Source organism: Lepisosteus platostomus, chromosome 12 (genome assembly GCF_059453375.1).
Source record: "Lepisosteus platostomus isolate fLepPlt1 chromosome 12, fLepPlt1.hap1, whole genome shotgun sequence".
Classification (NCBI taxonomy): Eukaryota; Metazoa; Chordata; class Actinopteri; order Semionotiformes; family Lepisosteidae; genus Lepisosteus; species Lepisosteus platostomus.
Window position 1 is genome coordinate 32,546,719 of NC_142622.1, and position 207,769 is coordinate 32,754,487.

Genomic DNA, 207,769 nt, shown 5'->3' on the forward strand with positions numbered 1-207,769 from the left:
AGTATCGCTTGTCTTCAAAAGATGAAGTGCAGTTAAACTTCAATTTATAACGAACAACAATATGCCACTTTTGCAAACTCTTTGGATACGTTACATCAATCAATAGTTTTTTTATTCCATTTCTTATTCAAAAAGAGTTACCAGCATGACTGGTGCAATACTTCCTTTCTATACAGTATGTGAAACCCCACAAACTCACATGATAGCCCATCATAATCTGACTAGCTGTATGTGCTTGGTATTTCTTTACTCTGATTTTGAGGGATTCTTTGGAAAACAATTCAAGCAAGTAATTTTAAAATGGCCTCACAGTTTAAATATTGGAATTTCTTATTTGGTTTACAAATCTCTTTGACATAAGCTTGGAGCATTAAATGTCAGACGGATATAACAGCTTTCAACACCAGCTACCAAGCACTCCCTTCGCAAAACTGACAACTTAACTTTCACAAAACCACTTCCATCAGCTTAGAATAACACAGCAGTACCCTCTCAGAAACAATGAATTTATATCACTAGGAAAGCACTTGGCAGTCTTTAAAACTGAAATGGTTTCATTCATTTTGTAAATGGCTGTACACAATAACACAAAGTGAGTCACTATCGATATTACCACATCAGCTATGCTTTCTTCACACTCATCTCTCAATGTGTGATGTTTGGTTTACAGGCTGCCAGCCAGCCAACCTATAGCCTGCAAGGCAGCAGCTAAAATAAAGAAGCTATAGCTATTGAACTGCTCTGAGTCAAGAACTGAAGAACAAAGCACATGGCTATCTGCTTTCAAAAGCAGGGGTCACACACTTCAGTCTGTGAAAGCAAGGAGATTTTCAGCTAGATGTTCCACCTGAGCTACGTACAGTAGTTGATAAATCAGACAATTTTAACAAACTTTCCAAGCTTCTATCTGGTAAGGGATACATTTATAAATGAAGCACTTATAATAATGTAGTCTCATTTTTAAATCAACTGCATACAACCTAAAGAAAATACTGAAAAATATTATATGCTGCAATTATTTGTGCAAAAGAGTAATTTTGCGCTCAAGACTCACCATTTAAGGAAATTTAATTTTGCCTTACTAGATATGTACAGTAATACTACAAAATATGTATATATTTATACTGTAGCATGGCAATTAAAATTATATTTTATATTTAATTTTTCGATCTTTTAGGCTACATTAATATATCAAAACTATGTTTTTACAGATTTGTGGAAACAACAACATTTAAATAAATGAATTCCTTGTTTTTTCTTTTGTCTGAGGGTAAGGTTGCCACTCACAAGGGGAGTTGTTTACCTGAGTAATGTGAATTTAAATTGATCAGAATTTTGCTAACAGTGTGTATTGCTACATTTGAATTTGTATTAAGGGAACTTATACTGTGTAAAACCACAATGTTTCTGTTGTGACAGATCTGAAATTAATCAGATTTAGTCATTGCTATGGAAAACCCCATCTTCAAGTGAGCTAAATAAAGTAAGCTGATAAATCGTTAACTGCTGTAACTAACGTGATTTAGGCACCAGTACAATTGCAATTTGAAAGGCTTTTTAATTAAAACACATGACGGGTAAATTTCTTGTTTCCATTTTATCTTTTAATTAGAAAAAAAAAACTCAGAATGTGTGTAAATCCATTTAGAGCAAACGAGGTAAATAAATTATAGAACATAAAAATTCCAAATGAAACTTTCTAGTTTGTAAAACATGGTCTGGTTTGTTTTCTTTTACGTCTTTTTATCATTTCAAAGGCAGAAATACGCCAGAGATATACAGCTATCACCATTGCTACACCAGGGGGTTCATCTTTTGTGTTTTTTGGCAGATGCACATCTTTTTGAAGTGATTCTGCGATCCAGCATGGGAAACATGAAATAATAATAATAATAATAATAATAATAATAATAATAATAATAATAATAATAATCGAGAAGAAGAACCTCTCTATCTCTTGGCCTTCTTAAGAAGAAAAAAAAAGTGTTACTATCTGTCTGCCTCTCCTCTCAGAGGTCGCCTGTGATCCTGACCTCGAGAAGTCTTCGCGAACAAAATCTCAATCGGTCTCAAAGAATTTAACGCCGCTTCACACCTCCCTTCCCACCGCTGAAGTCAGGCCACATGAGCGCGCCTCCCCGCACAACTTTATCCCATTTCGCATTGACATTTCCTCCTCCATTCTCTCCCCTCCCCCGGCACCAGCTGCGCCAGAACGCGCAGCGCCCCCCCATAAACAGTACTCGGGAACGCGCGCGGAGGCGGTCCGGCTGCTTCAGTTTCTGTCGGCTGCGTTCTGTCTGTGTATACGTTCTAGTAACGAAAGACAGAGATAGAAAGGGAGCGAGAGCGAGCTGCTCGGGAGACACTTAACGTCGGGGTTAACAACAGTGATTTCTAACACCGACAGCCACTCACCCCGCTGCTGACAGGTAAATGCATCAGTTTTACTTTGTGACTCCGCTCTGAAACTGCCTAAAAAGTGAGGAAATGTCCCGTGAAAGTGACAGTTTTTTTTTTTTATTGTGGGGGGGGATGTGCTTAGCTAGTGTCTTTGTGCTGAAGCAGCTCTCGCTGTGGTCAGTGAAGAAACCTTATGATTTCACACATTTTCAAGCAGCTCCTATAGTGTTCACTTGCAGACGGTGCTGTTTAATTTTAGAGTTCCTGCAGCCAGAAAGACGAGCTCTATCTTTAAAGGATTTGAAGCAAACAGACTCCAGTGCGTTTTACTCTCGGATGTAACTGTAAGGCCTTTTTAAAAGGCATCGTTTTGAGTAGTGCGCACAATTCGGAGCTTGCATTTTGTGCAGTTTAACGTTCATCTGCGGCATTTTGACAGGTCTGTATGGGAAGCGGGCATTTATTTACACAACAAAGGTACACAATGCTTTGAGTTTTCTTGATTCTTTTCATGTAAACACATCTAGACGCCGAAAGGGTTAGACACTCTAAAAACTCTAGGTATTTGTTTAACTTTATGCGTATATCCTTAAAAATAAACTGCACTTGGAAATATTGCTCTTGACAGACATAAGTTCATTATTCAACAAGATTTGAGATAGCAGTTTTCACGCTTGTTTACATCGATTCAAAGAGCTTTGTAAGATCAGCAATTCAGATTACTTGATATAATAAGATTGATTCTAACGTTTTTTGGTGAATTACCAATGAATTCTAGGGACAAGCAGCCTAATGTATTGTAGCTGTAAGGCATCAGATACGTGGAAGAAATGAACAGTAGAAATAAAAATAAAGCAGATCGTTTAAAAAAAACAAATGATACTGAATCTGACAGAACAAGCACGTGCTTATGAGCTATCAGATATTTTTAAAGATTAACAGTCCGCACACCTTGTAATGCCTTGCCGGAACTCGTTAAAAACCGAGTAAATCTCGGTTTACTCATCTTAACTATTTCAAATGAAATGGGCTTTTATAATCGATTAATTGCTGCTTTTTGGAGCAGTTGTGCACATGCACACCTCAAACAGACCAGTAAAACAGTAAACGTTTTTGTGTTCTTTATAAATAAACATCGAAATTGCTGGTCAAGAGGACTGCTGTTCACAGTTGAGATAAATAAATGTTACATTTAACAGCTATGAAAGTGCCACTTCTAACTAGTGGTATTCAGTTCGACTAAAACGTGCTGTGGGTTTGTAGACCTTAGGAAGCATGACCGAAAAACATCTCTTATCCGAGTACAGGGGTCGTGCTGTTGTTTTTAGTGTCTTGTGTGAATGCTAAGAAATCTATCAAAACCTCAAATCCCCAGGTATATCTGTTTTTAAGGAATATGCATATCACTAACTATGCACTAACAGAGTAGATGTACAGCTACATTAACTCTGTAGCATAACAATCTCAAGTTTGTGCGTTTGTCGTTGTTAAGCTTGCTTTGCTCCCAGTAGCTCTAAAGGCACTTACCTGCCAGACTAAACTAAGGCTAATAATTTTGTTAATTTAGAGATTACCGTAATGGATGGGAGCAATAATGTTAAATCAACATCTGTTCATCGTCATTAATTTATATGCTGCAAATGACTTTGACATTGAAAAGTGTACTGATTTGAGAGTGGATGTTTTTTTAATTAGATCAAATTCAAGTTAGGATTTTTTTTTAAGTGATAGATTTGTTTAAACGTACACAGAACTATTTTGACATTTTACAAAAGGAAATGTCAATCTTTCTGAGAGGTGATTATTGTTGAAATATGAACTAAAGTTATAACAAAAGCAAGCATTTTTGCCCATATTTTTAGTGTTCCGAAGCTTACTTATTTTGTTAAATTCAGTAAAGTGATTATTTTGCTATCAGGTGTCTGCAGTACATACAAATATACAGTATGTTAACTATAGAGAGAATGATAAGCATCTCAGTGTGACAGACTCTGGGAGCAGCAGCTTACACGATGCTATCAACATGTAAAAATATCCATGCATGCTGCTATCAAGGATATCCTGGGTGCAGGAAAGTTTAGCTCAAACCTGACATTATAAGAAGGTTTCCAATAGCTGCATGGAGCAGGTACAGTGTGAGATGGGCAGAAAGCACATTTAGTCAAGAGCAGTGGTAATCAAAGTCTGGGTTATGCTTTGTGATTGGAAGGACCAAGATGTCCAGTGAGGTACAAAGACCCGATGACAGTCCCAGTACAAGCGGGGGAAGCTCGGATATAGACCAGCGGGAAAGTGTTCATCAGGAGCAGGAAAGAGAACAAACACAGCCCAAGAAGAAGGAGACAAAAATCTCCAGCAAAACTGCGGCGAAGCTTTCGACAAGTGCAAAAAGGTAACGTTTCCCAGTTCAGTGTGGCCTGCTCCTGACACAGAAGAGATTATGGAACAAGTAAAGGTTTATTCCGTGCTGAGAAGAAAAGAGATGAGGTGTCCACACCCGAAGAAGGCTCCATAGCCACAGACTTTGTGTCTTTTTTTCCAGCATGGAATAAACCTTTACTTGTTCCTCTGCAGCCTACGCATGCTGATGCAGATACCCACTAGGAAGAGATTAAGTGCAAAGAAATATCAGTAGCACTGTAAACAGAAACATGAAAGTGATCTGAATTTACAATTACAATTCCCACTGTATCTGTGGCCTTTTTATATGAAGTACTCTTATGTTCCTTGTTAGACGCATCATAGCTCGATAGTTTCAAATCTTAAAATTAGTGCAGTGGTTCTAGCCTCACATTACAGTTAAGCTATTAACTTGACTTTTTAGTATGTGATTCCAGTCAGGGTTTTTCTCCTTCCCAACATTTAAGCGTACGGGAATTAAGTAACACAGATAGTGTGTTTCTAATTGGGTAGTTAAGATGTCTTTAATTCGTACTGATTTTCGGTTACGGTACCTGAAATAGACAATTGGTTATATTTGTGGATTTAGCTATGAATTCAGTTATTCACATATTTTGTTAAGCATATTTTTTGTTATCAAGTGTCTGCAGAATATATATATGTATTAAATCTAAAGAGAATTATAGGCAACTCAGTCTGTCCAGTGGTTCAGTATATTGGGTATATCTGGTAACAATTACCACCGTAATCATTAACATGCTTTTCAGCTGGCAGCTATGTCTTGTCAACTGTGCTGAAGAATACGTTCGGGGATAGGTTTAACTTTATATTTTTAGATTGACATTTGTATGGCATATGCAGTATGTTTAAAGCATTGGTACAGATTTGCAGAGACAATACGATAAGACTAAGAATTATAATTTAAAATGTAAGGAAAAAAATTGAATGGCATTTTCAAATGATTGCCATAACTACTGAGACAACAGGAGTGTCTCAGCCATTCAGAAGTAATGTGAGTAAAAGCTCAGCAACCAATGGTTCAGGATAAAAATACTAGAATTTGTATATGTATATTTACATTTTTATTTTCAGTATTTTGACATTGTAACTTTCCTATATTTCAAACAAGCATTCACAGTTATGTAATCATATTCCAAAATCTGTTGTATTACTCACATATACATATCTATTTTGAGCATGTTGTAGTTTTTCCACATGCTCTAGATGAGTATTTTGTTAAGGGTGTCAGTTGAATTCCTGTAGGCCAGCTGAGTCAGGGATGACTGGTCCTTTTATTACATTGTACCACACTGTGCGCATTAATTTTAGAGGTTGTCTTAATTCTCCTCCTTATTTTAACGCATTGGTAACAAACAGGTGTCAAAAGTGGTCTGTAGATAGTCAGAGCACTCAATATTGGAGTTAGGTCTCTGACATCATTGGTGTGCAAAAATAAGTAATTTTACTCCGTACATTAGTTTTGAACATGTAGATTGTTTTAACTTTATTTGTCCATCTTACCATATGACCCGTTTTAAAACAGCATCATTTTAATTTGTTTCATGTAACAGTTGTACCCTGCTCTATCTTTAAATGGTTCTTTGCTTATCTGGCCTCAAGTAAATACATGGTTTCAATACATATTCTAATTCTCTCCTCAAAAAATAAATAGGGTTAGTACTAATCATTTTCTCAAGTAAATAAGAAGATCAATATTCTTAAGAAGTGAGATATTATATCAGAATATCTTAAGATATCAGAATATCAGTATTCTCAAGAAGTGATTTCTGTAGTCTCTCAGCACAAATCAAATTGCTCTAGGCTAGAGCCTTGCAAGACAACAATGTAAACTAAATGTACTTCTCAGTTCGTGGACTTAGAAATGTTTATGAATATCAAATAAAAATATAATCCATTAACTTAGTAGGGTAGCACGTATTTAAAAGGCTTTAAAACAAGAACTTGATTGAATATATGCCCCCGACCTCTCATTGAAGCTGAACAGCCCATGCACTCCTCTTACACTTGCATGCTTGGTGACAAACTCCTGCGCTTGTGCTGGAGGCGTTACTTTGGACTGACTTGAAAACAAATTCACAGCAGGTCGACAAGGGAGACAAGACTAGATGGGACTCCCCTTAATTTGTAAAGACAACTGCGTTGTTTTTATATCTGATGCAGAGTTGCACATCTCACATTTGGAACCGCAGTTGTTGGTTTTTTTTCTTCCACTCGCATCGAATTTTCCAAAACGTACAGGGGCCACAGTTAAAATGACACGGCACCTGTACCACTTCCCCTCGCCATACTGAGCCGTCATGAAACGTTTAGAGTACACAGTGGGCCTGCAAAGAAATGGTCATGAAGTGTACACATAAAGTGTATATTGTCATTTTTTACTGAAACCCTCAAACCCCTGTTCTTTAGTAATACCATTGTACTTTATTCTCACAAACGCAAATATGAATGGGTATTATTCTGCTGCGCGCAGCTCTACAGACCTTTGGGTGACGAAGCAAGATAATACACTTGCCTTCAGATCGTTGTTCAAGTTTTGTTTCCTGAGAATCAGAACTGCCTCACCCTCCAGCCTTTAATTATGTAATGTAAAAGATAGTGGTTCTGAAGTTTGACCTTTGTTAATTCGGGGGAAGAAGCCTATTGTGTTTGACCTGTGATAAACTGACTAGTTTGTGTTGTCAGATAAAGCATGAGGACGCTCACGTAATGTTTATTTTCGAAAAATGACAAACTACAAGCTTAGCAAGGCAGGATATATGTTGTACGATCTAGTTAAATTCTAAATTAAGTGTAATGTATTTTTTAAAGAAACAAGTAAAGGTTTATCTTTAATCTTGAAGGTTGATTTTCACTGTTGAACAAATACCATTTTTGTCTTGTCTTTAGGATTCAGAAAGAACTAGCTGAAATTACATTAGATCCACCTCCTAATTGCAGGTGAGTGCAAACGGTTATCTTTTCATTTACCAGCTGCTTTTTGTTCAATTTTAAGCATGTTGACATCGGAGCATAAATTCAGGAATTCTCTTTGGATTTACTGTGGCTTGAACCTCTTGGCTGTGTGAAATTGACTTAATTTAATGTATTATTCCACAGGCAAGAGCTGTAGGTCATAATATGAATCAAAGAGAAGTGGCTTTTCACAGGCTTCTATTGCCATTTTATTCCTTGAAAAGTAGATTGCTTCAGTGATTTCCTGAACTTATCTAAGGCAAAAGCTGGCCTAGATCACGAGCACTTATATGTAATTAAGAAACGAATTGTTATGAATATGGGAACATCTAGACTTTGACTTGGAAAAAAGAAAATTGCTATGGATAAAAGCTACAAAGTGCTGAACTGTGAACTGTGCATTTGTAGGGCAGTGTGCTGTGGCAGATTGTGATCTCTGTATTTCTTCTGAAAGAATGGCACTTTGTGTGGCACTCTGAATGCTGTGTTCTTGAAATCTGTATATCTTTCTTTGCCTATCAATGTTTTATAAGCAAACTGAGTAGGTATTATTTTTACTGAGAAAAATCACAAAATAATCACTTTCTGCCTCAATCTGTCACGTTTCCAGTTGTGTTTGTAAAATAATACAAATGCTTGTTTGTGTTTAGTTGTGTGGTTTTGAAAAATATCTGTTGGCCTGCATGGAGCCAGTATGTACCGTAATGGAGACATGTTTTGATCTTGCCGATTTCAGATTGTGCAGAATATAGGAATCTACACCAGTTCATTGCAATTGTGTTGCTTCTTTTTAATTTAGTATTAGAAGTGCTGGGTTGCACATTTGAATGCAGGGTGACTTGACTGTCTGTGACATTAGAGGTGGATTCCACCTCAGAGGGCAGAAAGTGTGTTAATGCTAATATTTAAATTTAATAACTTTCAGAAGCTTTTTTTCTCACAAATGTTTCACTTATTTTATTACACTGCTGTAATAGAATGTCATGAGGTGGTTGGTTAATTTAGTTAAATCTGAAGCCTGTGGGTTGTATAAGTGTATTTATCATGTAATGACAGCAACACAGCCACATACTGTACTAAATATAAACTGAGAAGACATCAAGAACTTGATTGTAACAGATGACAAATAATTTATCAAGTGAGTGAAAGAATTTGCATGCTACAACCTTTCTGTTTTCATGACTAATGGAGCTACTTTGACTTCGGTGGCAACTGAGCAGCCTGCAACCTCAGTGAAGCTGTTTTCGAACTGGAGAAGCTAAACAACTACTTTGCAGCAAACAGTAGAGACCCCCTTGCCTCTTTTTTTAGATTTTGTGTTAATTTTTGCCTGTACTGTCTGATGGATGACCAGCACTTGGACCATGCAAAGTGTCTTTGCTCAAGTACTGCTTTGCTTTTTCATTGTGACTCATCGTCAGCTAGCCTGCAGTGACTTGTTCTATGGTAGAGATACTATCGCTTTTCCAACTTTAAAGTCATAGTGTCTCAACCTCAAACATTTTAATTCTCACAGAGGAAGAAGACTGGAGATTTGCTCTTCACCAAGGCTTTACGTTGGTGGTTTGGAAAGTGCATACTGTACATCCAGTCACTTGAAAAACGGTTTGAATTTAAATATGGCAAGACTGGAGATCAGTGGAAAGAATATAAAAATAAAAAAATAAACTACCCTTTTGGCACAAAGTTCTTGTACCATTGAAAATGGTAAAACACAATTAGCTGTAAAAAAGAAAAAAAAAAGCATATGCTATGTCTACAAAGCTTACTTGAAGTTTACTGTAAGTGGATTCATTTAGCCATTTTTCAGTGCTGCAAGTCAATGCCTTGTGTGATATCCGAGACAAAGACTTGATATTTATCAGTGTAACCATGAAGGACAACATTCACTTTTCATAGCATGTTAATGAAACATTTGAGTGTCTCAGGGGTCTGTAAACAACCTATGCATGTTATGATAAAAAGGTAAGTTCAAAGGGAGCTCTGATATGGAAATGGTTATCCATGCTTTGCATTAAAATATGTGATTGTGTTGCTTTACTTAAGTATTGTTGCATCCAGTTGTTTCTTTGGTTTGTGTTGGAAATTAAAAATAATGTGAAGAGCTTATAGAATTTAAAATGTTTTTAATTCCTTTTCTGTTTATATTCTGTTCTTATAATTAATTGTTATAGCATTTTTTCCTGCCAATTTAAGGGAAAAAGTAAATGATTTGTGTGTTGGCTAAGGAAAAACAGTAGGATCATTAAAGGATTCTGCTGGGTAAATCTTGAGATTTGTTGTTATTTTTGGTGCCTGTTGTCATGTAGGAATGGAATAGGAGATGGAGAAATGCTATTACTTAAGGGTCTATGTGGCAAAGTAGTTTAATTTGTTTTTTAGGGTTTTGAATCTGAATCTTACTTAAGTAGTTAAATTAGTTGGCTGGTCTCACATGAGACCTTATTGCATTGTGAATCTGCTTTGTCTTTGAATAAAGCCTCAGAAGAAAAAGGCAAGAACTGATAGGTATGTAGAACTAATTTCCCCAATATTCACTGACCCTGCAGAGCAGATGTGAAAAATGTCAATGGACTAGTTGGGGAAGACCATACCAATTCTCTGCTGGAAAGTTGAAACAGTTCAGTTCAGGACCTTTCAAGATAACTAAAAATGTATGAAAGAGAACCTAAATAATACACTGTTGCATATTAGAGAATAATAGTTTCTGTAAATTATAAATTTGGGATACATTTTGAATATTGTAACCACGATCCTGCGCTCTTTGTGTGCTTTAGTGACATTGACGTCAGATGTAGAGTGCTTTCACCTTACCTTCTATTAAGGGCAATAGAAGCATATCAGTCAGATGTCATACAGTATGTAACTAAACTAGACTGAATTTAGAATCTCGGTGTTTTAAGTAATTCTGTTCACTTATGTTGCAGAACATTGAATGATGTGATGCTGAATATATCATGTTGGAGTGAAATTCTGTGAGATGGATTTGCATGCTCTTGGCTCTTGGGCTTCAGAAGATGACATCAGCTCTACAAATTAGCTTTTTTTCAAAAACAGTTTGTCAGAGAGCCATCTCTGAAATACCAGTTTATTATTAGAAGCGCTATTTATGATTCCATAATTTACTTGTAATGACTACTGAGCATATTAGGGAAAGCTGCAGATAAATAATAAATGATGATTTCATAGTTGCCTGTCATGATGCTTATAAGAAACATTACCAGTAGTTGCATGGAGGATGTAAATAATTGTTTTAGAAGATGAATTATACGTCAGGTGTTTTTTTATGCTTTTGCCAAGTCTGGGAAGCTAGGGGGGAATGGCATTAATCCTGCTGCTGTTCTTTTGTGGCTGTTTTATGCATGTAAAAATCCTACAGTAGTGTGTAAGAAAACACCTAGTATAATATTGTTTCAATCTGTTTATGTAACTAAGTTTATAAAATTATTTTACAGTGCCTTGCAGCTGGGTACATACATATCCAAATAAACGTATTTGATATGTGAGAATAGAAAAGGCACTCATTATACACCTCATTAGCTTGTTTTGTTACAGTGTGAAACCCTTGTTCCTTGGGGCTTGAGAATACCAAAGCAAAGTTCTTAATAATGTGGGGAAAAAGGTTTAAATAGTATTGACGTTTTTTATGTCCTGCTAACTGGAAAGCAGTGTTAAGAAAGGTTGTGATTTCACATGGGGTAATATGCTTAGCTGAGTGGTGTACTTTATTTTCAATAAAGATGTTTTAATATGCCTTTTACATTCATTGGCATATTATGTGATGCAGACATATCTCTGGGTAGAAATTGTTTGACAATCAGACGTTAAATAATTAATGAAAGGTGACCATGTGCTGTGGAATCGTTTGTAAACAGCTTAAGCAGATAAATTCTATTACTTCATTCTTCAGCTGGCATTTGCAGTGATTGTTTTGAATTACCATATCCTCTCAATACCCCTGGAGCTATAATGATAAGAATTCCCGTGGCGCTGGGGAAAACAATGAGGAATCTCAGAGAAAGTTGGTCACGACCACCTATCTTTGTATTGCAAAGCTGCACAGCAGTTGATCTCTCATTGGCGGCAAACATAAAAATGTTCACTGCGAATACCTTCTACACCTCAGTGTTGTGTTAATCGGTTTTGTTATTATATAAGTGGAAAGACGTTTTCAAGAAGTGAAAAGGCAACAACAACAACAACAACAATAACAACAACAACAACAACAACAACAACAACAGCAACAACAACAACAACAAACAGCTAGTTGTGGGGGAGCACTAAAGTATAGAACCACAGTCCTTTATTCCTTTCATTTTAATACATCATTTTATTCAAGCTAAAAAGTCCATTTTCATTAACCTAAACTCTGTGTTAGGGCCTTCATTGTTCGTTAATGATAATGTTTTTTACATTTCATTGTTTGTAAAGAGTGTGGTATTTGTCTTTTTGTTTTGGTAATCCTTGTCTTGTTTCATGTTCCCACCAGCTAAATATTTTACGTCTTTGATGACAAATTGGTATTATTAGAAATGCAAATGAAATAGCTTGTGTGTAATACAGTATTTTGCATATTTAAAATGACACAAGACGTCAAAAATAAGTCAGGAAGCAGTGACATCTATGTACATTGGAGAAGAAAATAATGTTTATCGATTTTTTTGGTCTGACTTGGTGATGGACTGTCATATCTTGTGATTCCCAGAGGGGTTTCTGGTTCCCACCAGGAATAAACTACTCTTTTGATAATGGCTGAATGATGATCTTTTGCCCAAGCAAGGAAAAAAGTTTTCCAACCTTCCATTCCCTCTTTGAAGAAATTGATAGTTGCCTCTAATTGATTTTTAAGCATAAGGACAAACTATTTACCTAAACATGACAAAGTCAGGAAGTGGAATTATTTCTGTGGAGAAGTTAATCTATATTGCAGGGTACTTCTACAGTACATACATGCCTAACTCCTTTTATTGTATTTTTTCATAGTACCTTTTAAATAACATTCTCTGGACTTTCTTTTTCTGCTACACTGTGGGTCTTTGAAATTGAATTTTTGTTTAGTGCTCTAAAAGAAGATATCTTTTTTTTTAATAAAATGAAAGACTTTGCTTCAGTTAAGCATTACGTTAGGGACATAATTGCTTCTGTAAATGTAAGATAAGCATTATCTTTTTGAAATGATAGTGAGCAAATAATAAAGGCTTCAATAATGAGAACTGGCATGCATCCAGTTTTAAATGGGTTTTGTGGTTAGCCAGTATTAACAGTGCTTTAGCCATAAAAACTGGCACTTGAAGTGAAAAGGCACAATGTTTCAGGTTTGCCATGAGGAGATTGTAAAGTGTCACTGTAGTAATCTGTAAGCTCAATTTAATCAGTAGTGAAACTTGATTTTACTTTGCAGTAAAGCATTATGAAGAAATCGCTTTGTCTTTGGACACCGTGGACACACGGAGATTTGTGCTGCCCACATGCAGCTTATGGGTCCTGAGCTTCTGAATTCCAGGCTGTTTGATAACCTTGTGTGTGGAGTTTGCATGCTCTCCCTGGAGTCACCTGGCTTTTCTCTGGTACAGTCCAAACAGGTCCAGTTTCCTAACACCGTCCAAACACAGGCTGGCTAGGTTCATTGGTGTGTTTAAATTGTCACTGTGTTGTGCGTGCCCTGTGTTGAGCTGGTCACCCATCCAGCATGTGGTTGTGCCTTCCAGGTTTCTAAGAATAATCAACTTCCTGATAACAGATGGATGCTTTGTCATCAAAAACTGATACTTAACAATGTTGTATAACATTTCCATGCAGACAGGTCCCTCTCTGCATTTCAGAATTTCTAAATGAGAACAAAGCGTCTGTCTCTGTTGTTTCATAATTTCAAAAAGTGATGTGCTGATTTTTTTGTAACTGTACTGAGGGATATATTAGACATACTGATATCCAGCCGTGATAAGCTTAAGCTGGATTTTGTTAGATCGTTTTACAGCTAGAATTCACTCTGGCCTGTATTCTACACTGTTTTCTGTCAGTATTCCAAATATAATCATATACAACTCTATAATGAAATTCAGCATTGTAACATACGGCTCAGCCTTGTAGGACTGTTTGTTATGGATACATGGGTTTATAATGAATATGACTGTCCCTACTTGTACACAATAAACAATTTTAATTCAAAGCTGTATAAGAGATGGCAAGATATTTTGCACAGTTCTATTATATTTTGTTGTAGGGCTGTGAAAATAATAATAATAATTGCTTATATAGCGCTTTTCTGGACACTCCACTCAAAGCACTTTTCAGGTAATGGGGACTCTGCTCCACCACCACCAATGTGCAGCATCCACCTGGATGATGCGACGGCAGCCATAGTGCGCCAGGACGCTCACCACACATCAGCTATCAGTGGGGAGGAGAGCAGAGTAATGAAGCCAATTCATAGATGGGGATTATTAGGAGGCCATGATTGGTAAGGGCCAATGGGAAATTTGGCTAGGACGCCGGGGTTACACCCCTACTGTTTTCGAGAAACACCCTGGGATTTTTAATGACCACAGAGTCAGGACCTCGGTTTCATGTCTCATCTGAAGGATGGTGCCTGTTTATAGTATAGTGTCCCCGTCACTATACTGGGGCATTAGGACCCACATGGACCGCAGAGTGAGCGCCCCTGTGATAATAGTAATGGAATACATACCTATCTGACTAAAAACTTAATACAAAATGCACAACCATTGGTAAAGTTTGTTGCAGCCTATATGATGGAGCTGCCTTTTAGGGTCTTCTTATCAAACCTTTCAAGTGAAATTCTTCATGGCCTCCTGGCAGTTACCGTATCTAAAACCTGGAGTCCCTATAGTACATACTTTACTTTAAGAGTATCAGCCTCTGTCTTTGACTTTTATGTACAGCAGGTCAGATGCAGTTTCAATTTATTATTCAGATAGCTTCTGTTTCTAGACACCGCAGAACTGCCTCAGTTCGTTTTTAACCAAATGAATCATATAATATGACTGTAAGAAATGAATCATACTGCCTTGCAATAGTAAATTGCAATGATGTGATATTTTATGTACTGTATAGCTTGCTTTTCGTAGCAAAGTGATTTATTCAGTATAAGTCGTTCCAGCCCTGGAGCATACACAATTTATGTAATTTTTATGGTTCTTCACTGGGGGGAGTATGACAAATATTCAAATATCAGGTCTTAACACCACATGTTCTAAAATAGTCAATTATGTACATAAAACAACAAAACACCCCTGTCAGGCAAAGCTGCGAAAACTGAACATAGCTGGTTTAATTTTCCAGACAGAGTTTATGTAGCAGGGGTATGAGCAGTTAGATAAATAACTAAAATTAACTAAATGTTTGGTACTTAAAATTAATAGTCTGTAGATTTACACAAAAAAGATGCCTAAAGGGAAAACTAAATGTTCCTCTATGAAGTACTGCATTGAAGACAAAAATGATGCACTTTCTCTAGAAGACTCACCGAAATAAAAGTATACCCATATGTATGGAATAAGTGCAGATCACTTTTTATATTTATTCAGTCTAAGGGTTAAGTTCTTAATAAACCTTCTTTAATTGATAATAAATCTACAGTAAACATGTCCAACCCCTTATATATTGACACTAGTCAGTCACTGAATAATAATTCATTATAATTCCTTATGTTAACAACATTTGTCATTAACAGCTTTGATCAGTATAGGGTCTACTGTGTCTGTACATCCGTAATCCATAACTTTGCACTTTTGCTCATAGAGAAATGGGTAACTTCAGCTGCAGCATACAGAACTTTGTGTACAGTAGTCCCTTCTTAACTTATTAATAATAATAATAATAATAATAATAATAATAATCATTTACACTTATATATAGCGCTTTTCTGGACACTCCACTCAAAGCACTTTACAGGTAATGGGGACTTCCCTCCACCACCACCATCAATGTGCAGCCCCACCTGGGTGATGTGACAGCAGCCATAGTGCACCAGAACACTCACCACACACCAGCTATTAGTGGGGAAGAGAGTAATAAAGCCAATTCATAGATGGGAATTTTTAGGAGGCCATTATTTAAATTTGGCCAGGACACAGGTTACACCCCTACTCTTTTCAAGAAACGCCCTGGGATTTTTAATGACTACAGAGAGTCAGGACCTCGGTTTTACGTCTCATCCGAAGGATGGCGCCTTTTTACACTATAGTGTCCCCGTCACTATACTGGGGCATTAGGACTCACATACAGTAGACCACAGGGTGAGCGCCCCCTGTTGGCCCCACTAACACCTCTTCCAGCAGCAACCTTAGTTTTTCCCAGGTCTCCCATCCAGGTACTGACCAGGCTCACACCTGCTTAACTTCAGTGGGTTGCCAGTTGTGAGTTGCTGCTGGCAGTAATTAAGACTTTGCTACCTTATTTCCATCTCAACAATTCTTAACTGACAGTGAATGATGGGCAGACACAGGTAAGAATGATTGTGTATAAAGTTGCGAGTGCCTTTCTCTTCTGCTGAGGTCCAGTAGATTGCATTTTAGCAAACAGCTGATTAAGGACAGTTCTGACAGTCAGAAATGTGCACTGAGCTGATACAAGTTACAAATTCCAGTCAAAGTTTTAAGAGCTGAAAGCAAAATTTAAAACATGCCTCAAACAGAAGACTGAAGTCAGTTACCATGTTATTAAAAACTTGGCTGAAACAAAAACCAGAAGAGGCCAGGCTCCCCTGAGACCAGGTTTGGAAACCACTGAACTAGGCACTCCTGCCAAGACCTTCACACTTGGACCTCCTCATCAAGTGGTCTGTTGTACAAAACAATTAGCATATCATTCTGCATGTTGACGGCACACTCGCTGGGGAATGCACACAAATCATTTCTAAAGAGGCTTGGCGCCATTGCTGGAGAGTCCACCTGAGGTGTTGCTCCATCGTATCAGTGGCACAAAGGCATTGTTCTTTTGATAGGCAGAGCATATTAATTACTTTCTGTTTTTATTCCTTGATTTTCACCAGGCTACATACTCAGCTGGGTAAATTGCCTAATCACCTGTGCCCGATTGACTTTCTTATTAATGAGGTAAATCTGTGATTATGCTAATTATTCAAGTGTATCAAAGTCAGTCATGAATGATGAATGATCATTTAATCAAAACTGAACCAAAAACACTTAGCCAATCAATATCCATTTTTTTTCTGAAAAACAGACATGCATAGAGTAATGCATTTCTTTTAATGCTCAGTATATTACTGTTAATGTTACTGTTAATGTTGCCTGTTTTTTACATTAAGAGAGCTTAAGGAATGGAAGCACTACATAAATGCATGAATTATTACTGTAAGGATGTAAATGTTTATTTAGATCTGTTGGATAAAAGTTCATCTGTTAAGCTCTCACCCTAAATTTAAATAAACTGACCATTCATGCTTACGTTACCTGACCTCATACATGGCCAAATACAGTTATTTGAAGCAGTGCAAAAGGAACACATTTTTTGGATATTAACGTTACAAAAAAAAGATTCTAGATATGTAATTCATTTTTGTCCTTTTTAAGATCCATGCATTTTTTAGTAAAATAGAGCTCAGGATGAGGTGCAAAGTACAATTTGGAATTTCCATTACAAATTCACTTGAAATTTAGTTTTTTGTTCATAGTTTTGAGCTGTGAATACTTTTTTGTATCACTTTAGGAAACAGTGTGTCAGAATGTATTCAAGCTTTTATGTTTTTCACATTATGTTTAGTGAATTAAAAAAAAAGAATATGTATTAAAAGTGGGCAGCACAGTGATTAGCATTGCTGCTTGGCAGTGGTGGGGTCCAGGAGTGCTATGTATGTGGTGTTTGTATGTTCTCCCCATGTTTGCGTGGGTTTGCTCTGGGTAGATTAATTGGCGCAGGTGCGAGAGTATGATGTGTCTTTGTCTGTGTGCCCTGTGATGGTCTCTATCCTGCTTTGCACTCCATGCTTGCTGGGATAAGCATCAGATCCCCCGCAACCATGTCCTGGATAAAGAGGTAGCCAAAGTATGTATTGAATTAAAAGTGCTACGTGTAGGTAAAATTCTGTTAACCAAAGAAAGAAAATTATTTTTTCTTCTAAGTTAAAGCACCTATTGTTCTCCATAATTTATGTTTTAAAGATTAACTTCTTGACAAGTGACAGAGCATGTGTTGCTTGCTGCCTGTGTGGACAAGAACGTACACACTTTTAGAAATGAGAGAGAAGTAGGCCATTCAGCCCATCTTGCCTATTTGATAGATCGTAGTCGATGGATCCAAGAATCTCGTCTATCTGTTTCTTAAAAGAAACTTTGACATTGACTTCAATGATCTGGCTGGGTAGTTTATTCCATAGTGCCATATCCCTTTAGGTAAAGAAATTCCTCCTGTTCTTGGTCTTAATCCCTTAAATCCTGGAATGTATCCGGTTGCTCTTCTCAGGACTGATTTCAGTGTAGCAACATCTTTTCTATCACATGGCTCAAAATTGTACACAATATTTAATATAATAGAGTCCACAGTAGTGCAATTTTAACATATCATGCCTTTATTTCGATTTATAATGCTTTTAAAAATGAATCCTGACATTATGTTTGCCTTCTGAATTGCCTTCCCTCATTGTCTAGAAATGTAAATGATGTGGCGACATCATAAGTATTACTAATGTACATAAGTAGCCTCTTCTAGCTCAGCATTTCCTATGTTTTATTTATAGTTTATTTCTACTACCTGCACGCGTAACCCTGCAATTGTCTACATAATTATATTGACTAATATGCTTTCCTGTGACATCACAGGTAATAAAAAAATCACAGGAAGTGAAATCTATGCCCTATCCCTCAGTCTCTGCTGCAAACTATGGTGTCTCATTAGTCTTGTGCATTATGTATAATATGTGATATTGATTGCATTAGACAAATTAACTTGTATGATATACACCTGAAATTGATCCTTAAGAGATAAATGTGAAATGTTATGTGAAAACAGTTTTGATTTATTGGTTTAACAATTCTTACCACAATAAAAGCCTAAATAAGCGAGCTCCATATAAAACACCCACCCCCACCCCCTCAAAAAAGCAACCCATAAACTCATTGTTTTTTAAAAAGGAGGCCATTTCTAATACAAGGAGCAACAGCGTCTCCTGTATTTCTTATGTTGACTCTCTGCCCCGCCTTTAACCTATGTAAAAAATGTTTTCCCCAAAATAGTCCTAGCATCTGATTGGTTAAAAGTAACTCCAAACCTCTGATAGTATTTGTCTTTTGTAAACACGCTTGCACATTGTCGGTAAGCCACACCTCAAGATAAGAATATTTGATACCTGGCACACAATGGTATAATTCTCTCTTTTAAAGATTTGAATTGTGATGTAGCACTTGTGCACCAATTCCTCTAAAAAGTACCACAACATAAAATAAATTAACGATGCTCTTGCTTAAATTTATGGTATTTTGGTATTAAAGTGCTTTTCATTCAGTTAACTCAGAATGGAACTTTCTAAACAGCTGTATCATCAGAAAGGAAGGGCATTTCATACTGGGCTTGGAGAAGATCAAAAGAGTTCCTAACCAGGTTAAGATTAAGAAGGGCCTTCTGAAGGAAATCTTCATTATGTTTTGTACAGTCATATATCATCTACTAAATGACTAAAGGGGGTTTCCAAAGAGATAAAACTAACATAGATAGTGTATAGGTAGGATATAATGGATTCTAAACTAATATACATTGATAAGGTGAGGTGCTTTGAACCAACTGACATTTAAATATCCGTTTTATTCATTGTACTTGTTATTGTTTGCATGTATTGAAGGCCCCTTTTCAACCACTATCACCTCAGTAAAAGGGTTTGTCACACTGCATGGCATATGAAAGCAATGAAGCATGCACAGTCATAGCCCAGTGCTTTTCCTGACATAATTCCATCAAACATCTTCATTTTGTAATTGAGTGCTCGCTGCTCAGGTCACTCATTAAGCACTTTACCTAAACAGAGTTCATTAATAGAATGAGTCAGCAGGGCTGCGTATTGAGTAACCTCTGTCTGAAAAAAATATATAAATACTGGCCATTTTTAAAGCAGTGCAGCTATCAGAGTGGAAGGAGTAAACAGAAATGCTCTTACTACATGACCCTGCATAATTTGTATGAGAGTAATGTAACTGCTGCTGCCCAGAGCCTGTCTTGAATTCTGATGGGAATGTCATGACTTCCTGTGTTTAAGTATCCAGTTTATTCATATTCCACTCCCACGTGAGCAGTGGCAGTCTCACAATATATAAAACTGTTCTTCAAATTCAGGAAGTCGTTCTGACTTTTGATCAACAAAAATAAAGTTGGAAATATTCATTATGAATGAAAGCTGTTTTGGATTCCGAGAGCACCTGTGCCGCACCATGTTATACTGTATATGTTTACTGTGTACCTGTATGTCACATTTTTTAACGTTTCCAAAGGGAGTTAAATAAAAAAACAGATTTGCTGTAAATTTCTTAGGATATTTTTTTTGGGGAAAAAACAAATATTTCATAAAGTGGGGTAAAAAAATATTTTTTACCCGATTGTGATGTTAAAAAAAGAGCCATTAACATTATGCGGTAGTTAGGTTCGTGATATAGCACGAACCCCAAATCGCGTAATCAGAAAAAAACCCTTAGGCCCTACTATTCCCCTCAATTAAGTAAAAATCAATCGTAAGTGTATTAGTATGTGTATATATGTAGTTTAAAATATTATGAAAACAGTAATACAGCAAATATAATACCATACAGTATACTACATTGATCAAACAAAATTGTATAATAAAATGCAGGGAACACAGCAGATGCATAACTGTCTACGAATAGCTTTCTCTCTGTAATTGCATGAATCAAAGATTCATTCTTGCAATATATACGCGACAAGCTAATCACAATAATCCCACTTTTTAACAAATTCAAAATCTTCATTTTTAACTCAAAATCAGCCACTTTTGCTGACTTGCCTTTCCCCTTCGTACTTTCTGTTTACGAGCTACAGTACATTGAGTATGATGCTCCACGATAAAGAGATCACCGGCGTGCTATACAGTAGGCTCTGCAACTACAGTAGTTCCCAACACAGCTCAGCCGCGCCAGATTTGCATTAGTGAAATTTCCCACATGATTTGATTTTTCATTTACAGTATTTTGTCGTCGCTGTCTGCGTATACACGAATTTGCTAAAAATATATATTTTGCGTAAAACGAGAGTCTACAGGTAATTGTTATAGAAATAAATGGTGTGCCTCAAATTTAAATCTTCATTTGTTCAAAATTATATTTTTATAAGTTCAGGGTCTTTAAATAGCTACTTTGTGAAACATTCGCCATTCTAGTTGATCTTTGAGGCAGCAGTTTCATAACCAGGCAAGCTTCATTTTTTGTAGTGTGCAAAAACAGGCAAGAGAAAATGAGAATGGCTGAGAAAGAGAAATAAATACTGTAATAGGGCATAAAATAAATGGTAAAAATTATTTTAGTATTTTACAGAAAAAAAACGTAAAGGATTAACTATTTCTAGAACAATAATGATAAATATCTAGACAATAAAAGGGAAACAGTACTTAATATGTACAGTACATTAATCCAGCATTATATGAGCCTATTTCGTTCCTCAAAAATTGCTCGTAAAGTGAAACTCATATCATGAAAGTTAAATCCCATTACTTCCTTTGATTGGTTCCAGAACTAAATAAAAGTTCCTTTAAACACCCAAGCTTCACCTTAATTCACCGTGATACCTAAATATAAAAACAATAACATTCCTGGTTAATTTTTCGGGTAACTAACATTCTTAAAGTCTTTAGTCGATGCTTAAATAATACGTAGGAAAACAATAACACTTCTGCTCATTTATTATACTGTATACAGTAGTTATAAGTGTCAAATCATTAGGTAAAATCCTATGTTATATGTGCTTAACACACAGGTCTTTCTTATAACAAGTTCAAATGTATTAAAAATAAAAAGTGCATTCCTCATCTGTATAGATGAAAGAAAAGAATAATCTTGACAATGCTTTACTAAGAGCCCTCTTGTAAATCTGAGATTTACAGAAGGTGTGTAAATCTGCTCATTAATTTATAAAAAACAGGTAGGAATCACTACATCTGATTTTAACAGAAACTCATTTAACCAGGAGTTGGTGTGCTACAATAAGGTATTCACTAAGGACGGAGTCAACCGTATACTGGACAGCAGGAAGTCAAAGTTCTGTAAATAGTATTAACGTAGAAAAGGCAAAGTATTTATGGGTACTAGAGGCACTCAAGATTAATATTCTGTATCTCAAGGGCCCTGTGGCATCCTCCATATTGTACTTAATGTACAAGATGTTATTGACAAGCCTTTGACTCTTTGAACAGTTGCTCAAGACAGGAATAGTACCTATGGACTGGAGAATTACTAATATAGTGCCCATCCATTAAAAGGGTGATAGCATTGAAGTGCTTATGGACCAAGAAGTCTGATTTCTACTACACAAAAGGTTATTGAAACACCCATATTGAAATAAGATCTTAGGCAAGCACAGAAGTTAAATCAATAGATATTATGATAAATTGTACAATGTCTAGTAAAACCACATTTGGAAGATTGTGTACAGTTTTGCTTACCACATTACTAAAATGTTATTGCTGCTCTGGAATCTGTCCAGAGAACAGAAACCAGATACATTCCCAGGCTTAAAAGAATGTCCAACACCAACAGTCTTAAAATACTGATTTTTTGGTCTTGAATACAGATGGCTACAAAGGGACCTGACTCAAATATTCAGGCTCCTCAAAGGTATTGACAAAGTGGACTTCTTTATAATCAACATTGAAACACAAACCAGAGGACGCAAGTGGAAACTATGTGAATGTGTATTCAAAACCAAGAACAGGAGGCAGTTCTTTATGGAAAAGGTTGTGGAAGTAAGGAACAAGTTACCTAGTCGAGATGTGGAAGCCAGTCCTTGGCTGCTTTCCTGAAATGCCTAGATGAGATCCTTGGATCACCTGCTGGGTAACAGGGTAAATGGGATGGATTGCATTCATTCGTTGTAGCTTTCTTAGGTTCACCATTTTTTGAGGCCTTACCAAAAATCCAAATATTTGCAACATTGCCCAGCATGAGTATGTAAATACTGTTGGGTTGTTTATCTTTATCCATCTTAAAATCAGTGCTTTGAAATGCATACTGTAGATGTTTCTTTGCCCCGCAGAGTTCACTTATTCGCAACCCTGCCTGCTGTAAAAAAAAAAAAAATATTACCGTAATTGTAATTCATGTGGAAAAATGTCAGAGGTCTCATCACCTTAGTGTAGATGAAATAATTTAGTAATGATAAAAACATCTGCCCTAAAGACTGTAGCCCGTCTGTTAATCAGTGTCCAAAGGAATGTAAAAAACATATCAGACCTGTAATGATTTGTTCGTTTAGGGGAAGCTTTTAGTTTTCAATACAAGACAACTTTATTCTTACATAGCTCATGGTGGTATATCAACATGTATCAATGGCAAAGACAGAGATAAATAGAAGTAAAATATTGATGGGATCAGAGCCTGGGCTAGGAAAGGTGTTGATTACTTTCACTTCTTTCCTAACAGCAGTATCGATGACTGTAGCTGCCAATGGTTTTCCCTGAAGCTCTGTTCTTATATTGTAGCTGAACAGGATGTTTCAGTTGGAGTCAGGGGCATGACATAATCAGACTGAAGAAAGTGTTTTTTTCCTCCTCCCAGTTTTTTTTTCCTCCTTGCCGTGCTTGTGAAGCTGTGATAAGTCTTGACTGATGCCATTCTCTATTGAATTTTAGAGCTGTGACCTACAGTATGTTGGTTGTAATCGCTTCATTCATATCTGGGATCCTCACGAGATGCTCTTTAAAAGGATGGTTTAATCATGCAGCAGCATTTAATTCTCCAATTCTAAGCACTGCATCAACATACAGTACACTGTCAAAGCAGCACAAAATGCTTTGTAGAAAAATGTTATAAAATCTGTTCTGTAAATGTTTTATACCTTATGTCATGGTTCACAGTAAAGAGACCAAGTAGACAGGGATTTTGTTGCATATTAATGCAGTTATTTGTTCACAGTTGTTTTTAGTTTTTTCTTTCAGCAACAGCTAATGAAATTGATTTCAGTAATGTGTTGCTGCTATAGTAGATGTTTATCATTCTGAGATTTCAAAAACACATTGTGGGTTCTCTTTTTTTCTGTGGCCTCTGCCTTTGTGCTATTAATCATTAAACTAGCATGTCAGAGGTCTTGAAGTGCCTTGTGTGTTATCTCATTTAAAAGATAAAGCAAAAGGGAACCATTTGAAAAGCAAAAGGAAGTATTTAAAAAACATAGGCTGTTTCGAAGGGCTCCTGGGGTATATACAGTAGAAATAAAAATTATAATTATAGTTATCAAAACATTACTTTGGAGGACAACGTAAGGTTTGATTGTATAAACACTGTATTCCGGAGATCAATGTAAAAAATACAGCATGTTTTTGGAAGAAGATGATATGAAATTAAATGAAGAGTGAAGTGCTATACTTTATTAGGTTAAACTATTCTAAATGCAAAACAATAAAATTAATGCTACCGTATATCTTTTTTTAGATTTTGTTGCTAAAATGTAAAGTACCCTTTTAATAAAGGTGATTTATAACATTGTGAATCAATCTTTTAATCTTTGTGTATTCATTAATAACATCAGTGCCTTCATTATCAGTTTTCTTCATGGCTACTAATCTAGAGGATATCTTTCAGTGATTCCTTTTTTATTATGAAAGAGAGACCATGGTTGATATTTTCATAAAGATATGTATACATCAAAGCTTCTTGTTTCTCTAGGGCTTAAGGAGTATGTGAATAGATGTCATAAACCGAGGGATCAATAGCTCTACTGATTTACTTTAGCTAATAAAGCCCACTTAGTTTACACAGGGGGTGGAATTATATAAATCCAGCATCCAAAGAAACTTATAACAGTTATAACTATAATAAATGAGCAAAGTCTTTAAAAGGTGTAATAAAGGTGTTTTATTGGAGATTTGCTGACATTTTATTGGACAGACATGACAAGTACAGTAAATTCATTATGCTTATTAATATTTGTCTTCGAAAGGGTGGGTCAGCAGAGGTTGTAGTTATTTTTGGAAACAATACAAAGATGTACAAGATGGAGTTCTGTCCTGTTCCGCTTGTAAATGTAGGACCATTGTGCCAGTTTACAGGTTTGGTTCCGAGTCCTTGATACTGCATGTTATCCCATCCCATTCCTCAAATGTTCAGTGGGGTGAATGAAATCATGCAGTTAAGTCGCCATTAAATGCTACAAATGGAGTTCTAGACAGGTCAGTTGGTCTGTTCTAATCAACAAATAGCACCACGCTGACTAAAGAGGTCCTGGCTCCGCTGCTGGGAATGATACTTGAGGTGTTGCTCACATGACTTCATTTATGTTGTGGACATTGGTGACCTGTGAGCCCCTGGAGTGTTGTCAGGTCTGCAGATCGTTACTTAGCTGTTTCCTTAAGGCTGAAATGCTGGTGTTTCTGAATCAGTGGAACTCGGAGTGCAAAAAAGATTATGAAGAGGGAGCGTGATGATGTATTGATCTTGGGGAGGTGTCGTCATTTGTGGTCTGCTAGGTCATGACTTGTCATTGACAGACTGTGGCAGTGATACCTTGCCATGTTAGAATTTGTTGTCTGTAAACACCCTAGGCAGTGTTCTGACTTCATGCAGTATATTCGGGGCCAAACTAAGGTGTCTCTTGATAAGCACGGCATAATGGTTCCTTTCTGTGTTTTGTTTACTTGATTTTCACCAGGCTGGACAAAGTTTAAATCACCTCATCACTTGTTCCCAATCAGCTTTCTTGCTAATGAGAGGATTTAGTGGTTAAGCGATAGTAATCATTAGAGTGTGTCACAGTCAGTCATTAATGATCAATTAATCAAAATGAATCTTAAAAACATTTAATTGGTGCCCAAAATCTGGATATTTTGTTCTGAAAAAAAAATGCATAGAATGAGAGGTTTCTTTTATGCTCATGTGTGGAAAAGATTGTGGTCAAAATGCATGTTTCAGTGAATCCCTAAGTGAACAGAAACTGACACAGCCTCCGTACAGTACATTACAATTTTCTGCAAATTTTAATGCAGCATCAGTATTTATTTATTTACAGTTTTGTAAAATAAAGACAAAATAACAAGACAGTGAATATAGTAAATATAACACATGCAAACGTTTGGGCACCCTGTCAGTCAGTACTTAGTAACACCTCCATTGGAAAAAATCACAGCTACCAAACATGTCCTACAGCCAGCTAAGAGTATTTCTATTATTTTGTTCTTCCTTTTGTATTTTATTCCACTCTTCCTTGCAGAACTCTTCAAGCTCTGAAATATTTTTAGGTATTCTTGCCCGCACTGCATGTTTCAATGGGGTGCCTACACTTTTGCACACAAGTATACATCCATCTCACTAATAAATCCTCTTTTCTGCCCTTTCAAAGTATTCTCAAATTCTGTTTCAACAAAAAACTTACCTTTTTTTGTCTGTAATATCTAATTATGACTGTGTTCCATAAATATCTGTTACCTAGTCACAAGTAAATAGACACCCCAAAAATTGTCAATTGTGTGCATCTGTTTAAGTCTGATCTGGCATATATAAATATGTACACAGAATCTAAAGTAACCTTTTGAGCATATAATTCCCTCTTGTTATATTTTAGTTTTGTTTCTTATGTTACTGGTTTTGAACAGTTCCTACTCAATTTCCTCCCGTGTCTAGTCTGTAGAATTGTTTTCCCCAAGGGTACTGCCGAGAAGAAAAACTTGCTTTTTTGAATGTGGCTCTTAAAGTGCAGTAATGTGCTTTTTTGCATCATCAAAATCACTTCACAAAGACATGTTAATCATCCCACACCTCTAAAGCTTTGCCGACTGCTGTCACTAACGCTTAGGCTGAAACCTTGCGCAAAGCATGCTTTCAAGAATCACTTTGTTGTGTAAATAACCCTTTGCCCTTGACAATCAGTTGCTAAGATGTTTTCTCTAGCGTTAGTGCTTTACCCGTTGATATAAATCTGACCCTCTGTGTTTTTATATTTTGATCTTTACTTTCTTCTGTGTTCTGAAGCTCGTGTGAATAGTCCTTATGGTAAATTTTTGGTTCATAATGTATTTCTAGAAACAATTATATGTAACAATTCAAAACCAATTTTTAAAGATGGGGACATTTTATATACTTTTTTTCTAACAATATTAAATTTGTCAACCGTTGTATCTTTAGTTTTATTTCATATTCAAAATCATGATCATATTATCATGTCAGATCCATTCACTCATATTAAGTGAAACAATTTGATCCATTTTTATCTGTTTAAGGTATCTTTCAGGCCCTGTCTTAATGTTTACCAGAGCTGCAAGGTCACCCTGAATCTGATCTGATCAACAGCTAGGTACAGCTACCACGTTCTTTAGCTGATACGGTATGAACTACGAGATAAATGAAGTGTGTAGTATCTTTATTTACAATAAATGAAATTTAAAACTAATAAATCAAGCGTATACCAAAACAATGATCATTTGAAACAGATAATTTTAAAACCGAAGCCAGTCTATTTATTTGTTAGCCTATATGTAAGGATATAATGTAATTCTAAATTAAGTAATTAAAAATTGATGAGTAACAACCATTTAAAGCTGATAGTAGCGTAATAGCACTTGTGACCACTATAAAATCCTTACTAGTGGGTAGAAGCCAGCAAATCCTCATTCGTAGTGGAAGATCTTTATGCTAAGAAAATTTAACGTTTTGTACAGTTGCTGGCAGGAAAAAACCCATTGAAAAGCCATTGTTTCTTCATTTGTTTTCACCTGAAGAAAATGGACGTTGCACCCCCACTCCCCCTATGAAGTCAATAGTTGCACATCCTTTGTTAATGACTCTACTGTTTTTTTAACATCTATTATTGCTTGGAATGCTGCCATCCTCTGTTACTGGGAAAGGAAGTGATGAAAATGAGTGTGTCCACTTACTGTATTGGTAAGGTCTTCACTGTTATTGGATCTTATTCACTAGATAAATGATGAATTGCGCCCCTGTCTCACTGATTGCCACAGGCCAGCTCCCCCTGACACATGGTGCATTTGAAATGGGAGTTTTTTCCCATTACTAACGCAATAAATGGCCATTTTATTGTTCACTTGGGTTTGAAATGACTGTTATACATCGTAGAACCCTGCACATTATCTGTCCTTCTTTGACAGACTCATTATTGTTACGACAAGAAGCATAAGATGCTGACATTCTCCTCACACATTTATTATTGTTCGTAATCCGTGTAACACCAGCCATATTTAGCAAGTAAACTGCTTTAAAGGGAATCTGCCAAGTGGATTCCTTGACAATATTAAACTGGTCCATAAATAAAGCATTTAAAATTTACCTAGCTTTAAAATGATATCATTCTTATCTAGTTTACTAATAGTATGTCTTTTTAGCATGTTGTATTAAAAGCATGTTATCAATATAGCAATGTGTGAGAGGGATAATAGTAGTTAAACGTGGGTGTAATCATCTCCCAATATGAAAGACAGGTATGTGTTAAAGCAAGCTAAAGTGATGTGAAAAATCACAATAGTATATGTAAATACCTATCAAGAAGACCCAAAACTAACAATAATAAAGCTGTCTTTATACATTTGTTTAGCAGGGGTGTCTTTTAACAAATTTCATCATGATAAGCTGGCATTATCACTAGCTTTGCCCATCTTACAATACATCAGTATCCTGCCATTTATGTTGCAGTTCTCACATTGCGGAAACAGACAACCTGACTGATAGAGGTTGAAATTTACAAAGATATCAATCTTGATCATGTTTTCTTTTTCTGTTGATTAGCAAAGCTCACAAAGAAAGAACCCGCTTCCTGCTTCACCCCTCATTCAGCATTGCAACTGAACTGTGTCCAGCCACTTTTCATCATACACATTTTACATGATTGATCTTTCTGCTCCAGAACACTTTGTGTTACTGTTCGTTCGTTTATTTTTTTTTAATGAGAATTAAAGTTTCAGATTAAACTGTCATCGTGGTTCACCTAGAAAGTTCTTAATGTTTGTAATAGCAATGAGGATTTTCCTGATGGTGAAGATTTTCATGCTGATAGTTCTTAACTGAAACTTAAGGATGTAAGAATGTTAAGGCCATCAATATACTGGAACAGCACAACTGCTAATGGCAGTAGTTAAGCTGTGACTACCAACAAGTATCTTTATATTTTTTTCTGTTTTGTTTACCTTTAAATTTATAAGATCATTTAATTAAATTTCACCTATGTGAATCTTAGGGAGTTTTTTTAATTGCCAAAAAGTAAACTTTGAACAAATCCACTTCCTGTTAGCTCCCAAAACAAAACTCAATTGCAGTATAATGCCATATAATCTTCCTAATTGACGGGTTAGGAAATGCAACCCTAGTACAGAAAGTCACAAGTACTTTGTTTCAGAAGTACCCTTTTATACTGACTACATTCCCATAAATATAATCAAGAAGAAAATTTGCTTCTTGGTGAAATTCAAATGATTTAATGCTGAAAACAAAGGGCTCAACTGTTAGCAAATCTGATGAAATATGTTATTAAGTCTATTCTTCTGATGTTATTGTTACTGTTTTTTTCTTAACTGTACTTTTATGTTGGTTTTCATGCTTTTTCAATCCCTTACTTTCATGTAAAGCTTTGCTTTGCTTGAAAGGCACTGTGCAACATAAACTTTCATCAGCTGGAACAATAAATCATGGTAAAAACTACTTATATTAATGTGGGAAGATAATTTTGCTTCAAAAACCTTCTATAGGCAGCAAAACAGTGTGATTAATAATAATAACTGCTTACACTTATATAGCGCTTTTCCGGACACTCCACTCAAAGTGCTCTACAGGCCTTACAGAAACGCCCTGGGATTAATGACCACAGAGAGTCAGGACCTCGGTTTTACGTCTTATCCGAAGGATGGCGCCTGTTTACAGTATAGCGCCCCCATCACTATACTGGGCCATTAGGACCCATATGGACTGCAGGGTGAGTGCCCCCTGCTGGCCCCACTAATGCATCTTCCAGCAGCAACCTTAGTTTTTTCCAGGAGGTCTCTCATCCAGGTAATGACCAGGCTGACACCTGCTTAGCTTCAGTGGGTTGCAGAGTGATAGCTGCTGACTATATTACATATCCCAGTGCTGTAATAGTAGAGCCACATTGTACCAGGCTGTATGTAGTAAGGGGATAGAATTTGGCCTCTAGGATTATGCCTTGCAGTGAAGCCCTAAGACATGGTAGTCTTGTGTAGCTCACACTCAGCAGCGTCCCATGTTTTTAGACTGTCAATCCATTTAGAATTTTTCTTCACGTTTTGAAAATTGTGAAGATAGCGGACCTTGTACCACTGACATATAATGACAAGGCGATATTTGGGTATTTCAACTTGCCCAACTGTGGCGAAGGAGCTTTAAACTTCCTGTGGCTTGGATAGATGTCTAGCACAGCACACAAAGGTTAAATGAGCACAACTTACTGTAACTAAACAACCAGCAATGAGTAAAATTCAGCTGTAAACCACAATTTGCACCCCTCCCTATTTTTTCAGTGCAAAAGGTTTTTAATTCTCGCTGACAATGACAACAGGAAATGTAGAAATGTATTACTGTATTTATCATCGGTATCTAACCTCAGTACCTTCAAATTTCTGTTGTAAGGATATGCAAACTTTAGTCTGCTATGTCAGGAAGTCTTAAGAAAAACTTCTTTGAGGGAAGTGTCCAGGACACTTCTAAACCACAGGCTTTTCCGATTCTTTTAACAAAGTTTTTTTTTTAATTCGGTGTTGACTTACAATGAATGTGTAAGTGCAGCCTTTCATTGCATTCTGTCAATTTTGTAACAGACAAGAAAGATAATCAGCCGTAAATACAGAACATTACAGCATATGCAGTCTACATACCTTTCATCCTTAACCATGATCAGATATTGACTTGAGTCCTCTTTATTATTTTCATTTGCTGTACATTTTTCATCTCAAACCATTTCATTAACAGTACAAACCAAGTGCTGCATTAATTGGTTTTTGTGCGTTTTTGAACACCAATTATAATTTCATTCTGAAAACATGAAGGGTGGATGTAACTAAACTAGAGGTCTACTTTAAATCGACCTTTATATGAAAAGATTGTTCACAAAATGAAATGCTTGTCTACAGAGGGAAGTTTAGTTTGTCATATTAAAGAAACGCTATAGTGGCTTGTATTCCTTGTGATTTTGGAGTGTACCTTATACAATACCCATTAGAGCTGTCATGGATTGGATTTGTCTGTGAATTAAAAATGAGCATCCAGAATTGCAGGATTTGCAGTATGGTCAAGCCTGTTTTCTCAAATAAAATGTGAGACCCCTTGCTTCCAGGTTAGCCTCTGGTTTGCCACGGTCCTTTGCTAGGGTAAGCTGCTTTTTGATGATGCATGGGTAGTGCTCCAGTTCAGGATTACCATCTGCTTGTCAGATAGGCTCTACCATTAGAACCATTGCACTAGCTCGGCAGGGACAAGGACCTTGGATACTTTCCTCTGAGTGATGTTCTGTCAGAGCCATCTGTTTTTCACATGGAGAGCCCTGTAGTGCCCACAGCAGATATGGCACTAACTGGAGGAGTTTTGCATCCTTCGCAGTGAAAATTTGAATGTTTGATGTCACCTGGCAAGATTACCAGGGTTGTTGTTATATAGCAGGTCGAGGATACCCCAGATAACTAGAGCTCACTTGACTCCCGGGGTCATTTAAGAGCTGCCACTGGGGAAATCCATGTCATAGTTAATTAACGACATTGTCCACACTTGAGTTAGTGATGCATTGACTGTAAGTCCTCTTGTCCTGTATTTAAATATATACTGTATGTACACTTTTTTTTAAATGTAAAGATGTTTTGACATTCATGTCCTTGCATTCCTGTTAAGAACTTTGTGTGAACGTTGTGTTAATAGCTTCTTAATAATAATAACATCACTTTATTAACCCTTTACAATTTCTTGCATTAGGAATTTGTCTTTTCACATACCCCAGCTTGCTCTCCATGAGACACACAGACACACAGATAGGGAGAGAGCATGGGGTCAGAGTGCAGGGTCAGCCATTGTACAGCGCCCCTGGAGCAGTTGGGGTTAAGGGCCTTGCTCAGGGACCCAACGGAGTATGATTCCTCTGCCGGCTGCGGGATTTGAACCGGCAACCTTCCAGCCACAGATCCTTAGCCACAGAGCCACCGCTCTGCCCCAAAGTAGTCTGAATATTCTGAAATACTGATATGTTACCATCTTCCCTTTTTATTGTCACACTAACAGTGTCAGATGGAAGAGGCTTTAACAGCTATCATTCAGTTTCTTTCCAAACCCTAAAGATGTAGTGAAAGTGATTAGGCAGTAGGTTTCATAGTTCACTAATACAGTGCTCACATTTTGTAGCATTGCGGGAGTTAAACCACTTTTCACCATGCTAATGTTGCATTTAATTTATTGCCCTTTAAAATAAATTCTGAATGAGAGTGATATTGGCACCACATGGTGTTCACGCAGTAAGGCTGCCAAAAGCTTCTAATCATAGTGCAAAAAAGAGAAGGAAAAAAACTTCAAAGGAGAAGACAGCTGTTTGTCATGCTGCCAAATCAAATGTAAATAAATTTGAAAATAGTTGAGATAGAAAGAGAAGTAGGAAACAAAAGCATTTCAGTAATGATCTGGTTAGTGAAGTTAGATATGCAGGCAGCAACGTGGCTTTGAATGTCTCCAGGCTCCTAATGGTCGTTGAATTTCATGCTACTCAATCTTGAAAAGCAACAACAGATGAGGCTCCTTTTGGACTTTGATTAAATTAACAAAAAAGGATTGTGCGGCTTATGAATTAATTGCTTGTTGTCATTTTGTTGTCTTTAGGTCTGTTCCGAAAGCAGTGTGGAATAAACAGAACCTTTTAAGAGCTCTGTAAAATACTTTGGTGCCTTTTTATGTTTTGAAATGACCTGCAGTTTAGTACACAAAATGGATAATGGGTTTTTGAGACCAGAATGGAGCGACTTAATTTCCTGCTATTTGATTCTTTATGTTTGTGCTAAAAAAAGATCTTTTAAAATAAGTCTTCAGGGGATGTCCCCAGGATGTCATTTTAAGAAGGAATCTTTTCCACTTAATAAAGGTGACTCAGTGTATTTCCGCTGCCTATAAATACACGTGGTCCGAAGAAATTTTTATCTAGTTTTCTGTATCCCCCACTTTGCCATACACTCAACAGGCTTGCTGAAAGTTAAATTGATAAACTCCTAAAGTGCAAAATGGAGATTTTGTGACTAACAAGATTAAAGGTTTTGTCAACAAGTAGTTCATGTACAGTGGTAGCAATGAAATGAGATATAATTTATAGTACTATGTCATAAATATATCTGAATTGCAGAATTTCACTGTGTAGAGTCCTACTGTATTTATTTTTTTATTAAATATTTTCATTTTTTATCCTCTCATTTCTGATTTGACGACTTTTGGAACTTTTTTGCGTAACGGGCTACAGGAGTCTAGAACAAGAAATCCAGCTGTGTTATCAGAACTGAGATACTGGCTTCCATCAAGAAACCTGATCCTTGAATATGTTGCTACTAGCAACCAAACAAGCTAGTTTGGCTAAACGGACATCTCTCATTGGTAACCTTGTGTAAGTTTACTCTCCTTGAAGTTTGGAAAATTTGCAGAAAAATCCTATGGCACCTTGTTTCCACAAAATAACAAGTGGTTCCAAAAGACAATTACATTCCTCTGGAAAACAAAATAACGGTGTAGGTGCGAAGTACCTTTGTTCCTGAAATTTTCCTTTTGTGGGGTTTTTTTTACTGCAAAAGCTTACGTACCTATTATCATTATAGTGCTTTGATATTAATATTGATATTGATACCCATTTCACTTAGTTTTCAAACCATTTGAAAATGAAGTTAACAGTTGATGCTGTCTTAACATTGATATTGCCTAAAGTTCACTGACTTTTACAAATGCAGTTCTCACTCCAAGTAATTTATCTGTGTGTACCACAGACTTCTCTCTTAGATTAACAAGCTCTTGAGTGGAGCCTTTTGTTTTTCTTTGCTTTTGTCATATGTCATATTGATTTGCATTCCTCAAACAATGAGCTTCAGCACAAATGCTCCTGCCAGCTCAGCAGTCTGACTTGGAAACTAATTTGCATACTGACTTCAACTGGTGGTTATTACTCTTGCCGGTAATTTTACCTCAATTTTAACGTGCTAGTACAATGTTTTGTATTGACAGTGGCTTTATGAAAAGAGGTAAGAAATCTTGCAGTGAACTGAGCTCTAAGTGTTTTATCAGGGTCATACCATCTGATATTCCGAATAGTACCCAAAATGCCAAAATATAGCAACTTTCCCATTATTCCAGAGCCTTGCAAAAATGGCTGCACTGGTGAAGTGAGTTAGCTTTTGGAAAAAGTGAAAGGAAACTGGGCTAATAAGATAGCATTTTCTTCACTAGACCTAGAACACTCAAGAATAAAACTTCTTTATTTCACACTATTTTTATCAGTTGATAAATATGGCCTTTGATGTAGTTTTCAGAGAGAAAATCACTTTAAATGAAAGAGAATGACACACAACATTAGGTCTAGACCAGATCAAAATATCACATCGGCCTCATCTGTGAGTTACAAATGTACTGTTGTTTTATGTTAGCATGAGGCTACTTCATTCTACACAAAGGAAACCTTCCATCAAGTAATATGTGACTGGGTTTTCTGATTTGGTCAATATTTGGAAAGATTTTCTTAGGGTATTATGAACATGTGGCTGTGTTTCACTGTTGAAATTCTCCTGTAATGATGTATTGCAGAGTAATAGAACTGTAACACATTGATTCATGCCAGCACCAGCAAATGAGTTTGACTTATTTATGCTATTGTAGAGACTTTGATTGTGAAGTGATGGCTTTACAGAAATGACTGATCTGGTTCAGGTAAAATTACAGCCTTGCTGCCATCAAGTATCACACATGAAATTTATGTTTGGCAGTTTGGTTTTTATTTGATCTTGTTGAAGCTTGTGACTCATTTTGTAACTTCATTTTTATGTTACATATGGTAAACGAGCTTTACTGAAAGGTTACTGTTTCTAGATCACAGTTACACCCCCTCTAATTTACACTAGTGTTTTTTGGTGGGCAGTTTCATGCTCATTTTTTTCCTAGCATCTAGCTGATATTTATGTACTTGCACTAGTAATTAGAACAATGATAATTGCTTTTGTCTATATCCCACCTTTTATGCTCAAATGAGTCTATGTACCTTAGATAAAGCAAATATAAAGAAACAACATGTATATGAAATTTCTAAAAGCTTAACAGTAAACATAATAAAATCAGTGTTCCCACGGTCATGGAAATCCTGGAAAAGTGATGGGAAAATGAAAATTCATTTTCCAGACCTAAAAAAGTTTTGAAAAATGAAGTTTTGAAAAATCCATTCAGTTTAGAAAAGGTCACAGATTTTGTTTAATTATCATGGCTGTATCATGTAATTTTGTTAATAAGTTAGCAAACGTTTTAAAAGTGCCTGCGGTATTGCCGTTGCTAATGTTACACATCATAGTGTCACGTCAGACCCTCTTGTGGGAATTTTATAGTGAGCCGTAAGCTGTAGCAAGTGCCGGGTAAATGTATTTTCAGTGACCTCTGGTTTGCAGATGAAAAATACAAGCTATGGCTCCAAAACGATCAAGACCCAGGACATGTGAGATGCAAATTATGCAGGAAAAGAAGTCACGGAAAAGTTTTGGAAGTTTGTTGGTAAAAATGAGTGGGAAGCCTGTAAAATAAAAAAAATTCCAATAACAAAACTAAATAATACTATAGGACTATAAAACTAGTTTGCTTATATTATACAATTATTTTTCAATATTTTCCTTAAAAATTCAGATTGAGGGTGAAGTCTCTGATAAAAGGGGGTAAAGGATTCTATAGTATGGGGCTATTGTCCCTCCTTTTCCTTTGTGATCCACTCTTGGAATAAAAAGCGAGCTAGCATTATGGGATCTTAATATACATTCTGGCTGCTAAAATGAAAATCTCAGTTAAATAATTAGGTGCCATAACATTCATTGCTTTAATTACAAGGAATAAATACTTTAAGAATCAATCTTATAACCACTGACATAAATGCATTGATACTTACACAGAAGTCATGTGTGACCTTAATATTTTAGCACCTCCATTCTCAGTGAGATAAGGAATTACTTGAAAGAAAATAGAAAATTGGGGAATAAAGAAGTCTCATCTAGAGGTAGAAAAGGCCAAGGCAGCTCAATGGTGTGTTTAAACTGTGATTTAAAACATAACTGATAGTCAAAGATTATTCGCTGATTTGTCTCCTCAGATTAAACAGTACCAGTCGAAGAACCTATTAGTATAACTTCTGTTTTATCTGTATTTCATTTGCAAAACGTTTGAGAAATTCAACATGAAATAGCAGTAAGAAATTTGAATAAAACTTTGAGTACCAGCATTTAGTGTCACCTAGATAAGGAAAAATATTGTCTTCATATTTATGTATGTTCATTTCATGGTTATAAATAACCTCACCACATGGGAACTTGTATACTGTAGAAAAACTGAAGGCCTAAATACATGACATGTGCTATTATCCATTCCTGAAAAAACTTCCCCAAGACAAAAAATATTGTCTGTTAACATTTGATCTAACTTTGCTCACGACAGTTATCAACCCATTGTCTGAAAGATTATCATGTTATGATGTATAGTTTGACAAACAATGCTTTAAAAGGACCACCAGAAGTGATCTACAACTTGAATAAGACATTATTGCAGTTAAGAAATCCTTTGTGTTTCAGTACCACAAGATCTTTAGATAAAAATGGTAAATTTAAAATCGGAAGATGTTAAAAGTGCCTTAGAACTGACCTATGTACTTTACAATTCTTGAGTAATGGTTGTATGGTGTCAGTTTTAAAAGCCAGCTGACAGAAAACTAGTAGGTCTATCAATAGAAAAGACATTGTAGCAGATTACTAAACACACGATTCATAGCTCTAGCTTAATTAAAGGCTCTATCAACCAGGAAACATTTAATGAAATCTGATCCTTTGTACTGTTTTTTTTAAAGAATTAAGGACAGTTTCACAATTTACAAGTGGTCCTTTAATGGTTTAATATTGCAGATGGTTTAATAAATTTTGTCAAGTAGGTTTGTTCTTATTTTCCTCAATAAAAACAAGTGGATCTTGCAAATCCTTAAGCTTCGTTATACTCCTACAAAAGCCGCAGCTTTAGAATGTCGCAGTGAATCTGATCTTGGAGCTCTTACACTTACATTTTTCCTTTTAACATTGTCTTCATTTGATAGATGGCACTGATAAACCAAGGAGCATCCTCTTTGAAGAGAATTTTTAAAACTTGAGTTTTCAGTAGAAAAATACTCGCTAAATTAGAAAACCTAAGAGTTTAAAAATCTTTTTTAACAGTATCACATTCATTCTAAATAATGGTAAGGTAGTCTTAGACACAGTGCAAGAGTGATGAAGGTATATACTGTACAAATGTATAGCCCTCAAGAGATCTAAAGGACTATGACTATGTACAGTATAGGGCCTGCTGCATGCCAAATAAATGTTCAAAGGAAAAATAGTAGTTAGAAAAAAATTAATGAATCAGCTTCATTGTTAATTTAAAAATTAAAATCTCCATTTAAGTGATCCTATCATATTAAATAGGAGAGCAGAAATTGTGCAGATTCTGTTAAGAACTATTGGCTAGATTTTGATGTGTGATAATTTCAATAAGTACACAAATTTTCCTATTTAATATTAAAGTAAAAAATTAAAAAATCAAGGGATATGCTAATTCATGTCCAAAGGTATAATTTGAATGAGAGATGGTAGATCAGGGAGGTATAGTTACCTACACCATCACAAGTCACAGCCACAAATAAAATGACTCTGTGATGAGTAATAACAGTATTGATTAAGGAGGGATTGTTTAATCTTAAACAAACATTAAATATTAAACCCATAAAATAAACTCCTTCAGTGGCCAATAAAACTACTACAGCATTCTATCTCAAGAGACCAATTGTTCTGTTCTGTTGAAGTTTTAAAAAATGGCTGAGATACAGACGTTTCTGTAGAAAGTCAATATTTTTTAACATAACATGCTTTTTCTTAACTCATAAGAATCCCTCCAGATAAATGATCTTTTGTATAAAGCTTAGGTTCCTTAGATCTAAGACATGAACTACTTTTAACTAGTTATTTAAGGAAGACAATGATGAATGAATTCTGTACATACAATAGGAATGGAGCCAGAAATAATAACATTTGTTTCGTTCCTTTTAACTGTTTAATGAATGCTTCTTAATGAAAATCTTCCGTAAAAATATCACATTCTCTCAGCATTGTATCATTAGTACCTGCAAGTACCATACATGGCGAAGTCTGATTATACAGTACAATTACATTGTCTAGTTGAAAAGCAATATCTTTGACTCAGGTCCTTGGAAAACACTTAACAATCACTTTCTTAGTGTTGAATGGGACTCTTGTTGACACCTTTAACAATAGAACCACCTACTAATAATAGCTTCAGAAGGTTAATTGCCAGAGTAGGTCTCTTGAGTGAGCACATCAAATCTATTTTTTGTGTCGCGTTTCAGAACAAAGGGAGGAGCTTTGGCCTTAGATCCTCTTCTGACAGTTACCCGACTCAGATCTTTAACACAAGTGCAAAAAATAAGTTTTCTTCCGAATCCTTTCTAGAAACAGAAGGGTTGACTGACAGATCCTCACTGAGTGAGATTTGCAAGGCAGGAAATACTTTCTGCCCCAGTGTGATTTAAGGATAAATGGCCAGCTGCCCTAGTGCTAATTAGGTTGGCCTAAATAAATATTTCGGATTTAAAATGTCTTTTAAAGTGGTTACATCTTCTTTAGGAGATGGTATTTTAACTCCTGGTTAGTGTTACATTTCACCAATGTATAAATACTACACAGCATACATACAGTAGTATTGCTTTCTTGTCAGCATTAGTTTCATTTTCAACAGACATCATTGTATTATAAATCCAAAAATATCTAATAATGTCAACAATACAGTGTAATCTCATCAGAATATCGACAAAAACAGAACTAGAGCTGGAATTAATACACTGCACGTCTGTGAAAGGAAAAGCCCCAGGTACTGTACCAAGCCCTCCCACTGGAGCTGGAAATAACACCCCTTGCAAGAGAGCCCAAGTTGTGAAGATTTCTTGACGAAGAACATTTCTCTTTTACTCCCTGGGATCCTCGTGTCCTCCTCCTGTACTGTAATCTCTAAAGATGAAACAATTGAGTAAGTAGGGATTCTTCTATTTCAGGAAAATTCTGGCACAGGTGCTGCTTCTGCATTGGTTGAAGTAACTGATAATGGCCGATAAAAGTAAAAAGGAGAAAAAAAATCACAGTTGTCGGCACACTCAGCTCAGTTGGAATCAGGTCGCAACTGTCTTGTACCACAAGACCATTTCAGTGTCTCATCTTTTGTATTTCTTTCTTAAAGAATGTTGATTGTTTTAGCCTACAGCATGACTAAAAACTTCATTACTGTTTGTGCACATTCATGTTTCAAATTTTGAGCATAAAATGATTTGTAAGAATCATAATTGCTCTGTGAACTACATGTGGTTTTGCAATGAACCTTTAAGGGAACTGGTCTTGTTCAGCAAGTTCTTAAATTTATCTTGCATTTTCATTGTGTTTAAAAAAGATCAGGGAATATGCAGAATTTTGACTTGCCTATTACACAGTTTCACAACCGATTTAACAGGATGAGCCATGGAAACTGTGCAACAGTCAAAATATCCGCTATCTCTACTGCAGTTATTAAATTTGATCTGACTAAACTGTAATCAGATGCTTGACTATGTGACGTAAATGCTGTGAATTCAAATGCAAATTTCACTATAATGAACCTTCCTAAGTCTAAAAGGAATCATGATCTCATTCCACCCACGGGCTGAAGATATCCCTGTGTAGAATCATTGTCCCCGATCAAGCTGTGTCATTGTACTTTCCACTACAGCGGATTCTTAAAATCCACTTCAAGTGCAATTGGCTTGCATGCTGTGGGTACGGTTCAGTAAAGATTAATCCTGGTTTAGAGTTTCAATATTATATTAACTGTACAATTGGTAGTGAATTTTAGAACATCTCTGTATTTGTCAACTTAATGTGTGCACAACAGCATGTGATTTGCAATACCATCCACTCATTTTCTAAAGGCTTCTTCCAGTTCAGGGGTGCTGAAATTTGCAGTACACACACATACCATATATATATACTGTATAATTAGAGCTGCAATTATGTGTTAGGGATTACATTCTTTTGTACCGCAAGTTGCAACTCAAACTAATTTACTTAGTAAAACTTGGAATATGTCTAACTGTTTCTGTCGGCTCTAAAGTATTTCAGCCAAATGGTTCCTTATGGTTTTGGTTTTTCAGAAAAGGTGCCATGAAATTTCCAGGACAGACAACACAGGAACTCCATTTCTGCTCCCTCTTTTTAGCTAAAAACACCACAAATGTCTTACTGACTGCCAGCGTTTCACAGCTTCAAATCTGTAATACTGGTTCTCTGCACTCTTAAGATCAAGGTTTTGGCATCCTTTGTTTTTTAATAAGAATAATATGGTATCCAATCAGATTCCTGTTTCCTGGCAGGAAAATTTAGTGATGCCATATGCTTGACTTCATATAACATCAGACAGTATTATACAGTTCACCGCCTCTTAATGAAGTTCCATCTTATGGCAAAAGTAACATTGAAAGCAAAATTAAATGGTATTGAGCAAGTGAGTTACTGTCATGATTTGTTTGAGAATTTTAGAAACCACAGGAAGTTGGTATACTAAAAATTCACATCATAATAAAGAGGCTACTGTAAATATTTGTTACTCCCAATACATTATTGTACTGCCAAAAAAGGTAAGATGTTTTTGAATACAGATCCCTTATAATGTGTATTGTCTTATAAATTAATATGATATATTATTTTAATGTATAAAAAGCTGTTTTTCCCTGAGGTGTACTTAATTGTCACATCCAGAGGATCTGTGTGGGTATTGTAATCACCTCTTCCCGAAGTATTACCTACCAAACCTACCAAAGAAGAAATGAAGAAAAAGCTTTCTTCAGTTTATACTGTACCTTTATTATTTAACATTTCATTGTAAGGATCTCATATTTTAGAAAACCATACAGTTTCTTCATCAATAGCAAAATATTTGCTATTCCTGAGAGTCCTAGGATTCTATAAACTCTTTCTGAGTGGCTCATTTAGTGCCATTTTGAAGGTTCTTCAACGTCACATTTTTGTTTCCTTATTGAAGTGTATTTTTTTCAATACAGTATGTTCTTTGGACCCAGCAGTTAGGTTATTCAGCTTCACAGTTGTGGTGTGTCTGTTGTTGTATTGCATAACTTCCCAAACCCACAGACGATTAAGTGGCAGTTGGTTGAGTTTCTTTCTTAATGAATGTGAAACAGAAGTCTAAAGAATCTACTATGATTCATTGATTGGGTTAAGTTTCGAAAATAGAAAGCCATCAAGGTTTTTATATGCTACGGACAAGTTTACACACCCTTTTCACTTCCAAATGCTCTAATCTGCTTTAATAATATTACCACTTAAGAAAGGAATTTGTAACAAGGCCTTTTAGAAAAGTTAAAAGCATTGGGTATTAATTAAGGAGTAAAACTGAACTTTAACATTTTTTAACTGTATATATGCGATTTTCTGAAGTTCAAATGTTTAAGTGGTTTTAAATATCCAACTGATAGTGAAAACATTTTGCATTTAAAAACGAGATCTTGTAGTTCTCCAAAATATGAGAAATATTATACTTCAGTACTACGCTACATGGGTCGATGTTGTAAGTAGACAGAGAATTGTATTGTTAAAAGACTTAAGAGCTGAAGGAAGTATGTTTGAAAATATACTCTAGTTCCACGCCATACTGTATTCTTGAGATGTCCTAAGCAAAACTGACCAACAGTGTGACCACTGAGGACATACTGAAAAGGCTATAGGCCAGTGTTGTTGATATACTGTAGATCATATCTTTATTTTGCTGTGTAGAATAAGCAGTTTTGTAAAGCCAGCTACAGGAAGGCCTAACTATACACTGTAAAAACATACTGCAACAAGACTCCAAAAGACACCCTCCTCCACTTCTGACTAATGTTGTTTGGCAAATTGAAAATGATTTGTTCAACAAGGAGTTTTTAACCTGGTTTACCCAGATTTATTGGAACTAGTATTTTGTTCCTTTCAAAAATGTGTTCCCAGCACAACAGAGAGAAAGTGCTTCTGGAGTGTCCTGAGGTCTCCACCCAGCAGGATGTATCTGGTTGACCAGGAGACTCACTTCTGTTGGCTCCTGTCTAGTAGTAGGAGTCCTGATTCTGTTCTGAAGCTTTTCTTGGTAACTGAGTTCCTCACTATTGTCACGGAGAGTTGACCCAGCAACTCTGCAGTGAAGCGCTTTTCCACAACTTGTACCTGCAGTATTAATGTTTTGCTCATTTCCCAGAGATTATGACCATAGGAGTGGATTGGAACATACAGTACACTGACAAGGATTGAATTTCTATGAAATCACAGAAATCGTTCTACTGTATATAAACATTGGTTTGATTGTTTTACGTTGCAACATATAACTCACAGCTGCTGCTAACTTGTTCATTTAGCCTTTTGTAATAGTAATCATAAATTCATATGAATCATTTTACCTGTTCTCTGAAGGAATAATTTGTTAGCCTCAATATTGTACGAAGGAGCTGCTAATTTCAAAAGAAGCTGTCCCATTAGCGAGTTGTTTAATTATCTTACTGAATGCAAATATTTGCAACATAAGATTGAAATATTTCACAACTCATTTGCTTAAATCTAGTTGTTAAACAGCCACTCAGAAAAAAAACCCAAATTATTTAAAAGGCAAAGTATAAATGCTGTTGACGTGTAAATAAACAGAAAAAACTTGGCAGGTGAACAAATAACTAAAAAGCAAACACTTGCTCTGGGGTTTAATTACCATTTTGGCTCAGTCACACAGACTGCTTAAGACACAAGACATATTTCTTTGCTAACACAAGGCCTATAGCACCTAAAAAGCATTTGGAACTCTGCTTTTTAACTCTGGAGGAAAAGAACGTCAACTCAATGAAAACAGTCAGCCACTTGACTATGCCTGTTTATTAAGAAAACCCGTTTTCGTTTTTAAACATGTATTGAAATCCATTAAGAGTTACATTGAGCTGTTTCAGATTTTGCCACTTCTCCCTTGTAAATGGCACTGTAAATTAAATGCCTGTGGTCTTTTTCTTAATAGGAGGGAGGGCAATAAAAAGCAATTTATTTGGTTTCCTTTTTGAAACAGATCATTGCATTTTATAACCCAAGGCTACATATTAGCTGATTGGGATTAGAATTTTGACCTTAGCAGACATTCTGTGCATTTTGTAAGGTGACTCATCATTTTCGTTTGAAGAAAAGCTTCATTTACCGGAAGTAAATTAAGGATGGAGATGAAGGGAGAAGTCACCTCTCATTTAAGTGAAGTACAGCTGGTCTTGATTGCTTCAACATTCAAGCACCAGAGGGAGATTAGAAGAAAACTTGCTCCAAATAATCCCCTTTTTGATTTTGCTCTTTATAGGAAATCCAAATAAAGAGTTCTTTATACAAAGTTCAACCAGACGTTCCTCATTCATCTAATGTATTTGTATATCAAAGTAAGTAAAAGACTATATGGCTTGTGTTCACGTTTAAGATCATGAGCATTGCAGCTGCCTGCTTTGAGGTAATAAAAGCAAAAGTAGCTGTAGAAGCTCCCTTCTTATTACTTCTTCCTTCTATTACTTTTCTTAAAATAGAAGGATCGTGATAATAATTCCCAACTTTGTGCAAATAATCTTGAATATTTTAGTAGTTTCGGGAGTTGTTGTTATTTTTATTTTCACATGAACTGAAGCTACAATAAAGCTCACAAAAAGCATGGGACTTGAATTTAAATTTTATATCATGAATAATGTAGTGTTGAAAGGATCGAAATTTGTTTTCTGTCCTCAGAAATTCTCATATTTACAGCAGTAGCCTACAGTGAACTTGTCATTACAGTTAATAGTTTGAAGCAATATTGGAGCAGTTAGATCAGTGTGTATCTACGTCATCATATGATGTATGTTTGCATCTGCATCAAACTGCACTTTGTTTGCAGACTTTGTGTAAAAATCTATGGTAGTTGGTTCTTTTCATCACAACAGCCTACAAATAATGTTTTTCTTTACAGGTATATAATATCTGTGGTCTGTACAGAACTAGAGAGTTTTATAGTCTAGAATATGACTGAATGTTTGCAGTTCCAGTGCTTATAGTACAGAGGTAGAATGGTGTTAGAATAATTTATTAAATTAGCAAGAAACAGGTATTTGCTTTTTTCATCGCCAACAAGGAGCAGGCACTTTTCACTAAACCAATTTGATGATAATATAATTTCACATGGAATATACAGAGTTTAAAACAATAGCTGATATAACAAGATACTTTTAAATTTCTGTAGGTATCACACGACAACAAAATCTTAAATTGAATAGCTTCCAGCAGAAATCTTCACAGATTGACATTGAATTATATATCCATCCATCCATCCATTTTCTAACCAGTTTATCCAATTCAGGGTCACAGGGGAACAGGAGCCTCCTAGAAAGCAACTGGCACAAGGTGGGTTAGACTCTTGACAGGATGCCAGGCCATCACAGGGCACATACAGACACAGACACGCTCACCCTCACACCAGGGCCAGTTTTCCCAGTAGCCAATTCACCTAACACTATGTGCTATTAAACAGTATTGTGTTGTGTGGGAGGAAACTGGACTAACCAGAGAAAACCCACACAAACATGGGGAGGAAATACTCCACTCAGAAAGCACCCTAGGTTCAGAACTGAACACAGGGCTTCTGCTCTGCAACACAGCTATCCACTGCACCACCATGCCACCCCCCAAATCCAGTCCCTTACTAAATGAGATACCACCAGATGCTGGTGTCTGTGGATCAGCTTATCATTTTTTTGCCTGTTTGAATCATCATGAACACTGAGGCAGGTCCATCAAAGAAAAAGCAAAAGATGTACTAATTCCAGGGGAGTGGGATGTACAGTACATAAGCACCAAACACATCTGTAGTTAAATCTGTAGAGAGAGGGTTACCATTGGGAAAAGATGTTATGTGGAGGGACATTTCACTACTATTGACTTCTAAGAACCTCCAATGGGATTTTACCACTGCAGGCAGTCTGTGATATGCAAAGGTAAACAAGCTTAAAGCGTCATTGAAATAAACACAAATACTGTTCACGAAACTAATTAAGAAAACCCATGTGGCATTAAAGGCATCTTCCAGAGTGACTCATTGTTTGACAGTGAACAAGATGACATTTACAGATGGTGAAGTTGTTAAGGGTGAATCTTTATTCAAGGTGTATGAAAACATTCCTGAAGTCATGTCTTAAGTTTCACGTCAAGAAGAGTTTCTGCACTTGGCCTGGCTGTTGGAGTGGGACATGGTTACTGGCTTTACGTTCTTAGTCAGTGTGATGGATCAGTTGTCTATGGATATTGCTTTGTTAGCTGTGTTTGTTCAGATGGTATCTGAGGTCTTTAAATGTCCTTCATTTGTTTTATTTTTGGCACTGTTTGCTCTGAAATCAACAATCACAACAATATGCCGATTGCACAGTTGGTGTCGATACCAACCACACACCAGCCATAATTGGGCAACATGCAGATTTCATTACAAATTGCAAAGCAGGCAAATTTTTTTAACTCAGATTGTATCACCTGCCAGCTGGCAATTTGTGGTCACAGTAACAGGGTTCTATCATGTAATGACTTCTGTCAATAGAAATGTTACTACAGTTTGTGTATTGGAGTATTGGTAATGAACTTCAGTCTCAGAAAAGGATGAATCCTCTTTTGATTTCACTTTTGGTTTAAATAAAATCATTTGTGTAGTTGAGAAATGAGGATACCATCCAGTTGACACCCCTTTCTTGATTTGGCGTTTTGAAGCAATGTAAGAAAATAAAAACTGCAGGAGGAAGAGAAGAAAATCACTGATACGATCAGTTTAGTGAAAGCTTTCAAGTCTATATTTATCCTCTTCCGCGAGTTGTGAAAATGTGAATGCAACATTTCCCCACTGTGCTGAAAAAGCTGATGGAAAATGAAACTGCAGCTGGGGTCCAGTTTCATTTACAAGTTCAGTGATCTCTTGACCAGTCTTTGTCAGGAGTTTGGAAACCGATTAAATGATTTTGTGCAGCAAGAGTCCTGTGTGGCATTCATTTCTAACTCCTTCATGGTGGTGGATATGTCTGACATTTCTGAACAGATGGGTGTGCTGTTTAATCTCAATTCTGTGACCTTGGAGATTGAAATTGTACATTTTCAAAATGACGTCCAATTGAAGTCACGTCAGTCCAGTGCAAACTTTTGCAGCCTTGTCTATGCATGCACACAGTGGACATGACAGTAGCTTCTCTCCTGGGCTCAACATACCAGTGCAAATCTGTTTTTTCCAAATATGTCTGACTGACGAAAACCTGGACAACATCATCTGAGCTAACCTCTTAAATAATTCTCCAGGTTACAACGCATTGGTAGATAGCATACAGTGTCATCCTCTCTTTGAAGTAAAGGTAATCATACTTTTTCCAATTATTAAATATCTAGTGCTTCAATTCCTGGATTCAAATGTCTGGTTGAACTTTGTATAAAGAACTCTTTATTTGGATTCAAATTTATAATGTTCTCTTATAAAAATACATATAAGCTAGAAGTAGCTTGGGATGTTTTTTATTACTTTGAAGTAGCACTTAACAAAGAAAAGGTTAGCATTCCCTGTCCAACAGAGAAGTACTAAAGATTCTGGGTGACTCATCTGAGCTCAAGCATGGTGCCAATATTTATTTTGGCAACTCCACTTGTGTCATACGAATACAGTTTCTGATGCACAGTATAACCTTAAATGTGCAATTCATTTTTATTTTCTAACAAGAGGTGCCTTGATATGAAACTTAAATGAAAATGTATATCCATGTATAGGACACAACCACAGTTTTAATAGCTTGGCCTTTTGGGCTACTATGTAAATTGTTATTGCAGAGTTTGCATATGCAGGGCAGGGTGCTTGATCAGTTTATCAGAATATATCCCTGTGTGGTAAATGTGGCTGCAAAGTAAGCTGGCGAGAAGGGAGTGTCATCTTGCAAATGCACGTCAAAATACTGTGAAGATAAAGAAATGTGGTGATAAAATATTTAGAACAAGGTAATGTCAGTATGGCTTAGCCAGAGAATCAGAATGTGCAGCTGTGAACTAACAATGCGGCAGAGGTCTCTGAGGAATTCTGCAGAGAGCAACGATAGACCTGTGATTATTCTTCCTGTCAGAGCTGCACTGGGGCCCTCTTAACAGTTTTAATTTATTACAGACTTGAGCCCGGATTTCTTACAGCTTTAAATATTTACATTCGACTGTGTGTTTGTCGTGTGTGCCGCTGTAAAACCACTGTGCAGGGGAATAAACTCATTCCTTTTCATTATTTTCTGTGTTTTTCTCCTCTTCCTGGTTAAAAGACACATTATAAGGTTTAATTACCAAGGCCCTTCTATACAGGATGTGGACTAAGAAACAAAACAGTACCTTTACTGACAGGTTTGCTTTCTTTATGCTGGGCCCAGGAAGTTAAATTTGCATAATGGTGGATATCCAAGGCAGTCTTAACATATTCTGGATAGCCTTTTCTTTTAACTTGTAATGATGATATTTATTATGTGTGGACTTATTTTTGTTCTTAAGTACGTCGTGATAATAAGCATTAGATCTGTTTTTTCCCCCAAATTAATGTATATAATCTTAACATGAATTTTAACATTTTATATCCCCAGTTTTCTAACAGTGAGAGCGCGATGATAAAAATGTATAGTGACAGAAATGGATAGGGTTTCAAATGACCCTGTGCTTGTGTCCTTCTGCCTTCATGAGACACGTACTCGCTGGCTACCTACATAGAGTTTACGCCACAGAGCACATCAGTGGTCAGTGATTTTATGATGATGTGCATCTGCGTTTCAGAAAATACAGATTATGGGAAGCCTGTTGCAACACTGCCACAAATAAACGCTCATGAGATTTACTTGTTTGGAAAAAATCTGAAACTTGAACATAACCAAGCTGATGTAACAGTAAAAGATAGTAGGTAGGCTATGCCTATGGCTAAAATGGTGTTAGCTGCCTACTCTTTAAGATGTGCTTTTATTGAGTCACACTGGCTCTTTAAAACAATGCTTCTCTACCCTTTAAATATAAGCTAATTAAATCAGTGCTTAGAGCTATTCATTTTACTGTAGTTAGTTATATTGCTTTTGAAATTATGTATTTAAATTCTTATGTTTTGTTTTATTCATATGTCTTATGTTTGAGGGAGGAAAGCTATTTTTTGTCAGTCTCTTCAGTGGGGAAGTAGAACTAGAAGTAGAAGATAATGGCATGAGTATCAAATGTTTAAATTTCGCAGGTTTCATGAGCTTTTGGTACTTCATCTTCATGGGTTCAGAAATCTACTTTAATACTTCCATAATAGTCCTTTATACTATTCCTATTACTATTTGCATATACTATTATATGCAAATGAATTTGCATATAATACCAAATGCAAATTATATAAAATATATAAAAGGATATAGGATATATAAAGGAATACTATTCCTTTAATAGTCCATCTAGTTTTTAAATAACTTTTTTTACAGAGATTTAATTATATAAATAACATTTTGGTTTAAATATACGTTTTGAATACTAATTCAAAATCTTTAAGAAGTGAAGATATTGCCATGAGTGTGAGATACTTCTTTTTTGTCCTCTGTGTGTAAGAGATGGCTGTGCTGTTTTCGTAATCAATATTGTGACTTTGTCACATTACCTTCAGGTAGCAGACATTTAAATAAGAAAGAAAAAAATGCAATTATTAGCATTTCTTTGCTAAAGGAAAATATAAAAATGTCATAGCGCCATAAGATTTGAATATGACAACTGTGCCAGTTTTACTTTAGTGAAGAAGCTAACATTAAAGGTGCTTTTTATGTAAGTACACCTTTCCACATCAAGAAATATTGGTATTGCACCTCACCCTCCAGTTGTATTCTAAATATTTTCCCTCTTTAATAATAACTGAGAATACATCAAGTAAAAATACGACCTTTAATTAAATGGTAGGGCTCTTACTTTGTGGTTTATACGGAGCCCAAGGCTACTTGATCTGTGCTCCCTAATCAGAAATAAATCACTTACTGGCAAGTCTAATTGTTCCTGATTATGCATTGTAAAATTTTTAGCTGGTTGTTTTAACTAAACATTGATATTGTAAAACTACTAATTAAAAGGAAAAAGATAACAAAAAAGTGACCTTGCTACAGTAATTAATCCTGAAAGTCAACACAAATATCTCCAGAGTAAAATCTTATCAATAAACTGTAATTTATGTTTTGTTTTATTCTTTAGTGCCATACAATTGACTTATGTTGCTCTTTGCCTTAGATGCATTTAATCAAATCCATTTTATAATTATATCATGACAAAAGGAAATAAAAGATGGCACAGACCTAATTTTATCATGTTTCTCTTAAACTTCATTTTTAATATCTGCATTTTTTGTTTCACATTTTGCTCCTTTTGTATGCAGATTTGAGTTCATATATAGCTACTTTCAAATCAAATATACACAAATTCTGTACCGTTGGAACATGCAAAACAGGACAGAGAGAAAACAACATTGTCGCTGAAGCATTCTTTGCCCACTTTGGTTGTGGCCTCTGCTTTTGAAAATGCAACAGTACACCTCCTAATTTTTCTGTGCTGTAGAGCACACTTTTATAAATAATTAAAAACTTCTAAATTGGAACTATGTACCAGGCCAATATTTGTTTACAGTTTTGTTCAGCAAGGCTTCTGAGTTCCATTCAGAATCCACAATTGCATAAACAGCCATAGTCATCGATTAAAAGATTAAAACTTTCATTTTAGCAGAGCACTGATTATAGTGCTTCCTGAAGTGATTATCAAATGATTGAGTTTATTGTAAGCTTATAAGAATATACATAATATTGGTATTTTACATTATGTTGTGCTTTTGCATGCTCAGTAAAATCAGAACCCTCTTCATAAGCTCTGCAGGATGGAAATTCTCATCTCAAATGCACCCTTTATCAATCACAAAGTAGTTAATGTCAGGGAACATATCAGCAAACAGCCCAACATGATATATGTCACTTTCATATTGAAAGAACATACAAACAAGAAAAATACTGTGTACTGTAATTTTAGTAAATTCTATAACGATAAAGGGGTTCTTGAGTGCTTCCACTAGTAAAGAAGCTTGAGTTCTATGAGCTAGATGTTTGTAAATATGAATCTGGATTGTGACTAGGATTCTTCAAGCAGAGAGGCACTATTCGCTCATTGCCTCCAGTGGAAGGGCATCTTTGTTACTCATGGTGATATTAGCAAGGTACATTCCTCTCCTTCAGTCAGTGCTTATCTGCCTGTACCTAACTATGTGTGATGGCTCTGTGGCTAAGGATCTGCACCTGTGGCTGGAAGGTTGCCGGTTCGTATCCCGCGCCCAGCAGAGGAATCCTACTCCATTGGGCCCCTGAGCAAGGCCTTTAACCCCAACGGCTCCAGGGGCACCGTATAAATGGCTGGCCCTGCGCTCTGACTCCAAGCTTCTCTCCCTGTCTGTGTGTTTCATGGAGAGCAAGTTGGGGTATGCGAAAAGACAAACATTCCTAATACAAGAAATTGTATATGGCCAATAAAGTGATCTTCTTCTACAGATCGTTTATCATGTCAAACAATGAATGACTGGATTGGTGGGTCAGCAAAGCCTATCTGCGCTTCCTTGTTCTTCACCTATAAATGTATTATTGGCTTAGGGACACTTCAGAGAGAGAACTAAATAGGTTATGAGAGGAATCGACTCCACCTGACTACAGTCTGATTCCTCTATAAAATGGTTCAACACTCAGCATGGATTGTCTGCTCTGGCTTTGGGATAGACCAGTAAAGTCTCATGGTGACGATTATGTTAGAGGTGTCAGAATAAAAGAGAAATGGAAAAGTGAGAAGATTATGGATCATACTAGGGTTGGGATGGTTATTAACATCAGGGTTGGGCTGGCTTCTCCCCTTATTAAAAATAGCGTTTATTTGTGTAGGTCCTTCAGCACCTCTCTCCTGGTTTAGTCTGAATTTAATGAAAATACATTTAACTGTATTTGCTAGTTATCTTGATAGGCATAGGAATACTACACCATAATCAAACAGGATTTTCAATATTCTCAAGTGTTTATATTTATGCTGGCCTGTGAATTAAAAGGTACCTTAAACGGATTTTAAAAACAAAGTCAGAGTTGATTTCACAAAAGGAGTTTTCTTTTTACTCTGAAGCTGAGAAATTAGTGCATACGTCAGTCTAAAAAAAATCTGTTAAAACACATGTAGTTAAAGTATTATTTTGATTCAGATCAAAAGAAATCATATGGATAGTGCTAAAATTCATTTGAATAAACTTTAAGATAAATGTGTGCAATGTTTCATACCCCATTTAATGAAGACATTTGTCTAGCAGACTGCCTGTGGACCTACTCTTGTAAGCCAAAATATACTGCAGTATTGACTTCAGCTGTGATTGTTTAACATTCTTGAGAAATGCAATATAGAAAGAGATCTTTGCACTGTCTTTGGTTAACTGCAGCAGAATTAGTTCTGTCCAAAAAGGTAGGTTCTGTTTGTTGCATTTCTGTGGAAATAAACCACTAGTAAAAATATTTTGGTTCATTTTGTTTTTGTTCAGTCCATTGCGGGATGTGAATGATGTAGCGCTGCTGTATGAAAACATTGGTCTTTCAGCAAAGGAATTATACCATAATCCATAGACGTTTATCTAATTTATCGTTAGTTTCTGTTGGTAAAAAGTCATGCTGTACTATTAAAAGATTTATTGAAATCTCTATAAGTAGCACAGTGTTTTAGTATTTATTTGATATGGCACAGTGTAAGAAAATTGATGCATTATACTTGAATATGTGTTTTTTTTCTCTGCATTCACTCTGTATTCAGGGTAATCTATGACTATGTATTCAGGAAATCTAATTTCCTAGTCCTCTTCAGTTACCATACCTATGTATTAATAAATAAAACACTTAACATAAGTCATGATGACTGAACACTAAAGGAAGAGGCTATAGCACTGCAGAGAAGGCAATGGGACATTTTGTTGTAAATTGGATTTAACAGTGTAATAGAACTGTTTATTAACTAATTAAACAAAATATGGCTTTAATTAGAGCTTTCAAAACTTGGAACCAGGTCCGTTCTGTTCTCTAAGGACTTAAATTCTATGGGTTTTATATACAGCCTAGATTTGATCTCAGGTCTCTAAATTTGGAAGGTGAAGAATCAGGGAATTAACATACTTAACAACTAATGCCTTCAGTTGATATAATCAATTAATGGGCTTTTATACTATTTCTGTGTAGGATAACATATACATCAATATTGTTTCAAATTAAGGTTGTGACAAAATTACAAGAGAAATCAGTATACCGTGCAAGCAAATTATAAAGATTAATAATTACACCCCATAAAGTCTGGGATTTCTAAATTACATACAGTAGCATGTGTATTCTTGTATTCTCCAGCACGGTGTGATAATAGGTAAATAAAAGGACCGAACTTGGAACTAATCGATATTACAATAAATAACACAGCTAAACAACCCACCATACACAGATATTTAAAGGTCAGTGAGTTCTGGAGCCCTGCTGTGTTTAGACAAAGAAAGTCCCCAACTCTGCCATTGTAATCTAGAGACAGCAAAACCTTAACAGAACACACAAAGAACCTGTGTGATTTAAAATCTGGATTAAATCTCCTTCTCTAAAGACATGCTTGCAAATGAATACAGACCAGTTTCCTTCTTCTAAACAAAATCATCGCTAAAATAAGAGAGCTGTTTTAAGCCTTTGGAATCGGCAGTAAAAGTAATCGGAATTTCCTTATTAACGAAGCACGAAGAACTCTTATATAATAAAGCTCGGAGTCCGGTACTCTTTCAGCACTGAGATTACCTAGACGTAATCCGGTTTCAAGTCTAATTGGAAAGAAGCATTCTCTCATGGCACAAACGAAACAAAGAGGAGGAGGAGTGGTGATGACTGTCCCTCTTTCTATTCTCGGTTCCTCTGCATGTCTGTTTCTGTAGTTACGTTATGCTGTGGTCCAATCATATGACCGTAATGATCTCTTGTAGGAATGGCCTGGTGACTGTTGAATATGGCTTCTAAATAATTTAACAGTGAAGTTAATTATCCTGAGTAAATTTGTAACAGTTATTAGGACTAATCCTTTGATTTTCTGTATTTTGGCAGAAAATACAGCTAAAACAAATCCCTGTTGTCCGAAACACGGTGTCCTCAACCAGTGTTTTCTACTATTTGAATAGTAATACTAAATTGTCATCCCTTAACAGAATTCATAAGGTACAATCTTGCCCGTTTTCTATTGCACATGAATCAACGCTGTTGGTGTTGAGGATTTTCGGACAGCTTAGTTTGGGTGTGGTGAAACCAAGCTTGTAATTTAGCTTCTCATTTTAAATTCGCATTGATTAGAATCTTCACAAACATCATCACAACAGCTCAATGTAAATTATTGATAAGCCACAAATTTAAAGTGTAGTAATGGTTAATCCGCCACATTTACTAGTCGCATTTAATTGACTCATTGTCTCATCATTTACATCATATGTACTTCTCTACATACACTTAATTAGACTGTTGTCTAATTTGCAATAGAATTGTTTTTTTTGAATAAGGAAGGAACTCCACTGGGTCAATACTGTAAAACAATGTAAGCAGCATACAGTGTATATATCAATACAGTGAAATAACTCTAACAATAAGTGAAAACTCTGAAAAACAGTTCAACATACACAGCATGTATCAAGTTGAGGTTCAGTGGTTCAACTGATCAAGTTAGAATGCCCCTATTTGACTGTTGCTGAGCTTCTTCAAGCGTTGGTGCACAATTGGCAAAGTGCCACCAGGGTACGGATGGGTTTATCTGACCTGAGTGTTCTCGGTTTCGTGGCAGTAACTTCAGCAACTGCTTCTGTGACATGCCAGATGGCTGCAGGTTTGCACGGACATACATGCGAAATGCAGGCCACCCCACCAGTCACCGCTACCTCTTCTGTCAGGCAGCGTGGAGTTTGTCAGACGATGATGCCTCTTTAAGCAGGCATGTTAGAGGAGTGGGTCTGAATGGGTGTTTCTCAGGGGGGCGCGATTGAGTTGAGTTGCTTCTGGAAAGTCGAGTCTCAAAACAATTAGCAGTTCCAAATTGGGTGGGTATAAAATGAAACATATCCAGATGGAAATATCCTTTGTTTTTGTTGTTATTTTTTAAATATGCAAAGATAAGATCTCCAGCTTCTAGCAAGATTTTTCTGGAATGGGATTCAGTCAGATATGGAGGACAGGATTTAATCATTATGCACCCTGGGGGGACTTCAAGAGAACTCCTTTACAATGAGCTGCTTAGGAGATAATTCATTTTAACATTTGATAAGATTACTAAATAAAACAATATTTATTAAAAAGTGGCCATTAAAATGCATACTGCCTAGCAGGTTTACAGCTATCTACATTACAATGGCACAAAATAGCTTTTCATGATTTTTTTAAACAATTTTAAGCATAATTTGGTGATCAGCTTATTGAAATTGCTGTCACTGTGTGCTAATTATCTACTTTACATGGGCTTTTACTATTCTGCATAGGATGTTTTTTTTTTTTCATTTTAATTATCCTAATTGGAAAACAACAGGAAGAAATTAAATGTTTAAAATGTGAATCATGTTTGATGGGTAAATTGCAAAATTTGTGGTTTATTTGAGAATTAGTTTGATGTTTAATCATTTAAGTGTCATTATAGAATATACATGTTATATTACCAAAGTTTGATGTGTAATTAAATAAGTTTTATGTGGAGGTTATGGAGGTTGTAAGTAAAGGTTTGCAATTTGCTCTGAAAGTTTTAGATAAAAACATTAATCTAGTCCAAAGATAAAAAATTGTTACATCTATGTTTGCTTGATCTTCACACATATGCCATGATTCCAGCTATAGCAAATCTACCACATCTTAGAAAAAAAAATGGTTTACCAAATATTAGGTTAGTATTTTGTATTGGTACTTTAAGAAGCTTGCGTATCCTAATGATCCTCAAATACAACACATCTTGCACAGCACACTACATTGAAACGATCTTCAAGGTAAATTTGTTTCCAGCATTTCAAAATCATATGTTGTCAGCCATGCCAATCCAGCTAAATTTAACTGAAAAATAATTTACCTCAATGAATGCATCCTACTAACCACCATGAGCAGAGCACAGAGAATGCAAATGTAGGCCATTTTCATATAACATCCTTTGTGACATTTACATTAACATTAACATTTAAAGTTGCATTTACAGTACACTTTACTTAACTTTAAAACCCTCAAATATTTAAGCATAAGTTACTTTTAGAATCACATTTCTGAAAATGACATGATACTGACCACGTTCAAAGCATTTTGTGCTCACTTGAAATAGTTTCAAACCACAAAATAATGTTCAATTGAAACACAGAACTTTTGTTTTTTCTTTTTTTGCACACCCGTTTGTCTCCAGATTCAAATCGATGCGAATTAAAAATGACATCCTCATACTTTAATTGCTTTCTTCATAAGAAATTAGAAACATGTGGGTAAAAAAAAATAAGAGACAACTAGAGAAAAACTTAAACAAACTACGATTGGAAGCCTCGTGTTCACATGCAAACACATCTAAAATTTAGAAGATGCCTAAATTACACATGTGGAATATACTAAATATCTGCCAATATATGTAAATGATATAGAAAGATCAGAAGAGAGGAAGTTAATCGTATGCTCACAGTATTCACAAAACCTTTCTAACTGTTAGACGCATTTAACTAGCATGATAGTTTTCACGGATGAATAGCTGGTGTAATGAGCTAAGATCCTTCTTAGGGAAAGCTGCTGTGCAGCTTGAATGGTTTATCTGAACATGGAGACAGTCCTTTCAGACAGGGAAAAGACTGAATTTCGAAGGAGATGAAGAATCGCCTTAAGGATACCAGTATCCAGAGTTTGCGGGGCAGGGTGAACTCTACTTGCAATACCATGTCCTCCACCAGCTCTACTACTCTTTGAAAATCTGAGACTTGCATTTAGTGTGTGCAAACTTTCTTAAATTGTATCTATTCCATTTTCTTACCTTAAATTGTTTCCACATACTGGCTGTCTTAGAGTTCTCAATCTCTGCCCATTCTGTTGGAGTCCATCAGTGGTGCTGCTGTACCATATTGTCACGCTTAAATCTGGTTACATTCCAGTGGTGTGCAGCCCGCTCCTTCTGTGTTTTGTAAGAAGGGGTGGCAAAAAAAGAAAAGAAAATTCAATTCATATTTAATGAAAAATATAATAATAACAGATATTAATGTGCTATATAGCTATAGATACAGGCATTCAAAAACATTAAACCAACATCACCTGTGTTCGTGTCAGAAGGATTTACAGTCTGTTAACAGGTGTGTTGTCCCTGAACAGCGCTGACACAGAGAAACGAGCTCTGGCTCCGTGCACCTTCTGTGACTTTCCAGAAGGGTCTCGCAATGTAACTGTATTAAGCAGATGACAGCAAAATCCTCCAGTTAGATCCAGTTAGATTTTGAATTTGTATTAAGGGGGTTCCACAAAGTGTATTTATCCACCCTATGATTTGGAGAAGGTATTGTATGTGTTTAAGTTAAAATCAGGCTCAAGCCTGTTCTATGGGTAGCCTACGCATTTACGTCTATCCTGCCAGTTGTTCCTTTCTTTCAATTGTGAAAATGGGTGTTTGGTGGAATAGATACGGTTGATATTGTCCGTATTTGAGTGCAAGGCCCTTTTCGAGGCTTATTCAACGGGGTCGATCAATGCCTGCCCTTACTGTTAGCCAGACAGGGAAACTATGATTGCTTATGGACAGTAGTTCATGGGTCTTTTCACAGATTCTCAATAGGATTCAAATCAGGACTTTAGCTGGGGCCACTCAAGGACACGATTGTGGTTTATTATCAATTGGTGTCTAACATCACAAATATAACGCTTACATATCACAGAATGTGTGATAAATGCGAGTGCTTCAGTTTGGGGTGAAGATATTTAAAATTTAATTGGCATCATATTGCTTTCAGCAGATGAAATGATGTTGCTTGCTGGGCTTGAGGTTGAGTGTCTGCCTGTCTGTGTTTTATCTTTCACCCATAGTTCAAGGAATACGCAAGTGGAATGTTTATAAGCGCCAAGTTGTTGTTTTTGTTTTGGCCTTTGTCTTGCGGCATTGTTTTGTCCTGTGCTGTTGTAGTTTCTAGTTTGTGAGGTGAGTAAATTGGCTAACGATAGTGTGTGTGGGTGAGCATGGGCACACTTGCTGTGCTTGAGCCTGTTTGTAGCAGAAGGGAAGTGCTGAAAGTGCACCATCTGATAAGGAAAGTTACAAAGAGATTTTCCCCAAGTAACATATGAACGTAAACTACAGTGCCTTGCAAAATATTTAGACTTTTCCTAAAGTGTCCATTTCTGTGAAATTACGGAACGAATAATAATAAGAATAATATAAATAAAAATACTGTTTTTTTAACTTATTTTTAATATTTAATTTAGAACTTAAAAGTTCAAAGACTTATAAGGATAATTTAGGTTAAATTAAATGTCACCAAAAACTGAACAGTAAAACTGAAATATGTTGATTGCTTAAGTATTCAGACCTGAAAAGGCTCTCACAAGTTGCATGGGGTTTGCAATTGGACAGCACAGATTCTCATTAGGATTCCAATCACGTGTTTGACTGGGCCTCTCAAGTCATTCGCTTTCTTATTTTTGACCACTCAAGTGCTGCTTCGGCCCTGTGCTTTAGGTCACAGTCCTTCTGAAAAGGTGATATTTTGTCCCAGATTTAGGTCTGACGCAAGGTTTCCTTTAAAGATTTGCCAGTACTCTACTCTAAGTTCCATTGTTCTTGACAAGCTTCCCAGTCCCTGTTGTGGAGAAGCAGAACTACAAGCTAATGCTGCCTCTACCGTGCTTGACAGGGATGGTGTTGGCTGAATGATGCAAGTGACTTGCATCCACATTTTTGGATTTACGTCAGATGTAATGCTTTGTATTTAGAATAATAGGTTCTTATTCATCTGGCCACAAACCATTTTGCCACATACACATACAGTATTCGCAGTATTACCTGGGTGCTTTGCTGTAAATCCCATTTGTACAGTATTAAACCCCTTTTGAGATCAGAGGTGTTTTCCTGGTGCAGATTTCATTGGGATACAATATATACTTGAAATGTGATCCTTAAGTCAAAGTAGCTTCAGTAAAGCCAATCCCACAGGTGGTTACTGCTACAATAAATGGTACTTTTTTTTTGCAAAAGCTGTTTACAAATAAGATTTCCAACTTTTTAGACAGAGAAAGGATCTTTTTGTTTTCTCAGGATTCTGGTTATTTAGCCTACATTTTTTTTTAAATGTGTGTTATGGAATGGTTTGTTATTTGTTGGCTAAAGTGTGTGACTTGGCAAACTGTAAAAGCTGTCTTTGAGTCTTTGAAACGCAGAATAAATATGTAGTTACTGGTGCTGCAGGCTGATGACAAATTGTGCTAAATCGATAGCTCCTTTCCAAATGAGTATAGGAGCCAACAGTTGTGAAGGTGACAGTTGCCAGAGATATTACTTTTACTTTCACTGCTCGTTTTTTCCTTTTCACCTTCAGAATCTGCCCTTTCCATTAATTGGACATTCTTGTATTTAGTGGGTTTTAAAACGTATTGTCTGGATGATAAAGGATGTTTAGCAGCACTTAAGGGAATGTTTTAACAAGTTTGTTTTTATTCATGTGACAGTAAAATGAAATTGCACCACCTTTTAATATTTGTATTAGGCTAGTCAGTTTTTTTTCTGTTATTTCCCTTTTGTATTTTGGTATATGTAATATGCATTCCAGTTTTATGGCTAATTGCAGCAGCAGCAGAAATAATCTTTTCTTCCCATCAGCCAACAGTTTTGTCAAACCAGTATCTAGCTTGTTCTTTTTAAATTTAATTACATAACACCTAAAATAATGGTAGTCACTACTAACTGCTAATTAGATGTAGATCCTTTAGCCTGGTGCCAATTTCTTTGCTTTTCCTTAACATATTTTATATCCTGTTATACACTGTAGATCTGGTGACATTTAATAACTTTTACCAGTCAGGATTAAAATTTTGCAAGTGAAGAGCATCATGCTTCATTGCTCTGGGGTCAAGTGACCTCGGTTTTTCGTGCAGTTTAACTTTATTAGCCAGAATTGCCATCACTTTACCTAAAGATAACAGGCCATATGTCTGTGTGTAAATGAAGGAAGGAATGAATGCATGTCTGTTACATTGAATAAGACAAAGGCTGGGATTTCAAAGTCAAGGGTCAGAAGAGGTTGGAGGCTGAACCTATTATTTCTGATTATCAAGTAGTTTAAAATATACCAGCACTATTTACTAATTGGAAAATCATTGTTGTTTTTACTTTATAATTGTTTTCCATTTCCATTTTGGCGTGCTAGATATATTAGTAAAAAGCGATAAACACCAAAAACTTCTTAAGACCTTAACCAGGCCTCTACTGTCTATACCACCTGTGGGTAAACTACATCCCGCGGGCTGGATCCAACCCGCCAACCTGTTTTAACCGGCCCTTGAGGTAAAAAATAAATTAGCCAAATTCCACTGTTCGATGCCGTTTTTTCATACATTTCATTATTCGTGCCGTTAGAATACGTTTTACCACAGTGATTCAAAATTGTGCATCGCGCAACCTAGGGGAGGCGCCATTGTTGGTCAGGGGCGTCTGAGGTTTCACCGGTCAAAAATTATATTACGAGCAAAACCCACTGTTCGTGTACACAGAATGTACGAGTCACGTGCTACCTAGCTAGATTGTATCACATGACACTGGCCACAAGAGTCAGCAGTCTGTAAGCAGCGTACCAGTTGATCGCGGCTTTGGTGTTTCATGTTTCTATGAGTGGTCATTTTGTGAGTTTTTAGTTTTTTTTTAATTTCAGTTTGACGTGCACAATTGTGGACACTGAAGAATGTCCTCAATGTGTTGTCTGCCTTAAAGTGTTGGCTGCTCCCCAATAAATTGAAACATCATTTGGAAACTGTTCACAGTAGTAAGTAAGCCTCGTGAATATTTGTCGCGCAAGTGAATCAATGAATGAACACAAAGCTGCTTTTTCTAACTAAACTGCAGTCCCCAGCAAAGTTCTTCTTTCATCATACAAAGTTGTGTACCGAGTAGCAGAATGTGAAAACCCTCATACCCTTGGAGTACCAAGGAATAAGCAACAGAGCCCTGTGAATTCTGCTTCCCTTTGTAATATCCTGCCTTTGTGAAGCTGGATTTTCATCACTTGCGGTTATCAAATCCAAGTTTAGATCAAGAGTCAATGTTGAAAAGGAGATGCATGTTGCCATTTCAAAAATACTACCCAGTATTTTTGGTGAATTATGTTAACATTATTTATTAAACAAGCCCACCTGCCCATTAAGACGCACAAACAAAAAGACATTGTATTACTCCCCCTTTTTAAAAAAACATTGATATTACACTTTTACATTTTTATTTAATCATTTTTTTGGCATTTTACAAAGATGTTGACTATTTTTTAATTTTTTTCAAATTGTTTGTACATTCAGATAATTTCAATTTCAACTATTTTTATTTTTTTATATTAAAATATTTTTTCTCACAGGTTATCTTTAACCTTGAACTATGTTGGATTCTAAACTTATATAGGGCATAGGCTATCTGTAACACCAGGCTCAAGTGGCCCGCTATACAATTGCTAAATTTTATGTGGCCCTTGGGACAAAAAAGTTTGCCCTCCCCTGGTCTATACTGTCTTCCAGAGATACTACATAATGTTTGAGGGGACATAATTCCAGGCAGACATTGGCTCTGGAGGGCCTGTGACAGTAACTTGATCAGTTTTGTTTTACCTAAGTATTTCTCAGACAATTTAATATTTTTGGTTTCATCCTATTTTTTATATAAGATGAGATCCCTTTATTAGCCATATACAATTTCTTGTATTAGGAATTTGTCTTTTCACAGACCAACTTGCTCTCCTTGAGACACACAGACAGGGAGGGAAGCTTGGGGTCAGAGTGCAGGGTCAGCCATTTATACAGCACTCCTGGAGCAGCTGGGGTTAAGGGCCTTGCTCAGGGGCCCAACAGAGTAGGATTCCTCTGTGGGATTTGAACCGGCAACCTTCCAGCCACAGGCGCAGATCCTTAGCCACAGAGCCACCGCTCCACCCAATATATTTTGGTGTGTATATTCTCCAATGTAGTCTTACTTTTTTAAGTAAAATAACTTGAAAGCATGGAGCCATGAAAAATATTGTCAATTTTTAATTATTTGGGAAAAAATGGTAAAATATCAGATTACCTGCAATGTAATTACAGGTCTTAATTACAACAATCAAGATGTTTCTGGACTACCTAATAGTATTAGAGAAAGTAGTATAGAGTTCAGTAGAGACAACAGTGAATTGAAATATTTGAGGATATCAAGCCCTTCTTCATGACTTTTGAAATATGACTATGTATTGTTAAGTTCTTCAAAAGGATCTTAACATGTTCCAGTTTTTCAGAATATAGTTACAACAGCTGAAGTAGCTATTGCCGTGTCTCCGGATCTAGAAACAATGAGAGAAGATCGAAATGTTTGCAGAGCTGTAGGTAACCAGAGAGACAATAAATCAAAAGGAATCTTCTGGCTTACCCTAATCAACTCCTTGGTAAATCATTAAGAGTCCATATCCCAATTATATCCCAGGGTAAAAGACAAGTAGGCAGACACCAAGACAGGAACACAGAAGAGGTGGAAGATACAAGAGGAAAAGAACTGTGCCAGCGGAGAGGACCTTCTTCAAATCAACCTTAAAGCCGATTCTAATTATTTTGACCTTATTTAAGACAGCTTGCCATCTGTTATTTTAGGAAACTCTTTCCTTTATAAACAGTTGCCAGATTAAAAACATTCTGTCCTGGTTAGTGGATCACGTTTTTAGAATAGGGAGATAGAGTTCCATTTACTGTGGAACATCCACATTTATAGAGAGATTTAGCTCTGGGTTGCGTTCTCTTTTGTTCAGAACGTAGGTTTATCTCTCTTGTTGGCCTCCCTTTAAGCATTAAATATAATTTTTCAATACTGGGCTGTGATCTTGGTTTATCTGTTTGGACAGGATGTAGGAATCTGAGACACCTTGCTTGTTTATAGGTTAACCTGTATTTTGTATGTGTCATTGTTATTGATTATAAATGTTTATCCCAGTTTGCATGATTTATTATTCCCTCACCAGAGCTGTGCCAGTGAACAAAGATCTCAAGTGCCTCTTTGGTATATTCTTGGCATATCTTTACAATTTGGAGGTTATGCTTATTTTATTTAATGATTTATTACCCTATTTTCTATTTTCTTAATCTCTATATTTGTTCAATATACGTATACCAGTTTTAGAACATAGCTATATAAATTAGACTCACACTCCTTCAAAAAGGCATTTGTCTAACCTCAAGACTAATAGATCTTGAAGAGCTCAATCTTCTTGATTGCTTCTAATCCGTTGCTTCTGCTAATGTTCAAATAAACTGTGTTTGAAAACTTAGTCTTTCTCTTTTCAGAAATGTACTTTTGTTTTACATTTAATTGTTTTACTGTTATTTATGATTTGGGACAGTTACATCTCAGTCATAATAAAAAAATGAGAAAATGATTCTTTTGTTTAAATGTTGTTGATTTTTTCTTAGAGATAGATGATATGGGAGCGTTGTAATCTAATTGTTTCAAACTACTGTTTCAGAAATGTCCAGGAAAGCATTTGAAATACCAGCTACCAGAAAATGTTCTAAGTCCTGCAAATAATAGACTAGATTAAACAAGCCAATATCAGATTGTAAGGATAATGGTAATGTGACTGTCAAGAGTTTATTTTATCCTGCTTTGTTAAGAAACATACTGAAAATGAATCTTTAGGATCTAAGAATGCAAGTATTCATATCTCCAAATCTCATTTCATTGTTGATTTTTATGAAAGTGCAATGACTAAAAAATACACACCCACACTCAACAGATGATGTTTCCTTTTAAAAACAGCAATATTAATTGCTGAAATATTTTCCATATTTTTTGTCTTTCATCTTTCCTAGAACCTTCTGAGTGTATATTCTGTATGGATACATACAGAACCAGACGCTACATGTTTAAAAAGGAACAGCTTGGTTAATTGGCTTCCTTATTGAATGCCACTAGTTCAGGAAGTAAAAGAAGTAAACCTTATTGTACATACAGTGCCTTGCGAAAGTATTCGGCCCCCTTGAACTTTTCAACCTTTTGCCACATTTCAGGCTTCAAACATAAAGATATAAATTTTTTATTTTATGTGAAGAATCACCAACAAGTGGGACACAATTGTGAAGTGGAACGAAATCTATTGGATTTTTGAAACTTTTTTAACTAATAAAAAAATGAAAAGTGGGGCGTGCAAAATTATTCGGCCCCTTTACTTTCAGTGCAGCAAACTCACTCCAGAAGTTCAGCGAGGATCTCTGAATGATCCAATGTTGTCCTAAATGACTGATGGTGATAAATAGAATCCACCTGTGTGTAATCAAGTCTCTGTATAAATGCACCTGCTCTGTGATAGTCTCAAGGTTCTGTTGAAAGCGCAGAGAGCATCATGAAGACCAAGGAACACACCAGGCAGGTCCGTAATACTGTTGTGGAGAAGTTTAAAGCCGGATTTGGATACAAAAAGATTTCCCAAGCTTCAAACATCCCAAGGAGCACTGTGCAAGCGATCATCTTGAAATGGAAGGAGTATCAGACCACTGCAAATCTACCAAGACCTGGCCGTCCCTCTAAACTTTCAGCTCAGACAAGGAGAAGACTGATCAGAGATGCAGCCAAGAGGCCCATGATCACTCTGGATGAACTGCAGAGAACTACAGCTGAGGTGGGAGAGTCTGTCCATAGGACAACAATCAGTCTTACACTGCACAAATCTGGCCTTTATGGAAGAGTGGCAAGAAGAAAGCCATTTCTCAAAGATATCCATAAAAAGTATCGTCTAAAGTTTGCCACAAGCCACCTGGGAGACACCCCAAACATGTGGAAGAAGGTGCTCTGGTCAGATGAAACCAAAATCGAACTTTTTGGCCACAATGCAAAACGATATGTTTGGCGTAAAAGCAACACAGCTCATCACCCTCAACACACCATCCCCACTGTCAAACATGGTGGTGGCAGCATCATGGTTTGGGCCTGCTTTTCTTCAGCAGGCACAGGGAAGATGGTTAAAATTGAGGGGAAGATGGATGCAGCCAAATACAGGACCATTCTGGATGAAAACCTGTTGGAGTCTGCAAAAGACCTGAAACTGGGACGGAGATTTATCTTCCAACAAGACAATGATCCCAAACATACAGCAAAATCTACAAAGGAATGGTTCACAAATAAACGTATCCAGGTGTTTGAATGGCCAAGTCAAAGTCCAGACCTGAATCCAATCGAGAATCTGTGGAAAGAGCTGAAAACTGCTGTTCACAAACGCTCTCCATCCAACCTCACTGAGCTCGAGCTGTTTTGCAAGGAAGAATGGGCAAGAATTTCAGTCTCTCGATGTGCAAAACTGATAGAGACATACCCCAAGCGACTTGCAGCTGTAATCGCAGCAAAAGGTGGCTCTACAAAGTATTAACGCAAGGGGGCCGAATAATTTTGCACGCCCCACTTTTCATTTTTTTATTAGTTAAAAAAGTTTCAAAAATCCAATAGATTTCGTTCCACTTCACAATTGTGTCCCACTTGTTGGTGATTCTTCACATAAAATAAAAAATTTATATCTTTATGTTTGAAGCCTGAAATGTGGCAAAAGGTTGAAAAGTTCAAGGGGGCCGAATACTTTCGCAAGGCACTGTATGTGTTAACCACAGTAGCAGTTAAGGCATAAAATTAAAGTTCACCCTGCTGTGGCCAACTAAACTGGCCACAGCTGAAGTAAACACCACCAAGACTGCAAAGATTGTTGGTGTTATAATTGTATGAGTCCGTCTCAGATCAAGAATTCAAAAGGCATGAGGTTTATGAGTCGGACAGCACATGTAAAGTAGTTACACCTGTGTAAATTCTTATTGATGCTCAGTCTGCAGTCTTGCAGATTGTGAATCATGGTGTTGTTATTACAGGGATGTCTGATGACTGTAATTGGGTTCATAGGTCTCTGTGATGCCAAGCTATATTAGGAGAGATAACTGTTGCTGTGCAGAAGCCATCTCTCAGGTGGTTCTGCGAAATGAGCAATCCTTTCATTGGCTCGTTACAAGCTGTTTATTGTGTCTAGGTCAATCCACGGGTGTTTCCTTACAGAATGTAGTCCTGAGTTGTAAATGAATGGTCCTTGAATACCCTTGTGACTTCAACACCCAATTTCCCAGAGCACATTTCCTCTCTGTTACACTAAGCTGCGGTATCATTGCAGGGTAATTAAAACTGGCAAACTGTGTATGCATGTGCACCTTTACACATGCACACTGAGTAGCCCATCTTTCTTACTGTGCAAGTGCTGTCAAACATGTATTGTTTTATACACAGAGTTTTATTCATAAGAGTTGATCTTAAAATCAAATTAATCCATTGTCTAAAGTGTAAATGGAAACATGTTGAAGCCAATGAAAGTAAGGGCTGACCGTTGTCATTTTGTTTGGTCATCACGGTCATTTTATGATTGGTTGTGATATTCCAGCATGCGGTGCCACCCTTTTTTAATATCCAGGTTGTGCATGTCTAGCTTCCATTCGTACATTCTGGCCATACGCATTTTGCAAACTCATTAGAACACGGGACACTGAAAGTAGAGTATAGCAACAATGTACCTGTCACACAGCACACTTTTAATCTCTGTTGTTGTATGTCACACAGATGAACAGATGTAGTAAACTAAATTAAACACTTAACACAATAAAAATGAAACTTAAGTATCTGGACCAGACCGTTCAATTGATCTGTTTAGTTTACTTCCACTTAATTGATATCTGTCTATCCATCAATTTTCTAACTGCTTTAACCCTGCTGGGGAGCCAGAGCCTATCCTGGCAAGCAACAGATACACCCTGGATGTTACACCAGTTCATCAAAGATAATTAATATCCTGTCTTTAAATTTTATGTGACAGATGGAATATAGCCTTAACTGAGTATGTTGTGGAGCTTGTCAGCGTGTTTACACAACAAAATATATTGCTGCTTTAAAATCTGTGCAAATACAGTACTTGCCACAGTATAAACAATATTTTAGCCATTATCTAATAATCCCACTGGTATTTCCTTATCATAATTACTTATTTTTTGCATTTCCTGTTGCAGTAGATAATCAGAAACACGAATATGAATTTCTTAATTAGACAGTTTAGCACTGATTTAATGTCAGAACATAATGCTAAAACTCCTTAAATAAATGATATCTCCCCTTCAAGCAGGTCTCTTAGGTTTTAACAGTATTTATTGCAATGTTTTATTGAGATGTTCTTAAAACTGTAAGATCGCAGGAGGACAAGATGGTAGCCTTGTCTGAACCACATTCTCCAGGAAGCTTTGGGTTTATGAGGTGCTGTTCTCAGTCATCTGATCAGTTGCTTAAAGACTGGTCAGATGGCAGTTTAAAGAGCAGGAAACAGAGGCTTTCTAGGTCAGTCTGTGCTTTCTGCCATCTGGTGATCCACAGATCCTGTATGAGCAAAATCACAAGGAGACTTTGCTTTGGAATTAGGACTTCTTGAGTTTTTAGTTTTTTCCAGAGTGTTTGGAAGTCTCATGGAGAGACTCTGTGAGTTCTGTGAAGAGTCTCAGAGGGAGGCTCAACTTTGTTAGAAGTCTGGAAAACTGGTTTGCTACCCAGTTATGAGAGGGACCGAAGAAGTCAGTCAGAAGCTCAGGTCAGAGGTCATTCAGAACTAGTGTTTTGTTTAGTTTGTTTTGGTTTTTGGTGTGTTCTTAGTTTTCCTCTCTCTATATATAGAGCACTATTTTTGGAACCCAATGGCTTTGTTTTGTGTGGGTTTGTTGTCCTGGCCCTGCCTGTTTTTAAGGATCCCATTATGGCATGCCCAATGAGTTGTCGCAGAACCTAAAAAAAAAAATAAAGCCTGAAAGTCAAGGGCAAACAATTTTTTTTAGTAATTTTAGTAAATTTGATTCAGTGTGGCAGCTCTTTTTACAATTTTTGCAATCATTGACATTTCTCTTTGGACACTTAACCATACTGCTAGCTTCTTCTCCAAGTCATAATTTGAATGTCGATCAAAGTACTGTAAGGAATATATGTATCTTAGCCAGTCCCTCACTATAATAAATTATATATTAGTTAATTTTGAGCTAAAATGTTTTTAGGGATTTTTTAAGTGTGCATTTCAAGGGTAGATGGTATATGATTATTATTCATATTCAGGCCAACATATTCTGTGTTCTCAGAAACTCCTCTGACTCATATTTTTCAATATCTATGTACACCGTGTTATTCATAAAAGGTACATGCTTTGCGTGACGATGCAAGATACTTTTGCAAGGTCTTTTTGCATTTTTGTGCTGGCCTGTGCATAAAAAAGTTTACTCTTTGTATTTTTTGCAGCTTTCAGTTAAGCCTGAAGGTGTGATCCTTTGTGAGTGTGCGGGGTAACCTGGCAACAGAAGAAGCTTCTTCTGTTCTCAACTCTGAAAATCAGTGATGACCACTTTGGGTTTGACATAGATTGATCTATTTTTAGTAAACAAGAAGGGTCGATGGATGAGTAAGATGATAGAATTAAAATGGAGTGTTGGGGGAAAATATCAACAAGTGTTCAGAAGATATATTCATTAAAGCTAACTTTGTTTGGATTTTTCCTTTACTAGTGCTGTTTGCTACCACGTGTTATATGCAGGGAAGCATCAGCAGTTGAGTGTTTGAAGCCCTGTAAGTTTGATAGTCATCTTAAACAAAAATGCTACATGCCAGAGACACCTATTTTAACTGAGCAGAATTCAGTACAATATGCACAATGCAGATAGAAAAGGTTTACAAACGGTCTGCAAATCCCAAACCCCTCTTCAAAAACTCACCTGATGATATTAGATTTTTTTTTTTACATTTTCTATACTGATAAGAGATTAGAGCTGTTTGGCAAAGAAACTACAAAGAGAATAGGAAATAACTGTTTCTGCTTCCCTATCAGCATAATGAGTGTGAAGCTGAAAGATCAGCTCACCAAACCAATCTGCGACACCAGTTATTTTGCAATTGCAGTCGAACAGTTATACTGATTTAGCAAATTTAGCATAGTTCAGGTTTCTTTGAGGAGTATGTAAAAAAACTCACAAAACCTTACATACAGTTACTACCCTAGTAACCATGTGGAGATTGTCCTGTTACTTGAACACTTTATAACCTCAAATTATGGCTATGCAGTGAAAAGCATAAAATTAAAAATTGTTAATACAAATCTGTCGTAATACATTGTATTAGATTTGTACCTAACATTGCAAGGAAAACAGGTTGTGGGAGTCTTGAACAAGCTATTCAGCCATTGATTTCAAACTGATAGTCTGGATTTTTTAATGGAATGGCTAAATTAGATCATTGGATAAATAAGCTACTAGTTTGGAATGAGTCTGACTGGGGGTCATTACTCCTGACCTGGCTTTTAGTGCCCTTTATACAGACACCTGCTGTATGTGACATGTCAGAAATACCTGAAAAGTGGGAAAAATATTATCAGGCATAACCACACTGTAAGTGGAAGTATTTTCTATGATTCCAATTCCAATGTTGGTAATGGTCACTCATATATACCCCATTCATGGTTATAACATAACTAGAGAACTCTCTGTAACACTGCTGGAATTCAGGACACTTGACACTGGAGGATACACCTTGATTGTCTTCTTCAGTGTTGTCTGGAAATGGCATTTTTAGTTAAAAATTAAAAGTTATCTCAATATTTCACTAAAATGTGCTAGGGCTTCTTGTATCTGTACACTAGCATCCAAACAAGCTGAATGAGCCAAATGGCCTTCTCTCATTTACAACCATTTCAACAAAATATTGCACTGGCTTATTTTAAACACCAGGGATATTTTGTGTTTAAATTAACAAATTCTAACACAGTGGTATGTTTTGTTAAAATATGTTTGCTGGGAGGAATAACAATTGAATTCATTATGTGTGAAATGTTGTCTCAACATCGTGTTTAATAAACTAGCTTCGAAAATGTTTACATGATGTTGACATCCAGGTGAAGTCCAGAGGATTTCTATCTTTAAAATTATTTGCATTCAAATTAAAAACAAAACATTAAAGCTTTATGGTTTAATTGAATATTTTCGACTCACAGACAGGCCTCAGGGAAAATAACTTTGGAAACCCCTAGTCTAGATGCAGGGTGTGTACACTGAAACACTTCAGTCAAATAATAACTTGGCGCTCAGTGGAGGTCACACATGAGGCAGCAGAGCCCTAAAACTGGTATAATGGGATGTTGACCAGCTATTCAGCACCATTTATCATAGTTTTCATTAATGTAATTCTTATAATCAAACACAAAGCCAGAGGCCATCACGTGGGCTCAACAGTGGAATGGGGCTGTGCAGAGAAGCAGATCTGAGTAATAATAAAGATAGCAATGTCTCACCAACTTTGTCGTTGTTCATAAATGATGTTGACCTCTGGGTTTAGTAACTTAAGACCACAGCAGAAAGATGAAAGAGGACATATTGTGTTCAAGCTCAAGAAACCTTTATTGCACCATTACATTCTGAGAGTCCACTTATGAATTGAACTTCAGTTGAAATTGTAATCTTTCTGTTTAGGTGCTTCAGTTTGGCAAAAGTCTAGCTTGCATTAGACATAAGGTAAAGAAACTAAATTAAAAAAAAAATCTAAATAGTAATACCTAAACGTTTACATAGTGGGAGTATGAACTATTCAAATTTAGAGTGTAGAGGGAGGTCACAACAATATAAGGTATTTTTAAAAACACTTTAACACTGTTGAATAATTGTGTTCAATGAGCTGTAATATCCTGATGTGCAGATATTCCAGTTTGGCAATTAGAGTGATATCCAGGCTGCTGTTCAAGCGTTTTATCAAAATATTTTATTCAAGTGTTGCCTTTGGCAGCCTTGTCTTGGATAGCCTTAAATAATCCTAGTTTATGATTAGGATCAGACCAAAACATGCATGGATTTTCACTGACAGAAAAAAAAAAAACGTTTTTGGGTGCTTTCTGCTGAATTAATTGTTTTTTTTGTGTGTGTGTGTGTTTACTAAATCTGCTTTTTGTATTCAGAAATCTAGCAGCTTAATTAACCAGACTGATTACATAAATTTGAAACACACAATTGTGTAAAAATAAAAAAGAAATAAACCATCCTAGGTCTTGGCTTTGAGCCAGGAGGGTACACTATGGAAACCCAAGCGTCAACATTTGAAACGCTTTTCAAGGACTGCTTATCATTCAGTCCTTTCATCCAATTTAATATTCTGAAAGCAAACAGGAAATTATATATAAAAAACTCACTACTATACTCACTATTCACTCACTATTCACTACTGCGGGGAACCTTGTTTAGACAGGCTACTGGATCACTTTACACACTGTTACAGGTTCGCACCAAAAATGTAAGGGAGTGTAAATGATGTACCTGTTTCAGAACAAGACAGTTCTGGAGCAGTGTAGAAATATGTGTGGTCTGATTTAAATACATGTATATATAGTATGTGGTATGGCTTATGAATATTAACTTTCTACCACACTCTGTTTGTATCTTAAAAATATTTAGGTCTGTACTTTACAAACGAGCAAGATGGGCCAAATAACCTCATCCTGCTTATAAACATTCTTAAGCTTCTTTTGGAATTTAGTCTAGATTTGTTGAGCAGGATTTAATTTTAGATGAATACTTATTGTACACCACCATACGCTGTGAAAACATAAAGCAAGATGTCTTTCCAAATTCCTTATTTATACCTTGAAATAGATTCAGACATAATATTTGAATGAATGCCAGGTCAGACGTGATTAAAGGTAAACCGCATTAGGAACATCAACACATTTCACTGCAATATTCTTTACATGTTAAGAATAGAATTCTGTTTTCTTTTTCTTTTCTCCTGTCATGCTTAGTCTTCAGATTCAATAGCCCTGTCATGATAAAGTTGATGCAACAAGAGGAGTTTGTCTGATCTTTAGAGGAAGCTGTTGTGATAATAAGTAATGCTTTTATAACTGACAAAGTAAATGGCATGCTGACTTTGCAGCTTTGAAATAAGACAAAACCCTTGTTAATGACATTTCGGAGCACAAGCTTGAATAAATTCTTTCATTGTCATTGTGCCATGACAGATTAGAAAAAAAAACCTCACACTCCATTCCTAGCTATCTCCACCCCCCCACTATTGTTGTTCTTTACAGTGTTATAACTAACTGCCCATTACCATGAAAGGCTCGGTTACAGTGTTGCACCTCAAAGTGACCATATGTCACACTCTGTCAGCTTTGGTAAATTACTCTGCAACTCAAATTACTCCCTCTTTAAATTATTCAAGAAAAAAATTAAATCTCTTTTGGTTAAATGCCGTATAGTAACTGCTGGTATTCAGGGGATTTTTCTCTTTAATGTCTTTATGCTAATATGAATAAAGTGAAAAGGTTTCAGGCAAATATCAATGTAGAGTATTTTCCAGGTATCACAAGTAGCCTCTGGAGACAGATTGTGGGTGTAATACAGTGAAATAAATGTGTTGATTAACCTTAGAGTCTTCTAAAAGGTGATTTATCTATCAAAGCCCAGGAGATTTACAGTTTCAGACTATATCTAAATAAACATTTTAATTAAGTTGCTCCAAGCATACTGACCTTTTTAATGTGCAGAAATACTGTACTTGTAAAGTATTTTATACTTATGTATTAATGTTTTCTTCTAATCTGACAATATGGATTTGAAAGCATAATTGTTGACATAAATGACATTTTTTAATAAGGAACAAGTAATAGGTTTATTCCATGCTGAAAAAAAGAAGAAAGAGAACACAACGTTTCGGCCGTGGAGCCTTCTTCAGGTGTCATATAAAGTATATAGTACTTATATAGTATAAAAGTATAAAGTACCCACCTGATTTTTTAATAAGGTTCTTTTGTTCACACAAAGTAGAAATTTCAAAAGTATGTTTAAAAAGTAGTAACAATTAGTTTTTTTTTCTTCCTAAATCCATGTCTCAAAGTCTGTGGGTAGGCTAAATGTCACCAGACATTACATGTCTACAGTGAATTTATTTTTTTGTTCATCATATAGTCTGATAAAGACAAGGCTTTCATGTTTAGGTCTTCTTTTATGTATTTCAATATTGATGCCATTACTGTGCCAAACTTGAGACTTTCAGTGTTTCAGGATTGTCTAATTAATATGGTCTTAAATCTTAGAATACAGAAGTGTTACAGAATACTGGTGTACTTTAGGAACCAAACTGATTTAAATGTACTTTGAAGGATATGTTATTAGGATATGTCAGCTATTACATATCCATTTACTAATATCAATATATACTGTAGGATAGAATTGAGATATCATAAAGATGTGTCAACTTATACAGTAAATGCCAAAAAATAAAATGTTCTAGTCAGACCTGTGTTAAATTACTAATAACCCATTGTCACCAATTAAAAAATACTATTAATCATTCTGTTTTTTCTTAATACCAAATTATAATCCATGATCTAACAGATCATTGATTCAAGCAAAAAATACTTGATGCTTTATTTATCATGAAGATCCCCTGGATTCTGAAGAGCCCTCTTTATACTATTTTGCTTTTATCCCCTGTCCTGCATCAAGCTGTATTCCTCATTTGAATGGCACATAAATCATGAGTATCATGAGTGGTGGCTTCAACAGGCTGCCCTCTCACCATTGCTCCTCTCTTACGCAGCACAGAAGGGGAATTCCAGTAGAATGGCAAGACTGTGTGCTTCTCATTTCATATTTAGGTGTGGACACAGCTCAGAGAGCTCGCTGATGTTTCCAGTTCATATTTAAGTCATTTGTATGCTTCCTTTGTATTTATTTTTAAAGACCGTTCACTTTTTATTTTGTGTTAGGGGTAAGTGACATTTTCATATTGAAAAATTAACATTTTCTTGATGGAATATCAATGCAGATAGATGTCTTTGACTCATAAGTTATTTTAGAATCATGACCATTTATTCGTAAAAACACCCCTAGACTGAAGTAATCAGATGATGCTTAAGAAAAGACAGTGACTGTGTATTAAATAACATTGCCAGCTGTCAGGCATAAAGGGACCCCTGTAATGCTGACTTTTATATGTGAGCTCAAGCAGTGGTGCTTCATCTAGAATTGTCTAGCATCCTCTTTTCTAGTCTCAATAAAAATTCCTAGTTCATGCTGTGCTCAATTCAGTTTAATACCTGTGTACATTGATATAGATAAGAACTGGGTTAATTTATAACTCCATCTGCAGTTTAACTGAGCCTATTAATGGAGCAGTCACCATTAAATATACTGTAGCCATAAAAACATTTTGTTTTGTTCTTGATACTTAAAGTTACAATTTATTTAAGAATTGGTGGAAAGTCCATTTATCCTTATGAATGTGTTCAATTAAAGCAAAGATACAGTAACATGAACAGAATGTTTCTTATATCTATTTCCATCTACTCTAGAGTGATCTCATTGAAATCTGCAGCAAAATGCTGTAATTGTGGACAGCTAATACTGCATTGTAGGGTATTCTGACATCGGGTATTCTAATTGTTTCCCAAATACTTCAAGGTAGATTAGAGTTCTATAATTAATCAGTGTAAAAAGTGTATATAGAACAGATTTACACAGTTGGTTAAATGCTCGAATGCTGCAAGTACTTATCATAGCAGGAAATATCAAGCTGAGTACAGCTGCTAAATTTTCTGCAGTCCAAAATTTAAGAGGGGCTTGAGTGGGTGCACAGTTAGGGAAGAACAAGATCATAGAGCAATGAAATATATTCACCAGTGATTTTTTTTTCTGTAAATGTTCTTCACATGGAGTGATTCCCGTTTAAAATGAATAGTCTTAATTAAAATATGAGGCCTGTTTTTTTTATAATTACATCATGACCATTTGGAAACTTTAGAAGATCAGCTAGAAATAGCCGATAACAAAGAAGATTGGTTGGTAGAGGTGAGATTTAGCTTTCTTGAACCGTACAAGCAGATCGTTTTCTACACTTAACAGAGGGAGAAAGAATAGACTTCCAGCTTGAAAAAGGTCAATCTCTGTGACTAAAGCTACACAAATATGTTTTCAAATAGATTACCATCCATGTGGTCAATTGATTGTACTGTGGGTTTCTTCAAGAATACATGCTATTCGTTAAGGCTCTTTGTGCTCTACAAGAAAGGAAATTCTGTTTTTGTTGGCCGGCCTTTCTTGTGCTTATGTGGCAGCAATGCATTTTTAAAATTCAAAATACAGCCATTGCTGTTAATTGTTCAGGTTCACAGATTTGTTGTATAATGGCAAAAAATAGAGCATAATGTTTTACTTCTAGCTGGTTACATTGTGCCTATTTTTCAACTTTTGGTGAAAAAACAGCATTTTGAGGAAGTACTGTCTGCCATACTTGCATTTTGTCCTTTGTGAAGACAGGAATCCAAAACTACGCACTACCTTTCTGTCCCTGTGGCTCAATAGTAGATGACTGCTCTTTTCCAGGTTTTAGGACCACAATCCTATTCACACTAGTATTGTCATCTTCCCCTAAAGTCATTTTACACAGATACACACATAACCTGCTGTCTGAGCACCGGCTGTTACATGCCTCATTGCAGGTTTACATTAGTGGTAAACTTGTGGTTTTATTTATAAGGAGAAATAACTCAACTGGTGCTTTAGCTGATTCTAGTAGGCCTCGGCCTTGATGTGGGCTACATGAATATCTTCTACTCTTGAAAAAGCCTGCCAGTGTCTGTTGATTAGCCAGTAGACGATCTTTACTACTTATAGAGTTTTGTCATTTTTAGCAAATTGACTAGACACACATTTTGGTGTAGTTTTGCAATTAGTTTTGCAGCTGTGAAAGTTTATTTGAACTACACTTCATGTATTTTTTCATGTTTTTTTAAGTTTTAAAGTTTCACTTCTTAGGAATAGGAATAGTTAAGTCTCTAAAAAAGCACTTCATATATATTTTTAAGGCTCAGTACCTCACAGAATATGATTTCTATTAATTGTTAAGATAAAACTCTTTTCTTTTTGAATCCCTAGGTTACAATTGGAAGCGAAAGTAGAAAAATGCCAGAATAACAAGTCCTGTAGCTTAAATTCTCAAGTACCTTAAAATATAAATTGTAGTTAGTCACACATTTTAAGAAAAGTCTGAGAATAATTTATTTTTCCCCCTGTCTTTTTATGAATATTCTTGAACTCAATTTGAAGATGTTTTGAGATATTGTACTAATGTGATTTTCTGTTTATTTCAGTTTATAAAAAATCAAGTTTCCTCATTAGTGTTTTACAGTTATGGCATGAATGCTGTGCAAGCCAAACCTGTATATACAGATATATTGTTACTTTAAATCTATACTATTCTGTAGTTTTCTGAGCAATTTACAGAAAATGCTGTCTTTTTTTGCATGTAATAATACTGTGGAATTCCTTTATCACATTCGAAATCCCAAAATGCTGTCAAAGACTTGCGTTCTGTATGGTTTAAAGATTATTTCTGAATGAACTCAAACTGAAAGAAGTTTATACCTTTCACGAACAAAATTATGGAAAAGATACAGGTGTTTGTTGGAACTGTTTTTTTTTATTTTACTGTGCAAGTATCATATTAACACTGCATTTCATATGTTGGATAGGGAACAACCTTATTGACGGTCTCTGTATTGGCGTTCTTGTGCTTGTGTGTTTTGATCTCTCTAGCAAAAGCAATGTTTTTTCACACTCATCTGATTTCAGTATTTGATCATCGGCATTTATATACCACAAGGATAATTCAAAAACAACACAAATGCACGTACAAGTTCAACAATGTATCACATCTGGTAACAGAGCAGGCATTCAATTGCTTAATGTATTTCAGAGTGTGCTGAACGTTCTTCAAATAGTGGTGACTTCTGTTTAAAATGAAATGAGCCACCGTTTACTCATAGCTTTAATGATTCTAACTATTCTCTCTGTCCCTCTCACATATTCCATTGCTTTAGAGTTGCCTCAAAAAAGAAAATACTGTATATTCCAACACTGTTTTGCTAGTGTGAATTTACTTGTTTTGTGTACTGTCTGTCTAATCCTACAGCAGAGCAATAGGTGACAGGTCATAAACGTGTGTTGGCCAGACCTTGTTGTGCTATACATTCATTCTTCCTGGTTGCCTCCATAATTCTGAAGTGTTTCAAGTCTTTGGCCTCTTTGTTGTCTTTTCCCTCGTTTGTCCTTCCGAACCAGTCCCAATCCATCATAGTGCTTCCACACCACCATGCTAATCAGTAGGGATAACACATTCTTCTGCCAAATGTTCTGCACCCAAAAACTCCAGGGTTGAATTCATAAAGTTGTACTCATCCATCTGTAACACTTTCTTCTACATTTCTGTGTGTGTTGTTGTTTTGTGCTTTCAAGCATTTTTCCTTTCTTATCTGGCAGAAGTATAATTTCACAGCAATGCATCGTGCCCAGTTAACCCTGAAGCTCTCAAATGTCCTTTTACTTTTGAAAGAGAAATTGATCCATCTTTTATTCCTTTCAGCTGTGCAGTGGTTTTAAGAGTTGTCTTCTGCTGCATATTTTATATATACTGTATATCACATATCATAACGTACATGGTACTATATTGATGACAATCTCCTGCTTTGTCATTGTTGTTATGCAGACTGATGACTCGGGATTTCTTCCAGTTTTCTCAGTTCTAGAGAAGTTCTTTCTGAGACCTTCTTATAGCACTGGGATAAAAATGACTTCAGATGAGGAGGATAAGTTAAACTTTCATTATTATGTTTTAATTTCTTAATAATTTATTATAATGTGCATAATTAAATAATGTAACTAAATAATTGTATACATGTACTGTATGTACTTCCAATGAACTTCAGATTTTTTTTTTTAATTCCAAGTTTACTTTCTTTGGGTGCATCCGTTCTATAATAAAATTTCACAGTGTGATCTTTTCTGTGCATGATTTAGTGTAAAAGCCTCCTACATCGCAATCTGTTGAGAATGACCATTAAGCCTTAAAATCATTTAGCATAGAAACGTTTTGCATGTAGTGTTAAAGAAAAATGCAAAGATCTAGCTGTCCATCGGCAGTACATGTAGGTCTTAGTTGCAACATTTGCAACTCGCTACAACTTAACTTGCAACTCACTTTGAAAACATGCATACCCATATTCTTATCAAAAAACATTTTAATAAAAAAAATATTTAAAACCTAAAATAAGATGTGGAGAGAAACATTAATTTTCTTATTGAAAGACCACAAACTGCTGCATTATACTGTACCATAAATATGCTTCCACCAAGTTGTTCTGCTGTCTGTCTGCTTAAAACCCAATTGACATTATATCCTGACCAGTCCCTAGTGGTTAGGGCTTGTAACCACAACCACAATTGGCACTTTATTCGACACACTCTGCTAACAAAGGCCACAAGGACACAGAACTGTAGTGTGTGGAATGAGAATGCAAAGCCTGTCTGGTAGTCAGAGAAGCTCTAAGGGATTTAGATTTATGAAGAGTAAGAACAGTCCTGTGTATGGTATCTGTGCTGCAGGTTAAATTAGCTGTTTTACCATCAACATATTTCATTTTATCTTCGATAACAGATTGTGCACAGGGGTCTAAGCAGTTCTTAAGGTTTTTAGTTTAATACAAGTCAGGATGTTGTTTTATTAATAAATAAAAAGTTAACGTCCATAAGTGTTCAAGAGCCTGCTAATATAACATCTAAAGCATAGAGGTAACAGATGAAGGCAGTTTACTGTTTTCATTCAACTGCCATGGTTACCATTCAAGTAAAAAAAAAAAGAAATAAAAAACAGAATTTAAAATTAAGGCACAAAATGAAACAAATGAGCCCTCATACAAAACAAGTTGTTCTGTTTAATTGTTTTTTTTTATTATTTTTATTACACGACCAAAATTAGATCAGTCTGAGAGCAAACTTAGAAACCCGAATTAGCCACGGGTAGTTAATTATTCGGTATATTGTAACATTCTATCTTACACTTTTAAATAGTTTACATTTTAGGATATACCAGTTTTACATGTAGGAAGTACTGTAAATATATGACTCCAGATGTTTAAGAAGCTGACAATTCTGGGGGGGAACAGAAAACAAACATGATTGCATATTTCCAGTTTTTTGTCTTGGTTTGTGGGCAATAACATTTCTTTAGCAGGTACATTTTAAAAAACATTTTCCTATAAAAGTGAATACAGATTACTGATGACTGCAGAAAAAAAAATCACAAAAGGGCTAATTAAAATTTTTAGAAAATAAACATTGGAGATTGTAAGTAGCTGTCATGGAGTAGAGGCAGCAAAAGTTTAATTGCTCCTACACTTGAGAACTCAGATCTTGGAGTCATTAAATTCCTGATGTAAATGGCTGATCACTGGAGTTGTCTGCACTAACATTTCTGCAGAAATAATATGTGTTTCGTAGTGAATGATTATGTAATTCAAAGGAAGTGCCAGGAGGAAATGAGATAATGTGAATATTTGTGAAAGTGTTATTGTCATTTGAACATGCTTTTAATTGTGTTGTATTAATAAAAGGTAAGTTAGTTCCAGAATGTATTAAGCTAGACAAAAGCAGTTTTTTTTTCCTTTTTCTTATAATGTTGTTTGTCTAAAAAGGCCATCAAGGGGCTTCAGTTTAAAGTCATAAATATCTCTCTGCAATGGGTGGCTAGTTCTAGTAATGTGATTCTGTGTACAACAGGGAAATCTCTCTCACTTAGCTTTAAAAACAAAACATATCCTAAGGGGGACTATTTGTTTGTCTGTATATGTCAAGCTAAATTACTTTAATTATGTAATGTGCAAATTGTGCATTTTACATCATGTTAAGAACACTTAATTGATCATTTCCAAAATATATAACTAATAACAGTAAATATTTTACACTCAAAGCATGTATTGAAAATGTAATCTTGTTCCGAAACCTTAGATATCTACTTCATATCTCATTTATTTCTTTTTCATTTCAAATAGTCTGTTGCTGTATTCCAAGCCAATTTGGAATGCCTGATTGTTTTTAAAGAGTTGGTCCACGGGCAATAACCCCTGTACCTGCAAAGGGAAAAACATATATAGACATGCTCCTCTAACACGCTCTTCTGCAGAGACATTTGCATTTGCTGCGTGGCAAGCTCCATAGTGTTTAACTTGGAGAGATTTCGCCCATTGGAGTAATAGCATTAGAGTTACTTGGTCCAATCCCTCAAAGCCAGCAGCGCACCTAGAAAATCCCAGTTGTAGTAACACTGTGAGACCCTGGCTAAATATCATTTTGGGGGAATCCTAGTTAGTGATGTGACCCTGGATCAAATTCACCTGTGCACCGAGCGAGTGTCTTTACTGGCCGAGTCACTTGGGAGATGCTCACCACTGCAGATTCTGATGGTAAAAAGAAGAACTAGCTTTCTAATTGAAGCTCTTAATTAGGAGCTCAGTACTATACACCAGCAGTGGCCAGGTCTGCTGTTGGAGAGCCCCAAGGCCATCTGTCTTTCACTCCACCAGAGCTATTCATTGCATAACTGAACCAGATTCCAGAAGCATTAAATCAGTAAAGAATGTATACTCTTTTATCAGCTATATACCACAATGGATGCATTCTCCAGAATAATAATATCTCTATTTGAATGTTAGGGAACATAATAATTACAGATAATAATATTATTGTTGAAATGAGCTGTCATAATGAGGAAGGGAAAGTAGTACTGCTTAATGTTGCCATTATTTGTTCCTAGATGTCTACCACATCAGACAGTCACTATTTCATTCTTATGAATAAGACAGACCATAAATGTGAAAATGTGAAAATAAATATATAAAATGATACATTGTTTTACTTTGAGAAACCCCATTAAAGCCTTTTAAAATTCAGTGATGTTTACTAAACTCATACTAACCGGGTTGCCAGAATTGTTTACAGAAATTGAAATGTTCATCTTTCATGTCCAAGATGAAAAATCTAGAGAGTTTTGTTGTGGTTATTACAGTTCTAAGCCATGAAAAAGACAATGTTGATACAATAGCACAAAGCTTAGCAACCAAGTGACAATTCAGTCTGAATTAAAGGAATCAACTCATTCATTTTTTTCCATCTGATAATGTAAGTCTCAACAGTAATTTAGCAGTGAAGTCTCCAAACACGGTTTCATTGTAGCTCTGCTTAATGCTACTCGCATTGAATCTGCAGTATTACACACAGCTCAGGAGCTAACCCTAAATAAAGTATTCAATATCAATAGCATTAAGAATTAAAGCTTAGGCAAACTTTGGAAAGAGTGGCATTTTGAACAACAGAATCAAAAATGACCAGGAATGAAAATGGGCTTTTATTTCAGTATTTGTGTACAAAAAAAGAGTTTCCTGCACACAGTGCCAGCGGACCCTTGGCTAAACCTTTTACTTATAAATCTGTTCTCTATAGGAATGACAAAAATTACTTTTCTGACCAGTTTCTATCAGCAGATGTAAGGATCATTTTGTCAAAATAATGAGCCATTGATATTTTTTATTTGAATTGTTTAATTAAAGTACCTTGATTGATTGAAAATCAGTCTTTCCGGCCTGTGTTTGGTCAGTAGTTCATGCTATTGTGTCTAATTATAGTCTTTAATGTGTGACAGGACTTGTTTTGTCTAATAAATGCGTTATGGCAGCTTCAATTGCCTGGTTTCCCTGGAAAATACAAATTATCAATATCATGTAGTGGATTTTGCTTTTGTTAGGAATGTGTCTTAAAATCCATGGTCTAGACACATTATCTACAAATATGTAACCCATTCCCTCTCATTAATAACAAAAAATAATAAAAGCATACACACACAGACTTTAAGGGAGATTCATTCGATTGTTTTCTCCAGACTGTTTTTTCCAATAGAAATTTACGAAGGGAACTATGTAGCCTGCACGTTCTGTTTAAAGAAAAATGTCAAGTATCTCACAGTAGATCCAAAATGTTGTTCTTATAAGGGAAGTCATGAACATCTGTGCTACAGAAGTCTTCCCAAGGGCTCATCATCTGCAATTTTGTCTGAGTTATCAGCACTTATCAGGATCAGCATCAATGATAAGGCTTGGGAAAACTGGAGATATGCTTAGTTCTCACACAATTCAGATTTTGAAAAAGGCCTTTAACACCCCATATCAAAAACTGAAAGCTACATTTTCATTTTCTGACATTTTCATGTTTGCAAACTGCCCTAATAACAGTGGTTTATTTGAGTGTTTTGCTGGGAATATCAGGGAACGGTCAGGCCTGATGTGACGCACTGGTTTACTGAAGATACACAGCTCCCTCTCTCTAATAACAAAACAAACCTGCAAAATGGCGATAAACAGAGATTAGCTGAAAGGATCATAGATCGACTCTATAAGACTATAGAGTTTCAATGGTGATGTTAAAATAAAGCAGGAAAAATGATTAAAATAAATGCACTACCAATTCCATTTTTAATGGTGGTGGATTTGGATTATTTATAGCACGAGTGACTATTGAAAGAAACTCCCACACATACCTGAGAGTTATGCAGTTAATTCACTCTTATTAGAACTTTGACAGCAGACCACTGTAGTGGACCAGCTTATTGCAACAGCGGAAACTACTGTACCTTTTCCTCAACTCCAGACTAACCATTTTTATGAGCTCGAGAAAACTGCTGCATATGTGGATTTTCACATCCCCGGGAACATTGTCAGTCCTCAACTGCAAATCACAATTGTTTATCTACAAAGGCTGAGGCAATAAACACATAGAGTGTAACAGATGAGTAATGCATGCAAAAAAACGGATTGCTCTTTTTCTTGAAAGGAGCAAACTTTGTCGGAGTTGGTCTAGCTTCATGTTTGCTTTGGGTTTACAGCTGTAAAAATAAAAAAAAACTTTTCACACCTGTCAAAGACCAAATTCACCTAGAAAAACAAACAAAATGTTTACAGTTTTAATTGTAAATGCACAAAAGAAACCTTAAACGAAACCTTTAAAATCTTTAAAGCATAAAGTGCCGAATGAAAAGTGATTTTTTAAAAAAAGCAATTACCTTGATTTAAGTGCTTCCAGCTGCAGATGTTTTCCAGTGCATTCTCTGCGCAGCCCTGCGTATCTTAAGAAGCTTAGTTCAGTGAAGTTGGAGTCAACAGATGATTTAATGTTTGCACAAATCATTGAACCAAGTACTTTTCTGCCTCAAAATCTACTATGAGACCTTACTTCAAGGACAAATAAGAAAGTGTTAGGGATTTTGGATAATTATTGCTGTCCTCCAGTTTGACATCATTAGTGTCTCCAAAGCTGTTGCTTCTAGGCTTTAAAAGGTGTTCTGAAAATGATCAAAACAGAATTACAACACTCTGCAGGAAGCTGACTTATTGGAACTTGCTTGTTAGGTCTTGTCAGCTGCAGTGTCAGAGCTCTAAGTATGAAAAGGGAGGAATAATCTTGGCTCCGCAGGGTTTTCTTTATTCTTTCTGGGCACAAATGTATTCTTTCTGGGGTTTTTTCGCGATAATAATAATAATTATAATGGAACAAGTCATAGGTTTGTTCCATGCTGAAAAAAAGAAGAAAGAAAACGCAACGTTTTCGGCCGTTCTTGAAGAAGGCTCCATGGCCGAAACGTTGTGTTTTCTTTCTTCTTTTTTTCAGCATGGAATAAACCTATTACTTGTTCCTTTGCAACCTACACATGACGCAGCTACCCACCTAAACTATAATAATAATAATAATTGCTCACACTTATATAGCGCTTTTCTGGACACTCCACTCAAAGCGCTTTACAGGTAAATGAGATGAGAACTTCATAAAAATATTTTCATTTTAAAGTCCCATACGTTATTTCCCCATACACAAACGCACCATATAATTTGCAAGTATAATGTGAAAACGTATGAGCTACAAGTAAAACGTCATAACTTATTGTTCAAAATATAAAGTGGGTCCTGTATTTAATTTCTACCATATGTTGATAACCTGTGTCAAAAGCGTGCTTTGCTTATTTGCTTATGTTATTACCGTAGTAAGATTATGTTTTGCTTCTCTGTGTCAGTAAAATAAAAAAGGATTTGAACTAAAACTCTGCAGATTAAGATACAGTTGAATTAACATGTAATTTGCAATATTGATCTCTATTCTGTTGTGTTCTTGATTTGTACAAAATATCTGCCATAACAGTTCATGCTAGTGGTGAAGTATTCAGAGCAGTAGTCTTATTTAGATTACTTTTCCAGCAGGTATTCATATTCTAGAATATATATATTATAAATGAATAATAAGTATAATACATAATGCTTATGCAGTGTTTGAATTATATTTTTAGGGAATGGATTTTTCGAATACATTTCATTATGTAATGGAGTGAGTTTTCATTAATGCATTATGGAAGGTATTAGTTTTTATTTATTGTAAGCTAGAAGGGAAAACATAGTGATTTTCTCAAGTGAAGTAAGAACGAGGATGCAAATGAGGGGCTTATTTGCCCAAGGACCCAGCATTTTTGGGCTAATAATCATTGGGGATTAAGTACTGCTCATCAGTTTGTTCAGCTTATAATGTGGAAAATAATGTTTATATTTGTTATATGGAGTTTTTCCTTAAACCTCTTATTTGTGGAGATTATCTTAATAATAATAATAATTGCTTACACTTACAGTGCCTTGCGAAAGTATTCGGCCCCCTTGAACTTTTCAACCTTTTGCCACATTTCAGGCTTCAAACATAAAGATATAAATTTTTTATTTTATGTGAAGAATCACCAACAAGTGGGACACAATTGTGAAGTGGAACGAAATCTATTGGATTTTTGAAACTTTTTTAACTAATAAAAAAATGAAAAGTGGGGCGTGCAAAATTATTCGGCCCCTTTACTTTCAGTGCAGCAAACTCACTCCAGAAGTTCAGCGAGGATCTCTGAATGATCCAATGTTGTCCTAAATGACTGATGGTGATAAATAGAATCCACCTGTGTGTAATCAAGTCTCTGTATAAATGCACCTGCTCTGTGATAGTCTCAAGGTTCTGTTGAAAGCGCAGAGAGCATCATGAAGACCAAGGAACACACCAGGCAGGTCCGTAATACTGTTGTGGAGAAGTTTAAAGCCGGATTTGGATACAAAAAGATTTCCCAAGCTTCAAACATCCCAGGGAGCACTGTGCAAGCGATCATCTCGAAATGGAAGGAGTATCAGACCACTGCAAATCTACCAAGACCTGGCCGTCCCTCTAAACTTTCAGCTCAGACAAGGAGAAGACTGATCAGAGATGCAGCCAAGAGGCCCATGATCACTCTGGATGAACTGCAGAGAACTACAGCTGAGGTGGGAGAGTCTGTCCATAGGACAACAATCAGTCTTACACTGCACAAATCTGGCCTTTATGGAAGAGTGGCAAGAAGAAAGCCATTTCTCAAAGATATCCATAAAAAGTCTCGTCTAAAGTTTGCCACAAGCCACCTGGGAGACACCCCAAACATGTGGAAGAAGGTGCTCTGGTCAGATGAAACCAAAATCGAACTTTTTGGCCACAATGCAAAACGATATGTTTGGCGTAAAAGCAACACAGCTCATCACCCTCAACACACCATCCCCACTGTCAAACATGGTGGTGGCAGCATCATGGTTTGGGCCTGCTTTTCTTCAGCAGGGACAGGGAAGATGGTTAAAATTGAGGGGAAGATGGATGCAGCCAAATACAGGACCATTCTGGATGAAAACCTGTTGGAGTCTGCAAAAGACCTGAAACTGGGACGGAGATTTATCTTCCAACAAGACAATGATCCCAAACATACAGCAAAATCTACAAAGGAATGGTTCACAAATAAACGTATCCAGGTGTTTGAATGGCCAAGTCAAAGTCCAGACCTGAATCCAATCGAGAATCTGTGGAAAGAGCTGAAAACTGCTGTTCACAAACGCTCTCCATCCAACCTCACTGAGCTCGAGCTGTTTTGCAAGGAAGAATGGGCAAGAATTTCAGTCTCTCGATGTGCAAAACTGATAGAGACATACCCCAAGCGACTTGCAGCTGTAATCGCAGCAAAAGGTGGCTCTACAAAGTATTAACGCAAGGGGGCCGAATAATTTTGCACGCCCCACTTTTCATTTTTTTATTAGTTAAAAAAGTTTCAAAAATCCAATAGATTTCGTTCCACTTCACAATTGTGTCCCACTTGTTGGTGATTCTTCACATAAAATAAAAAATTTATATCTTTATGTTTGAAGCCTGAAATGTGGCAAAAGGTTGAAAAGTTCAAGGGGGCCGAATACTTTCGCAAGGCACTGTATATAGCACTTTTCTGGACACTCCACTCATAGCGCTTTACAGATAATTGGGATCCCCTCCACCACCGCCAATGTGCAGCATCCACCTGGACGCCTGGAGTAAGCCAACTAAATGTAATAAATAATTATAATTCATTTTGTTTCCTCCAGATATTAGATCTTGTCTCAATGCGATTGCCTCTGGGATGATGATGGTGTTCATCCGAAACAAAATATGAGTACATCTAGTTGTGATGGTACAATCCCCAGTGGTCATGCTTATACTTCATTTTGTGGATGTTTAAAAAAAATGAGCGATGAAATGTGAAGCCGGTGTTGGCCAGGGCTTCCTGAAGGAAAACATATTGTATGCCCTGTAAACAAAAGTACAAAATTCTTCAGAAGCTCTCATGACCTAAAGAAGGTGAAATCTTTCTGCATTTCTAAATTTCTTTTGAAAAGGGAGCATAATCAATTACAATTTTAGCTCCTGTCTTTTAACTTTGGATAAGTGGATATTCAGTGCTATGACTTAAATCATAGCACAGATGTTAGAACATAAGACGGAATGCAGATGAGAGGAGGCCTTTCCTCATTTATTACTAGTAGATAATTGATCAGAAGATTAATCCAGCTTTTAAGAAGCCAGGGTAACAGTTGTGAGAAGTAGCTTGTTCCAGGCCTTTGGTGCATCAAACCATATCACGTGTTCTCAGTTTCACTGTACTTCCCCATACAATGCTTTGGTTCATTTTTTCATTGTGATTTTGTAGATGTCTGTTTTGTATTTTAGAATTTTGAATATTTGGATCAGGTTCCTTAATAGTTTTCTCAGTTCAAGACTAAAAAGTTCCGAATCTTTTATTTGCCAGAGAATAACAATTCCATTAAGCCAAGGAATATACCTGGTTCTTCTCTGGACTGATTCTGTAGTAGTAACACTGCTGCAAAATTGCACACAATGTTTAAATAAGTAAATAAGTAACTATAATATAATATATGAGCTTAATAAGTAAATTTTGCAATTTTAACATAACACACTTTTATTTCATTTTTACACTTTTCACTGTATATTCCAACATTGTTTGCTTTTTTTTGCTTCCCAACATTGTCTAGAGGAAGAAAATAATGCATCAATTTCTACGTTTTTTATGATATAATAGCTTCTTCAAGCTAAGTGCTTCCCAACACGTAATACAACTGCAGTTTGCTTTTGCTGCCTGCATATATAACACTGTGTTTGTCTACATTAAATTTCATCATTCAGTTATTTGCCCACACTTAAAATTTGTCTGTCTAGTTGAACATTTTTTGCTGATGCTTCAACTTGTCATCTAGTTTGTCATCATCTGCAAACTAGGCTAGTTTGCTAACTTTACCACAATCAAGACTATTGGTATAAATTAGGATAAACAGTGATCCTAATAGATGTCTGAGTGCTACTCGTCTAATTGACAGCCCAATTAGACTATTTACCCCTTAACTATATTCTCCATTTTTTATCCATTAACCAGTTCTCTGGATCAGTGGTTCCCAGTTCTGGTCCCGGAGGAATAGGATCGTGCTGTTTTTCATTCTGGCTGAATTCTCCATTTCCAGTGCTAATTGATGACTGACTTAGTTGATCTGCCTGCTTGTTTAGGCCGTTATTGAACTTCTTTCTTTGGTGTGTCTAAAATACTGTGCTATTTTTGCCCAAATTAAAGAAGTGCTCAAAAGGTATGGCACCCTCCTCTTAGACTTTGTTCTAGGCTTTGATGCATATATTTCCAAAGCTGACATTCAAACACGTTGTAAAAAAAATCAATGAAAGTATAATGTGTTTGAAAGAAATTTAATTTCCAAATTTACACAAAATACAAGATGCCATCAACGAAAGAATGAGTAAATCCACTCACGATGACTAAACTTTACAGCAAACACACTGGACATTTTCTTTCACTGAACTGTTAATGACATTTATGTGCTGCTTGCAAGCTTCTGTTTTTGTTTTGTTTTTGTGCTTTACACTATTTTTATACACTACTGCTAGTTGTTACCACACTTATTTTTTTTATTTCAGTATATTTCATCTCATCAGATAAAGCAAATCTGTTCAGTTTGTTTTAGGCATTTTCAGTGATTCTGTTGTATAAAACAGACCAATTCCTAAGTATGGAAAGAGGGAACATTGTTCTAAAGCATATGCTGTCATTTAAGTGAGACATAAAACTAGGTCTGACTATGTAATCATTAAATATATTGTTACTGACACTATTTTCTAGAGTAGGGGTGTTAGACCTGGTGTCTTGGGTAATTGCTGCTCTGGATATTCAAATGTTTTTTTTTTAAATGAGAGACTGAACTGGAAGACGCAATTAGAAAATGGATGGCTGGATAGTGTAGTACACATACATCATCATGCTATATACTGTAGTTCAAGTAGGTAGCTGCGTCGGCATGCGTAGGCTGCAAAGGAACGAAACGTTGTGTTTCCTTTCTGTTCTTTTTAGCATGGAATAAACCCGTTACCTGTTCCTTATCATGCTATATACTGTATGTATGTATATTAAGATACTATATATAAGTATATATATACTGTAAGTGTATATATTAATAACACGCTCAAAAAGTATGTTTCCATTAAAAAATAAATAATTCCTGAGAATGAGTGAATTTTACCTCATAGTTACAAATGTAATATATTGTTGTGTTTATAGATAAGAGGTTCATATCTTTTTAAGTGCTAGGCTACATTTTGCCATTTATAGTACTAGAGGGTATAAGGATATTCTAAAGATGAACCTGCACAACTAAGGTTTATAAGCAGTGAGCAGTTGGTACATGTTTATTAAATTAAACAGTACTTTCCTGGCCATCTGTTATTCTCTTCACTAAATTGAAAACACAGAGTACAACACCTGCGTAATGTACTGTAATTTGCCACACATATCTTTTGCCTGTGTAAACCATTACAGAGCATGCCATTCATTAGAAAACTAGGTTAGAAGTTTACATTGTGTATGTTTGTTATTTGGATACCATTTTGTCAAGTGTATTATTTATATATCCTGAATTAAAAAAACATGAAAGCCCAAGTCTCGTGACTGAACACCTTTAGGTATGAGTAAAATTAGTTTAAATTTCAGCCTCCACCTTATACTTCTCACCTAAACAGCTTTATTATCCAACTTTTGCAAACAAAAAAGTGTTTCATTTATGGGTTTGTATCTTAGATTTATCCAAATATTTCTGGAATGCCTTATTATTTAAATGAATTTGCACTTGATAATATATGGGCTTTCTGTTAATGTGTGGAATTTAGGAACATATTTGACTGTTTGGGTTCCTTTCTGTTTTCCTCTTTTTGCCACAGACTTTCTGATGTTTTTCCCCATTCGTTTTAACACACACTTCCTTCTAACAGGTGTAATTAATTAAAATGAATTCCTTCTCTTCCTGCTTTAAGAGGAGAAAATATATTTCATGGAGCAATATGCGTAAATTGTAGCATACATATTTCCTTCCGTGTGGTTTTATTATGGCTGTTTAAATTTAAACTCGATTGGCCACACACATTATCTGTGTTTGAATGGTGGTATCCTTCCCTGACCTGCCCTTTTTCTTTTACAAATTCAAGTATTGTACTACTTTCTCTGAAAAAATAAAGTTATTTTTTTGCTGTAATGGTAGAAATGTGATTTGAAGGTCTTCCTTTCGACTACATGTTTTGACAGTGTTCACTAAACAACTAAAGATGTTGGCTGGGCACATCAGTTCAGTTCTCAGTGCAGACTACTTAAATTTACAGCATTTTAACATCAGATTGCAACCTGTGAACAAACAAACTCTAATCATTAGGGGCTTCCTATGTGGCTCAACTAGCCAAGTTACTTATACAGGAGGGTTCAAGCCTGTGTCATTTTACTAGCCGAATGAGAGCAGGATTTCCCAAGTAGCAGTGCACTGTTGACTGAGCATAATCCAGGGTAGAGTGGGATTAGTTGGCCAGCACTCTCTCTGCTCTCAGCACCACAATGACCCACCCAAGCCTTCAGGTCACTGGCAAGCATAAACTGCTGTTAGTGGAGAGGGATGATTCTGTCCTCCAGTCTGTAATAAACTACTGGTACAGGGCTGTGTAAAAACAAAAACTGTAAGCTTGAGCAAAGATAATAGTAGCAGTGAGATTTTTGTACCTTTGTTTTAGATCCTTTTCACCCCATTAATGTCCATTAATGTAATGGACAAAGAAGGGAAAAAAACATAAGGGAGCTTAACAGGATGGTGGTCCTCCACGTGCAGGTTGAATTTTGAAATCTGGTCGATGGAGGTGGAAAATGCTGCCTCAGAAGTCATTCCAGAATATCTCATAAATTTTCCTCTGGGTTCAGATCTGGTGCTTGAGAAGGCTACGACATATGGAAAAGCTTATCAAACTTTTGGGCAACGAAACATACTCTGTGAATGGGGGGCATAGTCATCCTGAAAGACACCCTTCCCAGCAGCAACACTGGGTGATGATGATCACTCAGTACCATTAAGTACAGACCTTACCTTAGGGAAGAGTGTAGCTCTAAATATACTTGGTGTCCCTCATTTACCAAGGTGCTTCCATTTTATGGTATGTTGTTGTTAGGGATTGATTAGTGATTCCAACACTTTATTAAACTTCTTATCCTTTCTTATCAAATGTTGTTTTAATAGTTGAAACTTGAATCATACTCTTTGAGCTTTGAGCTTATCTTCTGGAACTTAAATGACATATTCATGTTGATTAATGATACACATGAATTAGCTACCAGGAGAGGGGTCCACTAGCAGAGGACATGAGAAGCTGTGGTTATTTGTCACACTTATCAAATAGTGCTTGGGGAACTAAGTGATTAAATAAAATAAGCTCTAGTGAATTGGAAGAGTCAACAAATGTAGCTAACCCTGTTCTGTGCATGTAGGGTGTGCCCATTCTTGTTTTCCAAATTCTATATAGGGTGTGTCACATGCTATTTCAAAACTGTGATGCCAGAAATAATAAATGAGCGGATTAAATGGGGAAATGTAGGCTTTATAAATTATTAAATTTTTAATATGCAGTAAGAGGCAGATCTTAACTACCAGCTTGTGTAGAGGGATTTTGGGCAATGAGGACGTTGGCTTTAAAGAAGTCCTTTCTCAGCAATGCTGTGATTGCACTACAAAATAAGCTCAGAGGAACTGAGGGTATATAGTATTTGATAATGTTTCATGAAACCATAGAACATTGTTATCAGTGGTTTTCATTTTTAAAATTGCTCAATATGTAACACAGCAGGATGATTATTAAATATTAAACAATAAAATAGATTTAACATCACCCTAAGTGTCTATGAAATTGATCTTCATTAACACTGTAATTTAAAAATGATCAGTACTGTCTCTGATAAATTCAGTATGATTTTATGAATGTATGATGGGTTTTTAGTTTAAACAGGGATTTATAAAACTTTTCTCAAAATAGGATCCATCTAAAACTCTAATAATCTTTTCTTCTGCCTTTCTTTGTTGATTGAAATTACTTGTAAGTAATTCCTGATTTTGCCTAAAAGCCTGGAAACATTGTTCTGCTCGTTCTTCACTTGTTTCCATCTCTCACAGACGGACAACCTCAATTACTCTCTGTTTACTTGCAGTGTTTCTTCAAGGCTTCACACAGTTATTAAAAAACAATTCCCGTAAGACTCAACCCACAAAGGACATTAAGAAGCAAGAAATTTAATCTAGACAGTTGACATGAGGCATCATATCTACGGTATTGACCCACAGCCACAAGGGAGAGCTGGGGGATACCACACATTCACGCTGGCAGACTGTTTATGGAAGCTATTGTGAGGTGCACGATGAAAGGAATTTCCATAGATAGTGAGCAATGAAAATGTCAAGGGATGCACTCCCTCGGAGGAGATTTTTAATTGGATGAAGGGTACATGCATGGGGCCAGCTGCCAAGTATCATTGTCTTGCGAGGCAGGAATTCAAAACAAGAGCCATATACAATGCATATTCTTTTTGGCAAAGTCCCATATTTTATATCCTGCAAGTAATTAAAGAGTAAATGGCTTCCATGTTTATTACCCTCATCCGTTGCCTACTGTTTGGGAACTTTGCACTGTCATTAATACCAAAGCCATCCATCCCTGTAGAGCACAGTTTCCGTTTTCCAGTGGGAAGCTAAAAGAGGGCAGGCAGCCAGTTATAAAGGGAAAACATGAAAGAGGACCAGGGCAGTTCTCAAAATTTCCTCCATTGGCAGAGTAGACTGATTGTTTGTAAACTCCCCATTCAAATAGCTTAAAGAGCAATCAAATTCTCTGGTAAAGAGACTGAGAGTTCAGAGCTGCTAGCCATAAACAAGAGAAAATATGCTCTTTAGTCTCTGTATTCTCTTTTTTTTTTCCTTTGACCTCCTTAATAGGATGGAAGGTAATGATCTCATTAATAAATCTAGCGGAACAGTTGTAATGGGGAGCTTTTTGGAGGATGAGAGAACCTGCACAAATTGCTGTGCTACAGTTAATTATAGTTAAAAAAAAGCCTTATTACACACACAGTGACGCCAAAAGCATAGCAAATGATTTTTCCAAATTATTTTTGCAAATTACTCACCAGTCATATCACTAGGAGAATATTCAAATTCCTGTTAATGACTCTAGCCAGTAATTCTCTGTCATGATAAACTGCAGTTCACACAATTTCAGTTACAGAATGCCAAAAAAATCTTAATTTACAAGCAAGTAAATGTCCTTAATAATTTATGCTCTGCTTTCTAGGCCTCACAGAGCGACAGATTCACTCAGTGGAGAAATACAGTTCATACACATACTGCATAAAGATGTGTTTATTTACAAGTGTTTTTAAAGGGAAAAAGTTTCTCTCATGCTACACAATAAAACCTGCACAATAAAGTTCTTCTAACATGTTTTCATTTTTAATTAACTGTTCCTTGGCACAAATGTGTCAATTCAATTGAGAGTATCAGGCTCTGAAGAATGCAGATCATTCATTCTTATTGTTCAGCTATATATGAATCATTAATACAATTAGCATTTCAAATCACTGTTTATATACAGCTGTGTATGCCCATAACTGAAAAAGACTGCATTGCATTCAGGTTCAAATTTGTTCTTCTCCATGGGAGGACAATATTTGCTTCTTCATTCCACTACTGTCTTCCAAAATATTCATCAATTAGCTTAGAAGGAAAAGGGTAACAACATAAAATAAAACTGTGGAGGTGTAGGAGTTTTTAGGCATATGTTCTTAAAAAATGATTGTTAGTTTAGCCCTTTGTTTATGATAAAATCCTCCATATCTAGACTGAAACAGAAACTATATAACAGGTCTAATATTTCATTGTAAAATGTGTACTGGTAAAAAAAGCAGTTTCTTTACTGATAAAAAAGGATGTTTCTGAAATTGCTTAATGTTTAAAAACATTTTGTTTCAGAATTTTACAATAATAAGACCTACAGTATTTTCCATATGCTTGCTTCCAGAAAATATTTAAAAATGTATTTTGTGTAAGTACCAAACATTATTGAAAATGAAGGTCTGTATATGTTATTACCAGGCCATTACCCAGGCTATTAACAAGTTCAATCAACTGTTTTCAATTGTACAACACACTATTTGAGCAGACAACTCTTAATATTTGGAATCTATGTCAATGAATAATTAATAACAATCTAGGTTAGAATTCAGGTAAAAACATTACCCATGTTAGTCAATTTATATTTGTGAATGAGTATTTTTACACAAGGTTGATTCAGATTATCCATCTGAATTTTACAGAAGTATGCAACAGTATGTATATTTTGTAATAGTGTCAATTCTTCAATGCACATACTCATTTATAAGTTAAAAAGTAACATTCTTTCTTTAAATGTTAATGTCAAGAAATAATGCCTTAAGAATGGCTCTGGAATATGACATTTCCTCTAAGGCGTTTAAACAGAGCTGCAGGCTAACTTTTACTTACACTTGACAGTGGAATTCAGAGTGAATGGCAAGTGAAAACCAAGTTATGTCAGTGCTTGGTAAAGAAACGTATCAAGGTGGCACACACATGACAACATGTCGAAGCCAAAGATAAATGAGGATCTTTTTTTAGTGTATATCAGCTACCATCCAACATAATCTGTTTTTGTTTTAAACAATGGGATTGCCTTTTGTTTGCAGTAGCAAAGCAGGTAGCATCAATGAAGTGTGCTTGGTTTCGAACAGCTCCCTCTGCTGCGCAGATATTCCAGCTCCACGGCTGAATTTGCACTGAGACTAGGATTTGTGATGGTTAATGTCTCCTACCACATTGGTTCAGTTATCGTTTGCTGGCCAGTGATCTTTATAACAACTCAAAGACATTGTGGGGAAGCAATAAAAAAGATGAACTAAATGCAATGATTTATACTGTAGCTAAAAGCTTACAAATTAAATCAAGCAATTATATGTTTAAAACTGTACAACGCATAGAACATGAAGACCACATTTAGAATGCTGTGTACAGTTTGGTCATCAAGATACAAGAAGAATATTATCACTGTAAATCAGTTAAGACAATGGCAACCTAGTGCAGTCCTGGTCTTTAAAGATGTAAGATTTAAAAAATCTTTCACTGACAGGCTAAAAGCTGAAACTTTTTTTGTCCTAGAGCAGAAGAGATTGCAAGGGAACCTGATTCAAGCATTCAGAGTCCTCCAAATTATTGACAAAGACAATCCTATGGACTGCTTCACAGTCATTTCTTTACACAAGCAAATTGGAAACAAGCTGCAAAGCCTTGTTGTGGAGGCTGATTCTCTGGCTTCCTTCAAGAAACAGCTGGAGGAGATCTTTGGATCAGTTAATGAAAAAAGCAAACATGCCGGATGGACCAAATGGCTTCCTCTTGTTTTTATACTTTTTTTCATGGAAGTGTTTGTCTGGACATAATGTGGTTTGAATAATTCAGATTAAAACAAAACTACAAAACAGAGCTTAAAAAATAGAACAGGAGACGGCCATTTGAAAACTCAAATGAAAACAAAAGATAGAACCACGTTTGTGAGTATTTCCCACTGTCCTCTCATATAAGTCTCTTTAAGTTATAGCAGTACTGTACAGTATATAAGATTTTGAAGTTCATCACAGCCTGAGGGGATGGCTGTATGTAACATTTCTTTGTTCTTCCTGGGAGAGGGAACTATACTGTAGGATAAACGAGCCTATAAAAAAATAATGTAATGCTGGAGACCAATGTTCCTGGTCTATGATTTCAGACACCACTGTCCTCAAAAACAACTGAAATGTGTTGTTTTCATTATTTGGGATCTTGAAAGTATCTCAATAGAATGGATTCATAACACAAGAAAGTTGAAAAAACTGTGTAACGACATGACCAAATATTTCAACTTATTTTTTCATAACAAGAAAAATATAAATCTTTTTTTCTAATAAAGGGTGTGAATGTAAAATGCTCTATTTATTTTTCTTCACCTCTGACAAAGGTTAACAATTTCATCCCACTGACGCTATAGTAGCTAGTAACTTAAGCAACTCAGTGTGACACCAGATTTCTCACCACACAGGTCATTTTTCATAATGATGTTTAGAATTATATTGCTGTTGCTAAAAGTAAATTGAAGTCATGTCTTTTCATTCCATTAGCTGTGCTGTTGAGATACTATAGCCTCATTGCATCCTTAACCCATTGCAAAAGTCACTCAGTATATGTGGAAATGAATAGTACCCCATTTCATACACATCTAGTTTCCATTAAGTGAAACTTGATGAGAAATATAATAGGAAGTAATGTTTCCTCATTTTTATAACATCTTTTGCAAAAAACATTTAATAAATGACATTTAGTCATGCTGAAAGTTACAATGCTTCAGAGACACTATTTGGCACTATTAAGGACCATATGTGTTTATACTTTCACATGGGAACCTACTTAATTGATAAAAGTAATTATTTTGATGTCAGGTAAAGTGGGAGAGTTTTCACCAATCTTTAAATGTTGTTGCTAAATGTGTTTTAACTATTGTATAATCACATAAAATAATCTGAAAGATATTGTTAATAGAAGATGAGTATGAGTGATGGTAGTCATCACAAATGTTGGTCCCATTTATGAAAACAAGTAGCCCAGTATGGTTACTAAAGCTAGTCTTTTTTACTTTTGAAAAAGATTACAGAGGATTTGGATTAAAGGAAATGTACTTTTATCAGAATGTCTATGGAATTTATTATCATTGTATATAATATGTTTTCTACGGTTTACTTGCTTGTTGGTAAAAAGTACAAAGACTACAGGGAAATATTTTATAAGTGTTTCTTTTTTGTATTACTTAATTTATTTTGAGAATTAGAATCAAATATGGAACTAATAAATGGTGTTAAAACACAATAAGAACAGCAGCATTTAGTCTGATATCTCAGAACTTCTGAAGACAACAAAAGGCGGAATTAAGTTTGTGTGTATTAAGCCGGCGTCACACTACATGACTCGACACGACTTCTAGTCAGAGAGCATGTCAAATTTAACGACTGCAGTTTCTGAATCTCGCTGCCTTTTCTGTCCTAGAGGGTGTCAAATTATATGACTAGGAATCACAGGGGATGTCTAATGACAGTTCCCTCACGACTTTTCATCACGGTTCCAAATCTCGTATTGCGCCGCAAAAGTACCGCGAGGTCGCCTCATTTTGGCAGCCAATCAACGTGGAGTACACTGGAAGAAAGGAGCCCTGCACGAAAGTAAACAAACTCCATGGAGAACAAGCAGGTAGTTGTCGCCTTCGATGTAGCCTGTGCTACACCGAAAAACTTGGAGTAGACCACATTTGTTTGGTTTTGGTACTTCTGGTTGAGCACTCAATGGCTGTTCTCTCGCAGCCACAAAAGCCCACCCCTATGACTTGCGACTCGCTACAAGAAAATCAAACCAGTTTGATTTTGTCTTAGGGAGTCATAGAGAGTTGTAGGGGCTGTGAGTGAATCGCGGGGGGTGTAACACTGCACAACTGACAGTAACAGGCACGCGCTGCAACTCTCTATAACTCGCTGTGATTTTCTTACGATTATGTAAATGAAGGTTACGACTGAAAATCCTAGGAAAAGTCATGTCGTGTGACGCTGGCATTACCTAGTGTCCTCTGATTTAAGAGAATGATTAGCTTAAGTCTTGCCAGTATAGTACAGTACAAAGGATTCTGTAGTTCATGACACCCTGAAGGGATGGCAGCATGTAACACTGCTTTGTTAGACTTCGTTTCCTGGGAGTGGAAACTGTTTTTAAGCAAACCAAACATTTTAATTGATTTGAGTGTTTTTTTCAATGAAAGTGAAATATTAAAAAAAACTCAACATTCTTTGGCAGAAACTACAAACTTTAATTCTCAAAGATTGTCCACTAAAATGCAGTTTGGACTTTGTTTGCAGCGAACTAGGTTTATTAATAGTTCTTTGAATTCAGGTGCTTTTGTACATTTCAGGATAAAGTGCTTGTGTTCTGCTTGCTATGGTTGTCACTTTCCAGACTTCATTGCATGAGTGCTCTGTGCCATGTTTAAACTTACATTTATGTCTAAATATATACATAATTGTGATATTTTATGACTTTGAGTTTTGTTTGTCTTTATTAGATGAGATAGATTCATTTGTTACCAAAGCAGAAGGGTAGTGTGACTGCTCTATTTATTGCAGTAATGGAAGAAAGGGAAAAAAATTAAGAATTGAAAACGGAAGCTCAGTTCACTGTTCAGTGCTTCACTTATTCCTAGCTGTAATGATTGTTCCAAGCAAACAGAATAGGTCAGGGATTGATACATAGGAATCAACTGGTGTGTGGGAGGTGATATTTGAAAGTCACTTTATAACTGACTTAGCATTTATTGACTGTACTGTATGTGGGTGTGATGTTTTTCTTCCTGGAACTTGCACCATGCAGCAAGAAAAGTGTTTTTGAAAAATTTAACAGAACAAGACAGAAGTTTTAAAAAACACAGAGAATGCATTTTTTGTTTTTGAAGAACATCTGTTTCTGTCGAGGAGGAGACAGACCATTCTTTTCTTGAACCCTTCATCAAACGGTTTTTGCTGACGGCGGATGCATCAGCTGTTTATTCAGAATTTCTTATTCCCAGAAGATATTTAACATTTGATGGTATATTCATAACTACTTCCTCATGTTTTAATCCCAATACAATTAAAAATATTTAACAACACATTTCTAAAATTATATTGAATCAGTGAGGGTCAGTTACAATTAAGTTTCTAATTTTTAATCACACATACAATTCCTGACCAAGTGCTGTACACCTCTTTTAATAGAGTGAAACTATGGTATCATAGCTTACACTCCTATTGGCTGTATTACTGAGTACTGTACATTGTTTACTGTCAGTAATAAACTACCTGTTAGTCTTCATGATAGGTTTGTGGCCATATATTTGTAATGAAATCAAATCAGATTCTACATTTTCTGTAGTATAGTTTCAAGTTTAAAAAGTATGTTATCTTATAAACAAAAGTTTCTGTTTAAAAATAATTGTTGGCTGTTATACATTATGAACATTTGTTTTTGAATAAGTAATATACTCTAGTTATGTACATACAGGTACATGCAGTATGTATACTACAGTGAGCTATTTAAAAGTTACCAAATGTTTTCATGTTTTTTTTTTATTTCCTTACTCCTAAGCAGCTTAAATATGCTGTGTGAGCAAAATTGTTTTTGGCACTGTCCCAAAAAGATCAGCATTTTATATATACTACACATGTACAGTATATTACTACACATGGAATAAATGTCTGTCGTACACATGGTGTTGGATATTTTCTAAAAATAATTATTTCAATGGCTAATTTAATGCTCATAAACTGACACGCAAATAGCAAGTCTACACATTAGTTACTGTATTTAATATTTTAAGATGATTATGATCCATAAATACAAGTACGATCATGTTCAGGATTTGGAATACAAATCCCCCATAATCGCCTCTGCTCAGGACTAGCCTCTGTCTGTTCCTTTATCCTATCCTGCCTGGGTGTCAGTTCTTTGAAGCCAAAAATAACTCTTTTCGCTCTTCTTTCAACTAGGCAGCAGTTTATATCTTGTAGTGTGTAAACAAAACTTCTCAAAGCAGTAGTAAATATTTACAAAATAAAGTCTTCTTTTATTTTGGTATTTGATCATTCTAAAATTACATACATTTACTAATGCTGTTTGCCCATCCTGTCCAAGTATTCTGTTTCATCCCTTCCCCACATTGTCTACACAAAGACAGTGACTCAATATAAAATCCTAAATCCTTTGCGTAGGATGTTGTTTCACATCCATTGCCATCTTTTTGATCATAGTTATGCCCATTACTGCTACCTGTGTGCAGTACTTGTGTATATTTGTCAAGGTTTTTATTGTTGCTTCTTTATGAGTCATTTTTCATTTAGCTTCCTGTTATGTCTCTGTAAGCCAGATAGTAAATTAGCAGTTCTTTAACCATTGGGTACAAGCCAACATTAATTGCCTGAATGGTTGCCTGAGAAACACTTACTGCCAGGTGGGCTTCCCAGTACTTTTCTTTTGTGTGTTGGCAGTTATAGAGCTTATCAAAGATAAATTAGTTTTAAATACTCTTCCAAATATTTTGCCCTAAATTTATAGTCGTGAACTAGCTAGCATTAATCTTAGAATATCTACAAACTCGGGGCAATTAAGTATGCCTCACTGTACTCCATTTCGTTTTTTTCGATATACTTTGTAACCTTTTTTTTTAAAAAAGAGAACTTGGACTTAGGCCTGAAAATGTTACAGTGGTGACAGCACCAACCACATTTGGCATCTTATGAGTAGAAAATGATTCTTCTCCTGTGTACACTATACCCTTCTCTGGTTTCTTCAACAGTTTCTGTAAAATAGTGGGATTGGTAGTTTTCCCCTTGATAGTATAATGAATATATCCCCTTTATGTTAAGTTTAATCTGCTGGTTATTTCTCAAACAGAAGTCTCAAAAACTTAGAAGTGACTGGTTAGTTATATTTCAGGTATAAAATACGTGTTAAAATTGTCTGATGTCATTACATTGCATCTTTTTCTTGCCGCTGACTTTAGAGCCATTATTATTTGCCATCTCACTGTCTGCAGAATGTTATCTCTTTGCACTGGTAAGATCCCCAGAACAATTTTCACGTTGTAGCAAAAACTGATCATCTCAAGCTGAACGGTGCTGTGTGTGATGAGTACTTTGCACTTGGGACTTTCCCTAAGGATGGCAGCTCTATCAGTGAGAAAAAGGAATGAAAAAGGAATTCACACTTCTGCCTTTTCCCTTAACATTCAGACTTATTTTCTGAAATACATCACAAATATTAGACTTTTTTCCTTTTCTTGTATTAGGCCTCTTTTGTTCCTTTGTATTATTTTCATACTGTGCTTTCTTATGTGTATTAAGCAGTGAATGACATAAAAACATTTACTGTTTCTTCCTCAAATGCAATATAAACAATTCAGTGAATGGTTTTAATATGTTTTATTCTTTTGGGTCTTATAAATTGGAGAAAAACGGTTAAATCTGTGAAATACCTGATTTCTTCATTTAGGTCATTTTGACCTAGACATAGAGTTAAAGGTAAGGAGTTTTATAATAAACATGATGAAGTGATATGTAACTAATATATCTTACTTATTAGATAAGTAAAATGATAAAAAAAGTCTCATTTTATACACATTTCATATTGCTGCTTTTTAAGCTGTCATGGAAAATATATATCCAGAGGAACATGGTCATGATTATGGTTTCTGGGTGAAAGATTGACCTCATCCCAGTGAAACTACAGGATGAAAATTAAAGATATTTGTTGACTTAGCCTTCACTTCTTTTGTAATCTTTTCAAAGCACTTTTTATGAAGGTTCTTGCAAGACAATCTTTTTCGTCTTTGGACTCTTGTTTTTTTGTGACGAGGAGCCACAGCCAAGGGTTTAATATCAGTCCTTGGCTGTAACATTTGCCTCTGCAGGTCACAATTTCTGTTTGAATCAGATGTCATATTCTGCACTGCCTGTGACACATCAATTTGCCTGAAGTGTTAGAACTGTCATTATGTAAATATCCTGGTGCTGTATCTACATTCTGCAAAGAGGTGGAAAAAAGGATTGTAGGAAATGTAAAGCCAATTTAGTTGGATGATTTATAGTAAATCACAGAGCCCTAAGGAACAGGCTTTGAAAAAGGTTGTCAGCTGAGGCAGTGATGGTTTGGGTACTATATGTTACATAACCTTTACGGTTTTATTCTTTCAGTTAAACTTAATATGGTACTGTAATAATCCCTACCCCCTAATAAATTCACTAAAGGAGCAGACAATCTGTAAAATAATGGATTGGAAGACTAAGTGTAAATTGCCCTCTTCCAGTCAGTGTAATGATACAGGGTAATAAACGGGGTGAAAATCAACCTGTAGATTCATGCTTCAAGTATCTTAACATCTATTCCTTCTCATAATTTCAAAGGAATTTTCAAAGCATTTTTGTTCCTGACTGAAATCTTTTCCCCATTGCCTAAATTGTACAAATCTAAAAGTGCCAGTCTTGGACTAAACTACCTCAGAGACATTAAAATAATAAATGTTAAAATTTGAGAAATATCGTTCCCTAACTGAATTGAATCAACCAGCAAGCAGGTCGTAGCAGTTATGTTTGCATTTTTAGAAAAGGAAAGCTTGTTTGGAAAACATTTTATAACAAAATGGTAAATTGTGAAACAATTCTCTGTATTAAGGCATCTGTAGTGTACGTTCACAAACTTCTAAACTATTATACTATTAATAGTAATAAATAGTAATAATACTATTAATAGTAAAATAGTTTTTAAGTATTAGCTGGCTTTCAAAAAACAGCGATTTTGACTTTATTATTTACACATAAATCACATAATTTAAAGTAACATCTCCAATCCCAGGCATTTCTTCTTTTGAGCTTTTGATGTTTACAAGACATCCATAGGCTTTTAACTGAAATCCAACCATGAATGGGAAGCCACAGAAACTGTTTTCTGAAACCCGCTGCCTTTCAGTAACAGCACGAGTTCTTAAAAGGGAAGAGAGCTTGCTCTGAAACGTGTGTCCTCTAACTGATGGGGTTTCCAGGAGGTCTGCCAAACCACCAAAGCCATTTGACCTGGTGTTGTGTCAGTGGGGATCTCTCAAGCAGTAAATTCATTTACACATCCTCTGCTGTGTTGCCTGGCAACTGAAATGGCTGTCAGGGACTTATTACTATTGGCTTACAATTTACTTAGAGGTCACAGGATCTACAAAGGGGGTCTCAATGTGAGATGGATTTGCTGCCTGCCTGCTCTCGCCCTCAGTACGTTTCTAGCATCTCGGAGTAGTTTGGAGGCATTTTTATGCAGTGTCCCTTTTTGTTGTCTAAATTAGGGTTTACTAATAATGGAACGAAAGTGCTTAACAGGCCTTTTAACAAACTGAACGAAGGAAGACAAAATATTTTTTACAGTATATGAACAGAAACTGAAACGTAGCAGAAACTGTGGAGTTGTTGGTTACCATTTAACTGTCGGATAAACTTAAAAATGATAATTAGTAAATACAGTTTGAAAATATGTATGTGATCATTCTCTGATTAAATAAACTTAATGTATGTTTTTATTATTTTTTACCATTTTGCTTTCTATGATTTTGCTCTGTTAATGCCGGTTACTGAAGCAAATGGAATTTTCAATAGTTCAATCAAAATAACCTTGGCACTGTAATGCAATTTATTTTGACTGGCTTTAAGAGTGTATGATAGAAGTCATCAGTGCAGTCTCTTCTGAATCCATGCTTATTTTTCCCAGCATAGTTAATAAAGCATAACTGTGGCATCCCCAAGGTGAGTTACTTACCGAACACCAGAGACTGGTGTCTGTCAGAGTGAATTGAGTGTCATGCCGGTGTGACATTGAGGATGTGAATGGCTATGTTGCTCATTCCTAGCCAGCCCTAGCAGGCAAACAGAAAATAGAAGGAACTGTTTTTCACCAATAAACCTTGAGGATATTTAAAAGGAAACCTTTTTTAATTGTATTTAATTATTGTCCATCATCTGAGTAGTAATTTATATTTTTCTAACATCATGAATACCCCATTAAGGTGGCTGTGACTCTGTAGTAAATGGTCTGTTATCGGCTAATAATCCATTTAGCATAGAATCTGGAATTCAGGGGATTATATACTTAGTGACATGTAAGTATCTCATCATACATTCTCTTCTTTCTTTCTGCTGCATTTCTTATCAGCTGTGACTGCTTCCATCTTTTTTATAATGATGAATTTTCAACACCTACTATTCTGTGTCAGTGTGTCTTTGTCAGATGATTTAAAATCACAGTTTTAAATAAGATCTGTCTTAGGATATCTGTCAATTGTACAGTACAGCACAGCATGTTATAAAATGTTTCTTTAGTGTGGAGACAAAGCACTTCACATATAACAAGTATAATGGTTAACATTTGAGCAACACGTCACGTCTTGCCAAATACAGTATTGTACTGATAGCTTGGCTTATTTCTGCTGTCGTTTAAAATGACTAAACATTTTAAACCATTGGACCATGTTATTTTTTCGTATTTATTTTTCCTGGTAGTACTTTTTAACTACTGGTAGTTGTGTGCTTGTAATGTACTATAGGAATAACCCTCATGAAATGGACACAATTTGTTTTTCTTCACATAATCTGTTATGTATCACAGCTTACATATGTTTTCTTTCCATAGGTGTAGCTTCCAAACATGCATAGAAGCCTCAGTTACAACAGGGGCATGTTGCATATAAAGTCTATAAAGGCTTTTATTATTTTGTTGGTATTCATTTTATTGTTCTCATGTTAAACGTTTAAGATGCCAACTACTTGGCATGCACTAAGGAAGCCATATGTTTCTGGGGCAGCCAATTTATAGAAAGGACTGTGTTACAGTGACATTGTTTTGCTGATTTCAAAAATAATGTTGGCTCCTTTTACTGCTATTCTCCCCTTTGTAATTAACAGCGATTTCAAATACAGTAAACCATCAGTTTAATGGACTAATAAGGGAGTCTGTTCAATCACATTTTTTCAGCCCCCATAACACATTGTTATATGAGTATATATATATTCACACTCTCTGGGTCTTTTAATTAATTTTTTCAACACAGTCAATGAATATTGTTCCTGTGCCTTTTTTTACCGTAAATATACAAGTGTTTTTTTCACGTGTTCTAAATATACTGTATAAAATTTACCAAAGCATACAAAATACAAACAACACCCATCATGAGCAATTGTCCTAACCCTATAGTGCCCCAATGATCTCCATAAATTTTAAACATACAGTATGTAGTATTTAATTTTACCTTTTTTTAATTATTTGGGTGATTCCCCATTATTGTTGGGAAAGTCTGTAACTTCTGATTTAACAGACACAATTCCCCTTTAGCAGATTTTCTCCATCAATTCTGAAGTTTGTTAAAGTAAAGTCCTTTAAACCAAGGATTTACAAGTAATCAAATTACTGCAATTCCCTCATGTCACATTGTGAAACCAGGACTGTGGTGGAAAGACAATCATATAACCTCAGTCTTCATGAGGTAGAGCATATACAGTACACCACACAATGCTTGTGGTACAAAACCTGCCTGGTGCAATAATCTTTAATTTGTCAAGTCGTCCTACTGATATGCTGGTGCGATAAGAAATAGACATTGGCCTGACAACCTGTGTTTTTACATCTTTTTTTCAAGGTGAGTAGAATTTGAGTATTCATGTGTCATTAGAACTAAATGAATTGTTCATTCCATGCTTCTCTGCAAAGCATTAAAGAGGACTAACCTCAAGTATATGAAACATATTTTTCAGACTTTAACTTCTTGTACAGAATGTGCAGAGAGTATATTTAATGGTAACGGCTTGTAACTGAGTTCAGATCTCACATACAAGTCATTGTGGTCAGATTCGAAATCAAGAGTCACCAGTGCTTTTGATCTAAGCTTAAAATCTGAGCTAATTTTTGAGCCAATAAAGTTCAGAAAGTTTCAAGTGTCAATAAACTTTATTAGGCCTGTTTAATATTTATCAGGGAGCCAAGAAGTGAAAATTGTCAGATATCTCATTATACATCCATTTTCTCACCTTTTCATCCAATTCAGGGTCATGCCCATGTTCAGGATTATTTTGAGTTTCTGTCAAGGTTTATAATATTCATACCAATGGAAATGGTATAAAACAAAAAAGAATCTTCTCCAAAAAACCTTTCTGCAAAATGTTCTATTTGCTAATCCTCCTGTTTTGGTATCATCTGTTAATCAGTTTATTGAATATGCCATTTATTGAATATGCAGTTTGGATAATTTATAAAAATGACATCCCTGTTGTTCTCTACAAAAATCATCAGTGCATCACCACTCCTTCACCCCAGTTGGAGCATTCACGCCTTTTGTGCTGTTTCCTGTCTGGTAACTATTTCTTCATTCAAATGGCTGCACCCTGCAATTTGCAGATAATGAAGATTTTATCAGAAGCCTTACGAAAATATAAGGGCACCATGTCATGTGTTTTCTATGTATCTGTTATTGCTGATGCTTCCTCAAATAACTCTTGAAGTTAATTAACCAAGACTATCAATACATGCTAACTATCACTTAAATAATATTTCCACAAACATGATCTTCTCATTCAATTTGATTATTATCTCCATAACCTTCATTCAGTTTGGTCATCCTTTTTTTATGGGAGTTATATTAGCCGTTTTCCACTCCGTTGATATTACCCGTGTTTTGAGTGACTTTTGGAAGTTCTACTGAGTTTTCCGATTGAAATCCCTTTTTTTCTTAAGCACAGTTGGTAGGTCACAGGCTTGTGTTTCTAGTACATGTAACTCTTGTTGTCTCTTCCATGTGTGGTATTCATTTCCTTTTTGGCTAACACCTGTTATTCATTTAATACATCCGGCATTTCCCATTTGTATGCCTGAGACGCTACACCTTTTGCTGTTCTTTTCAGTAGCTGTTGTGCTACTGAAAATCTGTTTGTTATATTATGTTAGCCTACATTGCAGTAATCTCTTCCATCTCTCTTGGTCCGTCTTGTGTTCTCTTGACGTGTTTTCTTAGCTTTCGCTAGATTCCGTTCCTTTTTTTTAATCGTTTTACAAACCGTTTTCTTTCTCTTTGTCCTTGTATGTTTTCTTAATTGATTTTCTGAGACCTTTTGGGTCATTCCTTTCTAGACATTGATTTACTTACTAGCTTTTTCAGATATAGGATGTTGACATTTCTTTTGAAAAGAGGTGTGTAAGGTGTGTTTCAGATGTTCGGCCGACTTGTGGTTATTGTTGTTCCTATGTCTGGGGTTACCTTGTATTTCTTAATTTACTGTAAGATGTTTAAATTGCATAATGATTAACAGATGCTTTTAAAGGACTACGCTTTGGCTGCTGCAATAATTGGGCTTTTTTAGGAACATTCATGGATTCTTTTCCCTCATATTGTCAGGTTGGGTTTTCTCTTTTTTAATTAATGTTTAATCTAGTTTTCCTTTTTATATAATAAAATATTAACATTTAGAAAAACACTGGTATTACTAGAGCCTACATTTGTTTGGAATTTGGACAATCAGTAATTCTTCCATATAAATGCCCTCTTGCAGTTTATTACATTTTGAAAGTAGGTGTCTTTTGACTTAAGAATGACTGTAATGAAAACATGCACAGAGGAGGAGAGAGTACAAAAAAAGAGAATTACTCCTGAAGGAATCCTCTGCAAATTTTCATCTAGTTGATGATGGTTTTCAAACTCTGTAAAACTGCAATGTAATGTAATAACAAATAATTTGGTAATAACAAATCTCATGGTACTTTGTGATTTGAAAATGCCATTAAAATATCTGTCCGACATTATTTGAACCAAACTCTGTACCCAGTTTTAAAAATTTAAAAATAGGCAAATTAAATGTTTTACAGTAATTAGGGCCACATTCATAACGCTTTTATGATCATGCTTAATTAATACTTGCTTTTTCTTATAAGGAAAGAACAAAAATGTTAAAGAGTAACACACATATTTGATAATATTTAATTAAAAGTTAAAATTGTTTTTAAATTTTATTTTGTAAAATTAGCTTTGGGCAGTATGTGTTGTGTCCAGAGCTTGTGATGGAGTAAAGCAGCAGCCTGAGGTTTGAAAGGTGAACCCGAGTGCAGGCAAGGAGTCAGGCTTGTGTGGTGAGAGCAGGCTGTGTGGTGTGTGCAGCAGCTGAGGAAAACCAGGCAAGTGTGGTAAACAAGTGGGCAAATGCAGTGTGAGGGCAAAGTCAAGATAAGGGAGGTTCAAAGCTAGACTGACACAGAGCAAAGACACGAACAGATAAACTAGCAAAGTTGAGCTGGACACAGTACAATAACAGGGAGAATCCAGGAGGCGTGGGCAGAGTGAATTGAGAGTCAAGAACTCAGGGTGATACGCAGCAGAACTCGAGATCTCAGGAAACTAGGAATGAAGCTAGGGTCATACCTAGGGTCATAGTAAACACTATACCAGAGCCCAGAACATTGCCAGATCAGACCTTGTGCATGCTTCACCTGAGGCGAGGAAAGACATTACTGCCCTCCAGTGAAACAGACTTCCTGTGTGACTTTGTATCCATGGCAACTGGCACTGACAGACAAGGGAGCAAAGGCATGACCATCTGTCACGGTAGCGCTCGAGAGGCCCAGCATGACAACACGTTGGCGCGGTGGTTAGCATTGTGGAGGTGTATGTTCTCCTCGTGTTCACTTGGGTTTCCTCCGAGTGCTCTGGTTTCCTCCCACAGTCCCAAGACTTATTGGTAGGTTAATTGGCTTTTCGAAAAATTGACCCTGGTGTGAGAGTGTGTGTGTGTGTGTGTGTGTGTGTGTGTGTGTGTGTGTGTGTGTCCTTGCTCAGGACTGGCGTCCTGTCTGGGGTGTATCACTCTTTGTGCCCATTGCTTACCAGGATAGGTTCTCTGCACCCCTGAATTGGATGAAGCGGTTAAAAATATATTTTCTGTTTAGAAACTGTAAGTTGTAAATAAATACATTAATGATTTAAAACGAGTCCATATGTAATCCAGTGGTTATTAAGTGATCACAGGCTTTGCTTGTTGAAGTCTGTGTGGTGTTCGAGTATGAAGCATTCGGCAATAGCATTTTGTCAGCATTCTGTCTCTTTGATGAAAGTCTTCATGGCTGGGGATGGTCCCCTCCACCAGCTTTCAAAACAAACAGTGGGAAACTGCAATACCTGCTAAGCAATATGTTTTATTAGCAGGAACGAAACATTACAGGTCTTATAAAAGAGTGAGTGTGCAGAATGGGGCTTAGGAATGCTTTCGCACTGTCCTCTACAGTAGTTTTCAATCCTGGTCCTGCGGGGCCGCTGTCTGCTGGTTTTCATTCCAACTGGACCCTTAGTTTCACTGGTGTTCGTTGATGCATTATAATAACTGATCCATTTTTTTTTTACTCTTTTGTTTTGCACTCTTGTCTTTGGTTTCAGAGATACCCTAGAGAATTTCTTTCAACACCAGCATGCAGACACATCATGCAGTTTCTCCTCAATTTGCTAATTAAGCATTTGCTCCCTCATTTTTGGACTAAAAAGCTCTTTATATGTGATCACTTTATGATGAATACACACAGATGGGAATGATAATGCATCAGACACTTCTACAATGAGCCTTTTTCCTTCTGTTTTAAGTCCAGTTGGTTACATTTTAGGTTCTACACCAGAATGAGGAAGGGAAGTTCTGCAACTCACAAATTGACAGTGTTGATACTGATTACAAAACCATTTTAAAAGTTTTAGTAACTGAAATAAAGTCTAAACACACAGATAAAATAGAAAATTCCAAGTCAATTTGCCTGCAGTGAAGAACTTGACTAGAGCAAAAACCAGAATACCAACAACTGTTGTTCAGTAATAATTGATGCTATTACTTGATTGTATTAATTAATATTATTAATAATTGAAGTTTTCTTTTTTCAGACACTCATAGTGTGTAAAAGAACAAACATTCCGTTGTCTTTTATTAGCTTTATCTGATAAACTGAATTGTAAGAAAATCCTTCTCCATGGATGATAAGACATTTTATGTGCTTTTATGGGTGATTCATAAACATGACCTTACAAGAGAAGAATTTATACTAATGTAACATTGCTAATGCTTTTCAGCAGGAGAATACAATCCTTAACCTTAAATAATCCCAATACTTTCCGATATGCTATGTCATTTTTTTCCCTGGATATTCTCTCAGAGATTCAATTAAAAAAGACCATCTTTATGGTAAATAAAACAGGGAAGATTATCTTCTGTCTTCTGAGGCTGAGTAACGCATGGTTGAGTCTGAGTCACTTAATTTAATGAGCGTGATTGTGAGTATGAGCTGCTAGAAATTCTGGAGAAATCTTGGATTCAAAACCTAGAAGCCTGTTAGATGGTCAGAGCTATGAGAATCCGCTTGTAAAATGATTGCCTTGTCATAATAAAGCCATTATAACCGAAGCTTAATACATACAAATGGTTGTTTGGCTTCATAATATGTTTTGGTATTTTGTAACACAAAGTATCAAAATGCAACTAAATGCTATAAGACCACATGTTGTAAGTGTTACAGTTAAGCACTTTTTTTTTTCATCTGAAAGGCAGAATATTCAACTAATCATTTTCTGATTAAGAGTATGGAGATGAAAGGCTAGAATCCACTCTTACATCAGTGGAAAATTTTGTGAGGTAACTTCTTGTGTTGGAAGGTTCTTTTGAAAATGTAATTCTGTCCTGTGCTTTTAAAGTCTGGCAGTACATACAGCCTTGTTGTAAAAAAAAGACAAAGACAAAAATACATAAATTATAAACTGTAAATTATTCTCTCTTCTCTCTCATAGCACTGAACATTTTATTATTGGTATTTTGGATATGTGAAGTCAGTTGGACCCTGATTACAAAATGTTGAAAGAAAAAAGTAAAGTTAAAGGAATGTATCTTATAACTACACTGTTTAATACTATTAACAAGTATGCCTTCTTTTAAGCTTCTTTATTTTATAAGAATTATTGCAGAATTACATTTATCTACAATAAAATACATCAAGTCTAAAATGAATTACATACAGAAAGAAAAAAGAAGCAAAAAAACAAAACCATCAATTAATATGTAGATGGTTTTATATAATTTGCAGATTCCTACAATTTATGGCACTTCAATACAAAATACATGGGAAAGCATGGACTTGCATCTGTAGAATTATTAATGTTTTTTTCCCAAACATTAAAATTACATTCAATCCAATTCAACTCAAATACAATATCATAGAATGTATTTTATGCCCTCTAAGCTTTTCAGAAGTAAATTTAAAATACAAATAATTAATGAAGATGTGGAAAATCCTACACAGATTTGCAATATGTCCTAGGGATTTAAGGTTTTGGAATGAAATAATTAAAACAGTAGGATTTGTTTTAAGGGTTTTTAATTAGGAATCCACTTAAGGTAAGTATGTAGGCTATTTTGTAAAGTGAACAAAAAAAGCAATTGTATTTTAGTATAAAATATGTATTTAAACAATTATATTTACATATAATTCTCAGGCAAGAATTTACGGTCTACCACAGTGGTCTGAATTGTTATTTCATTCTTTACCAGGAAATCAGCCACTGTTACTAGATACTAGACAAGGAAATGAAGCAAATGTGTACCCACCTTCTATAAACAGAATAACACACTTGTGCAGCCAGGGCTGATACAGAGCCAGTGGAAAGTTTTAGAATTTCCCCTCGCTGATGCCAAACTTCAGGTGGCTCACCTCCCACTTTGCCAGTACCATCCTCTAGCTTTGCTGAGCTTCCTGGCAAGGGAGACATTGAGCTGGCGTCCAAGCTAAAACAGCATTTGACACACAACCATACAATTCCTTTGACAGTTGTGCGTTTTCAGAAAAGCTGACTGGCCGTGCTCCCACAATTGGGCCTCTTTCGGTTGACAGAGGGTTGTGTGTGCGGACTTCACTGCTCCGTCTCTGACTACACAGAGGCTTTGTGTCAACCTTATATACAAAGTGCCTACTACTGCATAATCACTTGTGTCACATCACTCCACGTCACTCAGGGGGGGAGGCAGAGGGGGGAGGGGTGTGTGGGAGGAAGGAAACTACAATTGTGCAAAAGGGGATTTCTATTACTCTGGAGGTAATAAACAATGCTCTTCTTTGTCTGTTCTAATTGTAAGAAATTAGTCTGTCCTTTCAGTGGAAATTGGCAGCTCTTAGTATTCGACATCCATAAATGAAAACAAAACAAATGACTGTAATATTCATTTACAAAGAACTACAGTAATATTTATGTACTTTATGTAATATAGAGAAAGTAGAAACGTAGAAAAGTAGGTAATCTTAAATAAGCAATATATACTATAATATTTGATATTTGAATATGTAAACCTAAACATACATACTTATTCAAAGAATCATTACATTACATTAATATACCAGTGTATGAAATATTAATATTCAAGTTAATCTGTCATTCATTTTATATTATGATCATACATATGATATTATGATATCATATATTAAATAATATCAATCAGGTTTCAGTGTTGGTATCACCTACCTATTGCTGTTTTCCAGTTTGTACTGAAGCGCAGAAACAATACATTAAAAATTTCATTACACAGTACTCACCAATTTGTATTGTATTGTGAAAAATGGTGACATGCCTGTAATACAGTATGTGCATGGTAAGAAATCTGTGGTTGTGAGTTTGCCTGTGTTGGTTATGTCTCCGATATAATAATACTGTATGTTCACCTGGTTTTGAACATAAAGTTTCTATCCAAAATATCTCTGCAGCAATCATCACATCAAGTTTATTTTAATCTTATATGAAACTCAGATAACATTTTTTTCTTTGGAGAATAATGTAATAATGCGCACTGCTCTTTGTGCTAAAAATAATTTAGTTAAGCCTCCCTGTGCAATTCATGTAGAAAAGTTTTCCTTTGGGCATGTAGCTGGCACTCTGGAGAAGTAGTACTTCAAGCAGATGCTCATCTGTAATCAGTAACCTTTGTTGTCACTGTCACCACAAGCCTTGATAACACTGAATAGTTTTAAAAGGTTTTGGAGCTTATTTCTCAGGCTGCTCAGTAATACCAATTTGTCTTTGCCTCCTTCTAATCTCATGTAATAACTGTTTGTGCTAATCCTTATCAATTGAACAATTCACCTAATGTTCTATGACAGTTCTCCTAATTGAGCAATTGAGAATGTTATTTACAATTGCAAATATTTGGTTTATTCTTACAAATACCATGGAACATACATTTTATGACGGTTTATTTTTTAATGTTATTTTTAGTGAAATGGTCAATAAAAGCCAAATGTGTTTTTAGGCTTTCTAAAGAACGGTTTCATAGGGCTTTTAATTACAAACCTGCAAGTTTGTATGTTCTATATAAGACTTCATTTAATGTCTGTTAGTTTTTATTATTTATTATAGGGCAATGGTCTTTTCCGTTTTGTCTGTGTAATGTAGGGTTGTCTTTGTTTTGTGCTTCTAGTTTTTTGTCTTCAGGGGCATTTGTTTGGAAGGAACTATTTAGCTGGAGTATTAAGCTTTCTTACTAATGCCTTAATCTATATTCAGTTTATTATTATTAACTGTGGAACTATGCACATTTTTAATTGCGAGGTTTTGATATTTTAGACTGCCAAAAGTTATGTTACTGAATGGTTTCCATTTTGTGGTTAGCAGGAGGCACAAAACAAAGTTTTATTTTGAAAGGGAGTGTACATTTCTGTGGAAATGGGTGGTATTATTTTTGCTCACAGATCATTTTCAGCCAATGCTTGCTGAAGCAGCTTCCCACTCTATTATTCTTTGGTCATCTGCAATAAATGAATCCACAGTGGTCCTCTGTTTCATCCACCAGCAGTTCACATTAATTGTTTGTGCTGTGGTTCCTTAAATACATTCTGAGCATTTCAGCAGAATTCCAAGGAGACTATGATTCCTCCTGTGTCTACTGTGTTCACAGAGCTAAAACTTTTGCCTAACAATTATGCTGTTTTTGATGTAAGATCTAAATTTTCAGATCCATATCTTTTGCAAGCGGATTTGAGTTCCAATGACAATTATGTAGGCGAGAAGCATGATATGCAGGATGTATTTCAGGGCACTGTGCATTGTGTGTAACAACCTTCATAATGTGGCAATTCAAATGAAGTGACGTTTTACACTGTCAGCACTTCACCGACTACAGTTATTTTCAGACTGGTTTAAGTGTTGTCTGAATAAAAACAAAAATAATACTGGGAATGCAATTGTCTTCATTTATAACAGAAAACCTGATTTCGCAATGACAGCAGCTGCTTCCATATTCAAAGCCAGGGTAATTTGATGTGAAATGCTGTCACTCTCTATAATCATGGATATCCATATTGACCATTCTGAAAGAAAGGGAAAGTAAACTAGCATATGATATCATTAAATTCCATGGTTCTCTCGGGAAAAAAACAGACCCAAAATATAGCAGAATAGTAAATTAACCAGCAAATATAATCCCAAATTCTGAGATAATATTCAGACATTTAAACTGTGTGGAAAAATAGAACTGTTAGAATAATATTAAATGTTAATGTAAAGTATTATACCTCAGTGGATCTTCATTTGAAAATGTTACATTTCTTCATGCTGTACATTTATCGTTACAAAACATGGAAAGTTGAGTCTATAGTTTATACAGTTTGTACTGTAGTTAAGAAAGCAAAACAACTTCTTACATATTGTAAATCACTGGTACAGTTGTTTAATCATTTATTGGTGTTAAAAACATCATTTCAGTTGTTTCTCTTCCTTTATGTGCTGAATTAGTAGAGCTATGTAGAGCTCTCATTTTGTAGTAGAGCACTCATTTTGCTAATGCAGTGATATTTGTGTTCATGGAATTTATGTGAAAAATAAACAATATGCCCCAATGTAAATTAGAAGGGCATGCATTAAAATGGAAGGTTCTGTCATTTTGAAGCTTTCAAATTAAAGAATTAAACATTTGTATAGGCTTTTTGCTTGTGCACAAAGCTGTTTTTCAGAAGAGCAATCAGATCATACTTGTAATTGAAAGTTGCAGGCCTAGTACAGTATCAACACTTTTTTTCATCATCTGCTGATAATATGTTTCAGCTAGGCTGTCAACTGTTAGCAGGGTTTTTTTTTATCTCTCAGACTGATTTGTTTAGTCAGAAGTGTGACATAAATCTCTTTATCAAGCACATTCCACCTCACTCACACACTGTCTGGGATTAGAGTTCTCAAACCTTTCTGTAATCTGTCAGTTTGAGACAGATTACTGAAAATGCGTTCTTTGTTAAATAAATCTGATTAAGTGTATTTGGTAAAGAATACATTTTCAGTAATCTGTCAATATTAAATTACATATATGATTAACATCTAGTAATACTTTTAGGTACAGTATATTCAAGTGAATGTATTCATGCTAAAGTGAAATACTTCTTGTTGTTTCTTGTCATTTATTTCTTCTTGTCCTTTCTTATAGTTTTGCAAAAAAGGTATAGAATATGCTGACATCAAAGCAACAATATTAAATATTTAATTTTATGTGAGGTGTATGTATCCATTTTTTATTATGAAACCAAAACATTTATCAGTAGGCTGGATTTGTTTGCCAAAAGAGCCCTGTGGAATGCTCCGGTAGATGAATTTCCTGAAGAATTTGTAATTCCTTTTATGGATTTTAAAGAGAATAAACATACTGATACTCCCTTAAAAATAATCCAAAACTGAGTTGTGTTGAGGTAAAAGTTTCCCGAGTCACTTTCCCAATTTAGTAGTCTAGTAGTTTTACATCTGTTTTAATGATTGACAATTCTTTTACGTAGAAAATAGTAGAAACATTTTTCTGTGTTTGCTATGCAAATTCTACAATACATTGTCAGCATGCGGTAATTATTCTCTATCTGGGAGATTGTTTATTATTCTTGTTTCTCTAAACTGGAATTTGTCCCAGTTTAAATCTGGCTGTAGTCCAACAAGGATCTCTGTAACTGAGCTGAAGGTTTCCTATGTGTGTAGAATTTGCAGTGGTGGAAGCTATAAATTCTAAATATGGAAAATGCATTATTCACATGGGGAACAAGCAGATGAAACCCAACAGTTGATTTTCTTTCAACATAACTTTTATTAAACTGTAGTCATTTGTTGTCATTCCCTTTTTATGTGACATTTGACTCTTTGATTCTCTGTTACTTAATTTTGAAATTTACCATACATTTTAAGTACTCTTTTGTGCAGTTCTGTTGCAAATGCAAGTGGAAATGAAGGCAGAGTTTTAATGCTACCTCATGGCATTCTTGTGCATCCTATTTTGTTTCGGCCTTGCCTGGAGATGTCTCCCCTCAGCATCCTGTGGTATATCTGCCTGGTAACCTGCCTTGACAGGCTACAGTACAGAACCTCTTAGAGTAAGGTGACTCCTACTCCACATTAGTCTGAGTTTTTTTTTATTTTTGCCCTGGAGTAATTCCAGTCCAATGTGATCAGAAAAGTGTATCTGCTTGTGTTTAAATCTTTTTTTCTTTAGATTAAAGTGTTTAATACCATCTGAACTTGTTATAACATTTCCCATTTTCCTACATACAGGCCATGTATTTTTCATTACAGACTGTAACAGAGTAGGAATCCATATGAATCATATTTTAACAATCTGAATTTTAGTGTGGAATTTACTGAATGGCAAGCCAACAACAGTGTGGGACACCCACTGCTGATGAGTGTCCTTCAGTCTTTTGTGTGAGTAAATCTATCGCTGGGGTGACTCAAAACTAAAGCACTGTAGCACTATTAGTTGAGAAACATATATTTCTTTGGATTACAGTTACAGATGTTTCAGCAGATATGTTACCAAGCTTCTGGTGTGTACATGTGTGAACACCACTGAAACGTTATCCTTCTCTTTGTTACATAAGAAAGATGTATTAGATGTTCAAACTTGTTATATTTTTGGGACTGTCAAATGATACGTGATTTCTAGTTTTCCAAGAAAATAATGACTTTAAAAGTTTAGAAAACTTAACAGTTTCACAATTACAGTTGGGATCTCCAAAGTGATCTGCATTTCCTCTTGCATTGTAAAGATAGGAGTAGGTAGGAGACATTTTTGCCATTAAAGGAGTAAGTAATGTTTCTAAGCAAGCAATCTGTATTTTTTTGTCTCTTAACAAGCAACCTCACAACAAACATCAGGTTGGACCTATGGCCCACTTCTTCTTGACTATTAAAGAAAATCTTTAGAATTCTACACAAAAGGAGATGGCATTTAGAATACAGCTGAAGCACCATATTCTGTATTGTAAAATTTTATATTGTAATATGGTATATGTATGATATGAAAATAATTCATGGAGTGCTAAATTACATTTTAAACCACTCTCATTGTGTACTTTCTGATTTCCCAGAATCCATAAACATTTTCTTATACTATAATGTAATTAACATTGCATTCTGCTTTTGAAAGGCCGTAGGCCAGTCTCATCTTACCTCAGTGTCACTTCTGTATACTTGTATCAATGGAACATCAGCGGGTTAATGATTCATGTGACATGCATTATTGTACCTGCAGCATAGACACTTCATCAGAATGCAGTTCCCGAAATAGGTAAGACAGAGAGGTGGTATTCTTTGCTGTTCTAATTGGGATCTTATGAAATCACTTACAGCACTGCATTTGAATGGAAGATTAAAGAGACAAAAAGTTAAGCAAATTTCAGATACAGTAGAATTTAAAAAGTAAAGTTACCTAGGTTTTTACCTACCTTTTATTAATATGGAACCTATTGTAAACATTGCAATTTCAATGTATTTACTATTCACAGCATATGCTATTCTTATTATGCTTTCCAACATATTGTGTATTTTATGGTTTATGTATTTTAAATGGGCATTATCTTTTAGTGTTAAATCTACATGCTGACAATTTCTGAAGTTGAATATTTTATTAAACATGTTATAAAAGATTAGAGGAATCAGAAATAAAACATGCACCCATAATACTGATCTCAGAAACATTAAATGTTGCCTAAGAAATGTGTGAAACTGCCACAGTTTCAATCCCTGAGATCACTACTATAGTGCCCTGTTTAGATGTTTCTGTCTACAAAAGACATTTCATTACATTTTTGTAATGTTCAACTTGAAGGTTGTTTGAAATGATTTCATTTATGATATATCTGTTTTCCTAGTCTAGTCAGTTATATTGCATTGCATTGAGGCTATGTTTAAAATTTATTTACCATCATTTCCTGTGCAATGGCAGTATTTGGTAATGGCAGAATAATAAAACTGACAACGTATTAGTTAACACTTAAAATTGTTCACAGCACCACGAGTCAGACTTGCTTATACTGTTTGAACAAAGTTAAACACCTGAAAAGGCTGTGCTAAAATCCTTATGAAAATATTACTTAACAAAGGAATTGATCATTCCTTTCATATTCTAAACCAAAATGATTCCTTGTGAATTTATTTATCCTTTTTGGTTTATATTATATTTGTAGATATGCAAAGGATTCAGCAATACCTGACATACATAGTTAACATGAGATGTTGTTCAGAGTATGAACAAAGATGTGAGTTTGGACTGAATTTTCTGCAGTTGATGTCATGAGTATTGTGATAATTCAAATATTGTTTTGTACATAATATAAAGAAAGTATGTTGATATTTGTTAAGATTGCAAATGTAGAATATCTCTGTCTTTTTCCTGACAGATTTATGTGATGTTAAATTCACATTTTGCATTGCTCTTATTAATGGGCCACTGGAGGCCGCCAGTACAGCCTCTAGAGTTTCGCGTGTAAGTAGTTTCTCCTGGTGTCAGTGAGTGATTGGTTATTACGGAATGCGGAATTTCACAGAGGTAGTCAGGAGAGTTGGTATTTGAAGTGTAAGTGTGTAGTTTGTAGTAATTGTTAGAGTAGCGCAAGGACAGTGGTAGCATCCTTCTCTAAAGCCATTATTGTTACAATAAATTTGTAGAAGTCATTTTCCTGTATTATTGAGGTCTTTTGTTTTCTGTATTGTTTTCTGTAAAAACGTTTTGAAAAATAAATCCACTACACCTACATCAAATACATCAGGGTAAAAATCCCCTGCACCATGTCACCACAAGTGAAGATATTCCGCCTTAGTCACTTTCAAAGTGCATTTAAAAAATCCTCAATAAAAATGTACCTCCAGAGAGCTCATTAAAAGTTCAGATCACTTATGTCGTTAATAGTAATGTCATCACCTTCTATTGCAAATGCATCACTCATTGTAAAAAGTCTTACATATTTATACAGAAATTGAGTTCAATAATAAGACTTTCAAGCATTAAAAAAACAGATAAGTAATGCTCAGTAGCTCAAAAGTACAACTGTTCGATGTTTTTCTGTTCATTCTTTAAATACAGCTACTTGTTAAACCAAAATTACTGTCTGCATTTCTGCATTAGTTTACATACCATCATGCAGAACTCTACAGCACTGTTGTGTCTCCACTATAACCCTATCCTGCCAGCTTACTGTTCTTAATTACATCTTTCTCCTGCAAGCCACCTACAGCTGTTGTCTGCCAGGAGCTCCATACAACTCCTTGTTCGTATCACAGGCAGTTGATTAATTATTCTGGTTTTTGTAATGCAGACACCACTTCATGCTTCCCACTGTCTTTCCATAAACATGCTTTATGCTTCAGTATCGCTAATAAATTAAAGTGCAAATTCTAGAATCAGAGATTAATTGAAATTTGTAATCTTACTTGTGGAAAAGAGGCTTTATCCATACCGTGGTGGGGGTACTTAGAGACACAGAAGGACAATAATAAAAGCATTCATTCAACAGTGAAATTAACAAAATATACATAGACGTTGCAAGTCTTGTGTAACTAGGAACAAAATTTCCTCCAGAATTGGCATTAGCCCATTTCATCCGCTGTAATGGAAAACAGATCATAACACTTTTTGCCGTTTTTTCAAAACCCATGTTTTATTAGTGTTTTGAAATCAAAGCCAAAACACTCCAAGCAAGGTCATTTGACTTGCATGCTGCGGTAGTGAATTAAAATCTATTCAAAGAAACATGGTAAAAAATTCATATCTACCTTAAGAACAGGAGTACTCATTGAAGTTTTTGGGTTTGTTTTTGCTATTTTCTTCATTTTCAGAATTTACTAAAGAACATCTGCCTGTGGTAATAAAAAAAACGTTTTTGTACCATTATTTATTAAAGCTCAGCCAATATTATCTCCTCATCAGATGTTTTGAAATAACCTAACAAGTCTTGTGATAAATCTTCTTTTACAGGTTAACAATTCTTGAAGCATATGTATTTTATTACATAACCAAACCCTACCAAAGGAGTGGAAAGAATGTTACAACAGAATTATGAGCTAATCACCTTATCTGCAATCTCAGAGGATTACAATGATAAAGGGGTCATTCCTCATGAAATGTACTTTTTCATAGAGTAAAGCAAACTGAAACAGTCTGGACGTCAAATTTTCAGCTCTCTAATTCATCACTGAAAATGCTCTAGCATTTGAAAAGAAACAAGTTCTTAGAAATAAAATTCTTGTGATATTGGAAGAAGCTTTTTTTTCAGTTCTCCTGTCAGAACTGTTTGAAATAAATATCACTCAATTCAATGAAGTGTTTCTCTGAATAAAGAGCAAGCAATTGAAGAGAACACAAACATTGCAATCGGAGGTGGGCTGTATCAGGGGCCTTGTGTCTTTTGTGGGTAGTGTGCTAAGGTTATTCTTTATGGTGGTAAGATTCTACTGATTCTACTTGTCATGTGTGAGCTGAATACAGAATTTCACAATGCTGCACAGAGATTTGTTTAACTTTTCATATCAAAGCAGAACAAGTATGGAAACAACCGTGTGTATTATAGTCTGAAATTGTTTCATCCCTTAACAAGTGTGTGCTTTGCAGTTTGAAAATCTCTTATTATATTCATTATGCTCTATGGAGAAATGTGAAAATTATTGGCTTTATGAAAAAGAATGATGTCTCCAATTTAGCACCTTGCTATCAGATAATTGTATATGTTATTTTGCTCCATTGTCACTATATCTGAATAAAATAATGGAGTCCTTCAGTCAGCTGTGAGAAACTGAATATCGCTGTGGCGCTAAATTGCCTCTTAAAATGTCTTCCTTAAGCCCCTGCTCTTCCCCAAAATGGTGAAATTCCATCTTGTGTGCTTCTTATAGAGTAAGGGTTTTACACAAGGAAGGCCTGTTGCTGAAAAGGGGTAGATAGTGGTTAAAATGAGTCCAGATGTGACACTGATTTAAAGTCTGATTGTGGTCAGTGCAGTAGAAGTACACCAGCCTGAAATCACCACTGTGAATAATTCTAATTATTTAGATCTTTCTTTTTCATTTTGGAAGATTTATTTCTGGAGAATTTGCTGCAGTATATTTTGAAACCACAGGTGGGATTGTAACATGTTGGATTTTTAAACGAGCCCTGCTCTTGGATTTTCATCAGAACAGACTTTGAGTGGCAGCAGTCATGGTTGATGTCTTGCAGCTGCTGGCCTGTATCAGCAGGTGCTGACGTTAATTAAGGTGATCACAAGCCACAAAAATTGACGACAGTATTTTTATTCCAGTAAATAAAGTTGATTGAAACTGGCAACTTATTTTATGATTTTCTTCAGGGGAAACAGAGAGAGCCTCATTCAATAAATGGTAGTAATGCATTTTGCAGGTGGAAGGCACCCTTACCACATGCTGAGCACATCTCCTGTGTTAACTAAGAGAAGCACTGCTAGCCTAAAGTGCAACTCGGCATGCAGAACGCTTACCATATAGTTCCAAGTTCAAGTCATTTAGACAAATGAGTAATGCTAATGACCGCTAATGCATGCAAATGGCATCTCTAAATACCTCCCAAGGAGTTGTGCAACACACAAACAGAATTCAAGAAAGGGTGCTAACTTCACTGTGTGTCTCGGTGCATAGTAATGCCCAAGTGTGTTGAAAGCAGGTAGTATTCCTAATTAAGCAAGTCATTTTTTTGGAGAAATGTTTAAATTGGTTTTCTGAAAGAGGCAGGATGGAACGTTACATCTCCAATATACTGGGTCTTCTTTCTGTGTTACAACAATAGTATGTGTAAGAAGAGGAAAACAGACATTGCAAAGCAAAGTATTTCTACCAGTCTGTTGTGGATACATAATGTGCTGTGGTTAGTATTTTCTTCATTGTGCATAATGGCATCTTTCATTAGCTACACCTGCATTTTATGTACAGTATGTCTTCTTAATCTGCAACTGAAAATAGAGGTGGTGTAGATAATTGTTTGGGACTAGTTAATTATGAAAAGTTTAATTTTTAGTGTTATCATTAATACATATTTTTACATCTTATGCACTGTCTTCATAACAATTATATTAATATAGCAAGGGCATTAAAAGCAAAATGCTATTAGTTCGATGCTTATTTGTAACATTTTAAATGCCTTTGTATAATCATTTAATTTTAATACATGATCAAAATATCAAGGCCGCAGCCTCTGTATTTACATTTTAAATCTGAGTTTTTCCTTCACCAATCACATTTACCCACCATAAGTTAGTCTGGAAAGTGTAATTATTTTTGGCTGTCATGTTTTTCATCTATAATGCATAAGAAAGACAACTTACATTGTTCATTAAAGGAAATAAAGTTCCTTCCGCTGTGTCAAAGTAGATACAATGGATTAGGATTGGATTTTATGTCTTGGCTGCTTTGATTTTCTTTTGCCCCCAACCCAGTACAGTGAAAGCCAATGATGGTGTATGTATTGGCATGTCTCTGTATCACCTTTGACCTCAGCCTCTCTGCTTGTTAAATCTAGTAGAAGCTGGATGGACCCCAGATGTATCATCCTGTGTGTACTTGCCTCTGACATGCATAATTGTTTTTTTTTACCTCATGCAAAGCAAAACCTATGGCGTCTTTCAATTTGTAAACCTTGTGATCTGATTGTTACCTGCTTGTTTTGTGAATGAGCCTATTTTGGGTTCATCAGAATACAGAATATAAAGATTAAGTGGTGAAGTGGCCTCTCCTTTGTTTACCTTATTTTATGGCTACAATTAGTGTCTTAATACTCAGCTGAGTTTCCAAAAGCCTTGGCAATACACTGGGATTGCTCTCTTCTGCAGAGCTGGGTCTTAGATGTGTTATTAATTACTGGCTCGCTTCTCTTATTTTCCCTGACAGGAGCCTCAGCTGCACTTTATTATTCAAAGGTTAATGTAAACTGAGAAGTAGGCAAATTAAAATTCTTAGGGTGCCTTTCAAGTTGATTCAGTGTGACCCTTCAATGAGATGATTGGATATACGTTTATAGGCTCAGCGATTGTGTTTGAGTGGCAGTACATGTGTAGCTATTGATAGTTAAATGTCTTAATGCATTTTTTTCTGCGTCTTTTATGTGTGAGAAAAGATATTAAACCTTGTGTTGCAAGTCCTTTATCTGTACTTAAAATCCAGTAGAAATAATCATTTGTTAAAAGCCTTTTATTATGGACTTTTATAGTTATACAACTTGCTCTGTAACAGCTGAGAAAAGATTTAGTTGTTTTGTATGTCCAGTTCTTGTAATGGATTTTGAATGTGATATATTTGAGTTATTTCAATTATATGTTTGCCGTATTTGGGTAGATCCAATTACATATTTCTAGCACTATTATGAAATAAATTGTTATTTTTTGTCAAAGTAAATACTTGATTTTCCCAGTAATTATAATTTATATATGTCATGAATTAAACATAAAACACCAGCACAGATGTTGCTGTTGAAGGTAATGTGCTGTCCATAGCCTTAACAGTGGCGAGAACCTACTGACGTGAGCTGAATACTAAATATCACAATGCTGCATAAAGGTATAACTTCTGGTACCAAAGATGGAAAATTATGAAAACAACTTCATGCTTAGTAGTGTTAAATTTTTACATACCAACATTATGTACTCTATGCACATTTTTAAAGAAGGAATTTAGAAATCATTATTGATTGGTTTCATGAAAAGGGTGCAGCATGAAGAATTATATCTCTGATTTGGTGCAGTACACTCAGCTACTGTAGCTGTATAGCACTTTTTTGCTCCATTGTCACTATATCTGAATAAAATAATGGGGTCCTTATATCAGCTGTCAGAAACTGAATATCCCTGTGGCGATAAATTGCCTCTTAAAATGTCTTCCTTAAGCCCCTGCTCTTCCCCAAAATGGTGAAATTCCATCTTGTGTGCTTCTTATAGAGTAAGGGTTTTACACAAGGAAGGCCTGTTGCTGAAAAGGGGTAGATAGTGGTTAAAATTAATCCAGATGTGACACTGATTTAAAGTCTGATTGCGGTCAGTGCAGTAGAAGTACACCAGCCTGAAATCACCACTGTGAATAATTCTAAGTATTTAGATCTTTCTTTTTCATTTTGGAAGATTTACTTCTGGAGAATTTGCTGCAGTATATTTTGAAACCACAGGTGGAATTGTAACATGTTGGATTTTTAAACGAGCCCTGCTCTTGGATTTTCATCAGAACAGACTTTGAGTGGCAGCAGTCATGGTTGATGTCTTGCAGCTGCTGGCCTGTATCAGCAGGTGCTGACGTTAATTAAGGTGATCACAAGCCACAAAAATTGACGACAGTATTTTTATTCCAGTAAATAAAGTTGATTGAAACTGGCAACTTATTTTATGATTTTCTTCAGGGGAAACAGAGAGAGCCTCATTCAATAAATGGTAGTAATGCATTTTGCAGGTGGAAGGCGCCCTTACCACATGCTGAGCACACCTCCTGTGTTAACTAAGAGAAGCACTGCTAGCCTAAAGTACAAATCGGCATGCAGAAGGCTTACCATATAGTTCCAAGTTCAAGTCATTTAGACAAATGAATAATGCTAATTACCGCTAATGCATGCAAATGGCATCTCTAAATACCTCCCAAGGAGTTGTGCAACACACAAACAGAATTCAAGAAAGGGTGCTAACTTCACTGTGTGTCTGCACGTGGAAAGCCTGAGGTGAAGTGTTCAAAAAATCTTGCTAGCATGTGAGAACAAAGGAGGTGGTGTTGTGTCACAGACCGAGAAGAGGGGAACAACATCAAAGTACCTTGAGCATTTATTTTTTGTGTGTCTATTACTTTTATATATCATATCTTGTTTTTAGATTTATTATACATTAAACATGAAGAAAATGTACATTTAACATTAAAAAGCAGAAAAGAGGGATCAGGATAAATATTTTGGTCCATAACTATTCTTTTTTCACTACAGATAAAGACAAACTTGGAACATGTTAATCAAGTTAAAAACCAGTTTCGTATAGTGTGAGCTACAAGCCATTGTGATGTACACATATACAGTATGTGAATAAAGGGGAATACATAAGTGTTATATTAAAGTAATCAATGCTTAAAATATGTACAGGCTTTTTATTTTATTATTTAAATATAGGTCCTATCAAATTAATAACTACAGAATATGCATTGAGGTAGAGTAAAAACTACTTTATTTATTCAAAGATTACAATAAACTGAGAGGTGAATAGTTTACATTCTTAGGGATGCTTTCAGGCTGAGGCAGTGTGACCTCATAATCTCATTTATATAATAATGTGCATGTAAAGAATGAGTCACGTGGATTTCTACACTCTTCTGCATCAGTTGTGAATTTGTAGGAAAAGTTGTTATGATGGATTTTGGTTTATTTTTTTTAGTTGCATGTTTTACCCTGTTGAGAAGATTGTAGAAAATTGTAAATGCCCTTAATTTCATACGATCAGATTTTTATTGTGGTAAAATAGAGCTCATTTTTCCTTTTAAATGAAGTGTAAGTGTCTCTATGTACACTTCATGTGGATTTCTGCAAGAACACTAGTGAAAATGTTACATTATACCGATTATCCTGCTGTTTCTGCTTTCCAGCTGGACAAATTGTGCCATAGGAAAAATGTAAAAGGAAAAGGAAGTAAGATTTTTCATTGGAAATGTGTCTCTGCCCATTGAAAAGCTGTTGCCGGGCATTAAACAATTTAAACTATTAAGCTTTTGTTAATGTTAAGGTACTGTTAATAATTATATATTTTTAAGAAATTAAAGGCCTAATTATACAAGTGTTGCCTGTTTAGTATGTTGTACAATGCACAACAAACATGAATAACAAAACAAAATAGATTTCCAAGAATGTTTTTGAAACTAACCGAAAACAAGACAACAATGACTCAGATTCCTTCTCTTTAAAGAATTAGGCTCATAATGCAGTGTTAAAAGATTTCAAAGAATGTGTCCTTCACTGTGGAATTATTTTGTAGCCTGCTGTGTGCAAATATGAATAGTAAGTACTGTTTACTTAGCAGTCACGTGGGAGCCTTTCCACAGCAGTTAGGTTTGAGCACTGTATGAAGGGAATGATTAGAAAGTTATCAATAAAGCATTCATTACCAATACTCAGAGTAAACAGTTAAAATGAAGGGTAAATAGCTTTAAATAACACTTTGAAAGTGTAATATATTGACCATGTGGATTAAAAGGTCTAGAAAATCTTTGAATTTAATATAATTAACCTGCAGGCTATGGTGAACACCCCCATGTCAATTAAAAAAATACTTCTTTTTTTTTTGCTGGCTGTAGCCAGTGATTATAAAGGAGATTGATTTTAATCAATTAGCTGTCTCCCTGCTACTCTAATGCGCTGCTGACTTGTTTTTCACTGGGAAAGTAAACAGAAACAAGACAAAAATGCTAACCAGCTCACAAAAATGTAGGATCCTGCAGTTATTTTTATGCCCTGCCGATTTAGTATACGAACTGTGAGAAGCCCAGCTACAAAACTCCAAAGGCAGCACAAAGGGGAGTGTAAATGAGGAAGTGCAAGCAGACTTTTCCTTCTCACCATCTTCTAGCCAGTTGTATTTTATCACATCAGAGGAAGTAACACCCTGTACAGGAGGTTCAGCTCTGACTGGTGAAGAGGCATATTTCTCACCGACAGCACTGGAGGTCACTGTGTTGCTGAGAGCTAAGAGAGCCCTGCCAACAACTCCTGTCCTGCCAAGGTGGAATTCAGCCATCTGTGTGCACCACTTGGGCAATCTAGTCAGCTAGTGACCAGGCTGGAGCCCATGATCATAGAGCACCTTTACCAGTTAAGCCACTCGGGGATTCCCTGTAGCGTTAACTAGCAAAATACATCAACTGTGATTCACATGACACTGAGCCATTATAATGTGTACATAATGGTAGTGAAGTAAAACTCCCAGCAGTACTAAGAAACGCGCAGACACATGAATGAGTTAAGAGAATCGCAGGTTTGAGTAGAGGGCATGCCTTTCTGCAACAGCATAGCTGGTAAGATAAGATAAGATCACTTTATTGGCCATATACAGTTTCTTATATTAGGTATTTTTCCCATACCACAGCTTGCTCTCCATTACACACAGACAGGGAGAAAAGCTTGGGATCAGAACGCAGGGTACTGTATACAGCGCCCCTGGAGCAGTTGGGGTCAAGGGCCTTGCTCAGGGGACCAACGGAGTAGGATTTCTCTGCCGGCCGTGGGATATAAACCGGCAATCTTCCAGCCACAGGCGCAGATCCTTAGCCACAGAGCCACTGTACATTGCGGTGTGGCATTTACCTTATGAAGAGAAAAGTGTATTTACTCATATAGTATATGATGAAGTCAGAAATCCTGCTTTGCAGTGTTACAGCCTCATGCTGGCAACACAACCACATTTTGGGGCACCAGGAAGTAACATTACTGAATTGGTTTGGCGAGGATTTGTAAAGGATTGAACTCTGAAGCAACTACTTGTTATGCTTGGTGACAGGTCATGCCATGGTCAATTATAAAAAGACTGGCTGCTTTGCACAGATGATCATAGCTGTTTCATTGAAAAGATAGAAGGGCCTCCAGAGAACCTAGTTCTATTTGCAAAAGATAAGATTGCTTGGCAGATCACTGATTGTTACTGTTCAAAAACTGATATTGTATGGGGAATTTGGATCTTCCTGCTCTTCTGTTGTGACTCTTGCTGGACAAGTAAAATTTGATGGTTGTTATAGAAATCTGCACACCCTGCTTGATATATTTGCATGGCAGAGTTAAGATTTCAGCACTCCCTTCACAGTATGGTAAATCTATCCTACCGCCTCTGGACATCCAGGACATAGATGAACAGTTGTTTTGAACCATGCAGTCATCTTGGTAAAAGTCAAAAACACTATTTAGCTCCTTCGAGATTTTACCCTGATATCTATCAGTGTCCGATTGAATCGCTGTGCTCTTAAATTCTGTCAGTTCTTGTAAGGTAACTTTATTAGCCTCCTCCTGTACCTGTTGTCATGGTTGCATTGCACATATGAGTAGAATGGTTTGCTTGAATCTCAGTTATTGTCATTTTATGTATGTCAGACTGTATTTCATGTTAAAGACTTTTCTAATAGCCAGAACTTTGGTGCAGTTCAGCTTCTTGTCAGGGTAACATCTGTAATTTTAATTGACTCATATAATAAATACCATGATTGTACAAGCAAAGTAATTTTATTCATTTCATTTTTTGTTCCTTCCAGTGCTGGGCCTAAAGGAGATAACATCTACGAATGGAGGTCGACAATCCTGGGTCCACCTGGCTCAGTGTACGAGGGAGGAGTATTTTTCCTAGACATCGCATTTACACCGGACTACCCTTTCAAACCTCCCAAGGTATGTAGAATTGCAGTGTCTTACTATACTACCTTAGATTGTGAAGTGCTTTAATTTTGTGCAACAAAAAAAATCAATTTGTAAAAGATTAAGTTGATTATCTAATGAAATGTTAGAGACCTTATTATACCAGCATGTCTAATTTGATTTAAATGTTTTTTTGTTTATCTCTTCTTCCCTTTATGAATTGTGAAACCTTAAATATTTTCTGTGCTGTACAATAACCTTTCTGACTTCAGACATTCATTTGCAAATTGCACTGTACAGTTTATCAAACAATATCGTACTAATTCATATATTTAATATCACAGACAAACAGGTGAAGAGAGCTTAAGTGTGATCAGGAATGTTATATCACTTGAAAAGAGTTCCAGAAGAAAGCATTGCAAGCATGTGCATTCCAGATGTATGTGCTTCAGCGATGTGGCCCTACTGATTACAGAACCTTTGATTATTATTGTTTATGTGGGCCTTTACATGCCATGCTCATGAAACCCACGCCAATGAGTTCATTCCGACCTAGTGTCTTTCAGTACGCTAAGAGCCCAAATCGTCTGCAGATATGTGCCTGCCATCACCACCGTACTGTATGAAAAAGCTTCCTTCCTTGATTGTGAGAGTTTCTGAAATTTTAGTGAAATGCTCATTTTGTTCAAGTAACAAATCACTCTTGTGAATCAATCTACATGATATTTGTGTTAAGATGATGTGCAGATAGGGCAGCATGGTGGAGCAGTGGTTACCTTTGCCAGACCTGGGGTGCTATCTGTGTGGAGTTTGTATATTCTCCCATGTTTATGTGAGTTTCCCCTCACAATTCAAAGATATACTGGAAGGTTAGTTAGCTTCTGGGAAACCTGGCCCTGGTGTGAGTGTGGATGTAGATGTGTGTGTCTCTGTGTGTGCCCTGCCCTGGACTGGTGTCTCATCCTGGGCGTACCCTGGCTTGTGCCTGTTTTGTACCAGGATAGGCTTCAGCTCCTCCACAATGCAATATTTGTATTCTACATAATCCAATATTTTTATTGGATTAGAAAATGGGTGGATGTTGTGTAGATAAGTTAAGATAAGTAGATAAGTATGATTACCTGAAATAAATCATGTTCCTTCCAGACTTTTAAAAGGTTTAAATTTATGAAGTGGTTTCAAAGATCTCTCATTATACAATATTTTTGTGCCACCAAGTTAAATTAACAGACAATGTTTTTAGCTTTCTTGTATGCTTGTCAGAAATGGAACTCCAGATCAGAAAGATACTTCCTTTCAGCTGTTCATTGGTGACATCAGACATCACCAATGAGAAGGAAATGGTTTATAATAAACACTGATAAACTGAAGCTCCTGTGGGCTGACACAGCTGTGGTTTTTATGGTTTTAGCTGCTGTTTTAAGTTTCCCTAGACACTTAAGCCTGCTCCAGCAAAAACAAATGTCTTTGCCTAATAGAAAGGTCTACCATCATGTTTTGTGTTGTGAGTTAGGGACCAATAGAAAAGTTGTCAAAGTGTCCTGCAGGAATACAAAGCACCTTTGTCAAAATCCTACCATGAAAGACATACTACTGTCATTGTTTATAATGTGATCACCACAGCTACAAATAGTCAAGACTAAACCACAGCTTATGATGTAACCAGCAATAATCTTACATACAGTAATTCATGTCTACTTGTGAAAAGTTATTTAGTCTATATCACATAATAGATGTGGTTATTTTTTGTTTGCACTTTTTTCTAAAGAAAATATTGATGATAGTTACCCTTCTTGCTATTCAGATTTGTAGGTACCATTTATAACAGTGTATTTTAATGTATTCATGTAATTGTATTTTCGTAAGTCAGAAACCTCTTACCGCTGTGCAGACTGGAACTTGAAGAGACTTTTACTGAATTATTTTCTTAAATTATTAAGGTTGCAGGATGGGCATATTTTTGAGCAATGTTAAGGAAAAATTGGAAAATACAAACGTATAAATTCAGCTTTTGAATTTACCCACAGGTACTGACACATCTTTGCAGGACTTAAAATCACAGATGTCTCCAGCTTAACCCTACCTCATGCCTGGGCTCATTCCTAACTCAAAATGTAGCTGATCTCAATCATCCCGATCTTATATTAACATTATGCCTAGGTATTCAGTTTTATTTTCCTGAATTAAAGAAAAAATTGACGATTATTTATTACGAGTTTATGTGTTTAAATATGCTGTTAGACATTAGTCAGAACTGAGGAGAACGTTTGTTTTTTCTGTCAGTCCTTAATGTTTAAGTACAACAGAGAAGTACTGTATATATCCTTGGCTGTAACTCTTAGAAGTGGTATTTGACACCTTAAAATAGTAAGTTTAATACATTTTGTTAAATAAATCATGTGTAAAATGCTCCATGCTATTTCTGAAACTCCAGAACAGAAAATGGATAGACACTCAGGAAAGGCTGCTTCTGGCAGCTACACACTATTGTGAAGACTGGAGTCCTTTTAATTCCTTACGGGCAAACAGCCCGTTCCATATTAAATGAGATGGATGGGCAGTTTGCCCAAAGGAAGAAGATCAAAATGTAAAAATACGATAAAAAAACTTTATATAAAAATTAGTTACATTTTTAAAGAACTAGAAAAAAAATTAAAATGTAAAAAGGGATAAACACTACTTTTTATCTAAAAAACATTTAAGAATATTTAGGAGATGTGACAGTTTATTTAAGTGACCAAGCTTGAAAGGAGGAAAATGTGTAAAGGATGAAATGCATTACATTTTCTTTAATTGCAACATGTAATGATGTTCAAATGTTCATCCCAAGATAGGGTCTTAGATTACATTTAATTTAGTGGTGAACATAACTATCTGCATCATAAGTTACAATTATTTTGGAAAAAGGCTTGGTTTCAGAAGACAGCCCTGGGGTGCCCCATTTTAAACACCTGCTACTGGGGTATTAACTAAAACAAGTGATAAGATCAGTTTTGCCCGTCCCACGTACGAAAGTGCAGTGCACTCCCAAGGCCTGGGGCTCTTCTACCAGGAAATAAGGCTAATTTCACACCACCTGCTTTCACAGCTTCAGCACCTGGATTACATATTAAGAGATAGTATAGCTTGGAATGTTTGCCATTACAATCAGGATCTCATCACCATGTTATTTGGATCAAATTTGTCTGCTGTGAATTTTGATGTATTGTTAAGGACGATGAGCCATGTAAAGGTTATGTGAATTGCAGACTGAAGAAGATATTTCCTTCTGCTATTTTTGACTTTGCTTGAACTGCAGCTGTTTGTTATCCTCTAGGCATTCTCTGATTCCTGATCCTTTTCCATTGAAGATTGAATTTGAGCTCAGAACACATTACATCTCACTAGTTGGTCTTTTGATCTTGTAAGCCATGACTTTCATACAGGATATAGATCAACATATCCCAGATCAGGACTCTTCAGCATGTGGCCATTGTTAATCCATTCAATTATATTCTGTACTTTTCTTTGCTTTTAAAGAGGTTTTATGAGTTTAACAATGCTAATGCACAATGCAAATGCACCGGTCTAGGTTTTACATCGATATCTCATTGGGTACAGACTCTGTAGTGTTGTAATGTTACTTATCTTTTAAATAGGGAGAAGATAGGTTTATTTAAGTAGTATTGCTCCTAAGCATAATAAAACTAAGTTTAGGTCATGTAATTTTATAAAAACATCCCATGTCCAGTGTTTAGTATTTGAGGTGCATTAAAATCGAGCTGTTTAGGAATGTATGAAAATAATGGTTCAATAAGAAGTGACAATGTCAAACAATGAAGGTTACCATGCCCCACTTATTGTTTTAGAAAATTGCCTGGCTGGTATTAGCATGATTTAGTGTAGTATGTCTGTGAGGGAGCTTGTCAGCCCAAGACCATGACATCATAACATCATAGATTCATACAGTGACTACAGCACAAAAAATTCTAGCTAGTAGCAATAAAGAAGCAAGAAATCAATACACTTGCGATGCCTTCAAAGACAATTTTGACAAACGAGAGACAAAGTCACTATTTACTTTGAACCATTGAACATCTGTAGTGGTGGCTGAGAGAGGGGTAGAGTGTTTTAACCATAAATTAGTTTTAGCCCTTGACAGACCTGATGGTGTGTGAAGATATCGTGGTGGGTGATGACTATGAAGTGGGAGGAGTGGAGTGGGAGTCTCCTTTAATACAAGAACCTTTGTGCAGATTGAGGGCACGTTTACTGCTCAGTGACAAATATCCAAAGGTCCAACTGTTCTCGTGTTTCTGCAAGCCAATGCAAAGGTGTCATACTGTGCTAGTGTTATATGATGGCATGACTTATGGCATGTGTCTTGCCTTGGCCAGCCTTTTGTCCTGACCAGGGTTCAATAGAACATCTGTGGAACCAGCTCACCAGTGCCATTAACAGTCAACCTTTGTCGTCTGGCCACAGATACAGAGGAGGTGTGGTTAAACATCCCACATGTCTGTCCAGACACTGATCAAGTCTATGCATCAGTGCTAAGAATTGTGCTAATACTCAGGAAGGTCATACCCAAAACTAATTCCATAATGTTTGTCATTTATATTTACTAGGCTGAACAGGATTCACTGATATGGATTTGTCTTCACATGATATGTGTTTTAGTGTGGTATCTGTGTTTAATGTTTGATTAAATGTTAAACCTGAATGTTGTTTCTTTGGTGCATTATTATGCTTGCCATGTGTGCATAAAGTGTGTTTTATTGTTTTTTAGTACAATAAACAAAAATGTTGTCAGCTCAGATGGTAAAAACAATTTACTTTTGTTTTTTGGATTCTGAAAGAGAAGAGTATTTTAACGGGATTGTCTAAAAGACGTTTCTTGCTCATAATGCACAAAAAATGAAGACTCAAAGCGTCTTTCTTATTTGTGTGTTGTGTATGTTGTATGTTGTCTGTTTCCATTAAGCATATGTTTAGTAATTGTCTGTTTCCTAAACTACTCTTCTCTAACATGACATACAGTATAATATCATGGTGAATCTATTGCCTTGTTACATACAGTAGGTATATGCACACCTTACATGAAGGAATTTTTCAAACGTGACCACGATGGATATCCCTTTGCTTCAAATCTGGCAGTTTGAAAAATAGAGGTGAGGAAGCTGGGGTTTGGAGAGATGTTTTTACTGGCTTTGAGCAAAATGTTCTGTTCCTTCATTTAGGTCTTCGCTGGATCTAGAATGAGTTGTTTGTCCTTTGTAGTGTTACATTGTTTTGCATTGGGGATTACTTACATGATATGAAGTATTCTACATTAAACCTCGGAGAGAAAATATGTTTTAGGTCAAGGCTAGTCAAATATCATCCCTTCACGATCCATTCTAGTACAGGATTTGTCTCTAACCAGTGCTTTGTGTGTTAAATTAATATAATTATTTCAGTTTTATCATGAAACAGCTAGTTTTAACCAAGACTTGTATTGGAATGAAAAAGAACATTTATTTCCTTACCCTTGTAAACCTAAAAAGTAGTATAAAATTCCACTGAAGAGCAAAATTAGCTGTTAGTCCCAAAGGTAGTTCTAAATAAGATGAAAGGCAAGCAACATAAGCCAAATCTCCACACCATGAAGGCCTGTTAAAACCCAGTGTAGGGGTCAGACAAGCAGGCTTAATCCTTATGCCCATATAAAGCCTCTTAAAGAGAAAGAAATGCAGTCAAACCCAAGCTTCACTGTGACATTGTTTCATTTGCAGGCTGACTCACTTATATAATACTGTTCGTAAACGGTTAATATCGATCTGCAAAATTTGCAACACAGATAGATCCATATATGAGACAGATCTTGAAATCTGAATCCCAAAACATGAAACAGGAGTGAGGCCTGTGGACCTATTATTTCCATGGGAACTGCATGGAGGTAGAGAGCTAAACATAGGGCACTATAAAGGTTTGGGGGCAGATCTTCATCACACAGTGGATTGTAACTGGAGTGATGCTTATGTATAAAAGAGGAATTTACCTTATATGAATAGGAGGGGCAGGATGGTGGGACAGTGATTAGCATTGCTGCCTAGCAGCACTTGGGTCCTGGTTTCATTTTCTGAGGTGCTATCTGCATAGAGTTCGTACAGTATGTTCTCCCCATGTTTGCATGAGTTTCCTCCAGGTCCAAAACTCCAGTTTCCTCCCACAGTCCAAAAACATACTGGTAGGTTAATTGGCTTCTGCGAAAATTGGCCCTGGTGTGAGTGTATACGTGTTTAGTCTGTGAGTGCCCTGCAATGGACAGGCGTCACACCCAGGGTGTGTCCTGCTTTGCGCCCATTGCATGCCAGGATAGGTTGTACTGGATAAGGCAAATAGAAAACAGATGGATTAAGGTGAAATGATTCTTAAATTGGCTGATCTGTGGTATGAAAGTCAATTAAGTGAATTTGTAAATTATTCACCAAATACACATCAGGGGTTAAGTCTTATTATTCAACAGTCTCCTTGCACACATGCTCATTCACACATGTAAGGCTGCAATTTCACAAGCCCTTGTAGTAAAATGATGTTGGCTGGTCCCACAACCATCCTTCACTGCCACTTGGACCCCATTCGTTATCATTGAAGTTTCTGTCTCTGGGTTTCCTGCATCAGGCCAAAGAATGCAGCAATACAGTGCATCAAAGAGCCTGGTTTTTATCTGTTCTTCCAATCCTGGTACCTTGTCTGGATCTTGCACCATGGGATTTCCATCAGTTTGCCCTGTTGAGGGACGTTCTGTGCAGCTCACTGACCAGTCAACATCATTTTATTTTGACAGTATCCTTTTCTCCTGGAATGGTGGCTGAAGTGTTTGGATGTTCAAAAAGAATAAATTTAAAAATATGTCTTCCCCACCTGTGAAACATATTTCATGGGTAATTCACAAATTATCTTTACTGACTTACCTTCATATTTGTATGTGCGCACAAAAGGCAAAAATCATGAAAGCTGAAGCAGCTCTAATCAAAGCAATTTTGTATAACTCCCCTGTGAAGAAAAGGAAGTGAAACTTTAGTGCACTGTTAAAACAGAAGGTGTCAGCTGAAACTTGATATAGTAGTGTGCTGTACTGATATGTGCAGATTTCCAGCTGGGTGACTAATGAAATGATAGTAAGTGGGGTATCTGTGCTGAAAAGACAGTTTTCACTTGGAACTGCTTCAGACAAGAAAATCTTCATACACACTGAAACTAGTGTGTTAAGAAAATAAACCCAGAGTCCAAATTCTAAGGAACTCTTAGTCAAATTAATAGACTCTTAGAGGCAGAGCAAATGGTTGTCCTGAAAAACATCAGGCATTCCATCACCTCCTATAGCCAAAACAATGTCCAGAGTTCAGTTCGGTTGAAAATTGGTCAGGCACATGAAATGTGCAGTTCAGTCCCAGATATCATTACCTGCAGAGGACTAACATGTTGTTCCATTCGATGTTCCTAATATTTTAGTCAGTTAGTACAAATACAGGTTTAAGTTTCTTCTTATCAAAATTCAAAGCCTGAGATAGCATTGCCTCCTGAATTCACTGTAATAAAACATGTCCCTGTATGAGGCTTACATTCAACTGTGCATATTGTTCTCATTACTACTGCACACTTGCCATCTCCAGTAGCCTTTCCACACCCTGGGGCAGCGTATCTCTTTCAGTGAGCAGAAGGGCCTGTAAACAGCAGATGCTTCTGATATACATGAAGTATGCAGACTTAAAACCAGCCAAATGCCCTAAAACAGAGATTTAGGTAAAGGTATTCCGATTATTGTTTTTTTTTTCTTTCACATACTGATGTACGCACTGTACACTTCCATAATGTCATGTACATTTTAAACAGTGAGCAGATAGGTGTGCATGTTATTTGAATAGTGACGCTTCCTGTTATAACAAAATACTGAGTGGATTTCTTAAAAATGCAACATACTCTAGTGTTTAGTCCTGATATTTGAGATGAGGTAAAAGGACCAGAATTAGCCAATTAAGAATCTGGATAAATAGCTGAGCTGTAGAAAAAGACATGATTTTAATTAAATCAAAAATTTCTAAAATGTACAGGTGCCCAATTTGATTAATGAAGGCCACTTTGCTATCAGCATGGTAGAAGGGAGTCTGCGTGAGAAATTGCCCGGGGAATGAGATGATCTCCATGAACAATTAACAGACTAGTCCAGAGAGCACAGAAACCAGGAAACCAGAAAACCAGAAGCCATGTCCTGAAAGACAGAGAGTCACCACAGCAGCCCAGGACCATCACAACTAAATCTGCATCATTGCCTCATTGTATCTTCTCATGAGAATGTTCTGTATGCTCTCAGGCTATCCAGGGGTAATGTGGTCTGCTAAGAGAAAAAAAATCACCACCTTCTGTGTGCCAGACGTGACAGTTGAAAGAGTGATGGTGTGTCCTAGTCACCCATAAATTATGTTTTGTCTTTGACAGACCTGACAAGAAGGCAGTGAATATGGAGATGTGGTGGTCATTATGCTGACATTTGGCTTTTCAGACCAACCAGTGTAACAGTGGCAGTTTAATGTTGTGGGCAAGAATCTACTGTGCTAAATAAGTGCTCAACAATAAAAAATCCCTAAGCAAGCAGTTCTTGCATTTCTGCAAGCCAATCCATGAGGCTTGATTTTCCAGCAGGCCACTGTAAATGGCACAGAGCATCTTAAAGAAGTGACGACACCCCTTTAGAAACTTAGACAGTGCAGACTTCATTCTCAGCAGTACACCTGGTCTTGTGGCACCGCAGAGTTCACCACTGTTAAGGGAGTGGTACAAAAAGTATTGAGAACATCCTATGGTGTCCCATTTTGTGAAATTACAAAATGATGCATTCACATTTTAAAATGAAGACTTCTAATGGTAAGATAAAGTACTGTAACTTGCAGCAAAAAATAAAGAGAAATACTTAAGCAATCAATATGTTTATGCTATTTTTTACCTGTGAACTCCTGTGTGAAAAGTTCCTTTGGCAGCAATTTTAAGCACACGTGTTTTTGAATTCGTTTCCAATTATCACTTTTACTCACCAACTTGTTGCAATTTTTGCCCTGTGTTCTTGGGAGATTTCCTCAAGCTCTCTCAAGTTGCCTGGGGACAAGTCATACGGACAGTAGTTTTCAAGTCTTTCCACAGATTGTCAGTAGCATTTCAGTAAAGTGTTTGGCTAGGCCACTCATGGGCATTCACTTTCTTATTCTTAAGCCAATCCTGTGTAGCTTGGCCTTGTGCTTTAGCTTTTTGTCCTGCTGAAAGTGTCCCAGTTTTAAGTCTTTAGCAAACTGTTTTTTGCTAGTATTGCCTGGACTTTGCTCTGTCCATTTTTCTTTTAATTCTAACAAGCTTTTAGTCCCTTCTGAGGAAAAGCATCCCCATAGCATGATTCTACCCCCATCATGGATGACTTTAGGTATGGTATTGACTGGGTGATGCACTGTGGTAGTTTTGCACCAATGCTAATTAGTGGTATGATGTACCTTCCATTTCTTGATGATTTAGAAGACTGTGCTCACAGGCAAATTCAGAGACCCTAGATATTTTTGCCTGTCAATGACTTTATCCCTGACTTGCTTTGTATGCAGTTAAGGTCATTTTGTCCACCTGATTTAATTTGGGTTTCCCACAGCAAAAGATTTGAATTAATTAATCTGTTTAATTCTTTCTGTTTTTTGCTTTATGTGTGTAGAGAAGGTTTTCTGTATTCAACATTAATTGCGACTTCTAAGTGTCATGACTGCGAGCTGAAAGCAAGCAAATGTGAAAACTGTGCTGAATACGTTTGCAAGGCACTGGGCTAGTGTAAGAGTATTGGGGTCTACGGAGTGGGGCTGTGCCTGCTCAGATCTTGCAAGCGAGCAGGGTGGAATCCTGGCAGGCACATTGAGAGCCGCACTCTGTGAGCTGTGACTCGGATTTCACAGGCAGAGTGCAGACCTCCCCCCCATCACACTAGAATTACAATGGCACAGTTTCAAGAAATGCCAGCAAATGGAGACAGCCACAATCGGCTAACCCTCGCCATCTACATTAGCTGCAACTGCATAGGAAGAGTTGGCAGACAGCTCCACAGCATTTAGTCCAGAGGCCTGGGTTGTGTAAAATTGTGTCAGGGAGGTCATACACAATATTTGGTCATGTTTTCATTTTGATACTGTGTCATGTTTCATACTGAAATCATGATTCCTTGATCTCTGATGTTTTTGTGAGGTTGGATGATATTTAAGTTTAGAATAAATGATTGAATCCCTCAGACATGAGTGACATGGATTTATGTAAATGGAAGAAATTATTGGAGGAGCCATATCAAAATAATAAAGGTTTATTCTTCATAGTAACTTGTTAATCTCTTTAATGTTGTGGTAAATGTGATGCGATAAATAGATTTTTATTTTTTAGGTGACCTTCCGGACAAGAATCTACCACTGTAACATAAACAGCCAGGGGGTTATCTGCCTGGATATTCTAAAGGATAACTGGAGCCCAGCACTCACCATCTCCAAGGTTCTGCTGTCCATCTGCTCTCTCCTTACAGACTGTAATCCTGGTAAGGAAACACCTTCTCTAATGTTCACTAATCTGGGTATAGATGACAAATCACTTAAATTAATGTCCCTAATTTTGCACTGACATCCTTGCACTAACGAGGAAAAATGCAAAGACGTATGCTATTAGAAATTGATTAATGAAGAAACTATGAGTCCTAGTAATGTTCAAGTAGGACTGATAACATGGTTGAGGTGAGGGGTTATGGCACTAAAACAAGAAATAAAAAAAAAACATTTAAAAAAATAGACTTAAACCAATAAGTTTAAACAAAGACAATTCCTTCGTACATTTTCAAATTTGTTTTAATGTGTTCATTGCATAATATGCTCATGGACACCAAGCTCTGGAATCATGCAGTTGCTTACATATGTGTAGCATACATAAGTGACTGGGAGCAGATGTGTCTTCCAGTGATGTTTTCTGACTGCATAATGAACCTGAGTGATGACTTTTGTCTTCTGTTCAATACAACGTGTATTACCTGTCTCCTTAAAGTCAATGCTATTTGTCAGACTCAGTAAAGCTCAACAAAATACTGGTGACACTGCTTTTACTGTTGGATGCCTTGTATTATGTCAAATATATATTAACATAAAGAGACATTCTTCATGTACTGGCAACTAAGAAGTCAATGATGCCAGCTGAAGTAGAGAAGCTTTGACATCTTGCTGAAGATATCCACATACATTAATGTACATTAATCACCAGATATATATGTAAAAGTCATATGTAATCATTTAATATTATATGAGATTAGAATTAACCAATTCTGAGGTTAGAATTAATCACAAAGGTGAAAGATGGATTACAGTCTCTACAAAAGATTATTGCCTTTTATGTGCAGTTTCATTTTTATTTTAGAATGATTAATGTTTAATTTGTACCCAGCAGAGGCAATCGAGAAGTCTGTTTGCACATTTTGAAAGTCTGTTACAGTTTTCTACATATCTTTTTGTAACTGTCCAGAATTTTCCCCTGTTTTTTATTCTACCTAGAAAACCACATTTCTTCTCATTTCGTTTAATTAATTTAATGTGAGAAGAATGCCCGCTTTAGGCCTTTGTATGTAAATATCTGTAAAGAGCTTAGCCTGTTCAGTCACCCTGAAGCTTGAGATTCATGGGAGTCCTCATTAGGAAGCAGTGAAAGCACAGAGAGCAGAATGACAGTTACAGTAATTAACCCTCTGAGGCGTTCATTACCATGCTTCATGCCATAACCACACAAGATCTTGTCCAACCTGCACTTCTTCATTCGCGCAACCTGGGCATTTGAAGCTACAGTTTCTACACAGAAAATGAAATGTTACAATTGCTAATGGTCATTATACTTTGTTTGTGAGGTTTAAACAGCAGCACTAATGTGGCAATAAGAGACCAATGGCATAGTACAACAGTAGATAATATTGAAAATAGATTATTCTTTAGTCAGCTTACATTAATCGTTTCACAGTAGGTCTGTCATTACTTTGCACACATATCATTTTATTGTGACACTCTTAGACAACACTTTGTTTTTCCAAACCTTTAATAAATCAAATATATGTTCACAATGAATAAGTGGATCCTGTCATGATTTTCTGGAACAACCAGAGCCTGCATTAAATGTTAATTTGACATTACAACATGTTTTTTTTTTTCAGGCAGCCATTACACTGCCAAAACCTAACCAAATAGATCTATATTAAAGCTAGATCTGTAAAGAGAACTATTGAATTCTTTCTCTAAAGGTGTAAACTGCACAGATGTTACTTGTCATGTAAGTAAATTTCTTTAAAAAATCCTCAAAAAAGAAATCACACTTTATAATAGTATGCTAAATTGCAGTGCATTTTGATAGAATAACACGATTCCTTGTTAAATGTGTTTGGAAAGACGTTAAATTAAATGTGTAAGGCTTTCCACCATTTCTCACTTTGCATTCTTTAGACTTAACATGTATTAAGAAATGAAGAGGCATTTGTTCAGAAAGTGTGGGAAAAATGTATATAATTAATCAGTTGTTTCAGTGTTATGTCTGAAAGACCTAGCATACTAGGGATTTTCATCTTCAGTCTGTCTTTTTTGATGATACACATCAAAACCAGGCTCTCCTCTCAGATGAATACAGGAAAAAGATGTGCAGGGTAACACAAGACAAATTGATTTCCCCCGATGGCCTATTTGTGGGTTGGAATCTCAGTTCTAGTGAGTTGGAGATACTAATTACGCATGACTACAGATCAGACCTGGGCCCGCTCTGCTTCACCCCCAACACAGATGTGTTTTTATAGCACTCTTGTTCTAGGCATCTTCATTCAGCCTTACTCACAAAAGATAAAGGAGGCTTTTAATATAATAGCCACTTATTCTAATGGATTTTGTACAGCCTCAAAAAGCTGGTTTGATTGTATTGCACGTATATTTAGTCAGTAATATGCCTCTAAAGCCAGATTATTGATGAAGAATGAAACCCATACAATATGGTTTTCTCACATTCTCTTTCACAGAGGGCCACTATTAGTCACCAATGGGAGTATTTGTCAGCATATTGTGGGAATCCATATCTCAGACCAGCGTGAGAATTTGTAAGCTATCCATTCTAGGCACTAAAATCCCTGATTGTCAATCAATCAAGGTAGTCTACCAAGTCATCATTCTCCTTTCTGCTGTTAAAGAATTTGAGTGTGGTTTTATGGTGTCATTTTTTGCTTTGAGGTCTTTCTGTCAAATGCATACAATGTCTTGTTTCTGAAAAGACAGTGAAGTTACTCAGTTTAGTTACAATATTAATATGATTTAAGGTCTCCGAAAATACGCAGCACTTGTCACAGACAAGTGCCCTCATTCTTCCTAACCTGATGATGTATAAAGGAAAGGGTAACTAGCTGTAGTTTTGGAGAAAACCTTTACGCCACTGTTATCCCAACCTTCCAGCTTCCCAGTTTTTTTTTTTCCAGATTGTTTTTTGTCATCCAAAGGAATGTATGATGGAAGGCTTAATAAATTTATGAGTGTTAACTTGGAGGATGTTATCAACTGCAGTTAACTAAACCACCTCCAGATAACTTGTAAATGTTGACTTGCATCGAACACAGTTTAACAGCTGGCTGCACCTAGGCATATATTAAACTGGTATTAAGTTAATTCAGCAGTTTCTTAGATCAATGTTTCCTGTTCCAGTCCTTGGGACTCACACCTGCTGGTTATTGATCCTGTAATTGAGCTAATCATATGATTAATTTGAACTATCATTTTTATCTTATAGTCATATTTTAACCAATTATTTTTCTTATCACATTAAAACCTGAATTTCTGAACATATGAACCAAGCAGTTTAGTTCAATGAAGTATTCCTGAAGTAATTAAGTTGGGCTAGACAGAAAACTAGTAGGTGTGGAGTAGGCATGAAGGTCTAAAATTCAGTTCCTGCAGGGTCTGATTTCTTTAAGTTTATGTTCCAGCCCGAGTGGTCAATTAAACAATTAGACTAATTATTTTCTTGGTTAGATATATATAGTATTTTTCTTAAGGTCATTTTACTGTTGATTGTTCAAAACATTCTCTTTATTAAAGTTACATATAACACGTCTTGGAGCCTGGTATATATGTATTACCATTATGCAGTAAATAAATAATTAGATATATAACAGAGAGCTCCAGTGGAATAAAATCTTGAAGACTCTAGGCTTGAGTTAAGACATGATTTTGAGACTACTAAAGACTGACTTGAGAATTGAAAATCCCTGCAACATCATGTGCAATAGGCACAATATATCATATAAGCAGTACTAATAAGGTGTACCCCAACTACTGTAAATTAGGTTACATGTAATTAAATGTAATTGACATTTTTGGTCTGATTTGACTGCAACATGATGCATATTTGTAATTTTTAACTGTCTGTTTTATGACTTTAATAAGATGGAAACATATTTAATGTTTAAATAACCCTTCTCACTGTCTTTAATTGCCAATGTGTACATTTAGCACATATAAAGAAAAACCCATGGTGTATTTCAGGAGTATATCTTTAATTGACTTCTATTGAACAGTTACAGTATGACAGGAGGGACAGATGATGTGCTTGGGGACAGATTAACCTACAGTATAATTTAGCAGAATCCATCAGAGGAGGCGGCAAAGGACAATTTGTAGAGAACATCTGGAATTTGTTTTTCCAAACAAATCATAAGCTTAATGTACAGTATTAGTTGAAATAGGTCTTGCAAATGGACTCACTATTACTGAGGTTTATTAGCACAAATACACACAACATCTGTGATGTTTCCTCTATACAGAAGAGAATGCAGATACATTATTTAGAAATTAATTCAAAATATGCACCACCCTTCTTCTCTTGCTTCACTGATATTTTCCCAAATATGGTCAGATCAGTTTAACATCTGCATGTCATTTGATCCCCAGTTTAACTGTGCATTTTTATAGTGCATGTTGTATTAATATAGGGAGATGCTTAGGATTAATGGATTATGATCCTTAGAAAGTACCATATTAGCTGTTATGCTGTTTAATGTAGGGTTCTGTTCTAATTTCAGATGTACTTTGTAATGGACATACACTATTATAAGTATTAGTGTTGCATTTTAGGCCATCCTGTTACTGTACTTTCTATTTTGCCTTTTCATGTTTTTAAGCACCTCGTGCTTCTTTATTTTGCTTATCTTATTATTATTCCTGCCCTTACATTTCAATTGCCCTAGTGTCTAGTCTCGTTTCATTATAAAATAATTTTGTTTTCACTAATGCAAGCCTACAATGGCCTCCTGACTCCCCTCGAGGTCAGATGCTCACACCATTCTTGTGTTTGTTCACATAATGAAGCATTATCCAGGCTTTAAAGAAACAAGTAAAGGTTTATTCCATGCTGAACAGAAAAGAGACACAACATGTCGGCTGTGGAGCCTTCTTCAGTTGTTACTACTTAAACTTGTTACTGCTTAAACATCTGTTATCCAGGCTTAACTCCATTTTCTTTTTTACATGGAAGTTAGGTAATTATATGCATTTATGTAATAGTGGGTCTCTTACAGTAACAATAACCATACAGAAAAGTGTGTAATATAAAATAATATGTACAGGGACTAAAGAGATAGATACTATGGCACTGTATGCTTTTCAGAAGATAAAACTTAATCTGTATCACCATAACATTTGTTAGACAAAAGAAAGGAAAATATATTTATTGCAGGATATTGTGTTTAAGTATGGGCGTCTGGGCAATCTGGGTCCCTTAACTTTGTCCATATTGTGTCAGTGAATAATATCCATCAGTAAATAACCAAGTGTTACGCAAGTGACAGAGTGGTTTTATAGGATTGAACCCTCTGCGGAGGCTGGATGAGTGAGTTGAGATATCTGCTCAGGCAGTTTGGTGTAGACAGAGCAAGGGACGAGATTCGAGATTCGTAATCCAAACAACGTGAGCTTGAGTCCATAAACCAAAAAGAGCTTTATACCGTAAGACCCAGCGAAGAAGCCGAGATGCAGTCCAGGAGTCGTAGTCGTAGAGAAGAATAGCTTGAGATCATTAATAAGTACTTTTATGAGAGATCCAATGGAGAGCCAAAGACATGATCCAAGAGCCGTACTCAAAAGGTAAGCCATAGTTTAAAACCAGGAAAGACACACAAGGCAAGTGCTTGCAGGAAAGGCGGAAGTTGAGCTCACTAGGTAACACCAAATACTAAGCAAGGTAGGTACTGTGGAATGGATTTAAGTATTCAGGCGAGTGGAGGTGTGGTGGTAATTGAGAGGTCTGATTGGTTATCTTGACCTAAGCGAATCACACCTTCCCCTGAGGGTTGAGGTAGAAGCTTGCGCACGAGGTATTCTCTGCTGCTGGGGAGCCAGTGTCATAACACCGAAGAATGTTGGATTACAAAGGAATTTTGCTTACAAAACCATGTGGTCTGTTTTGACTCCAAAACTGTATCCTCTTACAGATGGACAGGACAAATGATTTTTGCTGCGCTTTATTTAAATTAGCATTCAGTCTTAATTTGACATTGTTTTGTGTTGCTGTGGCATACACAAAACGCTACTGACTTATTTCATATCCTTTGAGTGCATTCTACTGGGAAAACACTGCCAGTGTTTTGACTACTAAAATTGAATTCATTGACTGTTCAAGATGGTAAATAAACCCACTTTGGATCTGTAGGGTTCCTTACTGGGCCTTGATGAGCACCTAATTCTGACTTATTTTCTTGTTTGTTGCAGCTGATCCCCTGGTTGGAAGCATTGCTACACAGTATCTGACTAACAGAGCAGAACATGACAGAATAGCCAAACAGTGGACCAAGAGATACGCCACATAAAAATCCACTACAGATTCCCCTTTTCCCTTCAAAGCACATTCACAAAGTGCATCCGTAGACCACCCCCTTCCCCTGTACCTTTTGTTTACCTTTTGGTGAAAAAAAAACTGTCCTTTGTTCCTTGCTGACTTGAAAGCTTCTTTTTTATACAAAGAGTAGATTGGGATGTGATTTTCCAGTTTAATTGAATGTTGGAACTGTTATAGGAAAAGGCTTTATTATTATCCAGCTATGTATATGTGTGTATTCTTCCTGTTCGAAGTGGTCCCAGGAACAAATGCAGAATATATCTTATTTCTACTTTAATGTAGTGCTTAGAATTAAGTTTTTGTACTGAAGTCATTCATGGTGGGTGCATGTAAACAGGGTGGAGATTTGTATTAGTTTCAGCAAATGGTTTTTATGCTCTGCCTTTTGTTTATAAGGTTTTTTTTTGTGTTTCCTTTTTTAAGAGGCTGTTGCTGCAGACAACAGAAAAAAAATGTATTTGAAGAAGATCTGCATTACAAAAATAATTGTAAATTTCCTAGCTACCTGCCACTTCTGACTGTGGATCAGTTTGTTGTACACTTGCATTATTAAGCACTCAATAAAACACTGTGGCTGAAAATACAGCTTTTTATGGTATGTCATTGTCTTTCATTCCTGTCTGCAGTGGAAACTTTGAGCCTATGTAGATGTTACTGTACAGTATTGTTTAAAACTCAATGGGTAATTTAAATGTTTCTCACTTTTAGTCTCACAGCGCAAGCTTACCACTTCCTTAAATCACTTCCTTTTTAACCACACAAATGTGTTATTACTACAATGAAAGGTTTGTTATGCTGCTCCGTGTGCTAGTCTGAAGGTCACACACAACATGGGGACTTGGGCAGTGCTTCACATCCAGCAGAGCCGGCAGAAGAACAGCTGGGCAACAGATCCCTGCGTCCTCAAGGAAATGTCCCTCTGGCTCTGTGGAAAACATGACAATATTGACTGTAAAATGGGTTACAAAATCAATGTGTCGTGCTGTTTAGCTATACAGTCCTTGACAACAGTAAGTACAACCTCTATGAACAGTCTGGTTTCCTAATCTTTGTCTTTATTAAACGTTTGCGTAACATTTCAAATGCAATCTTTGGCTGCTAAGCTGAAGCTTAACATGTAAGTGTTCTTCTGACGTGCTGGACTTCTTCCGCTGAAATAGAAGTTTGACTCTTTCAGCTTTTTTTGGTTTAAAAACTAATCACAGGAGTAAAGGCGAGAAGCTTCCTAACAGCTCATGATTTTTTTTTTCTGAACAGAAAGATGCTGAAATAATAGAGCAGACTGTAGAGGTGTTATACTGTATCTCTACAAAACACTCTTCAGCATAATTTGTAGACTACATTTTATTTGGCTAACGGTCCTGAATTAAAAATGCTCTGGTTCCCCTGCTTCACGCCTAAAGGGGTGCAAGGGTATGGAAAAAGCAGGGGTTTTTTATTGTATTTTTTTTGTCAGGAATGTAAATCTAAAGAATGATTTAATGGGTGAATTGAATTTGAGATATATGAGATTATTCTCAGTTGTGAAAATGAACAATACTTCTTAAGCGTTCTTAATGGATTTGATTGAAAGTTTTTTTTGCAATATCCAAATGTGAGATAGTTTGTAAATTTTTTTTAAACAGTATTCTAGTCTGGGTACGAAGTAAAAAAGACTCCAAACTGTGGTCAGCAAACCTCTCCAGTCCATGTAGCCATTTTTATCTGTGAAGTGCCCAAAGCTACTGTCTCATCTTTTAATTTTACATTTTTGGATTATTAAAGTATGTGAAAATGAGCCTGCCTGTGGTCATGTATTTCAGGTAGAATAGCTTCTGAGCTACATGAAGCTGATTCACAAGCTCCACTGGCATTCCAGGATTCACAGCAGAAAGATCAAGCCAGCTGCTTAAGAGCAAAGCTGATGCCTCTCAGATGTATGCAGCCTGAAATGTACAGATTCATATGCATATTTATAAATCCTTCAAAACTGACCTCCAGAATGTGAACACGTGCAGAGACAGCACTAGACATGAAAACGGAGGTAATATTTTAAGGTTACCAGAAGGTTGTTAACATTCTAAATGCAGTTTGCCATGATTTACACCTATTGGTGATAACAGAGCAGTGTCTGCAGTTCCAAGATATTAACCATCTTTAGTTCAGGAACTAATATGCAGTTTTGACTAAAACCTTTAAACTATCAAAAGTCCCCAATAAAGAAGCATCAGGTGTTCTTTTGGATGCTATAACTATTGTCATGCATGTATCAATTTATAATGTATTAATCTTAACCAACTTAGTTTCTTGTTCTGTTGTTATTGTGATTTATTCAGTGTTTTTTGTTGTTATCGCGTTTTGTTTTTACCCTGGCATTTCCCTGTGCTGCAGCACCTTTAATCTCCGAAGGTTTTCCAGTGATTACTGCCTCTTAATTGCTTGAGACAGCACCCAACTCTGTGCTTGTAATAAAATTGCTTTTTTCAGCTGGGTCTCGGGGGAGCAGTGCCAAACATACTGAATAGCCAGACATCAATAAGTTTTCATTTAAAGCAAAAGAAAAACACACATAATAATCAGTGATGTTTGAAATGACAAATTGCTTTCCATGGAAGGCCATTTATAAAGAGATTCTCTGCTTTAGAGAGGTTCTCTGCAATATAAAATACACACTTAGACCTGAAAACAAAATAAAGTAAAGGAGCTTCCTTATTGAGAACCCAGCAGAACAATGTCTGTGTTACATTTGCCAAGTAAAAGGTTTTAAAATGCAAGTTGCCTGATGCAGCTATAGAAATAATAAAAGGTATTGAGTACCTGGTCACTGGTATAGTACATAATGTTTTGAATTTTTAGGAAGCGTTGTACCTGGAACACTAGGTTTGACTAATTTTATTGAAAGACTGGCAATTGCAAATGGACACAGAAATGAAATGATTTGATTTAAACAGTCTGTGAGTGAGCGTATGTTTTGTTTTCTTAAATTGTGAGTAATGCTATCCACATCTCAAGAAGGTGCTTTCAATTTTAAGTAACGTTTTGTTAAAATAAAATGAAACAAAGCACTTTCAAACGTAATCATTTTTCACAGACCACAGAAAATGACCTAGTTTTGAAATTCTCAGGGCTCATTTGAAATGTAAAAGCAATGAGAGGGGTTTCCCAATTGGACATAATCGCATATAAAGAGACAAGGAAAATGACAAAGCCCTGCTGCTCTGAATGGCACAATACCCATTGGATTCAAGACCATAAATACTGGAAATATTCCATCCCAGCTACTAATGTTCAGCCCTAGAAAGCATTTTGGATAAGACTGGAAAGTCTAAGGTAATCATTTCAAAACACATTATTTTACCAACAATTAAACTTGTGAGTGATAGTGGATATATATTCTGTGTTAATTATTTTCTATGACATTTTATTCTGGATTGTACACTTCTGCCATATATTTTAATTTTGTTCATATTTACACTTTATAAACTGTGCCCCAACTCTTTTTTTTTATTATTTGGCTTTTGCTCATTTAGCACTTAGGAAAATGTAAACTACACTTCATACTTCACACTCAGTGAGAACATTGTCTTTTGTGTTTCATTTCATTTGAAAACCATCCAGGCATTATTTTGACCAAACTTTTTATTCTGCAATAATATCAAAGTGTTGCAGTTAAAACTGAAAGGCATGGAACTGATCAGTAATCATTTCCATATTTCATTTGATTAATATCTGTAACTCCTAGATATTATAGTGTCCTCCAAAAGTATTGGTACAAATAATTATGAAAAAACAACATCTGATAAATGCAACTTCTTAATATTTGATTTTTAAGAAAATGCAATTAGGTTCTACTCTCTTGGCTCAATTTACCAAACTGGTGGTGTTTAACCTCTTTATTTTGAAGAAACAGAAGTATGGGGCTGTAAGCTGACTGGAGTCTCTTGCTAGTCTGTTGTTGTTGTGGGATAAGTAGGTACTCATAAAGGAGCAATGAACACCATAGCAATCTTTTTTGCTTTGACCTCTGTGATTGGAGTCTAGAGTTGATGGTCAAAATGAAAGCCTTTAAGAGCTTTCTATTAAAGAATTCTAAAGAAACATAAATTGGATATACTAAAGTCTAGAGTTTTAAATATAATAACAAAAGAAACCACTGGTATAATTACCAAAAAAAAAGAAACATCTGCATTTGATGACAGAACAATTGCAGGAGCTGCCAAGGAAAACTGTATAACAACTGTCAGAGAAAACACCACAATCTCCACAGCATAGATTTGAAGTTATCAAAGAAGATAGTTTGCAGAAAATTGAGACAGCATAATTATAAATTCTACACATTTTGATAACTAAATTTCATGGACTGATGTAACTGAACATTGCAGAATCTTGAAGTTTACAGAAACACTTTGTGTACTTATATAGAAGAAACTCCATACTTGAAATCCAAAGACTGACTTTTACACTCTGAAATCTACTTCAAGCAAAGGTTTTGCCACATGTATTGTTGTGTGAAATCATTGGATTTAAACATGTTTTTTGTTCTAGCAAAAATAATCAAAAGTAGGTATGGAATTACCTAAAAATAAAACATCCTAACATTGATATAATCTCAAAATCACAAAATTGGAAACTCATTGTAAAGCAAAAATAATTGTCTCTGCTGTCCCAATATTCTTGGAGGCCAGTGCATGTACAAAATCTGTAGAAATATTCTTATTGAATTTAAAATAATATACTCTTATTCTTAAATATATTGTTATATATTTAAGAAAGAACTTTGTAGGTGCAGCATTAGTTAAAGTATTATTTTACTATAAAGATGGAGAATGTGCAAAGTTTATTCCCAAAACTTATCTGCTGTTAACTTCTGAGTTATTCAAACATTTAAAACATGACTCAGGGAGCTTCATCCTCATCACAACCTGCGAGATTGATTGCTTTTACATTTTGCTAATAAATATTTCTGAAAAATATGGTGACCTTGATAATGTGGAAAAATAAATAAGATTGATTTGAAACACAAAAGACAAAAACTGTCTCTGTGTCTAGAAAAAGATTTGGGAGATACAAATTCAGAGTACAGCGTTCAATATAGCTGACTGCAGAAGGGGGATAACTGGGTTGATCTTAGCATATCTTTGTAAAAAATGCCTACCGAGCAATAGTTTTCACCAACCAATGTCAGCTACCAGAGTGTGATCAAGCCTGACATTCTGACCAGACCACAGCAAATGACACCTCCTTGTGCCTGCATGACAAAATTCGTCACTTTTTTTTTCAGAGAAAAGAGCAGTGCAAGCATTACTTTTCAAACATTGTTGTACTACTCTGACTGATGTCATTTTCAGCATTTTGGCTGAAATCTTGAAGATTTCTACGGACACCAAACTCTGAAAAAGTGTCTCCATATTTTGTTAACATAACATATGGTTCTAAAATAAAAGTATAAACTACCAGATATTCTTGTTGAAGCAGGTTTGAACTTATAACATTTACTAATTAATCCCTAATATTCTACCTATGATTAGACATGACATTTCAGCAAGACATATTTCTGGAAGAGCTAGTTTCACCGAAACAATGAGGAAAGCCACACGTTTAAACTGCTAACCATGCCTCTCAAGGGTGGTAGGTTCTTCTGAATGTTGCTCCACTTTAAAACACAGGAATCATAACTGATGTAATAATGTGCTTAGTAGAATAAATGTGTCATTTTTTCCTTCTTTTGAACAAGGTGGTGACTAAAACACAGCTATAAAACCTTCATGTAAAGTAGGACTGAAGCTGTGTGACATTTCTTGTGAAAAGAGCATGACTGGTCTATTTCCAGTTATCTACCTATACTTTTGCCAGCCATGAAAATGATGAGCATTGCATTCATAATATAACAACAATAAAGAGCCTTGCTGCTTCGACAGTATCATAAATAGAAACTGATACCAACGTGGGTGGGAGTTTCTGTAAAATTCATCAGCTTAGGTAAATAGCCTCCAGCACAGGACATACATTTCCATTATTTGATTGACGAAATATCACAGGACTGTAAATTCTGTTTCCCTTAAACTAACATTATAAAATAAATTTATGTGAGGTACCCACATGAATAAAATACATCAACTTACTGTTCCCTCTGCAAAAGGTCAATAGGCATTATCATAAAGTTATGGTATAATTGTTTTAACACCATGAACTCCAGTGTGCTCCTGTACAGTTTACAATGGTAAAAAAAACAGCAACTTTCCTGCATGCCAGACATTCTGTTTAACAATACAATACACATGACCTGTTCACTGAATATTTCTGCACTACCAGCGAAACATAACAGACATAAACTAGAAGAAAAAATCTCCAATGTTCCATTTGTTCCTGCACTTGATGCATCTTAGTCTCACTGAAATATATTTTCAAGTTTCTCTCTCATTTTTTCTGATTGTATTATTACTGCTGATGTTCATGCTGGATTTTGGAATGCAGGTTAATTTTGAAAGTAATACACACATCTTTTCCACTGCTGTTAATTTAAAGGACTATAGCATGTTGTATAAAGAATATGATATGAACCCATTCTGTTAGAATGATCTTTGCCATGCAATAATTCAGTGCTTTGATCTTTCTAATTATGGTTTATTGTTTAACATGGAGAAGCCTACAGGTGATATAATTACAAGATTAAATGAAGGCAGCTTTTAAATGCACTATATCTCTGAATCATCGTTTTATTTAATGCAACATATCGATTCTCTCTTCCACTATTCTCTCATTCTTGCTTATATTCACTTCAGAAGAATGTGATTGTTTGGATTCGCTCCTTCTTATGAAGAGTTTCTGTTTTATTCAAGACAATCAAAAAATATTATTATTTTGAAAGCATTAGATCTGTATTCCAAATGGAAGCTAAGTACAACTTCAGGGTTTTTATCTCTCCTATAAAGGACTAGAGTTTCCACAGTGAGTGTAATTAATCTTTTGACTTTGCACATATCTTGGTTAATAGAGATTACCCGGACCTATGAAAGCACCAGATGAAGTAGTCACAGTTGAATGAAAACCCTTAACCTTGCTCTGCTGAGGGTCCCAGCCCATTTTAAGTTATTTTTTTTCATTAGGTTGACATTTTATCCATTACCTGTCTGTGCAGAGGGAACAGCTTGACCACACTAAATGAGAAGAACTAGAAATATGAAAAATGGCAGCTTAAATATTTTTTGATGAAAAGCATGTCAGGTTTTATATGAGGTTCGGAATCGAATTTGCCTCGCATCATTAGAGACAATTGGTTAGAAAATTAGGTTTATTTAAAATTCAAATGCTTATGCAAATGACCCCATCTAAGTAACATGTTAATGGTCTGGCCCTCGTGTGTGAGAGGTGATCAACTTACAAAAAGAGTCAGGTAGCCACTAAATGACCAAGGGTGGACAACAGATGGTGTGGGAAATAGGTGGCAACAGCAGACTAATGCAGCATAACCCTTTGTCTCTTGAGGCCCAAGGTCAAGTTTGAAACTAGTCCAAACGAAAAGAACACTGTGGTCTCAGATCCTGAAATCCTGAGTGGAAGGCAATCTGCATTCTAATTTGCAGGTTGTCGGGAAGATGATACAGTAATTAAGTGGCAACTCGGGACAAGAAATTATTACCACTCTATGCAATCCAATTCAATTTGTGCAATAATGTGATTGAGCTACAGTATGTGTCCATAGATTTTAGGTGGAGTCTCCAAGTCCAAAGCAAGGAGTCAAGTAAAGTATATGTATTATTTCAGTTATATCAGATATACAGTTTTATAAGTCCATTTTAAGATCATATTTATGCGATTATCTGCCAACTTTTTATTTATTGCTGTTAACTGTAGAGCTTTAAAAACAGTGATGAGACAGACACATGGCAACTATTTTAAATTATAGCATGAACATTAGGTGTATTCATATATTACCTAAGCCGTAGTGAATTTAAAGGAGGATTTGTGCATATTCATATGATAATTCTGTTACTTTTTCCTAAAAGCTTTACATAAATGCTTCATCACAACATTATTTAACAAGCCCAGCCAGGAATTCTTGACCATTTTTAAACACTTCTATGTATAAGAATCTAAAAACATTTGTGTCACTCAGATTTACAAAAATAGATGAACATTACATTTTGTTTCGTTTTTTATTTTGTCAGGGTTTGGCAGATACAAGCAGCAGTCTAGATTACATGCTAAATAAAAAAGTCAAAACACCCCAAGAAAAGATAACTCCAATTAAGAGGAGCAAATTATCTCAAAATAATTACACATAGGGTTTGTTGACCTCAGAAGGCTGTTATTGTGAAATATGCAACAAAATACTGACTTGTATTTGTATGACTTGTGAATGTGTCGCAGCACCTTCAGTTAAAATCACTGCAGTAAACCAAGGTATTGTTTTGTTTTAATATGTTCGAATGTATGCTTGGAATGAGGCCTACTTCAAAATAAAACTTACAATATATTGTACTTATCATTCAAATTAATCTCTTGATCACAGCTACAGAACACACGACTGAAAAACAAAAATAACAGTTTCGACAGTGTTGTTGCGACCTATTTGAAGGCACTCTGCTTCAATAGATATTCCCGTGAATAGGTTTTGAACACTCAAAGGGTTTCAAGGATTAATTCCTACTTTTATTTCTCGTGCACTGTGTAAAATGTCAAAGCTGAAGTATGCATGCTTTAACAACTGAAAGCTCAGCTCTTAGCTCTTTTTCCAGATAGGCTGGACTCCTTTAGGGAAGAAAAAAACTCTTTGGTACAGTATACAACAATGACCTACAACCTGGATTTGGCAGTCCAGTGCTTTAATAGCTTTTCTCTTTCCTAGCGTTAATCCCGCATCAGAAGGGTCCGCTTGTCGGCACACCAGTCTCCATTTGGTGGTTTGAACCAAATCTTTGAGCAGACGTTGCCATTAACTGCGACCGAGAAATACTCCAACCGGCGCGTCGCTCCACCTGCCGTCGGAATGGGAAGGGGTGGGGGAGGAGAACAAAGTAATGTAGCCAATTCATAGAGGGGGATTATTAGGAGGCATGGGAAATTTGGCCAGGTTACACCCCTACTCTTTTCGAGAAACGCCCCGGGAGTTTTAATGGCCACAGAGAGTCAGGACCTCGGTTTTACATCTCATCCGAAGGACGGCGCCAGTTTACAGTATAGTGTCCCCGTCACTATACTGGGGCACTAGGACCCACCTGGACCGCAGGGTAAGCGCCCCCTGTTGGCCCCACTAACACCTCTTCCAGCAGCAACCTTAGTTTTTCCCAGGAGGTCTCCCATCCAGGTACTGACCAGGCTCACACCTGCTTAGCTTCAGTGGCCAGTTGTGAGTTTCAGGGTGATATGGCTGCTGGCCATTTAATAGTTTGACAGAAGGAAAAAAAAAAACAGAAACTCAAGTACAGTATATGATTTCTCAGCTTCAACCGATGCTGAAAGATTCTGGGGAATTTGTAGACTGGAGGAACCCTGATTTGTACTGAGTTCTACCAGACAAGATTAATGAATAATTGTTGTTTCTATTTATATACTGCTTTTCATCCCAAGGGATCTTGAAGCATTTTACAATAGTTTCTTCATATTAATTTCTGTCTAGATGTGTTTACAAATTTCTGTCCCTTCAATTAGATATTTGAAAAGAGTATTCAAAAACAGTTTCTTAACTTCAAACCAACTTCCTCTTACAGTGTTTAAAATCAGTAAAGTTTTTTTTATCTATTTCCGGGAGCTACAAAGTACAGTATGTTTTACAATTATTTGTTTCTGTGATATCTTTAAATTTTAGAATTTCATTTTAAAAATGAATGCCCATCTTGCTCACAGCTGAAATTTGTCAACATAGTTGACTCTCCGTCTTTCACTGCTCCTACGGAGCTCCAGTCCATTACCCAATCTACTGTTCCATCTGGGTGCCCACTCCTGCCCAGGACAGACTGGGATGATACGACCCCCCTCTTCCTGTATTCCCTCACCAGATGTATTATGTAACATGAACGTCTCCACAAGACAGGCCCTGATAAGGCAACGATCCACCCACAATTACTCAGCACACCGTGATATTTGTAAAAATACAGAAGTTTGTTGAGTTTGACTAGTTTAGTAATCCCAACTACAGATCGTGACGCATATAGCCTGTTTGGTAAAAAGAAAATCCTGGTTTTTTTGGGGGTTCTCTCATTTTTTTCTGTTGACAGGCTTTAAAAATCCATAGTATAGCCTTGTCTTGCGTTCCTGTGCTTCTCAGACAGGCTCAGGTGTGCTACAACTACTACCGTGAATAAGCATCTTACCGATAATGAATGTATTTAGAACACTTCTGCAGGACTGTGGATCCTCAAACATTAGTATACAGTAATAGGAATAGAAAAACAACTGACAGTTCTATAACTTTTAAAAAACAGTTTGATCTGCAAACTGTTCTGCTTCCTTCTTGATGACCCTCTGTCAAGAAGGCTATCCAGAAGCGTAGGTGGGTACTGTATTTTGTCTAGTCGTAGAAGCGCCTTTTTTTTACACTATTTGAATGAACAAGACCTGGAAGGCCTGGTCACCCTAATGTCTGGGTTATAGGCAGACAATTCAAGGACTCAAGGGGCAGGGTGCAGCAGGGTTTCTCATTCTTTAGAAATCAACATCATCAACAGTTGAAGATCTTTGAAAAGTGTTAAATTTGGTGCAGTAAAACTTATGATTAAGAGTAGGCATGGAATAAAATTCCACACCCCTTGTCTAGGTCTTATGACTGAATGTTTTGGTGCAGAGGTTTCAGACTCATTTCCTGTAGGGCCTGATGTTTTTTTTTTCTACTCATGCTCTCATTTATACCAATTGGTCAGATTATTTCATTAACAGCACAATTTTTATACTTTGCTCCTGGCTCTGAGGTGTTTTCTAAGCAACAGTAAGTAAAACATGAAATGTTAATGAAACAACTGTTTTAGTAATCAACTGTAAAATATTTTTTTAAATTCTAAATATGTAAAATTAAAAAAATGTTGTGTAATCGGTGCTCAAATTAGAATTAAAAAATGAGAAGACACTAGACCCTCCAGGAACTGACATAATTGGGGAGGGTTTTGTTATTCAAGACATCAGTATAGCATACTAGTGTATGGCAAAATAAAGTGGTCTTGCTTGTTCTAAACTCAGGACAGATCTGTTTTTGTATTGTGAAGAGAACATTTAAAAGTAAAAAAAAACTTATTTTATTATGGAATCACAGCAATGAATAGCGAGGTTAGAATTAAAAACAGGGTCTCATGCTCAGTTCTCTAAATTAGACGTTTATGTAAATGTTCTTGAGGTCTTCTGTAGTTGATAAACAAGACATTCACTTCATTTAAGGTCCAGTTAACAATAATCATCTTAGAGCCTGGTTAGAAATATTAGAATTCAGCACCTAGTTAAATAATCACACCAACAATGTCATCGAGAACGTGGGTGAAACAAAACTCAGAAGACACGAGTCCCTCCAGGAATTGAGTTTGAGACCCCTGTAATAAGGGATGGAATAACCCAGCGTTGTCTTGCAAACTAATCTGAGACAAGTATGTGGAGACGAGGTCAAAACTGTCACGTCCCACAACCTGTTAAGTAATACTAATATTATAAGGAATAACCGGGGGGAGGGAGGTGGTAAAGTGGTACTGTAATATGTTGTCTTCTGCTTTTCTGTTACGCAGGAAGAATTACACCGCTGGTTAGTTCTACCATGACATAAAATATCTCGTTTCAGTTTAACGTAGTAGTGTCCAAACGGGGGATTTCCTTAAAATAATTTTCATAAGAGTTGCTCTGCCACAAAACTTTGAAAATGTAAAAAAATAAACCTCCCTACACTGCGCATGCTATTAATTTTGTCCGGAGAATTGCCAAGACCAACAAGCACATCAGAATGATTTGTTGAGGTTGCTTACATGAGAAGAAATACAAATTCTTTGGCTTTGAATTATTCACAACACTGAGTGATATGCAGCTTTGTATCAATTATTTAACAAATGCTGATTCTCTTGCCCATCCCTTTTTAAAGCACACATTCTAAGAAAGTAACACGTACATTAACTCTGGATATCAATGTTGACACGAAATGGTGATATACGTGTATTCGAGTATGCTTTAGGTACAGGAAGGGGTTTAGAAAAAAATAATAAACAAATTTTGGCCATGTGAATACTCAGATCTCGGTTCACATCCAGACTCCCCCACCCCGTGTTTTTCCTTGACATTATCATTTGCGAGCGAGTCCGATAGAATAGAAGCCATTGCCTGTTTAATAGCTGCTGCTGCAGCAGCACTTCCGCTCCGCGAGAGGGGAGAGACACGAGCCCAGGCAGCGGAGTCACAGACACAAAGAGAGGTACCGTTTAAAAGACGAAAATATTCTTTAATGCCAGTAAATACTCTCCTTAACGGCCCCCGGTAGGTCTCTGGCATCGACAGGGGGCCGCCTGTAGAAGTTTTTGCGGGGTTAACGAGGATATTAACCTGTCGGAAAAAGCAGAATGAAGAAAAGGATCCGAGCGACGAGTGGAGCTGAATAGACAGATCGGTTGCAATGTTGAGAGGAGAGAGAAAAAAAAAGGAGACACTGCTGATATACCCCCGCAAGGAAGACCAGAGGTTAAATTGATCAGTTGGATGAAACCCGTTTGAGATTTTAGGCTTTGGTTAGTTGTTTTTCGGGGTGTGAAGTTTGATCAACTATATGGGGTCTTGGGGACTGAAAAGCAAGTCAAACATTTCCAGAATGGATGCGACGTTGGGGTAGCCAGATACATGAGAGTACGGATATATATATATCTATTTATCTTTCATTAGCTGTGTTGAGCTTTACCCAGTTCCCAGCTTTGAGCTGGCTGTCTCTGAATTGCTGGGGTGCAGGTAAATATTCATTCCCACTCCGGCGAAGTGTGTTGTTTGGGAGAGGAGCACAAGGCGTTGGGAGGAACGGAGGAGTTCAGGACAGTTGTTTGGCACATTAGTCTCGGACAGAAAGTAAGTTCCCTTGACTTCAGAAAATGGGAGTTTAGGGGGGTGTTTTGCCCTGGCTGCACAACTTCACACGCAGTCTTTAGGAGTGGCGACCGTGAGAAGGTGCAAAGAGGCTGATCTGGGGGGTAACCCCACATGCCACAGGCGTGTCGTCTACCAGTCTTATTTGGTATGTATTTATTTCGGAAGCTAACCCTCGATTCCCTCTGCTCGCCTTTCCAGGTTGGGTTTTTTTTTTCGTTCCGTGCGGCCGGTATGTCGGATGAGGATTCGAGGGCCAGTACTAGCTCATCGTCGTCATCTTCCTCGTCCTCCGCTCAACATCAGAAGGAGAAAGAAACAACCAGCAAGAAGAAGGAGAGCAAAGCCAGTATGAGCAAAACCTCCAAACTGCTTTCTACGAGCGCAAAGAGGTAAAGGGGGAATCGGTTGAGGGCTGAGCAATGCCAGTTATCACCGGTCGGACAGCCATTGTATCGGGACAGAAAGAGTTAACGCTTAGTGTGATATTAGCAACCCTTGGCTGTGTGTGATCTAGTTTTCGGGTTAAACACTTTTTTTTTTCCTTGGGAGGACTGCAGTAGCGTCATACGAACCAACTTCGTATTAAGATGTCTTTGGAAGCTCATCCCACCAGTTCTTAGTCCTGATAGCTTCCCAGCCCGAAGAAAACCACCCCTTCTTTGAGAATGAGTGGGTTTTACTTCGTATTTTTTTTAATATGATTATTTAAATTCAGGCTCATGCTTAAATAACACTTTCTCCCATGCAACCGATGCTTCCTCAGACGTGTCTCCTTTAAGAGATCTCACAACAAGCTCAGCTATTCTGTTTCAATGGGGAACCAGCTCATTTGCATATTAGCTTAAGCAGTTTATTGCGAAAATTAGGAGGGGGGGATTGGCGAAATTCCTTCGGTAGCTGCTTGTAAGGCGAAGGTATTTTGGCTCCAGGTGAGGGCCACCCGCGAAATCAGTCCAGAAGTGGGTTATTTCATCTTTAAAATATTGGTGAATAGGAGCTGCTGGGAGCGGCCATGTTTGTTTCGCAGGCAGAGGTCAGCAGCTGTGCCTGCGTGCGATGTAAATCACTGATTCCTTCGGTACCGACTGATCGAGACTAACGAGTGGTTTCTGTTTCCTTCAGAATCCAGAAGGAGCTGGCAGATATCACTCTGGACCCTCCTCCGAACTGCAGGTACCCGGGTTTTGTTATTTTATTATTACGGTTTGGATTTCCCTATCAAGAGTGCTTCCTTAAAGGCGCAGAGCTTGGCTGTGAATTTGTGTCGGCCGACAGCAATCGCCTGGTACCACTCGGGAGATTATTCAGTATTGTGCTGCATCCTTTTTGTGTTCTGGCAAGAGACCGTTAAGGCATAATCAGAGATACTGTGCGAGATCCTCGTAGTCATCTAAATAATTTAGAAAGGACCACACCGGTTTTTTGTTCCCTAAGAGGTGAGCTGTTAAAAAGAAATCGGATTCCCTCTGTGCAATGCAGAGGAATGGGAGAAGGGGTCGGGATTTTCCCCCTCCTTGTGTCATTGCACAGTATAAAGGTTTCTTTTGGCTCAGCAGGGGCAAAAGAGAAATAGACTTTACATTAACGGAAATAGCAGTGATTTTATTTTTGATGGCGTTTGCATTCATCTTACACAGGCACGTAAAGCTGTTTCTTTAAACTTATAATGAGAAAGATGCACCTGTGCAAAATATACTTTCAAATGTGTATTGCCTCTTTATTTTGCGCAGTTGTTTAACAGTTTAATATATTGCACTAATACATTATATTTAAAGTATATTTTCCAAATAACTTTGAGGACATTTCACTAAACCTTTTCAACACCCTTATTCCCACAGGGACTGTTTGTTTTGGGATTGATTCGGTGAATTGTTTTTTTTTATTATTAGTATGCTAGTTCTGTGTAAGATTTTACAGTGTTTTTATGCTGGAAACCTTGCTTGTCATTGGTCAGTAATTGATTGTGTACCTATAACAATTCTTAAAAAGCTGTCTTCATTCAGGCAGTTGGTAACAATAATGAGTTGCATTTATATATTACTTTTCAGCTTAAAGGATCCCAGAGCACTTTCCTTTATAACCAGGGTCCCACTTCATCCACTACTCATAACAGAGATAGAGGTGTAGCTTTTTTTGCATCACCAGCTCCAGTACATTGCAGATCAGGTGTGGAAGAGAGAAATTTCTTAAGAGCATGAGATTCACAAATGAAAGGAAGCCATTTGGGCCATCTGAGCTGTTCACCAGTTCTGCTTCACCAGGTGGATTAAAGCAGAAATGAGGTACTCCAGATTGGGCAAGACCAGAACAAAAGTCAGACTGGACATCTAGGTTAACGCCCTTGCGCTTAGAAACAGTACCGTGGAATCTTTAATAACCAAGTCGACAGGATCTCATTTTAGCATCTCATCCACACAACAGCACCTCTCCCTGCACTTTATATTATATTTACTTAATACAAAGTAAAAGTTTCATAGAAACAAGGGGACTAAACATTCTTAGAAACTGAGAAGAGGCGGTTGTCTCCCTATTATTCTTATTATTGCCTTTATGTTATAAGCGCAGAATTAAAATTAAGTAATGTTATGTTAAGATTGTATCAAATCGTAAAATGCACTGCAATACCATGCATTGTGTACAGTTTTGGTCGTCGCAACATAGAAAACAAATTGCTGCTTTAGAATCAGTCCAGAGAACACCCACTAGATACATTCCAGGATTTAAGGGAATATCCTACACTGACAGGCTGAATGAACTGAACCTTTTTGGTCTTGAACAAAGACTATGAGGGGACCTGACAAAAGTATTCAAAATCCTCAAAGGCAACGGAGTTAATTTCTTCAGAGACTTGAAGCAAAGGGCACAAGTGGTAACTTAAATGAAAGTTCTTTTAAAGCTAGGAACAGGAGGCATGCCTTTATCCGAAGGGTTGTTGGAGGATGTAACACGCTATCCCACTATGTTGTTCAAGTCAGTCCCTGGTTTTCTTTTTAAAGAATGGCTGGAGGAGATCCTAGGAATAATTCGGTGGTAACTATGGGGTAGATGGGCCAAATGGCATCCTCTCACTTGTAAACCTTTCATATGGTTTATGTCCTTGAGAGAAAGGCTTTTCAGCCCATAATACAAGCGCCTATACTGGTGAACTACACCTTGCCAATAGTTTGTAGCACCAGTTAAAGTTAAATCTACTGATTTGTTGCTGATTGTATATACTGAATCAGCGCTATAAAGAAAAGTAATTTAGAAATAGTAAATCACCCTCCCCACTGCCAACACTACTGGAGGAGGTGGTAAGCAGCAGTACCCCAACATCGCCCAAAAGGATGAAATCGCTCAAGAGGGAATATTCCCTCCTGCCACTGGTATGCTCGACAACTGCTGTTTGGGGGGGAAAAAGTGATACTTGGTCAAAAAGGTTGATAATCACTCAGTGGATTTATGTGCACCAATAGGAAGTGGCTGATGTATTGCAAGACCGTATCCGAAACAAAAATGTTGCAAGACATTTAAACAAATCTTGTTCTAGCCATAGTGAAAGCATTTTGGTTATGTAAATAGTGTAGGTTGTTCTGTTAGAATACATGTTTTGGAGAAGCTCTAGTGATGATTTTGGTCCAAAGAATTCAAGCTCTAAATACTAATTTTATCCTTTCAGGCAGGTAGCATTTCTTACATTTTGAACATACTTTGTTATATGGTTTTCAGTCACACAGGCCTAGGTTTCAGTTTCTGCTGGTTCGTATTAAAAGGGACCATTTGAGTTAATATGCTATTCAACACTGCGAAAAATAAAACTCCAGGATTCACACTTAAACATCTGTGGCTAGATTGAGATATGATCATTGTTTTTTATTTTAATCTGATCTGTGAAGTGGCCTGGCAAGCTATTTCTTCTAATCCTTAAAATAGCTTTGCTTTTTCAAAATATATTTGAGTCCTTGTTATGCAATAGATCTATTTCTTGCCATATATTCGTGGGAGTGTTATAATGTTTAAATATTGATGTTTTTTATTTAATTTGGGTTTTCTTTTTGATTATAAATATCTAATATTTTAATAGAAATAAAATAGATGGCGGATGTTGGTTTGTTCTCTGTATTTGACACAGCTGAGTATCCTACATTAGTTTTCCTGCATTATTGCTCTGTATTTGCGATGACACCACAAGAGGATAACATTAGTGAGACTGGAATATCAAGTTCTGTCATGTGATCTGTCTTGTTAAAACTGATTTGGAGCAGTGTTTCCCAGTCTTTTTTCTTTAAAGCCCAGTTTGTTTGCTTTTTAGAAGTTTTTGGGAAGAAATGGATACATATTAGCGTGTTAGACTGGTCTTGAACAATAAATATTTCATAGATGTTATTGAAGTCTGGAAACATGTTTGTTGTTTTGCAGTCTTTAATAACAATCAACACAAAACACTTATATAGTTAAAGATAAACAGAAGAAATACAAACAATGGTTATATTAATTAGAAGGGAGAGGAAGTATGCAAGAGTGGTTTATAAGATATCAGGAAAATTGGGTTTAAGAAAAAGAACACTTCCATTTTTCCACATTTATGTGGATTTATGTGTTTTTTAATATTTTGTACCGTAAACTTCAGTGTAAATGTTTTTTTTTCTGTTTAATGGCATTGTGTAAGATTTGTAATTGTTAACAAATGCAGTATACTGCTCCCACTCAATTGGGAATGATTGGGTATCTAACAACTGGATATTACTAAAAAAAACTGCAAAAGTAAAACTGCAGACCGTACAGATAAGGGAAGTGAAACCTACTATAGTTTACATCTGTCACGTACTGGACAGATGAGTGTGCTTTCTGACTAGTTTGTGCTTTGAGAAGTGCGAATGATGTCGAGTTTTTGAACTGGGTGAGCACATTAAGGTTAAGTCGAGATTGAAGAATGGGCGTACGATCCACTTCTCCATCTGATGATTTGTGTAGTGGGGCTGCTGGCGCATAATTCCTGCCCCGCGTCACCTGCATTTCAGTGATAGATGAAGTGTGTCCCTCCTGTATGTGAAGTGCGTGGGGATCTTTTGGTATGGAAAGCACTAAACTAAGTACTAAAGCACTAAATGCAAACAATTCATTTTAATGTTCTTAAAGCCATGTTGGGCAGTGAAAATGTAAACATTGTACTTTTTAATAGAGCCATTTTGTTGTGATGTTTTGGAATGCATAAATGAGTTCTGTGGTATTTAGCACCAAGTATCTTTTGTGAAGTTTCAGTCACATAACAATAAATATTATTGTGAAAGTCACAGAAGGCTGACTGAATGGTTTACAACCCTGTAGAGGGAAAGATTGTGATTAATATTGTGGGTCAAAAAAGCATCTGTTTTCTTTATTCAGTACAGGGCCCCAGCAGTGTTAACCACTGCACCATCATGTCACTCCTCAAACAGCATATTAACGAGATTATTATATATATTAACATGAGCTGAAGTACATGCAAACCTGCATCTAAATAGTAACAAATGTTCAGAGTCATAAAACAGTGTGACATGAAATAAGAGTAATGATGTACATTCTGTTCTTTTTTATAAAAAGTATGCTCTGAAGGATATGTAAAGTGTCCTTAACTGTAAGTGCAGTTTGTATCGAAAGTGTGTGATCCTGTGGTTATAATTTGCCAGCATTTGTTTCAAATCTGTTCGCTCTTGTAGAAAACCATTCTAGAAAATGGATATACCTTTAAAAAATTGCAAAAGTAACCGCCCATTTCTGGCTTTCTGGCTGGATAGAACTAAAGATTAAATTGGTAAAGACAGAGTAGAAAAAATGTATTTTCCGATTGCTTTAGGACAGTAGGTATCTTTGCTTCCAACATGAAAAGAATGGCTTGTTAATCTGCTATTGACATGTACGTCTCATTCATTCATAGAAAAGGAGTGCTGAGTTTTTGTGTGTTTTACTTTTGGGTTAATGTAACACTGTCGTTATTGTTAGCTTTTGTCTTTGCTGAAACATTTCTACTGTGAGGTGGAGTACTGGAGACTGTGGTCATCTGACCAAGTGTTGGTCTAGAAATAGGAAGTAATCTTTAATATCAGATATTTGATGCAATGCCACTGTAGATCAGCAAAATGCAATAAGGTATCAGCTGTTTCAGCACGGCTTTTGAGAATGCCAAAAAGCTTGTGTTTTATTCTCTCTCAGGGATAAGCAAAGGTTCTGTGCGACAGTGCATCGTTCAAGCACTGGTAATTATATTAGATCTTGACTAAATGCACAATGTTTCCATATTTAAGCATTCAGTTGTTAGCATTGGCATACTCACTGCTTTTAAATGTGCTGCAAGTGCATCAAACAAAGTCACTGCTACCAAAACAGCATTGGCTTTCGAAAGCTAGGTTGGGCTGCTGTCGTTAATTTGACCAAGAGTGATTATAAAATTAAGAAATTATTCAAAAAATGCATTTAGAGTCTAAACTTGCTTCTCTTCCAAAGAAGGAATTATTTTTCTGCCACTTACCACACATATCACATTCGCCTCATGAATGTAATGCAGTTGACTTATCAAACCCCAGTTGAGAAATGTCATACCTAAATAACTGCTAAAAGCATATAGGATACAATTTTTATAATTTGTGGCCACATTTTAACACTGTTTTCATGTCTAAAGACCGTGAGGATTTTCTAAATCTGTATCATTTTGTTCTCTCTGCTTTTACAACATTCCATCTTTAATGGTTTTGACATCTAGTGAAATGTCAAGACTGCTAAGGGGAAATGTATTTTTATAGATTGAAGGAGGCCAACAATAATAAAAAGGGATAGTTTTCTTGCTGAAACTTGAACTGTTGTTGACTACAGTAAGAACAAAAGCCTTTATAAAGGAAATGAAATTGCTTTTGTGAATTATTTCCTAATAATTATTTAAATTGATGCAAATGCAGAAAATTGGAATAAATGGCAAATAAACCAGTTTTTAATTCGGTCATTGTGATTTACACTTTCACTGGTGTGATCTTTTTATTGTAGAATGTGTGCTCATAACGGCACACAGGCATTTTAAAATTCTCTGCGCTTTATTTTATGTCTTCTTTTGAAGGTTTATAAGCTGGATTTATATTTCTGGGTCCTACAAAGTCTATACCAAAAGCTTGTCATCTTTGCTGTAATAATTTAGTATTCCACACTTCACTTACATTTTGCTCAATCATGGTCATACTGTATTTAAAGGCTTCGTTTTAAAGACTATTTTTTTTACTTGTGTGCTTGTAAACTGTATTCATTATTATGCACATTTTAAGTGTATTTGTTGTTTTATTGCTCCATTTCTTCTTTCCCCCTTAAATTGAGTACACTTTGTATCACAACAAACGCCCTTTAGTTTTGCTTATGCTGTACTGCAGTTGATAATGTAGAATGCCCTTTGGCTTTGATGTGGCGATGGAAAAAACCTAGTCTCTCTCCATGTGTAAGTCTGTCCCTCAAAAAGAAATATTGGCCTTTGTATTTATGGTGTGTTAAAATCTGAAAGAATGTAAAAAAAAAAATATTTCATAGCCACGGGTTGTTTTCGATTACTGTGAGTTGTTAGATATCAGCTTGTGGCATAATTGGGGTTTCTAAAACCCTAAGGTAGGCATCTAGGTTGTTGCCACAACTATCGGTAAATATATTCTGCTGCTCTCGCCTGTAGACACGATTTTGGACGGTTGTCCTGCTTCTGCACAGGCAGCCCTCCTTAGGAGTTGTTACACTTGGTATTTGTTTACATCTATCTCTGTTTGAATAAGCAGCACTTCACAGATAATAGTTCAATGTTTTCTCACTCTGACAGTGCACGTGATGAAACACTTTAAGCTCGCTAATGATAAAGTATTGCCTCACGCCACAAGGGTTACACATTTTGTAGAGGATATAGCCTCTGAGGAATGTCAGCTACCCAACATCCTGATATTCTCTGAAAGAATTCTGCTAAAAGGAATGACAGATTTTTAGTTTTGGAAGCATGCTTAATTATTAAGGATTAACACAAAGGCATTCACTAGTTACATGTCCAGCTTCTTCTGACAGTTTGTAATTCTTAATGGATAAATGTGCTAAGTTAATTGTATGCATTATGGCAGTATATACAGATTATTATTTTGGTAAATTCCAAAATAAAGGAAAAACTTCAGTAAATGTGCGAAGAAGGCTTCAGGACACCTGAAGAAGGCTTCACAGCCAAAACATTGTGTTCTCTCTCTTCTCTTTTCAGCATGGAATAAGCCTATTACTTGTTCCTTTATTCAACATAGTGTTTCATGAGGAACAATTGCTAAGCTGATGTTGTGAAATCTGAGGGAAAGATGTCAAAATCTAGGGGTAAATGTGGACAAAAGCACATCGCAGTGATGTCTGTGTGTTCGATAAGCAGTTCCGAATCAGTTGACTGCAAATGCCAATCGGAGGCATGAGCTGGTAGTTTCATCAAGTATAGTCTGTCGAGAACTTCACAGAGAGGGATAGTAGTGGTCAAGTTGCGGGGATAAACCCCTTATTACACCAAAATGCCAATACCAATAAATACAAAGCCATTCTGAGTGATCTTGTTCATCCTGTGGTGAAGCATTTCTGTCCTGATGGGAGTGGAATGTTCCAGAATAACGATGCTCCCATTGGTCACTGAATGGTTTGATGAGTATGAAACAGATGAAGACCATATGCCATGGGCATCTCAATACCAGATCTCAGCCCAGTTGGGAGATTCTGGAGTGGCACCTGAGACGGTGTTCTCTGTCACCATTAACAAAATGATGGAATTTCTTCTGGAGGAATGATGTTGTAGTTCCAGACACTTGTGGAATCTATGCCGAGGCGCATTGAAGATGTTCTGGTGGCTTGTGGTAGCCCAACTCACTGTTAAGACACTATATGTTGGTGTTTCCATTTTTTGGCAGTTACCTGTATTTCATGCAAAATGAGCATTGTAGGCCAAAGAAAAAGGTGTACCCATCACTGTAGGTGGAAAGTTTTCTAAATTTTCCATGAAATGTGAACGTGACCCCCCATTTTAAGTGAATGTTGGTGTTTTAGAGCTTTATGTCTTTTGAGATATGCGTCTTTAATTCTGCAATCATAATGGCTTTACATCCTTAAGGAATAGTGAGAATAAGAAACATGGATGTTGAAGATGGAAATAAATGTTAAAATGCATTCATAAGTATCTATTGTATTGATTCTGTTATAGCTGAAAATTAAAAGCCTTTCTGGTTAAGAATATAGGTGCCATATTTTTCTAATCTCCTCTACGTGGTACTTAGTTTCCCATTGGTTATCAATAAATTTCTGAAATTCAGAAAAAAAACCTGTTTTAACAGAAAGCTGTTGAAATGACTTTCTCTTTAAATTGGGAACACTTATGTATTTGAAACATTCTTTGATCAGAAAACAACTTTTTGCTGTTCCTAAAAGAACTTTAAATAAATCTGTATACTCTAGCATCAAAGCTTTATAGATTTCCATCTTAGTTAAGACTTAAACTCAGAATCTGAATTTATTAATAGAATTATGAACATTAGTTTCAGAAAATTACATTAAAGTGCTACAGAGTCTTGTGTTTTTTTAACTTGTTTTCATTCTCTTCAGATGCTTGAATGTAAAAGTCGCATAAAATGGCATGACATGTTCAAACTGTTATTTACAGGCAGTGAAGCAAATTTGAAATTACTCTTTAGTTTTGTCTTTTGGATTTTTTTCCCCACAACCTGGTGTCTCATTTCGTTTCTTACCAGGAAGCTCATTAAATTGTTTCTCTTTAGTGCCTTTTCTGGTACAGTGCTTGTCAGCAGGAGTCAGATTCGATCTGCGAATAAAAACATATCAGTGCAGGCTCACATTGGCTGACAGGCCAGTTGGCAGAGAATCTGTTTTGAATCCATTTGTGGATTTTACTCTTCTTATTTTCTTTATGACTTCATCAAAACAACATCTTATGTGTTTGAAAGATCACATGTAGTCACCCTTGGGACAACTGATAATCTTTCATCATGAAGTAAAAATGGACTTCTGTTGGCAGATCTAGTCTTTCACTATTTGATGATATTTTATAAATAGTTGAAAATTACCAACCAAAATTTGTAAAAAGGAAGGAATTATTAGTGAATTTTTGTCCTGTATGTATAATGTGTGTTGTGTATCTTTTATGTTTTAGAATTAAACTGATGCATTCGTGAGATTTCTGTTAAACACTGAGTTAAATACGAATATTCTAATCTATTTTAAATTAAATGTGCTGCTGCATAAAGTTCAAACAAAAGAAATCTCAAGAGAAGACAATTTTACTGCATGGAAAATTAGCTGATGTTCAGAGAATACTGAACACTTCAAGGCAAAACTAGGTATTTAGTTATGGTTGCACGCAACTCATACAATACCATTTTTTCTAAATCTGCGTTTCTCTGCAGTAAAAAAAGTGTTCACCTTTTTCATACTATTTAAAAGCGCTTTTATGATTTTGTCATCTAAGCCATACAGTATATGAATAATTCATTTTTATAGAGTGGTCTAGGCTGTAATCCTCAGGATGTTGTTATAGGAGAGAATAAACTGTGACCTTTGTATCATATTTCTAGAAGTCTTGGGAGTATTTATTTGCTGTCGAGGTAACGCAGGTCAGTCCATTCTTAAATGTTTCAGTAAGGTTATAGTAGGATTTTATGTAAATTTGAAAGATATCTGAATTCTGAATCACTTAATTCAATATCTACTCTTCATTGCTGATACTTCATGGAGAAAAGAAGCATAAGAAGAGATTTCAAAGGTTGTGTGTTAAAGGTATACTACAGTGTTCAGCTGGTGTTCTGAATTATATGGCTGACACTTTTATCCAAATTTTCACCCATTTCTATAGCACCATAACTGGGGCAATTCGGGCTGTCCTCATGAAATGCATTTTAAGTTAAATAGGAACACCTTTTGCACATATATCGGCATGTAGTAGTATCTGTGTTCCGTATTAAACTCTGACATTTCCCTGACTATTTTCCTTTGAGATCTTAACAACACGTGTAGAATTTCAAAGTTGTCCGAGGGTGGCATTTGTGACGTGTGATAATCTGGTTTTGGGGATGTAAGTGATAATTAGGTTTTGGAGTATTTAGAATGGGAAACGCGATTGGGAGAATCCAGTACAAACTCCCTAGCCAAGCTACTGGAACTGGAGCTACGAGTGGATCTTTTAAGAAACAAACTTATAGGTGTGGGAGGGACCAGAGTTCCCTTTAACTGACTTGATTCATTCATTCAATTGATTAATAACTTTAAAGTGATCCCAGTAAAAAAACACATGATTTAGGATGACATATAGAACAAATGGATTAGGGATCTCCAGGACCACTCCTGGTTTGAACCTTGGGGTTGAGGAGCTTCCTAGAGAAACAGTGGGACCTTTCAGAGTTTGAGGGAGGCCTATGAACTGTTGTGCACTACATTCTCCTAAACACTGTCGACCGTGGTGTGCACACGAAGAGGAGAGACTCTAGCAGAGAACGCAGGTTCATGCCTGCCTCCACCCCATTCTGTGAGCCATGAGAATAGTGTGCAAAACCTACTTTGGTTTTGAAAGTAGCTTTCAAGCTAAACTGGAAAATCAGTTTTTGATGAGCCAGATGTTCAGTGCTACACTTATCTGTTCCTGCGGGTTTTATGGTAGTGACCTGTACATGGAACTGCTGGTTACGAAAATCCTATCCTGGGGCTCCCGAAGATGAAATACATGTAATGAAATTGTTGTATAGTAACTGAAATGAAAACACAGCTGAAGGGAGCAAAGTTCAGCAGTTCTAACCCAGTGCTCACTAGGCTTGGTACTGTGAATGATTTTAATAGCAGCTTTGTGAATGGTTTATGAAGCAAGGAAGGTTAAATAAGCAATACTGGCACTCCAAGGGTTACATAACTCGACTTCTGTAAATTTGACTTTGCGTAAAGTACCACCTTTTGTTAATTACATTTGGATATTTTTTTACAGCAATGTATATGTAATTGAAAATGTATAGCCATGTAGTGCTTCCTTAACTTGTGCTGTCTCAGTCCAAGAGCTTTTATCTTTTTCTTTACAGTCTTTTTAATACATGAATAGATTTTTTTCATTCTATTGCAGTATGCAGTGTATATTAGAAAAGGTGTTCATGTGAACTAAGCATAGAGTGGGATTTGAATTTAATACCATCAAAGTATGAAATGGTAAACATATTGCTCAAGTAAAATCCAGCTTGTGTAAAATTCAACTTGCGGAACAATTTCTGGAACACTTATACAAGTCCAAGACTGTGCGTACATACAGTAGTTCACTTATGCCTTTAAAACAGAAATGAGAAGGGCTGATGCAAGAAGCATTCATTGATAAGTTGAAGTGTATGTAAATATATCATTTCAATTATTGAAAATACCAGCTGTGAGAATTCAAACAAACCATTTGTTATTGTTCCCTATGCACTATGGTTTAATGCTATGCAGTTTACCACAGAGGATTTTCCGCTTGTCAGGTCCTGCCTCAAACTAATTTCTGATATAAGTAACCTCATCTGTCAATGTTACATTCTGATAATCTTTCCATCTGTGATTTAACAATAGTGAACAGGGGTCTGCTCTGTTCGCAGCCATATAGCAAATCAGGTTTGCTGTGATGCTATTCTTCGAAGCCATGTTTTGTGATTGATACAGAAATGGTATGTGGTTAAAGTCCAATAAGATGCAGATGCCTTTGATACCCATTTGATACCAAGGTAGTATAGTGCACTGTTGTGCAGTATTGCGCACTAATAAAGAAACATAACTTCCCGATTAACACAGGTTTCTATGTTTGACTAAGCAGAACAGTGCTCATTGATATTGTCATTACTATAACAAGTTGTGTAACAGCAAAAAGGCTGTTGGAACTGTAAAATGGAAGGTACTGTATCTGACGATAGGTTAATTTTCAGATGACAATTTTAACTTTTTATTAACTGTAATGTACATATGTACATTTAACGGCTGTTAAATACAAAGGTATTGGAAATTGCTAGTACATATAAATAATGACAGACCACAAATTTATGATTACAGCTTGGCAGAAATAAGGATACTTTAGTGCTGGTCACCAGCAGGATTTTTGCATTGGCTGCTAAGCAACATATTGGCACAGTTTCAAGTGCAGTGAGTACTGTATTTTCGGTGTTCTGTGAAGCCATTCAGTGGATTAGCAAGCACCAAAACAATGAATGACTCTAATCTAGTTCAAAATAATATAATTTACATTGCATTTAGATAAATGCCTTCCAAGAAGCAGTTTGGATTCAAGCAGGATAGCACTAAAGAGAGGGATGTTATTTTGAGGATTACCTAAATTTGTCTCCATCAGTATGTTTCATTCAAGACGGTTTTAGAAAATTGGATAGCATTTTGATCCAATTCCCCTTTCTGCTTTTCGCGTTCACTACTCAAAATAGTTTGAATGATTTTATTTCGAGCTCCATTTTGTTTTTTAAACTAAGAAGAATGCAAAAAGGAGTAGAAAATAGATATGAAATATGCTGAAGTCCTAATGTAGACTAGTGTCGTATTCGGCACACAGCACTCAAGCCCACTTTGTTAACCATGAGCCCTTTGGTTGACCCTAGCTAAGCACTGCTCCAGAAAGATCAACCTAAGCTCAAAATGAAAGGAGGAAAGTCCCTGAACTCTAACCAGAGTCTGTTCATCTGTTTTGAAGCTGTACTCGCAGAACAATAACGTGAACGGGCTGAACAAATCGCTCCATGTGCCTGGCTACTTTTGACAATGACCCTGTTTTAGAGAGCCCACCCACAGCTTTTGAATGTTTGCTTTTTGTCTCCCATTTCTGTTAAAATTATTTAAAAGCCAAGTGTAACTCTGTGAATACTGTATTTTCCACATAAAAGTGGTCTGAAAAATTGGAAATAGTCAAACGCACGTCTGGCAGCAGTAAAATTGTCATTGTGCTATCTGTACTTGGAATGGATATTAACACTGTCTCTTCAGATCGAAGAAAGTCACTTGAGTTGAAACCGATGTAATTTTTGGTCTCCCGTCTCCTTGGGAAAAATTGCACATATTTTCCAGAGAACTTAATTTTAAATGTGCAAAATATGTACCACCTTTTCTGTTAATTAGCTTGGTCCAGCAAAAAAAATTGCAGATGGAGTGCTTTCAGTTCTCTTTTCTGTGACCTTAAAGGATTCTGCTGCTAATACTGAGCCTGTGTGAGCTGAGCATTCAGGCTTCTGAAACTAAGAGTGAAAGCTGCAATTAACACACCAACACCTTGGATTATGTTTCATGTGTGTTTAAGAACTTGCCGTCTTGGCCAAGTTTATGCAATAGGGGTATCATGTTTAAAGTGTTTTTTTTTTTATTGAAAAGATTTTCTTTGAAAGCATGATATAGTACAGCACAGTTAAGTAAGGTTATAAATACTTTCAGGCCTTCTGCTTTGTTTATAATGACCTTGTCATTAGGGAAACTTTTATATTTAACTGTCAAAATGATGTGACATCTCTGATTTAAAGGTTATTGTAATCATAGTTCCAATTAAAAATAACAACACCTATTATATATGATATCAAGCTGTTAAACCTCCCAGTACTCCTCCTTATCTCGCATAAATGCACAATATTATAAATAAATATTCGTAAATAAGGTTCTGTAAAATGTTTTCCAACTGTGAATTCTTATGACCATGATTTCATAGATTCATAGAACCTAAAATGCCAGTTCTCTTTATAGTGCCCGTAGGTTTTCATGTAGCTCCAGCTGACGTTATACCTTACTAACAGTGGAACAAAAGACATTTTCTGATGTGGCATGTTTTAGAATACACAAAGCTTGGTAGGGTATGTGTGTTCTGAATGATGGGTTCGAATACTTATTGTAGTATGATTGTTCAGAAGATTGTGCAGGAATAAGAGCATCTAGATCATTACACGTCCGTGAAGAGTTTAAAGATTGGGTTGACTTTCTCAGGGTAATGGTATGTTAATGGTGAGCAATACTGATGTTAGGATAAATACTTGAAGATTTGGTTTATTTCATTTTGTTGTGTATTTCCGTGAATAGCTCTGGGCTCTTCTGACCCCTTTTCTACAGAATGAAACTGCATCATATAGTCCTAAATAGCTGCATTTTCAGAAATGTTTGCACCTGTGCCTTTTGCTTATTTGGTATTTGGATATATTTATTGTGCCGTTTGTGTGATGAATTGGCGATTTCCATATGAGTACCTCATTCATTAGACATATTTCCAGGTGTGTTCTGTGGTTCTCACTGGTTTGGGTGGGCTGCATGCAGACAGGTGTGTATAGTTTAATGTCATACTGAGAGAATGTGGTGTAAATATTTTTGGTTCACTGAAATCAGTTCTTCCATTGGTCATACTTCTGTATGTTACTTAAATGAAAATTGTAATTCGCAGTCTGATTTTTACTCATTTTAATAATGTTAAAGTAATATTGCAATTACTCTGCACTTCTTTTGTATATAAGTGTAATTTGTATGGTTTATGTTCAGAAACAAATTGTTTCCACTACAGACTGGAAAAAGTTAAGATTATTACAGCAGAAATAAGCAACTCGGTGCTTCGTGCTCTATGAATAATTCATTAGATATCTATTTCTAAACTTGATTTTAGTATTGTATTCGTAACTAGTGTGGTTAAAGCATTTAGACTTGTGAAATTTAATTAGCCAAGAATTAATGTTGCAGTTGTTCAGTGATTTCCATACACTGTAGTGAAAACGTTAAAGCGCAGAAACAGGATCTAATTCTCCCACATCTCGATTCTAGATTAAAACCCGATACTATTCCAGTCTAGTATATTTAGATTGGATTTATTTGAATATCAAATGTTAGTATTATGCACGTTGCTTTTCCTTGTTTGAGCGTATAATAAATGCAACTCAATCTTGAAATCTTTCAGATGTTTATAGAGGCATTTTCAACTGGTGTTGCTTGTGGACACTTTATAAATACCTCTAGTAACTAAGTTTAGGCCTTGGAAGCTATGAGCTTGTTTGTTGCAAAACAACGAAAGCATTTGTTTTCTAGGAACAGTTCTACTTGTGTTTTGATATTGAGCTGGTTTCCTGTTTTAAATCTTGCTCTAAAGGTTTGTGAGTTTGCACTTGCTGCCATGTTTGGTTGCAAGTCTGCATGAGTGGTAGGTTCCGGAAACCTTGCCTTTAAAACGTGTCCTGTTTTTATCAAAAGTATTATGACCGCTAAACAGTTGGCTGAGAAGAAGGTGTTAAAAATCCTGTAATGGCAGAAAGCCCCATGTCTCTATTTGTTCTCACTTGTAAGGTTGCACTCTGGCTTGAGATGCGTAAATGTTGATGGCCTACTTACCCAATTACTGTGCATATGAGGCTGGCTGTGAGGAGTGTTGCTTACAACGGACAGAAGGTGCTATCCCCTAAAGCAGAGATACGTCTCGGCAGTTGAGCATCTTGGACTGAATCACAGTCCTAAAGAAGACTATCCAATTTTAGCTGAGGATTCATTTGATTGGGGGTAATGTGTCAGCCATTGAGGAAGAAGTTTCAATCTGCTGACATGCATGTTCTCATAGCATTTAGTAAAAAAAGAAAATTCACAAGCCGTTTATATGTGCTTTACTTTCTTTTGTATGTTTAGACCCTTTATTGGTTGGTAGAAATTTCCAATGGAGGTCTAAAATCTCACATACATGTCCTATACCGAATTGTCAAACATTTGAACTGATAGTCTGCTATTCACTTAGGAGTGTTTAATTGTAATCTTACTTCTTCCTTTCAATATAAACTGCATAATACATCCTGTAAGATATGTGTTGTCAAAGCTATTCATTTTTCAACAGGCAGAGTGAAGCTTTTCAGTAAGGATAACTGTTTTATGGCAAGCACTTGAAACCTCAGCAGATTCACCCCACTGACTTCAGAAATCCTGGACTGATTTCAGGCCACCCCCTCACAGCTCAACCCACAGCTGTCTAGTGGCAGACTACAGCATGAATTAGACTTGCAGGCTATAAGACTCACCCTGTGCTGCTGGCTAGAGCCTTCTATTGAGTGGGTTATTAGGGAGTTTCCACTGAACAGTTGTTCTAAATTTCATGAAGCCAGTAATGCTTCATGAGCTTTTGTTTCATGCTTACTTGTTTGAAAGACCAGACATTTCTGAAAGGGAAATCTCTGATTTCAGTAACATTACGTTTAGGCAAAATCCTTACAAAAAAACTTACAAGGCAGTTGTTGTAGTGTCCCACCTGGCTTTAGATAAATGTACGAAGGAATAAAAGTTTCTTAAAAAGTCAAAAGCAAACATTTATTAAGGTGTTAGCATGTTATATACATTGCAAAGCTATATTATTCCAAATGATTTTGTTGTTGATGGGAGCTGGATTTTATAAATGAAAGCTGTTCAAAATTGGTAGTTTGAGGATGAAACACTTTTACAGTGCTTCAGTGTGTGAGTTGTTTTAATTCTGATATAACAAATCTAGAGCAATTAAAGTTTCGTATGTGTCTTGTTAGGTGACTTTCCAAATTCTTTTGTTTTTCTTTCTCTGAATAACTATTCAAGTGTAGCAGAAATGTATGTGGCATCAATGAGCAGTGCATTATATTATATAATATAATATATTTAGTTCCTAAATTTAAAACTCACATCCTGGATGTGCATTATTCTTCATGCTGAAAAACATGGTAGTTACCAGCATGAAGGTGCTGTGCTCTGAGTCTGTTTGCATTACAAACATTGTAGCTATTTAAAGGTTCTGGTGGTATTAGATATTAGCATCCTAGTTAAAATGCCACATGTGTACTAACAGGAAAATTGTAGATTGTATAATGTAATTTGGCTAATTTGTATATAAAAATGTCTGTTAAATATACTGAACATCCATTAAGACACACTCACTCTTTTTACACATGCTTGATAAGACAAGATTAGTATCCAGATTTTGGATATTTTTGATTGTTAATATCTTTGTCCTTATTTGGATTAAATGATCATTGATAACTGTCAGAAGTTTATTTGAGTGACTTTGGCTGTTTAATAAGCACTAAATCAGTAGTTTAATCTACTGAATGGTGAAATAAAGATACTAAAAGGAATCAGTCTCGTTGGGTGACTTTCCTAATTCTTTTGTTATTCTTTCTCTGAAAAAGTATCCCATAGTAGCAGAAACCAGAACATGAGATATCAGTGAACGGAGCAATAAACCTGTGGAATGTCTTTAATTCCTAAAATGAAAATTAACATCCTGGAAGTGCATTATTACTATTGCTTAGCAATATGTCCTGTTAATCAAGAGACAACTCCTTAATGTCAGTGGTATTTTGGAGGCTGAACTTAAGTCATTGCAGGTCATTTGTGATGTTCATGTTAGCTTGATATTACAAAACGCAGACCAACAATAATAAGTTACAATTTAGGAGATAAAAGGTCATGACACATTAACAAGATAAGTGGGGAGGTCCAGCTGTAATGGTCTGTGCATTGGTGTCTAGTCTAGGAGAAGAGCTATGCTATCGAACACCCATTTTTAGGAAAGCAGGACATCACTGTGTATCTAAACAGAATTAATCTCTCCTGATTGTGTCCAGGCCAAACTGTTAAGGGTGTTTTATAAATGTGGAAGGGAGTTCTTTTGAAACCTTGATTTTTTTTTTCTTGTGGGCATCTAGACTTTCCACTGTTTCCAGTATCTTGAACAATGTGCTGTTGGTGTTGCTGAGATTGGAATATACATGCAAGAACGTGCAACAGAATGTTGTAACCTTGAAGGATTTCCTGTGTTTTGGCCCAGTGTTTTATTTTCTGATCAAACCAGACAAGTTTGATACTAGCGACATAGAATAAATGGTGCTTCAGTGGATGCATGTTGAGTATTTCTAAATGTAGCCATTTGATTTACAATGTTCAGTCTTGTGGATCTCAAGGTGTCGGGAGAACTCGGGGGCAAGGATTACACTAAAAGGTCAAATTTATGAAACTATCTTAATTGATAAAATTATTGAATTGGATTTTAACGAAAAATGTGAGTAGAACTATTGTGGTCATCAAAAACATATTAGTGGTCTGCAAATCTGTAAATAGAAGTGAATGAGTTAACTCTTGGGGTGTCCCTTCTGAAAGGTTGTTGACCCCTGCTCTAGTTGCTACACAACTCCCCTTTAGCTATTGATGACACCCTGACTGCCCTCTGCAATGATGATCCAAGAGCTGGGACCTTGGTGGTTGCCTTCTGCAGGCTCACCCTGATGTCACAACATTCTAGCAGGACAGCATGTCTTTATGCTAATCCTTTAATAACGGCCTTCCTGTGAACTGTGAATTAGACCGTTAAAGCATGGATCCCCTCCTTGCCATACTTGAGCGCCGCTGATTGAACATTTAGTGAGATGACCTGAGACAACGTCTGGATTCCAGGTCTTGGAGACCAGGGAACGTAACAAGCACATGCTTGTCCAGGCTGTATGAGAATGGGACAGATCCCGCAGCATCTGCAACCTGGTACAAAGCCTGTATACTAAATGTACACTTGTATTGCTACCAGTGGAGGCCTGTGATTTGTTTTTGCATTAGACACCTTGTTGTTGGTGCAAAAAGGATTTCTCGTATTTCTCATATTTTTATGAATTGGTTAAAGCTGTAATGAAATTCTGTTGACACCGAGATATACTCAGTATTATCTTCCTTTCTTTAAAAAAAACTATGGAAATAAAATAAAAATATATATTTTTTTGTAATATGGGAATCTGAAACAGTGTGATGTACAGTATGAGTTGAATCTTTCTCGTACTAATTGTATGCACCACTACTGCTGTGACGGGCCTTCGTCCTGCAAGGGTCAGCCGCAGTCCAAGCTGTAGTGTACATTTTGTAAAAATCAGTTTTGCAATGGGCAGAGCATTTGCAGTGTTTTCACTTTTTGGGTCTTGGGGGTGCCTACATGCGTAAAAGCACATAAAGAAATTGCAGTTGCTCTTAAATGTATTTTCTACCAGCAGTTGTGCTGAAAATCCAGTTCCATCTGTAATGGTAGAAAATTAGTTTTACTTCTGTCCTTTTTTTCATTCACTGCTGTCACTGTAAAAAGTAAGGTTTGGCGCGTCTCTTGTTACACAGCTTTGGATTCAATGAGCTGTCATTGATATTGATATTTAAATACAAAATGTGTTTAATACATTTACACTACTCTTCTTAAATGTACTTATTGAGTAGCATATAAAGACTTTTACATTATTCTTCAGTCAGAATACATACTTTCACAGATCATGGATTCATTTACCAGCCACCCTTAGGGATATTGAATTTAAAGTTTTCTCTAACCTGGCTTGACAGAAATGTTATTCTTTTTCTGAAAAACCCATTATTGCGGTGATCTTTGTTTTACATCTTTTTAAGGGTGTTCCGAAATGTGTGTGCTGTAATCTTCAGATAGTCTGTTTTCCATGTTTACCCAGAGTGAAACCTGAGTAGTGCTTAACCGGAAGGTAATTACATAAATTACATATAAATTGATTTTTTTAGGAAACTTTATTGCCAAGTGTACTTTCCTGAGTTATTTGTACACATTCTGTCACCATGGGAAAACAAAAAACCCATACCTGCCCTTTTAAAATCAGTGCCTACTGTGTACTAATCATGTACATTTCTCAAAGTGACATTCTATAAAAAGTGTAAAAACTTGGAGGAAAATTGGCATGTGTTCTGTTACCATGTGGAATCTTTTTTTCAAATACCCCCAGCTAACCCTTTTTTAAATAAAGGAATTGTTTGGCTTTCTGAAGTTTTTTTATGTGGTTTATCTAGGCTGATCTATGCCTTTAAAACTTTTTAAAGTATGGCTGTCTCTGGGAACAGAAAAACAACTCCAGTATGTGGCCTTTGTGGTGAACCATGTATCTGCAGAGTATATTTTTTTTAAATTCAGCTTGTTAACCAACTTGGAACATTGCAGAGGTGGTATAGTATGAGGGATCGTTGCAATAATGTTCTAAGATTTGCTTTGGCTGAAAAAGCCTACAATTTATCACAACACATTTGGTTGATAAACTGAATAATCTGATTAAGCCATGAACTGTAAACATGAAAACCATGGTGTGAAACAGGTTTCACTCTGAGTGGTTCCTTGTTCTCTGGGTGTGTGCTGTGCAGAAGAGTCACACTTTATTGATTAGAGTTGAGAAAGCCCCAGGGTGCTCTTATGTGGGCTTTATATGTGACTTAGTTTTACTCACTTTATTAAATTAGGTGATTTACCATATGCAGCAACATAATGCTTTTGCTGGTGCAATGCAACAGACAGCTCCTGGTTCAGTGGGATATTAGTTGAATCAAGTACTTATGTCTGTTTTGTTAAAGGGCATTGAAATATATTGGAAAGCAGAGCCAAGATTAAATTCCACCTTTACCCAGAAAACCCGAATTTGATGTTTTGTCTGACTTCTGTTTTTCCACACATGCTTTTTTTAAGCTCTGTGCTGTAGAGAATCCCATCCAAACCTTGGCAGCTGTGCAGTGAGTCTGGTCTTTTGTGCTGTTTTGAATCATCCTCTTGTTTTTGTCCAGTTGCATTTCCAAGTCTGTATTTTGGCTGCCACTTTTGCCCTTTCTTTTGTTTCATAAGTTAACATTTCTGGTCTCCATCCCTTCCATCTCTATGTTGGAGGTGGTTTGAGCATGGTGGTTTTCATAACTGCATTTTAAGAAGGCCATCGATTTAACACTTGAATTTGATTCTTGTGTTCTGCAAAAATTAGGAGAATACAATTATTTTGCTAGGAGTTCTGGTTAGTCTCCTACCTTAAGGATTACATTAAAGCACCAATGACTCAATGTGGTCCTTTGAGTATTTTTGCAACTGTTTTATACAAACTCTGGAAAGAAAGGACAAGAATATATTTTTAAGTGTTGGAAATCACAGAAAATATTAACAATTACAATGGTTAAACTAGGTTTAATAATATTACATTTATTTTAAAAAAATAAACCAGCATAAAAAAGTAAATTGCTGAATGTGTTTCTCAGTCAAAATAACTAGTGTAAAAATATACTTGTTTGTGGCTATTGGACAGTCAAACATCCTGAGTATTTTAAACCCCAGACTATACGTTTAGGGCAGTTACTTTGCAAGTTAGGTTACTATAGGCCCAAAATGAGCAATCATTGAATTTGTTGCTTCAGTGGCAATTTCAAAAAGTCCCCCATGACTGGTGGTCCCTCAAGGGATCTCTCTCACTATGCTCTGGGTAGACCCAAGCCGATTTTCATTAAATCTGACATATTGCAACTTCAGTAGTAAATCAGGGGGGTTTTCCAACCTTGACAGCAATTCTTAGGAAATGTGTGAATGTGCAGGTAGTGTAAGAAATCCTAGTGATTATGTTCAAAGAGGTGATCAGTAAAAAAAAATCTAATGGTTTTGCGGAAAGCCACTAAATCACTTTAATATTATAGTATTTAATAGTACAATTTAACTTGCAGTGGTATGGATACTTTTTGAAACATGGGACTTTTTTAGTTTCGGGGGGGTTATATTGTTATATCTTTTGTTATATTGGGGGGGGGGGTTCAGGGTTTATTTGACAGTGTTGAACCAAGATGCCTCATCTTTTTTTTTTTTTACACTGATTCCTTTTTAAGATCTTGAGACTAATTATTCTTGAATGAATGGTTTCTTCAAGAACTGGCTTAATAAATTCTGCTTGTCTGGCTTTAATACAAAGCTGTACATTTCCATGCACACAAAACATGACACGACCTATTCCTTTACTTGTTAATTACCGTAGCAGTAATTAACAGTAATGGTGTTGGTTACAATTACAATATTTGTGCACAGGAAGAATGAGACGGGGATATTTTCTGATTTAATCTATGGATTCAAATTGAGATTTACTGTATTACTGTATAACGGTCCAGATACTTGTTCATAAACTGGCGTTTTGCATCTTCATTGAATTGAGTCCTGTATGAATTCTTTAACCCTTAGCGAATCATTTACCTTCTAATTTTTTTTCCACTTTAAATAGATCTGTTTTATATTCTAGATTTATTAATATTTTACAAATCGGAATATGCAGTGGTGTTAACTTGAAATAAAAAAAATAAATGTTATTGACTAATTATCTGACAGTGTCTTGCATGAAAAAGAAAGTGGAGAGCTGAATCCTTAGTTTGACTGCCTGCATGAGAAGATGTATGTTAGACAAACGTATTGAAAAGCTAAGTTACATTTTGATTGAAAATGATTGAAAATTCAGTTCTAGAAACATCCAGTTATTGTTCTAAGTAAGATGAAGCAAGTGGGTTTCATGTGTCATTAAAGTGAATTGTGTTTTTTGTTCCTTCCAGTGCTGGGCCTAAAGGAGATAACATCTACGAATGGAGGTCGACAATCCTGGGTCCACCTGGCTCAGTCTACGAGGGAGGAGTATTTTTCCTAGACATCGCATTTACACCGGACTACCCTTTCAAACCTCCCAAGGTAAAAAATCTAGTTTTACAGACCTTGCGCAAATAACTTTGTATTGTGTTGCTGGGTATAGCAAGGACTGTAAATGATTAGTTTTGATTCTGTAGTTAAAGTAATAAAGGTTACAAAGATTGCCAGTTGGGGAGTCAGTACCTAATTGTTTGAAGTAAATCCATCTGCATCAACATGGCTGGCTGTTTATTCCATGCTGCCAAAACACTGTGGTTTTTGCCAGAGTGGTATTCTAGTCACTTTTTTCGAGTTTTAAGTCCCGACAGCCAAGTCTCGGGTAAAAAAGATTTATAAGTCTTCGGTCACGAGACAACTCTGGTTATTTGCAAATTTGAAATTCTGCATTTTTTTATACAGTGCCCTTCATATCGCAGTATTCCAGCAACATTAATTAAAAACAAAATGGAAAAGCCATGGAAGATGATGTGATTGGTAAAATTTAAAATTCTATGATTTGCCTGAAGTTTGAGCATTTCTAGTGTCACATGGTGGCAATTGTGTGGGTCTCGTAAAACTAGCAAAAATAGGAAATATTTAATGAACTTCCACTAGAACATATTAAAAAAATAGAAGTAAATCATTAATACAAATGTTTAATTTTTTCACAACATGAAATTCTGTTTGTTAACAGGAAAAGAATTTAAAATCCTTTTGCCCAACAATAAGAGTGAGAGGAAGGTGTTATTGATTGTCCATCCCAGAAAATTCTACTTTTTGGAATTTAACCAGAAAAGTTGCACATAGACTGGGATTTGTTGTCCAGGGGCCACTCATTTCAGTCAATCTCATTAGTCAACTGTGAGTGGAATTAGGCAAATGACTTTACCAAGTCTTGCTGTAGGTTGAGGACACTGTAACAGTGAAACCTACCATTGCAGCAAAAATGGCAAAGGCAGTATTTGTCCTCCCTGTGAAAACTGAGCTCAGCTGCTGGTGCTGTGGACTTTTCTGTTATTCTTTTTCACACTGTTTCAAAGCTCTGTTGACATCAGCTCCTTTCATTAAGACCTGATTATTCACAATTGTTGGTGGTGGGTGGCATTTAAAAAATCAAACATTATAACAAACATTTTAATATTTGAAATTTTTATGACATGCAAACAAATGTGTGTGCTTTTTTCATGGTCCACCAAATGCTTTGCCTTTTTTCATGGTGGCTTAGTACTGCTGTATAACCACAAGAGGGCTCTGTTGTATTCCTTTGTTAAATTTTAAACAGGGCTTTGTATTTGACTGAAAAGCTTAGTTTGCTTTTGGTAAACCCAAATCATACCAAGTCCAGTCACAGTGTTATTGAATTCAATATTGAATTGGAACACTACAAAAGGTGTTGCTGCATGCGTTTGTGAAATCTTTTAAATTAGCAGGTTTGGGGAAAAAAAGTTGAATTTCCTCATGGGCCCAATAAAATGTTTTCCTTTAGGTGACCTTCCGGACAAGAATCTACCACTGTAACATAAACAGCCAGGGGGTGATCTGCCTGGATATTCTAAAGGATAACTGGAGCCCAGCACTCACCATCTCCAAGGTTCTGCTGTCCATCTGCTCTCTCCTTACAGACTGTAATCCTGGTAAGGATAAAATCTTATATATATATATCACATATACAGCTTTTTTGTGTTATTGTTAATGATAGCTGAAGCCTGCAAGACAGGGTACACCCTGGATGAGACGCAGGTCCATCGGAGGGTACATACAGATGCAGAAACAAAATCATTCACACCAGCGGCAGATTGATTTTTGGACTGTCAGAGGAAACTGGAGCACCCAGAGGAAATGGGGAGAACATACAAACTCCAGCAGATAGCACCCCAAGTCTGGAATTGAACCCAAGGCCTGAGGGCTGGGTTCTATTTTTCAGAATAGTTTTATAATTAATAATAAACTTTATTATATATAGCCCCTTTAAAGGTGGCTTCTCAAAGTGCTTTATGGAATGAGAACAACAATAAATAAAAATACACAAGATAAAACACAATTACAATATAGAGAGGAGACCGTTGATGGTGGTACTAGGAAAAGCAGAGGGGTGAAGAATGAAACCAGTTAAGTAAAGGCTTTTCCGAAGAAGAGGGTTTTGAGTCTGGATTTGAAGGAGTCTAGAGAAGGTGACTCTCTGATATCCTTGGGGAGAGAGTTCCAGAGCTTGGGGGCATAACAGGAGAAGGCCCTGTCACCCATACAATGTAGACGGGCTTGGGGGACAGTAAGGAGAGCAGAATTATAGAGCGAAGGTTGCAAGATGGGGAGTAAGGCGATAATAGTTCTGACAGGTACTCAGGTGCCAAGCAATGCAGGGCCTTATAGGTTAGTTTTGCTATGTTTTCCGCACACAGAGACTTAAAAAATCATACAGACATCAACCATTACACTAAGCTTGAAAATTCTTTATCACTTATATCAGTTTCATGCATATCAAGATTTCATATCCAAGATGTAAAATAAATGCTTTATTAGTTAATACAGAATGTCATTTGATTCAGTAATGGAGACAGCAGGACATGTATAAGCATGCACAGAGCGGTGTTACTACTTCTTAGCCTATATGTTGTAACTTTAATCAGATGGAGTTGACTGACAGAGTAGGTTCTCCATTCTTGTGATTTCCTTGCTTGGATTCCCGCCAAAGTCTTTCAGTGTTGAATCTGGATGAAAGGAGATTGTTTCTCTCTGTAGTAGGTACTTCGTTTTGCATTAGTGATAGGAAACTGAAAATGGAGAAGCCTGACTGTGAAATAAAACCTTTTGTTTGGTACTTCCATTTTTCTAGTCCAGTTTTAAGAATTATCAAGATTTTTTTAGGTTGTATTTATTTTCAGAATGTACAATTTCAAACCAGACACAGCAAAAATAAATTTAAAACATGATTTAACATTTTGTGTTCATTTTAAATGATGAGCTCAGCCATGTAAATATTTCTAGGAAATATATTTGTATTTTTGTCTTTACAACATCGTTTTGACAAAAATCTTGGATTTAAACCAATGATGGAACTGTGGAGAGATACAATGGCAACTTAGCTGCAAATAGCTGTTGTCGTTGTCAGGTGAATGCAAAAACAATTGATTATCACATTCTTTTAGAAAATCTGATAAGCTGTGTGTATTGACTCAAGCTGATAAAAAGCCTGGCAAACCGCTGCAAAAGAACAGATTAATGTGAACTTGACCATTCTAAGAGAACATGGCCTTATACTTCCAGGTAACCCCAGTGGGCACTCCGTTTGTGTAAATAAAGCACTTTATGTAAGTCTTTTATTAAACATTTGTCATCTGTTCTAGTTTTTTAACATTAACTAACTGCTGTTTTTTTTTATTACAGCTGATCCTCTTGTTGGAAGCATTGCAACTCAGTATATGACCAACAGAGCAGAGCATGACAGAATAGCCAGACAGTGGACCAAGAGATATGCCACATAATTCAGAGCTGTTTGTCCCTGTATAACATGTCTGTGATGGAAAGAGCTGCTTAAGAATAGATCTGGGGGAAGTGGGGAGGGGTGTTTCGGGGGTTGGGATGGGTATTTCTAATGCAGATTTTATTCAGTCTTTTATTTCCTTTTTATTTTTTTTATTTGTTTTTTTTTGGCTGTTGTAAGTTATCTTGGTACAGTTAGAAATATTAAATGGCAATAAGCATCTTTAAGTGGTTAGTTTTGTTTTCAATATTAGCTGTTAATTTGTGCGATAACATAATTTTACATTTTGACTGCTTGTAAGAGGTACAATAGCATGTTTTTTTCCCCTCAGCAGAATTTCAGTTTTCAATGTGAACATTCAATAAAGTCTCTTGATGATGAATTTATTAGTTTCAAATCATTTACAATTATGTTGATCTCCACCTTTACATGTTCATATACAGTCATAATATCTAATTGGAAAATATCAGTTTGTGATTTTTCAATTTTTTTAGCCTGTTGATTACATACTGCAGCTGTTTTCCCAAATATGTGCAAAGGGTTTGTTCAGTTTTAATCCAGCATGTAAGAAGTTAGGTAGGAAGCCTGATTGGAGGTTTAAAAAGCTGCTTCTTTGTAAGAAGTGGCATAGTAGAATAGCTTTTCTTAAGAAACCGCAGCTGAGTCAATTTAGTCATGTATATTCATCAGAGAAAGATTTCTAGATGTACCCAAGATTTAAAATGTTTATTTATAAATTTAATATTTAGGGCTACTTGTGCCAAAAAATAAAACCCGTGCAATCATGTCAGTGAAATGCCTAAATGTAGTTATTTCTGTTACTCTTATTTTCGATTAGCTTTATTTTTTCACAATTTGTACATCCATCTAAAATAATGTGAAGAATTAAAGTACACAACTATTACTGATTAAATACAGAAGAAGATGGTTTCTCTGAAGTCTCACATTTTATGTGATTAAGAAAATAGACCTGCATTTTAGTCTCATTTCCAATTGTAAGTAGTGCTGTTTGATTTTTTACATCTAAATACTCATTTCAGCAGTCACATTTAAAAATTTGAGAACTGAAAATTAAAATGGATTTTTTATAGTTATGATACCTTGATTTCTTTTGTTTCAGATTTGCACCAAAAATACTAAAAAAGATTAATATTGAGGTGCATACTGTACTGTCTCTCCAAACCAGCCAAACAAAATAATAAGGTGCATCTTGTAGGCAGAGTGGTGGTACTGTGGCTAAGGAGTTGCGCCTGTGGCAGGAAGGTTGCCAGTTCAAATCCCGCGGCCGGCAGAGGAATCCTACTCTGTTGGGCCCCTGAGAAACATCTCCATATAAATGGCTGACCCTGCGCTCTGACCCCAAGCCTCTCTCTCCCTGTCTGTGTGCCTGTGTGTCTCATGGAGAGCAAGCTGGGGTATGCGAGAAGACAAATTCCTAATGCAAGAAATTGTATATGGCTAATAAAGTGATCTTATCTTAACTCCTAAGACCGAACCGTTGAATGCAAGATGAATATAGGTATTGTATTCATTTGTAAAATAAAGTCTTAGGTTTATCAATCACATTTCCAGAGTAGAAAACCATGCTCTTCAGTTTGGTCACCTGCTGATCTTCATAGAACTTGGAATTAGATGCAGACATAGATGCAACTTGTTTAACTGCATACTTGCCCAATCCACAAAAATTAAATTGGCATTTAGCATGTATGGTTATAACAGGACCTACCCTGAGCAGTTTCCCAACAATGTTGCATCAGAATGTTAGAGATGTATTGTAAGAACCTGTTCCCACATTACCATGTAATTATCTCCTACAAGCTGTCTATGACACATTTGTATTTATTATTTTGGTTTTCTAAATCCAGTCTCTTTTATGAAGAATAGTGTTACAATCCCAGTTTTAATCTGAACTATTGAAAATGTAAATCATGGAACACAAACATTTTAAAATGCAAATATTACAACCAGTGCAATTATCATTGTAAGATGATAATTTCCATTTTCATAGTGCAACACTATGACAGAATAATTCTAGATTTTTTTTATATCATGACTAAATGGGGAATAAATTATTATATAATTATGCATGAAATTAAATCACATCCCTCAACAATAAAATATTAAACTTAAGACTATTAGATTCTGTAAAAGAACTAGCAGAAGTTTTGATTAATAAAAGATGTCTGACCTTATATGTCTTCAAGGTCATATGCATTTCAGTTTTAATTACTTTTACATCAATAGAAGTATCAAATTATCTAAAAATAATTAGCATAATATAAACTAGGATAAACTCTTATATAATTGCTAAACCTAATACAGATCACACTTAACATTTCTTGACATGATTTACTGCTGAACTCAGTAATTGTGGCTAAAAAAAATAGAAGCTTGAAGTAGATATTTATACTGCTGAGACAGTGAACTCTAAATATAATTGTGGGAATTCCATTTTCTTACCACAATACCCTTGTTTAATCAAAATGTGTATTTTCGTCACCATAAGGGTTTCTATTACTAATTCAATATTCTTTGAGATGCAATGGTGTACAAAGAAGACAATATGAATCAGTGAATGTGAAATAATGTTTGAACTCTAGTTTACTTAGCTCAATTAAGGAGGTAACTAGAATCAGGAGATTAAATAGATCAGCAAGTAATAACTAGTATGTCAGGTGAGTAGCTGCGTCAGCATGCGGAGTCTGCAAAGGAACAAGTAATAGGTTTATTCCATGCTGAAAAAAAGAAGAAAGAGAACACAACGTTTCGGCCATGGAGCCTTCTTCAGGGTATTGTGGTAAGAAACTGGAATTCCCACACCTGAAGAAGGCTTCACGGCCGAAACGTTGTGTTCTCTTTCTTCTTTTTAGCATGGAATAAACCTATTACTTGTTTCAATAATTAGTATGTGCAGCCCTGTCCTTTATAATGATCAGAAGCTTTTAAGTTTGGTCTTTATTATATAGGTTAGCGGAAATGTCATGCCATGACCAAAAGTTTTAAAAAGACATTGGAAAAAGAGTAGATGATGCTCATCAATCTGGACAGGGTTACAAAAACCATTACTAAACATTTGAGACTCCATTCATACATCCATTGGCAGGACTGATCTCCTTACCAGGACCTCTCCAAAAGCAGCCAAGAAAATCATCTAGGATGTCAATTAAACCAGAGTAACATAAAAAAAATGACAGGATGTATGTTTTTCTGATAGATGGACAGTTACAGTCCCTGCTACCCTGTATTGGATAAAGCAGAAGATGGATGCCTAGACAGCTACGAATAAACCATTGCTCTCTAAAAAGCAACAAACATTGCTGTCTCACATTCATGGATGATCCATGAGCTGTTCAGTTCCAACAGGAAACAAAACTCAAACCCTGTCTTCCAACAGAAGGACCTCACATTGACTGTTAAGCATGGTGGTGGGAATATCAAGGTGGGCTGCTTTGCTGCCTCGGGACCCAGAGGCATCACACACAGAACTGTGAATGCAGTGTAGTTTAGGTGGTCACCAACATACATCGGGTTTAGGGACCAAAAAGTCACAGCGTATTGCAAAATTCTGTGTAAAGGAGTTTTTCCCCGTTAGAACAATGTAAATATTAAGAGTCTGGGATATCAGATCAAAGGGTCCTATTCTCAGTCCAGGTTATGTCCTAAATAATGCAACTTAGAGAAAAAAGACTTAGAAAGGGAATTAATATCCATAAGGAATAATGTAATTGGTTTGACACGCATTCAAATCATGCGGTTCACACACAGGTACATTCATTCAACGTACCTATAACCCAATAACCCCAAAACACAATAATCAGAAATAAGACAGCATCACCAACTCCTTTCATATTGAAGTCTTGTCAAAACCAAAAGTGATTCACTTCTTCAGGATACTTCGTTCCACACACTGCGCATGCATTAAAAGTAAGAGATCAAACTTTGATCAATCATTGCTTGGATCAACAATGCAGTGCAGGGTATGAACTCAACTTTAATGTTGGGGCATAAAGGTTCATAATTTAAGTCATGGGCAACAGCATTGTCTACAAGAAGAATTGGCAATGTTAGATTTTGTTCTTTAGACTATTTTTTTCATTTCCAGACCAAAACAATCCATGAACAGACTATTGTATGTTGCTGGCTTTTGGTATTTTGAAAAATTATGTAAGTGTGGGGAATTGCTATATCAAGATAACTGCAAAACATACATACAGTATATAGTATACTGTACTGGATAGTGTATATACAGTATAGTGGGGAGAGTTATAATGGAAACCCCCTATAACTGCTGGTTCTGGAGGAGAATGTCAGGCCATCCATTTGTCAGCTAAAGGTAGTTCAGGAAGTAAGACGATGATCCTAAACATACATGCAAATAAACAACAGAATGACTGAAAAAGAAGAAATTTCTCAAGTCAAAGTCTGAAACAAAACCCCTTTGAACTGTTCATGAAAAGAAACCATCAAATATCACTGACCTGAATTAGTTTTGTTAAGAGTGGGCTTATATTCATTAAAGCCAATGTGAGAGAAAGAGTTTGATGAAATCTCTTGTTGAAATCACTGCTGCTCACAAACTGGCCAACAGTCAGTGAATCTAAGGGTTCTTGTATTTATTCACACAAGGATATTTACTGTTAGATCATTTTAATTAAACAATCCACATCTATATTGCATCTTTGTGTTATAAATTTAATAGGGTTATCTTCATCTTATTCAGACACTCGTGAAGATCTAAATTTGGTCTAAAACATACAAGATTACAGACGGACCTAGGGGGTTTACAAACTTATTTCAGCACTCTATTACGTCAGACCTTTTTCGCAAACTACTCTGAAAACTCTAGGCTTTGAAAAGTAGCCCTCCTTACTCTCAAAAAGCAGTTGCTTGCTACTAACGATAAGAAGTTCCCACATTCACTCCCACAAACCCATCTGGGACTGATCAATCTTATTTACACAAAGTCCAATTCTCCATGGCTTGCACACCTTGTGTGTGTCACTAGGTGCTTGAACCTGATCACTCTGTCCTCTTCATATGTCAGAGACAGGGGTGCCCTTACTCTTCCTGCCAGGCAAGGGGAAGGCGGACTTGCTCTGGGGCTGAGTGAGCCGACTGGTGAGCACGGTGAAGGGCTCGATCAGAGCGGCTCGCTCCCTGACGCTCACCTCCCACAGCTTCACCCTCTCCCCCCGGGCCCACTGCTGAGCCACCTCTGGGTCCACCTGCCTGTTGTCCTGCAGGTCCAGCTTGTTTCCCAGGACAATCACTGTGACCTGTACATACAGAAAGACCACTCAAACAATCCATCCCAGGTTACTGAAACAAAAATGAAACCCACTCGTATTTAATTCTTTTTATGAAACGTTTCCGTCTTTTCACTTAACTATTTAAAGTATTTTTTTTTTACTAAACATCACACCAAGCTGGGATAAAACTGTGTGCTTAGAGAAGGGACTATTAGAACTTGAAGATGCTATACAGTAGAGTCGCGATTATCCGACCTAAAGAGGGCTGATAGTATGTTGGATTATTGAAAATGTCGGATAATGCAGAAACTGAGTAGACAAATCATAGATTAAATGAAGCGCATTATAAGTATGAAATCTGGTTTATTAATCTACTGTAATACTAAAATAGAGTACAGAACTATTTTTAGTTATTATTTAAAAAAAATGAGTGATTGCAATCTGTTTCCCAGATGTGCTTCTCTTCCTTGTGGCAAGGTCTCGCCAGTGTCTTAGTAATGTAGCGCTCTCAGGTTCACGTGGGTATGCGCCCTCGCCACTGCTGCCTCAGGTCGGCCCCCCACCACTGGGGACTCGATACCCGGGCCTCCGGCGTCACTCAACAGAGACCCAGCCAGTTGAGCTAAAGGGACATCTCCCTGGGCCCGATGGCTGCAGTCCCTGCTATTCACAGGGAAGGGCGGTGACATCACCACGCTGGTAAGCCTAATTTCTCAGACTCCTAATTTCTCGGTTATTAAGTCTCGGTAACAAAATACATTCACTGACATTTCTAAATTTCTAATTAAGCATGAAATGGTGAACTTTGTGAAAGTATTGTAAGTCGCCACATTGTTCCCATGAATTGTGATGTGATGCGGCCCTTCCTGCTCACTAGTCACCGTAATGACTAATGTAATGCGACGTACGAGCTACAATACAGGTTGTGCAGCAGACATTTCACCAAAGAAATGTTTCAACATTTGAAACAAGTAGTTTTTGTCAGCAAAGCCATCTCAAAATCGAAAGCAATTTTTCTACTGGATTAGAAGAGATGTATTCACAAGTCTGCTTATTTACAATATAATAGGGCTGCAACACATCACAGGACAGTTTGTTGCCTCATTCTGGATCGCAGAACATGGCGCTGTGCATACTTGGAAATTTTGTCAATTTTGTGATGTAGATTGGAGGTTACTGTGTACGTACCTTTTACTTTTATTGCAGTTTGAAATGCACTTTTTAATGCCGATTCTTTCTAAGCCTGAAATATGAAAATAGAGTCGCAGTTCCCCTTTAATCTATGTTAGTTTTTTAATTCCTTATGGGTAGTGGATGAATGGAGAAAAATGTAGAAAACAGAGAAATGGAACCAATCAAGCTTGGTGGGCTGATTAGTTTCTACTTATTCATGACCTTTTGAGGCTCTGATTTATGTTTATAACAATATATGCTTCTATGTTTTTATGAGGTGCGTATACAGAACATATATTACTGTACCTCCTTTTTATCCCTGGACTTGTCAATTTCTTTTTTTAATATGTCGATTTTCTTAAAAGACTCCAGGCTGTCGACACTGTAGACCAGCACAAATCCATCGGCAAAGGAGAAATAGTGTTTTGGAAGATCAAGGCCATCCTGAAGCCCCTTGGTGTCATAGAGACGCAACTGCTCCTTCACTCCCCTGTCTGTTTCCACAGATGCTACATAGATGTCCTCCAGGGTTCCACTGGATTCTGACCCTTCAGAGGAAAAGAAAGACAGATTCTAGCAAGCAAAAGATATTTCTTATCGGTCATAATGATTATATAGCTAGTTTGATATACTGTAGTTATCAGATTTATAAAGTGTTCTCTGAGTTTTAAGGTTTTTGCTGTTGATTTATGTTTATCAATGCTTTATATTAATGCTGTTATGCAGCACTTTTAAAGACATCCATTTCATCTAATTCCATATTTTATAAATCACCCAAGTACAGAGTTTTGTGCCTTCTCTTTGGTCACTATCCTCGGGTAGTTTTAGTATTAAAATGTTTCCTATGAGGAGACTAAGTTGTTACACAGTGATGTTCATGAACATCAGAATTGGCAACTTCCAATTTCCACCACTGTAATAAAATGAAGAGTAGTAAATATTGTTTATTAAACAATATTGGACCACGAGCTCTCTTCAAACTTCACTCACTCATCGTCACAAGCAATTCGCATTAACAGCGAAGTTACTACTTTCTAGCCTGATCTCATCTATCAAATATCAGAAGGTGATCAAGGCTGGGTGTAGTCAGTTCAGGGATGGGAATCCTCTATGGAAAACCAGTTTGCTACTGCATGTGGTGTTGGTGGACCTGTAGGTGGCACCCTTTTGGAATAGAATCTCCAGGGCAGTGCCCATTATGATGACTGGGGACACTGTGTTATAGGTGATGCCATCCTACAGATAAAACATTAAACTTCAACATTAAAGATTCTATGGCACAGTCTGAAGGAGTAATGGCGATAATCCAGGTGTCCTGAATAATTTCCTCCCTGGCTAACACAATGCAACAGGTAAAGCAATGTCTCATTCCTGCTGCAGAATGGGGCTGCTGGTGCAGAATGGTTAAAGGTCATCACCCAGGTGGGTGGGTGGATGATGAGGCTCCATTCTACACGAAAGAGCTCTGGGAGGAAAAGTGCTACACAAATTCAAACAATTATAACTTAAATTAAAATTTCCAGTAAATCAGATCATTTAAAGCACACCATCTCAGGTTTTGGAAATAATTATTTATAGCGTGCTTGTCTGCATGCGTGTCCCATTAGTTGGTAGCCATTTTGTGTCCTGTTGTCCCTGTGATGAGGACGGCTCAGAAGCTCTTGTTTTCCTGCTCCTCCTTCTCCTTCATATGGTCTCCATCATATGGTAGTGATGGTGTGTCTTTTAAAGCCAGTTTTATAATTCCTTTGAACAAATAAATGGGTTCTGGTTTGTGAGGCAGCAGATCATCTTTTTATGATTATTCTGTTTTCTTCTCTACCTTATCTTTTATTTCTGAAGGGCATAGTGATGTCTGCATGCATTCCTGGTTTCAGATAAATGGACATTCCTTACTGAGGCCTGCACAAAAAGTACAGGCTACAGTACTGTATACTTTAGCACACTGAGTGCTATGCTGGTGAACAATTTGTTGCAGTAAACAAAAGAACATTATGTTTTTTGCTACTTCTCAATCTAAACGTATTTGTCCAAATGTATGGTGATGTCCCCATGATGCTCTAGAGATCATGGTGTTCCATGTTAACAATTTCCAGGTTGGAGATAGGGGTTTCCTTTTCCCTAGTTACTTAGGCAAACCACAGCCACAAGGACACATTCAAGAAGCACAACAGGTCTGGGGCACTTCAAAGCAAAACCACCATTTTGCTGGAATAACTCAAGAGTTCATCAATAGTGGATAAACACTGTTTTATGTGCAGTGTAGTAGATGTATATGGTATTTTTTTCCTTCTCATCATATGCCTATGTCTCTTATTTTTTAAGGGGTTTGTGATGTGTTAATTGTATAGTGTGCTGTGTGTTGAGTTTCCCACCTTGGTCAATAAAAGGATTCATGCACTGAGTATCATACATTGCATTGTGAAAAAAGGTAAAATCATTTCTATATACAGTATATATAGATACAATAGCAACTAGAAGTAAAACCTGGGGTTTCTTGTTACTATACTTTCCCATGTATTGTGTTCAGACACTATCAGATATCTCCCACGGTTTATTTCTTCTGCTCTGCCCAGCTGGGTAGATTTAAGTTCGCACACCTGAAACAAACTCCTTCGTTAGCGCAGTGTTCATACCAATTCGGTGTTTAAAGTACTGATTAAAATGTTAAAATCATATCTACGATACAAAATTGAATCAATTTTGTATTGTAGATATGATTTTAACATTTTAATCAGTACTTTAAACACCGAATTGGTATGAACGCTGCGCTAACGAAGGAGTTTGCTTCTTGATTGTAAACTTGGCTGGATCCGAAACCATGAATCCGAAACCATGAAAACCTCTGCTATAAACTATACTGCTGTCTTGGAAAATGGGAAACGATTAACACCTGTGTCAATACTGAGGTGCGCAGTCTTGGCTTTTAATTATCCTGTTACATGCATTCGTTTTGATTGAGCTGGCAAGCTACTTATCACACCTAAAAAAAAGAAAAAACTTACCCACAATATGATTTCCATACAGCAGTTGCTCCAGAATGGCCGTCTTCCCCACAGCTGCCAACCCGCAGACCACAACTTTACATCCTTTACCCATTTGGTTTTAAAAACCTGGAGAGTTCGTGGAAATAAAATGAAGCGAGGGAAAACTAAACCGCCTCAATCAAAATAACTACGAGAAGCAGTTCGGAATGCAGTGCCACAGGAGCGGTCTATGTCATTAGGGATTTTTCTAAAAATATAGGCTACTACAGTATATAGACATGCGTGTAGCTCCGCTTTAAAGTTTCAGACTAAATTCAACGCTCCTGCACAATTTAGCAAAGAAACAAACTGAACCGACATCACATCCAGTTATTTCTTGTAGTCCAACAATAATACATTCAATGATAAACCGGTCACCTCTGCAGCGAAGGCGACAACTTGACAGGAAGCTCTAGACAGTAGAGAGCTGCGCAGGTCCGCTCGTACACTTAAACACAGGTGAATAATCAGGGGAATAATCAAGTTAATTATTGTTCTCGGAGTTTCTCATCTTTATCATTTATTGTTTTAGCTAAAGGTAATGAATGGCGCTGGTTACATTACCTGTAAAGCGCTTTGAGTTTAGTGTCCAGAAAAGCGCTATATAAGTGTAAGCAATTATTATTATTATTATTATTATTATTATTATTATTATTATTATTATTATTATTATTTTTAGATATATATAAATATTAACAGAAGCGAAGTATGGATATTCACCCTGGTGGTATTGGTTGGCGGATTCAAAAAAGCATAAGAAAGCTTTGCCGTCCTTGAAAGAGGTCTCAGTTTACGCTTTGCATAAGTACAATTGATGTCTGTAGGAAAATACTACATGTTTTTGATCATGAATATATCGGTACCGATTTCTACACCGGTAACTGAGAACTTGAAAGCTTTCATGGGAAAGAATAAGGGTTCTAAAATAACTCAAATGATTAAATTGATAATGATGTCAGCCGCATCTTCTTCAACAAAAATGTATATTTAAAAGGAATAATTAACATTAATCCAGAAGATTGGAGGACATAAATTGAAATAAGAAGTTTTGAAACAGAAAGTACTTGACATGCCTCTTGACAAAGAGTTGTGCGGGGTTGGGTCAAACAATTTAATTGTTGTGTAAGAAGAGAACCGATACTTAAAACACCTATGCGATGCTGGATCAGCAAGTGTTTGCAAACAGAAAAGACACATAATTCTTATGTTTCTCATGCTCGCTCCTAACTCTTCAGTACAGACTTCCAGAGTTCGCTGCGGGAATAATGGAAATGAATGAGGACCAACATACCATACTAAATAATTGTAAAGAAACATATATATATATATAATCCTAAATTGCGTTCTATTTCCTGTAGGGAGTGCTTGCAATATTCTGAAACAATATTTTGTTGCTTATAGCTCAAACATCATCCTAATTCCAAGGTACTGTTCACTACATTTCCCAAGCACCCTTGCGTTGTCACATCAACTTCCGCCGGTAGATTTTCATAAAGCATGATGGGATAGCTCCCTCTTCCTTTCCGGCTGGTACGCCATCATGTAAGGAGATTGTGTTTGGTTATTCTGTATGTGCAATCCACATAGAATCCGTAATAAAATCTTATCATCGGGTCGAAATAAGTTGAAGTTAAAGTGTAGAGTTTATAAATGTTTTGGTACTACCGTTATTGAAGTGTAACAGTGGATAAAGAGAGAGTTATTTGCGATTGAAGTTTGGGAAAAGGTGCAGGGTACGTGTAGACAGCCATTGAGTGAAATGGTGCTCTACAACGTGACTTTTCGTTCGGATACATAGTATTTATTCACCGGCTTTACAGCCACATGAGATCGGGTGAATATAACGAATATGTAATCATTTGAGAAGGCCAACGTTGTTAAAATGTAGTTGTAAAGTGTATGTGCGGTTGGTCGCATTGGCTTGCGGGTACCATGACTCTTTCAAAGTGTGTTAAGGAAAATAAAGAGAATGAAACCGTATTAAAGGGTTTATAGTTACTCCTGGTTTCGATCTAAAGCGTGAGACCTTTTCTTCTTTCCTGGTGGTTTTCAACCCGGGAAGCAGCCTCAGAAAATGTCGGATGAGTGTAGAAACTCGGGACAGGCTTGACACAGACTTGACTGCTCTTCTTGTCCGCTTAGACCAAAATGGGAGCGTACAAGTACATGCAGGAGCTATGGAGGAAGAAGCAGTCCGACGTGATGCGCTTCTTGCTGCGCGTCCGCTGCTGGCAGTACCGCCAGCTGTCTGCCCTCCACCGCGCTCCCCGACCCACCAGGCCCGACAAGGCCCGCAGGCTCGGGTACAAGGCGAAGCAAGGTACGTTCGCGATCGCGATCGCTCGCAGAGCCGGTGGCAGTGTGTAGAAATCCTTTGCCCGATCTGTGTGGTCCCGCACCAGTAGGTATGAAATTGGTGCGGTGGCTCACAGCGTTTGTGAATGATGCAGGTAGCGGCACAGGTTTTGTACTGCTAAACAGGTAGCTGGCAGACGGCTTTCGTACTTTGTGAACCAAATCTGCATTTAAACAAAATGAAGTCTTCTCCTGATTTCCTTATCCTATTTTGTCGAAAAATGTCAACATGTGTATAATTGATGGGAGTTTTACCCCCTTTGAAATGTAGCATCTTCTTGTGCACTCTTCTGGATTTTTACAGCAATAATTTGCACGAATGGGTTTATGGAAAAGATTTCACATGCTTTGGAATTCCGTCTGCCAAGTTAAAGCAAAGATCAAGTAGATGCATTTTATCCTGTACCTGTATGAAGAGAAGAGTTTGGTATTTTCTGTTTTGCTATTGATTTGATTCCAAGTGACATATCCTCATTTTCTGAACACCTTCCTAAAGCCATGTGAGTAAAATGTCTTGCAAAATGTATAACACTGTCCCACCAAGGATATGCATCTACAACCTTCAAGTTTTGAGTCCAGAGCCCTGTCACACCACACTTGTACATAATGAGTAGTAGTAAGTACAGCACATCACAGGGCAGGAAATGGGACTCAATAGTCAAAATGTGGGATTGGACCAGATCATGGGATCAGCAGTTATAAGATCACTTTATTAGCCATATACAATTTCTTGCATTAGGAATTTGTCTCTTTTGCTTGCTCTCCATGAGAGACAGAGAGAAGCTTGGGGTCAGAGCGCAGGGTCAGCCATTGTACAGCGCCCCTGGAGCAGTTGGGGTTATGGGCCTTGCCTAGTTTTTAGGAGGCTTCAGAAAGTAGAAGGGGGGGGGGTGCATTTTAATTTTTTTTCTGGGAATAGTTTCTGGTTTAAGGTGGGGTGCAGAAGAGGAGGGTTTGATGCATGTAAGAGCATCTCAGAATCAACCAGGAGATGGGAGGAGAAGAGCAGTGAAGACGGTAGTAGACCTTAGAGGAGTCATGCGCCCAAGGTAGTAGCAAAGCGGGGTGCTCCTGTGTGATCTCGGGATTCTTTTTCTTGCAGGTTACGTCATCTACCGGGTGCGAGTGCGCCGCGGTGGTCGCAAGAAGCCTGTGCCCAAGGGAGCCACCTACGGCAAACCCGTGCATCACGGTGTTAACCAGATCAAGTTTGCCCGCAGCTTGCAGTCTGTGGCTGAGGTTCGTATACATTCCCAGCCCTCTTCTATCTCGGCAAGATATTGCCAAAACCGGTGATTGCTAGGTTTGAGCTTAATTCCTGAAGTGCTGCAGCTGATTTGCGTCAGTCTATTTATATTTAGGTTGTAAAACTGAGCTACCCAACCTACACTACTCCTGGATTTCTGAACACTGTTGTCAGGCCCACTCCTTCCTTGACTAGATGTTTAAAGTTGCCAACAATCAAGTTTGAAATATATGATGGATGAAAAAACACTCATTACATCAGTCACAGCTTACATCCAAACAGTTACATTAAGGGAATTCTCCATTTTGATGAAAGCATGCTATAATGTACACCTGTTATGATGTAATGAGCAAAGAATGAAATATGAAATTACTTATAGATGTGAATATTTGTATTAAAGGAGATGGCAAAAGAAAATATTCAGGTGTTGGATGTTGGAACATTCTGTATAGGCTTTTGAAACCCCAATACCTGTTCTCCTAGTTGTAGCAGTAATATTTCAAGATGTCGGTCTCATTCTGTTGACATTTGTTTCTGAGTTTGGCTGCACCTTCATGCACAAGGCATATTGCTGTGAAAATATTTCAGATGGAGGTATACAGTAGCTCACTCCTTTCCAGCTCCATAGTGATTTCACTGAAAAAAAATTAAATCAGTGTTTAGGTTGCACTTTAACGATAGATTGGATAAGCTGTTTTATGTAGCCATGAGGGGTTGACATTGTATATATACAGTATTAATCTTTCTTTTGTTATTCTGATAAACATGTAATGTTCAGTTTGAAGAATGTTTCCAGTGAAATTGAGGACAGTATAACCCAAGTGTAATGTGTAAACTAGTGAAATTCAGGCATTTCATTCTGAAGAGTGATTCATTCCATTTTCCAATATGCGGTTTCGGGTTTATGCAGGAAATGCAAGAACTCAGTTGCGTTAGGTAATGGGCTATAGTAAATGAAAAATGCACATTAAAAAATCAGTTTTAACCCAGCAGCCATATCACCCTGCAACTCACAACTGGCAACCCACTGAAGCTAAGCAGGTGTGAGCCTGGTCAGTACCTGGATGGGAGACCTCCTGGGAAAAACTAAGGTTGCTGCTGGAAGAGGTGTTAGTGGGGCCAGCAGGGGGCGCTCACCCTGCAGTCCATGTGGGTCCTAATGCCCCAGTATAGTGATGGGGACACTATACTGTAAACAGGCGCCGTCCTTCGGATGAGACGTAAAACCGAGGTCCTGACTCTCTGTGGTCATTAAAAATCCCAGGGCGCTTCTCGAAAAGAGTAGGGGTGTAACCCCGGTGTCCTGGCCAAATTTCCAATTGGCCCTTACCAATCATGGCCTCCTAATAATCCCCTTCTATGAATTGGCTACATTACTCTGCTCTCCTCCCCACTGATAGCTGATGTGTGGTGAGCGTTCTGGCACTATGGCTGCCGTCGCATCATCCAGGTGGATGCTGCACATTGGTGGTGGTGGAGGGGAGTCCCCATTACCTGTAAAGCGCTTTGAGTGGAGTGTCCAGAAAAGCGCTATATAAGTGTAAGCAATTATTATTATTATTATAACCCTTTGGTGGCTGTTTTGGAATTTATCATGGTTTCATTTTGAAAATTCAGTAGTCTTCATTGTCTGTTAAGATCTTGTCATTGCTTCAAGAACATCAAATTTCTGTGAGCAACAGTGTAGTTGTGTACCAACAGAACTGAAGTTCATTGCATAGTGGAGATCATAGTGTCCAGTGTAGCACATAGTGATAGTGTTAAGTAGCTCAATGTGCATCTCCGTTTTCCTTCACCTGGCTATAGTTAGTGCTTTTGTCTGTTTAACAACAGTTAACCAGTGCAAGCAAAAACTTACATTTCGCAGTACTTCTTTTATAGAACTGTATCCTAATGTGTACCCTTTGTTCCACTTCAGCGAACCCCTTGGTAACTGTAATCCAAAATGGTTTAGCTGAAAAGGCACAATTGCCACCGTGCTTAATGTAGGCCGACTTTTTAAACTAAAGGCATTGTTATTGTACCAGTCACTTTAACATTCATTGACAGAACTGATGATTTAATGAAATTGTGCAGGCAGGCAAATAATACCTATCAAGGATCTGAAGAAGACTGTGATAAGTGGAAGCATTTTAAGAGCATTCATGTGGATTGATATTCTTTTTGTCGCGGCTTTGCTGCGCCGTGGCCTAATGGGTTTTCCTGTCGAACAGGAGCGTGCTGGCCGCCACTGCGGGGGCTTGAGGGTCCTGAACTCCTACTGGGTGGGTGAGGACTCCACGTACAAGTTCTTCGAGGTGATCCTCATCGACCCCTTCCACAAGGCCGTCAGACGCAACCCCGACACCCAATGGATCACGAAGCCCGTCCACAAGCACAGAGAGATGCGTGGGCTGACGTCGGCCGGCAAGAAGAGCCGCGGCCTGGGCAAGGGTCACAAGTTCCACCTCACCATCGGAGGGTCCCGCCGCGCTGCCTGGAGGCGCCGCAACACGCTGCAGCTGCACCGCTACCGCTAACCTCGTGGTGCTTGTGTATTTCAGGAAATAAAGTTTTTCAGTGGTACCTTCCTGCCTCTGGTTGTTGTTTTTTTTTTTTTTTTTATCGCTGCGCCATATTTTGAGGTTTTGGAGTCTCGCGTATTGGTAGCTGTATGTTTCCACCTAGAAAAACGCGTGCAAAAAAAGCTGAACATGGTGGGGGGGGGCGAGTGTAGTGTGAGGGGTAAAGTCAGCTCTTCAGGCTAGTTCTAGTTCTCTGTGCGATACGCTATATGATGTATAAATTGCAATTCTATGAAATATCGAACCCTGCCTGAGCTAATCACATGTTGTTCCAATGATATACATACACAGTTAATATAAGTAGCGATAAGTTTTTCTTCTATGCAGTTGGTTCTGTAATCGCATAATGGTTGTCTCTTTGGAAAAACCCTGTGTTGTGGGAAAACAATTACAATTACTTATTGGTGGGGATTGGAAGAGGTCTACAAAACCTCTTTTTCATGTTTCTTACACAATTATTTCCAATCTAAACTAAGGTAAATACAACCATAAAAATAGTGTGAGACTTCTACTGTACACCAGTCTTTGTTGCTAAGCAATGGGAAATGTAATGAGAGATTTACATTTTGTTTTAAACCTTTGATTCTAAACGCTTTACTTGTGAATCGTTGCATTATATCCCATTTCTGCTGTGAAATGTTTTGACAAGTTGTGGTTTTTCTAACCCTGTGGCCTTCTGTGTATTTGCTGCAAAGATTAATTTGAACAGCATTTCTTCACATGGCTAAAGGATTTACTGGTAATTGATAGGTTGTAATATTGATAATTGAATAGTGGAACGCCAACAAGAAGGGAACAAGTGAAATGTGTTTAAATCCAGGAAGGGGAGGAACTTTTTTTTTCCTCAAACGCTTGTTGGAGAAGGGAGCAAACATCCCTACCTTGTTGCTGAAACCAATATCCTGCCGCCTTGTGAGTAATGTCCTAGATAATTGTTGTAATTCACTACCAAAAACCAAAGGGGCAAACTGGGCCGAATTACATCTTGTTGGCAACTTTAAAGTTCAGGCCTCTTTTTGTTTCAGGTGGGTATAACATTGCAGTTTAAATCTGGGACTGTGTTCTGTTACGGGTTGAGTTTAGGAGTTAAATGTGAGTTATGCAGTGTAAATAGAAAGTGTTTCCATTCCACCTGTCCAAATGTGAAGCTAAAGAATATAAAACGCGCATCTAGATTTTCAATGAAAGTATCATTTGCAGGGTAAAAACAAGTGACAAAACTCACAAAAGGCATCCAACATCCGTGAAATAGGAAAAAGTCTCGGATCACTGCGGGAAATCTTCGAACATCTATCCTTACGTGTTGTATCTCTCCCACATCTGTTACCATGACGTTTACCCCGAGTCTATAGTCTGTACATCCCCACCAGATGACAAATTTCAGTTATTGTAACCTTTACAAGCAGAGATCAAATTGCACCGTGCACTTCCGTGATTGGCCATGTTTGCACAAGGCTAGCCCACTTTAAGCAATGAAACTGGTGGCATCACAGACACAGGAGCACTGCCCTGGACTACTGATGAAGCAAACAGTGGTATTCCGCCTTAAACTTCAATTCAGCTAGTAGAAGGCCCGTTACCTTGTTGACTGAAATATTACTTTCATACTTCTGTCTTCCTTGTAAGTATTTTGGTTGCGTGCAAATACATTTCTTTCCTACCATATAACATCTAAGGTTTTTAAAGAAAAAGCGTCATATAAAATTCCATTTGCTGGTGCTGTATTCAGAGAAAGCTCTGTAAAAATAGTTCCCATTCAAAGAATATATTTCTGTGACAAAATCCTAACAGATGTCAGGTTTCTTTATATTTGACTGCAATTACATAAAGAAAAATCAAGCTGAGTCAAAACGTTGATTTGGAATTAACCCGTATATGAGTGTTTTGTAGTTTGTTCTGTGGCTTTCACCCCAATTGTTTTTGACATTCTATTTCTAGGGTGAAATGTTATTTAACTAAAATAATAAGTCATTTATTAATAATGAAATTATCCAGCCTAGGAATTTCGGAACACAGGCTGGAAATAAGCAAAGAAAATTAGCAATGTTTTTAAAGCAGGTCTTAGACATTCCCTTCAGGAGAAAGAACGTATAAAAATATTCATCTAATCTGATTTTCTAAACTCGTTCTCCTGTTGGGGGTCATGGTGGTAATAGGCAAGCAGGCCAGACCAGGCCAGACTTCTGTTTCCCCAGCAACAGTCTCCAGCTGCTCCTGGGAGATTCCCAGTCGCTTCCAGGTCAGCCGACAGATATAATCCCTCCTGTCTGTCCTGCGTTGTCCTGGGGGTCACTTCCCAGTGGCTGTACAAGGTACACCTACGACTGGAGGATGCCCTGGGTGGCATCCTCGCCAGATGCCCAATCCACCTCAACTGTCTCCCCTCGATGCAGGGGAGCAGTGACCCTCCTCAGAGGTCCTCCCCGCCTGCAGAGCTCCTCATCCTGTCACGGAGGGTAAGCCGGCGGATCCCACGGAAAATCCTCATTTCCACCGCTGGCACCCCTGATCTCATCTCTTGATCACTACCCCAAGCTTGTGACCATGGGTAAGGATCGGGATGTAAAAACTACTGGAAAACTGAAGAGCTGTTTTCTGAAAACTCCTGTCCTGGTGTCCCTGATCCAGCAGGGATCCTCTGACTTTTTAACTGAACCATCATGGGAATTCAGTTTGGTTTGTTCGTTGTCTGACCCCTCACCTTAGACCAGTTTGCCAAGGGCAACCCTACAATGAGTGCAAAGCTCCACACAGCATAGCTCTAAGTGTCCCTGGGGCACCCAAGCCCCTCCACCATGAGTAGGTCATGGTCCCAAGGAAGGGATGAAACATCCTATATTATCATAATATTATCAGGTGGATGCTGCACATTGGTGGTGGTGGAGGGTAGTCCCCATTACCTGTAAAGCGCTTTGAGTGGAGTGTCCAGAAAAGCGCTATATAAGTGTTAGCAATTCTTCTTCTTCTTCTTCTTCTTATTATTATTATTATTATTATTATGTCTGTATCATAGTGTCTCATGCCAAAATACAGCCAAAGGACAGGTCAGGCACATGGTATAATAACTGTAACTTTATACAGTATATTATATAATACCTTCAGAAAGTACTCATTCCCCCCTCAACAATTGCAAATATAATAATGTAACAAAATTTTATGAAAAATTAAAAACAGAAGTATCTTGTTTATAGAATTATTGATCCCCCTTAGTTCATACTCTGCAGAAGCACCTTTTACAGCAATTACAGGTTTCAGTAACGGTTTTTAGTGGCCTTGCAGATTTGCTCAAGCTTGCTGAACCGGATTCTTCAAGTCCTTCCATAGATTCTCAGGATTTTCCAGATGAGCTGGGTCTTGGCTGGGCCACTCAAGGATTTTCACTATCTTGTTCTGAAGTTGCTCCAGCATCCCTTTGTCTGGATGCTTGGTGTTGTTATCTTGTTGTAGCCTCAATCTTCAGCCCAATCTAAAGTATTTTAACTGACTGAAGTACGTTCTTCTCAAGGAATTCACAGTGTTCCTGTCTTTGGCTCCATCTATTGTTATCCTGACAAATGCCCTGCTGCTGAATTCAGTTTGTACCAGGTATAATGCTTTGCATTCAGGCCGAGAGTTAATGTTTTGTTTCATCAGACCAGATTACATGGGTTCGGGGTCTGCCATGTGCCTTCTTGCAAAATCAAGGCATGCTATTAGCGTACTATATGCCTATGTAGCTCTGCAGAGATCATTGTCCACTGGATAGGTTCTCCCATCTCAGCTACGGAACTGTGTAGTTCTGTGAATGTGATCATTGGGTCTCTTTTCTGAAGAAGGACCTTCTTGCCCGGTTACTGCCCGGTCTATGAGCACAGTCAGCTGCAGGGAGAGCCTGGGTGGTTCTGCATTCTTTCCATTCCCTAATGATGGACCCGACTGTGCTCCTGGGAACTTTTACCACCCTAGAAATGTTTTTGTATCTCTCCCCAACTGTATGCTTTTTAACGATTTTATGACTGAGTTGTATAGACTGTAGGCTCTCGTTATTAGCAGTGATTCAGCCAATGATGGTCGTGTCATCAGCATATTTGTAGATGGAGTTGGAGCCGTGTCTGTCCACACCATCGTGGGTAAACAAGGTGAACAGCAGGGGGGCTCCTGAGGGGCGCCTATATGGATGGTGAGTGTGGAAGATAGTTTTCCATCTATCCTCACAGTCTGTGGTCTGCCAGTCAGGAAATCCATAATCCACCTGCATAGAGAGCTGTTGATGCCCAGGTCATTAAACTTCCTGACTAGGTGTATTTGTTTCTGAAATGACGTCGACCAATTGAACTGAGCACAGAAGCACTCCATTTAAGTTTTACAGTGATCTCACAAGGAAATTAGATGCACCTGGGTTCAAATTGGAGTGTCATAGCATAGGGGGGGAATACGTATAAAATCAATACATTTTAATGTTTTCTATTTTAAATGACATGTAAAAGAATTCCAGAACTTTCATTCCACTTTGACATCATAATTTGTGTAGATTAGTGACAAGATAATACATTTAGTACATATAAATGTATCTTTATTTGAGTTTGCAACAATTGTGAAAAAAGTCCAGGTGGGGGTGAATACTTTCTGAAGGCACTGTATATTACAGCAGCAAAGGTAAATGATCATTTACAAGAAGAAATTGATCTCTCAATGACAAACCAAGCGTGACACGTCATTTGTGTGGCATTCATCCCTCAGTTTCTGTTTCTGTTATCTACTGAAGCCCCAGGTCATCTTCAAGGCAGGTTTCCCACATATTTAAAGTACATGCACATTATCACTCCATTTGAAGTTCTCCTTCCATGGGATCTGGGACAGTGTTGCACCATCCTCAAATCATCACACATCGTCCCAGTTGCCTCCCTTTGAATGCGGTTAATTATATCTCATCCCAACCTTCACTGACAAAATACATTAACTCCAGTAGTTCAGGTGGATAGTTGCGCCAGCACGCGTAGGCTGCGAAGGAACAACTAAAGGTTTATTCCATGCTGAAAGGAGAACAAAAGAAACAACATTTCGGCTGTAGAGCCTTCTTCGGGTGTGTTGGCTCCACAGCCGAAATGTTGTGTTTCTTTTCTTCTCTTTTCAGCATGGAATAAATCTTTACTTGCTCCTTTACGCCAACTTCAGACTAATTTCTCATTAATGAAACAGATCTGTCTTTGTGGTATTGCTATTGTAATATATCAGTATCAGTATTAGTCTTATTGTAGTATATCAGTATTATTATGGAGATCTTACCTCATCTCTTTCATAAACTCATATTGTGGCATGTGTAAATGTCTTTTGCAAATAGCAATGTAAAGTTTAATCATTTTCTCTATTTAAACCTTTATATAAAACAGACATTTGTCATTTAATGTGTTTTGCACCTCCACCCTCAGCACCCACACTTTCCTGACAGAAACAGAAAGTAAAAATGAATTAGTTTTCATTCATTCTCACTTTTTCATTCATTTTTTCTCACGTTTCACTCTGTGGATCTGGATAGAAATAGCTGAGCTAAAAAGTGCTGGTTGGTGGTAACCACATGTAGTAGATATACTGTACCACCCACTACTGCAGGAGATCAGCTATTTTATGGGTCTCTTCTGAGTTTTGATACGAGTCTGTTGTTTATGACTTGACTAAACACAATCTCAGGATCCCAGGCCAGTTCACCACCACCAGGAGGAGTTATAGAACCTGAATATTCCAAAACCCCGAAATTCCTGTGCTCACCCTACAATGCACCTTTTATTGAATGAGTGAGAAATTGCTGATTCTTCAAAAAGCCCTACATGGAATCAGGTAGAAAGTCTTTAGACCAGTTAATTGCACATTTACCAATTAAGACCATGTTTAAAATCTGAAATTTGTCTGGTGTTTGTTCCACTTTGAGCAGTTAATTGAATAGTCTAATTATTGTTCATGTTTTACAACTGATTAATCATATAATTCACTTCATTAAAGTGACAGTTGTCTATTAAAAAACTGGGGCCCTGGTTAGAAATATTACAATTATGGTTATAGTGAAGTAGATAATGAGATCGAAAGACTCTGAAAAGACTTTAAGAGTTTTAAACCCCTGTCTTTATCCAAAGTGATCAACAGTATTACAAGCTATCATGCAAAAAGAGTATGACTTACAAAATAGTTCAGGTTGGTAGCTGCATCAGCATGCATAGGCTGCAAAGGAACAAGTAATAGGTTTATTCCATGCTGAAAAGAGAAGGAAGAAAACACAACATTTTGGCTGTGGTCTTTTCTTTCTTCTCTTTTCAGCATGGAGTAAACCTATTACTTGTGACTTACAAAATGGTTGCAACTAAAAAAATAACCAGAAAATAGCACATATTGAAGGAGTTCCAAGAACAAACTACAAAACAATATCACATTTCTAGCTCTATGTTCTGGTAACAAAATGCAGTTATTACTAATTTAAACTAAGCGAGTGGCAAAAGCTTTCTTTTTTCCAGTGCAAGATTAGTTGTTTTCATTGAAGAACATAGACAGAAGACAGAAGTCAGTTCTATGCCTCTCACATACTTTGGTAGTAAATTTGCTTAAGCAGCCAATTAATAGAGGCTCATGTATTTGGGCAGACTGCCTATAGAACTGTAAAAGTACCAATAATGCCTGCTGCCTGTAAGGCTGTTTCTTTTTGGGCTTACAGAACAAAAAGCAAGTCTTCTGGCTCTTGGTCGTAGGCAAGGTTGCCAACTGGCCCCAGATCAACCAGTCACTTTCAGACTGGGCAGATTATACCCCTCGCCTCTAAATGAAAACACAAACAAAAATTGTTTGCTAAATGAAAGATGTTGCTTTAGTTATCACTACACAATATTAAAAAATAAATATCTTATTAGGCAAAAAAGACATCTTGATTATTTTCTATCTGCACTATTTCTGATGATATCTTACAAATACTCATATTGCTAATTTCATATAAAGCAATAATGTTTAAACCTGGAATTCATGTGAGTTTTCTGGTATATTTATGGACCTTTTATTAAATAAAACTACTATTAATGTATCGGTCTGGTAATTCACTTTTGAAAGACATTAAATATACAGAGCTGCAAAATGTCCACGCACTTTGTTAAACACACTGATAGTTGTTCGGTTGTGTATTTCTGTTATTACAGTATTACTGTTTTTTCTAGCGGAAAAATATTGTAATCTGTTGTAGGAATTCTGAGAGTAAGTTTTCATTTAATGACGACCTGCAGGTTATTTACTGGAGAAGTTAATGAAAGACATGGGGGACAACCGTTATGTGCCACCTGGGATTTCAACCTACCATTCCCAGTGCAGAGCCCTAACCACAACTCCCATGGTGCTGCACGAAATTATTTTCTAGCCTGTTCTTTTAGTTACTGAGGTATTGTTTCCCAACATTCATTGACTTTCCCTGAAACTTTGGGATTTTCCTCAAATAACTTCCCAATTAATGTGTAGGATTGATCTTGCTCGAATGCCGTTGATTATGCACTTCTGAGGAAGACGTCAGTGCTAATAACCCTGCAATGCAGTGAATACAGGAGCGTGACAACCCGAAAAGAACTTGTCATGTTTCAACCTGGAAATATCAAAAACACATGAAAAAGTTTAGAGAATTAAAAAAAAATCTACATTAGGCACACTTTGTAAAAAAATAGCACTTTTATTAAAATGCATGCTCTAGAAATGTATTGAAACGTCGTTATTAAACACCACCGTGCTTTTATTTTATTTTTCGATAATGTTTGCCAAGTGTGAATGTGAATTCACAATAGTTTTTAAATAAATACATTAATTTATTAAATT

At 36.5% G+C, this 207,769-nt stretch overlaps 4 protein-coding genes and 2 long non-coding RNA genes across 7 annotated transcripts; 4 read left to right on the forward strand and 2 right to left on the reverse strand.

Moving 5' to 3' along the window:
• Positions 1-2,252: 2,252 nt before the first annotated feature.
• On the forward strand, positions 2,253-145,018 carry LOC148651413 (ubiquitin-conjugating enzyme E2 E2). Of its 2 annotated transcripts, none has more exons than XM_088601656.1 (6): positions 2,253-2,432; positions 4,613-4,795; positions 7,711-7,761; positions 127,417-127,549; positions 137,936-138,083; positions 144,857-145,018. In XM_088601656.1, exons 2-6 carry the CDS (start codon positions 4,620-4,622, stop codon positions 144,949-144,951), a joined length of 603 nt encoding a protein of 200 aa, XP_088457782.1. In that variant the 5' UTR covers positions 2,253-2,432; positions 4,613-4,619; the 3' UTR covers positions 144,952-145,018. The 2 variants fall into 2 exon arrangements, with proteins under 2 accessions (XP_088457782.1, XP_088457781.1); XM_088601655.1 differs by having other exon boundaries at positions 2,259-2,432; positions 144,307-145,018.
• On the reverse strand, positions 38,110-82,925 carry LOC148651414 (uncharacterized). The gene is made up of 3 exons (XR_015925534.1): positions 82,529-82,925; positions 56,345-56,482; positions 38,110-39,208 (listed from the first exon to the last, which is right to left on the reverse strand). It is a non-coding gene; the product is annotated as an uncharacterized LOC148651414 (long non-coding RNA).
• Positions 145,019-145,161: 143 nt separating the features above from the next.
• LOC148651415 (uncharacterized) lies at positions 145,162-147,363 on the forward strand. Its single transcript, XR_015925746.1, has 2 exons — positions 145,162-145,443; positions 146,236-147,363. It is a non-coding gene; the product is annotated as an uncharacterized LOC148651415 (long non-coding RNA).
• A 9,278-nt stretch (positions 147,364-156,641) lies between these two features.
• LOC148651416 (ubiquitin-conjugating enzyme E2 E1-like) lies at positions 156,642-184,726 on the forward strand. Its single transcript, XM_088601657.1, has 6 exons — positions 156,642-156,791; positions 157,649-157,839; positions 158,573-158,623; positions 180,794-180,926; positions 182,350-182,497; positions 184,248-184,726. The coding sequence occupies exons 2-6, from the start codon at positions 157,682-157,684 to the stop codon at positions 184,343-184,345; spliced, it is 588 nt and encodes a 195-aa protein (XP_088457783.1). The 5' UTR covers positions 156,642-156,791; positions 157,649-157,681; the 3' UTR covers positions 184,346-184,726.
• A 1,443-nt stretch (positions 184,727-186,169) lies between these two features.
• On the reverse strand, positions 186,170-194,217 carry nkiras1 (NFKB inhibitor interacting Ras-like 1). The gene is made up of 3 exons (XM_088601658.1): positions 193,772-194,217; positions 191,073-191,314; positions 186,170-189,620 (listed from the first exon to the last, which is right to left on the reverse strand). The coding sequence occupies exons 1-3, from the start codon at positions 193,863-193,865 to the stop codon at positions 189,378-189,380; spliced, it is 579 nt and encodes a 192-aa protein (XP_088457784.1). The 5' UTR covers positions 193,866-194,217; the 3' UTR covers positions 186,170-189,377.
• A 991-nt stretch (positions 194,218-195,208) lies between these two features.
• Positions 195,209-199,958, forward strand: rpl15 (ribosomal protein L15). The gene is made up of 4 exons (XM_088601659.1): positions 195,209-195,334; positions 195,935-196,112; positions 197,250-197,386; positions 199,607-199,958. The coding sequence occupies exons 2-4, from the start codon at positions 195,941-195,943 to the stop codon at positions 199,910-199,912; spliced, it is 615 nt and encodes a 204-aa protein (XP_088457785.1). The 5' UTR covers positions 195,209-195,334; positions 195,935-195,940; the 3' UTR covers positions 199,913-199,958.
• The last annotated feature ends 7,811 nt before the right edge of the window (positions 199,959-207,769 follow it).

Bases quoted from the DNA above. Each gene is read 5' to 3' on its own strand.
- LOC148651413 (XM_088601655.1), top strand. From the start codon at position 4,620: ATGTCCAGTGAGGTACAAAGACCCGATGACAGTCCCAGTACAAGCGGG. The intron at 7,762-127,416 runs GTGAGTGCAAAC...TGTTCCTTCCAG, and splicing joins GATCCACCTCCTAATTGCAG to TGCTGGGCCTAAAGGAGATA. The intron at 127,550-137,935 runs GTATGTAGAATT...TTTATTTTTTAG, and splicing joins ACCCTTTCAAACCTCCCAAG to GTGACCTTCCGGACAAGAAT.
- LOC148651416 (XM_088601657.1), top strand. From the start codon at position 157,682: ATGTCGGATGAGGATTCGAGGGCCAGTACTAGCTCATCGTCGTCATCT. The intron at 157,840-158,572 runs GTAAAGGGGGAA...TGTTTCCTTCAG, and splicing joins CTTTCTACGAGCGCAAAGAG to AATCCAGAAGGAGCTGGCAG. The intron at 182,498-184,247 runs GTAAGGATAAAA...TTTTTATTACAG, and splicing joins CCTTACAGACTGTAATCCTG to CTGATCCTCTTGTTGGAAGC.
- nkiras1 (XM_088601658.1), bottom strand. From the start codon at position 193,865: ATGGGTAAAGGATGTAAAGTTGTGGTCTGCGGGTTGGCAGCTGTGGGG. The intron at 191,315-193,771 runs GTAAGTTTTTTC...TTTCCTCTGAAG, and splicing joins GTATGGAAATCATATTGTGG to GGTCAGAATCCAGTGGAACC. The intron at 189,621-191,072 runs GTACAGTAATAT...CTGTATGTACAG, and splicing joins AGTCCAGGGATAAAAAGGAG to GTCACAGTGATTGTCCTGGG.
- rpl15 (XM_088601659.1), top strand. From the start codon at position 195,941: ATGGGAGCGTACAAGTACATGCAGGAGCTATGGAGGAAGAAGCAGTCC. The intron at 196,113-197,249 runs GTACGTTCGCGA...TTTTTCTTGCAG, and splicing joins CGGGTACAAGGCGAAGCAAG to GTTACGTCATCTACCGGGTG. The intron at 197,387-199,606 runs GTTCGTATACAT...CCTGTCGAACAG, and splicing joins GCTTGCAGTCTGTGGCTGAG to GAGCGTGCTGGCCGCCACTG.